Here is a 243,793-nt window from a genome sequence, read left to right on the forward strand (position 1 = left end):
CATCAGGATGTGGCTTGGTCTCACTTTGCATTTCAATCACATCATTCTTCTTATGAGTGCCACATTGGCTTGCTAACGCAACAACAGACTAGACAACGGTGCTCTTACAGGGTGAAGATGCTTCAGCAATATGGCGGTGTGTCAGTTATGAAGACAGTTGGATCTGGAAATGCAAAGCAGGTGAGCTGTCCCTGCTTCCACATGTAAATAAAGTTGTGGTTCCCAGCATGCATACATACAGTAATCCTGGGAACAGGTGGTGTAATTATAGATGGAATACACCCATTCACATAATCTGTCCGACTATCTACAAGAACAAAGCGCGGTAGGAAACATAATCCCGCTCTGACCTTCTCTGGCGGGTAAACAACACCTACTGGAAGGCACCCAGGGAAAGATCTTATTCGCCTTACGTATTGTATATTTTAAATCGCACACACGGTAAGGAAACCCTTTGAAAACATATCAGAGAGCCCCACTGACTATCAAGAGTCACTCCAGTTTATTGAAACCATCTTCTTGTATTTAGACTTTCATGAAGCCAGGGCGTGACTGATTTGACGCAGAGAGACGTCAGTTGAAGATTAACAGGGTGACCTTGACTGACTGAGTTGTGAGTGAAAGCAGGACATTAGACAAGCTACAATATTTCTCTAGAGGTGACAACATTAGCATTAACTACAGCGCTGCAAGTGAAGTGGCTTCCTATTTTGTGCCAGTGATGGCAAAGAGGGAAAATGTGATGACAACCATAGAGCCAGGAACAGCCCATTTTGAGACACATGACTCTGTCCTGGCTGCTCAGTACAACATGGCCAAAGCAACAATAATGATCAAAGAAGATGAATTCTCCCTCTTGCGCTATCGTCACCGCATCGATCAAGGTTTTATGAAGGTGAAGTTTGCTGTTTCGGTGTTTTTAGATCTTTTTGTCAGATGTTACTATATTTCTATGTTGTTCCCCAAGTCACTTAGTTACTTTTGCCTTTGGTAAAGGCAGTCCCCGCAATTTGGGTCGCCGCTTGTCATTGAGGGGTGATGGTGGATTGAGAACCACAGGTCTAAAGAAGCAGAAGATAACATCAGCTATGAGAGGTTAAGATACATCTATTCATTAATATAAATTCATGGTTTATGCAGTTAATTTTCCTATAATGAAGGAAATTTTGTCAAATACCCACCCCTGGGTTAAACGATGATGTCATTCAGTGAAAAATTGATTAAGCAACTAGAAAAAAAACGAGGATTTTGATGCCGTCCCACCGCTAGCCAAAGGCGTCACGGTGCTGACCTTTTTTTGACCGTCTTCCATAGCTGTGACAGCATTAAATAGACTGTGGCAGACAGGAACAATGGTGGAAGAAAAAAAAAAGAAACAGTGCCACTGAGCCAGTGGAGTGGAGTTGGGAAGAGACAGCCAGCAGCCTGGAAGGCGAACGACGGTGACGTTGTATCTTCAAAGTGTCACCTCCCATTATGGCCATCATCTTCATTCAGAGAAGGCGCAGGCAAAGCAGGCCTTTGTGGGATGAAGATTTATGTGTTCTTTTCATCATAGATGGCTGCTGTATACCAAAGCGTGTGTCTGTGTGTTAGAATGGATGCACCTACTGTTCCTGCTTTGTCTCAACATGACCGCAACCCTTTTTGCTTTTTGTTTTTTTATCTTGCCCTTCTCTAATCCTCATCCTCCAGAACATCCACTTCCTCTTGTAGGCCCTTCACTACTCCGCTTTCTCCTGCTTCTCCTCTTGTTCCTTTTCTGACAAGCCTGGGAAAACTTGTTGACTTAGTTTGCCTACATAGACACACACACACACACACACACACACACGATGCCTGACCTGTCGCCAGGGCAACAACATACACAGCCTGACCAATTCCATCCATTGAAAAGAATGAAAGAAGCAAGGTTGACAGAGAGCAAGGAGAGTGACTTTCTTTGTAGCTTCGGTGGAAGCGGTGGGAGGTGTACAAACACAAATGCAAGCCCCTCTTTAGAGAGGGGAAAGTTGAAATTGGGGGCACAAGAAGCCCTCGTGGTGGTCCTAGTAAACACACCTTCATTCATGCTGCGGAAATAATGGAACCTAACCAGAGCTTCTCAGACTTTTTCCACCACAAACCCCAAATTACTGTGAAGAGTACAACAGATTAATGATAGAATGTGATTAGTCACGCTCAAATTTAAAAGGTGGTTTTTCTCCAGGTACTCAGATTTCCTCCAAAAATTCCAAAAATATGCATGCTAGGTTAACTGGCGACTCTAAATTGTCCATAGATATGAATGTGAGTGTGAATGGTTGTTTTTCTATATGTGCCCTGCCATTGGCTGGCAACCAGTCCAGGGTGTACCCCGCCTGTCGCCCAAAATCAGCTGGGATAGGCCCCATCATACCCGTGCCACTCTAATGAGGATTAAGCGGCATAGAAAGGGATGGATGGATGGACCTTTAAAAGGTTCTGTCCCCATGGCGAAATTTTAATATTTTCTGTTTTTGTACCGTTTCTCTTCTACACGAAAATCAAGGTCGTCCAAAGTTTTTCCAGCAAGGACCACAAAATGAAGAATGAAAGGACGCAAGGACCACTTTGATATTTTGTGTAAGAAGTTATGTATATTTCAAGAAAAAAAACTGCATCTCAGCTTTGTGATATCGGTGAAAAAGCCTGGTATCAGTATTACTATTAGTAGGTAAATGTGCTCACAGTGTCAAAGCGCTTTAAGTGCTTTGGAGGTGGAAAAGCACTATACTGTACAAGTGAAAGGCCATTTACCATATTAGAGCATTTACAGTAACCATATTTTCTTCCATTTTCACTTCCTGCATGTGCAGTGATTCCGCGGGCCTTTTGTCTACATAGACGAATAATGCATTACGTTCATTTTTGACTGAAGCATTCTTTAAGTGTTCTCCGTTCTTCATAAGACACGGCTGCAGATTACAGCTGAAACCCTGCAGTGAGTGAATGAGGAGCCTTGCGGTCCGACCCCAGCGGGACCACAAGCCGTTCTGCTGAATAAGCCCTTTTCTGTCCCCCCAGATGAGTCAAACAATTTGACGGGGAATTGCCTCGTCATTTCAAGTCTGCATCTATTTTAACTCCCCCCCCACAAACACAACAGCCATTCTGCGTAGTCAGTCACCTTCCTTTTCCACTATTCTTGCTTTTCATCCTTGCCCCGCCCCCATCTATGCATAACCTCACTATGGAGGAGGAAAAAAAGCAGAATGGATGCTTGAGAAAGCCTGCTGGGATACACTGTGGTTGCCTACAGCCATGTGTTTAGGGTTATATTGGTAAAGGCATCATTTTTGAAAGTGCTCTTGTATTGGGTACCACGCAGGTGTACCTAATGTTAAGACCGGTGAGAGTCTAAACTGATGTTGTTTTCACCCTCCATGTAACAGCAATCATGCGACATGATGATGTGATGTGCAGCACAAAGGAGCCTCTTATCCGCCCTGCAGGCGACTGGTGCAGCGCCTTGTCAATAACCTCTCTCTGTGACCCACGCTGCACGTCAAAACAAACATGTCTCAATGACAAGACCTTTTTGTCCAAGGAAACATCCCTGTGTGTGTGTGTGTCGTCACAAATGTGCAAATAGATTTGTCGTGTGTTTGCTGCTGCTTTGCTTATCCAATCAATAAAGAGCTCATATGCTGTTCTTGTCCACCTCTGGGTCCTAAAACAACCCCAACCCAGCGGGAGACACAACATACTGGTCCGGAGTCATAATCGTTGGTTTGGACCTTGAATTTTGTGATACTGGGGACATAGAAAAAGAGCCTTCCCCAAACTGTTCTCACAATGTTGGAAGCATACGATTGTCCACAATGTCTTGCTCAGTAAAGTCGTCCCTCTTTTATCGCGGTTAATTGGTTCCAGACCCGACAGTGATAAGTGAATTTCCGCCAAGTAGGATTCAATATTAATAAACTGAATATTTTTGTAGAAAACCCGTTTATGCCTTTTAAATACCTTTTTTTTAAAACCATTATTAGATCTTATTATTATTATTATTATTATTATTACCATGGCTGACTACATGCAGTATTAAGGTAATGTAATCTATGTCTCAACATTACTCATACATTACTGATGTCTAGTGACCAGAATACTACATATGACTTCCATCCATCATTCCATTTTCTTCCAGTTATCCGGGTCCAGGTTGCGGGGCAGCAGTCTCAGTACGGAAGCCCAGACTTCCTGGTCCCCGGCCACCTCTTCCAGTTCCACTGGAAGGACACCAAGGCGTTCCCAGGCCAGCTGTGAGACATAATCCCTCCAGCGTGTCCTTGGTCTGCCTCAGGGAGGCATCTGGACCAGATGTCCGAGCTACCTCAACTGGCTCCTCTCGTTGTGAAGGAGCAGTGGCTCTACTCTGAGCTCCTCCCGGATGACTGAGCTCCTCACCCTGGCTCTTAGGGTGAGTCCAGCCACCCTATGGATGAAAGTCATTTCAGCCTCTTGTATCTGCGATTTCGTTCTTTCCGTCACGACCCAAAGCTCATGACCATAGGGGAGGGTGGGAACAGGGCGACCGGTAAATTGAGAGCTTTGCCTTCCAGCTCAGCTCTCTCTTCACCATGGCGGTACGGTACAGCGACCGCATTACTGCAGACACTGCGTCGATCCGCCTGTTGACCTCACGCTCCAACCTTCCCTTACTCGTGAACAAGACCCCGAGACACTTGAACTCGTCCACCTGGGGCAGGACCTCATCCCCAATCCGGAGGGTACAATCCACCCTTTTCCGACTTCCGACATATGACTTGTCTTTCAATATTTTGGACTAATAACGGGCCATAGTCAACCATGAAACAGCAATCATTTATTAAGTTCTTCTTAAATAGCCGCGATAGAGCGAGGGTGCAATGTTTGAACTGTGATGTAGCGAGGGACGACTGTAGTCTTGATTTATGGAGTACAAGATTATAGTTAACCGATTATGCAAAAGCAACTTTTTAATGATGTGATGACAGCAGTGTGTTCCTCGATCCTGTTTACGTGAGAAAAATCTATCACCTCTCTCACTTGTGAAAGAAGATGCGCTTAAAAAACAGGTTTTGCTACACATCCTAAAATAATAGCCTTGAGCGCTGCCAACTATCCGTTGATCAGTTTGATCATTTTGTTTTTCTTCAGCAAACAGGCTGAAGAAATGGCATGGTGTTGCTGGTAAAATGTGAGTGCAATGTGAGCACTGTATCTCAGGTAGCTATGCTAGTGTTGCTAACGTTTGTGTCCTTCTGTCCCACTTCTTAATGTTAAGCTGTTGTATGTCATATATGGCATCTATTACGTTGGACAAGTGCAGAGTTACAATGTATATGTAAAAAGTGGATAAAAGTGCACAATAGCGCTTGGAGACACACACTCTGCCGGAGACAGGCGTGGACAAACACAGCTCATTAGTATTAAAGCTACAGACACAGGACACACAAAACGACATGTCCCCAGTCGGGCTAGGGACGGGAACCCTCCACATTTAACTCATGACCACTTCCAGATACCTGCAAATTGGTATCCATACTCAACGGTAGCAATTTTTGTGCGAACATTTTTATAACTTAGTGGTTGTAAACCTCACTCAGAGGCACCCGCTTTTGATTAGCCCCAGCCACCAGTTTCACAGAATACAGATCTTCAAGAAATTTGGTGGAGAAGTCTATTATGAAAAGACAGAAAAAAGTCTCAAGAATCCATATTCCAAAACAAACAGGAAGTCAGCCATCTTTATCTGAAGGCGCCATATTGGGGTCATATTTTCACAGACTAGTCTTAAGTACTTTGACCAAATGAGCCCAAATAAAAATGAAAGATACTTGATTGTTGGGTGATGATATATTGTGAACCAATTTAGCTTGCGCCAAAGGATGTGGGCGGGGCATGGCGGCAAACTTTGATGGTCAATCTGATGATGCGCCACAAAAGTTTAATCGTTCAGAACTTGGCTCCACAAGGTCAGATCTTCATCATAATTTGTTCGTTCGGTCGATACGATGAAGACGAGGCCTTGAAGCTATCAAACAAATAAACAAGTTTCCTCCAAACTGGGGATACTGGTGTTGAGTCCCGCGTGCCCACCGACTCATGTGAACATTGAGTTGTGTGGGGGTGCGAGGGCCCGTTCGTCGCTGATTGCAGCTTTAATTTAATATCAAAATCTCAAAATGTTTACATTTTAAACATTAAACATTAAAAAGGCCTTTTTTCGCAAGCACATTAAAAAGCACATCAATCCCTAACAAGGGCTACTGTTGCCAACAACACAGTACTGTTTGATTTTACGTGAGTCGATACCCTATAGTTTAATTGGCCCAGCCCAATGCACATTCGAAAATGATAATTTAACATGAAAACTAAAACAACATGAAAAAAATCAGCTGTAATTTTACAAGAATGAAGTCACAATATTAAGACAAAAAAGAAGAAAAAGCCGTAACATGAGGAAAAATGTCATTTTTCAAATATTAATGAAAAAATACATTATCTTTTAAAAGACGGAATATTATGAGAAACGAACAAAACAAACTAGAAATTTGTCATTTTTGGAAAATTAAGTTGGGGAAAATAAAAATATTATGGGAATAAAGTCAAAATATTATGGAAAGAAAATTTAGAAAGATTTAAGAAGAAAGTTTAAATATTTGGAAAATAAAACAGTAAAAATGGGGAAAAAAGGAAAAGGAAAAAAGGTTGTGTAAAACGCACAATATAACAAACTCCTGAAGAAGAGTGTGTAGTACTGACCTGTGATAAGACTGGACACCAGCAGAGGCAGCACCAGCATTTGAAGCATCCTCATCAGCAGCTCTCCGGGGAAAGAGAAGAACTTGATGTCACGATAAGACATTTTGTATGGCCGCAGGACGAATCCCAATATTATACCTGCAGGCCGGGATGAAATATGGATTAAAAAACACAGTCAATAATTGTTTTTTTGTTGTTGTTGTTGTTTTTTTAATACAGACCTGATCACAGTCTTAAGACCAGTTGAAAAATTCCTAGAATTTGCAATTTTCACATTTGGATCTTAATGAGGTTTTTAGTAGAGCTACAATATGCAAAAGGGGGAGACAAACAAAAAGCACTTTGAAAAAGCATGTTATTGAAAACAACAATTAAAATAGGCTGAAATAGGCTGTTTATCAGCTGATCAAAAGTTTTCAGACCATTGCTCAAAAAAAATAACAAAAAACTCTCCAAACCAGAACAAAACATTTTCTCAGTAGGACTCAGTCATAAGTAGCTCCATCGTTGTTGTTAATCACTTCAAAAATGGCTTTGGGCATGCTTGATGCAAGTGTTTCCAGGAGGCTAATGGAAACATTGCTCCAAGTGGTGAAGATGCTTCACCGAGGGCATCAACTGTCTGGAACTGATGGCCATTTTTATAAACTTCCCTTGCCATCCATTCCCAAATGTTCTCTATGGGATTTAAATCAGGTGAACATGCAGGATGGTCCAAAAGAGTGATGTTATTCTCCCTGAAGAAGTCCTTGGCCAAGCAAGCAGTGTTAACTGCAGCGTTGTCCTGTTGAAAAACCCAGCTGTTACCACACAGACGAGGGCCCTCAGTCATGAGGGATGCTCGCTGCATCCATGATGCAATGAAGATCATGAAAGAAACTTTATTGGCATTGTTATAGAAACAATGCTAAAGTTTTTCTGTTGTAGTCTATTGTATGATGGATACAATTGTATGACATTGCATGTCATTACAGCGTGAAGACTAGTTTGTACACAAGTTATGCATTTGGTACGCAATTTGTGACCAAAAATGGTACACATTGGCATAAGATGCCACATTCCCGCAGGACTTATTTACACCTAAGTACCGTTTACGTCTAGTGCACGATATAGTATGAGCGACGCGCATTGTTCCCGCATGGTTATACATTGTCACCAACGCTTCCTGCATCCGTGAGGCAATTGTGGCATTATCCCGTGTGATGGCATGCAACATCAGGCATCACCCTTAGCTTCATGAATTCCTCTATTTGCAAGGGACCAAAAGATGTTGAACTGCAAAGAAGAAGCTCTCATTGCAGAAAAGAAAAGGATCAGGATCTCATTTCCATAGGCGACCTGGCCAAGAGGTCAGCAGCCCACATCATAATAAATACAAAAAAGGCAATAAATTACAAATAAACAATAATAAAACACAAGCATTGCTCACAGGTTTCTCGCAGCCTAGTGAGTAAAATAGAGCAAAAAGCTTTGACTGAGACCAGTTGTGACATTTTCAGTTCGGCCTGTATAGTGTTCCAAGCGGTGGGGGCAGCATAACAAAAAGCTCTTTTCCCCAATTCAGTTTGGACTCTGGGCACATTTAAACAGTGAATTGTGCAAGACCGCAATGCACAGGCGCTCCTTGATTTCTGAAGCAGAGAGCATAGGTAGGATGGAACTAATCCAAGAAGAGCCTTATAATCAACATCATCCAATATGTACATCTCCGGTAGCTCAAGGAGGACCACTCTGCCTCATACAAAGTAACATAAGGAACAAAGGAACATATTTCTTCTATTGCAAAAAATATCCTTCAAGTGCAGTTGTACATCTACAAAAAATTGTCACGTGACTTTTGGCACAATCTTGGAACTGTTGCATAACTTTTGGCACAAATTTTCTGCCTTGCAGACGCACACACAAGTGCCTTCAGATTCACAGTAAACTTTCTGAGAAACGGCCTGTAACTCGCACGCCACAACTGCAAGGTGGCGCTGCTGATTCAATTTGTGTGTGGATCCGCAAGGCAGAAAATTCGTGCCAAAAGTCACGAGACAGTTGTTCGTAGTTGTAGAATTGCTTTTTTGGACTTGAAGGATATATTTTTTTGTAACTGAAGAAATATGTTCCTTTGTATGTGTGAAACATGCTGGATTTAGTTATTTCATTAGTTTGGTAGTAAATTGTTGGTTTTTTTGCCGGTTAACAAGGTAGATGATTCTGTATACTTTGATATTGTTAGATATTATCAGGTCTAATAGCTCAGAGCATTTTCAGGCTAATTGCTTCTCATAGAGGCTTGTACAATACACACACACACACCTAGCACAATCAGAGTTGTGCAACATCTAAATATGACGCAGGGAAAAATACTGGCAAACTCACAACAGATGCATTGTTCACTCACACCAGCTTAACTCTCACGTTAACTTTCCAGGCACACAAGCTGAAATTTCACTTTTGAGAGGGGTGTGGTAACTGAACTGCTATTTAGACTCGGTGGACTTTCGTTCTGGGCTATTCCTCCATCTTCCTCATTGGTGCTAGAGTCCAGGCCTGTAACCAAATATATTGCTCTTATTGTTTTAATACAATTTGAAAACCTTCTAAATTGTGAGATCAGTGACTACTTCTCTGATAGCAGCGCGGTCCAAAGAACCAAGAAGAAAGGCTAAAAGAGAAGAAATAGCCTTGACAATAGCCTTGTCTTTAGTTAGTTAGTAAGGTTATTGGTTGTTTTATTACAGTAGTTCGTTTTTTAGTTTAGTTAGTGTGTGAGAGCAAGATTATTTACATTCGGGAGTAAGTTAATGAGCTAGTTTGCTCGTTAAAATTGGTAGTTAGCTGTCAGATTTTATGTCAATTAACAAGGGGAGAGGATTCTGTATGCTTTGTTTGTTAGTTTGCTTGCAAGTTAACAACATTAAAACTATGTATGGTTGCAGTTAGTTAGTTAGCTATAGTCAGTTCAGTTAGTTTCCAAGACTACGCACAAATGATTTCCGATGTCCACGGAACTTTCAAGTGGGGTGTCACATGAGCCTGCAAAGCACCCCTGAAAATTAGTGTCTTTAGGATTGTCAGGCCTTGGCGGAGGACAGCCCTCCCTTGATTGCCAGTCTAGTGTTTCATTCAAAGTGAACACACATGCTCCTCTTCTGATCTAGGTCAGTAAAATGCGCTCTCATTGAAGCCTGAAGCCACAAAGTGTGGCTTGCCTAATCTCGGCTGTGGTGTAACTCTAGCAGGGATGCAGATGTGCAGCACGTGGGTGGGCACCCATCACTTCCTGCTGCGTAGGATGCAAAGGTTAATGGCAAAAGGTCAAAAGTCAGACTTAGAGGGCTCCAGATGAAGGGTTTCTTCCATCCTCACTTGAGGAAGTTTCTATTTATTTCCTTCTGGCTCCTTTTAGAGACGGCAGCTGCTCTTCTGCAAGTCAGCCATAACCGAACACAGTTAGAATATTAGCTTGTGTAGTTAAGTTACTTTCTTTCTCCCTATTTACTTTTGCATCATGTTGGACTAGTTGCCTATATTTTTTCCAAATACAATAATCCCAGTGTATCGCGGTTAATTGGTTCCAGACTTGAACGTGATAAGTGAATTTAAGTAAGATTAATTCTTTATAAGGTGAATATTTTCATACTTATGGCATACAAAAAGCTGTTTACGATCTTCTAAAAATGGTTTTAACATTATTAGAGCCCTCTAGACATGAAAAAACACCCATATAGACACCTTTACTCTTATATCACCTAATATAGTAGACATAATGAGACAAAATAAGCTGTTTAAACATAAATACGAGTTAAACTTCACATTAAATGTGTTCCGGCGCTAGTCGGGGAGAAGAATCGGTGGCGGACAGGAAGTGATATCAGGGGTTCAGAGTTGAGTTTAATTTTTCTGTCATTTCATAGCTGTAATTACTTTTGTGTCCTGCCTTATAATAAAGTGTAAGGCTCCAAATAGGTGACCAAATATGGTTCTTCAGGCAATGAGATGCATTGCAATGAAAACACAGTGGGCCCAGAGAACTTTGGGGGGCAACAACTTGTACTTTGACCTAAATGTATGACAAAAATTCAAGCAAAAACCCAGACCCTGATCTCCTTTGGTCCCTCGCACTCCACGCTATATTTTTTAAAGTGTATTTTGGGCTTTTTTGTGCGTGTATATCTTCTCACAAGGCTATCAGTGATGCGAATGATGTAATAATGATGGTATTTAATGAACAGTAGCTACTTGTATAGCTTCTTTTTGCACTTAAGACACCAAGCTATGCAAAAATGTTATTTAAAACGTGATCTGTACAGGCTTTACTGAAAAATGTTGTTTTTCTGATATTGTTTAAGGCAGGGGTGGGCAAACCTTTTGACTCGTAGGCCGCAGTGAGTTAACAAAATTGGCCCGGGGGCCAGGCTATATATTTGATACAAGCACACCGCTTAAGTTTATAATTCTAACAGTCAACCTGGAAATGTGCTTGTGTCCCTTTTTTCAGGAGCACTTTAAACATCAGACCACATCAAATAACAAAATTTAATTTTACAGATTTTTTTTTGCTGAATAAGACACCTGGAATGTACGTGAATAAACCATTCGTGACATACAATATGAAACTGTGAGCAATAAAACATTGACTATTAAAGAGTATGTGAACGTCCCTCCTTATTTACTTCTCACACAGTGCAGTGGGTAGGTTAAGTTGTGTGTCACTTATTTGCTGACTTGTGTTTGCTTGGCATCATGAGGTAGTTGTCTGGATCTCTGCATGTGTAAACCATCAAGAGGTTATCTCAAACTCACTGACTCTGTCTACTTGCAAGTCCTGTTGCCAGCTTGTATGTTAAAACTTTAAAATAAATACTTTGGAAGCAACTGGCAGGCCGCAGGATGTGGCCCCTGGGCCGTAGTTTGCCCACCACTGGTTTCAGGGGAAGTTTTTGAAATATGAACAAATCTAAGGTTGAACAGCCAGATTGTGTTTGACATCCACTGTATGGATTCCATCAATATAAATTAAAATGAGTAAAAATCTCCACTCACCGATGATAACCGCCAAGACGGTGAGGATGACAAAGGCGTTCCTTATAAAGAAGCCCTTCACGTCATCCTTAGTGATGTTCTGCACTCTCTTCCTGGCCAGCAGGGACCGGGACTGGATGCCGGACCGGATCTGCCGGAGCCCCCGGCAGGACCTCTGAGGGTCGTCCCCGTTGCTCTGCGTCATGGCGGTGGAACTCTCCAGATCTGCCGTGTAGGAACTTGAGTGGCGCTCGACTGTGACATGAAAATCAGCTGCAAAGTGAAAACTGGCGGCACTTGTCAGGTCTGTGACATGCATGCGGGGAAACCAAAGGTCACAACTTTATTGATAAAGGAAGATTGTGCAATGTTGCTCTTCATTAAGCCTTGCGGGTTCTGAATGGGGAGCACATTGTATGACTGCGCACTTTCACACAAGAGCACATCCACAACACGACTCCTGTTCACACACACACACACACACACACACACACATTTTATAATGACAGCAATAAAGGAAGAAATAGAAGCTGTTTCTGTACCTTTCAGGCTGGAGCAATACACTTCCTTTGGTGTTGCTGGGGGTTAAAGCTCTGTCAGTGTGTGTGCGGATGAGGCGGGGGGGCTGCAAGGTGGGTGTCCAGAGGCTTGTTCTTTGGTTGTGAGTGAGCAGAAATGAGTAGAGGAGAAAAGAGGGAGAGCTGCAGTGGTGGTGGCTGCGATGAGAGCAATGAAAGAGCCAGTGAGAGAATGGAGGCGGTGCTACAGTTGGACAAGAAAAAAGAAAAAAAAAAAAAAAAAGGAACTCACAGTTGTTGCCTTGTGGGGAGGTGAAGGGGGAATTAAGGTAGAGGAGGAATGGGGATGGGGGTGTCATATAAGGGCTGAGGGGGGTATCTTGAGGAATAATGATCTTTCAAGCAGGAAGAGGAGAAAAGAGCTTCTTGTTCCTCCTTTCAAAAGGGTTTGTCACGCCTGATAAGTTCAGCCTGATTGCAGATTTCTGCAGAGTGGGGCAGGGTCGGTGTAGGGTGGGAGGGTCAAAGCAATATTAAGAGCTTTTATTGTGGCACGACAGACACACTCGTCAATCGATGCAAGTCGTCTTTTAGCTTCCTTTCCTGGATGTGGATGTGCTAAATATTTGCCAGGTGTTTGAATGCGTTGAAGTTTGGTTAATTATTCTGTGACGTGACGTGACGTGACGTGGCGTGCGATGAGCTTCATGGCTGGTGAGGCACTTGGACAGGGTTGGCCAAAAGCCCGTGGCCATTTTTTTTTTTTTATTGACTCTCAAAATACAATTAAACAAGAAAGGGAAAAGAACCCCAGCAACAATGGGAAACATTTCAAGAATAAGAAAGTAAAGTCATAATATTAAGATAATAAGCATAAAACAAAAAAATTAAACGGAAAAAAGTAGTAATTTTTGGAAAATTAAGTCGGGAAAAAGTTTTAATATTACAATAGTCAATCATGAGAATAAAGTCATGACATTCTGAGAAAAAAATGTACTAAAAGAAAGTTGAAATATTTGTAAAAATAAAAGAGCTAAAAAGTGTAATGTAAGAAGAAAAAGGTCAAACTAATACACAGTCATCCCTCGCAATATCAGTTTGATTATCGCTCCCACGCGGTTTTGAAAAAATTAATTAACAATGGTCGCTATTTCGTGGTTGACCATGGCGTATTATTAGTCCAAAAAGATTGTGTATGTAGCATATGTAAAAGGCTGAGAAGATCGGAGAGGATGCTTTGTCAACTCAACTCCAGTAGATTTTCCAGGGTTTTATTTCACACTTCAACTAATAACAGGCGCTTGTACGGTTAGGTTGCTAACCAGTGGTCTTTTGTTACAATCATTTCAGAAGTCGTGTCTTTTCGTATTTACGCTGTGCAACAACCTAGCATCAAATAATGCGTGCCATAGGTACAGTATGTCACATAGGTACCAGACAAGTCAATTCTGCATCATATTCGTGTCAGAGACTTAGCATTTTTAGCATCATAATCGGCATAGGAATTGTCATATTCTTTGTTGAATACAAGTACAGTCACGTGATGCTTATTTTCAACAATTATGTTCTTTTATCTGTACAGTATATGAAGGGCATGCAGCCTTGCCTTCTCCAGGAAAAGCTCTGTTGTAAAAGTCTGATCACCTCCTGGTGAGCATAGGCAGTCAAACTCATTCATTCATTCATTCAGCAGAGCATAAAAATATCTTGCATTTGGCTAGTTGCTCTCCAACTGCCAAACAGCTTTCTTCTCTAAGGAAAGACAGCAGTGACAAGCACGCCCCCTCTCCTCAGGGTAAAGCGAGTACTACAAGCGACATTTCTCTGTGTTTTACTGTCTGATGAGCAAGAATAATGATGTCACCCTTACATTAAATACTTTACACACACAGGCTGTAGAAAGTCATGGCGGCCCCATCTTAGGTTTCTGTATTCCTGTATTTGATTAGGAAATGCGCAAATTCTGCGATCTAACAAGACTTGTCTGTGTTCTGACATCATGTCTCCAAACAAACATTTTCATATCATTTGATAAATTTTGTAGACAACCACTGTTGTTAATACAGGGGTCACCATGGCAACAATCCATATCATAATCGAGTATTCCATCTACTGTATATGGGTATGAAAATACTGTACAAGTGGTCTGTTGGATGCATCATTGGTGATTCATCATGGAAGAGTGCATGTTTGGCAACAGTGTTGAGTTGCATCAGCAATATTTTTCTCTCTCTCTCGCTCTCTCTCTCTCACACACACACACACACGCAAGTTAAGTCAGACCACAAATAACGAAACTTACTGAGGGCAATGAGCTACTTTCACTTGATTCTCTTTCCTTCTGAAAGTAAATAACCTTGGTCTCTCCCACCATCTTGCAACACGAATGCATGTAAATGGTTGTTGTTGCTATTTGTGTGTGTGTGTGTGTGTGTGTGTGTGTGTGTTCCGAGTTCACTTTCAGATGTTGTCACCAGAGGTCGGAGCAACTCACTGTTTTGCGAATCTCAAGGAAGTCTCAAGTCCCAAGTCTCAAGTCTCAAGTAAAGACATGCAAGTCCAAGTCACGTCTCAGACAGGACAAGACAGGTCAAGTCAAGTCCAAAGTCATAGCATAGGCTTGAAACTTTCCAGTCCTTAAAAGTCATACGCACTGTTTAGTAGGGGTGTCACGAGACACTTAGTTCACGAGACAAGACGATGCACGAGATTGGGTCAAAACGAGCCGGGATTTTGACATAGCATTCACTGACATAGCATTCAGAATTCCGTCAGTGCAAGCCAGTATCAACAACAAACCAACTTCTGAAGTTGATAAAGATATATTCATTTACCTACCATACCTACCATTTACCTAATTCATTTACTGTGTGTGCGCGCGCGTGCTTGCGTGTGTATGGATAACTTTCTACCACTCTCCAGCAGTCTGGCCCTCAGAAATGTAAGCCACACCCTTGTTTGTTGTTAAACCTGATTGGACATTAATGGATGCAGCATTCAATGAGGCAGATTCTGTGGGAAAAATGTTGTCGTGCTGAAAATGATATGACAATGGTCACGTTAGCTGGATACTTTGAACGGGGGCACATTTTACTCCAACACACCCATTGAAAATTTCAGATATTCTCAAGTCATCAGACTAACGTCAGAATCACTGACGTCAAAGTCCGAGTCAAATTGCATGTTTTTGATGATATTGACAAATCGAGTCCAAAAGCATTAAAATTGTGACTTGAGTCTGAGTCGAGTCCGAGTCGCGTGACTCGACTCCACACCTCTGGTTTTCACGTCTGTGCTGAAAGAGGAAAATGATCCTATTTCTTTCTTTTTCTTATTGTTTAATGTAGGTGAAGAAATACTGACCAAAACCTCTACATCCAAGTAAAGGTGATCAAAGCAGGTCACACTTTACAATAAGGTACACAAAAATACAGTTGTTACTGAGGAACTCATGAGGAATTCATGACTAAGGCACATCAATTTCGACTAGTTACTGAGGAACTAAAAAAGAACTAATGAGGAAATAATGAGTAGAGTAGCTACTGAGGAGCTAAGGCACATACTAAATTTAGAGTAGTTACTGAGGAACTGATGAGTAACTAATGAGTAGTGGTTAGGGTTAAGTAGGTTCGTTCCTCATTAACTGCTTACTGTAAAGTGTTACCTAAAAGCAAATATAAAATCTTCTTATATATTACAATGATAATTTTTTAATCAAAATAAAAAAACAATTTGGCCCCATGACCACACTTTAGACAACCCTGTTTTAAACTACAGTATAATCAACACGTTTAATTCACCCTTCCTGTTTGAAGCTGTCTTTTCTGCAAATGTTTCTGATTGGCTAAAAATGGCCTATTGGTTACTGGTTATTGGCTACAGCGCCACCTGTTGCATTGCCATGAGCTTCCGTGTACTACAGTCATCATCATTAGACTTTGAACCCGGAGTGGGGACACCAAAGTATGCCTAGCCTTTTTCTTGTATTTTCTGTTTAAGCATTTCTGTGGTGAAGCGAAAGCATGCAGAATATTTGAACACTATCTGAAAACCAAGGTCATGTGTGTGTGTGTGTGTGTGTGTGTGTGTGTGCGCCCATATTTTGGGGACATTTGTTCTTATAATCATACAACCAGAAACATTTTATAACATATAAAAATGAACTGTAATTATTTAAAAACAATACATTATATATAAATATTATGAAATGTACTTTTGTTTTATAATTTGAAAAACAGTTCTGAATCTACTTAAATACTGTAATTAGTAAAAATATATACATTATTGTAAAATGATATACATACACAGTGCATTTATATTGTTTGTATAGTCCCACTTTTTCAATATATTTTGAATTATATTAATGTGGATATTTTGTAGAATTCCATGCAAAAAGGTGATGTACTGCAATTAAAACAACAGACACCAAAGTACAGTACATGAAATATCTTATCTATCTGTACAGTATATAACTTTAGTACATCAAAAAATAATAATGTTGATATGGAAGTTAAGAAGAAATTCACACAAAAAGTAATGTAATTAGCAAAAATAACAATATAAAATAGTATATAAAATATTGACTTTTTTATAATTAATAATATGAAAATTTTACACAATTTCAAGCAAAAAGTACTGCACTGCTACTCTTACAAAATAAAATACTAAAAGAAAAGTAATTAATAAAAAATATCACTTAAGAATACTCATAATATACATAAAATATGCTGTTAAGGGACACAATTAAGAAGTAAGAAAAATAATCAAGTAAATGTTTACTTTTTAATGTAATAATAATATAATAAATGTATTGTTTTTAGAGGTAATTTTCAGTCTTTTAGTGTTTGCAGAGTGGCTGCAGATACAGTATATGATGCCAATTTCTATATGATGGTGATGATTTTGGGGCTTTTTTAGGCTGCAGGTTGACCGCTGGTGAGTTTGATATTGTAGTGAAAGTGTCCACGTTTACTTTGCTGTTATGTAATGCCTCAACTTTCCGTATGCTGTCTGATAATGTTGCGTCATCTCCAAAAGCTGCATCAAATCCAAGTATTTATGACTATCGGAAATCTGTCACACAAAAAATCTGGTGAAAAAGCACACAACATGCCCTTTTAGGCATACTGTATACAAAGATTAGGATTTTTTTGTGTGTTCTCAAAAGCCAATTCCTTCCATTCCCACTCATGGACCAAATCACTGGAAATCTTTAAAGAGGAACCCCCACCATTCTTTCATCCTTGCTGTGGTGACCCATGTGGCATCAGTCACACAGCAAAGCCAACAGGCCACTACAGACTCCTTTGTCTCGGTGCTGGGCCGCTTGTAAACGGCAAGAAAAGGGAGAAAGAAATGCTGTATAATGCAAAGAAACAACTAGTAAATCTGATGGCTGTGTGGGACCTAATCTGAGGACCAAAAGTTGACTAAATTGGAGGCTGTCGCCGCACTTGTTCAAGATGCCATCTACTCTAATAATCCCTCCAAATTTAGCATTTGTAGGAAAATGCCTGGCTCCTTCCTCAAACACTTCTGCTAAAGAGATTACTACAAGAATGTGGAACAAATATGTTTCTTTGTCCATTTTAATGCAACCTTCTGCTCATTCATGGGTGCATGCGTTTTAATGGGCTGGTTGAAGGGATCATAGAAGTGTTTTTATCTAGACAAATCTATTGTTAACTCATTCAATCCCAGCCATTTTTCAAAAGACAACCCCTTCATTACTGGCCATTTTAGACTATTTTGACTGATCTTTCAAGGCACACAGAATATTGTGTTCTGTGGTTATATAAACATGGAACCTACCAAGAGAAAGATTACACTCTCATTTGTTTGTTCTTTGGTTGTGAGTTTGTTTCTACCTTTTTCCATTCTTTAGTAATCAGCAGGAGAACATAGGTAAGTTTCAGGAAAATACCAGCTCCCAACTAGAAAAGGGAATACAACAGCTTTTTGTGAAAAGATACATTTCAAGCATAACTTTCACTTTGGCACAAATACATGTTTGCTGGTGTGACATCTCAACTATCTAAAATTTCCCTACAATGTGTAGCTCTCTCATATCCCCCTTCCTGTCATGTGTGATTCTTCCATTCACATGCTCCCTGCCAAGCTCTCATCAAATGCACACCTGCCACCTTGTGGTCGTTTTATGGCTTAAAATTGCTCAGAGGTGAAATGCATTAGTGGAGCGTTGCGTCACCACCTCTTTTAGCCTCTCCCGCAAAAAAAAAACTAAAAGATGTATAAATGCATTGTTGGGATCGGCTGTTCGGATTTATAAAAACGTGTAATTACATCTTTGGTATCGAATGAGTTAAGCATTAAATCAATCAAAATAGCATGAGAGAGCTGTCACGTTTTATGTGGTCTAGTCCAAACGTGGATGAATTCATTAAAGGACCCTTATTATGCAAAAGTGACTTTTTGTTAATGATGTTCTAACTGCAATATGCGTCCCTCCAGCCTGTTTAGGAACACCAAACAAGGAAAGTCTATCATCTCCCTCACTTATTTCCGCTACGTTTGAGAGCCACTAGCCCAGGAGTCACCAACGTGGTGCCCGCAGACACCAGGTAGCCCCCCACGACCACATGAGGTGCCCGCAAGCCTGCTTTTCATTCAGGTTTTCAGTTAATAATGTGAGAACACTACAAAGAAAAGTATTCTGAAACATAAAATGTGAGTTGTGGATACCAGCATTTTGTGAATGTTTTGGTAAAACAAGCATATTTGATCTGTTTGGGTTGAAATAAGGTATGAAAATCATTTCTACAAAAATGAGTAGCTCGTGGCCATTTTCATTTTCTAAAAGTAGCTCTTGCAAGAAAAAACGTCGGTGACCCCTGCACTAGCAGTTGTTTATGTTTTGTTGTTTTTCATGAAGGAAAAACCTCCTTCCACATGGACATGACACCGCCTCTGACCTGCCCCTAGCCAGATGAGCCTACCCCGCGTATACGGCCATGACTTTGTAAAAAAAGAAATTATAATAATAATTTTTTTAAAAGTTAGCTTTGCTACACATCTTAAAATATGTAAGCTGTATATACGTAGGCCATAGCAAAACACAAAACAGCAACCATTTATTAATTAATTTCTGAAAAAATGCAATTGAGTTAGAGAGCGATAATGTAGCTGGTGTGGACCTTTCAATTCTGTGACTCTGGGAACTAAAAAGAGCTTTCCGCAAACGGACCCAGTGTTGGAAGCATAGCATTTTCCAAAATGCCTTGCTTAAAATGAAAGTAGTTTAGACCACAGATTCTCAACTGGTGGGTCGGGGCCCAAAAGTGCGCAAAGCCGCTTTCAGTGGTTTGCGGGCATATGCATGGGCAAAAAATATGTAATGACCCGACCCAATGTCCATAAATGCACCTCGCATTCTTGTCTGTGCTATTGGCTTGCTACGTCGCAACGGTTGTGAGCCATGTTTATGGACAACTTTGTCAAGCTTGAGAAGGAGGGAAAAGGCATCGAGTGGGTCCATCTGTCTGACACCCAGCTGCAGATATCTGCTGGAGAAGAGCGCGCCATAAAGGGAGGACAGTGTCTCAACGCTGCAGCTCACATTGTGTTGCAAATTGTTTCTTTAAATAGAAGATATCTGAGAAGTTAGTTGAAAAATTCCGCGATTTGGGTCACTGCTTGTCATTGAGTGGTCATGGTGGGTTCTGCAGCCAAACCAGTTGAGAACCACTGGTCTACACCAAACTTTGACTGATGAATTAATTGATTAAAAAGGTCCCTGCTTATGCTTTTTTTAAACAGGCTTCACTACACTTCTTAAAATATCCTGGAGGTCTACCAGCTATATCCGTTAGGTAGCCACAAACGTGGGCGCTGTAAGTCTGGTCATGAAACATAACTGAGATTAATTGAGATCTGTCAGTCTGGAAAAGGTTATAAAGCCATGACTACTGCTGTGGGACTCCAGCAAACCACAGTGAGAGCCATTATCCACAAATGGCGAAAACATGGAACAGTAGTGAACCTTCCCATAAGAAAGACACTGGGCAAAAATGGCCTGCATGGCAGGGTTCCAAGACCAAAACCACTGCTGAACAAAAAGAACATTAAGGCTCATCTCAGTTTTGCCAGAAAACATCTTGATGATCCCCAAGACCTTTGGGAAAATACTCTGGTCTGACGAGACAAAGGTTTAACTTTTTGAAAGATGTCTGTCCCATTACATCTGCCGCAAAAGTAATGTCGTATTTCAGAAAAAGAACATCATACCAACAATAATGCTTCAGGACCTGGAAGACTTGCTGTGATAAACGGAACCATGAATTCTGCTGTCTACCAAAAAATCCTGTAGGAGAATGTCCGGCCATCTGTTGGTGACCTCAAGCTAAAACCAACTTGGGTTCTGCAGGAGGACAATGATCCAAAACACACCAGCAAGTCCACCTTTGAATGGCTGAAGAAAAACAAAATGAAGACTTTGGAGTGGCCTAGTCCAAGTCCTGACCTGAATCCTATTGAGATGCTGTGGCATGACCTTAAAAAGGCGCTTCATGCTGGAAAACCCTCCAATGTGGCTGAATGACAACAATTCTGCAAAGATGAGTGGGCCAAAATTCCTCCACAGCGGTTTAAGAGACTCATTGCAAGTTATCACAAACACTTGATTGCAGTTGTTGCTGCTAAGGGGGGCCCAACCACTTAGTAGGTTTAGGGGGCAATCACTTTTTCACACAGGGCCATGTAAGTTTGGATTTTTTTTTCCTCTCTTAATAATAAAAAGCTTAATTTAAAGACTGCATTTTGTGTTCATATGTGTTGTCATTGACTAATATTTAAATTTGTTTCATGAACTGAAACATTTAAGTGTGACAAACATGCAAAAAAGAAATACGGAAGGTGGCTAACACTTTTTCACACCACTGTATATAAAAATAAACAACGATGCGCCCCTCTCACAACCCCTCACAGTGTGTGTAACTCTACCGGACCCAGGTTGCTCCGACCAGCGGGGAGGGGTCCGCTCCCAAGAGGCAAATGTATCCAGGACAGGTTATAAGATCTGCAGCCTTCAGTGGTCCTCTGGGGACGCACAGAACAGAACTGGGGCCACATTGTTTCATCATCATTGTGCACGAGGGTTTCCCATGGATCAGATGTTGCAGACATGAAATCACAGAGACCGTCTCAGCGCACTCGTTACTGTTGTTCTATGAGCTCCATATGGTGACAAACTGTTCTTTCAATGAGGCCACCGTTAATGTCGAGAGGAGGACCATCACGCTAACAAGGTTGGCCACAAAGAGATAAAAGAACGGATAAACAGGAGTGAATTTAAGGAAGAGGGACAGATGCAGGAAGTCTGGACCTTTTTTCATCTGCTGAGGTGATCAGATGCAAAATAAAACATGCATTATTCACCAACAAGCAATCCCCTCTTCCATCCATCCATCCATCCATCCATTTTCTATACCGCTTCTTCCTCATTAGGGTCGCGGGGGCATGCTGGAGCCTATCCCAGCTGACTTCGGGCGACAGGCGGGGTACACCCTGGACTGGTTGCCAACCAATCGCAGGGCACATATAGACAAACAACCATTCACACTCACATTCAACAACAACAGGAAATATGGAAAATGTGGCAGTAATTTTCCAAGAATAAAGTCACAATACGAACTGAAAAAACTTGTAATCTATCAAGGAAAAGATAGAGTAGCATAAAGTTTAAATATTAAAGAACGATGTTATCTTTTTTAGGTTGTCATATTTTGAATAACAAACAAAACAGCAAATAAAGTTGTCATTTTTGGAAAATTAGGTTGCAGAAGAAGTTATAATGTTATGAGAATAAAGTCAAAATACTATGGAAATAATGTAATAATTACAAAAAGAAGTTTAAGTAGTTGGAAATAAAAAAAAACGCAGCAGAAATGGAAAACATAAAGCATGTCAAAAATATTAATATTTAGTATATTTTCTTAATAGAAATAGAAAAAAGTTGTAACGAAAACAAGTTGCAATTTTATGACAATAAACTTGTAATATCACGAGGAAAAATAATGTCATTTTAGTAGCATAGAGTTAAAATATCAAATAAAAAATGTTATTTTTTAAGTCATAAAATTAAAAAAAATAAAGTTTTATTTTTGGAAAACTAGTTTACGGGAAAATGTATGATATTATGGGAATAAAGTCGGTACTGTACTGTGTTTGCGATACTTCAAAAGACCATTGTATTGCATTTGGTGACATCTAGCGGTGAAGTTGTACATTGCAGTGTTAGGTTGTAAAATGCAAGGTTCACTTGTACAATCTAATGAGACCCCCGAGCAAAAGAGTATATTTTAAAAATGTCGCCTTTAATAAATTATTCTGCTCCGTTTGGATGGACAATGTCACAGACTGTTGGAGCGTTTATGCAGCTAGTTAGGATAATCCGAGAGAGAGCAAAGGGTTGCGGAGAGGATGTAGGCTGACAGATGGCCTCGTTAAGTACCTGCAAATGCTGACATTCTTTTGCACACTGGAGCCGTTTGACTCAGCACCGTTTGTCTGTTTTTAAAGAGAATGGAGAACTTTCTGGAGGAATGGCCAGGGTCTTTGGGCATTTTTGGGACAGGCTGGCTGGATGAGCTGAACAGAGGCACTGGAGGGTGGTCCACCTGTCTCACTCTGGTGGAGCATATGTGTCTGGATCTGCTGGGCCAAATGGACTCTTTACTGGAGTACAGAGCTGTGTGCTTTAATGTTATTGGCCCTCTTTATTCTGACGACCCATATGTGTGGATGTACCATCAGATCTAAAGTGGATTTCATCTTTTTTTCGTCTCTTGAGTTGACTTTCCATCTCCATTCCAGAGTCAGAACCACTAATTTAGTTTTTTGTTGTGCTTGTGCTGGAACATTGCCGAAAAAAGTACCATAATAGAATAAATGTGTAACTACTGATGTTTTTTATGTGATTTGTTGCAGTACACCGAGTTTTGATTAAATACTGATTCAACAATAAGACCATATTGTGAACTACAACACTGAAGTAACTGGACTGACTTGAATCAAATAAAGCAAAAAGCTTCTTGTTTGTTATGTCCAGAAAGAAAGCATGACACTATACAATATAATATAAATAATATAATATAAATACACATGCTCCATATGTTCATAAAATATATATTAAAATCTAACATTTGTGTGATTTGTTTTGCCTTTCGAATGCCTACCCTGCTGTCTAAATTTGGAGCATCTGGTCACGTGGTGTGCTTTTGAACTCTAGCATACAACTCACAAAAAGAAACTTAAAATACACATTTATTATACGCCATAGGTAAATAAACAAATCATAAATAAGATCGGAATCATTTACGTTCATAATGCATGTCTATTTAGAATTTAATATTTCCTATTTGTGACGTTTAATGACGGACATCCGGTAAAACTTTCCTGCGGTACAACTACAACACCCACAATCCCCTGCGTCACTCATTGGCACAGAACGGATGTTGTTATTGTGACGTTGTTACGCTTTGTCAGTTCAAAGGTTCTGTGCGATTTATTTTACACTCCACGTCAGAATTACGCGCAGTCGGTGGCTTTCGAAGACGGAAGGTAAGAATAATGTACGTTTTGAGTGTCGCCTTGTTTCTTGGGCACATTTAAAGAATGGCAATAAAAGGTTACTCCGGCTATGTGGCGATGTAAACAATCAGTCTACCAATGATTCGCAATCGTTTCATTTATCGTTTACAGTAACTATCAAGGATCGGAGCAAACTGTAGCAGCCCTTTTTATACTTATACTATGTGGTTTTACGACAAACAAAGCATTCATAATACCAAGTTTAACAGTTTTGGGAGGACTAGCTGTAACATCACGGCTAGCAAGATGTTAGCCTTGTAACACTTTACAGTAAGGTTCACAGTACAGTAGTTAATGAGGAGCGAACCTACCTCACCCTAACCACTAATTAGTTCCTCAGTAACTACTCCATAATTATGTGCCTTAGTGATTAGTTCCTCATTAGTTTTTCTGCAACTACTGTATTTTTGTGTACCGTATTGTAAAGTGAGACCGTTAGCCTGAATTTTCTCCATTGCAATAAATAAAAAGCAGATGAAATACTGCTTTCTGTAACGACATACTGTTAACCTCTATTCAATCTCATTAATCTCATACTGTTAAATCCATCCCCTCCTAAACTGGTCTCTCTGACGCGTCCCAGGTTGCCATGACGACCGCCTCCTGACACGATGAGCGGCGCCGTGCTGATCGTCGTGCTAGTGGTGGTATTCTTCCTGGCCTTCTGTCTTCTCCATCGCTATGGCGACCTGAGGAGGCAGCAGCGGATGGTCCTGCTGGGGACGCTGGTGTCCTGGTACCTCTGCTTCCTCATCGTCTTCGTACTGCCGCTCGACGTCAGCACGGTACGACAGACGATGGAGGCACCCGGTCTGAGTCGACTTCACTTTGTCTTTTTTTGTTGTTGTCTTTCAGACCATCTACAAGCAGTGTGTGCTGGACAATGCACACAACCCTGCCGCTGCTGCTGTTGCTGTGACTCCCACAAGGAACTCTAGCAGTCTTTATCCAACTGACAGGTAAACACTGTATAATGCTGTTTGTTGCATGTTTATAGTTTCATCTGTTGTTTTCCTAGGATGAAAATTCCTAAGGTCCCCTATTTTTTCATATTCTGGATCATAGTGTCTGGTATTATTCCATTATCTGGATCTGTCTTTGATTTTGTAGAACCTGTTGGAAACTTGTCCTGTATTTTTTCCAAGTGCCCTGACCATTTTTCGTGGAGTTATATGCACAAATGCCGAAGACGGTCCTATCACGCAATGTTAAAGAATCCTTTAAAAAATTCTTGGATCCAGACGGTGATCCGGATCACCCCCCAAAATGTAATCACTTCTTCCATATCCCATTTCTGACAATTCCGGAAAATTTCATCCAAATCCATTCAGAACTTTTCAAGTTATTTTGAACACAAACAAACAGATGGCCACCGACAAAAACATAACCTCCTAGGTGGAGGTAATAAGAAAATATAATCAAGCAATAATAAAAAGAACTAACATTTAAACCAAATGATGAACCCTTCGTAAGAGTAGCTATGCTAAAACAGCTAGCACGTTAGACAAAACCAAATGATAGGGTAGCTATATGCTAAGCTAGCTAGCAATACAAACTAGATAGAAAGATAGACCCTTCAGAGGGGTACCTATGTAAAGATAGCTCACTAAGGTACATGGATAGATGAATATATGGATTTAAAAGAAATATATTTCTATTTTCTGTGCTTGTTAGCAAGGATGCTAGCCAGCAAAGTTACTACCTAGCTAGCTAACTGGCTACATAGATAGACAAAACAGTATACGTTAGAATAGACATGTATGTGTTTGTGTTTGAAGTGTGTGTGAAAAGCCATGGAGTTACATACCAGATGGAGTTCTCCCTGTCTTCTGGAGAGTTGTTTACTGGACCTCCCAGTTCCTCACCTGGTAAGATCCCACACACACCTGCACAGATTTGCTAAGTTAAAGAGATGCTCACTCTTGATGTACCTAAGGAAGTGAGCGTGGGCATATTTAACCCTTTCCGGCTGCTTGCAGGCTGTTGCTGCCTTTCATGCAGTCATATGCCCGCTCAGGAGCTTTCAGTATCGTTGGAAGGACAAAAACGGCGCTGGTTGAAAACGCCATCTACTACGGCACCTATCTGCTCATCTTCATCTCTCTGCTCATCTCCGTGGCGGCTCACCCTCAGTGGCGACTCACATGGTTAGTTTTGATTGCCAGGGGAGAGCTATTAAAGTAAAAACTTACATGTATGCGTTATTGGTGTTGTGTAGGACAGACTTCCAGACCATCGGCATCACCGCTGCCAACACGTGGGGTCTCTTCCTCCTGGTGCTGTTGCTAGGATACGGCTTGGTGGAAATCCCACGTTCCTATTGGCTGTCATCTCTCCACGCTCACTCGCTGGCCAAGGCCTACTTCAAGGTGGCAAAGATGGCCATCGAGAAGGCGGCGGCCGAGGAGAACTTAGCCGATGTCATGGAGGTGAGAAAAGATTTACTGTCCTTCCTCAAATAGTTTAAACAGGCGTTTTGTTAAAAAGTGCTAAGGCTCTTAATTTATTACATGTAATTCACTTTAAATGAATATTTTAACATACAAACTTATGATTATAATATATCATGCAATATGCATTCAATATACACTGCTCAAAAAAATTAAAGGAACACTTGGAAAACACATCAGATCTAAACTGGGGGAAAAATGATCTTGAATATCTTTCCTGATAATAAGTGGGTGATGTATTAGTAACAAAATGATGCCACATAATCTGTTAGAAATGAAAATGATCACCCTATAGAGGGGGGAAATCAAAGACACCACAAAAATGAAAGTGAAAAAATGATGCAGCACACTGGTCCATTTTGCCAAAATGTCATTGTAGCAGCTCAAAATGTTTCTCAGTAGTTTATGTGGCCCCCACGTGCTTGTACGCATGCCTGACAACGTCGGGGCATGCTCCTAATGAGACTACGGATGGTGTCCTGGGAGATCTCCTCCCAGATCTGGGCCAGGGCATCACTACGGTACCTGGACGCATGGAGGAGATTCCAGGAGACAGGTAGTTACTCCAGGAGAGCTGGACAGGGCCGTGGAAGGTCCTTCAACCCTCAGCAGGATCGGTATCTGCTCCTTTGTGCAAGGAGGAACAGGATGAGCACTGCCAGAGCCCTACAAAATGACCTCCAGCAGGCCACTGGTGTGAATGTTTCTGACCAAACAATCAGAAACAGGCTCCATGAGGGTGGCCTGAGGGCCCGACGTCCTGTAGTGGGCCCTGTGCTCACTGCCCAGCACCGTAGAGCTCGATTGGCATTTGCCATAAACCACCAGAATTGGCAACTACACCACTGGTGCCCTGTGCTCTTCACTGATGAGAGCAAGTTCAACCTGAGCACATGCGACAGACGTGAAAGGGTCTGGAGATGCCGTGGAGAACGTTATGCTGCCTGCAACATCATTCAGCATGACCGGTTTGGTGGTGGGTCAGTGATGGTCTGGGGAGGCATATCCCTGGAAGGACGTACAGACCTCTACAGGTTAGATAACGGCACCCTGACTGCTATTAGGTATCTGGATGAAATCCTTGGACCCATTGTCAAATCCTACGCTGGTGCAGTGGGACCTGGGTTCCTCCTGGTCCACGACAATGCCCGACCTCATGTGGCTAGTGTATGCAGGTAGTTCCTGGAGGATGAAGGAATTGATACCATTGACTGGCCCCCACGTTCACCTGACCTAAACCCAATAGAACACCTCTGGGACATTATGTTTAGGTCCATCCAGCGCTGCCAGGTTGCTCCTCAGACTGTCCAGGAGCTCATTGATGCCCTGGTCCAGATCTGGGAGGAGATCCTCCAGGACACCATCCGTAGTCTCATTAGGAGCATGCCCCGACGTTGTCAGGCATGCGTACAAGCACGTGGGGGCCACACAAACTACTGAGAATCATTTTGAGTTGCTACAATGACATTTTAGCAAAATGGACCAGTCTGCTGCATCATTTTTTCACTTTCATTTTTGGGGTGTCTTTGATTTCCCCCCTCTATAGGGTGATCATTTTCATTTCTAACAAATGATGTGGCATCATTTTGTTACTAATACATCACCCACTTATTATCAGGAAAGATATTCAAGATCATTTTTCCCCCAGTTTAGATCTGATGTGTTTTCCAAGTGTTCCTTTAATTTTTTGAGCAGTATATTTGAATTTCTATTTTTTTTAACTAAATACATTTGGTTAAAAAAAACAAATAATTAATATAGCAAATCATTCATATCATCATTTTAAATAATTTGACTTTAAGTTTATAAAAGTGGAGGTCTTAATTAAATCGATGAATTAAAACAGCGATTATATATATTACAATACAATGTTTAATATGCTAATATAAAATTTGAAAATATATAATTTATCAAAAATAATGGAGTAAATTAGAAATAATTTGGTAATTCCAGGAGGAGGTATGTTTTTTTTTAGGACTTCAATGAAGTTAGTTTTTGAGGTATTTAAATCTGGTTATCATTGACTTTTGTAAATAATTTCACATAGCACATAGCATGCATTCATTCTAACATTCATAAGTGTTAGAACGTGAGCTAATTAGGCTACATTATAATTATTATATTATGACATTGGTATATTGGGACAATTAATCAGTATCATGAAACAAAGTGTAATTACACATCTAGACTGGAGGCCAGTGTATTAAATCCATTTGTTGTACCTAATGTCGTCACCAGGAGGTGTCCGTCGTCCATGTGTCAGTCAAGTATAACCACTCCCTTAGGAAGTGCGTAGACACCATTTTGACAAAGGTGAGGCTATTTGATTCAGTTTGTTGCGTTATTCTTGTGTTTTACGAGACCACCATCTCATCACAGTGTCCCGCTGACTACCAAGAAGAGATGGGCAGAGACGTGGAACGCCCCTCTGAGGAGGAGACGGTCCTCCCAAGCAAAAGAGGCCTGGTTCAGCTTCACAAAAAAGTACCGCCAAGTGGCTTCGATGTGAAATTATTTACCATCGGGGTGTTTGAAAGTGGGTGCTGTTTGTTTCAGGTGATCTCTGCAGTGCAGAGGTGCCGTCAGACCCAGGTTCAGTGGTCCATGTTGCTGGAGGAGGTTTTCCATCTGGAGGACGTCGCTAAGAGCCGCAGCAGCCCGACACGCCTCTTCATCCACAGCTGTTCGGCAGCGCAACGCCACAGCTGGATCCGGAGCTTTCTCTACACTCCAAAAATTGGTGAGTGTCAGCTATACTGGGACTTTTTATTTTTTTTTTGCAAATGTAGATCACACACACAAGTTTATGAAGTCGTACCTTGAACATCGCTCCCTCACTCGATTTCGGATTTTCAAAAATTACTTAATAAATGATGGCTGTTTCATGGTTCACTACGGCCTATTATTAGTCAAAAAATATTGAAAGACAAGTCATGTGGTATTGTGGTCACTAGGCGTCAATAATGTTACATTGATGAGACATTACCTTACATTATATTACCTTAACTTGCAATATGGAGTCAGCCGTGGATGAAAAGTCCAACAGGACACAGTGGGGAAAAAAAATCTCCTCCCATTATGTGTGGAAGTGGTACGTTTTTGGCTTCTTATTTTATCCTTCTTCCCCACTCCGTTTCAAACTCTGAAGTTTAGAATACATTAAATGGAGGCTAACTAGTTAGCTCGGATGTTGCTATGCTTAGTCCGGCAGCCGTCACAGAGATCCCAGGAACGTTGGCGATTCGATCCTCGCCCCCTCGACCTAGTCACTGTCGTGTCCCAGGGCAAGACACTTCACCCACTGGTGTATGAATGTGAATGAATGTTTGGGTGGTGGTCGGAGAGGCCGCAGGCGCGAATTGGCAGCCACGTATCCATCGGACTACCCCAGGTCAGCTGTGGCTACAGATGTACAGTAGATTACCACCACCAGTGTGTGACTGAGGAGTGAGTAATAGAGTATAAAGGTGACTATAGGGGTGTTATTTCATGTCTACAGGGCTCTAATAATGATGTAAAAAAAAAAAAAAAAAACTTGTGTAGGTCGTAAACAGGTTTTATATGCTCTTAACTATGAAAATATTACATTTATTAATATTAATAAAGGATGATATGCAAACCAGCAACTGGCACCAAGTGAGTTTCCCCCAAGCGAGTCAGTGCTTTTCCTCCTGTCACTCACATACAGAGTCCTGAAAAAGAGGAGCCATCTTATATTCGTGGTCGTCAATACACCAACGTTAACTTCACTTTCCAACGCAAGACTTACCTCATTTTGTGTGTGTGTGTGTGTGTGTGTGTGTGGTGGCCAGAGTGGTACTGGGAGTGTGTGTTCAGGCAAGTTCTCTACAGGCTGCTGGCAGCGCTGCTGTGCTTCCTCTCGGTAGCAGTTGTCTGGTCCGAGTGCACCTTCTTCAGCACACGTCCTGTCCTTTCCCTCTTTGCTTTCTTCATCCAGATGGCTGAAAAGCAACACAACTACATTTGTATCGAGGTAGGCACCGATTCACACAAAACATACCAAAAAAATCCCCCCCACAATCACATAACAACTTCAACGTTTTGTTTTTTTCCGTCCACCAGGGGGTGTGCTTTGTCACAGTGCTCTTCCTGTGCGTGTGCGTCTACTCCACCGTGTTTCGAATACGAGTGTTCAACTACTATTACCTGGCACCGCATCACCAGACCGACGCCTACAGCCTGCAGTTCAGCGGCATGTATGTTCTATTTTGTTTACACTATTAGTTTGTTTTATACACTTGTGACCGCAATATTAAGTGCACGGTCATCTGCTGGTAAATGCTCTTATTCAGGGGTGGTCAAAGTACGGCCCAGGGGCCATTTACAGCCCGCTGCTGTTTTTTTTATTGACCCTCAGTACATTCTAAAAATACAATTAAACAACAAAACTTAAAAAAAAAAAGCAAAAACAGAAAAAAGCAGTCATTTTACAAGAATAAAGACAAAAATATTAAGAAAGTAAAGTCATAATATTAAGAGAAAAAAATAGCAAAAGTTGAAATATTAAAAGACTTTTAAAATGTATTTTTTTTAAGTTGTAAGATGGGAACCAAACAAAACAAAGAATAAAGTTGTAATTTTACATCGGGTAAAAGTTATATTACAATATTGAAGTCAAAACATCATATCAAAATAATATAAGAAAAAATGTCAGAGAAGTTGCAATATTTGTAAAACTATTTCAAAAAAAGGAAAAACCAGCCAAGTGTAATGTAAAGAGACAACGTTATATATAATAAGCTGACATGAAGGCTGTTTTTTTCTTGAAATATAAAAAAAATGACAACCACCATATAACAGCAATTTGTTCACCAAAAAACACAGTGCTGCTGTCAAATTTGACTAATGTAAAATACGAAAAAGAATAATGTTAAAGTTGAATTCCACCCCTAGTCCACCCATGTATGAGGAGGGACAACTAGAGATTTTATGAATTGAGCATGATCCAAGATGGTGGTGTAAACAAACGGCACGCCATATTGGACACTGACCAAGCGGGCGAACACAAACCTAGGCAAAATTTTAGCAAAAATTTTGTTAACCCAAAAACCTGCGATCCGGGGCGGATGTTAACTGTATTTACTAAATGTGAAACCTCATTATGTATCACAAATACATTTTTTTTAAGTGTAATAATTTGGAGTGCATGAGAGAGTGGAAAGGAAATTGTGGTTGTCTTGGACCACATGGTCATTTATGAACAAGAATATTGCACAACACAGCAGCAACAGAACCAATGTTGTAACAGCGGTAAGCAGCAAACTACTCAGCCAGCTTTAATAGCGTTGATGACTTCACTATAAAACAACAGGACGGCAAGTGTAACCCGCAGTTTCACGCCAAAAGTTGAGAAGTGTAACCGTAGCATTTTGAAGCGCATGCGGAGGTAGACAAAATTGCTGGATGCTGACCACAATACAAATTCAGCTACTGCCATCTTGTGGAGTTAATAAAACCTGCATCAGGAGGTTGCCTACAGTCACAGCTGTTAATGCTAACTGGAGGCTCCTGGCGGTTATAGGCTTTTGTAGAGCCCGCACCAGGTGACTATAGGAGACGCCACACTTCACTAAATCGAGGCGTTAATTGGAGCATTTACAGTCTGTACTAGAAAACAGCTCTTAGTATGATGCAGGATAAACTCCAACCAAATGCATTGTTCACAACTTCAAATGTAAAATACCTCTCTGAGCAGTATTGTCTTTATACAAGGTACAGCTCTTGTACTGAATGGTATTAGACATGAACCGATTCTGGCGTCTCCTTTTAGGCTCTTCTGTCGCCTGACTCCTCCATTGTGTCTCAACTTCCTGGGTCTGATCCACATGGATTCTGCCGTTTCCCATCAGGACCGCATACAGACATCCTATACCTCCGTAGGTTGCAGCGGTGTCATAATACAATGGGATCAATCAAAGTTGACTTATTGTTTTGCCTCTGCTAGATCATGGGCTCCATGAATCTGCTGCCTTTCATATCCAACGGCTTCTACATCTACTACCCCATGCTGGTACTGCTGCTCTGCTCTGCTACACTGTACAAGTAAGACAAATACTTGAATCTCCGCTCTGTGTGGAGTTTGTGTGGCGTTTGCATGTTCTCCGCGTGTGTGTGGGGGTTTTCTCCGGGTACATTCCCACATTCCCAAAACATGCATGTTAGGTTAATTGGCGAGGTATGAATGTGAGTGTGAGTGATTGTCTATATGTGCCCTGCGATTGGTCCAGGGTATACCTGAAGTCAGCTGGGATAGGCTCCAGCATACCCCGCGACCCTAATGAGGATGAGCGGCAGAGAAAATGGATGCTTATTCAGCACTTGTTGCTATTATATGGTCATTTATTTTTGCTAGCTCACCAATAGGTGGCAGTAAATTCCCTACACTCAAAGATCATCTTAAAAAACATCCCACAAGAATGAATGAGCGAATGTTCTTCCATGTTTTCAGCCTGGGCTCTCGTTGTTTGAACTTGCTGGGCATCCATCAATACGTCACCAATGACGACCTGACAGCTGACCTCGTGGACGAGGGCAAGGAACTCATCAGGAGAGGTACTTTCGTTTGGTCACTTCATCGGCTGCTATTTCAAATGACCGCACAACCACGTGTTCCTCTTTTCTGGTCACGTGTGGCCAGTGAATTATTCTCTGAGCAAGCGTGTACATGCGATTTCATGCTTTCTTTTTTGCAGAGAGAAGAAAACAACGAAAGGCTGAGGATGCGGGGAACAGAAGATGGGTTAGGAATATCCATTTGCCATCTGATCATTATTTTTCACGTATACAGTGGAACCTTGGTTAGCGCCATTAATTTGTTCCAGAGGGTCCGACTCTTAACGGAAATGGATGTTAACCGAATAAATTTTTCCCATAAAAAAATAATGTAAATTCAATGAATCTGTCAAAGAAAGCCAAAAATGTTAACACAAAACACACTTTTATAGTTTTACATGCAGAAAACAATTTGAAATGCATAGGAATGCAAATAAATGATGAATGAAAGGGTTAAGTTAACGTTTAAGGTTACTTTTACCGTCAACGATAACGTGATTCTTGACGTGACCAAAATCAGGAAGGTGGTGGTTGATCTCGCTGCCACGTCGTGTCTTTGGGAACAGTCACGTCATCAATAAAAAGTAAACATAACCTTAAATGTCCATTTATCTCTTTCATTTGTCATTGATAGGCATTTAGAGTTGCATGTAAAACCAGGGATGCTCCGATCAGGGTTTTACGCTGCCGATTCCAATCCCGATCATCCGTGATTGAGATTGGCCTATTTGACACAAACCTGAATTTAATTTGATGCATGTTTTGGAGTAATACGATTACATGGGAAAAAAATTGTTCAATTACTTATTTTTTTGTTCAAGATAACAAAATTAACAGACTAAAATAATACAAATAAATATCTTTATAAAATAAATTGAGTGTCCAGGTTGCAGGGGTCTCCAGCTTGCATCACTGTGTTTTATGTATGACTGGCAACATTTAAATTGTACACTACTTTATTGTACTTTACCAAGCACATCTCCACTCAAGCAGTGTGGCCATGGTCTTTATGCATTTTAGTAGCATGAAGTTGAAATATTAAAGAAAAAAAGGTTGGGTTTTTTTTTTAAGTCAAACAATGAAAAAGGTTGTAATTTTTTGGAAACTTAGTTTGGGGGAAAATGTATAACAGGGGAATAAATATTAGGAGAAGAAAATATCCAAGAAGAAAGTTGAAATATTTGAAAAAACAAACAAACAAAAACAGCAGAAATTTGACCAGAGTACAGTCAAACTGTTAAGAGGAAAAAACGAGTTTTCCAATGAGAAAATAGTTGCAATTTCATGAGAATAAACTTTTACAATGAGTAAAATGATCATTTTAGTAGCAATGTTCAAATAAAGAAAAAGTTACATAATATTTTTAAAAAGATATAAATTTATAATTGCGAGAAGAAAATGTACAAAAGGAAAGCTGAAACAAAACAGCTGGGAAATTTTTTTAAAAAAACAGCAGAAATGGGAAAAGCAGCTTCCATTTTACGGGAATAAAGTCAAAACATTAAGAAAAAAGTTATAATCGAATGAAGAAGAAAAGTCTCAATTTTACAAGAATAAACTGGTATAATTCAGGAAAAAAACTTTTTAGTAGCATTTCACTTGTATTGCAAAGGTGAAATGCAGTCTTTTTTTGAGCTACTTACTTACTTAGCTTCTTAGCATACCTCCATGTGTTGCTTTACAAAATATCAGAGTTGCATCCCTTCATTTTTCACGATGTGGCCCTTGCTGGAAAAAGTTTGGACACCCCTGATCTCAAGTGTAACACCCCTTAGATTGCACAACTGAGACATTTCAGGAAGCAACAGAACTTACTTGTAGTCATTGTTTTGCGTTGTCAGGTGAGCAACGAGCGATACGGGGCCACAGGCAGGAGCAGAGCTGGTTACACTGAAATAAAGGACGAGCAGGAAGAAGACACTATGGCAGAAGCCAAGGAAGGCGGTGGGGAATGAATGCAATTTCATCTCTATTTTGTTGTAGTTGTAACACTTTGTGTATAGATAATGATTTGAAGTATGACATATTACACCTGTCAAGAAACAAAACAATCTAGAGTAAACATATTCTGTCTTCCCAGATATGTCATTCACTTGGGGAGAGACACAGCCTGAGGAGCAGCAGAGGAGTCTACTGCCAAAATAAAGTTACAGTGAACGCCAACGTTTTCAATGAAGTTGTGACTAATACTGTATATAATGTTTTTCCGTCTATAGATCAGGAGACATAACTTATCTTTGATGGTGTTTTTCATACCAAAAGGGACATTTTTAAAAATGTTTAAACATGGTTTAAAATACACCACATATGTCAGTCCTGAAAGTGGAAAAATAAAGTGCCAAGAGCAGTCCCACATGCCTTCTGGGTCAAATGGTGACATAATTAAGCACCTCTATAATCTGTGAAACCACATGCATGACCTGTGTCAAATGTGAATTAAGATAAATGTCTCTTTTAAATATTGTTCATTGTCGGGGCTTGACATTGTTTGTCTGTGTGCTTAAGTTATTCAAATAAATCAGATTTTGACATATTTCTTGTTGAATATATACTTTTTTTGTTGGACAACGTTTGGGTTTCAAAACAAACGCTTAACTCAGGGATGCATTCAATGGTCGTCGTAAAAAATAAAGGAAAAGCTGTGATTATTGCACATTTACATGTAATTCCACAAATTCTAGCATTTACATATTTTACTTCAAGTTTTGATAAACTCGAGAGATGTATTCTGTTAAATTGAGTTTGTTACGTTGATTTAATACTGAAAATATACTACGTTGTTAGGTTTTTCCAACTGCCCGAAAGGCTTTATTAGCTGACGTCACCGGATGTTGAACCGAGACAGTAAACAGAAAAAAATATGCAATCGCTCGCTTTTGACGATCAAATAAAGTCAAAACTATTTATCTGCGTAATGGGTCGTTTGCTGTCAGTCGGAGCAGCGTGGTGAGATTGTTGGATACAAATATCATCGAATCATCTTGGCGAGACTTTACAACTCGTCATTTTGATTGCACTAGGTAAGAGCCGCCGCTAACCTTGTAGCATTGCTAATGTAAATGGGGAACCTGCATACGTTGCTACTAGCACGGTTAACGTTAGCGTGGAAGGAAGCTAGCATTAGCCTGTGTTTACATTAAGAAAGCACATAAATCCAATTTGGTTTTAGGGTGTTAAACGTAAACGTCCAATAAGGAGCTAACATTCCTATTGCGTTATCAGTGCTTCAGCTACAGCTCATATGTGACCGCTGTTTAGGTAGCCAGGCAGACAATGCAGTATGTGTGCATAATCTGTAGTTATGATTTCAGGCTCTGTTTGAATGAAATTAAACTTATGTTTATTTAGATGGGATGCCCTATTTTAAAGTTATGTGTAAACGACTTGCTTTGAACATTTATTTGGCATCCTTTCTCACCTTTCCTGCTTGTCAACTTGTCTCTGACTGCCTGCAGCTACGTATCTTGTTGCTGGTGCTTCTCCTTACATTTCTATCACTTATTTACTGCAAGAAATGTCTTAAAGAAACATTTACACATCCCGCACAATCCAATTACAGCCAACACAAGAGCTGTATCAGTTAATGGCTTTTAATACTGACCTTCTCACTGGTGTGTGTGTTTAACAGAAGAGTAGACAAGAATGGGTGGCCTGGTTAACGGGCGGCGTGGAGGAAGATCTCCGCCTTTAATGATCGGTGCCCTTGTCGCCTGCATCATCGTCTTGGGCTTCAACTACTGGGTGTCCAGCTCCCGCAACCTGGAACTACAGGTAGGTTTGTCTCATCACATCCTCCAAGGTGGCACCCGACTTCCCTGTCTACAGTATTTGTTAGGTGTGCATGTTTTGAGCAACAGCTTATAGGGTTTTAAAAAGGGTAAAAATAAGTTCACCAAACAAAATAAAGCTTACAAAAATCAATGCTATTTGTCTTTTTAAGAAACAGATATTTAACTAACTGTGTTGCAGATACTGTACCTTTCCTGTGTCACAATAAGTTACGTTTCTGGTTTTATGGCTATCATCCCAAGCAGTCACTGGTCACACAAAAAAAAGCCACAGAAGTCAGGTTGAACGAAATAAGAGAGAAACAGCATGACATGATGTACCAAACAACACAATAAAGAAGTGAAGAATAATACTGTATCGATTCTTAAATGAATGGGTTGGAAGAGAATGTGGAACCTTAAACAAACTGATAAATACAGATTGCATTATATCGTAAATATCGCTGCTATTGGCTATGTGGTTTGACAAAAGGAGCCATAAACTCTCCTTAATTTAGACAAAATCATATTTTACTTATTTTTTCAAGAGAACATTTATCACTTGTGTAATTTACAGAGGATGAGACGCATTCTTAAAGGAGACTTGGATGTGAGAGTAGATTGTCTGATGGAGCTCTTGCAGGATGTCCAGGTAGCACATAGGTGGGCTCCAAATGAGAGAGCAGTCGGTGAACCCGGTGTCTTCCTCCGCTGAGAGAGGATAGTTATTTAGCCCTATTAATTCAGTTGACTGTCACGCACATACGGGCGAGTGTTGTCCAGGGTTTTGCCTGCGCTACTGTAGCTGCCGTTTGACTGATGTTGCACCTTGAGCCTTGAAAACTCACCATAGTGTCTGTTCTTCAAATGTTAGATTAAATTAAAAAGATTAGATATTTTTCGTGGCATGTTTTGCAGGGTGCAAAATTTATGTCACTCTCACAAACGGCAGGTAAGTTCCACACAGTGGTCATGTTTTGGCTTTGGCACACCAGCACAGTGTGAAGGAAAGTGGGCGGGGGATGCTCTAAGACATAGGCTGTGTTGCAAGGCAATTATCAGCGTATTCCGAGCATGTGCTTTTATTTGAGGAAAAATATATAATGTGGTGGTTCAATACAATTATTATTTTATAATTGTAAAATTGTATTTGTAAAAATAAAAGGCATCCTTGTTATAGTTTCTAAAAAAAAATACCTTACTTCTTCAAAAAAATGTTTATATGACAGACTAAGCTGTACGAGCTGGAGGGCCAGGTGCGGCGCGGAGCTGCGGAGCGCGGGGCGGCCGAGTTAAAGAAGAGCGAGTACCATGAGGAGATTGAGCGGCAGAAGGATCAGATCAGTCGCCTTGAAATTCTCTACAAGAAGCAGCTGGAAGGAGTGCAGGACACCTGCAGCCAGGAAATGGTACAGGCTAAATAATTACCTTTTACCCATTAGTATATTTTTTGTTATTAATGTTCATGTTTGTTTTCCAGGGAAAACTGCAGCAGAACATCTCCTCCAGTACCAAAACCATACAGGAGCTTAGAGGTAACCTCTTTTTTCCACCGTTTATTGTGATTAATTGGTTCCAGACCCGACCGTGATAATGTAATAACAAAAAGTAAGACATATTAGACATAAATAAGACATAACATAGATTCAAAAGTTAAGTTTTTCTGGACAGCATGTGTCCTGCTGTGGCTATTGTCTCACCATGCAGCATTACTGACACCTAGTGACCAGTGTAGAATACTACATATTACGTTTTTGAATTCCTCTTCTGAATGCCTTATATTTGTATTGTAACTCATTTAGTCAGTTGTATGCTTAATTTCATCCAAGAATACATACAATTTGTATATTTTTTACTAATAGTCTGTAGTCAACCACAAAAGAGCGATAATTAATACATTTGTTTTGAAAAACGGTGATACGGTGGTGAGGGATGGCTATTAGGTTCAGAACTAAACTGAATAATAGTACATATAGTATTTGGCTACACTAAAGTTAGGAAAAATACGGTAAAAACAAATGTTTATTCATTGGCCTTGAGGGAAAATGGTTGAGTCTTATGAATTCTGCTTAGCAACAAACACATACAGAACTTTAGGTTGCCTGGTGCCCCATTTTTTTCTGCGCCTACAATATAAAAACGAAAAAAAAAAATAAAATAAAAATATGAAAAGTTTGCTGTCTAACTGTGTTGCGTAATCTGTGTTTGCAGGCCAGTTAAATCAGATGAACGATGACCTGGGGAAGCTTCAGAAGGAACTGCAGAGTTGCCAAGGGAACATCAACACCCTCAACAACAAACTCGCTTACGACATGTAAGAAACATGCACATGCTGCAGTATAGTGAATCGTAGTTCATTTTATTTCATTTAGTTAGGCAAAAATATGTTGGGTTTTTTTTTACTGTTTTTTTTTTTACTGCATGTTTACTGTGTCTGTATTTTTTAAGGCCGCTAGGTAACATGTCCTTATGTGTGTCTCGGTGCAGGACACATTGTCACTCGCAGGTCCTCTCTCAGAAGGAGCTATGTGAGGAGCGAGTGGAGGCTGCCAAAATGGAAGTTGAGAAGAAGATGGAGAAGCTGCTCCTCCATGCTGTCGCTGAGGTAACGCCGGTCCGTCCCAACCTATCGTACTAGAAGACGCCAAATGGCCATGTGACATTGTTAATGTTGACAGGACAAGGCAGACAATGGCGGAGTAAAAGAGGAGGCGGCGGGAACGATGACGACATCGACTGATGCGAACCCCTCTGTGTCTAAAGGAAATGACCGTCCTGGACTGCTGACCAATGAGATCTTCAAGGATGACGGTAAAGCACGTAGTGTACAACACCACAGATACTACCAAATGATGATTCCCTAAAAATGAAACTCTAAACCCTTTAAGCCCCTCACAGTTATGAAACTCATATGAAATTCATTTTTACATATTGAAACAAAAACAGGTATGCAGTATACAGTGTTGTACTTACAAAACGTGCAGTTACACATCACGTCTTGTCAAAGCATCTTCCAGCTGGAAAATGTTGAGTGAATTGACTTGTGAGACAGAGCCGTCTGCTGGATTTATAGCTGCAGCACTCTTTGTTTTCCCTCTGTAGATAGCGCCATCAAACCACTTACTATTAGTTACCATCAAGAAAAATGTGTTTACAATTTAAAGCAGAGGAGAGATCCACCAATATGCAGGGATTATTGTACAGTAGGGGTGTCACGAGAGCTTGTGAGATTAAAACATGATGCAATTTCTCATTGAGAAAAAAAAAAACTGTCTCGCGATAATTAATAAATCACACATAACTAAAGTGGATCATTTTGCCACAGAAAGTCAGCGCAAAAGAAATGCTTTATACAGTTGAAAAGCCAGCATTTCAAGAAATGCTGCAAACGTTTGACACACAGTAGGAATTGCCTGTGAGAAAATACGCGTCACAAACACCAATTCCACAACTTTACAGAGTGAAAGATGACATATTAAAAGAAATATAGCATTATTCTGGTATATTGTTATTATTATACTGTATGTATGTAACCCGCCCTGTCTTGCACCGGGACTCGAACACAGGACCTTTATAATGGGAGGCGAGGGCGCTGACCACGCGACTAAAAGCCCTGTTGGCCGCGTGTTCAGCGCAGCTCGAGGCAGGGGGAGTGAGTTTTATCAACGTACACTCGCACAGCCTCACAGGCTGGCATCCGTTACATGTACATGTGCATTTACCGAGGGCTCATAATTATCGACCTGTTTTTTTATCGTTCGATAAATCGATTTATCTATTATCGTGACAGGCCTACTTGTTCCCGAAGGTTAGCTGTGTTGACAGGGGTTCACCTTTTTTACGCTTATGCATGTAATTACCGATGTTAACAGACACGCATGCACATGGCAATATATTGAGGCCGGCAAAACAGTACATTTTTTCATTTATTGTGTAATTATTAAATTGATTTATTATCCTCCCATGCCAGGTGCCCACAAGACAACTAAAAATGTTACAAAATGTCTTGCGACATGAGTTGTGCCGTTAACAGTGGTTAACTTCTTTTTACACTTGCTGACCTAAGCGTGTTAAAATTGCCTGCACCTTTGATAGGATAATAACAGGGTTTATGATGGCCACAGTTTGACCCTGGACCATGGGAAATATAGTGTGTTTTGGTACATTCACAACTACTGTACTGCTTGGGGTAAATAAACTTTAGAGCTTTAGACGTGGCTCATTTGTCCCTCACAGGCACTGCATTGGGCGCGCCCCCCACCAAGGGCGTCCACCTGTCGGACACCACAAAAGAGGGCGCAGCTGTCGAGCAGGACCTGCCAGCAGAGGGAGCCGTGGTGACCGAGAAGGGTCAAACGAGCAAAGCCTTAGCCAAGAATCAGACTGAAGTGGAGGTGATAGATGTCCACACAGAAGGTAAACAACGCGAACAAGCGAGCTCCAAACATCTCCTTTGTGACGGGTCTACCACTGTCTTCCAGAAGCAGACCCGGGAATGGAGGGCATGCTGATTGGCCCGGAGAAAAAGGACGTCATCGGTCAGAGAGTAGACGAGGTGGAGGATTACGACCACGGGGAGAAGGTGGTGGGCGAAGTGGATTTGGAGAAACAAGAGCAGCCCATGCGGGATAAAACAATAGGTAGAGTAGTTATGTACTGTATGCACCATGACCACAATTTACAGTGTTCAACATCTTTTCTGGTGTGTTTGAGAGCTACCTTGTGTGCTAAAAATCAACGTACTGTCTCACAGACAAGGTGATGGAGGAGGAGCTGGCTGACTATAACGGCGACGACGACAACGAGGGAGAGTTTGAGGCAGACAAACAAGCGGAACTTGCTCAAGTTTAAGGTGAACATTCAAGTTTGCATCTTCTTCTTTGACGCTTTCCATCAATCTTTATTTTTGAGCCTCCTTCAACGGCCAAAATACATCAGAGGTCTTCAACATACACATTTCCACATGGGAAATAGAAATAACCTGTTACACGGTGTGCCATTAAAGACAATTCCGTCCTTATTTTCTTGCTTTAGTGAAGCGTTCTTTGACGTGCGCGTATGCGTGCGGGAACTGTTACATACAAAAAATGCAATTAGTATCTATAAATTTTCATTAACTATGCTAAACACAAGTAGTACAAATGGTACAAAATGTTTAAATTTGTAAAAATCAAGTCTGTGATTAATTCTGTCTGATGAAGCACGACTTGAACTTTAATTTGATACCTCATTCACTTCTCTACCCCAAATATTAAAGAAGCTAGAGCAGATTTTATACCCGAAAATAGTGCCTTTGGGCCCCATTGCTTTAACATTGAGTCAAGACAAAAGCTGTGATCAACCCACGGACCTTGGCAAATGCAAACATACTACAAAATATATCATACTAGGCAGTGAAACTCTGGATTAAAAGTCAGAGTAGCCATTTACTTTTTTTTTGGTTATCAAAAAGTCCCGGGAAGATAGATAATCAAGTGTCATATTTTTCATGTAGGCCTTAGCACTGCAGTGCAGCAGCAACCTTTGCATTGGTTTCAACCCACACTAACCACAAGAAATACCTCGCCAACATCGATGACAGGAATGTATAAAATCCACCAACATCTGCCCCATATTTGAGAAAATCTATGGGTTTTTTTTTGTTCCAATAAGGTGACATAGAAATTGGATGGATGAATATCTAAATTACCCATATTTTATTTTTACAATCAAGTCATCCATATAGAAAATAAGACAACAATGCAAGCGACATGTAGCATTTCTGGTAAAAAAAGAAAAAAAAACACAAAAACACATTTCACACAATTCGATTTTAATGAAATTTCGTCTGCAGATAGATATTAAAGTAAATGAATATCCTATATACCTTTTAACTTGTCCTGAAGCTCCGGTCCATGAGTTTGAAAGGTTTAAATTTGTACTTAACTTTCCAAGCACTCATTTGACTTGGGAAGCAATTACCAAACAAACATGTATACCAATGAAAATACATCTGATATCATATGAAAAAATTGCATTTTTAAAAAGGACGTCCCCACGGACTCTCCTAACAGCGCGCGCACGCTCAGTGTCAGATTTTTCCATCGCTAAAATACGGGTTATGTAACATTGCTACAAGTAGCTAGCCAAAACACAGGGATACATACCTGTAGCTAACAGCTACAACACAACATCAAGGTTACAAACATATTCGAAACAATGATTCAGGAACATTTGAGATGGCTATTTTAAGTGCGTTGTACACACAGATACTCACAAAGACAAAAGTTTCCCAAGACTCAAACGTTTTTGAGCAAACACAGCTTGTTTAGGAGCTTTTTCAAACTTGGCTTCTGCCGCTAGCTTGTGCTTCACTGAGAGAGGAAAAACGTCAAAGATTGTCTAATAGCGAGAAGAGGACTCGCTCGTACCGTCACTGAAACGATTCTTTTTGGAGATGTCGTCTCACTTTAACTTTTTAACCATAGCGTTTTAACCATTTTTAGTAGGGATAAGCCGTTGTAGAGTCGTTGTAGACGAGTATCTGTTAGGGATAATGCATGTTTGCCGAGTACGAGCCTGGAACGAGTACAGTTCGTCGTAATCGTGATGACGGAAAATCCTCAACACGCTCTGGGATTGGCCAGTCACACACAGTGACCGCCCCTCCCAAGACATATCCACAAATGAATAGCAAAGTAACATTTCGGCTATCAGCAGTGCACTAAACACATATAATATATATAGCATATATATATATATATAAATAGCATGCTAACAATATAACAAATTGGTGGCAATGCTGACGAGGCTAACCTAGCTCAGCCGTTAGTGACCAGCTCGGCGGCTTGATGCTTAAGGCGCACAACACATACAATATCACAGTGCAAACTGCGTCTAGCATTGAACGAATGACAAATAACTGGGTTACTCACGTTTATAGACGCACACTGTTAGTTGAACATCAAAACAAGGTCCGTGTTACGGCAACAACTCTTAAATCTCCGTGCCTGCCGTGGTGCATTCATGTGCCCATCTCACGTCGTAATTGATAGCGACGTTTAATCATGTTAACTTAAAGGAACGAAAGAGAGTGGGCACAACAAAAAAAAAAACTGTCTTTATACAATTTTTAAATGACGAATGGCCTCGAGACATTTATACATGCATACAGTACAGTATATGGTGTTTGAATTGCTCTGCTGTTGATGTGTTCAGGTCAGAATAAAGTTATAAAAGGAGCGTCAGTCTCTGGGGGTGGGGAGCTACACTGTCCCACTGTCGTCATAACAGAGAGCAGTGGCTTGCCATGATGCGTATGCGTTAAATACGCTGGAAAAAATGACAGTACACATATAGCTGAATAATCAACAATAAATATAGCAACTTCTGCTTAATCAATGTCAATTTCATCCCTAATTTTTTACTATACATTTTTCACTTATTACCAACTATGAACCCATGCTTTTACACGTTATATCAACTCAGATATCACATGAAACCACCGTCTTTGGCCCAAAGGCATGGCACAGGGTCACCCTGTAGCCATCCTAAAACATTTATTAACTATACAGGCAAGTAAGATCATTCCTAACATTCCCTACAGCCATACGGGTGTAAAAAGAAGTGAACCACTGTTAATAATAACTATTGAATGTAGAAGGTGTAAGGTGAAGTTCTGTCGCGTCACATTTAATGTTTGTCATACAAATGTGAAAAGAAGTTTACTGTTTACTGCTGAGGGACGCTTTTTCAGACTCTGTGAGGCTTTTACCCCCCCCCCCCCCCCCCCCCCCCCATAGGAACAGTTACTTGTCCATCCACTTAAGGCATTTTTTTCCCCGCAGAGCTGCACTTGAAGAAAAAGCACCCGGTGGACATTTCAGGGAGTGCCACCTGTTGTGACTCTCCAGCGAAGAAACATAAATATTTTATTTTATTTCAATCTCCCGACACATACAGTGGGTCCCCGGCTCATTCACGGATTTTTGGTCAGGAAAATCTATTTTTGTTGGGTTTTTTTTCCTCTGAAAAATCTCCTTCAGCCTAAGTCAGTAATCATTTCTAAATACGTGATAATACTAGGGATGTCCCGAGCCACAATTTTTTTTATAGTCTTGTCAATCAGAGCCGATCCTTTTTTTTTTTTTTTTTTTAAACAATAAGCTTTTCTTTTTTACAAACATGACAGCATGACCAACAATATTGGTTGGCTTTTGTAACAAACCTCTGTGAGTCAGGTCCCTAATCCAATAAAAAGATGCATCCAATAAAAAAGTCCATCCAATAAAAGCATACAATTGGAAAAAAATGGGTGTGCATAATAGTTTAAGGGGAGGACTAACCATTTGACATGGTTATTGATCAATGTGTGGTGTGATTTACAATATATGACATTTTTTAACAACTCTCTTCAGCGCAATAGTAATTTATTGACGGTCCCTTGTATAAACAACCAGCGGTTAAAGCAGCACTTCCCGTGCGAGCAGCAGCGGAGCCAGAAATCTGTCACTGGGGTGGCCAAGGTGAGACCATTACTCACACAGGGGTGGCAATAAGGCCACCACTGGCCACCACCGCGTGCGAGCTCCCCGCACAATAACGCAGCAGTCCGGGCACAGTGAGGGGGAGCTACCGCTGTAGACACGGAACCGAATGTCCAACGTGAAACGAATTTCACCACGGTAGGCCGCGGACGTGTCGGCATGGTGGTGTTGCGTTTTCTTCTTCTTGCGGGTGGTGGCGGGAGTCGAGTGGCAACCTGCTTTGAGGCGCATTACTGCACTTACCATGTTGGAGTGTGGCTCAGCGTTACGAACGTGATACGGCAGCCAATCGGATGGGGACATCCCTAGATAATAGTTAAAATATACAGCATACTTGAACCGCTATTAAAAAAAAAAAAAATCCCCCATTATTACGCGTTTCTGTCTTTATGCTTCGCTGGTAATGTTTTTTCTGTGAAGCGTTGAGATTTCACTCTTAGTTCGGCAGTCCTTGAATGCAACATAGTGACCGTAGCCCGTGATTCCCATCTGTTCTGTCCATCATCATGATCATTTTTCGTGGCAAGCACCCATACAGTGTGCATTTAGCTTGTTAGCTTCCGTCGCTAGAGAGAGGGTTCTGGAGCTAAATCGAATGGAATCGTTCCAACAGTCATTTTTATTGCAAATGCCGATCGGAAATCGGAGAACGTCAACATCAAGCGAGCAGGAGCATTTGGAAGGGGGACATTTTTATGGGCGCATCAATTACTCACAGATTTTCACAGCCGGTGGGTAGGCGTGGAATGTAACTCCTGTGAAAAGCGGGGATCTACTGTATTTCAGATGTGGGAGCCTTTTAATTATGTGGAGCTGTGTAAATATGACACATATGTGCACTCATGTTTTAAACAAAATGTGATTCATGTCCTACGTTATGCTGGAAAAAGTCTTCATTGAAGCCTTGAGGTGTGACCAATGATGGCAATACATGAAGGAAACAAGCGGTAATGCTGTGTAGGACCTAGTGGTCATCATGTAGTATGTAAATAAGGCTGCTTGTAGGCAATGCTGTAACATGACGGTGATCCTCTGGGTTGGCATACATACACTAAATGTCTCCAAACGATGATTTGACACCGTTGGTGGTGGTCTTTATTGTGTACACGACTGATGATTTGTTGGTAATGTTCTGGAATGACCGCAGCGGTTTGGGAAATCTAACTGTTGTCCTCCATCTGTGTCTGCTTTAACAAAACATCACCAAACTTTTTGGAAGGGGCCAATAAGATGAGCGTGCTCCTTTTTATAAACTTGAACAAAGAAGAAGTCACAGTTTGGTCCCCATTTCAATGAACTCAAATGACTTTGCACCGGCTGATGAGGTTCCTTTTATAAGCTTGACCTTCTTTTGTTTATGTGTGATTTTTAGAAAATATTTTTGACCTGCTGAACAAAGGCTTTAAAGAAATCAAAAAATAAAAAGTGGTGTTGATAAACCTGTCGGAATGTTTCTCAATGTATTTTTTGCTGCTAGTTTTTATATTGTTATTTTATGAGAATAAAAAAAGTTGGCAATACCTTACACCAGGGGTCTCCAAAGTGCAGCCCAGGGGCCATATATATATATATATACATATATATATATATATACATATACATATACACACACACACACACACACACACACACACACACCTGCGACACATTCTAAAACAAAACATGAAAAAAAATATATAGCAAAAATTGAAAAAAAACTACAGTAATTTTACAAGAATAAAGTCAAAATATTAACAGAAAAAAGTACAAGAATATCATATGATTTTTAAAAAATTAGTAGCATAAAGTTGAAATGACAGAAATAAGATGATTCATTTTAAAGTTGTTATAATTTTTGCAAACTTGGGTTGTGGAAAAAGTCAATATTATGGGGCTAAAGTCATAAATATGATAAGAACATTTTTACCAAAAAAAGTTGAAATTGTTGGAAAAAAACTGAAATTGAAAAAACAAATGAAACCTAAAAAAAAACATTGAAAAAAAATCAGCGCTAATTTTACAAGCATGAAGTCAAAATAAAGACAAAAACTGTTGCAAATTTGACAAACTTGAGGAAAAATGTCATTTTAGTAGCATACAGTTGAAGTATTAAAGAAAAACATGTTATTTTTGAAAAGTCGTAATATTATGAGAAGGAAAGTAAACACTTTAGGCTGTGCAAAAAGTTAGAATATGGAAATAATATAATATTACAAAAAGAAAAGTTACTCAGGTTGTTAAAAATTAAAAGCAAAAATGGGCCAAAAAGGGCAAACACACAAGTTGGTAGCATATCTACATGTGTTGCTTTACAAAATATCAAAGTGGCCCTTACATGCTTTCATTTCTCACTATGCGGCCCTCACTGGAAAAGGTTTGGACACCCCTGCCTTATACAGGTACTATGATTTTGTATTTTTCATCATTTGTTTGCTGTATTAATATGAATTACTGTACTACCAGTCTTCTTTTGAGTTATGTTGGGCTAGGTGGCCGCTGCCAGTTTTGATTACACACATGAATGTAGTCACGGGTGAGCGACTTTTGGATTATTTTGAGTCTTTGTATTTAATTTCTATTATTAAATGCATTGGTTATCATTAAAATGTTGCGGGACGAGTGATCGCAGTAAATGACACGTTTATGTAGTCACGGGTAAATGAGCATGACCGGCGGCAAACGTAAAATGAATGTAACTCACCTTAGTACTTCAAAACTTGGAGAAAGGTTGCCCTGTTATGTTGGCCCGTAAGGGTCCCGTAAATGTACTCGAGAAAAATAGTCCTTAGATCCATAAGACACAATGACCGCTACTGCAAACGTCCATAATTCCCCACATTCTTAACGGTAAATTGTGTTAGCTAACATGCGTTAGCCACATCTTGCCACCGGAACTGTGACCCTATTGATTGACATCTCATTGACCCAATATACAACCTTCAATGAAGCCCCTCTCCTAACTTGCGTAGTTTGTGCCAATTACGTTGAATTAGAATAGCCAATGAACGTCCCTCTTCTCACGTGCGTAGCTCGTGACAATTACGTTGAATCTACTGGTAAAAATTGTCATTCATCCACAAAAACACAAACATATTTACAAAAATAAATGCATTTGGAACATTGTTGTTTAAAAGTTGTTTTTTTTTTTTTTTATTACAATTGAGACATGCACAGACGCTTCTGGAAGCAGCTTCCATTGGCCACACGCACACGTACACACGCGCACACACACGCACACATATAGTCAAACCATCACTTTACAATTGCATCACAAACAAAAGACATGTTATTGAGACATGATCAGAACCACAGCTGGTGATGACATGTTGAGTGTTGTGATCACATGACCTTCAATGATCAAATGATCTTGACCACAGGGAAATACCTGTGAGCCGTGAAGTCAAACTCCGGCAGTACCTGGTAGTGCAGACGTATGATTCAGTCGCTGTTACAGTGAAAAACATACTGTACAAAAAGCAACAACAACCATGCAGAAAATATGTGTGTTTAAAAAATAAATACCCTTGTCTCTTTCTTGTGTCCTCCAGCCAGGAGCTTCATCACCACAATGTTTGGTTTGGCCACTTTCAGTATACGATTCACCTGCAAACAAAACTATACTCTTACGCCCATGCTGGTCAGCAAAACTAATATTTTTACAAATACTATATACACATTTATTTTCATGACCATTTTTTATGTTATGACCAATTTATTTCATGAAATTCAAATTTTACAATAACAAAATTTATTCTAAATGTTACATCTTTCATTCCATGTATTACCTTTATGTATAACTTTTATATATTTCATGGCCAACACTTTCATGACCAATTTAACAATCTCATGACACTTACACTTTTGCATGTTTGTCACACAAACGTATCAGATCATCAAACAAATTCAAATATTAGTCAATGACAACGCAACTGAACACAAAATGCAGTTTTTAAATGAACTTATTATTATTATTAAGGGAGAAAAACAAAATCCAAACCTACGTGTCCCTGTGTCAAAAAGTGTTATTTTTCGCTTTCATGACAATTTTGAAGAACAATCTATTACCGTACTTTTCTCGCCAATTTACTTATTTCATGTCCAATTCATTTATTACTTTCGTGACAAGTTTATTTATACATTTTCTGACCAATTTATTTATTTCAAAAAATTTGTATTTCTTACTTTTATGAGCAATTTATTAATTTCATAACTTCTTTTCATGACCACTCCATGTACCCACAGAGTTCTATTGCACTGTATTGTATTTACCTCGGGGTCGGGGCTGGGCACGTTTTCTAGGATGAGTTTGGCCTGCTGGAAGTGTTTGCTGGCTGCCAGGTAAAGGTCAGCCGAGCCTGGTGGAGGATTGTACTTCTTCAGGTCGGACATTTCCTGAAGAGTCGTGAACACAAGAGGAACAATGACGTCAGAAGTCAGACACAGCCTTGGACCGCATTTCTGGACCACCTTTTTCTTGAGATTTTAGGTCAGAACGTTCCAGCGTCCACCTACCTTGAACTGTATGTAGTGAACGGGAGGAGGCGTGACCACGCTGCTGAAGGGGGCGAAGCGGTGCTCGTAGCGGACCTGCTCGCTGTCCAGCTCAAACTGAGGCTTGCGCACCTTGCCGTCCATGTCCAGCGCCACCATGGTCTTATAGGCGACAGGTTATTTATTGACTACACCCAACATGGCGGACAAAGGTGAGTGGTATCCTACCTTGTACATGCCAGCACACATGTTCTGGTAGGCTTGACTCATGGTGATCTCTTTGCTGAGGGGACGAACTGCACAGAACAGCATCATGGATTTCACTACATGGTTGCACCCAGCAGAGGCCGCAAGCAACTAGCACGTTTACTTAAGACTACACTCTACCTTTCTTCTTTTTCTTGGTCTTCTTACTGCTGCGTACTTTCAGCTGCTCCTCCAGGATCCTCTCCTCTGCCATCTGAGAAGCGTCTGCTCTGCTCAGCGTGGACATCAGCCATGCGTAGAGGAACTCTGACAGATACCTGCACTCGCCAACACACAAATTCACTCACTGTGGTGCCACAATGTCAATCAAACATGAGTATGTTGGTGCAGATAGGTGTCCCGTGTGTCGCACCAGTAGATGTAGTAGTACTCATGCATGCTGTACAGCTCCAGCTCAAAGCCGCTCAGCAGGTACTGGATCATGATCCTCAGGTTGTGGTAGAGGATCCATGTCCCCAGACAAGCCAGATGTTGCCGCTGAGGTTCCAGCTTCATCAGCAAGCTGTGCAGCGCCGCGTCCACCTTCTCCGCCTGACAAAGTTAGTGATGCTTAACTTATTTTTACACTTGCATGACAGTGAAGGATGCTCTAATGTGACATAAAACATATGCCTACACAGTGAATAAATGACATTTCATGATGGTGATAGTTTGGAACAGATTATTTCTATTTTCACCATTTCCTATGGGGTGGGAAATTACGGGTTTTAGGGCCACATAGGAGAAAAAAAAATCTGAGATTTACGAGGAAAAATGTCGTAAATTTTTACGAGAATAAAGACGTACATTTATGAGAGAAAAAGTCATACATTTATGAGAAAAAAGTGGTAATTTACGAGAATAAAGTGGTAAATTTACAAGAATAAAAGTCGTAATATTACCTTTGCCCAAGGCCAATGGTTACATAAGTCTCCCTTTTTCATAGCTGTCACAGGCAATGCCTGTTACGACGGAGTATTAATATAATCTGAGATTTCGAGAATACAGTGAAGTCGCAAATTCACGACACAAAAGTCGTAATATTACGAGAATAAAGTCAAAATTTATGAAAATAAAGTCATACATTCGCGAGAAAAAAAGTCATACATTTATGAAAAAAACATTGTAATATGATAAAGTCGTAAATTTACAAATTTTACAAAGTTTTCTCTCATAAACTTTTCTTGTAAATGTATAATTTTATTCTCAGGGTCCAACACTGTTTTCTACGACATAGTATGAGGGCCACATAAAAAAAAAAAACAACTAATATGAGAATTCCAGAATAAAGACCGAAAATGTATGAGAATAAAGTTATACATTTACGAGAAAAAAAAGTCGTAAATTCATGAGAAAAAACTTGTAACATAATAAAGTTGTAAAATGTACGACTTTATTCTCGTAAACTTGTAATATTATGTGAATAAAGTTGATTTTATTTATTTTAAAATGTATTACATTATTCTCGTGAACTTGTAATATTATGAGAATAAGGTCGACTTTACGACTTTATTATATTACAAGACTTTTTTTCCTCGTAAATGTTTTTCCTCGACTTTATTCTCATAAATTTACAACTATAATTTTCGAAATCTCATATTAGGTTGTTTTTTTATTTTTAATGTGGCCCTCATACTCCGTGCTAGAAAACTGTGTTGGACTCTAAGCAGTTCCACTGTATCGCATAATATCTTGTCATGCATCCGTGCGTGCAGAAGAACAGAGCGCAATGTTACATCACCTCATCCTGAAGCGTGGCAAACTCCTCGAGAATGTGGCCCAGCTTATCTCTCTGCCGAGCTCGGTTGTGTCCGTGGATCTGGATGAGGCTGCAGAATGGCTGGAGTGGAAGCACAATAGTTAGAAGGCACCGGGCTAACCCACCACGTTAAGTGGGGACGTACCCTTGAACAGTGCGTGACAAAGGAGTCCACGTAGTCCTTGGCTTGGTGGTTGTTGAACAGGCAACACCTGCACAGAGGCGGCACACACTCAAGACTACTGTGTGTCCACATGTACATTTGTATTATTTTTAAAAACATCTAAAAAGAAAGTGTTATGAGCCTTACTTGTAGGAAAGGACGGGTGGACTGACAAAGTATCTGAGGGCGTCTTTGATCATGTCCTGCATCAAATGTGTGCCAAACACTTTCTTATTGTCTATCAAGAAGGTGGTCTGGATGGAGGAGAGCGAGAGCTTCAGTTGTCAACAGTATTGCATTGCATGTACAGTATTTTGGATCACATGCAGTACAGGAGGGAGCTCACCTGAAGCAGAGATCTGGACAGCACACATGGAGACTGCTCGCTGAACTCACAAAAGAAGTCCTGTTGTTCAATGGAACACATGCGTTATATACACATATACAAGACCACATAGATAGATCGATAAGATAGATCACCGCACATGCATCAAAGTAATGTATAACTTGGTCATGAAAGAAAGAAATACATTGGTCATAAAACGTATAAATTGGCAATAAAATTGAGAAACTGATCATGAAAGTAACGACCAAAAAATTGATGGGTCGTGAAAGTAATAAATTGGTCATGAAACAGAAAAATTGCTCACAAAAGTCATGATCATAAAATTTAGACGCTCGTCATTAAATTAATAACTTGCTCATTAAATAAATAAATGGGTCACGAAATTACTAAATTGGCCATGAAATAGAAAAATGTGTCAGGTAAGTAAGAAATGAATTGGTTATAAAATGTATAAATTGGCAATTAAATAAGAGGAATCGGGCATGAAAGTAATGATCAGAAATAATAAATGGACATAAAATAAATAGGCCACAAAAGTATTGGTCATAAAATTTGTAACTTCACAATTATTAAATTGGTGATGAAAAAAATAGGTCATAAGCTTTATAAATTGGTCACGAAATACAAAAATTGGTCACTTAAGTAATAAATAAAATTATTAAATTGGTCATGAAAGTAATACATTGGTCACAAAAATAATGGTCCTACAATTAATAACTTGATGATTAAAGAAATAAATTGGTAATAAAATAAATAAATAGTTCATAAAAGTAATGAATTGGCCATGAAATAGAACAATTGTTTATATAAGTAATAAACTGGTCATATGTCAAAATTGTCAATGAAATAAGAGAAATCAGTTGCAAAAGGTATAATCAAAAAATGAATAAATTGGTCATGAAAGTAATAAAGTCATAAAAAGTCATAAAATGAAGAAATAAATTGGTCATGAAATAAAAAAGATGGTCACAAAAGGGTCATGAAAGTAATAAATTGAAAGTAAACAAATTATTCACACAAATTATTCACACAAATTAATAAATTGGCAATGAAACAGTGGAATTTGTCATGAAAATAATGACCATAACATTAATAAAGCCTTGAAATGAAATACATTTGGCATGAAACAGAGAAATTGGTCACAAAAATACAGTAATGATCATAAAATGAATACCTTGGTAAATAAATTGGTCATGAAAGTAATAAATAAATTGGTCACGACAGATAGATACCAAAATGCCGTGCAGGTTGGTGGTGTTGATGACATCACAGACGGTCTTGATGCGCTCGATGAGCTTGGCGAAGTAAGCCACCATGTCCTCCCTCTTGATGATCTTGGCGTAACGAGGAAAGGTGGGTGGCAGCAGTCGCTGGTTGACCAGGGGCTCAAAGCCCATCATGATGGGGTGATCTGTAATAGGGTGTTAGCCCGTTAGACCTGTTTATCATGCATTGTGCGTTGGGCTTGTTTGTTGACCTCCTTTGGTGGTGTCGTTCTGTGATTGGATGCCATGCTGGACACTAGAATGAATGGCTGATAGAAGGTCCGCTGCCTGGGCAACAAGCTTCTGGGCCTCAGCCACGGAGCTGGTCTATAACAACACAACCACGTTAACTTCAATGTCTGTCCACCTTCATGCTTCAATACGAGTACGTTATTAGGTTACCTCTTTCTTTGTGAAGGCAATGAGTGCAGTCAGGAGAAGGCGTGTGAACTTGATGCGATTAAAAAGTGCCAAGTATTGCTGGTGCTGGGGAAATACACACAACATACAGTACACACACATTTCTTCATCAAGTGGAAAGTCAAGAGCTTGTATTTTGGTTTTCACCACTGTCATTTCATCAACATTTTTTTTTTTTAAATTTAAAATGATCACCTTGCTTTTTCTGTTCATTTTGGTGACACAATTGTTCTTTCAAGTTCTTAAACCGAGACAAATTAACTACCAACAATTATAGTAGTATTTTTATAGCATAAATGAATAGCTAACATTTGAACAAACGCAATTGAATACTGTAAATTCTGGTGTATAAGACGCTACATTTTCTTATACTTCGAACCCTGTACAGTGGTGCCATCTCCTTTACTTAAGAACTACTAATTGTTTAAATACTGTGCCGCTCGCGGGTGAGTCAGGACATTATAGCTCTTTCTTTGGTAGGAGCCAATCACAAGCTATTAGTTCACTCACAACAAGCTTGTCAACCCACTGGAAGTCAGTACTAACAGCACTAAATTCATCACGCAGCAACTTAATGCCCAATAGGTGTATATATAAATATGCAAACATGTCCCAATATGACTTTAAAATAAAAATAAAAAAACTACATTTTAAAGTTATCCAATAAGGCATTGCGTCTGAGCAACGCATTCATTGGGGCGCTGCAATGACGTCAGCTGCCCTCTTTTTGCTTTGGGCTACGGGTCCTCTGGCTCCCTCTGGTGGACAGGAGCAGCATTGCAGCTCCATTTTCCATGCTCTCTATGCGTTCTGTGCTCTCCAATTGTTTTCATATTAAACTCGTATTGATACATGTTCGTATATTTCTGAGGTATAACGTTTGAGTGTTAGTTGCTGTGTGATGAGTTTAATGTTGTTTGTAAGATGAAACCGTGAGTCAGACTCTTTTTGAGTAATGACCTCCTGCAATTTCCGATGGGATGACAAGCTTGTCTTTAATTTATTCATAGCTCATGATTGGCTCCTGCCAAATAAAGAGCATGACTGGTCCTCACGGACTCGTGCGTGCAACAATATGCCACTTTATGATGTGTACACGTGTGGCTTATACACCGGTGCGACTTATATACATTCACTGTATATCGTATTATGATTTTGCTGTTTTTTTTTTTTTTTAATAAAAAGCAAAGACATCTGGATGTAGTTTATTTTGAAGCTGAAAAAATGTTAGTTATACATTATCCATTACCTATATATTTTATTTCATACAGATTAGCTGTGCTAATTCAGTGGTAAAACTATTCCATATAAATACATATTTCTCACAAATGGGCTTGTTTTTCCTGTCCTTTCTCTGCTGTGTGTGGCGGATTTTTAAAAACATAAATAAAATGCCGAGCAACGAGCCATGTGACTAAGTACCTATGTTGATGTGCCTGCTATCTAGCTCGAAAGTAATTCCAGTTGTGAGGCTACGTAGCATGAAAAACCCCACTGACCTCCCGCTCCACCTCTGGGTCTCGTTGTTCTCCCTGACGACTGCGTGTGCTCTGAAAAAAGAAGGGGAAAAACATCAATTACACCTATATGAGGCAGCTGTAGTCAAGTTAAGTTAAAGTTACCTTTACTTTTCTCTGCAACTCATCCTCCACATCTTTCAGCATACCTGAAAGAGCAAGAGGGGGCATCAGAGATAGACACAACACAGAAGAGAATGGTAAAGTTATACCTGTCACCCTCAGGTCTGTGACATTGTTGGCCATCCTAAAGCCATAGGTCATGGCTTGAAAGTCCTCCTACACACAAAAAGCAGACCATGAGCACAGGTCAGTCCAAAGCACCACAGGCTGACACTCGATCCACGGCGCCCACCTCCTCAAACACAGCAGCCTTGTTGACTTTTTCACGTGCAATGTCACAAATCTTCAGTATGCCCAAGGCGAAGGCTTTGAGGGCGGGCTCCTCGATCAGGTCAGGGTTATGGACGTACAGGCAGGTGAACACCGTCTGCGCAAGGGAGTGGCCCTCCAGCCATGTGATCTGCACACACACACACACACATACACACATCGTATGACATTATAATATGAATTTCATTGTGAGAAAGATGACAGAATCCTCAGTGTGAAACTCACCAAACAGCAGAAACATGTGTCGATAATCCCGATGAGTTCAGGAAGACTAAGATCTCTCACCTTGATGGCGTGTTCCTGCAAGGAATAATAGTCATAAAAATATTTGAAAGTGTGTTTATTATTGAATTTTTCTTTTTATCATATACCTGTTCCTTTGGAACAGTTTTAATATTATATTGGAAACATTTTATCTTTTCACTAGTGCTGTCACACGTTAACGGAAGTTTCCTTTACGGGCACTATTTTTTTTTTACGTGTGATTAACGTGCCCTCCTGTTTGACCCTCGGCCCACACCATAGTTTGAGGAAGCACCGGTGACTGTGTAGCCATGACCGGGAACAAATATTAATGAGAAATGAATAAAGAAAAGGGTATTTTGATTGGTAAATTTAGCTCCAAAGCACTGTCAGATGGCTCTTGCAACAAGACCAAAGTTATTTGTATCTACTGTCACTGTGATTTGGGTTATCACGGATTACGTCGCCGGCCAGAGACTAGAGCAGTGCAGGCATTGTTTTTATTGTCACATGTAGTGTAACCTTGGTATACGAGTGTCCCAACTAACAAGTGTTTTTTTTTTTTTTAGATCCGCTGATTTTTCCTTTGAACTGCAAGCTAAAATTTGGGTTAAAAGCTGCTATTTATGGGCTGTCAAAATGTATATTATTTTTTGAATAAAATAATGGGCCATATTTCCAAAATTGATATCCCTTTACATAAAATTTGATGTAGTTATCATAGTTTCGTATTGAATCCTTTACCCCAAAGAGATTTACACCCCTACTTATTGTAAATAAAAACGTATTTCTATTTGCCATTAAATGCAATTAACCATTAGTTAACTATGGACAAAATGTGATTAATCACGATTAAATATTTAAATCGATTCATAGCCCTACTTTTCACAGAAAAGAAGTGGATGTATAAGATTAAGCAGACATTTTAATTCCTTTTTTTTTTCCCAGGGTCGCTCACGAATGGGACGTGAGACGCTTTTTTTCCATCCGAGTTCGACAGCTGCCACGGTCCAAGCAGTCCAAGCATCAGCTGTAGTAGTTCTACACTTGATCAAACTTACTTAAGATTTGTCAGATCAAAACACGATTGCTGCATAAGACTTCAAAACGTTGATATTAGCGTCCCCTGCACTACTTTCTAAATCTGCACTCTAAGCATTATGGGAACTGTAGTTCTTTTGGCCATACATTTGCCGCATCATTGTTTTAAGCAGCAGGGTTCGAAACATGTGAAAAAAGTAACAGCTTAAGAGTCCGGAATTTACGATAATTTGTATTTCTAATTGTGTTCTGTTTTTTTTTTATTTATTATTTACTAAATTGTCCATTCATTAAATAATTGTAAAATAAGTGTATAGAAGCTGTTAGACACACATTTCATGACCAATTTATTTATGTCACACCCTTTTCTTTCATGATTCTGCAAAGAAAATCTATCGACACACATTAACTTGTCTTTGTATTTCCTTGCTTTAATTCTAAAAACATCCGCACTACTGTACCTTGATAGCTTGGTCAAAGTTGAGCACTTTCCTGTTGACTTGGTTCCCAATCATTCCTGCATCCATCTTCGGGTCCATCATTTCGATGGCCGACATGGCCTCAAACAAGCCGAACCTGCAAGGGCAACAAGGTATTGTGTTACTAATGCATGTGCGGATCTGTGTTAGGTGATGGATATGAAGTCATGTGCACACTCACAGCTTGTCATGAAGCAGCTCTCCAAGGTTCAATTCTGGTGGGAATAAATAACGTTTTAGACATGCGGCACATACAGCTACAAGTAATGCTTGATGTACGTACTGTACCTTTGCAAGAGCTCTTGAAATCATGTGTAATATCCACCCAGTTGGCGTTGTTCTTCATCTTTTCTGGCATGCCCAGACCCCAGCCGGCATCGTCCTCCTCTACTGATGATTTCATCACCATGACGACTAATTGAGGTACACACAAAAACGACCACATCACATATCAGATCAGTTTTCAAGCTACATTTGACTTTGGCATCAAATGGAAATGCAGTTAATGATGCCGTGTGGCAAGAATGAAGAATTAGTCCTTTTGTTTTCAGCAGGAGCCTAAAATGGTGTAAACTGCACGCTTGAGTGCACTTAAAACTGTAGGGCTTTCAAGCCACCGCTTTGATGGTTGCTGACTGCAAAAGGAAGAAAGAAATGTTAGCCTACTTCTGTGTGACTACACCATGTCTCAGTGAATTAAGATAACAATTGCAGCTAGAGCCATTACAGCTACTGTACAATATCTGGGATTCGGTGTAGCATTTTGCTGATACGTGCAAACTGAAATCAACTGAAGTGCAAAGAAACAAGGCGATAGTACAGTAGACGTTCTCCAATCTACTGCTGGGACAAGGGTGGATTTTCACTCCAAACTCATTAAGCAAGTGACAGTTGACAAAAACAACACGATCACGTTCAAAGAGAAAGCGAACCTTACACACGACTTACTTAATGTTAGTGAACGACTAGAAGACCATAAACAATTCTCATTCATAATGCAAGGTTCTAATATGAGAATATACAAAACTGGCTAGATGAATGCTACATTAGCTGTCATACTGTCTTAAATTAACATGTTTATATTTCATGTTTTAGCGAACATGTCTCATGACGTTACACTACAAACGCCTCTCAAATACACTATCGTCGTGGGAAAAGGACGTGTTTATAGAGAAAACAGAAGCGTACCTTATTGTTTTGTGTTAGCCATGTAATGTCAGGAAAGGGGAATGATTTAACTGCAGCGTCCCGGTCGCATAGCTATGACGTATCACAGACAACCAGGAAATAACCGGGAACTGTAGTTTTTTGTATCGTGTAAGGAAAGCCAGGGGAGACGTTCATAGCTCCACATTCATCCCTACCACTACTTAAATGTATTTATTTGTATTTGGTGACGACCATGGCGCACTGGCTTTATCAAAGGCTTTTGTGCGCTTAAATCCGCCGTGAAAGTCATACTCTCGCGTGGTTCCCTGACTTGACAGCCCCTCTCTCTCCTTCTCTCTCTCTGACAGTTGGAGCTGCCCCTCATCACAACATCAACCAGGGCGTTACTTGCAGCCAGACGACGCTGGACAAATACACCCCCTGGGAGGCCACTGTTATCTCAAAGAGGGCAGCCGTTCCTTCCTACGCGGGTTAGTAAAGTTTACCGTCTTGTGACGTCGTCCGGGCTCACCGCTTTGGCTTAACGCGACGGGGGTTTGCCTCAAATCGGCTTTATTGTTAGCGTAGTCCGCTAGGTTGGCGCGCCGTTATTGAATGTCTGGTCCAGCAGGTGCAGCAGTGGCTCCGGCCCGCTAACCGAGAACACTAATAGCCTGCTCGTTTGACAGCCTCATTTAATAATTCATTCACATTTATCTGCGTTTTATGTCTTCCCGAGGATCCGGGGGGGCTGTATATGAAATGAGTCCTGAAAGGGGGTTGATGCATGCATGCATACGTACATGCATGCAGGCTACCTACCATCTGTCAGCCTGCAATGGCCGGCTAAGGAAAACAAACATCCAGGAGCAACCTTTAGGGTGTGATCAGCTGCTTCTACTTGTACTTGGCTCCAAGTGTCAAGGTTGTTGCAGACAGTCTTACAGGGCTGCATTACGTGCACAATAGCTGCAATAAATGCACTGCAATGTACTTATAGCTTCAACATTCACGAATGAAACTGTTTATGACTTGTCTTCTATGGACTTTCGAGTGTTCCTGTATTGACCCACACTGTACACTGTAAACTCAATGCAAGTGCTGCACACAAATGTAGCTTTTACAGAGATAAACAAGGGTGTGGATAGGTATTGCTGTAATTATATTTTTATGTATTTGCAGTACATATACATATGCATGTTAGCATTGTGTTTCTTTTTCTTCCAGACATGAAACGTTGATGTGATGAAAATGAACAAACCTAAAATGGCCTCAGAGAAGGGGTGAGTTGGTAATTCCTTTTAAAAGTAAACACAATTGCATTGCATGCACACTTGCTTGTATAATAATTGTGCAGTTTGTCCTCTGTGACAATCCTTTGCTTCATGGTGCAATTTTACCTTTTAAAGTCCATGTACAGCAAGCATGTGTGCGTGTCTCTGTGAATGACTAAAACCTCACTCCACTCATGCATTCAGACTATTTGTCCTTGTCAATTTTCTCTATTTTAAAACAACAAGTGATACAATTACAATAATAAAAAATATTAGGAGAATAAGTTCGTAATATTATGGGGGGAAAATTAATTGTACTACAATAAAGTTGTAATATTATGAGAAAAAAACCTGATAATTTTACAAGAATAAATGTACACTATTAGGAAAAAAAAGCTGTCATTTTACAGGAATATGTTTGTAAAAAAAAAAAAAAGTCACAATAAAAAAAAATTGTAATATTATGAGAAATAACCTCAACATTTTGCATACATATTTTTTAAGTTATTTATTCTGGACAGTGCACATCAATGAACAATCTGACACTACTGATACTGCAGATTGTAAATGAGCCAGCTTCTAGAATAGTTGCTCATTTTTGTAGTCCCGAGGCAAATGTTGTTAATATTATGAGATGCACTTACAAGAGATAGTCATGGGAGTTTATGAGGAAAAATGGTTATATTATGAGAAATAAAGCAAATCTTTTTTTTAAGTCACAGTAAAAAAGCTGTAATATTATGAGAAGTAAACTTAATGTTTCACAAGAATACTTTATATTCTTAATATAATGAGAAAAAAATACTTACATTTGTAATACAATACAATACATTTGTAATATAATGTAAGTAACCTGTAGTTTTATAGGAATACATTTGTAAAATGAAAAAAGTGTCACATTACTAAAATCATCAGAAGGAAAAACTGCTAATTTATATGAAAATGTTTTAAAAATAATTGTTATTTTATGAGAAAAAAACCTAATAAGACCAAAGTGTGTGTTGTTAAAAATATAATTTTACAGGAAAAAATCCCATTATATTATATGAATAAAAGTGCTGTATTACAAGAAATAAGATTATGGGACTAAAGCGTTAACATTATGAGCAAAAAGTGATACTATACAGTTATATTAGGCAAAACATATAAATAGAAATATTCATTGAAAAATGTTTAGCATTACAAGAAAACAGTCCTGTATTTCTGTATTAAATTCCTGTATTAAAAAAGTAACCTTTTCTCATAATATTAGTACTTTATTCTTGGAATGTTTCCTTTTTTACATTTTTTGAAGTTTGGGCCTGATAGTGGTTGGTTTCTGACATATGTAATGTTTATTCAGGCTTGTTTGAATCCTCTATGGATCCTCTTTTTTCCTCTGTATTTTTCCTTTCTGCTGTCCCCAGTGTGCACTCTCTGCTCTCTGTCTTTATAAGGACATAGGGAGCATGGAGCTCCACAGGGTACAATCACTGACTTTTCACTCTGTTTGACGTTGCTGTACCAACACGTCACCTTTGACCTGAAGTGTGAGCAGCGCTGGCTCACTTATTGAAGTCCCCTTGGGCGCATTTATATTTAACCGTGTGTTTTGTTAGTTCTATAACCATCCTTCACATATGTGATCTGTCAAAGCATGCGTGGTTTAGTGCAAGTTACAATGCTGCGGTCTTGCTATAGATCCTCCCCTCTTGAAGGTTATAATTCAGGTTTTGTTGGAAGAGCTGCTGATGTATTGTCTGTAGCAAGTGACATTTTGGAGGCCGTGGATTTGGGAGTCATTCTAAAACAACTAGAAATCAAAGTGCCCTGTCATAGAGGACCACAACCATTTCATACAAGTACTGTAGATGAAAGCACTATAACTGTACATAATACCGCTTTTCCACTGGAGAACAAGGATCTCCTGTATTTTATTTTTTGGCATGATGGCCACGGTAGGGAGATTTTATCCAAGAGGAGACTGAGGGCTTGTGGAGACTGTAGAGCTCCAATAATAGGAGGAGAGCCTTGTCTGGCTGAGGTAGTACCATCCAATGAAAAAGGCAAAGACACAAATGTGGAGGTAAAATCATGCCAAAAACACACAAAACATGTTTTACTCACACCCAAAAAAAATCCTTCAAAACAAAAAACAATTGTACAAATACGGAAAACTGTCACATCACTTTTGGCACTAATCTTCCGCCTTTCCACACACAAAAGCACTCTGATTGACACACAAATGCCAGTAAAGCTTCAGAGAAATGGCCTGCAATTTGCACATCACAACAGCAGCTGGCGCTGTTGATTCAATTTAGGGTCGCCAGGACGATTGTTTTCCCCTCTAATCTTTATTCAACAAGACGACGTGAACACACACCTTCAATTCTTCACAATAAATACTTAACATGATCGTAATGGGGTTGTTTATCACTCAAATGAAAGCTCATACGTAGGGCTGGGTGATATATCGATATTATTAATATATCGATATTTACTTTAAGCACAATATCAAAAACAACCATATTGTTCATATCAATATAGATTGGATGTGCGTTGTGTCTCCCTCATTTCTCTGCACCTGGTCCGCCCCCCTCTGTGCATGCAAGAGGAGGGAGGATGGGTGGAGCAGAAGCCTGGCGGCTCAGTCGGAACGACAGCGTCTACGGTGGAAGAATGAGTCAGAATGTGGCCCTAATGCTCCATCGTAGCTAAGTAATTTGGAAGTATTTGGAATTCAGAGCATTAAAAAAAAAATCTTCTTCACCACATTAAAACTTGGCGCAAACTCCAATACGAGGAACGTGTGAAGCTGCGCGCTGGCTGCACGACTGCTGCCACAACACAAAGCGGTGTCCGATCACATTGCTAAAGGTCCCCGTTGCAACAGTGGATAAAACGGATTTAAAGGGATAATTCGGATTTGTTGACATGAAGTTGTATGACATCCCCATCAGCAGTGTAGTGTGTCAATGACACACACACACACACTTTGTTCCGTGAGCGGAGTTCTGGTCGGATTTCGGTGAGGAGGAACGCACTTCCGGTTAGTTGCTGGGGTCTCTTATGTTAAGCATTTTGCTTCTCAAAACAGTATGCGTTCCAAAGAGTAATACATTTGTTTTGTGATGCAAATGCAAAAGTGTGGGATAAGTCACCGTTGATGCACTACACGCTGATGGGATGTCATATAACTTCATGTCAAAAAATCCAAACTATTCCTTGAAAAAACTGCTGAAAACCATGGATTCACGATGCCCAGCGAGCTTCGGAGTCATAATTATTTAGCACGACAAGCTCTACCACAAACGTACAAGGAAGTCAGACAGACAGGTGCTACGCCTCGTGCAGTTGACAGGTTGGTGTTCCTGGCACAAAGTAAGGGCATTTTTTATTTGATTTATTTTATTGTTTTATTTGATAGGGACAGTGCGTGTTAAACAGCATTGCTGCAAATGCACCAGAATTAGCCAAAAGGCTATTTTTCATCTGTTGTCCTTGGACAGATGTTAAAAATGATCTCCCTAAAACAACAGTAAAAGGATTATAAAAAGAACAATGCAAATATGAACATACTTGTGTCTTCTAAAAATGTTCACCTAAAAAATACTACTGTTCAATTTAAAGTACAGTATTTTTGAGTTGCTGACATTTTAAAATTTCTCTTAAACCGGGCACTCCTTCATATTTTGTTCTTTTGTGCTTTTCTTATTAGCTGAGGATTTGAGTATAGCTAAAGGTTTGTTATAAAAATAGACTATATTTGACAAAAAGAGAATGGCCTACTTTATTTTAGCGGCTATTTTTAGATTAGATTTGTTTTTGTGCACGTTGCATAAAGCTTTAAAACTTCAAAAAACATCCTTATGTTAAGTATTTACTTTAATAAAACTTGACACCTGTATTTGGCTTTGATTTTGTCAAGAAAGGCCGCAACTTCAATTTTCTTTTAAGAATGAGAAAAGTGAGGGAGATGACAGATTTTTCTAGCTTTTGGCACTCATAAACAGACTTAGGGACTCATATTACTGTTAGAACATCATTGAAAAGTTACTTTTGGGGACCTTGAATGTGTTTTTTGTCCACCTTGTATGTACAGGAATGCAATTAAACAACTGAACACTTTGTTTTTACCTGTCAGTGTTCCCAGTACCTCCAAGGTGCAGATACTACTGGCCCAACTGGAGAAGATGACCGGCGACTCCATGGTGAGAGATCCCGAAACGAGCCGGCAGATCACGTCCAAGCTTCTTCATCTCATACAGACACAAGGTGAGCATCAACGCCGTAACCATCGTAGCCTGCAGACATTTAAGCAGGGTATGGTGTTCATTCATGTAAATGGAAGGAAAACACAAAACCTGAGCTTCTGTTTTCCCTTCGGCAAGCAACAACACACGTGAGGCGCTTAAAGATTTGACTGGAGGTGTGGACGTGTTTATGTTTTACAGCCACGCCGACCTGAAATAGTGTACACAGACAGTGTACATAGTCTCTAATAGTGATCATAGTCTCGAACAGTGGACACAGACTCACTCTCTCACACACACACACACACACACACACACAGCCTGAAATAGTGGAACACACACAAGCTTAAAATAGTGCGGACAAAATAGTGCATACAGTCCAAAACATGAAAGCCGTCACATCCTCCTCCTACTGTTGCTATGCACTGACCTCTGGTGGTGTACACTATGCATTACAATACAGCAGGGTTGCTCCAACTATAGTATTTTCGGCTTCAAGCCCAAACATAAAAAAAATATGAAAAAAGAGAGGAAGTTGTAGAATTGCAAGAATACGTTTGTGGTCGTCATTTTACAGAAATAAGATATTTTATAACGAGAAAAAAGTTGTAATATAAATGTTTACTGAGAGAGATACAGTATAATATTAAAGTAATAACATCACAATATTGAAGGAATAGTTGGTATTTTTTGACATGAAGTTGTATGACATCCCCACCAGCATTGTAGTCCAATGACAGCGACTTACCCCCCACTCGGTCCCCTAAGTCCAGTTCTGGTCATATTTCTGTGATGAAGAACGTAGTTCCGCTTAGTTGCTGGGGACAATTAAGTAAAGAATTTGGCTTCTCAAAACAATATGCGTTCTAAAGATGAATACATTTGCATCACAAACATGCCTTCTCAAAAAAAAAAAAAGACCTCACAAAACACTCTTGTCTCCCGAAGGAATACGGCGGGACTTGGGATTACCAAGTGGGGGGTAAGTCGCTCTTAATGGACTAAAAGGCTGATGGGGGATGTCATACAACTTCATGTAAAAAAATCCAAACTATTCCTGCTCTCTTGAGAGTAAGGTTTGAGTGTTATGAAAAAAGTACATTAAAGTTTTTACATTATATGAGAAAAGCTCACATAAAAATCGAAGCCTAAGAAAAGGTTGTAATACAGTATTACATGAAAAAGCGTCTAAATCAGGGGTGTCCACACTTTTTCCATCGGGGGCTGCATAGTGAAAATCGAAGAATGACCGGGCACACTGATATTTTTGGGTTTTTTTTAATTATGTAAAAAAAAAGCAAAAAAAATCTTTATATATATTCAAAGACAAAGCTTTTTTTAATTTATTTATTAGTTACTAGCATCAACATTTCAGCTTTTTCTTTTTTCATTTCGCCACTATTTTTCCCCTTTTTTGCTGGGGTTTTTTTTTTTGAGTGTAATTTTATTTCTAGATGGATTAAATTTACCCTAAATTTATTGCCACAGAAAAAAACAAGCTCCGTGCCTCGCTTTGGATGCCCGCAAAGTAGGATTCCTTATTGACAAATGGTGTATTTTTGTAGTTAGACCATATAAAATCTTTTGAAATACGTTTTTTTAACATGAACTAACCACCCTGGAGTCACCTTTACACTCGTATTACCCAATATAGTAGATATGACAGAAAATAAGCCATTTAAGACATACATTAAATAAGACTCATGCGCGTGTGTGTTGCTGTAAAAGTGTTCCCGAGGGGAGCTGAGTGGCAAGCGGACAGGAAGTGATGTCGGGGGTTCAGAGTTGAGTTTTAGCCTGGTATGCAACAGTAGCCTGTGTTATTATTAGGGATTATTGTGCCTGTTGTGAGATCATTCCATAGCGATATGCGATACCACTGATTTCGTTTCCGATTCGATGCTGAGTAAAATTCAGGCTGATATCAATGATACCCATCCGATTTTTGTGAAAATTCACTAAATGTGTAATTTAGTAATTTTTTAAAAAGTAGTGTCTTTCATAACAGAGCATAAAGAATACAAGACATTTAATGAATGTATGAATTAAATACATTATTCATTAAAATAAATTAATAATTTCATAATTTCAGGAATGTATTTATTTATCTTAAACCCCGCAGTATAGTGATTTACAACATAGCCAATTTAATGTACAACAGAAAAAACAGAGGACAAAATCATATTAAATATGTGAAAATGGTATTTAAAAAAATAAAAAATAAGCAAAATAATAAAACCATTAAAACAAATGATTCATTACTAAGAACCACTATAAGAGTGAAAACTTTATTCACAATTCACACATGGATCCGAACATTACAGTAACATTAGTGTTAGTCAGTGTAGAATACTACATATCATTCTCAGCGTCTTGGAGTGCGTCTTCTCAATGCTTTACATTTGTATTTTAGTTAATTTAACCATTTTTATGCTTGAAAATGATTCATTTAGGCAAAAAATACACATAAAATTTCCTTCAATATGCATTTTTGGCTAATAATAGGTCGTATTCAACCCTGAAACATCAGGCTGTATTAACTCATTCAATTCCAAAGACGTATGTTTCATCATTTGACTTTTCCTGTTTGCCATCACTGGTACCTTTCTGCGGCGGCATCACAAAGACGCCAAACACACTGGATGTGTGGAAAAGCACGCAACTCCTACCTGACTACTGCTGGCCTTTCGTGAACATCTCCATTCCTCCTGCGTGTAATCCATCCTGCTCTCTGTTCAAAAGTGCACCGTGACTGATGGGTGCAGTGGAATGTGGAATGTCTTGTGTCTGTCTGTCAGCTGTTCCACCCCCATCATCACACACACCCCATAGGGAGCGTGACGTGGGCCAGCAGTAACCGTAAACCCCATGCTGGACTTTGGGTCTCATGTTCAAAGACGCTCTGACGAGGGCAAGAACAAGGGGCGGCGGCCACAAGTGACAGTTTTTTCGTGGGGAATCTCAACGTGTCGTGACAGGCACATCACTCACTTGTCATTTTGGGGAACGCCCCTTCTTTTTATTTTTATTTTTTTTAGGAAAAATGTGTGAGCCAGTGTTGTCAGTTTTCTATAGCAACGGGCACTGTGTCTTCCAGAGGGGGTGCGCCGATTACACGGGTCACGGTTCTCTCTGCTCTTTGAGTCGCTACACGCTGCTTTGGGACTACAATTAGCATCCAATAGTCTTGTTTGAGCTTGATGACCTATAAAATGGAGCTCCGCTACAGCAGGAAATACTATGACGAGCGCCCCGACTCTCCAGGTAGGCTTCAAGCTAAAGGAAAAAAGCTATATTGAACGCTTCCAACGCCTCTTGTGACAATCTGAGGTGTTTTGTTGTCATCAAGCCGGGTGAGGTCACTTTTTGATGTTCATTTTGAGCAGATAGAAGAGATAGAAGATAAGAGCAGAAGATATAGATCGAAGATATAGAAGATAATAATGCTGTTTTTTATGCAGCACCTCAACATTCCAGTGCAGCAAATCCAGAATTTAAGCCAAATTTGCAGTAACAGAGTCCATGCACAAATCTCCACACCATACGCACTTGTAGGGAATAAATAATAAAAGTAAGAGTGTAAGATACATTTACACTATGCAATAACTACAAAAACTAAATAAAGTAACTAAATTCAGTGTAAAAATGATGGGCGCAGGCAGACTTATTTGTTATTTGTCGTAATATACATTTGGCATTACTTTACATTTGAATCATCATAGTAATAGCTAGTTTTAGTATAATGTAATTACAGTATATTAAAAGTGTTTTTTTCCCAGTGTTGTTGGTGCCCCCTGGCGGCCACAGCGCCCTTAGCAGCTGCCTACCTTGCCTAATGGGCCTGCTGGTTCTGGCCCAGTGGTGGGCAAACTACGGCCTGGGGCCCACATGCGGCCCGCCAAGCGTTTGAATCCGGCCCACCAGTTGCTTCCAAAGTATTTAAACCTTAGACATACAAGCTGGCAACATGACTTGCAAGTAGTCAGAGTCAGTCAAGCTGAGACAACCTTTTGATGGTTTAAATATCTTTTCACATACAGTGATCCAAACAACTACCTCACCCATGGCGCCAAACAAACAAGTCAAAAAATATGTGACACACAATTTAACCTACCCACTGCACAGTCCGGAAAGTAAAAAAGGAGGGATGTTAGAACTTTTTCGCCAACCTAATTTTCCAAAAATTACAACTTTATATTGTTTTGTTTGTTTCTCGTAATATTACGACTTTTAAAAAAAATAACGTATTTGAAAATAACTGTGAACTATTAGAACTTTATTCTTGTAAATTTTCTTCCCATAATTATGACTTTATTCCCTTATTTTAACTAATTTATCAAAAATTACAACTTTATTTATTTTTTTATTCTGACTTAAAAAAAAGCGGCTTTGTTTAATATTTCAACTTTATGCTCCTAAAATGATGTTATTCTTGTTATATTTGATTGTTTCTCATTACATTACAACTTTTTTCTCTATATTTTGACTTTATTCTTGTAAAATTACTCCTGATTTTTCTGTTTTTGCTGCGTTTAAAAAAAAAGGTTTTCCTGTTTTTCTTCCGGTAGTGCTTTATTTAACAGGCTCGAGTTATTTTTATTATTAAGCTAGGAGAATATACATCTGGGAGTCTACACAATACGTGTGGAGTACCACAGGGGTCCATACTGGGACCAAAACTGTTTAACTTGTACATTAACGACATTTGCAAAGTAACTAACAACTTAAAATTGGTCTTATTCGCCGATGATACCACCGCTTTCTGTTCTGGTGAAAGCACACAAGAACTCATTAAAAAGGTCAAGGATGAAATGGTCATATTAAAGTCATGGTTTGACAAGAACAGATTATCTCTGAATTTAAGTTAAACTAAAATAATGCTATTTGGTAATAGTAGAAAGGACACGTACGACCAAATACAAATTAATGGAACGGATATTGAAAAAGTGGAAGAATATAAATTCCTTGGGGTTATAATAGATGAAAAAATGAGTTGGAAATCTCATATTAAATATATACAACAAAAGGTGGCGAGAAATATCTCTATATTGAATAAAGCAAAATATGTTCTTGACCAAAAATCACTCCACACTCTGTACTGTTCCTTAGTATTACCATATCTAACGTATTGTGTGGAGATATGGGGAAATAATTACAAAAGCAATCTTCACTCACTCACTGTACTGCAAAAAAGATCTGTGAGGATAATTCATAATGCCAAGTATAGAGAACATACAAACCCTTTATTTTTAAAATCACAGATATTAAAATTCGCAGATTTAGTACACTTTCAAACCGCTAGAATAATGTATAAAGTTAATAATAACTCGTTACCCAAAAATCTAATAAAGTATTTCTCAATCAGAGAGGAGAAATATGATCTTAGAGGAAAATTAAACCTAAAACATTTATATGCGAGAACAACGCTGAAAACCCACAGCATTTCCGTGTGTGGAATTAAATTATGGAACGGATTGAGTAAAGAACTCAAACAATGTACAGAGATGAGCAAATTCAAAAAACAATACAAGCAGTTGATGTTTGCTAAATACAAGGCAGAAGAGTCCTGATTGTTCTGTCAGGTTTGTTATTTTATTTTATTTTATTTTATTTTATTTATTTATTTATTTATTTATTTATTTATTTATTTATTTATTTATTAAATTTTATTATTTATTTATTTATTTATTTTTTATAATTTTCTTTGTTGTGTTTAAAAAAAAAAAGGAAAGGGAAAAATAAAGAAAGGAGAGAAAAAAAAAAAGAAGCTTTGTTCTTATTTATTTATTTATTTAGTATTGTCATCATTATTATCATTATTATGAATGTTCTCTCTTTTTTTGGGGGGAGGGCTATCTCACCGTTATCTATTATGTGTTATCCTGACTATCACTGAAAACATGACATGGAATCCAGGAAGTGAACTACATGTACTGTACTAGATGTGGAATGGATGGGGGGTAGGATTAAATAAGCTTTGCTTCTTCCTACTCCTTTTAGACATGTGGAACTGTCAAAGAATGATTCACGAGATGTATTCCATTGTAACCTTCATGTTCAAATAAACTAAACCAAACCAAACCAAATTTTCCAATTGTTTCTCATAATATTCCGACTTTAAATAATAACGTATTTCAACTCTATGCCACTAAAATGACATTGTTTTTCCTCATATTACCAGTTTTTTCTCGTTGGAATGTGACTTTTTTCTCTTCATATTTTCACTTTATTCTTGTAAAATTACAGCTGTTTCTTCCATTTCTGCTGTTGATTTAAAAAAAATGTTTTTCAACTATTATAACTTTCCATAATATTTTGACTTTATTCTCATAACATTATAACTTTTTCCGCCACCTAATTTTCCAAAAATGACAACTTTATGATGATGATCTGAATGATGTTATTTTTTGTCATACCACAGCGTTATTCTTGTAAAATTCACATCATTTCCGAAAAATCGTCTTGAAACCGAGCAGCTTGTGTGCGCGTTGATGCTCCTCCTGTTTTTGACCACTTTAAAAAAAGTCTGGCACGATAGAAATGCTCCAAAAGGTCAACGCGTCAAAGCTGCCCCCCCTCCCCCCGAGCCTCCCGAGTGTTTACACACGTCAGCCGTTAATGTAAGTCACTTTTACGCGCTGAAAGGTCGTCAAACCAGGAGTACTCTAGCAGTCCCCCCCGACCCCCCACCCCCAACTCTTCATTGGCTTGCACCTGTACTTGACACTTTTCACTTCTTGCAGATGTCCCAATACATTTGTCTGCGGAGTTTGTCTATGATGAATGTCGGAGATAACTCTTCCGCAGTCACATGCTAACCCTGCCCCGTTAAAGTGGCGACAGCAGAGAAACAAACACCTTAGAGCAGCTGTCACAGTTGTCCACAGGTGGATAACGCGGCCCCTGCTTGTCTCGTCCTGCAGAGAAGACTGGAAAGGAGGTGATGTCCAAAGGCACCAGTGGCATTGAGGTCATCCTGTCTTCGCTAGAGGTCAGTCACTCCTCACGTTGCCCCTTTTGAAACAAACATCTGTCGGGTTTTGAAAACGCATGGCATCTTTAGTAATGATTTGGAGTGCATGGGAAAGGGAAAACGCTGTGGCCACGCGGTCATTTATCAACAAGTTTGTCGGACAACACGGCAGCAACAGAACCAATGTTGTCATCGCGCTGAGGAGCAAATTGCTCAGACTGCGTGAAGACGGCTGATGAGTTCATTGTAAGCAACGGGAACACGCATGAGACATTTTAAAGCGGATGCAGAGCTAGATAGAGCTGCAGGAGGATGCTGATACTTGAAATGCAGCCACTGCCATCTTGTGTGAGTTAATACAAACACTACATCAGAACGTTGCCTACAGCCATGGCTATGAATGCCAGTGTTTTTCGACACGGCACCAATTAGGAACCTCTTTCTGACAGACGATTCGATTCGTGATACACAAGTTGCGAGACCATTCAACAACAATATATTTTAAAAACAGAACAATTCGATACCATTTAGATTGGATGTGATTCTGATTCAGTACGATTCTACGGTTACATTTGTTGATGTCAACACTAATCTTACATTACAAAATAAAGTCGCCAATTCTGTAAAAGTAGCATTCTTACAGAATTTTCAAATGTGTAAAAGAGCACACCAACCGCCGGGCAAACTTTCAAGCGCAATGATAAAAAAAAAAAAAAAAAAAAAACACTTGTAAGTAACGTGTAAATAACTACATTGAATCTTCTGTGAGTGGATAGCAATTTTGGAAATGTGGGCCTTTATTTAATACAAAAAGTAATATCGTAATATCCCCCAGTTTTGCATGTTTATGTTGTTAGTTTGACAGTCCTTGAACGTAGCATCTAACTTTTGTCCCACGCTGCACAGACCGACTACTACAATACCGTAAGTTTACCCTTTTTCTTTCACCTCATATTTGGTCTCAAACGCTGATCCTATGTGGGAATGCATGATGATTGAGTGATAATTTGCATATTTGTTCGGTGCACAACCTCAAGGTAATTCATGCTAGCGCACATCAAACAGCGACGCATAATCTTCTCTCTGAAAAACCAACTGCAGACGCACTGGAGGATGGTGGCTCTGTGTTCATTTAGTGCTTTTAATTCGATCTTGTTCCTGTCTTCCAGTCTTTTACACAATAAATAATATCAATTGGATCGCTGTAAAGTATGCGCTACTACTATTTACAGTACATCCATTCTCGTTTTCAGTCATGCTGAGCTACGGAGAATGCGTGACAATCCTTTCACCGGTAGCCCAGGCTCCCTCGTTGTTTCAGAAACGCACTGTCAACCGGTTGCTAATCCTGCGCTACCCGGTACATGTTTTCACTGATTCTTACCGACCCAGGAGGCTGCTACTGCTTGTCAAACCGCATATCCGGCCACCGCGGTTAACCGTTCACAACCCTACTAATTAGACACCCCAGAAATTGTTCACTCGTAGACACGCACCAGCGACTACAGGAGACTCGGTGGTAATGGTAATGCATGATCATGTGACCCTTGACAGAGCACCCGGGACGCCCAGACCATCTTGAACATCCTGTGCATACTCAGTGAGCTCCTAACCCTGGGTGAGTACCTTAGTTGTCCTACTACTGAGAGCTGATACCAATTGTAGTTGCCAGTGTGTTTGGAACAAATCAATCTGAAGGTGTTGCAGGTCCAGATTGTGTTGTGCCTAAATTGGAATGCATAATTATTAAGGCTACTACGGATCCACAAGTGGTGGACACACACAAAAAAAATAGTCTGGAGCCGCAAAACATCACACATCTTATAATCTTGTCAAAGTTGTAATCTTTTTTAAATGTTACCTATTACAGCAACAAAATTCAACAAATGTAAGTGTAGCAAGCGTGTGTAGGCCTACTCTGAAATCATTTAAACGCCTTTTTCAGTGGCTTCCGTATTTGTTTAAAATGAAAACTGAATGTAGCCAACTTTAACATGAAAAAGCTCATCTGAGTTCACATTTTTGCATGTGTTGTTTGCTCAGTAGCGTTCATGCCTGTGCTGAATTGCCATCAATAACCTTTCTATTGACTGCCCTTGACTGTCTTTGCAGGGGGAGCCATTCATTTTCTAAATCATTTTTATGAACGATTCTTTCACGTATTCTCCATCCGTGAACGGCTTTGCCCTCCTTACGACCTCATGTGCAGCCCAGACTTGGCCATTTTATCGCTTGGTGATTTATTTTCCCAAAATCGACTGGCGACAAATGTAGGGACTGGTATTTGGAGCCGTAAAAGTGAAAAAAGTCTTCTGTCCTGCCTCACAGCAGTCACAGGCGGGGTGACACCGTCAGCTCCCTCAGCACACTATCCGCCTCTCCCGGAGTCACCACTTCTGCGTTTAGCGTGTCATGGGCTCCGAACACGTAGCGACAGCACGCTTCTCGTTATAAAACATATTACTATGCTGTCGTAAATTCTATAGTTTTATTTTACTGTGCAGTAACTTGCTTCAGACTCAACTCCAAACTCGATCAACTTTTTTCTCTCCAGTGAGACTCACCGCACACACTAGCCTACCTCCCCTTCCCTTGCTCATCCAATCAGCAGTCAGAACGCAGTCTAGATGCATTCACGGACTTGCGGTGAGTCGGATATTTCAAATTCTTTTCCAAAATGCACTTCCCCTTCTTCGGTGTTAAAAAGAAAATCACTGAGCTGAGCAAAGGGAGCCGCAACAAGGAGGCTGTAGAGCCGACCCCTGACCTAGTACTATCTAGTAGGGTTGTGACGAAATATCGATATATCACGATAGTTAACCCTATGATGGATTATCGATACGCTCTCGGCGTGTATTTTTTTTTTTTTTAGCATTATTAAATTCGAGCGGCTATGAACGTCTTCCACCCTTCTGCCTCGGTGAGTCACCATTTAACGTGTCATCTATGAGGAGCTCCTTGTGAGAGTGGCGGAAAATGGGGCGGAAGTCACAGAAGACGAAGAAAAGAAAGCAGAAGCAGAAAACAAATGCCATCCAATGGCGGACAGCATTGTCATGCTGCTCAACATTGTCTGGGTCTCTTTCCGGTGATCACGTCACTACTACTATGCTACATTAAATTAGGGATGCTCCGATCAGGGTTTTAGGCTGCCGGTTGCGATCATCCAGGACTGAAATCGGCTGATACCGATCACATGGATTAATGATACATTTTTCAATTTATTTATGATGAGTGCTATTGGCTGGGGTGCCAGATAAAAGGGAAAAGTCAGGACAATTCCAAGGTCCCTTGACTGCCAAGGTGTAATTACTAATAAAATTAGTAATTAATTAATAATAAAGGATGGGGACGTGATTTTATTTCATGGGACCCAGAGTTGCTGGCTGCACCCCTGCTACTGGCTCTATGATATGGTAAAATGAACCATAAAATCACTTCAATTTAGACTAAAACATGTTTAAGACAACTTGTGAAACTTCCAGAGGATGAGACGCCTTCTTCCACCGCTGAGAAAGGCTTCTCTCGTCCCACGAGTTCAATTATTTTTCGGGTTATTAACTTAGCCGTCTGACTATCACACGCACATCCACATGGCTGCCTCAGCAGCCGTTTGACGTGTGCTGCCGTGAGCCTCCGAAACTCCGTCGAGTGTTGTTCTCCAAATGGCGTATTAAAGCAGTAAAACTTGCTACAAACCCGCAAGATAGTTTTTGTGGCAGGTGTTAGCAGTTAGGTTCCACACGGGAGACATGATCGTTTTATTTTGAAGGAAAGTGGGAGGACGACGCTTCCCAAGACGTTAGTTAGAGCAAGACATTACACTGCACGAAAGGGTCGCTGCAGCCTGCAGTAGTGCTAACCACAGGTGATCGGCATTGAAAGGCATTTATCGGCATATGCCGATTTTTTTCACGGAAATCGGCCGATACTGACCTGTGGCCGATCTATCGGAGCATCCCTACATTAAATGTTTATTTTTGTGATGCTTCAACTTAATAGATCTGCTCTACTTGAGAGACATGAGATGTTGTGTTGTCTGAATGACTTCAAAATAGTGTCACTGTTTGTCAGACACCTAAAATAAAACCCTGTCTTCCACTTCTGCTACGTTAAACAACTTTCATTGTTTTTGCACCATTGTGTTCTGGTTAAAATATGCTGCAAAATATCCACCCATTGCGCATACCACTTGTCCTCATTCGAGTCACAGGTAAGCTGGAGCCTATCCCAGCTTGCTCATTTGCATATTTTTCCACTAATAGGCAGCAGTCAACCACAAAACAAGGACCATTTATTCATTAATTTTTGAAAACCCGCGATAGAGCGAGGGAGCGATGTTCGAATCGCGATGTAGCGAGGGACGACTGTATTTGCATCAAATTGTGGGTGTTGGTCACAGTGCTTGAGATGTTCTCTGTTGGCTCAGTTTTGGATATACACAATGGGATACATTGTAGTTGTCTACGACCACGCATTTCTGGAGTTGGTATGGCTTTCTGGGAGTTATAATGTAGCATTTTGCTGTAGGTTTTCCTTTTTTTGTATCTCTATTTACATCCTGGTGTCCTGTCTGCCTCAGGCAAAGGGCGCCGGGTGGGAGTGTTTGTATCCAAAGGTGGAACGGGAGTCTTACTGCGCATTCTAATCAGCGCCAGTAAAGAGTTTCACCCCAGCGAGGAGCTCATGCTGCAGCTTCACTCCCTGCTGGCCAAGGTGGGCCCGAAAGGTAAGGCGCTACACTACATTAGGACACAACATTAGGGAGACCTACACAATCAAATACGAGAGCTATATTGCTGACATTACAGCCTTTGTGTGTGTGTGTGTGTGTGTGTGTGTGTGTGTGTGTGTGTGCGTGCATGTGTGTACTCAGACAGGAAGTTGGGAGTGAAAGCCCGTCTGAGCGGCGCTCTAAACATCACCATCAACTTGATCAAGAAGAACCTCCAAAACGTGAAGCTGCTTCTGCCTTGTTTGCAGGTTCTCAGGGTTTACTCTGCCAACAGTAAGTCCAATGTTCAGTTTTTTTCACTCTCATTTATTCTGTCATTCATTGTTTGATACTGTTTTGTTTTTTGTTCTCCTCTGCCCAGTGGTTAACGCCATATCGCTGGGCAAAAGCGGAGCGATCGAGATCATGTTCAAGATTTTGGCGCCGTACAGCAAGAAGAACACCAGCCTGCTCAAGTACGTATGCCTCATGAGTGCATGAGACCTTGAAAACTAGAAACTACCGCTACCTGCGGGCCCTGCTTATTACTATATCTTCTCTTGTGTCTTCTGACTTGGCAGGGTCGCCGTGGATGCACTGGCAGCTCTGCTCAAATCTAGTGAGTGTTTGATTGGATGGATGGATTGTGGTTATTTTTGCCTGTTGTGATTTCTTTTTTTTTTTTTTTGCCTCAGTGAAAATTTGTGATGATTAATTTGTGTTGCTGCAAACGATGATAACTGGTGGGACGAACGCTCACATTTATCCTACAACAAGTCGAGGTTATGCACATCTGCATGTTTGTGCGTGAGCTCGTACGCTTTCGGAACTCTGTCACGTCACGTCAGGTGTCGAGCGAACCTTCCGATTTCCGCGAGGTCAAATTCAATATTAATAAATGGAATATTTTCGGAGTTAGAGCATAGAAAACCGGTTTATGAATTTCTAAATACGATTTTCATCATTATTAGAGCCCTCCAGACATGAAATAACACCCCTACAGTCACCCTTACAATCATATTACCCAATATAGTAGATGTAATCGGACAAAAAAAGACATTTAAGACATATATGAGACTTGTGCTCGTGTGTGTTTCAATAAATGTCTTCCGGATGCGTGGACAGTAAGCGACGGGATTCAGCTGGAGAACGGCCACAAGTTGCCCGTGTTATTATTATCGTTGGCGATCAAGTCTGGTGCGTGTTGCTACTGACACCTAGTGCCAAGTGTAGACTAAATCATTAACGTCTCGTATTGCCTTAAACTGTCTTTGTAGTTTTGTTCATTTAGAACATTTTAATGCTTAAAAATACTTCATTTAGGCCAAGAATACTAAACATTTGCTTAAATATGCATTTTTTGGACTAATCATAAACCGTAGTCAACGACGAAACAGCAATCATTTATTTATTAATTTTTGAAAAAACGCGATAGAGCAAAGCGATGTTTGAACCGCGTTGGCGTGAGGGACGACTGTCGAACCTGAACCTGAAATAGCCTTGTTATTTTGGAAGGTTGGTTTATCACAGCTACTCCTACACTGCTCGGTGTGCTTATTCTCACGCACACGTCCTGAAAGCTCTATCTCCCGATGCACTTCCACTCCCTCCTGCAGAAACCAACGCTCGCCGGGCGGTGGAGGCAGGCTACGTGCCCACCCTGCTGGCACTCTACATGGACTGGCACCGCAACGACACGTGGCATCGTCACACGGCCATCCGCAAAGGCCTGCTGGGCTGCCTGCGCAACATCACCAACACCAAAGTGGGCAGGAAAGCCTTCACCGAAGCCGACGGCATGCGTATCCTCTACAACTCGTCCAGTGTGAGTGAGAGTGGTGCATGTCTGTGACCACACACACACACACACACACACACACACACACACAGCAACAATCTAATTTCTTTGTCTTTTCCAGGAGTGTCTCACAGTGCGCACCCTGGATCCTCTGGTGAACACTTCAAGTCTCATCATGAGGAAGTGCTTCCCCAAGAACCGCCTGCCTCTTCCCACCATCAAGTCCGCCTTCCATTACCAGCTGGCCCATGCGCTGGCTTCAGGGCCTGTGGCGCAGTTATACAGCCAACCTCCCGGGGGTGAGACATAATGCACCAACACACACCCAGCGCCACATTTGGGGGGATGCTTTTGAAAAACACACACTCGACTGAATCACACACACACATTAACAAATAATACTTCCTAGAGCAACAGCACACTGTCAAGAGTGTGCCTACAGGAAGAACAAATGCTCAACTCTGCATCGAGCCCTTAAAGAAGGGTAAGACCACCTAAGACACGCGGAGAATTAACATTTGCCATTCATCACGCTTGCATGGGTCATCATCTAAACAAATATTACACCTGTATCATGCTTTCAATGCAATATTTCTTTCATCCCCACATGTAAATTTATCGAGATGCTCGATATTGGCTTTCTTATCGGTATACGATATTGTCCAGCACTTCATTTCCGATACCGATATTGGCGTCAGCGCTTCCGTCAAGCTAATATCAGGTCACATCTTGTGGAATGGATGAACACATGATGCTTCCTTTACTGTAATGCCACTGGAAGAATTTCACTGTTTGTGCAAAATAAGTCAAACACTGCAACATGCCATGTAAGTTAAAGAAAAAATGCCCTATTTATCTTAAACATAAAAAAACATGACTAATAGTAAACTAAAAGAAACATGTTCTCCACTTAATTCTCTTTGTCTCCCACCGTATCCCTGCGCACTGTCTCCTGTCCATTCTTGCGTATGTGATGAGAACGCTTGCATCTTCTTCTGCTGTGGAACACACACGTAAACAAGATGGCCATGGTGCTCTGTCGCGGAAGAAGATGCGATCGTCTTCACCACATACACAAGAACGTGTATGTGTATGTTAGGCTGGTGACAATAATACATCAATTCATCACAGTCTGTTTTCCTCATCTCTCGCCTTCAAACTCTGTGCATTAGTTTGTTTGTTCTATAGAACAACGGCATGAAAGGACTGAGCCCTTTTGTCAGTCAGACAGTGTCTTTGTCTCAGCGGGTTGAGGCGGGGCCGCTAGCATACACAGAGTGCAGAAGATTGTAACGTCTGCGTAAGTAATTAGTAATATAGAATTGTTTTTATTTTTTTCATTGTACTTTTTAAATAAAAGTAAAGTCTCGTCTCGTAGACCTAATCTCTCGTGACATCAACTGCTTTACAAAATATCAAAGTGGCCCTTGCATCCTTTCATTTTTCAGTATGTGGCCCTCGATGGAAAAAGTTTGGGCAGGAAGACGCCTTACTCCACCCTCACATAAGCAGTGCTTTTATTGCAAATTGCATATTTACAATCTAAAGGTCCAAACTTTGAAATAATCCTACATTGATCATCGACCCAAGAACACGGGAAAAGGAGCCGCATAGACCCCTGTTTATTGATGAGACTGAGGTGGAGAGGGTGAAAACCTTCAAGTTCCTTGGCACACACATCAGCGAGGACCTCACCTGGTCTCACAACACCCAACAAATTCTGAAGAAGTCCCAAAGGAGACTGTACTTCCTGAGAAGACTGAGGAAATTTGGCATGTCCACCACAATCCTGAGTTGCTTCTACAGATGCACTATCGAAAGTGTCCTTACCGCCTCCATCACTGTTTGGTACGGTAACTGTACAACACGTTATAGGAAGGCACTCCAGCGGGTGATCAAGACCTCACAGAACATTGTTGGGGCAGCCCTCCCCTCACTGCAAGACATTTATAAATCTAGAGTCCTACGCCGAACACACAACCTCATCAAGGACAGCACACATCCACAACACTCATTATTCACACTCCTACCGTCAGGCAGACGCTACAGGAGTTTGAAGTCCAGGACCACAAGGCTGGCAAACAGCTTTTACCCACAGGCCATCAGGCTCCTCAACGAAGCACTCGCACACGCCGCACGCAACACACGCACACACTCATAGCACTTTATTTATTTATTTATTTATTTATTTGTATTATTTACTTGTATTAATGTCTCTTCTGTTGTTGTTGCTTAATTTATTGGTATATATGTTTATGTGTTTATGTTTCTTATGTTCTTATTCTTTCTTGTGTTTTCTTTCTTTTCTTGGGAGAATGAACAGAATAAGATTTTCATTGCATGGTATAACTGCTGTTTTACTATGCACATGACAATAAAACTCTCTTGAATCTTGAATTGCACATCATCACACGCACGGCAATATCATCATTGGCAGGAAAAAAAACGATATGAATCGATATCTCATTTTTATGCCAATATCGCCTGATAATATCGGTTGGCTGATATTATCGGACATCCTATAAATATACCATAATATTTACAGGATAATAATGATATCTGAACACCTGTAATATCATGTACAGTCATCCCTCGCTAAATCGTGGTTCGAATATCGCTCCCACGCGATATTGCGTTGACATTTTTTTAAATTAATAAATAATTGCTGTTTTGTGGTTGACTATGGCCTATTATTAGTCAAAAAATATTGAAAGACAAGTTACATGTAGGATTCTGGTAACTAGGCACCAGTAATGTTATGAGACATGACATTAGATTACATTACCTTTCACACTGCGTGGAGACTGGCTACTGAGCCAGTAGAGACGGGCCGACATGCCGTGGCTTGGGTCGAGTGGAAAAAAGGTTCTCCTCTCATTCAGTATGAAAGTGTTACGTTTTTGGCTTCTTTGTCCTTTTCCCCCCACTCCATTTGAAACACTTTCTTACGTTTAGAATAAGTAAATTGGAGAGGCTAACTAGTTAGCTTGGTAGCTTGCTATGCTAGCGGCGGCTGTCTGTTATGTCCCTGCAGTGACACCGTCGCCTGCGCAGTGTGATGTAAACAAAGAATAATAGGAGTGTAAAACTGACTATTGGCGTGTTGTTTCGTGTCTAGAGGGCTCTAACAATGGTAAAACCCAAATTCAGAAAGTCATAAACTGGTTTTCTATGCTCTAATTACAAAAATATTCAGTTAGTAATTAATATTGAATCCTACTTCGAGGAAATTCACTTATTGCGTTGGTGCCCGGAACCAATTCACCGCGATAAACGAGGGACGAGTGTATAAAGTCATAAACTGGTTTTCTATGCTCTAATTACGAAAATATTCAGTTAGTAATTAATATTGAATCCTACTTTGTGGAAATTCACTTATTGCGTTGGTGCCCGGAACCAATTCACCGCGATAAACGAGGGACGAGTGTATATTCATCACGCAATCATGGCAGCACACAAGAAAGGCCAGTTTTAAGTTGTAATATGTTTGTGTGTATGGTTATGTGTGTGTGTGTGTGTTCACCCAGTGGACGACGTGGTGGACGACAGCGACGACAACGAGGACACGGAGGCAGACACGGAGAACGACACGGAGAACGAGGAGGACGAGAAGGATCCTCGCTCTTTGGTAATTCTTGTGTGCCTTTTACTATAAATGCTCCAATTAACGCTTCTATTCAATTAACCGATGCCTGGGGCACTAATTAGCATCGGGTTAAAAAAAAAACACTGACTTTGACATGTGGCTGTAGGCAACCTCCTAAATGTTTTTTTTTCTTTATCAACAAGATGACAGTAGCTGCCTTTGAAATGTGATGAGTGGTCAGCGTCCCACAGCTTCATCTACCTCTGCGTGCGCTTTAAAATGCTGGTTCAGCTGTTGTTGTGAAACTCATGTGTGATTGAGCTCATTAGTGGTATTAATGTTGGCTGCGCAGTTTGGTCCTTCCTCACAGCTACTGCAACATTGGTTGTGCTGCCGCTGTGCTGTGCAGCTTGTTCATAAATGACCGAGCGTACAGAGCCACATTTTCCTTTCCACTGTCTCGGGCACTCCAAATCATTATTGACGTTAAAAATGTAGTTGTTATATATGCGTTTTCTATTTTATCCAATTGTCGCCTGCTTCCAATTAACGCCCCGTCCTCTTGGTATGGGTAAATACAGTAAATGCCCCGCAATAAATAGAGCAGATATTCCAGCAGAGGGCGCTATTAAATGCATGTGTTTTCCGGTGTACTGTGTGTCCCTGTTAAACAGAATGACGATATCGAGAAGGACATAAACAAGCTGCATCCCCAAAAGAGCCCAAGCCGACCTTTTGAAGAGTTAAGAGTCTACGAGAGGTTTTTCGTGGAGCTGTCGGAGGACTTCCAGGCCAGTATTTCATACAGACACCACGGCATGTTGGGATGTACGGACCACAATATTAGGTACACCTGTACAAAATCTGATGCGATAAGTCTGCATTGAATTGTGAGAAAAAGAAGATCAAATGAATTGAAATCAATTATATTACAAATTAAAATCAATATTACATGTATAGAAATATAAATAAATACATTTAAAAATATGTATACTGTAGAATACATAAATAGACCCCGTTAAAATAAAGAAAAAAACACTTTTTACCCTCTTACAGAAAGTTGTACATCTTTTGAACAACTTTGCCTTAGAAGTGACCAATAAATTGAGAATCAAAAAGCAGAACATTTTGGTATTATTCTAATTTTGCCATTTAAAAACAATAATAACAGCTCTTGATGATACAGTGCAGTTGTTAAAGTGACACCGCTTTGTAGATGTCATTAGGTTAGGTGTACCTAATGAAGTGTCTGGTGAGTGTAATCCATATTGTGGTGGGTAATATTGTCCCAATCTTCCTCCATTAGGGGTATAACTTTGATCGCTCCACCACATCTTCATCATCCTCAGCCCGAACCCCTCGGACAGTCATCGTTCCCACAGCTCAGGCGCTCTCCCCGAACCACGTGACCACGCAGAGCTCTCCGGTGCTCTGCGCCCCTCCCAAAGGTCAAGACCCCCAGTCGCTTCTCTCCGCTGCCCCGGCTCTACAGCTGGACACCCTGCGCTTCAGCAAGGAGCGAAACAAAAAAGAGGAGGCGGAGCAGGAACTCTCACACGTGCTGGAATGCGTCTCCCTGAAAACCGAGGAGTCTTTAAACATCGACAAGCAGAAAGGATCTCCCATCAGCACACAGAGACTCACCCAGTCTCCTCTGCTTTTGGAGGGCATCGCTATTCGCTGTTTGGCGGGAGGAGGAGGAGGGTCAGACTGCGGGTCAGAGGCCGCAGAGGATGAAGGAGCTGTCTTGGAGGTACCCGACACGGCCCAGCTCCTCCCGCTGCACGACCTGGACCTTTACGTGGACATGGTGAAGGGGACTCATTCTGTACCTCAGTACACTGAAGTGGCCTACCCAGACTACTTTGGACACGTGGCCCCCACGTTTAGGGAGCCCCTCTTGGAGAGAGTTTATGGCGTGCAGAGGTGAGATGCTGACAGACACGCTGTTTGTTCAGCCTGAGAATTCATTTTCCCCATGAGAAAAAAACTTTAGCTACCATTTTAGCAGTCTTAACTGTTGCGCAAGAATTTCTGTTAAATGCAAAAACACTTGAAATCAATATTCAGTTAATTGTTATTGATAAAGCGGTAGGTGAATCCATGTCTTGACTGTATTGAGCAGCGCAGTGCTACCGAATTGGCGCAAGAATCAATCGTCAATGCTCAATCCTTGCTTAAAGACTTCATGCATCTCATCGTGTAACTTTTTTTTCATACAAGCACTAAAAGAAGTTAACCACTGTTAATATAACACAAAAAACAAATGTGGACTCAACATTAACATTGACGATTGCATTGACTTTCCCATGTTGTACTGAGCAGCCATGATAGAGACAAGCTTTCCCTCTTCTATGGTCTTCATCACATTGTTCCGATTCCACGCTACCGGTATTCATATCCAATGCCATCACTCACTCACACACACAAAAAACATAAAAACACACACTTATAGAGTTAATTGCTTTAAATACTGAAGTCTCACTCACATTCTCTCTCAAGTTCTCAAATTCTGCACCAATCCCGAATAGTTAGCGCACACAGCTGTTTAACAAAGATGATCATTGCTTGTGTTACCATGCAGGTCTAAGATATTCCAGGATATTGAGAGGTTGATTCACCCAAATGACATCTTGGATAAAATAGTTTATGACCTCGACATTACCAGGTGAAGTTGTTTTTTTTTAACTCTTTAAAACCTTTGTTTTATGTTTTTTTAATTTTTTTGTCTTTTCCGTATAATCCGTCCTTGACGTTGTGCGTTGCAGTTGTCCTGTCATTGAAAGCGATGGCGAGTCGTTGAAATTCAACTCTCAGTTCGAGTCCGGCAACCTCAGGAAGGCCATTCAAGTCAGGAAGTAAGCCACCAGAAAGATGACAACATGTACCACTCATTTATTCAGTCCCTCAGTCTAAAACTGGACTGCGGCGTGCAGGTATGAGTATGACCTGGTGCTGAATTCGGACATCAACAGCAACCACCACCACCAGTGGTTCTACTTTGAGGTGAGCGGCATGCGTGTGGGAGCCACGTACCGCTTCAACATCATCAACTGTGAGAAGTCCAACAGTCAGTTCAACTACGGTGAGGCCCTTTAGTACAAGACAATCATATAACGAGCTTCACCTGCACTGTGTAAGTGTATCTGCCGTATGTGTTTGTAGGCATGCAGGTGCTGATGTACTCTGTTCAGGAAGCCATCAGTGGCAGGCCTCGCTGGGTCAGGACAGGAACAGACATCTGTTACTACAAGTAGGTCCAACTGCACATCACAGACTAGACCAGGGGTGGGCAAACTTTTTGACTTGTGGGCCACATTGGGTTAAAAATTTTGGAGCCGTCTATATATAGGTGGCATTAAGCAGAACAACGTACTTGCTCACGTCGCACCAAAGCGAAAACACAACACACCCACAGCAAGTTAACGCATCACATAAATCAACAACAAAGCGCTAAACATAGCACATAACTTAAAACTGTTATTTACAAATGCCCGCAAGGCATGCTGGGTGGTCCAGCTGCCAACAACAATATGAACTATGAGCAGTAAAACATTGGATATCAAGTATGTTAACTCCTCCGTGTTTACTTCTGACGACCTCATCAACATATTTTGCAATCAAGCAAAAATGCGACAAGCACGGCAAAATGTTGTGAGAAAGAGTACCACAAGCTACCCGGCACGCCTTGCGGCGGGAATATATGGGTGTTTTTTTAAAATGGGTCTTGCGCATAGATATTTGTCACACACGGTGCAGCAGGTAGGTTACTTTGTGCGTCATGTTTGTTGACGTGTTGTTTTGTTTGGATGGCTTTTTTTGTACAAGCTACAGATTGCATCTGCGTCACAGTAGCAGTGGAAGTCACGTTGCCGGCTACACTTTGCATGTTAAAGGTTTAAAAAAAAAAAAAAAAAAAGGATTTTGGAAATGCCGGGTGAGCCGGATTAAGACACTTGGTGGGCCTGATATGGCCCCCGGGCCGCAGTTTGCTCACCCCTGAACTAGGCGGAAGCACAGTTCTATAAATGGGTTAAAAAAAAAAAATCAAATTCTCTTCCCCAGGAACCATTTTGCCAGGAGTTCCATTGCGACAGGCGGTCAGAAAGGGAAGTCCTACTACACAATGACCTTCAGCTCCAGCTTCAGCCATAAGGATGACGTCTGCTACTTTGCCTACCACTACCCGTACACCTACTCGTCTCTCAAGGTGCGATTGTTATTGATATCCCAGTGCTTTGATATCTGCAGGATGGCTTCACTCTGCTATTACACCTCCACTGTGACCCCCCACGCATCTGCCGACTGCTAAACGCAAATTTGAGCCTCCTCACCCACTGTGCTCTTAACTGCTGTCAACTCAATAATTGTGTAATTATACGCGCAGTCTGACTGTGTTCCCCAAGCCCAAACTGTGGTCCTCCCATCAGCAACATGTGCACCAATGTGACATTTTTGTGCCGATATAATTAAAGATGCACCTGTCTAAGCTGGAGGCGATGAGGACTCCCGAGATCTACATGAGACAGGACGTCCTCTGCGAGACACTGGGGGGAAACAGCTGCGCGCTCCTCACCATCACCGCCATGCCGGAGTCCAACTCCGTTGACCACGTTTGCCAGTTTAGTGAGTGAAGCTCAAAAACTCTGATCAACATAACAACATTAGAAGAGCATGTTATCACTGGCCACACAGTCAGGAGATTCGAATCCCATTTGGGCATCTCTTTGTGGAGTTTGGATGTTCTTCCCGTGTGTGGGTTTTCCCAGGGTACTCCGGTTTCCTCCCACATTCCAAAAACATGCATGTTAGTTCATTGGTATGGTTGAACGTCAGTGTGAATGGTTGTTTGTCTATATGTGCCCTGCGATTGGCTGGTGACCAGTCCAGGGTGTAACCCGCCTCATACCCGCAACCTTAGTGAGGATAAGTGGCATAGAGAATGGATGGATGGATTGCCATATGCCCTGAAATAATAGTGGCCTCTGCTCTAATAGACGCCGGGCCTCAATTAATCGCAGAATGCGTCGTCCACCTAAACAAACAGACGATTCAACTCCAATAGATGGTCCTGTGTAGTCGTCTTCTTCCTGCAGCTTTACATTTTATACATGTAATATTGAGTTAGTAAAATTACAACGTTTTTCCCCCCTAATATTAAGACTTTATTGGACGAACAATATAATTTTTTTCATGCAATTCTGACTATTTGTTGGAAAATCATGTCTGTCATAAAGGCCCTGTCACACCTTGACGATTTAGCCAGCTTACGCCAACGTATGAAAAATTTGGCCAATACGCTGGCCTACGTCCAATAAGTTATGGGTAAGTTTTGTATAAGTTAAGAGCACGCTGAAGCACGCCAGCATACATCGTAGTACGTCCAAGTCGTCCAAAAATTTTGTGCATGCACAAAACTTTGACGTATGTCAACATATGATTCATACGTCCCGCATACGCGGGCAATAAGTTATGCAATCATTGACGCCCGTTCACACACGTTATTTGTAAGTTACGCACAAGTCGTAATACGTCAACATACCTTGAGACAAAACTGTGTCTTCTTGGCTCTCTTCTTGGCTAGGGTTGGCTCAGAGGAGATGGCGATAAAGTACAGATAAAGTACATTATACAATGCCTTGAAGGATATTTATACTGCTACATGCTTGACCACAAGAGGGCACTGTGACACTGGGAATGAACCTGCGTCATCTCCATCAGAGTGAGAGTGGGAGGGGGAGGCTGTGGGTGGTGATGGATCCCTCTGCCCTGGTACTTCTTGGCAGCGGTCTTTGAAATATTTTTTGGCATGATGGTGATGTTGACACTGCGATGTCTAGTGAGGTGAGTCATCAAGTGGCAGCCTTTTTATAGGCTACGGCGCGTGATCGTCGGCCATACGCTGCCGTGCGGTTTGCATAAGTTAGACTGGTGTTGGGCGTTCTATATAAGTTACTAATACGTCATGTATACGTCAAACTCGTTATGAATACGCTATGTATACGCCCAAAATTGAAAAAAACGTCCACAGTTCAACGTATGCCATCAAAATGATCATGTCGGGCATGCGCTGGCTAAATCGTCACGGTGTGACAGGGCCTTCAAATTGTTATTTTTTTGGAGGTGTAAAATTAAGACTTTGACATCAAATTGCAATTGTTTTGATTAGGGATGTCCGATATTGGCTTTTTTGCTAATATATAACTCTTAATTTCTGATACCGATACTGATCTGTGTAACATCATATATCTCATGTGGATACGTGGCTGTAAACAACATTGTAAAACATCAGAGAAATACTTGCCATTAGGCTTAAGCTGTGACATTTGTTTTAAAAATAGAGTAGCCATTTACAATTTTTTGATCATCAAAAAGTCCAGGGAAGAAAATCAAGTGTCATCATTTCCATGTATGCCTAGCACGTCTCAGTGCAGCAGCACGCTGTATTGGTATCTACATCACACTAGAAATTGCATGTACGCAGTCATTCCGGGCCAAAATTAACATTTTGCACCATCGGATTTGAATGAAATTTCATCTACAGATAGATATTTAAGTGAATGTATGTCCTACGTACATAACTTTATCTTGTCCTGAAGCTCCGATCCATGACTTTGAAAGGCTTAAACTTGGACTTAACATTCTAAGCCGTTGTATGAGTCGAGGTGGTCCAATACTCAGTATAAATCTGATACAAAATTGAAGAGTAAGAAGTAATCTACCTAACAAAGATGTATACGAATAAAAATACACCCAATATCATATGAAAAAGCAGCATTTTCACGGACGTCCCCACGGACTCTCCTAATCGAGCACACACACACATTGTCAGATTTTACTGTGGCTTACTTCCGGGAATTGTAACATACCTACTTGTGAGGATAAGCGGCATAGAAATTGATGGATTGATGGATGGAATGGAAGGAGAGAGCTAGCTTGCTTCTAGCCACACGAGGTCATCATTTGCGTGCCGGAAACTACGAGAGCCCATAGGCCTATATACAGAATTGTGTTTATTATCGGCTTTTATTATAGGCAAAAATCCCAATACCGATATTACTTTTTTTATGCCAATAGCGGCTCACCGATATTATCGGACGTCCCTAGTTTTGATGATATTATAACATTAGGACTTTTTGTAATACTAAGACTTTATTTGGTGTAAAATGAGGTTTTTTTTGGGTGGTCTTAAAATTACAATGGTGTTTGTAATATTAACAATTTATTTGCCATACCATTTGGACTTTTTGTTATTTTACTTTTTTTTTCTGTAAACTTAAGACTATTTGTCTGAAAATTCGGACTTTTTAAAATAATATTAAGACTTTGTTTTTAAGATAATATTTTTTTGCAAAATATTAAGACTATTTCAGTTTTTCAGAGAATTCAAACTTTTTTTGCACGATATTAGAAAATGGTATTTGTTGTAAAAAATAAAATATTAAGACTTTTTGGTCGTAAAATTTGGATGTTATTCTCTTAGGTCTACAACTTTATTTTCATAATTAAATAAAGTGTTTTCTTCTTTTTAGTGTTGCCTTTCAAAGGAAAAAATCTGGGAAATCACTGAATTAATAAAAGATTTGGCAAATGGTCCTACAGCCGTACAGCAAGTCCAAGCCTCAATCGACATAACTTTGCTAGCTCGCTTGCTTTCAAAATGAACCACAAATGGAAGCTGCTAACGCGAAGCAGTTCCATTCCCATTTCATTCCCAACGGACAGCAGCATGTCCAGACAAGCATTTGTACAAATAAGGGCGTGCTCTCGACTTGCTCCAAATAGCCACCTGGTACTGTGTAGCTCCACTACAGCCCATCTTGCTTTGTTCTCCAGGAAAGCCAAACTAAACCAAATAAAGCATCGTCTTGTGATGTTGTTGTTGTGTTCTCTCTCTAGGGAATCGTCCGTTGATCTTCCTGTCGGCCAGAGTGCATCCCGGCGAAACCAACGCCAGCTGGGTGATGAAGGGCACGCTGGAGTTCCTGATGAGCACCAGCCCGCTGGCAGCCAGCCTGAGGGAGGCCTACATCTTCAAGATAGTGCCCATGCTCAACCCTGACGGAGTCGTCAACGGCAAGTGAGTGTGGAGATGTGCGGAAAGGCTCACGGTGAGAGCGACTTCACACATGTCCTCTCATCTGTCCAGCCATCGCTGTTCTCTGAGCGGAGAAGACTTGAATCGCCAGTGGCAGAACCCCAATGCCGAGCTCCACCCGACCATCTACCACACCAAGAGCCTGCTGCAGTACCTCACACACACGCAAAGAGCACCGCTGGTACAACAGCCCCCACAAGCATTTCATCAAACCCTTTTAGAAATACTCTCATTTAGGGTCTCCTTGTCATGTCTCAGGTGTTCTGCGACTACCACGGCCATTCCAGAAAGAAGAACGTCTTCATGTACGGTTGCAGTCTGAAAGAAACAGTCTGGCAGTCTAACATCAGCGCAGCATCCAGTGACTTACATGAGGACCTGGGATACAGGGTGAGCACCCAAGCCTATCACACAGACACACAACCACACACAAACAAACACACAATTTCTGTAATTTACACACACGCAATCAACGCTACTAAAGTAACTTGTGCAACTGGTCAAACCGTTAATACGAGCAAATCTTCATGGTGCACTGCATACGTACTGTACATACCTTCATACTACAAAATAAAATGAAGATATAAATACCTGTGTTTGCAGGCCCTTCCAAAGATCCTCTCCCAGATCGCGCCGGCCTTCAGCATGGCCAGCTGCAGCTTTGTGGTGGAACGCTCCAAAGAGTCGACGGCCCGCGTGGTTGTGTGGCGGGAGATCGGAGTGCAGCGCAGCTACACCATGGAGAGCACCGTCTGCGGATGTGACCAGGGGAAATATAAGGTAATGTCACATAAGGCATCCAAGTTTAAGATGAAAATAATTAAAGCGCATGTCTGAAGTTGCACCATTGCAGGTGTATGCCCGTTCACAGCGGCTGGGGTAGGAGCGTGTCCACCAGGTGGTGCTATCTTCTAATATTTAGATTTCTTGTTTGGAATCCAATGCAGACAGAGGCTGCGTTGTGAGGCAGTTTTGACATTCAAAAGCTCTACCCCCCTGTTTTGTGCATGAAAGCGTTTGAGCAGATGTGCAGGAACACACGAATCTGGCCAAGTTACGGCCTTCCTGCAGGGAAAGAACAAAAAGCTCTCTTTAGACTGTGTAACCAGTTTCTACTCCTCGGAGACTTGGAGGGTTCATGCGCCATCACGCACGCGCCTGCACTTCCTGTAAAGGAGATATATGATCATGTACTGACATCACAGTCTTATTGTTGAACATCCTCAGGCCAGTCCTAATTAAAATAACACGTGCACTCATCGGCAGTGATGTTTTTGTGGATATTTACTGTGCATTGCGTGTGTCGTTGTCATGCAGGGCTTTCAGATTGGCACCAGGGAGCTGGAGGAGATGGGAGCCCAGTTCTGCGTGGCCCTGCTGAGGCTAAAGAGAATGACGGGCCTCCACAACCACCAACACCTGCTGGACCTGGAGAGCGACCTCATCGGCACGCAGCCCAAAGCAGTCAGGTTAGAAACCGTACACTTTTTGGGTCATGGAGCACGCAGAAGGACGCCGCCGTATCTGCGCCTTTATCCAGATCTGCACCAACCCTTAATGGGGTCCTCATTTACCTAGGTGACACGCCTCTACCAAATTGTCAAAAAGTAATCCAGCCTCACTAACTAAACAACTATGATATTAGCCAAGAGCTGTTTATTTACAGCACGGGGCGTTTACACAAGAGAGGAATTGATTGGTTAGCAAGGTTCCCCTCCCTAAAGTGGTAAGCAACCACTTTATCTGTACACGCATGTTGACCAAGAGTCAAGCTGTACTATCAAATATAGTATCTATTCAGGTTTGCACGTGCTGCACAGCCGTCAGACCATGCTAACATTTCTTTTAAATACCCAGCCTCTAAAACACTTATTTACTCAAAAGCAGAGAGTACCAGGTGTTGAGAGAGGCAACCCTTTTATAGTATACACATGTTGTTTACTGTGGTATACCTTCTATGAAGGCCATAAGACTATGCGGGATCTGCCCGCATAGTCTTATGGCCTTCAGAGAAGGTGCGGGAAAAAAGACAGCACAAGTTTCCAACAGGTTCTCCAAAATATCAACTGATCCAAAAAAATGGAGGATGATTATTTTGGTGTGAATCCCAATATGGGGGGAACTACGGCGCTTGGGGGTGGCCTGCGCTCTCCGAGTGCTTCTCCGCTTCTATGTGAGTTAAAATAGCGATTACGCAGTACTGTGCATCAGAGCCTGCCTTGCCTTGTTAGGAAATAAAGGAAAATGCTGCAGATTTAAAAATGAAATGTGGCTTTGGTAAAGGAAAAGAGAGGTGTCTATTTGTGGAAAGGCATTTATTTTTATTCACCTGGCAGCTACTGTAATTATTGAGGCACGGCGTCGACCAGAGCGGAGGCCACTGTTAGCCACTCCAGCTAATGCTTGCGGTTCCCTTCCGAGTAACAACAAATGACAAAATGTACCAACAAGCTGGTTGTTTATTTATTCATTTGGATGTTTGCTGTTAAGACAGCAAATTGCTTTTATTCTCCAAACCACTTAACGCTCCCCGCATTCTCACTCGTATTGATAGGTGGTCATTCATCATTGATGTCTTTGATCATTAAGGGACTTGGAATGTTCTGGCTGGTCCTCCTCAGAGATTGGATGCTCTCAGGCAGGCCGTCTTATGCTAGCACTTAGCATTTAATAGGTCATCATTGCAATGATATTGTGGCCAATGGGAGTGTCTGCCAGTATGTAAAAGGCTACATTGTGTGCGTGTGTGTGTGTGTGTGTGTGTGTGTGTGTGTGTGTGTAGATGTAAATGATGATGCACGTGTGTTGCACACTAAAAGGGTGTTCAGAATGTAGAAGAAAGAGATATTGAAACCCAGAGAAAGGACATTTCCTGTTCACTCACACGACTGTCATTATCTGTTTGGGCGCATCATCATCATTACACGCACTGACACGCCACTTCTGGGTCCCACTTGCGCTGGCTACGCTGGAGAGCGATGCCCCCGTGATCGACTGTCTCCCCGGGATCACATTTCAGACCATTAACACCATTAGAAAGCCACTAAAGCCACTAAAACCTCAAAAGAAGCAGTGAGCATTTAAACCATTAGGACCCACAGGGAAGGCAAGTCTCAGCTTTGATAGCCGCCATATTGTTGTTTTTCATGGATAACATCTTGAAAAGTTGGTACAGCATATTTTTCACACCATTTGTATTTGGAATAGGGGTGTCCAATATTGGCTTTTTTGACGATAACCGATATGCCAATATTGCCCAACTCTCAAATTTTGATACCGATATCAGCCGATACCTATACGTGTAACATGACATATCTCCTGTCGTGAAAATGTTGTGAAGCTAACAGATACAGCATCGGCAACGAGGCCGTAAACAACATTGTACAACATCTGAGAAATACTTGCCATTAGGCTTAGGCTGTAACGTTTGTTCTAAAAGTCATTAGTCAAGTAGCCTTTTCCATTTGGTGGGCCGATATTATCTAACATCCCTACTTTTTAATGTCTTTTTTTACGTGTGAAATCATATTTGTTTGCCTCTAAACACATATTGTGTTACAAGGCATTTAAGAATGCTTTTGAATAGTAATTATTCTCTCGATAACAAACCGTCACAAATATCTATGCATTTTTTGTAGTACAGGCAAAATTGCTGCCATTCCAAATGTAATAATGTGCAATTTTTATTGACACTATTATATTATTACTGCAGGTTTGTAGGCTGCGTTTCATGATTTAGCACCGTGTAAACACAGGCATGTTCTGTATGTGCTGCTGGTTGAGTAGAGAGCTGATACTCATTTTCAAGTCTTGTCCCAAGTCATCTTTAACAGAACGATACATTCTGTGAAAATGCAACATGCTGATATTAAATAAAAAACACGGGTGCTATTATCTGTTGTAAAGGCAGAATTCTTGCTACAGTTCTGTATTGGATTAGATGGCGCCTGGCGGTGTGCGTTGTGGCAGTCTACAGCCACGTGTTTTCTACTTCGAAGCGATCAACGCCATCAACCAGTGAACTCCGGTGCACTCAAATATGAACACTACAAGGAAAAGAGTGGAAATGACAGCAAACAGCGTGTAGAAATGACAAACATGGAAGGGAAAATGTGCTGTGTGTAAGACATGGGAGCCCTTTAGGAGTATGTTTTACAGTCTTTTTATGGACTCTAAGCAGGTAAACATAGCAAATCCAAAAATAAGCAATGCAGCAGACAGCACTATGGTTTGGAATATGGTCATGTAAAATGACAATATATTAAATTAGAAAGAGTGCGACGGCTGAGTGGCGCACGACTCCCCCGCGTCACACTGGTTGGAATATTTGGGTCGCTCTAATCTTTACCGTCTTTTCTGTGGCGCAGCAGCTGCCCCACCACCTACGTGATGGACGAGGACGAGCCCTCCTTCCTGGAAGCCATCGACTACAGCGCCGAGAGCAACGACGAGGACGGCGAGGCCGACAACGAGGCCGGCGCCGGCGGCAGAGAAATCCCGGAGACTCCCGACTTGCGCCCGGAGCGGCTGTCGGACTCGGGGAGCGGTCACGACGCCTGGAAATGTGGGCCTGTCGCCAGCCAATGACTTCTATTTTATTTGACTTTGTTATTTATTTGTTTTAAGCTAAAGTTCAATCCCCGCCCAAAAACCCTCCACATACACTCACTCAGTGATGCTTCCTCGGCGTCCCGTCAGGGTGCAGCGTCTAGGAAACACAAAAAGTCACACTTTTTTCCAACCTCAGTACAAAAACAACAGGTTGTAGGACCCCCTCCTGTTGGTGGGAAGTGAAAAGGGATTACGTTGTGCTGCAACTGTGAGACAATCCCCCACAAAATATGAGCTTTTCCCACCCTCTTGATGCATTTCCTTTCTCATATTTTTGCATAGGCAGTCATGGTGGACAGAAGAAGGGAAACAAGCCAAGGACAAAACATAATGACCTGGGGGTGGTATCGGAGGCTCACACAGACCTTCATTTTGGATCCAAAGCTATCTGAGCTGCCTGAGATTGACCCCCCCCTCCCCACACCTGCTGAACATCTTGACAGACCACCATTAAACTCACCCTTGACCTGCCGTCTCAGTCCCACCCTGCACCTGAACCTTTTTTACTCCTCCAGCAAGGGGTTGGGGGCGCGCGAGGACACTTCCTGTTTTAATTACCCGGTCGTCTAACCTCACCCACAAGTGTCCCCGTGTGGACGAACGACACTTGACCTCACGTACTCGTTGTCGCTGCAACACCCCCCCTTTCTTGAAGTGCACATACAGTGGAACCTCTAAAGTCGTGCAATTCGGAATTTGACCCAAAATTGTATAATAAAAATAATAATAGACGCATGACGTCATGACACGCCTCAGTCCAGAGCATCCAAAATGTAAAGTGTAGCTGCTCCAGCCTGTTGCTTTTTATTTGTCTTTTATCTGACGTTTATCCACCAAAAATAAGACGCATTTTAAGCCGCGGGACTCCAGTTAAGGTAGACGTTTTTATGTTTTACACGGGTGCGCTTCTTTTTACGCTTGCGTGACAAGTGAGAATGTTAAATAGTGAGACGCATCGGCGACACGACTTTACATGTTCTTACGTCTGAACATCAACAGCCGTGAACTTATGACGTTTCTTGAACGACTTCCGCGTTGCCCAACATGCTCAATCACAACTACAGTGGCACGAAAGCAGAGGTGTCCAAAGTGCGGCCCGGGGGGGCCATTTGTGGCCCACGACACATTCAAAAATGATCATTTCACAAGGAAACGCCATCCACCCATTTTCTATGCCGCTTCTCCTCTTTAGGGTCACAGGGGTATGCTGGAGCCATAAGCCGCATGTGCCCACGTCATAAAGTGACATATTGTGGTGCGCACGAGTCCGTGAGGACCACGCAGCCAATCATGAGCTTCACGACGAGCTTGTCAGCCCATTTGAAATTGCAGGAGGTCTTTACTCCATACAACAGGTTTCATCTGACAAACAACATTAACTCATCACACAGCAAATAACACTCAAACGTTATACCTCTGAAATATACAAACATGTATCAATACACGTTTTTTTATGGAACCCCCCCCCCAACATTTTAAAGTGTTCCCAAAATGCATTTCGTTGAGAAAACCATTTTATTGGAGAGGAGCATACTTGTAGAAAATGGCTGCAATGCTGCTTCTGTCCACCAGAGGACCAAAAGACAGGGAAACGGTGACGGAGGGAGGGTGACGTCATTGCAACGGCCCGATGAATGTGTTGCTCAGACGTAATGCATTATGGGAAACCTTTCAAATGTTGCCTTTTTCTTTATTTTAAAGTCACATTTCGATATTTGTATATACACCTCTTGAGTATGAAGTTGCCGTGTGCTGAATTTAGTGCTGTTACTAAAGCGTCTTTAAAAGATGACACCGTGAGCCAGACTGTTTATATACTGACCTCCGTTGACAAGTTTGTTGTGAGTGTGCTGATAGCTCGTGATTGGCTCCTGCCAAAGAAAGAGCTACCGCTTTCTCACTGATTTGCAGATTCGAATTTAGCCATAAATGAGCCGCACTGCTCTAAAGGCTGCAAGGTTCAAAGTCGAAGAAAAAAGTAGCGGCTTATACTTTATGGGTCATTTCTGGGTAGTGATCTGGGGGCTGATTCAAATGTTTCATCATTTGACAGCTTTTACGCTTGTATGAGCGTTAAGAATGTTAAAACCTTACTTACTTAAAACATTGCATGTGCAGTTAAAGCTTTGAGGATGGTCACAGTTTGACCCTTTGACAGGTGATTTGGATTATTTCCTTTGGAGGTGAATTGTCTCCAAATTGCCGCGGACCTCAGAGGTTCAACTGTACTTCGTTTACCTGGCTGGATCCAAAAGGTGTTTATGAAACAACACAAATGTTGAATGTTGAGACAAGCAAAGCGTGTACAGGTGGTCGATGACGAGCAGCAACACACACAACTAGCACAGGTCACGCCATAGCGCACTCATAGCAGCACCTGTCAACTTTATAGTTCATTTTTTGCACTTTGAAATGTCACTTTTCACCTGTAGCGCCACCTAGAGCTCGTGTTGCTGATGTATTAGTCTGCTGGAATCAAGTTTGTACCTTTATACTCCACTGTGTACAGTATATATACTTACTGTATGTGTGTGTGTGTGTGTGTTAGCTATATACGGTATCAACACAACCCCCATGGTGCTTTTGTCCATTGCTATCGTAACTTTATTTCATTGTTTCTCTTTGCTTCATGTATTTCTATTTTGCATTTGCCCTTCCTCATTGCTCTTAATTTATTGAATGTTATGTTTCTGGGATGCAACCTGTGTGTGTGTGTGTGTGTGTGTGTGTGTGTATATTGTATGAGGCATTGCAGCTCGTGAGTGCCTGTGTGTGTGTGTGTGTGTGTGTGTGTGTGTGTGTGTGTGTGTGCGTTGTGTACAACTTTTAAGTTATTCCATTATTCAAGCTGTGCTAATGCGCGTTCCCTCTCTTCTATTTGATTACACCCCCCTCCATCTAAAGCTTCTCCATCTTTTTTTTATCTTCTGCTTACTTTTTATTTCACTTAAGTGATCGTGTGTGTGTGCGTGCGTGCGTGTGTGTGTGTGTGTGTGTGAAATGGGAAAAAACAAGTGGAGATTTATTTTAAGTGTTCAGGCAAAAGTGACAAATAAAATGTGAAAGTGATCAACTGTTTGTTTTTTTAAATGTCCTTGTCAACTGTTTTTGTTTTTTTTTATTTAGAAAAAGAAATATCACGGTTAATTGGTTTCAGGCCGACCACAATGAGTGAATTTCCACGACATAGGATTCAATTTTTGTAGAGAAAACCTGTTTATGATGATCTAAATATGTTTTTAAACATTACTAGAGCCCTCTAGACATGAAATAACACCCCTATAGTCACCTTTACGTTTGTATTACCCAATATAGTAGCTATAATCAGAGAAAATAAGACATATTACACATAAATAAGGTAACAGACTCACACGTTAGCAGTTCCTTGTTGTTTTTCTGGCAGTGTACTTCCTGCGGTGGCTATTGTCTCATCAATGTATCGTAATGGCGACTTTAACTGGCTTTACACTCGTATTACCCAATAGAGTAGTATTAGTAGTTTGAGCTGAAGACTCATTTACAAGCTAGCGATGAGACAGGAGACATGGCAGGACGGCAAGAAGGAGATTGGCTGTAGACCATTGTCAATCAATCAGGACGAGGAAAACAATGGGCGGTGCAGACAGACAGAGAGGGAACAGATAGACACTCAACTTCCCACAACGCAATTCTTCTTATAGGGCCAGTCTTGGCCTGTAACAGCGTTCATACGCTGTAATTAAAAAAAGCACTAAAAAAATCAGTGTATCCGCGAAAGTTGAACCGCGATAGAGCGAGGGAACGCTGTAATCATGTAAAAGTGCACGCTAGTCTTCGAGGAGCCAATTAGAGCGCCATTGTCCCACTTTTGAGTCCCACTTGGCTGCCGGTCAAGCTCTCTGGTGGTGGTCCTGCTGAGGGACACAATGGCCCCTGTGAGAAGCTACAAAGTCCACAAGGAAGAAATCTGACAAACACACACAGAAAAGCTGCATGGCATACAAGTCTGGAATGTGTGTGTGTGTGTGTGTATTGTGGGGGACATTTTTTCATTGCGGGGACATTTTGGCCTGTCCAAAGTTGCTTGATCTAATTGCAATTCACCCTGAATACGCTAACAACACTGCTATAATATTACCCTCCAATCCAAGCACACAGCCATACCTCCGCTAAGGCCAAAATAGATCTACTTTCAAAGGAGCTAATGAACATAACTAGAGGCATGAGCAGTCATTTTTATGCTCACAACTGCCAGAAGATTAGGTACAACTACACCTAAAGAGTCATTACAAAATTAATCAATAACAATAATAATATTGCCATTTTAAAATGACTTATTTTAAGTTAAAAGATAAATTATGGAAAAAAGAGATCAGTTGAATCATCCAGTTAACACGATGCTTCAGAAAATTGAAAAAATAAAATCACAATAATAACATAGGGAGTGGAATAATAATAGAAATGATAACATAATAATAACGATAATAATATTAATATTACTGATAATATTATTATTAATAATAATGATAATAATAATAATAAACACAATGATTACAATACAATCCTTGCACAGGCTGTGTTTTAATTAAAAAATAATTGTATTATTATTTATTCAATAATCAATATATAAATATAAATAATATATATAAAATATGATAAGAAAAGGAAAAAAATAGGTAAAAAACTACATTTCAAACAACACTTTAATTGAAGCATCCAATAAAATCTGACCTAAAAAAGTGCTGCGATCATAAAAAACAGTACAGTATATAAATTAAAATCAATGAATATAAACCACATTAAAGGTCAAATGAAAATATTTCATCAACACTCAATAATCAATAATAAAATCCAAATATTTTGACCACCTTATTGAGCTGCACCGGGTGGGGGGGGGGTCAAAATATCAGAAACCGATATCAGTCTGATTCGGTGTACTTGTACACCACTGCAAAGTACAACACGTGAAATACATGGATATACTGAGCATGAATATTAGAGTATTATCTGAAACAGCGCCATGGGAGGAAGCATTGTCGGATATGTATCTTTAAAGTCTGGCATGTGCAACCACGTCACTCCACAGCATCTTTGCGTCCTCGTGTGAACCCAACGTCGCACACGAAAAAGACCAGGATGCTCTCCTTCCCTGCCACGGCAGTGCTTGATGGACGTGGATGTGAAGCGAGCATTTTCACATCAAGATGGCTGCATGTGCCTCTCACATGGGCCGCTTTTGCATATCTTTGGAGCCAGATAGTACACACACACACACACACGCACACGCACACGCACGAATAATTAGTTTCGTAGGGAGCGGGGCCAACTTGCACCTCTCATTGCCGTGGCAACCAGGGAGGCTGATTTTTTTCCCCTCTTCAAGCACTTGCTCACATCCTGTGTGTTATTCACTTGTTTGTTCATTCATTGCCTCTTTTTAGGCAGCGCCCCTCCTTTCGCGCTTTTCAGCCCCGTTCCATTCCCACCTCTCGTCCAATGAGATGCCCTCTTTCCAAGATGCATATGCAAATGAGGCGGGCTGGACACCAATTAAAAGCCACTGAATAGCTAACATTCTTGATGTGATATCAGCAGGTCGCTGGATGATGCGGAAATAGACTACACGCTCACGGACAACCTCAGCTGAGTAGCGGTGCAACCATGCTGAAAATTCACCATTCGGTTTGATTGGATACTTCATCAGAGCTCTCCTTTACGCGTTCACACACAGCATCAGCATTTGGAAACAACAATGGCGTGAAAGAAGAACGGGAAACATGTCAGTCTATTCGCCGCGGCCTCCGAGAAAGCTTTCACTCAGAGCACACACCTGTGGTGCGTTCAAGGACGCCGAACAAAGTGGGAATAAACGCTCAGGGAAAAAATGAAATAAAACAAAATAAACATACTAAAACTGTGGGCTTTTGAACAGCATATTCTTTTTTTTTTAAATAAGCATTTAGATAACATTTGATGTAGTTACTGATTAAACTATTCTTTTTAAATGATTGCTTCTGAAGGTGTTCCACGGACCGGGAGGTGGAGACCCCTGGGTTACAGTATCGTTCGATTCATTGTGATATCGAATCGACACCACTCTATGGAACAGTTCGATACAGATACAGTGGTGCCTTGGTTATCATCCTTAATCAGAAGGTCTGACTCAAACCAAAACAGACTCTAACCAAAGCAACTTTTCCCATAGAAAATAATGTAAATCCAATTAATGTGTTCCAAACACCCAAATATGTTAACCCAAACCACATTTTATACTGTAGACAATAATCATCGTGTTGCATGCAGAAAATAATCACTTTTACTTAGTTTTATTGGGAAAAAAATCCCCACAAAACCATCAATTAACAAAATAAAATATTTTTCTGCTGCAACCCCAATTTTCAAAAATTAAAAAAATATATCAAACTAAAATATCAACATTCTAGAACCAGTAAACTGGGTTGTTAACGAAAAACGCGCTAACCGGGGCGGACGTTAACCGAGGTGCCCCTGCTACCTCGAGGCACATGTATTGCTGCCTCTCTATTTATGAGCATTAAAGCTACAGACACACAAAACGGCGTGTTCCCACGAGCACTTTCAAAGTGTCTAAATGTAACCCGCCTGCTTGACACTGCCCCACACAGGACCTTCGGGATGGGAGACAAGAGCGCTGGCCGTTGAGCCAAAAGCCCGGACCTTCAAGCCAGCGTTCAGCGTAGCTCTTAAGGCCGAGGGAGTGATGTTCACCAACGTACATTTGCACGACGGCACTGGCTGGCGTCTGTTACATAAACTCCAGTGTCAAGGCTACATTTTGGACACACACACACACACACACACACTTTGAATACACTATTGTGGCACCTCTTCAGTTGTCCACTGAAGGTTAAACTTTTGTTGTCATGTAACCTAGACGATTCCTGGTCCCTCGCTAGCCCGACCCACTGCTTCCTCCTCCCTTCTGCATCCTCTCCAGGGTGTATCACATTATCATTGGCCGGCAAAAGAGGAAACAGGAAGCACTGTGTATACAGCAAATGCTGCAGCAAGAAACACTTTGGAAGTCACCTCCTCCTCCTCCACGTGGAGCCCCCATGATGAATATTTGTGCAAATGTATGTTCTATGAGTGTAGAATGTAGATGTTTATGTCACAGGAGAGATAAGAAGAGAGGAAAGTGAGAAGGTTACACAGAGGACATCCTGGAGGAAGTGACATGCTGTAATAGTCCTGTGTCAGCGTCCACTCTAACCCACCGCGAGGCGACACGGCCGATGCGTCAATGAGTGGATGGACGCCAGCCAGGCCAAGCCGTCGTGCCCTTCAAGTTATATAGCACTACTTTACACGGGCGCGCCATTTCAGGAGCAAAAGCCTTGCTAACCAGAGCTGATGGGACGCCATGAAGATGTCGAGGCAGACAGACTGGAACGAACATCACTGAGCACCTGAGGACAGTGAAGCCGCCGCAAGGCCAACCTACTGTTTAAGTCTGCATTGACTTCAATTTTAAAATGTTATTATTTGCATTCATCCGTAACGCTTATTGGGCTGATTTTAATTTATTCCATCTCTTTTTAATTGCCTTTTAAAAATGTATTTCTCCCATCTTATCAAATTTTTATTTAATTTGATATATTTTTTTAAATTGTATTTTAAGTGTATTGGATTAACCCACTATCCTTTTCATTTTTATATTTATTTTAATATATATATATATATTTTATTTTTTAATATGATTTTATATTTAACCATTTATATTATTATATATAAATATTTATATAGTCATTATTTTGTTTTTTGTCACTTTTTACCTTTAATTTCTGCCTTATATATTTTTTTTTATTTTGATCAACATTTGTTATTGTTTTTTTTTATTTTTTAGGTGGACTGGATTAATCCTTTATCTTATTGAGTCTGTTTTTTCCCATTGAGTCTGTTTTTGTCTTTTTGAATTCATTATTTCTCCTAAAATTCTTCTTCTTTTAGTATTGAAAATATTATTGAATGTAATATATTCCAAATCTTTTTGGTGTGTTTGTATCCTTCTTTGTTTTACTTTTTTGGTGTGTGCGTGTAGTAAGTCTACATTTTCCTGCATCACGAGGTTTAGTTGATTTGTTAGATGGCTGCATTCATGAATACATTTCAGCTTCATGTACAGTATGTGTGTAAATTCATGTAGCCTTTGAGGTGGTGCCAGGGGGCGCTAGAGAGAACAATGAGATGCTCCGAAAACTGCCACTTGTGAGACGTTTGATGGACAGATCCATTTAAGACTAGAAGATTCTTCAACGGTGGCCCGTCACTCCAACAGTTCTAAGCATATTCATTGGTTTTTGAGAGTCCAGGGTTCCGCTCCGGGCTAGCCTGGTAACAGCTAAATATCGTACTGCAATACCAGCCTCCAAATGGAGACAAAAACAGCGCATGTGTGATATCAATACGGTATGCAGCACGCTGATTTGCACCTGTGGCTCCGTCCTAATTACAGCATAATGCTGCTCACTTCCTGCACCCCAAAACAAATCAACGTTTAGGCCCTAATTAGTCACCGTGACCCTCATCATGAGTCTCTCTCACTCACACACACACACAAACACACATACACACACACACACATACATGCACACATACAGAGTGGTGCCCCCTCAGGATGAGTCAATTATTAAGCGCCCAAGAAGGAGTGTTATGGATTGATTATCACTGTGGGCGGAATAATTGAGCTGTTTTCATAGCAGATACAGTATGTGCACTATGGAGTGCATGACAGAGGAGGGGGTGAACATTGAGGGACATGTGAAGAACAACAAGAGGAGAGGAGAGGAGGAGGAGGAGGAAGGTGAGTCGTGAGTAGATTATGTTTCTGGTCTTGAATCCTGCACTTTTTACCGACGACTTCGTCATACTCATTGACTGATGATTGCCTGATGCATCTTCCTCACCACACAGATGACCTCCAGGTGATGTACTCTGTGGAGTACACACACTATACTGTATATACCAGCCAAACTACAGCCCAGGCGTCATTTACGGCCCGCAGCTCATTTTTTATTGGTCTGCAGCACATTTTAGGTATTAAATAACAACAAAAAACAAAAAAAAAACAACAGCAACAATTGAAAAAAAGCGCAAAAAGGTGTAAGAAGATGTGTTAATAATAATATGCTGCATATCTACACTATATCTATCTATCTATCTATCTATCTATCTACAACACAAAGTTTTGTCTTGAAATACATGTGAGAAAAGCTTTTTTTTAAAGTTGCCTTGTTGAATTAAATGTTTAGACTGTGCTGCGGGTTGATAAAATCACAGCCGCGGGCCACAAATGGCCCCCAGGCCACACTTTGGACACACCTGGTCTACAGCCAATCAGGACGCAGAGAACAATGGGCGGTGCAGACAGACGAGAGAGGGAAGAGGTAGACACTCAACTTCCCACAACGCCGTTCTTCTTAAAGGGCCAGGCTCGGCGTTCATACGCTGTCATAAGAAAAAGCAGCACTAAAAAAAATCAGTGAAACTGAATGGGCGAAAGGTGAACCGCGATAGAACGAGGGAACACCGCATATGCAAGCTGCCATCATAAAAACTGAGGCAGCAGACTTGATGGAAATGCATATTCGTGTCATTCTCAAACGTTCGGCCATGAATGAAGCTCCTCTTCCAAGGCTGCATGAGGTGTGGGAGAAGGTGCTTCTAGCCCAGCCACTCAATTGCCCCACTGAGGCCTCTGAGGTTCAAACCCTCAACACCACCACCGGTCCACTTTACCAAGACCACAAGTCCCTGCTGCCAACACTTCCTAAAGCCACACTTTGACACAGCAATGGAGGACATGTTGTAACAACACACGTCCCAGCAGCACATGCTGCTCCAGTACAGTACAGGACATCAGTGCATGTTTCTACTGTACATGTCATTCATTTCCACACAAAGTTGGTGCCTGACTCCCGTGACTACATTATTGATGGTCTTGTATAAGTTGCCTCTCTCTGTCTGCCCCCTCTTAAAAGCATTTAGCAATCTGGCAATTAGTTAGAGCTTAATGTGGGATGTCAAAACAGTGCTATTGATCCCAGCAGCAACAATTGATCAGTCAACTCATTACGTTAGCTGGCGCTAGGCCGTCATAAACACTCCGCCTGAGACTCCATCAAAAGCCCATCCTTTGCTCGCTCCCTCGCCGCTAGCCCCGCGCTTTGTCTCCCGATGCTCGATGGCGCTGTCTGCGCCTGCTTTTAATTCCAGCTATCTTTTTATGCTGTTTATTTTGGCTGTCGTGTTTGCCCTTTATTGGATGGATGCTTTTTCCCTACGCCCGCCCCACGCTTCCTTGTTTTCTTCTTGTCCTCATCAATATTGTGGAACCTCAAAGGTCCAACAAGATCCTTTCTGGCATGCCTGACCTCCTGCTTGGTTGGATTTAGAAACTATTTTCACCGTAGGAGGTAATGGAAATCGTCTGTTCCGAGGTCAACTGCTGAAGTTAACTCCTTCAATACCAAAGACATATTTACACATTTTATAATCCTGAACGCCCGATCCCAAATATGCATTTATACGTCTTTTACGTTTGTTTGCGCAAGAGGCAAAAAAAGAGGTGATGATGCAACTTTGCACTCATGCACGAACATTTCAGAGCACCGTAAAGCCATAAAAACGGCCATAAGATGGCAGAAGTGCATTTGACGAGAGCTCGGCCGGGATCATTTCAAAGAAGAATCACATGACAGGAAGGAGGACGAGAGCGTGGAGGAGTGTAGCGTGCAGAAGGCATTGTCGGGAAATTGTAACGCATGCACACACAAGCATGCACACGCGTGCACACACATACTTCAGTTCCAAATGTGAAAATGATAAATAGTTCATGGTGTTGTATTTGTAAATAAATTGTTATTTTGATGGAATACAAGCCCTTTTTGATTTTTTAAATGTTGGTATAGTTGTTTAGATAGCTCAGATGTCACAGAAGCAAAAAATATTTGTGTCAAAGTGAAAGTTATGCTTGAAATGTATGTTTTCACAAAAAGCTGTTTTTCTCCCTTTTTTAGTCGGGAGCTGATATTTTCCTGAAACTCACCTATGTTCTACTGATGATTACGGAAAAAGGTAGAAGCTAACTTTTTTTCTGGTGAAAGATGGGAGTCTAATCTTTCCTTTGGTAGGTTACATGTTGATATAGAACACAAAATTCTGTGTGCCTTGAAAAATCCATCAAAATGGTCTAAAATGGCCGCTACTGAAAGGGTTGCCTTTTGAAAAGTGGCTGGGATTGAATGAGTGAACCAAGTGCACTGCAAAAACAGCCATACTTGAAACAAGCCCAAATTATCTTAAAATGAGACAACTTTTCTTATTTGAGGCAAGAATTCTGCCGATGGGGTAAGCAAAATTTCCTTGGCTAGAATTCTTAGAACTAGAATATTTTTCTTGTGACTTCAAGAATATAATTTTTCTTAAAATAAGAAAAAAAAGAAAGTTTAAGCCAGCTGTTCTCATCACATAGCTCGATATAAATGAAATGTTTCTTATTACAAGATGAGATTAAGCCAAATGTTCTTATAAGATTCATAACATTTGCTCAGCTTCAGCGGCAGTAGAGTAGTATTCCACTCTGGTCTCCAGGTGTCAGTAACGTTACATTGATGAGACAATAGCCACCAGGAAGTACGCTGTCAATCTTATTTACGGCCAATATGTCTTATTTTCTCTGATTATATTGACTATATTGGGTAACACAAATGTAAAGCTGACTGTAGGGGTGTTATTTAATGTCTAGAGGACTCTAATAATGTTAAAAAACATATTTAGAAAGTTATAAACAGGTTTTCTGTGCTCTAGCTATGAAAATATTCCATTTATTAACATTGAAACCTACTTTGCGGAAATTCACTTATCCCAGTCGGGTTTGGAACCAATTAACCGCAATAAAGGAAGGACGGCTGTATTTTTCGGAGGTGTAAGCATTGGGATTATCTTCGGGGAAGTAATACCATCCAATCCGCAACAACAACAACAAATCAGTGTGTTTTCCTGCAAGGATGCCATGGCTAACAGACTTCGCCATTGTCCTTTTCCACATTTGATGTGGTCTATTCAGCCTTGATCGCTGCTGCTTTCGCTTGTTTGGAGGCTTCCAAAGTGGGAAACATCATAAAAGATCATGTTGATGGCTTATGGATGGAGTGCATACATCTGTTCCTGCAACAACCATCCCATCTCTTCACCGATTGTCTTTTTATTCACTTTGTCTCCTTGTGGTGTCGTCCTCGCCCTCTCGCTCGAGCTCGCTACAATCTTCCTCTTCCTCGCGGGCCCCAACAAGTGTCTTATATTTCCAAGGGCTGATTTAGCTCATAAATCTTGATAAAGCCACTGGCTGTTCCGTTTGGCCGGAGCAGGAAACTCGAGCAAGGAGACAATGGAGGATGAGGAATGACTCCCGTTCATGACTCAGTCCTTTTTCGGTGTCTTTTCCATTTGGACCGTGTCCTCTGGGAGAGTTCACTCTTGTGTATCAAGAGCACTTTTACAGCCGTGCATCCCAATATTGTTCTGTAATATGGTCCATATTTCTTCAGCCATCACTATAGTTGAGTATTTATCTTCTGCTGCCATGCATAAACTCCCTTTTACAGCATTGTAATAACATCGTAATAACACCTTTTTAACGCTTTCATGACATTTTCTTTGGCTGTTTTTATTCTGAATATGGTTAAAACTGTTTGTTCTGTCAAATAAATGTTACGCCAAACCATCATATAGGACGGAATTGTTTTCCAATGCTAAAAAAAAACCACTATAGAACCACGATTGACGTGAAGTGCAATCTGGTTGTTTACTTTATCCACTTTTTACAGTAATTCCATCTTTATCGCGGTTAACTGCTTCCAGTGAAGTTACATTTTACTACACACAATATTTTCATAGTTAGAGCATAGAAAACCTGCTTATGACTTTCGAAACATGACTTTTACCATTATTAGAGCCCTTCTGACATGCCATAACACCCCTACAGTCATGGAAAAAATGATTAGACCACCCTTGTTTCTTCAGTTTATTGATCAATTTTAATGGCCGGTACAACTAAAGGTACATTAGTTTGGACAAATATAATGATGATAACAAATATAACTCATAAGAGTTGAATTGAAGAGCTGATATCTAGCAACTTCCATGCTTTTCTTGATAACCAAAATCACTTAAGTTCTTACATGAATAGCAATAGCATTGTACTGCCAAAAAATGTAACTCTTATGAGCTATTTTTGTTGTCATTGTTATAATTGTCCAAACAAAGGCACCTTTAGTTGTATCAGACATGAAAATGAACAAGAAACTGAAGAAACGAGGGTGCTCTAGTCATTTCTTCCATGACTGTCTAGTCACCTTTACACTTGTATTACCTAATATAGTCGATACAGTCAGAGAAAATAAGACATTTACAGCATAAATAGGACGTGTGTGTTTCAATAAATATTCTCCGGACGTGTGGACAGGAAGTGACATCGGGGATTCTGAGTACATTAGCCCGTGTTATTATGATGATGATGATTATTGTTATTTAGTATGCATATTGTCAGATAAATAATTGTAAAATAATAAAAGCCTGTCGTTAGTGATGAAGTCTGGTGTGTGTTACTAGCGCCACCTAGTGGCCAGTGTAGACTACAGTTCATCAACGTTTTGTATTGCCTAGTTCATGTATACATGTTTTATGCTTGAAAATGCTTAATAGGCCCTAGTCAAGCACGAAACAGCGATCATTTATAAACTCATTCAATACCAAAGACGTAGTTGTACGTTTGTATAAACCCCAACGCCCTATCCAAACAACGTATTTATACGTCTTTTACGTTTTCTTGTGTGAGAGGCAAAAAGAGGTGATGACGCAACTCCACACTAATGGATTTCACTTCAGAGTCATTTTAAGCCATAAAAACGGCCACAAGGAGGCAGAAGTGCATTTGATAAGAGCTCGGCAGAGATCATGTGGACAGAAAAATCATACATGACAGGAAGGAGGAAGTGAGAGAGCGTGGCCAAGTGTAGCATGCAGGTTACGCGCTGTGGGGAAATATTAACGCATGCGCGCGCACGCTCACACGAGCACGCGTGCACACACATAGTGCGGTTCCACATGTAAAAACTGTAAATAGTTCATGGTGTGATTTGTAAATACATTTTTATTTTGACGTAAAACAATCCTTTTTTGTGTTGTTTATGTTGGTATAGTTGTTTACATATTTGAGCTGCCACAAAAGAAAAAAATATGAAAGTTGGGCTTGAAATGTATCTTTTCACAAAAAGCTGGTTTTCTCCCTTTTTTAGTCAGGAACTGGTATTTTCCTGAAACTTACCTATGTTCTCCTGCTGATTACTAAAGAACGGAAAAAGGTAGAAACAACCTTTTTTTCTGATGAAAGACAAGAGTCTAATCTTTCTTTTGGTAAGTTCAAAATCGTCTAAAACGGCAGATACTTACAGCTCCCACATCTGTAACTGACAAATAGATGGCAGAAGACATATGTAAGGCCCATTTAAGATGTGTAGTGAAGCCTTTTTTTAAGCCCAAGCAAACTGAGCGACAGATGATTTTCCTCAGGTTTGATACTCATAAACAGGCTCTATGAACACATTACTGCTGGAAACCATTGAAAATGCCACATTTACATAATAGGGGACCTTTTACATTAAATATTTGAGCTGTGAAAAAAGCACAAGCAGAGTTCTGCTGCGGTCTAAAAACACCATTGCTCCGGCTTATGTCAAAATTCAAATGAGTATAACGTTCCACAAAGACGACCTCCTAGTTGAAGAAAGGAGGTGAGTAAAGAGGCTTTGAGTCCGACATGCAAAGAAGCGGTGTCGTGCAAAGGCTCGGTGACGTGGTTGCTAACTATAGCCTGTCTCTGCTTTAATTCCACACTTGCGTCTCATCTCCAAAAGATGTGAGAGCAACGGGGAAGAGCAACTGTTGCTGGCAGGAAGTGTGTGATTATTACACAAAGCGCTGCCTTAACACAAACACACACGCGCGCACACACAAAGTGGTGTTGGAGGAAAGAAAAAGGCCTAACCGTGATGACGCGTGGATCAATTAGTTGTTCTCAAAGGAACGGCAGGCAGGTGGTTATTAGTGGTTAATCGCTCCCCGCTGCACCTGTGGGTGACATCATCGCCCCCACGGGGAGTCGTGTTTCACTGTGTGTGTTTCCAGCTAGAGTAGCATGATGACGAATAAGCTGAGGATGGTGTAAGTTAACGTGTTCCCTAGAAGCACGATAATGTTGCCTAGTCACTCGAAATATCATGTCAATGGAAAAAAAAAACATCATTTTTTGTAATTCCTATGCCACTTTTTATACACATTGGACTTTTTAATGATGTTCTAAAAGTGATATGCGTCCCTAGAGGCTGTTTTAAGCACCAAACGTGAGAAACATCTATCATCTCCCTAACTCGTACGCTCCATGGTTGGCGTTACGTAGGGTTGGGCGTCAGGTCTCCAGCATCAGTGGGACCCGGGACTAGCATTGACTCTGTTAACGATAACTGTTTTATTTAGATCCCTAGTTTCGGTGCGCACTTTGCAGACGCTTTGGAAGAAATAGCCTCAAACGCCAATGAAAACGTGCCTTGTCTTTGATGCGCGATGTCAGACTTCCTCTAGGCAGTCAGATCAGGGAAGACAAACAATAAATGACGTGTCGGTGGTTTCAGGATGCCCGTTGATGTCGTGGAAGTTTGGTGTAAATAAAGGACGGCCGCTACAGCTAGGGCTAGGCACGTTTATTCATGTGCACAGTGTCACTGCACTACCGGAAACGCAAATCGGTTCTGCGCATGCGCGACACCTACGTCACTTCTTCCTTTAGCGCATTTTTACGACAGCGCTTCTGCGACGTCACGTGCTGTGGTAGTTATTGAACATAAATGGTCAATAACCACACTTCATATTTGTAATATACTGGGGGGTTGTTTTACCAGTGATTCTTATTAAAAGACTTGGTTAGCATGCCGATGTTTCTATCGTCTTATGACATCCGCCAAGACTGAACTACGTAAAAATGTACGCAATGCTCGTAGCGCAGACGTAAAGGTCATATCCGGTTACGTGTAACATACATAAATACATAGAATAAAACACATAAAATGCAGTGATATGTCAATGGAAACGAGTGCAATGATGGATGACTAGAGGATTCAGCTAGTGTTTTTTTTTCTAAAACAGAGAAAATAGCGTCCATCCAAACATATCTTGCTAGCAAATGCCTCTGTGTGTATGTTTTTCAGTGGCGAAAAAAACTTGAAATAGTTTATGGAACCAAGAAAAGATAAATAATAAATTACCCACTTGCACCATGGATGTGATATATATATCGATTATGTTGTAATTTCTCAAACGGTTTTGGGAGTGGGTGAGGGGACAATAAAAAGATGAAAATATATCAACGGATGGCGTACATTACACATGCCTAATATGCGACTGACGAAAAATAGGTGGACCGGATGTAGACGCGTTGTGCGCATGCGTAGAAACGATTGTGTTTCCGGTACGTACTGCGCCGTGACACACAGTCCGTCTCTATTGGCCACAGTCAAGACACATTCTCAACCCACTTCTGGCCTTCAAAGTAAGTGTGCTGTGGGCTACATCCTGTTTACTTGAGGTAACAAGAGGGTGTCATAAAAAATAGCTCCCACCAACACTGAGGCAGCAAACAAAGTACACTACTACTCCTGTAAAACGAAACCTCATAAGATTTATACTCAGGATGAATGGGTTGATATTTATACACTGGTTGAAAATAGCCTTGTGAGAAATGTATAGTAGTTTGATAAAAAGTTCATACCATGAAACAATTCAGGGAGAAGTTCAGACATTTCATCCAAAAAGAACGCTGGTTAGCGCCTCATTTAAACCATGACCTTTAAACCTTTATGACCCTGCCTCTTAGAAACATTGGAATCGACAATCATTAGGAACGGGAATCGAAACGAGGAATCGGCATCGGAACCGCTCAAATTCAACCCTAGTGTTAAGTTCCAGGTAGGCTTCACTACATATCTTAAAATAAAGCCCGCAGTTCTGCTAGCTATCCTGTCCCACTCCTTAATTCTACATTGGAGAAGTGCAGAGCTACATTGTATATGTAAAAGGTGGATAAAGTACACAATAGCGCTTCTTGGAGGCACACACTTGTGGACAAACACAGCTCATTAGCCTTAAAGTGACAGACACGCAAAACAGCGCGTTCCCAGTAGTTCAAAGCACTTTTAAATAGTCTAGCATCAAGGCTAGATTTTGGACAACACATTCACAATACATTATAAACTGTACATTGTGGGACCTCTGACACTTAATGGTGCACTAATTAAAGGTACAGTGATGGTGCCTGGCATACGAGTACACATAATGTGGCCATTACAAGTTTTTACACACTCCAACCAGTGTGACGAATCAAAACAGACTGACAGCGATTCTTCTGTGTTGTCCTGACATACACTTGATCATCTTTTATGACCTTTTATAGTCTCCCTTATCCCTCTTACAACTCTATGTGTGTGTGTGTGTGTGTGTGTGTTGATTAAAAGTGTTATTTATGAGGTTAAAGTGCTGAGGTCAGGAAGAATCCACAGTGCAAGGAGAGCACTGCTAGATGCGCACTTTTACGGACAGACACACACTTTAAAATGACTCTACCTACCCTACTATTAATAATATGAGCAACATTTCAAGGGACAAATAGCACCAGACTTATATAAAGTCAAACTTTGGTTTTCGTATGAGTCGGTTTGCCAAGAGTTTGTGTTGGTTTTTGTAGAGTATTGCACACAACAAACTGTCCTGTTTGCCCTGGACTGTATTGTTCCACGAAACAAAGCACCTACGTGTTGCTCATTCACTTTCCATACATTTTGTTTTACTTCCAAGCGCGGGGCAAGCGTGGAGGTTACGTTTTTGCCGGCGTTTATCTGTTGGTTTGCTTTTAAAATACCTTGAAAAGATCTGACTGGATTTGGAAGAAGTGTTCAGGAGTGGTTGGGAATGGGATATGGAAGAAGTGATTACGTTGTGGAGCAGATCCTGATCACTGTCTGGATCCAGGAGTTTTTTAAAGGATGCACCATTTTCGCCACGTGTGCATCAAATTCCACAAAAAGTGGTCAGAACACATGTTCTAGAAAATATCAATGACTGATCCAGATCATGGAATAATTCCGGATACTATGATCCAGAATATGAAAACAAAAAATAGGGAAATTTTCATCCTAGAAACAAATGAAGCTATAACATGCAACAAACAGCATTATTCACAGCCAAGACACTGCGGAATCTGGATTTGTAGTATCTTCCAAAGCTATGGCGCTACATCCAGAAGACAACCGCCATTACGGAAAATGATAATATTAAATATTAATATCATTATGAATCCAGTTGCTAATGCTATGTTTTCATGGTCAAGGAATCGAAATATGATAAATATAAATATGATAGATAAAACAAATGTAGGACTAATATTTATGGTGTAAATCACAATATGGGGGGAACTCTGGCACTTAGCGGAAGTCTGCGCTCTCGGAGTGATTTTCTAGTTATTGAGTGCGACCGCGAAATAACCCGCCATGGGGCCAGGATGTTGCGAGCACAAGGACTTTGATAAGGAAAAAAATGTCTCAGTTTTTGTGCGTTTTGGTTTTTGTCAAACCTTTTGCAACAAATGAATAACAAAAACCGAGGTGCCACTGTAATTTAGATACAAAAAATCCTTGGGTACATTATCAATCATTTTAGAAGCAAAAAGACCCCGAGTTATTAATGCAATTCACACTAAGATGAAGTACGTATTGTTGGTCAGTCCAACCACATTTAAAACCTCATTCATGGAAAAAAATGATTAGACCAGCTTTGTTTCTTCCGTTTCTTGTTCATTTTTCCTGCCTGGTACAACAAAACGTACATTTTTTGGACAAATTAGGGCTGTCAAATGATTAAATTGTTTAAATCAGAGTAATCACGGTTTTCAAATAAATTAATCATGATTAATCACCATTTGCAACTATTTCTGAAATATGCCCATTTTTTACTGTATTTTATTGAACGAAAGATAAATGACATGATTACATACACACTTGTACGTATTAACGGCTCCAAATCAACTGGAAATTTTAATCAAGATAAAAGACATCACGCGTGTCTGAAAATGTACTGACCGAACATCAGTTTCTTTAATAGTAGCACATCACACTTGAACTGTGTTATTATGCGTTCAAAGACACCACGTCATTTAAGTTGCATTCCCGTGTTTTGAGTGTATTTTCTGGGATTTCCGAGCACGCTTAAATGCAGCATATTGTACTTCTGCATTAAGAGTTACAAAGTAAGCAATAAGAATATATATATTGCTTAAGACGCTCGCATCTTCTTCTGCGACAGAGCGCCGCGGCTATCTTGTTTACGTGTGTGCCACAGGGGAAGAGGATGCGAGCGTCTTCATCACACTCACAAGATTGGAGAGGTGAGGTGCGCAGGGATACGGCATTACAAATATAATGTAGAGCGATTTGTAATGTCTGATTTTTTCGAGGAGGCATTTTTATGAACGCATTGTTTTCCATTTTCTATACCACTTCTCCTCATTAGGGTTGCAGGGGTATCCCTGCTGACTTCGTGCGAGAGGCGGGGTACACCCTGGACTGGTCGCCAGCCAATGGCAGGGCACATATAGACATATAGACATATAGACATATAGACATATAGACATATAGACATATAGACAAACAACCATTCACGCCTATGGACAATAGTACACTGCCGATGGAGAACTTCATACATACAACTTCAAAAAATCCAAACTACCCCTTTAAGTGATCTTGGTTATTATCTAGAAAATCATGGAAATGGCTAGATATCAGCTCTTAAATGAAACTCTTATGAGCTTTTTTTTCCTCTTGTACCTTAGTTACTGTACCTTTATCATACACCAAATCATACATTTAAATAAATGAATGCAAACCTTTCAACACAAACAGAAAATAAAAATCTAAACGTGAATACCTCATAAAATTCATTTAGTTTTACAGTGGTTATCTTCTTTTTACCCTTGCGTAAAAGTAAGACTTTAAAACAATGAGACACATGAGGTGCATCTGAATTACCTTTGCATTATGACATTATGTGTTGTTTTACAGCTTTACAAGGGTTCGCTTATGTTTACCCCTGTACGCCGTGGCCTGTACCGTTAGTTTTATGACGGCAAATTCTTTCGATTTGCAATATCTCCTAATTGTTTTCAAGTGCATGCACGCACACACACTATCAGTATAGAGTATGTAGTCATATATACACACACACACACACACACACCAAAGTGTACTTTATACCGCCTTGTGAGTTCTTCCCTCCCTGTGCAGAGGTGTTTTTATGAACAATAACTTGGCGAAAAAAAACATTTTAATGACATCAGGGATTTAGGACGTCCTCTCCTGTCCAATTAGCTTCCATAAAAAAGAAAACCCTCAGCCAGCCCGCCGCTAATCTTGCAAAGGCAGTTTTCCTGTTCCTGCAGAGACCTTGCACTTCTATTAGCATTAATAGGACAGCAGAGATGCGCCGTCACTCAGACACTTCAGCTGGGAATTAAGTTGAGCATATTTGTGCTGTCTGTTGTCCTCAAGCTGCCTGAGAGCGACCTCTCTCCTCTAATGTCAACCCATACTTTCTTTTGACAATTAATTACAGGCTGCTTGAGGAAATGATGCAATCATCATTGGCGCCGTGGCTTGCACTGATTGTTTTGTGTACGTGGGCCTCAAAACAACAACAACCTGCATAACATTCACACATTAACTGCGACAATTTGAATATTCCCAGCCTTTTTCCACTTCAGACGACCACAATGTCATGTATTTAGTTTGGGGTGGTTGGTTTTCCACTTCTCAATAGTACCACGCAGCATTAAATGCATCATTACAACACCAACCATGGAGGAGAATGACCATCTACTGTATTTACTTGACAAGAAGACTAATTTTATAGAGAAGATGTCAAGTACCGCAGTATTTACTTTTCTTGATGTTGGACACGGAAAGGAGACACGTTTTATCCAACAGGGAAGCAAGAAAAACAGCCCCTTGCAGCCAAGTACTCTATGGAGTAAAGTATGGAAGTATTTACTGAGGGCAGCAAGAAAATAGACCGCTGCAGCAAAGTAGACACTATGGAGTAAAGTACGACAGTATTTACTTCTCTGTGCGTTGGACACATGGAGACGCAGTTTATCCAAGAGGAGACTGAGGGCAGCAAGAAAATGGAGCCCTGCAGCACAGTGGAGACTATGGAGTAAAGTACGTCAGTATTTACTTCTCTGTATGTTGAACACGGGAAGAAGACAAGTTTTATCCAACAGGAAACTAATGGCAGCATGAAATCTGGCCCCTTGCAGCAAAGTAGACTGTGGTGTAATGTATGGCAGTATTTACTGTACATCGCGACATGCTGGACACAATAAGGAGACACATTTTATCAAAGAGGAGACTGAGGGCAGCAAGAAAATCGAGCACTGCAGCAAAATGGAGACTATGGAGTAAAGTACGGCAGTATTTTCTTCTCTGTATGGTGGACACATGAAGGAAGCAGGTTTAATCCAACAGGAGACTAAGGGCAGCAATAAAACCGGCCCCTTGAAGCTAAGTAAACTGTGGAGTAAAGTATTTATTGCACATCTTGGTATGATGGACACAGAAGGAGAGAAATTTTATCAAAGAGGAGACTGAGGGCAGCAAGAAAATGGAGGACTGCAGCAAAGTGGAGACTATGGAGTAAAGTACGGCAGTATTTTCTTCTCTGTATGGTGGACACATGAAGGAAACAGGTTTTATCCAACAGGAGACTAAGGGCAGCAATAAAACCGGCCCCTTGAAGCTAAGTAAACTGTGGAGTAAAGTATTTATTATACATCTTGGTATGATGGACACAGTAAGGAGACAAATTTGATCAAAGCGGAGACTGAGGGCAGCAAGAAAATGGAGCACTGCTGCAAAGTGGATTTTTAAAGTACAGTGCATTTTTAAAGATTAAAGTACAGCAGTATGTACTCTACTTCTATGTACGTTGGACACGTTAAGGAGACACATTTTATACAAGAGGAGACTGAGGACAGCAAGAAAATGTGTCCCTGATTGTGGAGTATAATACTGCAGTGTCCAGAGTGAAAGCTAACATCAGCATTTGTGTTAATTTTGATCATTTCTAGCAGTGTATCCTCTGTAATCAGTACTAGAAATAGTACCTCCTTTAGCCAATAATGAGCAGAGCAATGCCAAACAGAGTAGGTACCGCACAGTGGAAATGGCACACTCAATGGAGTCGCTATAGCTAGTGAAGTTGTACATTACACTTTATCAACGCTTTCACAAAAAATGCACAAAGTTGTCCAAATGGAAGCAGGTGACACGCATGTTAAGATCTCAAGTACTCATATGAGCACGCAACTATCAGAATCTCAGATGGTGGTGTACAATTACCCTGCCCGACTGGCATTTTTTAATCTCATGTCCTAATACTTGCCCTTATCTTTCGAAGGGTTTCCCAAACTTAAGGTCAGAACACGAAATGAAACCCTGATATCCATCATTTCTTTGTTCTCCAGGCTGGGAGCTGTGGAAAGCATCCAAGCTCAAAGGTAATCTTGACGACGACCTTTACGGTGTTTCAGCTCTGTTAGTTTACGCTGCGATGTAAAGGTTGTGAACGGGGGAGGCATTAAATGATATGGATCGTGACACACTCAAACATTATGATGTATATGTAGAGTCCACAATTCCAGTCCACCTCCAGAGCGGCTGTGCCATGCCTAGCTAGAGCCAAACATTAGAAACTTGGATACACTTTTGAGTAGTCAGTGTACAGCTTGTATAGCAGTATTACTATAATGAAAATGAGTCACCACAGAGCCATTATTGTCTAAATTGCTGGCAACACAGAGGAGCAAGGTAATTGTGTCTTGCCTACAAGTCTAACATGGTGGTGGTAGCGCCATGGTCCGGGAATGCATGATTTCCACCAGCACTGGGGAGCTGAGGTTCATATGTGCTGTGTATATGGAAATTTACCTTCTATTAGGGATGTCCCGATCCACATTTTTGGCTTCTGATGCGATTTTTTTATAGTCTTGCTGATAGGATCCCAATCCTTTTTTTCTTTTAAATAATAAGCTTTTGTTACAAACATGAATTTGTGGAATTGGATATGGTTAGCTCTTCGAAACATTAAAAATAATGCAACCAAAGTATTGCTAAATGTACTTTTTTATTACACAGCATGACCAACACTATTGCTTTGCTTTTATAACAAACCTCTGTGAGTCAGGTCCCTATTCCAATAAAAGTCTATCCAATAAAAGATCAAATTGGGAAAAAAGGGCATGCAAAATACTTTTAGGATAGGACCAATGATTTGACATCAATTTGTGGTGTCATTTGGAATATGATTTTTTTAAAGAAACTCTTAGTAATAGTACTAATTTAGTATTTAATTGACAGTCCCTTGTGTAAACAACCAGCGGTTAAAGCAGCACTTCCCGTGTGAGCTCTCCGCACCATGACACAGCAGTTCGAGCACAGTATGGGGGAACTACCGCTGTAGCTAAGGAGCCAAATATCCAACGTCCAACGTGAAACTAACTTCACCATGGTGCACCGCGGACATGTCTGCATGGTGGTGTTGCGTTTTCTTCCGGGTGGCGGGAGCTGAGTGGCAACCAGCTTTGAGGCGTATTACCGCGCCTACCATGTTGGAGTGTGGCCCAGAGTTCCGAACATGATACTGCAATCAGATCGGCCCGATCTCGTGGTGGAAGCCGATTTGATCCGATCTTCAAAATACAGCGGATCGGCAGCCGATCCCGATCGTGAAGATCCCTACTTTCTATAGTATTGTCCCTGGAGAAAATATATTAAAACGTTGACTGAAATGTGAGGGCTGTACTTACTTTTGTGAGACGCTAGATGGATTTCTTATTGAGCCCAAACTGTAAAAAATACGATATACTGCAATATATCATATTGCTGATATACTGTATGGCCAAGAAGGCTTTAATAAGTTGCGAAGCTAAAGCAGCCATAGCGATCATAATACTCCTCCAGGAGGTTGTTTATCATAAAGTGGTGATCAATGACAACAAATCAATTCCAGATTCCCCTCAGTGGAAGTGCGCGCGCACACACACACACACACACACACACACACACACACGCAGCTTTTCCTGTTGTATGAGAACAAACCTTTGGAAAGTCACTTGTCAGGACCACAGAAAGTACAGACTTAGTAGGATTTTGTACAAAAAGTAATATACAGAAAACTTTGTAGGTCTTTGACAATTAGTGAATGTCATTAACAATAATATTACAAGCATTTTCAAATGAATGCTAAATATAATATTTCCGTGGCCAATTTTGGTAGTTTTAGGGATATCCTGCCATGCTTTTGTAAATGTTTTTGACCTAATGGTGGTTGAAATTCTTTAAAACAAATAAAATAATTTAATAATTTTGTTAATTTAATTTTGTACAGTCAAATTTAAATATTAGTCAATGACAACACAACTGAACACAAAATGCAGTCTTTAAATGAAACCTTTTATTATGAAGGGAGAAAAAAATCCAATGCTGCATGTCCCTGTATGAAAAAGTGATTGACCCCTAAATCTAATAAGTGGTTGGGCCCCCCTTAGCAGCAACAACTGCAATCAAGCGTTTGTGATAACTTGCAATGAGTATCTTGCAGCGCTGTGGAGAAATTTTGTCCCACTCATCTTTGCAGGATTGTTGTCATTCAGCCACATTGGAGGCTTTTCCAGCATGAAGCACCTTTTTAAGGTCATGCCACAGCATCTCAATAGGATTCAGGTCAGGACTTGGACTAGGCCACTCCAAAGTCTTCATTTTGTTTTTCTTCAGCCATTCAGAGGTGGACTTGCTGGTGTGTTTTGGATCATTGTCCTGCTGCAGAACCCAAGTTGGTTTCAGCTTGAGGTCACCAACAGATGGCCGGACATTCTCCTTCAGGATTTTTTGGTAGACAGCAGAAGTCATGGTTTCAATTATCACAGCAACTTTTCCAGGTGCTGAAGCAGCAAAACAGCCAGAGACCATCACACTACCACCACCATATTTTACTGTTGGTTTGATGTTCTTTCTCTGAAATGCGGCATTACTTATGCCAGATGTAATGGGACACACACCTTCGGAAAAGTTAAACTTTTGTGTCGTCGGACCACAGAGCATTTTCCCAAAGGTCTTGGGGATCATCAAGGTGTTTTCTGGCAAAATTGAGACGAGCCGTCATGTTCTTTTGGTCTTGGAACTCTGCTATGTAGGCCGTTTTTGCTCGGTGTCTTTCTTATGGTGCAGTCATGAACACTGACCTTAACTGAGGCAAGTGAGGCCTGCAGTTCTTTGGATGTTGTTGTGGGGTCTTTTGTGACCTCTTGGATGAGTCATCGTTGCGCTCTTGGGGTCATTTTGGTTGGCTGGACACTCCTGGGAAGGTTCATCACTGTTCCATGTTTGCTTGAGAAATTGCTTTATAGCCTTTTCAACACTGATAGATCTCAATCAATCTCAGTTTAGTTACGTTTTAACAGGGTGGGAGGCAATCACTTTTCCACACAGGGCCATGTAGGTTTGGATTTTTTTTCTCCCTTAATAATAAAATGTTTCATTTAAAAACTGCATTTTGTGTTCAGTTGTGTTGTCATTGACTAACATTTACATTTCTTTGATGAGCTAAAACATTTACGTGTGACAAATATTGTTGGGTATTTGTGTGTCGCCGTGAGTAAGACAAAAGAATCACAAAAGGACAAAGTGACACAGTCTCAGACACAGTGAGCAACTCTCTTGTTTCTTTCAGCAGCTTATTCACATTTGTACAAGTTTTGTGTTTTTTGTTCATTCCTCGAGACGTTTGCCTTTACAATTAAAAAACAAGAAGAAAAAAAAGCACTTCTAGAGAGCAAAGTTGAAGACTACCACGTACAGTATAGGCAGCATAGAAGAGGAAAGAGTCTATGGTACAGTAGGTCACTTGAATAATAAGAGAGAAAGTTCAAAGTCTGTGATTGTCAGTCCCTCTGTTCATACAGCAGTTGTTTTTTGTCCTCTTTTAACTCGTTCTGTTGGACATGTCGGTCCATAGAGAGCTCCACATTTGTGCTGGCCAATCATCATCATCGCCAGCTCCCCTTTGTCCATAGGTTGGAAACACGACGTCTATCTCGCTTGATTCAATAAAAACAGAAAACTAGATTGATCCCGAGTGGGGCAAAGACCTCTGCCAAGGTTGAGCTGTTAACTGAAGTGAGGCTTGCCACGTTTCTGTTCGCTTGTCCATCCGCATCGCGGCCGGCCACTTCCTGGTTCATGCAGCATGACATCAACGTACGGGACTGTACCATTTTTGAATATCGGGCTTGGGGAGGGTCAGTTCAATTTTGACTCAAACAACAAAAATTGGGAAAAAAAAAAGAAGTTACATCCTGGTTCATGAGGGATGGTTAAGGATGTTAGGAATAGGAATGTACTGCATTTGGGGCCACGGGATGCTGCACTGTTACTCAAACGGAAGAACCAGAAAACAAATTCCGAATGCCGTTTTCGTGTCTGTCCATCCTTTTTTTTTTTTTTTTTTTTTTTTTTTTTTAAAGTTAGCAGCCTACTTCCTGGTTCATGGAAAATGAAGGGGAAGGACAGAACTGTACCATGGTTAATTCTTGGGCGGGGGAAACAGATTAAAAAAAAAAAACAATGTGAAAAAAAATAGTGACGGGTCGTCTTTGTTTATGTACACTACCAGTCAAAACAGACCATAAAAAGAAAAAATTATTCTTACCAATGTGGAAAAAAAATGTGAATTTTTTTTTTTTTTTGTTATGTACGTCCTTTTTGTTAGGTGGCAGGCTACTTCCTGGTTCACAGAAGATTACATATCAGGACAGGGATGTACTACTGTTGATTTTTGGGTAGAGGGAATAGATCAGAAAAATTAAATTCTTTGAACAATTGTGAAAATAAAAACATACAGAGCCATCTTTTTTGTTATGTACACCCTTTGACAGACGACATATCAGGACAGGAACGTACCACTGTTGTTGGAAATCTATTGTATTGGAAATACATCCAAAAAAAGTAAAGTCTTTGAACAAATGAGAAAAAAAATGCCATCATGTCCTTTTGCTGGTTAGCAGGCTACTACGTGGTGTATAAATAATGGTGAAGACGTTTGGAATGGACTGATAGGACTCCCATCTGCATTCTGGAGTGGGGGGAAGATTTCAATGGCCAGTCAAAAAAATTCCTCCAGATTTGCACCACAATATGACAGGTTTGTACTTCAACCCTACGCAAAGTTTCACGAAAATAGATTGTGCTGATTTTATATAATCAAGCCCGCTAACAAACAAATGTGCACACAGCAGGTAAACAAAGTTAGAGGGGCTGCTAGCTACAGAGAGGGACGCTCAAAATACCTCTTAACACTTTTTAAACACATTAAAAAACCAGTCTTCCTCAGTTTAACCGTAGAAAGTAATGTACAAAATGCGTCTTGATATATAAATCAAAACGACTACAAAAAAAAACACCCCAAGGATACATGTCACAAACATCAATACCATCAAGTGCTGTTGTCATTAAATGAACCTCATATTCCACATCATAGTATTATTATCATTATTGTTATTATTAAGTGAAGATTTTGGACACATAAAATGGTTGACTTTTTTGCCCTTAAGAGTAAAATAATAAAAATCCTGTCATGCATGTTGTATTTACAGTGTGAGCCACTACAGTGTCGCTGTGAGCTGCATGCAGGTGATAGAGATGGAGGGGGTACTACAGTGATGTTGTGGCTTTTGGAGCATCTGCAAGCTGCCGGAATGATGGATGCTCACTCGCGCTCACTCCCGGAGGACATCCGCTATCCCACAATGACACCCCCCTTTAGCTCTCTGGTCCTCGGTACCATCTGACCCCCACGACATCTTCCCCTCTCTTCCCACTGTGCATTATGGCCTCCCATTGCTTCTCCTCCATACTTTCCTTTTGTTTTTTGTCTGCCATAAAACAATAAGTCTTGAATGTCTGTGAGGAGACTGTGCTAATGGAGCCCATTAGGGCGTAATGAAATATACATTACACCATTACAGAGGACGGGGATTGGGGTGGTGGGGGGGCAGACTAAAGCGTTGCAGCGCTCAAATAATAAAACATGCACAATTCAATTTCCCTCTCGGACCTTCGTGAGTGTCTTTCAGCAAAGATGGAGGGACGGCGTGGGATGGGAGGAGATGGTAAACAGTTTGTGTAAGTCCCCCCCCAAACCCACACATGCATAATTCTGAAGCGGTGCTAAGAGGTCTGACGATTTAATATTGGTTGACCAGGAGAACCGCACCTTCCACTGCTTGGACCAAGCACCCCTTGGCCACACGACCCCCTCCTTTAGCCCTAAGACCCATGAACATGGTATAGCCGTGGCCGAGTCAATCAATTGACCCTCAAGATGAGTGGAAGTGAAGCATCTGTTGCTGTTTAGAGTGAGGTTGGGTGGGAGAATGTTAGCTTTGGGTAGTCATCATGTTACCCTGTGCTGAAAAGGTGTAACGGAGGTACGACACCGTGTGCATAGCAAGCGCTGCAGGTTAGTTATGCATTTGAAAGTTCACAATTGCTTGTTCAGAAATGTTTATTTGAGGCGACGGTGTGTATTCTGTCAATGGAGTGCGCTACTTGGCGCTGTTGACTGAGAACAACATGACTACAGCGACGCGATGTGGAGCTACAACACCTTCCTGTGTCATTCAACAATGGCATGGAAACAGGGGTCCAGAACATTCAGAGAGATTCTCCCATCCCATTAAAAATAGATACAACGGAACCTTGGTTAGCAATATGGTCTGACTAACCGAAATGGATCCTTACCGAATCAATTTTTTCCCATAAGAAATCATCTGAATCCAATGAATCTGTTCCAGAAAACCAAAAATGTCAACACAAAACACACGTTTATAGTTTTCCAATTAAAGTTAGACATGCAGAAAACAATTAAATGTTCATTTATCCCTTTCCTTCCTAATTTATATGCATTTAGAATTGTTTTCTGCATGTAAAGCTGTTAACATTTTTGAGAAGCAATCACTGATGACAGACGGGCGACGCAACTTCCGGTTCTGGTTGCCATTTTTTTAAGGAAGGCCGTTTTCTGCAGAAAAATATATCTATGTTAAGAATACAAATGGACTCACGCTCCATATTGTATGCTAAGCGCAGAATGCACGCAAACCGAAGCAAAACCAAAAAACACGCAAATCGGGGCAGACTCTAACCGAGGTTCCACTGTGTCTTTAACAAAACAACAACAAAAAAAACACTTAATTGTTTGACTGAGTCGTCAACTGCCTAGTCGAAAGAGACGGAAAAAGAGGAAAGTGCAATCTGTTCAGGCTGCCTAAAAGAGCTGCCATCAAGATGGAAATAGAAAGGAAACAGGAAGAGCGTAAACGTGGGTGATGGGGGATTTTAAACTAAAAATAATGTTTGTTACATATTCTTTATAGCTACAACAAACTGGCGGAAAGCAAATAGAGTAAGGTTACCCAAGCTGTTACACACGTATTAACGTGTGGACGTTGATACTGTGTTTTTAGCTGCCCGACTGTCACAATTCCATTTTTACATACTGACATGCTCATATTTCAAGAACCCTGGAGTAAAAGAGTTAGCTCGGAGCCACAGGTGCCTCTTCCTGTTCACATTCATTTAAGCCAGACAGTTCATGTTTCTAGGTTAACATCATCTAGGTTAAGATCATTTTTATAGTTTCTTCACAGTGTGGGACGACATCCTCAAGGAAATTTTGTCAAATGCCCAAGTGGCTACTTCTTCAAGAGATGGAAACAGCAGGAAGTGAAGTCTATTCAAGCCGGACCAGTTTGCCGCCTAAACGGGCTGCCATAAAGATTGAAATAGAAAGTAAACAGGAAAATGTGGTGGTGCAAATCAGTAAAAAAAAAAAATAGTAAAGCTTGTTAGGCTATTGCACAAAGCTACAAAACAGACTTGTGGAGAGTAAATGCAGTGACGTTCCCCAGAGTGGAAAAGTTAGCGAGTTAACACGTCTACGTGCTCTTAACTTTGATGCCGTACGAGTGTTTTTAGCTGGCCGACTGACTCGAACTACATCATTTTTTGCATAGATCGACATGCTAATATTTAAAGAATCCTTGAGTATAATGTTTGGCTTGAAGCTTCAGGTTCCTCTTCCAGTCTGTTCAGAGTTTAAACAATTTGTTTATGTTAGTTATTTTTGCATTACAATTTCTTTTCTGGAAAATTTAGGTACATGATTAAGGGCTACTTCTTCAAGAGATAGAAATACAGTCATCTCTTGCACCTCTCATCGCGGTTAATTGGTTCCAGACACGACCGTGTTAAGTGAATTTCTAGGAAACAATATGAATGAACTGAATATTTTCGTAGTTAGCGCATAGAAAACCTGTTTATGACTTTCTAAATATATTTTTACCGTGATTAGAGCCCTGTAGACTATAGAATAACATCCCTATAGTCACCTTTACACTCCATATTGCGCAACACTAATGCGCACGCTCCTGGATCACTGCAGAGACATAAGAAACGGCTCCCGCTCATAGCATATAGCATGCTACCGAGCTAACTAATTAGCCTCCAATTTATTTATTCTAAACTTAAGAGTTTCAAACGCAGTGGGGAAAAAAGGACAAAGTAGCAAGTCAAAAACTTACCACTTCCACACGGAATGGGAGGAGAACTTTTTTCACTCTCTCGCGTCGAACATGCCATGGCTGACACCATGCAGTGTTAAGGCAAAGTAATGTAATATCTCATCAATGTAACATGTAACTGATGCCTAGTAACCAGAATAGCACATATAACTTGCCTCTCAATATTGTTGGAATAATAATAGGCCGCAGTCAACTATGAATCAGTGATTATTAATTCATCAATTAATTTTTGAAAAAACGCAATCGAGTGAGGGCACGATGTTCAAATTGCCATGTAGCGAGGGGCGACTGTAGAGGAAAGGGTTAAGTCTATTCATGCCGGATTAGTTCGCTGCCTAAACGGGCTGCCATAAAAACAGAAAGTTTAAAAATCAGTGGTGCAAACCAAAGTTTGCAGTACAAAATAGAGAAGTCAGTTATTGTTTACCGCTACAACACAGACTGGTGCGATGTAAATGGAGCAAGGTTCCCGAGGCCGGGAAAGATAGCGCATTAATCAGTCTGTGTACCCTTAACTCTGACAAAGGAGGAGTGTTTTTAGCTGCCCCCGCTAGACTATTTTTCACATGCTAATTGATCAGCTGGAGCATGGGGGTCCAAACTTTTTCTCCCGAAGACCACATACTGAAAATCGAAAGATGCGGGGGGCCACTTTGATATTTTTTATGTTTTTTTTAGTTTTACAAAAAGGCTAAAAATACATTTGAATGTATTTAACAACTAAGCTTTGTTTCATTATTCGTTGTCTGTATCAACATCTCAGCTGCTTCTCTTTACTTTTTGCTGTGTTTTATCCATTTTTGCTTGTTTTTTTTGGTTTCATTTTATTTTTACAATGTGCCGTGGGCCAATAAAAAATAAACTCCGGGCCTTCGGGTCAGACTTTGGACACCCCTGAGCTGGGGCAAAAGGGTTATCGCTGAGCTTCAGGTTAATTTTCCTGTCTTTCCTCTTATCGTAAGTTCATGTTGAATGGTTAGGACAATTTTGGGATTATAATTACTTGTTGGAATACACATTCAGAATAGGACTACATCCTTTCTTCAGTATCTTGAAGAAATAGTAAGAAATTCTCAATTTTCCCCATTTCTTTCAGCATGATAATGTGACACATGCGTGATGGTGAATGTATGTAAGGGGGGGTATGTTCATTTAAGGGGGTAGGGGGATGGTTAACAGTGTCATTAGGGCTCAACACCACACATAGCCAAATCCTGGCAAAAAAACCAACATACAAACACCTTCACACAGTCTCATATTTACAAGAAAAATCTTGTCGCTCCAAGAAGCGTTCCCCGCGTTGCCAATTCTGGTTGTTGAAATGAGTCACTTTTTTTTTTTTTTTCCTTCTGCGAGGGAGTGCTGAGTCACGGAACATGAAGTTCTGTCATGAAGTCCAGCCTGGCTTGCTTGAAAGGCGTGTTTCCCTCATAAGTAGCGTCTCTTCGGGGAGGATATGAGGAGGTCAAATGGAAAGGAGATCGGGAGGGAAGGGATTTTTTTTTTTTGATTGCCTTTAAAAGTTTGTTTCCTGTACAGCGACACTTTACACACACACACACACACACACACACACACACACACACACACACACACACACACACATACACACAAGCGCGCGCACGCACATATACACACACACACACACACTCTGTCATCCGTGTTCATCCCAGTATATCCAGGTAAACGGGCGAGGCTTTGGCCAGGTTGAGAAGCAGGCCGTGGATTTCCTTAATGTTGAGTCTCATGTGGGGCTCCCTCTGCCAGCAGCCCAGCATCAGGTCGTACACCTCTTTGGGGCAGGTCCTCGGGCGCTGCAGCACCCTGCCCTGGGTGATACACTCTATCACCTGCAGAGCGGGAAGAGCAAACATGTGACGTGAACACTCCTGGACGATGATGAAGGTGATGGAGCGTCGGCTCGGTGAAAGGCGCTTCACCTCGCAGGCTTAAAAAAATAAAAAATGTCACGCGGCATGAATTATTCACCCGCCTGATGAAGTCGGACGCAATCGGAAGTGACAGGCACACAGATCCGACATCGTGGGGTGAGGTGGAAATGTTCAAAGATGCTTTGAAAGCTACGCTTGGTACACCTGCAAAGTCAAGATCCAATGCAGGAGCTGTGTCTTTAACGCTGCCTTCACAAAGGTAGTACCGTGTTCCCTCGTGTATCGCGGGGCATAGGTTCCCAAAATAGCCAGCAATAAGCCAACTTTGTCTACAATGATTATATGTATGATGGTATATGTTAAAGCCCCTCACCATACACTTTATACACTTTTGTCAGACAGGCATTAACAAATTCTCACATTTCTCTCATTTAAACACTCTCAAAGTTCAAATTATGTTTGAACTTTAATGATTAATCTACGAGGTTGGACACAGAAATTATGTGTATTCACTCCTCTGCCCCGTCCTGGCGCCGTTCGGTTGTAGCGTTTTTGTATCCTTGCTAAAACATATTGATGCTGACGTCGTCCTCCTCCTACTCGTTGAACCAAATATTCATTTTGCTTATTAGCTGCTGCTTCTTCTTCTATTGTTTATTGGTGGTTAGCCAGCAGCTCACACTGTTAGCGAGTTTGCTAGCCACCATTGACCACAACAGGAAACGATACGAAGGAGATTGATTGACAATCCAATCAAAAAGGCTAATAAATGATATGAATGTAATATGTACAGTATAATTAAACATTGAATCATATAAAGTTACCTAATTATATATAAATAATTATATATAAAATTGTATAATTACAATAACAAATGATAATCAAATTGTTAAAATAAATACATATATTGTAAATACAATAACAAAATATACAAAAATGATTAAAAAATAATATATACATTTTTTCTCTCTTTTGCCTTTGTGTGGTGTAATGAAATGAAATTAAACAAATTAAAAAACACAGCAACCAACATTGAATGTACCTTAAAAATGAAAATGAAATCAATTATATATACATTGCATACAAAATTATTATACAGTTCATAGTATACAAATATAAACAAAAGACTTATGTACTCTGTGTTAAACGTTAAATTGTCCAGTATTACAAAAAGGTTATCTTACAATTAGCAACAACTATAGGAAACACAACCGATTTAAGAAAAGAGTTTGTGTTAAAGAGAAGAAGACAAAAAAAGGCTACTGTCATTGTGTTAAAAAGATGATTCACTTCTAATTTCCCCAGGTTCATTGCGAAATCTCTCGCAATAAAGCGCTGACAAATGTCACAAGTTTATCATTTGGCCTTTGTTTCTTAGCCTCATTGCAGACAAACGATGGATATCTCCACATCCTGTGCAGATGCTTTGCAGGTCAGGAGGTGAGCTGATGGCCGGTTAGGAGAGGCTAGATAGATGTAAATGGCAATAACGAGGCTAAAAGGTTACATTTAGATGTAACCAGAGTGAGTCTAAGAGGCACAAAAAACAGCTGAGAGGTCAGAAAAGTTGAAGGTCAGGTTGAAGAGCTCAATATTGCAGTCTTTTTTTTCCCTCCCTCCGGAAAATGAGTCAAGGCCCAAGAAAAAGGAGATTTGTAAATCCTATTAAATATTGAAAAGACAGTCCATTTCTTATTTTATTTATTTACCATCTTGCTGAAACAGGACATCTTCTCTTCATTGAGTTAGGATACATTTTCATTCATCTAAATTCCAGCATGATGAAAGAATTTAGTCAAAAATTGTACAAAATGACTATTATTATGTGGAAAATGCGCTACTTTACAGCAACGTTGGCTAGCATAAGTGAGCCTTTGCAAGCTAATCAACACTTTCTCATGAGAATTTGGTCGGAAATTGTACAAAAACATCATTAAAAAAAAAAATTGAACAAAAGCACAATAAATTGCATCAAAACGAGTTTCAAGAAACATTAGCCTAAGTGAGCGCGTGCAAACAAAAGTCCCCCCGTCCCCAAAATTGTACAACAGATGAGAAGAATTAGATAAAAAAGATTAGAAAATTGCAGGAAAATGTAAAAAAATGCACAAACCCACAAAAGAGTAGAAGTATTAGGAAAAAAAGATGATAAAATTGCAGGAAAATGTACAAAACAATTTAGTAGAAAATTGCACAAAAGCACTATTGATGTGTTTGAGCTGCACTGTTTTTCTAAAACATTAACATTTGTGTGCTCTCTTAAAAATATAATACAAAGCAAATCCTAATAGTTTCGAGAAAACTGTGCGAAAGCTTTTATCGGTTTGAACTGGACTGTCGTCCAGCAACATTAGCATAAGTGCACATGTGAGAGCTTTTAACAAGTTCCCTCATATTAAAAAATGCTATATTTAGCCATATTACCAGAGCGCTTATTCGTGCATGTTATTTTCATCATATTGTTTTCATTTTTTTGGCCTTTCATGCTGCTTCTTTATCTCGATGTGCCTTCCCATATAAGAATAAGCAGAGGCAGGAAGGCTGAGGGTTACTGTAAATGAGTGCGGTGTACCTCATTATTGGAGAGCTGGTACCAGGGCTGTTTGCCATAGGTGAAGATCTCCCACAGGACCACTCCCAGACTCCACACATCACTCTCCGTGGTGAACTTTCTGTACATGATGCTCTCGGGGGGCATCCAGCGGATTGGCAGCATTGTGTGGCCTCCCACCTGAGGGTTTAAAAAAACCCCCAAAAAACAAAAAACAAACACACAATTAGATGAGGTTCAATTAAACATTAAAAAAATGAGCAATACATTTTTAACAACCAATACTCTCTATCTCATTGGTGTCCAAAGTGCAGTCCAGGGGCCATTTGCAGCCTGCGGATGCTTTTTCATTGGCCCGCGGCTACAAATATAATTTAGCAAGGAAAAAAAATAACAGCAAAAATTGAAAAATAAATCATTTTACAAGAATAAAATCAAAATGTTAAGAGAAAAAGTTGTATTTTTACGAGAATAACGTGGTAATATCAGAAAAAAATAACGTTGTAGTAGCATCACGTCATTCGATACCAACAACGTATTTATACATTTTTATAAACCCGAACGCCCGATCCGAAAGACGGACTTATACGTCTCAGGTTTTTTTGTGCGAGAGGCAAAATGAGGTGATGACGCAATTGCACAATAAAAGATGTCACCTTTGTAGCAGTTTTAAGACATAAAAACGGCAACAAGGTGGCTGAAGTGCATTTGATAAGCGCCCGACATGGATCTTTTTCATGTAAAACCACACTCGACAGCAAGGAGGAAGCGGGAGAGCATGGAGGAGTATAGCGTGCAGAAGGTTACGCATTGTAGGGAAAATTTAACGCACACACACACAGTTTAGTTCCAAATGTGAAAATTGAAAATAGTTCATGGTGTTATATTTGTAAATAAATTGTTATTTTGATGTGAAACTACCCTTTTTGTATTGTTTATGTTGGTATAGTTGTTTAGATATTTGAGCTGTCACAAAAGCAAAAAATATTTGCGTCAAAGGGAAAGTTGTGCTTGAAATGTATTTTTCACAAAGGGCTGTTTTTCTCCCTTTTCTTGTTGGGAACCTATATTTTCCTGACATTTACCTATGTTCTACTGCTGATTACTAAAGCACGGAAAAAGGTAGAAACAAACTTTTTTCTCTGATGAAAGACGAGAGTCTAACAATGAAGTAACTGTACAAAATATCAAAATGGCTCTTGCATTCTTTCATTTCTCACTACGTGGCCCCTTGCTGGAAAACGTTTGGACACCCCTACTCTGTGTGGACCAACAAGACATCAGCAGCCATTCGTGTCAGTAGCATTCTACTGTGTCGTCTCACATGTGCATCACCGGCGTCCCATGTTGTCAGATGTTAATCTATTTAAAAATAATAATCCAATTATGATTTATTGTCACTGGTGACATCTAGCAGCACAGTCACTTCCTTGAGAGAAGCAATCAGCTGCTAATCACAAACTCAGAGGGACTTTTGCTCTTTTCATTAGACTCTAACAAGGAAACGAGCCTTTGGAGGAGAGTTTTTGTGATCTTTATTGTCACATAGCTGCAATACACATCCTGCAAAGACATATTCCACATTATATTAGACCTTTTCAACACTATTTTTTCTTTGAAGATTCAGTTATAATTGGTCATTCTCCAGCCTTAAAAAAACTATAGACTTGAATTCAAAACAATACAAAACCCCCACTGCACCTTTAGGGTTTTTCACCAAATCACCAGCAAATTTGGTAAAGGGACTGACAAGAACGTGTGCAAAATTTGAGCAAGATTGGTCGAAAAACATAGCCGCCATCAAGCAAAATGTCAGAATTTGCAACTAACTATCCATAAGTCATTGACCAGTTGTTTGTGATTATAAGACTTAACTTAAGAAAATATCTGTATTGTCTTCCAAAGCAGTTTGAGCACAACTCATTAGCATCCTTGTCTGCTACACCTTTGTAGCTACAGTAATTCAACTGACAGCAAAACATGTACCTCTATTAATTCTGATGATTTCCTCTTAGAATTCCAAAAATTGGGTTCTCTAGACCAGGGGTGACTTGGTCACACATTTTGTACATGAAAGATGCTAAAACCTATCTAATGTAGGTGAGGCTATTGGAACAAAACATCAGCTTCTTAAGAGTCATGTTCTGCATGACAGGATGGACTTTGGTTTGGGTTACTAGTTCCTGTTTTGTGGTTATATTTTGCTACGTCTGCTTCCAGTTTGGACTGAATGCATTACCTTGAGTTTGGTTAGAGGGAGCTGGGGAGCGCGCCTGTCTTTGATTGGACAGTGGAATCTCAGTTAGCGTCTGCCCCTATTAGCATGTTTTGCGGCGGTTGCGGTTGAAAATTTACGCCACAATTTTGCCTTGGTTTGCATGCATTCTCCAGTTAGCAATATGGCGGCCGTCTTGTCGTGCTATTAATACACTGCATGACCGTGTTCCGAAAGTTTTTTTTTTTTTTTTAAATCACTAAACGTCCTTCCTTGTTAGCATCCTCTTAGCTAGCTTACAAAATGGCAACCTGACCAGTCCATCATGTCATCAGCGGTTGACTCTCAAAAAATGTTAACACAAAATAAGTTTTTTATAATTATAGTGTTCCATAAATAAAACAATTGTATATGCATATAAATGACGAATGAAAGGGCTAAATGAACATTTAAGGTTACTTTTACCTTCAGTGAAGACTATTGTTCCCAAAGACACAATGTGCAGCGAGACACCACACGGACACCACCTTCCTGTTTTGTCATGAGTTATTTCTTGAATTCAACAGTGTTTCTCACATTCTTTATCAAAATGCTGACACTTGCAACTTTCTTTGGTACTATTGAGAAACACTATTGAATTCAAGAAACAACTCAATTCAAAACAGGAGGGTGGTGGTGGTTGATCTCGCTGCCACAGTGTCTTTGGGGACAGTCACATCAAGAATCATGTCTTCATTGAAGGCATAAGTAACCTCAAATGTTCATTTATCCCTTTCATTCACCATTTGTGTATTTACATGCATTTCCAATTGTTTTCTGCATATCAAACTGTAATTGTAAAACCATAAAAATGTGTTTTGTGTTAGCATTTTTGGCTTTCTGTAACGGATTAATTGGATTTACATCATTTCTTATTAGAAAAATGGATTTGGTTAGCGTTGGTTTCAGATAGTCGGACCTTCTGGAACAAATTAATGACACTCATCAAGGTTCCAGGTTCCACTGTAATTAGCAGGGTTTCCGTACATGTAATGGACCGTGGCGCAGCGCCACGGTATAATAAAAGCTGCCACACCTTGGAAATGAGTTTTTTTTTTTTTTTACATGAAAACGTGAAGTAATACAGTGTATGAATGGACATGCGCTATATCAGGGGTACCCATTACGGAAATTGCAAAGGTAGAGTTGGTCGCGTGTCACCTATATCATAGCAGTCTTTTCATAGCAGTAAGGCCCCTCCTGATTCGCTCTTGTGCCCCGGCAGCGGCGGCGGCAAAAAAAGTGAACAGATGTCGGCAGCCACTCACGGATAACGCAACTTTCATCTTTATTATTCCCATTACGGATAAACTAATCGAGCGATAAGATGCCTATATCTATAACAGCTACTTATGTAGAAAAAAAAGTCAATTGTTTGTGTGCGCTTTGCATAATGAACTCCACTATAGAAATGTGTTTTCTACAAGTTGGTTTGTCAAACTACTATTTCACGATGAATTGGAAAATGCATCCATTGCTGAAAGCTTTTTAATATGTTGCCTTGACTGGCGACCAGTCCAGGGTGTACCCCAGCTCTCGACCAAAGTCAGCTGGGATGGGCTACAGCATACCCCCATGACCCTAAGGAGGATAAGTGGCATAGACGTTTCACTATGCTTTATTTTGAAAAACGTGCACCGGAATCACCCGTCCGCCCTGTTGGCACTGGACAGATAAGGAGAGGAAGAAACGGCAGAGAGAAATGTATTTAAAGTTATTAATGCATTTCTTGTGCAAGCCCGTGAAAACGGCCTTAATGTTGACATTATTACTGACAATGTCAATATCTTTGTCAATATCAATATTATCACAGCGACAGAGAACTGGCATGAGACAGCGGTGGCAGTCCGTCTCCCATGCAGCCCACCACCACAGCTTAAAAAAAATCATATGGGAAACCCTGAATTAAGGTTCTGTTTATTTCAGCTTGGGTTTCTGCTAGTGGTCGGTTCATTAGTTTCCCTTGAACTATGGGTACTTGTGTGTTTCATGCATTCCATTCCATCTCTGTTTGCAATTTTCCTGTTTCCTTGTATTATTTGCCTTTCTTTACGCATTCCTGTTTCCACCTCCCATGGTGAGTCTAATGTTTGCCTTAGCTGCACCTCCTAGACCTCTTTGTTATTTTGCCTTTTTTTGTGAGCTTATCTTTTGTTAATTAAAAACTTGACTGATCCATCCTGCCACCATGTCCTTGCAACCTGGGGTATTACTACACAAAATAGACATACCACATAACACAAAGCACAAAGCAAATGAGTGGAATATCTAATAATATGTCTCATTAATAATGCATTCATTTTATTTTTTGAATATACAGAGGGGCCAATAAAAAACAAGCTGTGGGCCAAAAATGGCCCTCGGGCCGCGCGTTGGACACCCTAGCATCTCCAACATCCAACTTAAAAATGTGGCTCCTACCCAAGACCCACCACCGGCATATTGTGCAGATGATGAAGACTATCTCTTTGTCTTAATTTGCATTGAGATTTCCTTGGACCGCATATTGGTTGCTGCTAAATCCCAACTCATTATCATAATGTTATCAAGTCTAGACTTTAATCTGTGTCTTTTGTCTTGCAGTAACAAGGGAATGGGCCATGCCTGGTCAATTAACCTGCTGTGAGCAGTGGTGATAGGGCGTACTCTGCATAAAATAGCTATAATTCCTGAATGGTAAATGTCATGTTTTCGGGAAACCTCTTAAATTAAAGCTGAAACGTCTACACTTCATTCTCATCTCGATTGCTTTATTCCACATCCATAGTGGCGATGTATAAAAGGACCTTCTGGACCTAACTCTATCTATTTTATGCCATGCAATATGAAGACGCCGCTTGTTCTTAAACCTGCACAAAAGTGAATTGAAGCTGGCGTGCGAACATGAATCTCTCGGGCCATCCTCGCTCCATCGCGCCCCACAGATAGGACGGTCCATCCTCGGAGGTTTATGTCTGTTATTAATGGCCTGCTACCCGCACTTGGCCTGTTTCTGTGCTAGTCAGCGGCTTATTTAATGGCGTCATAAAACGTGGACCGTCACATAGATAGCCATCGGCTTTGGTCTAGGATCTGCCTCCAATCTCTGGAGCGCAACCGAACCTCTCTTCTTCTTCTCTTGCCTCACTTTGTTTGTTTCTCATCTTAATGTGCCACTTTTTATTACTCCTCTCCGGTTGTTGGTTTGTTTACATCTGTAATCTGCTTGCAATAAACTGTGGGAGTTAGTTTAGCTTGGACATCGGCGTATATACCGTACAGCTTTTCTTTGGGAAAGCATCGGAATGGAATATATTGCCGCTCCATGTTTCATAACACAAGGACCAACACGCTGCATTTATTCTCTTACCAAAAGATACTCTCTCCCCTTGTTCTCAAATAACATTTTATTCGCTTACGTGTCTCGACCTGGTCGCGCCCATTAGATGTTTTGTTTTATTCATTGTGGCTGATCATTTACCCTGAAGGTCTGAAATATTAATACCAGCCTCTGAAGTGCTCGGCCGCTTGTTTTAATGTTTCTTACGGAAGAGGTTACATTTGTTTTCAATGTATGTATGTTACCAGCATAACTAAACAACTACAGACAAGATTTCCGGCAAACGCTTGGAGGGGTGTGGAACGGTGCACAACGGAGATTCGAACCCAGATCTTCCTGATCTCCTGACTCCTAGCCAACATGCTAACCACTCTGCAAATGTGCGGATTACATTTCTGTGCAATGACTAAATGCTGAATGCTATGTCAGCACTCTTATTCTGTCATTGGGGTAGTAGAGGTATTTCATCAGTGCTGATCACCCCATCCTTGGCCAGGCGTGACTAAGTCTTGTCACACTGGCCTGTCTTTAAAACGATAAATATCGCTGCCAGCATACTTGGCAGAAGTTACCTCCTGCTCTTTATGTGAGGTGGTTGGCATAGAAGTCGCTCCCTTCAGACGCCGTTGAACTGAGGGCGGAGCTGTATGTTTCAGACCTTGGGACTTCACAGGGTTTTCAAGTGGGCACCCCACTTCCCCAATGTTTCGTTAACCAGCCCACGACACCTCAGTGGGGCTTGACAGCAGAACCAGCGTCCTGGAACTGCTCCCTCGTCCCTTCTGGTCTTCACAATACAGCTCTGACCCCCCTCTCCTTTGCCAAGCATCTGGATGCCGTCTCTGCCTGCACTGAAGTGTCGTTCACCAGGTTCTTGCGGGTTGCACCTCTAACGCCGAGCATCCCCAGTGTTCTCTGGAGCGACTGTCCAGGGAAGCCCCTGCAACCAACCTCCACAGGTAAGTTTCAGAGGAGGTTGGTTGACTCTTATGTTATTTAAAAAAATAAAACAATTCAAAATGCATTCACTGTATTTGTCAACTTTAATAGAATGTTACATTGTTAAAATGGCATTTCATTTGGGAGACACTAAACCGTGCTTATGACTTGTAAGGACTCGAACATTTCAAGCATGTGACGTCAGACTCGACTGGATTTGTCTTGTCTTGACTTGGACTTGCAAAACAGTGACTTGCTCCCACCTCAGCAAATTAGCGAAAATTTGGAATTTTCTGTCATTTCTTGGCGGCTTTTGGCACTTTTACAGTAGTTTCTACGTCATTTGGGAGTGGAAAACCTGGTCATTACAAGCCGATTCAATGAAAAACGATTCAGTACATTCATTGAATGCGATGCGTCTTAGCAACAAGAGTCTTCAATAAAGGTAAAAGTTATGTTAAAAATGCATTTTTGGTTAATATTTTGGATGTCGAACAAATTAAGTGGATTTACACTATTTCCTGTAGGAAAAATTGCTTCGGTTTTCGTAATTTTCAGTTATACAATTTACAATAAACTTCAGTTTCAGAATTAAGGAAAACCGAGGTAGCACTGTATTTGAAAGAAATCATCATTTTGGCTATGATTTTGCTTTAAAAATACTTTTTCCCGATTAAAAAAAAAAAAGAGGGGTGAATACAGTACTAATGATGCCTATAATCTATACATCCATCTATCCATCATTCCTACTGTTGCTGTCTCTCCCTCATCACCTTCTCAAGTTCTCTCCCTGCCTTATAAATATGCATGGTTTCAACATGACGGCCTAAGTGTTCCAAGCGTGACTATAAAAAAAAAAAAAGATGGGGAAAGGGAGGAGTGGGTCAAATAAAGCAGAAGAGGTTGTTCTGTGGTGACCACCTGGAGGCTGCCGTATCCATGGCAACTAGGCCAGTCAAAAAGGGAGCGAAATGATGTAGTGTAGGCGGGGCTTATGTGACTAACTCCACCCACTCCTTGATACACTGGAACCTTAATTGCACTCTGTGTTGCCATGGGAACAAAAACTAGTGAATCTTTTTTGTGCGTGTGTGTGTGCTGTGGGAACGGGAATCTCTCTCCTTGCTGACTTAGATGCACTCTATTAATATTCTGATTATTCTTTACACAAGCTGGAATGAAAAAAAAAGGCTGTATATTTTATGTAGCAGCCAGCAGAAGATTAAAACACACAATTTTAATGAGTGTAAATCTCTATCATTGAATGAGGTGAAGAAAAAAATAAAACCAATTAAAAAACTATTATCACATAGAAGGCAAACGCAATTAGTAACAAAACATAATTGAATCTCGATAAGCTTTGTAAAACGATTGCTTAACATGTGTAAATACACACGCTTAAGTATTCCCTTGTTGTGAATGTGTCATGTGCTTGACAGCATTATAAGCTCTGTGCATATCTCTGTGCATAAGTGCGTCTCTCCTTGAAGCCTCCATTAGAATAATGTTTGTTTGCCTTGTAAAACCAAAAAAAAGGGGGGGGTATGCTTTTGCTTTGTTACCAGGAAGATGCAATAAAACCAAAGCAGACATTTAATTCTCTTTCATTGCTCCCATTTATGCATGAACACTGCTGATGGAACAGAGGCATGGTAAGTTGTTTGAACACTTTTCTTTTGTCTTGGGCTTGTTTTCATTGAAGTGCTGTATGGTGTCACACGGTAAATGTGGAAAAAACAAACTTCATGATATTCAGTAACAGAGGGATAGACTCTGGTGCTTCTCACCTTATCGCTAAGGGAGAGCCCGCCTACCCTACGGAGAAAACTCATTTTGGCCGCTTGTACCCCAAATCCTTATTGTGGTGGAGGAGTTTGCGTGTCCCAGTGATCCTAGAAGCTAAGTTGTCGGGGGCTTTTATGCTTTTATGTAGAATTACTACAGCTTCTGCTTCTACATCAACAAGTAGCAAGCAGTTGTTTAACTCCGATGGAAAAAACAACCACACGTCCCTCGCTGCTGCTGATTATTATTATCATTCATATTAGCCATGCTACAGTATAGTCCACAGTCTGATGTTTCTAGCTGCCCTGTTCTCACGATAGAACTTTTCTCCAAATGAGAAATCTCTTCACGTTTTAATCTTACGAGATCTTGTCACATGAGATGATGTTGATCTTTTTTCTAATGCCATGCAACAAGAAACAACAAGAAACTTCCCCAATGCTAACGGTGAGTTATTATGTTATATTATTACTTATTATGTCTACTATATCGGGTAATATGAGTGTAAAGGTGACTATGGGGTGTTAGTTCATGTCTACAGGGTTCTAATAATGTTAAAACTGTATTTATAGAAGGTCATAAATAGGTTTTATATGCTCTAACTCCAGAAATGTTCCATCCATTTTTTTTCTATGCCGCTTATCCTCAATAGGGTTGTGGGGGTATGCTGAAACCTATCTCAGCTGACTTTGGGCAAGAGGCGGGGTACACCCTGGACTGGTCGCCAGCCAACCGCAGGGCACATATAGACAAACAACCATTCACACTCACATTCATACCTATGGATAATTTACGGGAGGGAACCGGAGTACCCGGAGAAAACCCGTGCACGGGGAGAACCCAGATCTTCCGCATCTCCTGACTGTGTGGCCAACATGAAAACCACTCGGCCACCGTGTGACGAAAACTGATCTGTTTATTAATAGTAGTAGTAGTAGTAGTAGTAGTAGTAGTACTTTATTAATCCCACAGCAGGGAAATTCACTTGTTACAGCAGCAAGCAAGATACACAAGTGAAGAATGCATAGTGACATAGTGAATACAAAATGGTTCAGGTGTTGTAGAGAGTAATATTGAATCCTCCTCTGCAGAAGTTCACCAATCGCGGTCAGGGCTGGAACCAATAAAGGAGGGACGAATGTATACTCCTCTACAAGCTGTACACTGACTAATCTAAAGTATATCCAAGTTTCCCTTGACAAGTTAAATAAAAATGCTTGCGATGTGAGGGATGTAGTGACTTTGTGAGATACTACTGTCTTATTATATGTTATTGTTATATGAGATCTCATGCAGGGCGGTGAAGAACGGTTTGATTCCCTTAATATGACACAGGCATAGACAGCTGAGCTCCCAAATTGCTCTGCCGTGGTCTGGAGAGCTGCCCACTGCTTTAGTGTATGGTGTAATGGTGTGTTCACCACTGAAATATGGTGCAACGCATGTTCAAACAAAAACAAAAGGCTATGAATGTAATTACGATGTGCATCTGCAGGTGTATTGAATATTGTCGCTGTAGGAGCGCCTGACTAAATAAAAAAAAGGCGGGCTGCAGTGGGAGACCAACCAGGAGGAGGAGGATGGAGGCATCCTGCCTCGCTACCAAAGCGTCTGCCAGCTTCTTTGTGCGAGCGGAAGCTGTGACGTTAAAACAGCCTCGTCAGTCCAACACGCCTCTGCTTCTATTTCCTCCCACATACACACACATTGAGGTGTACGGACGGGGAGGGGGCTGTTTCCTTTATGACTCATCTTTGCTCCTGACTGACGTAAGAGCATGACTGAACACGCTTACCCACACACAGCACACATCTCCCTTAGATGCTGAACCACAGCTAAATTCTTGCACCTCTCTTGCTGACTTTGTCCTTCTTGTGTCACCCCCCCCCCCCCCCCCCCCTTATTTTTTGGTTTTCTTGTTTGATTTCTTTTACACTGCCCCCATCCCATTCTTTATCACTCCATCACTGACTGCTCTCTCTGCTGGTGTATATTTGTTTCTTGTTTGCTTCCCCTCCGGCGTCCAACTCTTTGCCCTCCTCCAACATCTCCCACATAACCATCCCAGCCCCTCGTACTCCCCCCCACGCCGCCTCTCTATCCGTCTCCAGCGCTGCTCCAAGCATACTAAACACAAGTTCCCTGATTACTTTTCTTCCCGAGAAACGCTGGATACAACTCAGAGGGCTCACTGGCGCTGCCTTTGTGTGTTACCATGGCGACAGCCTCAGCACACTTGGCTCTATTGAAGAGCGGGAGGTAGAAGAGTCGGGAGGGGGATTTGGGGGACGGTAGTGTGCCGTCACAGACTCCAAAAGAAAGTCAGAGGCGAATCTTCATATTTGCACACCTTTTCATGACGTGCAATATTGAGATTTCAACATTATGAAAAATGTCAATTTAAAAGGAATTACTGTGTATGGAAAAAAAATGTTTGCACAAGCTCTTCTACTCCTGAACCAGTACACACAAAAGGGTGAAAATATGTCAAAATGCATCCATACTGTGTTGCCTGGGTTATTATTTTTCGGACAAACACACCACATGGTGCATATATTGGATTGACCAATGGTGACCAATTTCTCAATGCAATCTACAAAACAGCCACTGTAATTTTAGAGTGGTTGGTCGAATCGCCACAAAATTTGGTACATACCTTTAGGGAACTAACAAGCACACGTGTGTAAAATCTGAGCAACATTGGTTAAAAAACATTGCCGTCCTTAAGCAAAACGTACTTCCAGGGGCACGGGCGGAACTTAGCAACTAATTGTCCATAAGTCATTGAGCATTTGTATGATGACTAAAAAACTTTGAGGATACTTATATTACACGTATAGTCGTCTCTGGCAATATCGCGGTTCGATTATCGCTCCCTCGCGTTTTTTAAAAAATGCATTAAATTATAAATATTTCCCTGCACTGCACTCAAAGAAGTTTCTTATTGTAATTCTGGTAGGGTGCCCATGCAGGTGGAGGCTTCATGCAACAGGAAGGGAGGTTAGGAAGTGGGCTACAAGAAGGCCCCCCCTCCTCAAAAAAGAAAAAGTTGGACACATACACATACCCTGTAGTAGTCAGTGCTGTAGACGTCTCTGGACATGCCAAAGTCTCCGATCTTCACCAGCAAGTTCTCACCCACCAGGCAGTTTCTGTTGGACAAGAAACAAACATCAGCAAAGAAGCAGCACGATGGGTGCATGGGCTGCTGGAAATGTGAATTTCTCTTGCAGATCAATAAAGTATACATCTACCTATGTAAGTAAGTAATAGAATAGCTTTTACATACAATACGGTGACTGTGTGAGCTCTACGACAAAAAAGTACTTATTATTAAGATCACGCATAATGTGGTCGTGTACCTGGTGGCCAGGTCGCGGTGCACAAAGTGCTGTGATGCCAAGTAGACCATTCCCGACGCGATCTGCTGGGCAATGTGCAGCATCTGCGACTGAGTCAGCTCCACTGGTCTGGTGGTCTGGCCTTCTGCCATGAGAACTGCATCCGGACCATGAGCCCTGAAGGAGGGAACACGTGGAGAGAAGTTGTTAGGTTGGTCTACAGTGTAAAGCAAAAAAGTTGCTTTTGATGAATGCACGCTGTAAGCCTGTGAGTTGTTTTTAAATTAAATCACGTTAATTGATATAAATAATGTGCCCTGATCTTGTGTGTATATGTATACACACACACACACACACACACACATCTACTGTATATTGTAATAAGTCAAATGATAGCATTTTTAAAAATCAGATTGAGGTGTTTGGCTGGCAACCAGTCCAGGGTGTACTCCGCCTCTCGCCCCAAAGTCAACTGGGACAGACTCCAGCATACCCGCGACCCTCGTGATGCTAAGCGGCATAGAAGATGGATGGATGGATGATTAATTGTGCATTTGAAACTATGTCTGAAATATACCCATTACACTGTATTCTACTAACAGAAAGAAATAACATCATTATATACTGTATATTTAAAATAATGTATGTTTCGTGAAATGAATTGAACATTTTAATCAAGCTAAAACTGCAAGAATTTACATTTTGCACTGTTGGGTTCGTAAGGAGTTTCTAAACGTACAGTAGCGCTTCAAAATGCAAAAAGAAGAAATGGGAGTGAGACAAAAAGATTCGGAGTAAGCAATTTATTGCAAAAAAGCATTAAAGTGAATGGGCTGTTGATCAGCTGATCAAAGGTTTAAGACCACAGCCTTTAAAAACCAAAGGCAGAAAAGCTTTCTCTCTTTGAACAAGGTCGGATTGTCGAGCTGCATAAGCGAGGCCTGTCGCAGCGTGCCATTGCTGCTGAGGCAGTAAGACTGACTTTAAACTTCTTAAAGATCCTGAGGGATGTAGAACAAAAAAAAAGTCAAGTGGTAGACCCAAAAAAATGTCACTGGCCCTGAGCCAGAGGAGCCGTTTGGCTGTCCGTCAAGACACAGGCTCATTCTCGGCTCAAATGAAGGTAGTTACTGGTGCCGAGTGCAGTCCAATAACCATCAAAGTGGCATATTTGAGAGAAGGCTTTTAAGAAGAAAAAACATCTTTAAAGGCCACGCCTCCAACGCCCCAAATTGCCCGTTTGGAATTTACACAAGTGCACCAAACATGGGACATTGAAAGGTGAAAGAAAGTTTTATTCTCTGATGAGAAAAAAATGATGGTCCTGATGGCTTCCAACCTAACTGGCATGACAAGGAGATCCCACCTGAGATGTTTTCCACACGGCACAGTGGAAGGGGGCGCCATCATGATTTTGGGCGCTTTTTCATTCAATGGAACAATGGAGCTTCAGGTTGTGCAGGGGTGTCAAATGGCAGCTAGCTATGTGGAGATGTTGCAGGGGGAATCCCTCATGACTGAAGGCCCTCTGCGTGGTAATGACCGGCTGCAGTTCATAATGCCCGCCTGACAAAGAGGAATCATCTCACTCTTTTGGACCATCCTGCGTGTTCCTCTGATTTAAATCCAACTGACAACATTTGGGGATGGATGTCAAGGGAAGTTTACAAAAATGGCCATCAGTTCCAGACAGTGGATGCCCTCCATCAAGCCATGTTCACCACCTGGAGCAACATTGCCACTAGGCTCCTGAAAATACTGGCATCAAGCATGCCCAAAATTATTTTTGAGGTGATTACCAAGAATGGTGCAGTTACTCGTTACTGAGTCTTTTTTTTAACATTTTATTTCTATTTTTGGGGGTATGAAATTTTTTTTTGGCTATGGTCTTAAGATTTGGATCAGATGATGAATTCTTTGCAATAAATTGCTTCTTTCTTTTTTCATTTTGAAGCTCTACTTAGAACCTCCTTAATTCCCACAGTGCAAAATGTAAATTCTTGCAATTTTTCAACTGGTCTAAAAGTGTGTATACCCCGGACAGTGTACATATGCATACAATGCGCAGTCCACACAATTACTGTATATTGGGCCATCTTAGCTATTGCTCTTTTTTGTGTAGAAAATAAAATATGGTTTAAATTAATTGCAGTAGTTGTTCCTCACTGACATTTAGTGGTTTCCTATGACCTGCTTTTGCTGTGTTAATGTTCGGAGTGTCCTACAATGAAACTCACGGTAGTGTGGTGGAGAATGAGAAACTGTTGTTCCGAGGACAGACGGGGAGACGTGTTTGTGTGTTGGAGATACAGTACATATATGGTGTTGGAACTGAGCACTGCTGCGGTTATGAAAGTCATGAAATGTGTGGCTGACCATAATGTTTACGGTAAATATTTTAATGAAGTCAAATCAGTTAACTAAGGTGTTATTTTTGACAGCCCTAAATAGGATACAATAATCCCCAAGAAAATTTGTATATTTTACCATTTTCTCTAAAATCATTTTCATTTTCATCATTTTCAGTATACAAGATTCTGCAGTAGTACTTTTAAAAATATTTTTAAAGCAGTAAAAACCATGCCTGAGGAACTTGTTGAGGTCTCCGTGTTTCATGTACTCAAACACCATGATGAGCGGGTCGCTCTCCACGCAAACGCCGTAGAAGGTGACAATGTGCTCGTGCTGAAGGTTCGTCAGCAGCTCGGCCTCGCGGTGGAAATCCTTCCGAGCATTTTCGCTAGCCTCTTTCAGCGTCTGACACACAAACACACAGAGAAAGACACATGCTGACGTTTTATTAAACTGACAAATGGGAAAACATCATCGAGCAATTCCATGATCAATTAGTCATGTCTGCTCCAGTTGTATTTGGCTGATGGAAAAAACGTATTGCTATGTCAATGTGAATTACAGTAAATTAGAATTAGCGATGTTTGATTGTGTGTGTGTGGGAGGAGGGAATCGGTTTCATATTAATGATCACCACAACCATGTGATGACAATGTTTGTTGATTACATTCCCAGCTTCCCTTTGAATCTTAAATGTCTCGCATCCATCAATAAGGAAATCCGTCATCCGTCAGTGACACAGGAAAAATAAGTAAGAGAGGAACATGTAGGAAATAAAAGAAAGTGATAGGGGGCTATGTACATACTGTATCTTAGCAGTACAAATATATGCAACTGCTTTTGTCCTACATGAATAATAGATGGTCTTGCTACTGTAAAAGCCATAGATATGTGTTCCACCTTGCAAACAGAAGCTCCCGTTACACATATAGGTTCAAAGCACAAGGACACGTTGCTAAAAAAGTTCAAGGTGGGGGGGAAAGGAAATGACCCGATGACCTCTCAGCAGCCGGAACGCTGAGATGCCAGAAAATGAGACGGACTACGGCCCCGCCCACTTGTTTCCAACCAATCACGTATCGTGAGTCGTGAATATTATGGACTGTAACGTGATCCGTCGTGACAATGGAGATTATTACAGTAGGTGTACAGAGCACAGTTGGAAATCCAATATTGAGCATACATGGGAAATATAAGAGTGACTTGAACTGAAATAAATGAGGTATGACTGGAATATGGAATATGTGAAGCACGCTGACTCACTGCAACAAAAGCGGCATTTACACTTGCACGCATTTTGCCTCCGCATTGTCGAGCAATCTGCCGCGGCAATGCGTGTCATTTAGAAGGCACGCCTGAAAAGGTTGAAGACTAGTTTATGCACTGTTACGCACTCTGCAGGCATTTTTGTGACTAAAAATGATGAGCAGTGGCACAGAATGCCACGCTCCCTCACGACTTATTTACAACTAAGTCAAGTACTGTTTACGTCTTGTGTACTTCATCGTACGCAGGAAGTGCATTGTTCCTGCATGGGTGTCCATCGTCACTGCCACTTCCTGCATCCTTGAAGCAGGTGTGGCATTATTTGGTCCCACTTCGCCCCGCGTGACGCCACACAACGTCAGGCATCACCCTTAGCTTCATGAATTCCTCTATTTGCAAGAGACCTACAAGATGTTGATCCCCGGAGAACAAGCTGTCATTGCAGAAAAGAAAGGTAAAGGTCTATACTGCACTAAGAGAATGCGGAAAGAGCAGGAAGAAGGCACAAACTAGAAGAAAAAAGGAGGCACAGACGGTGTGAGAAAGAGAATTGCTGACTCGAAGACATTGATTTGGGCATTATGAAGAAATTCACAAGGAAGATACAAGAGGCTGCAGAAATTACTTGAGAATTCCCTCCAACTTGCCCACTATGGGGGCAAAATGTGTGCCAGTGTAAACTAGTCTACACACATGGTTACTTCTTTTATTGTTTTTACGTTTTACAGTGGTTGTTTTTACACTTGTCTGTCGTCGGAACAACAACTGCACCCCACATTACACCTCTGCCATTTAATTGCATTCATTCCACTAATAGCAGTGGTAAAGCTATTTTTACCTAGTTGATAGATAGATTTGGAGGAGTGTGATTCGACTGTCAATCTGGCCGTTGAATCATATGAAAATGTCCTCTGATCAACATTGTACCACTGCGCGGAGGAATACGAGCTAACACACCACACTGACTCTCGTTACCAAGCATTTTTCTTTCTCATGTGTGGTCTTTAGAAAATAAAATGGACGAGTTAAGGCTCCACATCACCCAGAGTAAGAGCCTTTTGGATTGCAATGTCATAATTTGTTGTTGCACACCTACCACGTTTACTTGTTTGAGTATTTTAGCCTTTTTCTTTGAGGTGGAAAAAGTCGCAAATAATATCTGTTTAATTGTAGGAATCACCATTAGCGGTGCTCTTTAAAAATTATAGACTGTACAGTATATGCAGTATATTTCGATATATTTATCAGACTACTATAACGAATCAGATTGGACTATGAAAATCCTTAGCCAAAGACAGCCCTCGTTGATAGTCAAGCATGTTAAATGTTCCTTAAAGGTCTCCCATTATGCAAAAGTGACTTATTTCATAGTCATGTGTCCCTACAAACCTGTTTATGACCACCAAACATTATACAAATCTATCATCCCCCTCAGTCATTCACTTTTGAGGCACCCAAACATTCGCTTTTGAAGTTCTGTGTTTTCATGAAAGTCCAGCCCTGTGTATACGCTCACCACTTTCTGAAAGTGGCACTTATATCAGGCTTCACTACACATCCTCAAACCAAGCCCAGAGCTCTGCCAACTGCCCGTTACCTACACCATGGAGCGCTAAGCGTGTTTATTTTGTTTTTCTTCAGCAAAAAGCCTAACCTATCCCGATGTTGCTGTCGAAATGTGAGTAAAATGTTAGCACATACAAAATTGTGTCTTCCCAGTAGTGCTTACTAAAAGCACTTTTAAACCGTCTAACCTCCAGCATCGAGGCCGACACACGTCCAATACACTACTGTGGGACCTCGGAGACCTTTGAAAATGTCTGAAAAAGACAATAATATGGGACTTTTAAACAATTGCCTGCACATTTAATACTGATTTTATGATAGCCACTGTTTTTTTGTATTTCAATTATTTCCTATGGGAGAAATTGTTTTGAAATCCGTAAATGTGAGGTTGACCGTCGTCCCAGAAGGTCCACGCTGGATTCTTAATTAATAACAAAACAGAGGTAAGGTTTCATGATGGAGGAAGTGGGAAACCTTCACCACAACAACTCACAGCCCACTAATGTGTTTGTGTTTAGTGCATAAAACATTCATGAAGGTGTGAAATGTGATTTATTAAATTGTGGGAAGCCATGCTTGCCATGTGTGTGTTTATTTCTATGGCGGGTTGGCCCACTGAGGCCTGGGCCATGACGCAGTAAAAGAGAAACTCGGGACACAAAATGAGATTTTATGAAGAGTATATTACCACCGAGTAAGCATTCACAGCCACTGCATGGTGGTCAGGCAGTGATGCGAAAACTGAATAACAGACAGCACTGACAATAAAGTGTGTGGGACTATGCAAAGTTACAGAAGTGAACAATGCAGGGTGACAGCAGCAGAGAATGAATGAGTCCCTGAATGCATCGTTGCCTGCGTGCCCAGCGCTGTGTACAGTACACACGGTACAAGTCACCCGCTCGCGGTGCACTCAAGTCCCAGAACGCATAAAAAGCAATCAACATCCTCAGGCTGGGGAATGTAGCGACTCACATTTACATGTGCTGTAAGGAAGCATTATTGAAAGTGTTCATGATTGATGAGCAACAACAGGGGCAGCACATGCATATTTGTGTGTATTAAAAGTGTGCCTGTGATCAATGGCACCTCAGTGTAGTAATACAGTAGCAGTCAAACTGGCCTTGGCCTTATGGGCGAGCGGCTGATTGATAGCAGGCCCTTAAGCCGGAACTATTCGACTCTGTTGGGGCTTGCGTGTTATTGTGATGTGATGGACATGCTTCTGTAATGTAGCATACATGACAAAGTGCAAGGCAATTATGTACAATTCATTAGCAATTTCACGTGCCTGTGAAATATTTGTAAGGTGGAAATGCTAATGTATTATACTGTATAAATTATTCATGTCTAGATCAGGGGTGTCCAAAGTGCGGCCGGGGGGACATTTGCGGCCCGCGGCTGTGATTTTATCGGCCCGCAGAACAGTCTAAAAATGAAATTTAGCAAGAAAACTAAAAAAAAACAAAAAAACACCACCAGCAAAAATGGGAAAGTTAAAATATTAATTTAAGAGAAGAGTTATGATCTCGCAAACAAAAAAAGCCATAATTAATATCACAAGAATAAAATAGTATGAGGATGTCAAGAAATGTCCTTTAGTAGCATGCAGTTGAAATATTAAAGAAAGGTTTGATGGGTTTTTTTAAAGTAAAAAACAATGAATAAAGTTCAAATTTTTGAAAACTTAGGTTGGGGGAAAATGTATAACATGGGAATAAAGTCCAAATATTAGGAGAAGAAAATATACAAGAAGAAAGTTGACATATTTGGAGGGAAAAAAAAAAAATCAACAGCAGAAATTTTACCAGACTAAAGTCAAAATATTAAGAGAAAAATAAGAGTTTTCTAACGAGAAAAAAGTTGCAATTTTATGAGAATAAACTTGTAAAATGAGAAAAAATATCATTTTAGTAACAATGTTGAAATAAAGAAATAATACATTATTTTTGAAAAAGTTATAATTACGAGAAGAAAATTTACAAGAGGAAAGCTGAAATTAAATTGTTGGGGGGGAAAAAACAGCAGAAATGCAGAAACAGCTGTAATTTTACAGGAATAAAGTCAAAATATTAAGAAAAGAAATCATAGTCAAATGAAGAACAAAAGTCGCAATTTTACAGTAATAAACTCAAATTATGATGGAAAAAAATACATTTTAGTAGCATTTCACCTATATTATAAAGCTATTAAGATATTAAAGCCACATTATGTACTTATTCTTCCCCAAACTGCCATTGCCAACTTCAAATTCATGCAACAGCATTTCTGTCATTACCATGGCAACCTCAGCTCACCTACTTTAGCAATGTATAATCGTTTGTGGACCAGCCTGGTTGCCTCTCGTGCGCCAGTTGGTTGTTGTTTAGCTTGAATATTTAAATAGCATCAACCTCGATTACCAAAAACAAACTTTTACACTGTGTTGTGGATGAATATTCAGCAATATACACTACAACCCCAGGGGGGGGCCATGGAGAATATAAAAACGGTCTTTATTTCTGCTTTAATTGCCAATTAAAAAGTGGAAACAAAACATCCAGAAAGCAATTAATTGGACATTATTGGACTCTCCCTAGATGCCTTGTACTCTCTGCAGTTGAGTGAGTGAAGTATGTGACTTTGTGTACTTGAGAAATATAGTATGTTACTGAAGAAAGCGCTACTATAGACTATATAAAATGAATGGGATTTTGTTCAAGACTTCACAGTTAACTAGTGAGGCCTCTCGAAAGGAAAACTCCCCTTTTTGGGGAATTTTGCCCATCATCCACAATCCTTATGTGGGACATGAACACACATATCTTTCTCTTTTCTGTGTGTTCTAAATAGAGAAAAACTGCTAGCACAAGGCAGCTAACAATGGACGTAATGTCCGCCTACAGAGCCCTCTATTAAAATACCTCCAAAAACCTCCAACAATGTTTTCTATCCATGCTGTGACCATGTAGTAACAGGTACATTCATGATAACATGTAATGCTTACAGTATTTTGCCCTATTTTGGTCCATTTCAGCATTAGCTTAAGAGCTTCTTTCCTGAGCCTGGGAAGTGACGTGCGTGTCATCAGCTAGCTAGAGTTAACTGTTTGCTGAGTGCTAGCAGCAGGTTAGCAGTCTAGAGAGTGGCCGACAGCAGCTCCTGTGTGAATGTTCACGGCATGTGTTCTCTGCGTGTTAATGAAGCAATTGTAGTGTATTGCGAGTCTCTCCTTAACCACAAAACAGCGGCAGCAGAGTAGTATTCTACACTGGTCTCTAGGTGCCAGCAACGTTATACTGATCAGACAATAGCCACCTGGAAGTATGCTGTTAATGCTAATGTGTCAGACTATCTTATCTTATTTATGGCTCATTTTCTGTTATTATGTCTACTGTTTTTGGTAATGTAAGTGTGAAGGTGACTATAGGGGTGTTACGTCTGTGTAGGCTCTCAGTCGTACAGGAGTTGTCCATCGAGGAAAAGGCTTCTTGAGACGTCATCTGTACTTCTGTGTAGAAGGTGTCGGACGTTTCGCTCCTCATCCGAAGAGCTTCGTCAGCAATGCTGACGAAGCTCTTCGGATGAGGAGCGAAACGTCCGACACCTTCTACACAGAAGTACAGATGACGTCTCAAGAAGCCTTTTCCTATAGGGGTGTTATTTCATGTCTACAGGGCTCTAATAATGGTAAAAAAAAAAATCATTTATAAAGTCATAAACAGGGTTTCTATACTCTAACTACAAAAATACACAATCTATTAATATTGAATCCTACTTTGCGGGCATCCATTCATCACGGTTGGGTCTGCAGCCAACTCACCGCGATAAACGAGGGACGACTGTATGCAAATGTCAAATTCTATACACGCAATATGGATTTTTTCCCCCCAAATAATAAAAAATCCTGGCAAAGTTTTATACAATTAGATTTTACGACTGTCAAATAAGCACAACGTACACCTTAAATGTCTCTTTGACAAAATAAAAGCTTATTTGATTGAGCATTTATATCTGTGGGTTATTTTCTGTATTTCTGCCAGCCAACCCGTAATGTTCCAAAGGTTGATGCAGCAAAAAGGAGGCAGGAGGAGGAGGAACCCTGGAGAGAAACGGTGACTCACAGCATTCCAGCAGAGGGGGGGGGGGAGGAAGGATAGAACATGGTACATTAACTAATTGGAAAAAAAACAGTCTAATCAATGGACCAGCTCTAATTATTTAATGATTAAGCCAGCAGTTTTAGAAATGTATTCTTCAATGCACATTGATGACGACTGAAGATAACATTAAGATAAAAATAAGATGCTTTAGTATATTTAGAATACTCAACAATGTTTATTAGTGTGAAGATGAGAGCTGCTGAATAACGCAGGTGAAAGGAGACAGAAGTGACGCAGAGGAAGTGGAGGATGTGGGGGGTCTCTTACAGGTCATGTATTGTTAATGAGTAGTCTTTTCTCAATTAGATTGGGTTTCACCGCACACTAGCTCATGAAGCATCCTTGATGGAGAGACGGATGAACGGATAAATAGGATTTCCAGGGAGCTTCAACTCGACTCGGAAGTCTGTGGTTTAAATGTAATTTGACGGATTGCTTGCGACAAATTGCAAACGATAAAAGAAGTGAGGTGGAGGCTGAACACAGCTGAGGCGGAATAAGGAGGATGATCATTTTAAAACACCTTGTAATGTACAAATTGTATTTGTTGGTGGAAGCAAGGTTTTCTACTCTTGAAAGCTGCACACAAAAGGGTGACAGTTTGCCACGGCATGCACCACGCAGGCGTTGTTATGCTTCAGGGACATGGCTGGCTCCTCCCCCTCTAAATCCTTCAGCCGAGCTTGACATACACCTCCAAAAAATGTTAACCTTGTGTTAACGATTTTTTTTTAGTATATCATTTCCAGTTTTTCCTTCCCACCATTTTTAAATCTACCAAAACAAACCTTTGCAAACGTCTTATGGCGCGACATATACAATAATAGTGGTTGTTGTTTGAAAAAGAACAGTTCCAGGTCCAACAACCATCTGGATGTTGCTTGAGAAGTGGTAGTTTACTGGTACTAAACAGTAAGCTGAACAGCTAGTCAGCAAGACTTGTGTTTGCTCCCTCTAAGGAAAACACTGCCCCGACTGTTTTTGCGGAGAACTGCTTGTCTTGCACTCACCCGACTCCGCAGAGGATCAAGCCGCGTCAAGAGGGCCGTTTCAGGAGCATAACAAAGCCCTTACTGTATTGCCTGTGCCATTATTTTTCCGTCAAATACACCCACAAGTCAGACTAACCTGAGATTTCTCACACAGTTCAATGCGCTTTACAAAACATCAACTGCAACTTAAGGGCAGGGGTGCCCAAATTTTTTCCAGCGAGAGCCACACACTGAAAAATGAAAGAATGCAAGAGCCACTTTGATATTTTGTATAGCAGCATATGTAGATATGCTAAGAAGTGATATATTTTGCAAAAAAACTGCACCTCAGCTTTGTGATATAGGTGAAAAAGCCTATTATTAGCATCAACTTCACTCTTTGCTCTTTTTTTCACCATTTTTGCTGTTATTTTTAAATTAAAATTACGACTTTTTCTATATTAGAATACAACTTCTTCCATTTTTGTTTATAGCCATAATTAATTAATACACTTAATTATGAAAACAAAGACACATAATGTACAGAAGTACACATAGCATGAGATAGCGCCAAGCAAAAATGCACAGCAGCACAGAGCTAACATTATGAAATCTCACCTCTGTGCATTTACACACGGCATGAACATTTGTGAACAAGGACGAAGTGAGTGGCTGCAACGCCCGAAGAAGACACATTGTTTGGGAAAGCAGAAATTTACTTACATGTGCAAAATTGGGGGCTTTCTAACATAGTCAGTGCATACAGTCAACAAACAAGTGACAGGCTCATGCAGCTCAGAAAACACACTAATTAGTCACAGCACCACAGGAGAAGACCAGCTGTCATTTAGCACACAATATCAATGATCTTGAAAAGTCTTCAAGATTAAACACTTTCGACATCAACGTCATCATCAAACTTACTTATTTGTTCATCTAACACACACAATGAACAACTTCATGATGTCATCTTGCTTCTGCACCGTACCACCGGCTGTGGCTGTTCACGTGAGTCGTTCGCGCACATTATGTAAATCTCAGTGTGCGGCGCTAACGTAGTCGAGCCGTTTTTTAAATTTTTATTCACATACCCCCTACGGCAATCTGCGCACCCCACTTTGAGAACCTAGGCTCTAGCGGTACACTAGGAAGACGGTATGATACAATCAGGTGTCGGATCTCCTTAGATGAAACAATGCAGGGTATGTAATATTTTGTGCTATTTAAAATGCAGTCCATAATTCAGGGATCCGGTTCCGCATGCAATAACTTCCCCTTCGGTAACGACATTACAGGCTTTGTTTGTGTGCCAGCCGTCGTCTTCAATAAACAGATTAAATTGAGATGCAGATTTCTTCAATTCACGCACAAAAAAGCAACACAATGTTTTGGCAGAACTAAATAACAAAACAAAATGCAACGCAAATCCACCAGTTGATGTGTGTCATGAAAAACACAAAGGATTTTGATACCTTGACGGCCACCAGTATCTTCTCCTGGTCAGGTGACAGGTTGTAGCACTCGGCGAGGAAGACTTTGCCGAAGGCTCCTTCTCCCAGCTCCCTCTTGAGCACAATGTTGTGTCTTTTGATGTGCTGGACAACTAGTGGACACAAGAAAACAAGACTCAAAGTTTACTTGAAGTCACAAAGCCTATCTAGACTGGAGAATTACTGAGGATTTGTGTCTTGAAATCAAATGGTAAAATTGCTCTGTCTGCATAGCCAACCTTTTTGCATGATATCTGAAGATTACAATGATTATGTTGTGGTGTATAAACTTATATTTCAGGCCTCAATGCAATGATCTATTTGGAAATGTTGGCCCTTCAATGGCATATTAATGACATCAAGTCCAATAAATGCTCCAAACAAGGCCTCGATTCAGTTAACTGCAGAGTCACATATAGTTACCTTGGAGTATGTTTTCCTTCCCACTTTCTCATGCACTCCAAATCATGATTAAAGTTTAAAAATCACACCCTGTCCTTTTTGTGGTTTACGGTACTTTATCTTAGAAAAGCTATGATATGATATTATCAAGTACGATGTGCAGTGCATCTCTTTGTGGGTTGTGTGTGTGTGTGTGTGTGTGCGTAATCTCTCACTGCCTTCTCCTCACCCACAGTTGAAACACTCCACAAACCTACTTTCTGTTGCTAGGCAACCAGTGACTCCACATCAGCTAAATTTGAGAACATTTAACATCTTGCCATGGCGATGTTTTTTCTCCTGATGCTTTATTCCGCACAGTGCTTAAGAATGCGGCAACCTCGCCGTAACCTCACTAAGAGACATGCCGTCCACAAATTCATGTGAGCAAACCCCCGCTTTTCCCCGCCACCACTGTAGACACACAAGTTGAGATTTATCTGGGATGTGATTAAGAGGCACATTTGAAGAAAAGCTGTCCACTCAGAATATCACATTAAGATCCAGCTCGTCTCCTAGAGGCTGCATCGATTTACATTGGGAGCAAGAGACACAGAAACATAGAAAGAGAGAGATAACCAACCAGTTTTTAGTCTAGGGTTATAGCGGTGGTCCAAAGTGAGTATTCATGTCACTACACCATCCATCCATCCATCCATTTTCCTCTGCTTATCCAGGTCCGGGTCGCCAGGTAGGGAAGCCCGGACTTCCCGGTCCCCGGCCACATCCTCCAGTTCCACCGAAAGGACACCAAGGAGTTCCCAGGCCAGCTGTGAGACGTAATCCCTCCAACGTGTACTAGGTTTGCCCCTGGGCCTTCTTCCGGCTGGGCATACCTGGAACACCTCACCAGGGAGGCGTCCGGGAAGCATCCGAAGCAACCGAGCCGCCTCAATTTGCTCCTCTCGATGTGAAGAAGCAGCGGCTCTACTCTGAGCTCCACACCCTATCTCTTAGGGTGAGTCCAGTCACCCTACGGAGGAAACTCCTTTCAGCCGCTTGTATCCGCAATCTCATTCTTTCGCCATAGTTCCCCCATGTTGTGATTTACACCATAAATATTAGTCCTAAATTTATTTTATTTACATATTCAGATTCCTTGAGCATGAAAACATACCATTAGCAATTGGATTTATAAGGATATCAATATGACTTCAGTAGTTATTCAGTAGAAATCACATTTTCCGTAATGGTGGTTTTCTTCTGGGTCTAGCGCCATAGCTTTTGAAGATACAACAAATCCGTTGGTACACTCCAGATTCCACAGTGTCTTGGATATAAAAAATGGTGTTTGTTGCATGTTATAGCTTCATTTGTTGTCTTCCTAGGTATGAAATTCGAAATGTCCCCTATTTTTTTACATATTCTGGATGACAGTATCCGGAATTATTCCATTATCTGGATCAGTCTTTGATATTTTGTAGAACCTGTTGGAAACCTGTCCCGTATTTTTTTACCAAGTGCTCTGACCATTTTTTTTGTGGTGTTATATGCAGAAATGCCGAAAATGTGCTATCTCGCAATGTTAATTAAAGAAGCCTTTCAAAAAAATCCTGGATCCAGACGGTGATCCGGATCACCCCCAAAATGTAATCATCCCAATCCATTCAGAACTTTGAGTTATTTTGAATACAAACAAACAAACTATAACCTCCTTGGCGGAGGTAATAGCCAGTTTATGAACCTTCTGCTCTGATAAAACTGCTGGAACGGTAAGAACCAACATTGCTAAGCTAAAAGCTGGTGGTGTCTTATTGTGTAGCCGGCCATATTGTTGGTGTAGCCACAATTCCCAGAGCAACACACCACACAAACCCCACCAGGCCCCTGCCCTCCATTTAACCAGCTGATCACCTCACCACACTATGAAGCATGAAGCCATGAAGCTCTTTAATCAACATTCACATTGTGAGTGCAATGACGTCTTCTCCGACTTGCCTTTGTTTTCTTTAAATTGACGGCGCCATATATTCAGGCAATGACAATCAAGAAACTCCCCCAAAAAAAAAAAGCAAGTCATCCTCTTTCCATGCATTTAAATTCCGTGTTAATCCTGCATTAACCCGGCTGCCTCTGTCAATTTGACTTTTCCTACATTTCATTTTGGGACTTCACCTCGTTGCACGGTGTCATAAATCAACGCTGCTCTCTTCAATCAGCATCCTAAAATTCGTCCCCTTTAACTAAACTTTCCTCCCACTAATAAAATTCTCAGTGTCTCACTCTGTCTTTTATTTAACATCTTTGTGGCCGGTTGTTTGCTCCCCTCTTGCTTTTTAATTAACATGGCCCCCATGATTCGCATCCTGGCAGGCACATTATCTCTCTCACTCTTCAAACTGCAGCCTTCTATTTCCATCAGGTGTTTGTGGCGATGATGTTTAAGAGCTCCTCATCACCTTTGCGCCAACTTCATCAGCATCTTTCCTGTGTGAAATTGAAATTTCTCGCACATTTCGACACGCTCTGCAAAACACCCACTGTAACTTTAGGGTGTTTAGTCCAATCACTGAGATTTAGCACACACCTGTAGCGGACTGACGAGCACATGTATATAAATATTGAACAAGATTGGTTGAAAAGCACGGCCACCCTCAAGCAAAATGTCTTTGCAGGGGCACAGGTGGGCCTTAGCAACTGATTGTCCATAAATCATTGAGCAACATGTGGCCAGGGAGCCATTTATTACTCACGGGTGCTTTTTTTTCCCCCTTAATTGGCCTGCGGCACATTCTAAAAATATGATTTAACAAGAAAACTTTTTAAAAAACTGCAAAAATGGAAAATTCAACAGTAATTTTGCAAGAATAAAATCAAAATATTGAGAAGGTTGTAATTTAACAAGAAAAAAAATCTGTTTTATGAGAATAGGAAATACATTATTAGGAAAAATTATTTTAGTAGCATAAAGTTGAAATATTAAAGAAAAAGTCGTAACATTATTAAAAAACAAACAAAACAACAAAGTTGTAATTTTTGAAAAATTAAATTGCGGAAAAAGTTATAATGCTATGAGAATATAGTGAAAATATTATGGGAATAAAGTCATAATAAAGACAAGAACATTTACAAAACAAAAGTTGAAATAATTGGAAAATGTAAAAAAAAACAAAAAAAAAACATCACAAATGTAAAAAAAAAAAAAAACAGCTGCAATTTTACGAAAATAAAAGTGTAAATGTTAAGAGAAAAAAGCCAAACACATAGAATCATTGGAAAAAAAGCCAAGTTGGCTACTTTGCAGGCTATTTTGGGAACCTAGCCCCCAGGATAAACGAGGCAACACTGTATTATAAGGAAAAATAATGTCATTTCAGTACCATAGATTTGAAATAGTAAACGAAAAATACATTATTTTTTAAGTGATAATATTATCAGAAAACAAACAAAACTATATATATGTATATATATAAATAAATAAAAGTCGTAGTTTTCGGAAAATTTGGTTGGCGAAAAAGTTTGAATATTCTGGGAATAAAGTCATACTTCCAAGAAGAAAATTTACAAAACAATAGTTGAAATTGTTGGAAAATAAAAAAAAAAACAAACAGAAATGAAAAAAAAAACATCTGTTATTTTACAAGAATTAAGTAAAACTATTATGAGGAAAAAATAATGTCATTTTAGCAGCATAGAGTTGAGACTTTAAAAACAATGTATTTTTCCTTTGTCGTAATATGAAAAACAAACTAAACAAAATATAGTTGTAATTTTCGAAAAATCAGGTTGGGGAAAAAGTTATGTTAGATAGAATCAAGTCAAAATATTACAAAAGTAAAGTCAAATTTAAAAAAGAAAATTTACAAAGATTATTTAAGAAGAAAGTTTAAATATTTTGAAAATGAAAAAAAAGACAATCATGGGGAAAAAAGAACAAAAAGCGAAGTTGATACTAATAATACACTTTTTCACCTATATCACAAAGCTGAGAGGCAGTTTTTCCTTGAAATATACTCGATATAACTTCTTAGCGTATCTACTGTAAACTATGTGTTGCCTTACAAAATACCAACGTGGCCCTTGCATCCTTTCATTTTTCACTGTGTGGCAAATGGAAATAGTTTGGACACCGCTGGTCTAATGGTTATTAAAAGGAGGATTGAGCATGTCTGTATGACATGTATGCTGACATCTTCCAAAGCATTTTCACCACAACCCATAGAGGGTACCACAAATGTCATTTACAGACCTGTGGCAAAAATGACAACTGTACACATCAAAAATAGTACACCCTCTGATGAAAACTTGGTCTGCTAACAATTTTTATTCCGCAGCATGAACTGAAGGCTCCTGAATGCTTCAATGAAAGATTTGTGTGTGTGTGGAGGAGCTGTGCAGAAGTTGCCATGGCAAAGTAGCTGCTGCTGTCATGGCAATGACCTTGTAGCTGTCTGTTCTGAGGGGATGAATAGGAAGCATGCACGTGTGAGCGATACTGTTCATAAAAATAAACAAAAAAAACCATGTAAACGTCACATTTCCTTCATGTGTGACACACTGTCACTGCATTGCTCATGACCGACACATGTCTTCCAACTGGAACAGAGCAGAAGGAGGTCCATAAGACACGACCAGACAAAGACGAGTGCTCAAGCAGACATATGTATGTAATGAATGAACACACACACACACACACACACACACACACACACATACACACACACACAGATATTGACCTGCTCCATCAATGTGACATTATGATTATTGGCAAGTCATAAAAGCTTTTCCAGCCTGCGACCTTGTGTGTGTGCGTGATGTAACCATGTGTGCAGGCATCATTAAGAGAGGTGGAGGGCGGTGTGTGTGGGGGGGGTATAATAATGGCAAATGGGGGGATTGACCTCTCAAGGCCTGCAACAGAAGCGAGAGCTCGACCGGGATTTACTACATAAGAGAAGAATAAAAGCAGAGTGAATCAATGACAGTCAATATTACTGTATGTGTGCGTGTATATTAAAGCCATTAAAAGTAATACTCTGGAAGCTTTAGACCGTTTGATGTGGACCATATCGACTTATTATTTGTCTACCTCCCTTTTTTTCGGGCCACAAGGCAGCCCTTATGATTGAACTTTACGTTCTTGCGACACACAAGTTGTTTTTCCAGAATGATGAAAACACATTTTGTCATCCGTTATGCTTGATGTCCCATTAACACTAATAACACCTTCGTTAAGATTGATGTGAGGCTTTATTTAACAATTAATCACTGAGGCTATGGAAGGCCAGGAGCCACATTTGGTAACTTGCGGAAGAGTTCGAACTGAAGCACAACTATAAGGCAGAGTAACCATGTGATTTTTCTCAGCCAATCAGGAAGAGAATAATAATAATAATAATAATAATAATAATAATAATAATAATGATAATAATAATAATAAGTGTGAGTGTCCTTTAATAGGATAAGCTAAAACAACGCAGTAAAAAGTAGCTAAGTACAGTCAACGACTTATGGGCAATTAGTTGCATAGATGTTTTGCACGGAGTTGTAATTAAAACCCCGCAGACAAGAGTGGCCCGTGGCGTTTTTTTATTGGCCCGCGGCACATTCTGAACATATAATTTAAGAAGAAAACTACAAAAAAAAACAACAAAAGGAAAAGTACAAAAATCAGCTGTAATTTTGCAAGGATAACATCATAACATTATTAGAAAACAATTGTAAAATTAGCAGCATAAAGTTGACATATTAAATAAAATAGGCTTTTTTTTGTAAGTCATAACATTAAGAGAAACAAACAAAACATCAAATAAAGTTGTAATTTCTGAAAAAATGTAGTTGTGAAACAGTTATATATACGAGAATAAACTCAAAATACTTTAGGAATAAAGTCATAAGAAAACTTACCAGAAGATAGTCGAGAAAAAAAACAACCCAAAAACCGAGAACAAATTTAAATTTACGAGAACAAAGTCAAAATATTAAAAGAAAAAGAGTTGTATTCCAACAAGAAAAAAAGGTTGCAATTTCACATGATTAAAGTAATATGAAGAGGAAAACGTCATGTTAGCAACATAGAGTTAAAGAAAAAATATAATATTTTTTAAAAGTGATATTAAGAGAAAACAAAAAGCTTTCATTTTTGGAAAGTTATGAGATTATAAGAATAAAGTCAAAATATTACGGGAATAAAGTCATAATATTATCAAAAAAATTACAAAGATTAATAATTTGTTTGGTAATATTATGACTTTATTCCCATGAAAAATGCAGTTGTTTTGGATTTTTGCCCATCATTCACAATCCCAATGTGAGACATGGACACATGTCTCTCTTTTCTGCGTGTTCTAAAGATATAAAAACAGACAAAACGAGACAGCTAAGAATGCACGTAATGGGACGTACCTATTCCGCCTATAAAGCCTTCTGAAAAAAAGCGCCAAAAACGCTCCATTTACATATAATGTGACGTGCATATTAACCAAGCTACAGCGACTTTGTTATTATTGTTGTTATTAACATAGTTACGCCGAAGAACTACAGTACGTGACTAGTGTACTGACACCACGCCACATCACACCGGCGGCCTACCAGCCGGCTAGTGACTAGCTTCACCACACACTCGCTCACAGCAAGTCAGCGGCTCACAATGCGTCAGGCCACTACTGAACGCTAACGCTACAGTACATATTGGAGCTGCTGCTGTATTTTTATTTTCGACTTAAGTGTAACATTTGTTTCTATGTTGCTAAATGCGCTCAGGAAGGACGTTCCAGTAATGCTTAAAAGGACCAAAGTACGGCAAAATACTGTAAATATTACATGTTACATGTTTTACTATGCATACGACAATAAAACTCTCTTGAATCGTGAATGTTATCAGGAATGTGCCTGTTGATACATGGATACAGAATGTACATATACAAAACCATAAAAGCTTGTTGGAGGCGTTTTAATAGCGGGCTTTGTTGGCGTAGGTGTGTCCCGTTACGTGCACGACTGAGCTGTTGCTTTTTATCTATTTTTATATCTTTAGAATGCACAGAAAAGAGAAAGACACGTGTGTTCAAGTCTCACATAAGGATTGTGGATGATGGGCAAAATTCCCCAAAATAAGTGTAGTTTTCCTGCAGAGAGTTGAACTTTAAAAAAACAACAGCAAAAACAGGAAAAACGAGCAAAGACCACCATTCATACTAATCAGAGGTTTTTTCCACCTTTACCACAAAGCTGAGATGCAGTTTTCTCTTAGATACTGTACATACAGTATCACTTCTTAGCATATCTACATGTGTTGCTTTACGACATATCCATGTGGTCCTTGAATCCTTTCATTTTTTACTAGTTGGCCCTCGGTGGAAAAAGTTTTTGCCCTAAGATCTGTGAAAAAAAAAAAGCACAATGGCTCCTTTCAAGATAAATGATTCAATTGTTATGCCAATCCTTAGATGGCATCATACGATATCACACTTGAAGTGCTAACAAAAGTCCTCTTTTTGTCTATTCTATACTTAATTTTTACCATGTACTTTATAAGGCACTCACTGAACGACTCAGAGATTCTAGACAACTATTGGGAGTATATTACAGCACTTTGTCCTTTTTACTACTTACCACTCGTGTTTTTATTGCTCCCTTGTTTGTTTATGGCAGGATTACACACTATTTAATTGATTTCCGTAAAACATGCATAGGGGCTGAGGACAAGTCTATTGAAATTGCAATAACGGCGCGCATAGAGGAATTCGATTGCAGTATTAATTATTGCAGGAATCTTAATGACAAAATTCAAGTACTACAGCGGGGGTGTCCTAACCTTTTCCAGCCAGCGCCGCATATGGAAAAGTCATAGGATGTAGGGGACATTTTCATATTTCCCGCGACCCTAAATGAGGATTAAGCGGCACAGAAAATAAATGTTGATTATTTTTATTTTTGTAAAAATGCAAAAAAAAAAATGTATTGAAAGACATAACTTTGTGTCAGCTTTGTGTTATTGGTGACAAAGTGTATACCTGTATATTATTAATTATTAGCATCAACATCAAAGCTCGTCCTAGTTACATGACACTTTTTTGCCCCCCCCCCCCCATGTTACTGTTTTTTTTTTTTTTTTTTTATAAAAATTCTACAATGTGCTGCGGGCCAATCAAAAGCAAGCTGCTTTTTTTGCACTACAGTATATGGAAATGGTAGGTCCTATACTACCCTCCATGTAGCTACTAAGGTCCTTCACTCAGTGAGTTCAGTCAGTTACTACTGGTGGTTGCTGATGAGATGTTACTTACACGTGTCCGTCTTGAGCAGGCTGTTGGAGCTCCTGAAGTACTGCGGGTTTTCAATGACGGGGATCTTGGTCATGCCGATGATGACAGCGTCGGGGCCCATGTCGGAAGAGGAAGGCGTGTTGCTGCCGTTGGAGACGTGATGAAGAGGGGAGGCCGAGTCATCATCGTTACTGATGACTGAGGACGGTCCTAAGAGAGACAGTGAGAGACAGACGACGATGAGCGAGCGTTCCAGTGGTGGATCTTATCTTTACAAGAATCGAGCGAGGAGCCATTACGCTACATGCTCGCCACTTTAATTGTATGAGGGCACGGGAGACTTCATTAGGTTGTTAAGATGTTATTAGCCAAGATTGAGGAGATGAAGCCTTAAGGAGAGGCGGTTAAGTTGTGGTATTGATCCTAGCAGACTCCTGTAGAGGAAAACAGCGATGTCAGTCAAATATATCATGCTAGTTCTTTACCTTTACCGTCTGTTAGGGCCCGACCCAATTGGTGCTACCCAATTGGAAGTCTGCATGTTAAGGACGTCAGATCGGCTCGCGAGTTCTGTTCAAAACTAAGCAACCAACATTTTGATAACAGATTCTTAAAAACAGCAGAGCACTCCTGTCATAAGCAGAATCTTCCATCCATCCATTTTCTTCAGCTTATCCGGGTGCAGGTCGCTGGGGGAAGCAGTCTCAGTCGGGAAGTCCAGACTTCCCGGTCTCCGGCTATCTCTTCCAGGTCCACCGAGAGGACACCAAGGCGTTCCCAGCCAGCTGTGAGACATAATCCCTCCAGCGTGTCCTACGTCTGCCCCGGGGCCTCCTCCCGCCTGGGCATGCCTGGAACACCTCACCAGGGAGGCGTCCAGGAGGCATCTGGATTAGATGCCCAAGCCCCCTCAACTGGCTCCACTCAATGTGAAGGAACAGCGGCTCTACTCTGAGCCCTCCTGGAAGACCAAGCTCCTCACCCTATCTCTTAAGACAAGTCCACCCTGGGGAGGAAACGCATTTAGGCCGCTTGTATCCGTGATCTCGTTCTTTCGGTCACGACCCAAAGCCTCATGACCATAGGTGAGGTTGGGAACATAGACAGACCAATAAATTGGGAGCTTTGCCTCCCGGCTCAGCACTCTCTTCACCACAACGGCCCGGTACAGCGACCACATTACTGCAGATGAGACCCAGAGACACTTGAACTCATCCACCTGGGGCAAAAGCCTCACTCCTAACCCCGAGGGTGCAACTCACCCTTTACCAAATGACAACCATGGCCTCAGAGACTAGCATTTTTGTAGTAGACCCTCAAATACGGCAGATCGCTCTTTTCATATACAAAACCTTTTTTCTCGCGTTTTTAGAGTAGGTCCTTAAAAACAGGAGAGCACTCTTGTCATATAGAGCCGTGGTTCTCAACTGGATTGGCTGCGAATCCCACCACTGCCCATCAAAGAAAAGCGGTGACCCAAACTGCGGAAATTTTTCCAACTAAAACTTCTTAAATATCTTATATTTAAAACTTCTTAAATATTTTATATTTATCGGGCCTGTTTGCAACAAGTTTGCAGAGGGTGCTTACTTTCTAAAGTGTTGCAAGCATCATATCCCACCCTCTTCCTACTCAGGAACAATACATTTTTATCCCAGTAGCGACCAGCTTCTCCAACACACCTGCCTGCAGCGCGTCAGCGCCGCTCTCTCAATGCCTCAGGCCACTAGCAAAAGGTAACGCTACATTGGAGCTGCCGCTTCTGCTGCTGTGAGTTTGTTTTTGAGTTTGGAAAGGTTAATGCTAGGTGCAGGTGTTCCTTTCTATGTTGCTACTGTATGTGAAATCAATGTGCCCAGGACGGAAGTTCCGGTAATGCTTAAAAAGGACCAAAATAGGGCAAAATACTGCAAGTATTACATGTTATCATGAATGTACTTGTTACTACATGGTCACAGCATGGATAGAAAACCATTAAACCTTAGAGGTTTTTTAATAGCGGTTTTTGTAGGTGGCATAGGTGTGTCTGTGAGTGACGCTGAGACTAGCAGCTAGCGAGGCGTCGTGTTACTCCGCCAGATAAATATTATTTTTCGTATTAGCTGCTACGATAACAATATCGCTGTAGCTTGGTTAACATAGAGGTCAGTTATGTAAATGGGACGCTTGGCGTTTGAGGGGTTTTTGTTGGGGCTTTAGGTACCTCCCGTGACGTGCATTGTTAGCTGGCTCATACTAACTCGTTTTCTATCGTTAGAACGCACAGAAAAGGGAACGAAATATGTGTTCATGGTTCACATACGGATTGTGAATGATTGGCCAAATCCCAAAAAAAGTGCAGTTTTCCTTTTAACTTCAGAGTCTTTTCACAGCTGTGATACATTCATTTTAAAGGATATCCACCGCAACATGGCCAATCTCAACTTCCAAGTATTAACCTCTAAACTTCACCTGAGACACACAACAAAGTGTCCAATCCCAGGCATTGAAAGCCCAAAGCCAGCACCAACATAAAGCAAACTGGTGCTCCCAGCACAATAGGAGGCGTAATTCTTCTTCTGCAAAACTAAGAAAAAAATGCTCGTTTTGGCAACAGTCCTGAGGTATTATTAGCACGTAATTAAGATGGCGAAAACAGACCGTGAAATTTGATTCACTGTCCTTTTTTATTGACAGTGTTGGTAAGTTTCGCTGCCGGTAGCGTGAGACACAAACAACGTCGCAACGCAGGCAATTTGAGTATGGGTCACATCACAGACACTGTGGAATCATCCACCACGCACATGCATTAAAATCATGAGCAATGGCTGAAGCGCAGTGCATTATGAGCTGCTATTGATTTCCCATGAGCAAAACAAAAAAACAAACGATGTCTTTCCTCTCATGCAGTTGCTCTGAATGAATTTCAACATTGTTCGCTTCCAACCAGCTGCAGCTATGAAGACGTGACTGAACAGGGAAGAGGGAAAATGTGTTTGTGTTCACGCCAAGAGAGTCAAGTTTGACCAGCTGGCTTGTGCGTGCACATCTGTGATTGAAGGAGCCTTGATGGAGAACCACAGATTCTACAGTAAAAAATGTGTCGTGCTGAAAGCTTCTATCTCGGTTTACGAGTTTAATTGCATTCTCATGATGCATTTAAGGACACCTGGGAAGTCAGAAACATCTCCCTTATTATGACGAACCAACCCTGACCTACCCTACCCTACATCGATGCATGGATTTATATTCCTGTGGTTCAACTACATCGATCTGTGTTTAGCAAGTTTATCATTCCGGACGGCATAAATCGATTTGTAATCAATCGATTGAATCGATACTAGGAAATAAAGCATTGGATTTAAGCATGGTAGGCTTTATATGGATGTCTGATAAAGACGTTAAACGTAATCGATTCAAGTCATTGTCTTCCGGGTATGTGGTGGTCATGGGAGCTGCAGTGGACCTGTGAAATAGTTGATTGGCTTTTTCTTCTTTTGGTCAGATGATTCACTTCATTCAGTATTCATATTTAACTCATCTGTCTCCTTTTAAGTGACATTTGCAGGGACAATATGCAAAGTAAGGACATTTTGGACGCCTCTTGACGGTAGTTTCCGGTCTAGTAGCAATTACGCTTAGTGACGTCATCATCCAGCGCGGCGTGTCGAGGTCAAAACACATAGTTCTTCCAAATGGCTGCTCTGATCAGGAGGATTATCAGCACAAAAGAAAAAGCCCCGGCTTCCATCGGCCCATGCAGGTGAGAAAGGTTCCACACCTAATTCATTTGCTGAGGAATTTGCATAACGTCCCTGACCTTTGGGTACAATGTGCACTATTTAAAGTAAATAATTCATCATGGCAAGCGATACCACCCTCTATTCATCCTGATTTTGTATTGCATTTTTAACACTTTTTTTTTGTATTCAGTGATAATTTATTCTCAAGTATGTCAGCATTATTAACCAACTGACTACCAGCCATGTTCAGAGTTTTGGGGCATTTTTGCTGAACTTTCAAGACCCACAGAATATTGAGTGTTAGGACTACATAAACATTGAAACTACAGTATCTAAAGAAACTTTAGACTCTCTTCTTTCAGTAGAACATAGGGTAGTTTCAGCACCTGATTTTGACCAAAAAACAGAGAAAACAAGCTTTTTCTGCAGACAAGCAAATTCAAGCAGAGTGACGGTGGGGTTTGCTGGATGTGGAGATGAATCCCTGCTGATCCAGACGGCAGACACTCGTCAGAAGAATCAGGGTGGGGTTCTGAGTCACCCGACTCTGAACTGCTTCCGGTGTCAGTCTCCGGTGTCGTGCCACATGGCTCAGCAACGGAAACCACTAGCTTGTTGCTTCAGCTGCCATTGTCAACTGCATGCGTCACTACTAAAGGCAGATCCACCGCCAGACAAGCTCTGTGCCAGTGTTAGCTGCCTGTATTTCTTGTCTCTGCTCAATTTCTGCATGTGTTTCGCCATTTTCTCCTCTCAACCCATCCGTCTTCTTCATAGTCAATCTGTCGCTGCCGGTTGGAGGAAAAGAGAACTGTTGCCCCCTACTGGGACAGAAATACATTGCTTACAAGTTCACACAAAAGACGAATAAGACTGATCTGTAGCTCCCACGAAAAAAAGCAAAAGAAGCCAATAGACGTCTTTTTTTTGGGTAAAAACTTACTAAATCGATTTAAAGTTACTGAATCTTTTCGTATCGCATCGTTCTCAATGAACCAATATCGCACTTTATTCGTACCGGCAACCACAAATCGTGATACAAATCGAATTGTTATTAAAACGAATCGTTACACCCTTACTGGCCTCCCTAACATGCAGAAATGTGATCCCACACAACAATGGCAGCCCCAACAAAAGACTATGTAAATATTTAAAACCATCCACGGTTTCACAGTAACAATTTGTTGTTGAAACCTTACGAAGAGCTAAGTGAAGAGCAGAAAATGTTCTGACACTTCCAAGCGGCTGTGAATGTAACATGATGTACATAAATATACATTCTTACACACAAGCATGAACACACAACATAATATTGTGTTTAAAATTGTATTTAAATAAAAATAATAATCTAAATAAATACAAAAAGTGTCCTACTTCCGATTGGCCTTGTACAACGTGCACACATACCACAATGAAAAATAATGAAACGTAACCAACTGATTTTTCATTTCAAACACTCAGCCGTTATTCTTTATTTGCATTGTTTATTTTATTTAAAAAATAATAATTAAATAAACACAAATGTCATATTGCTGAGCATACAGTCACCCACCAGAATAATGGACACATAAAACTGTTATTTTATTTTTTAAATTAATAAATAAGGGTGTGAACAGCAAATAATCGCTGCTTCTTAGTCAATCATTCTGTAAAAACACAAAACAATATTTATTATATTTATTCATTTCATTTTTATTCTCTCTATTTTGTTTTGAGTTAGTTGTTTTTCTTGAATGGCTTTGGCCAGCGTAAAGCCCACTTCTCATTTAGTCACAAATCTCCCGACGTTGCACAACCCCCGCTTCCTATTGTACACCATTGTTACTTGCCCTATGTTTTATGAATACAGTATATTGTGTTGTAAATATGTACTTTATATGTTCATCACTGCTGTACATACACACACAAAAATACTAAATAAATACATCAAATTCCGACTTCCAAGTGGTGTTGAATGTAACATGATGTACACTCACTTACCACAATATCGCCTACACCCTTATGATGAACTCCAATACATGAGCTTTTTCATTCAACATTATGTTTATTTTGAGGTTAGATCCTAGGATACACCATCTACTTCTTTGTTTTTTGTCCACGATTTTTTCGAGATTGCTCAGGTCTTTCTATTATTTTAGTCTTTCATCTTCCATTAGAATCAGGCAAACTATACATTACGATATCCATGATGAATGTCAAAATACCTTTGATCTTAGGGTCCTAACAACAAAGAGCACAAGGTTTCTAATTCTTTCAAGAAATGGCGCCACTTGTTTATGTCTGTCGGCTAATTGCTCATTTGTTTACTTCTTTTGAGGTTGTCGCTGTAACCAACAGAAGAACACATTCACGTACACACACAGGTTAATGTCTGCAGTGTGCTGGGAAGGGCTGAAGATCATTAACACACAGAGGTCCTGGGGTCAAATCATTATAAATACGGTTAAGCCAAGGGGCAAAAGGAGGCTCTGTGTGTGTTGATGTGTGTGTATATATATATGTGTGTGTGTGTGTGTGTGTGTGTGTACTTGAAGACAAAGTGAGGTGGCGTAAGGTCCGCTGGGAGTGACTTGGTAAAAACACAAATGAGAAGATGGAAGGTGGGAGACAGACGGCGGAGAAGAGAGATGGACGGCTGAGGTGAAAGTATAAGTGGGGTCAGGTCATGACCCCAGGCTGTTAATAGACATGGAAGCCATGTTTAAAGTGTCAACCTGCTGAGGTGGAACCCAAGCGTAACTGTCAATAAATCAGCTGTGGTCACGGCTGGAGTGAACTATCGCAATTACGTCTCACGGTCAGACGGATTTATCATTTTTTGCATCCTCCTAGAGGCGCCTGTCGGTGATGACATGTCTCTGTGGCACAAGGTGAAAGGGCAGTGTCATGGAAGCTAATGAATGTGTTACCTGGTTATTTAGGACACGGAGGTCTCTCAGTGATGTACTGGAAGTGTGTTGTCCAAAATGTAGCCTTAATGCTGGAAGTTATACCGTTTTAAAGTGTTTTTACTGGGAACATGCCGTTATGTGTGCCTGTAGTAGTATTAGTAGTCGTAGTTGGCATCCTTCTGCCTCGAGAGACAATGGTTGCGCTCCAAGGCAGGGCACGAGCTTGGGCACAGAGTGTGGAGACAATGTGCCGCCCATTTGGCTAAAGGAGCAAGGTGGGTGAAGGGTCTTGTCCCAGGGAGACGACGACAGTGACTGGGTGGAGGGAGCAAAGATCCAATGGCCAACCTTCCGGTTTCTGAACGACCTGATGTACCTCTTGAGCCACGGCCGCCCGTGTGTCTGTAGCTTTAACGCTAATGAGCTGTGTTTGTCCAAGCCTGTCTCTGACAGAGTGCGTGTCTCCAAGAAGCATTATTGTGCACTTTATCCATTTTTTACATATACACTGTAACTCTGCACTTGTCTAGGGCGCTATGAAATCTGTCAAAAAAAATTCCAAATTCATATTCCTTTGAATTTTTTTAGAATTGCGTTTTTAACCTTCACACTTATTTGACCAGCATACAGTGTGTACTTTTGTGACAATAAATAAAATGTCCGTTAATTAAATGCTCAAAACCTTACATTTATTGATGCAATGCATCATTGGCCTGTTTCAGAAACTGATGTGGCTTGCCTAACTTTTCTAATGGGATGTCAGCCTGTGCATACATTCCTACACAATCCTCAATACATCAACTGGAACGCCCATGCTTGTGTCTCTTGATGGTTAAGGTGCGCTGAGTGCAAGAATAAACGTGCCTCTCCTCCACAATGTCAGCGGGCATGGTAAAACGCTCGGTTAAATTAAAGTGGTAAAACAGAACACACTCATGCAGCCTGAGATGCGCGCGCACACACACACACACACACGCGCGCTCTGCTAAACGAAGCTAACTCAGCTAGCTTCATTCAGTGAGAAGTTTCAAAAAATTTTTTTTAGAAATTTTGCCGGCGTTTCTGGTCACCATTTCGACATGTTTAGTTTGGGAGGGGGCAGGCTAGTGTTTCTGATGAGATTCCGCCATGACTGGGCGGTCCACCAAAGAAATACTTCCCCACACAAACATTCCTTCTCCTCGCGACGACAGCATTCCATTCACATTATGTCAATTTCCACAAGATTCCGCATTTTGCAGGTTTTTCCATTTTTATTGATAGGGCTCTACTTGTCCAATGCAATAGATGCCATATATAACATACAACAACACAGCATTAATGAGTGGGACAGGAGGACACAAACATTAACAGCAGCAGCATATCTATGTGATCCAAAGGGGCGAGTCAAAGGCGGTATCATATTCATGAGGAAGGAGGTTTTTCCATTCATGTCAGGGATCATGAAAAGCCACAACTTCAAAAGCGACTGTTTGCACACCTCTTCTCTCAAAAGTGGAGCAAACAAGTGAGGGAGATACTATGTCACCTTTGGGACAGATTTCAAAACTACAGTATGGTTCCTCATAGGATATCAGAAATATCCATCCACTCCACCTATCTTCTTCTGTTTATCCGAGGTCGGATCGTGGGGACAGCAGCCTAAGGAGGGAAGCCCAGACTTCCCTCTCCCCGACCATTTCGTCCAGCTCCTCCAGGTGGATCCAGAGACATAGTCTCTCCAAATTGTCCTGGGTCTTTCCTGAGGCCTCCTTCCGGTTGGACGTGCCCTGAACACCTTCCCACAGAGACATCCGGGAGGCAACCTGACCAGACGCCAGAGCCACCTCATCTAGCTCCTTTCAATGGGGAGGAGCAGCGGTTCTACTTGGAGTTTCTCACGGTTGACAGTGCTTCTCACCTTATCTCTAAGTGAGAGCCCAGCCACCCTACGGAGAAAACACACTTCGGCCGCTTAAACCTGCCATCTTGTCCTTTCCGTCACTACTATGGTCACTTGTGACCGAAAGATGAGGGTAGGAACGTAGATTGACCGGTAAATTGAGAGCTTTGTCTTTTGGCTCAGCTCCCTCTTCACCACTACAGATCGATGCAGAGTCCACATCCTTCCTTCACTCATTAACAAAACCCCCAACTATTAACACAAAAGCCAATGTTTACAGTATGTAACTCATCTTTTCAGTTATTATTCCTGTTGGAGACAGGTGGGATTAAGAGTAGAGCGCCTCCATCTACGTTAGCATGAATCTTGGCCACTGTTCGGTCGAGTGAGGATGCGCTCCACTCCGAGTGTTTCGGCGATCACTTGACAATTGCAGCAGTCGTCTGCGAGGGTCTGACCGAGCAGCTCGTGACGAGCTCAGACAACACTGGCGCTTGATTCAAGAGTACATCTTGTTCACAGTCACACTGTCATATTAACACACTCCGGTCCATGCTGCCGGCTTGCTTCATCAGAGCTTTGTGCCAAACAATACAATTAGCTGCTTAGCAAAAGGCAAAAGTAAACAGATGGCTTTCACACATAGACCAGGATAGGCTGAAAAAGAAAAGGATAGTGTGAAATAGAAACTTTAAAGGAATTCCTGGACACCAACACTCTGCAACACACTTCTTGTGGGGAAATGCAACTGATATTCACCTGCTAGTAGGATAGCGTAGGCGGATTTATTTAGGTGCTTGGAAATAAATCAACTCAACTAAAAATGAATAATGCATTCAGGACTAAATATATACAGTATATAAATAATATCTATTAAAGTTCCCATATTGTACTCTTTTTCGTCCATTTAAGATAAATGTCAGAGTTTCCTCTGTATTGGAAGTGTGTTGTCCAAAAGCCAGTCTTGCTTTTATGAAGCCCTACCGGGAACACAGCGTTTTATGTGTCTGTAGCTTTAATGCTCACTAACTGACCCTACAGTGCTAACATTACACTCACATTTTAGCAACAACTGAACAAGAACAAAATGACCAAGCTTACAGCTCCCACATCTGTAGCTGACTGTCTGATATTTGTCAGAGCTCCAGGCTTTACTTTAAGATTAAGATGTGTAGTGAAGCCTATCCGTAAATTCAAAAGTGAGCGTATGAGTGTCTCTTCTGTTAAAAGTGAAGCAAATAAGTGAAGGAGCCTCACTCAGGCTAACAGGTTAATGTGCGCCACACACGGGAGGTGACGTCGCCTTTCGTCCATTCATTTTCAATGGAACCTGCGCGACAGGACGATTATCGCAAGTCACCGTCCAGTCAAGCGACAAGCGAAATGCATGCGTGTTCAACTTTGTGCTCGTGCAAGTCATCGTGCACACGCTGGCGCACACGCGTTCCCCAAAAAGTTGAAAAATGTTAAGCTTTTCATCGCTGTCGCCCAGATGAGGACCAATCAGCGGGCGTTTCATTGATCGACTAATCAGCGGACCGGATTCAGCACTATTCAGCAATCTTGCAGGTAAACAAGGAGAAAAAAAAACTAACACTTGTCTTGTCAGATTTCCCGGAGCTATTTGACATTTCTAAAAAAAGAATATAGAGATATAGAGCGGCATGGGAACTCGTTGGTGCCATTAAACATATCATATGTAGGTTTATCTTCTCTACTAGCAAGATCTGGTACTAGCAAGAGTACACGATCAACACCGCCCGCTTTTCCTCCTCTGAACTACTTTGATACCCCCAAATTCCCTCCAAATCTGAAAGCCAGTCAAAACCACTCGTAAGTCGCTCTGGATGTGAGCGCGTCGCTCGCCACAGCTATGCGTGGAGTTTCACCACTCGCAGTCGTTTGTCACCTCCCGTGTGTGGAGCCCATAACTATGATGAGTGAGATCATCATTAAAAAGTCACTTTTGCATAATAGCTCTTTCTTTATGGGAGCTGTTATGTCAAATACTTTGCCAGTTGAACAATTTCTTGTATGTAGACACTTGCATTTAGGGATGGGAATCTCTCTCGATACATTGCGATTTGCAATACATAACAATAATAGCTTGATACGGCGATAGTGTGGAACAAAAACAAAAAATACATTTCATAGTTTACAGCATAGCATAATTTGACCCGGAGGGGGCGCACGGTGGCCTAGTGGTTAGCATCTTGGCCACACAGTCACGAGATCGGGAAGATCTGGGTTCGATTCTCAGTTTGGGCATCTCTGTGTGGAGTTTGCATGTTCTCCCACATTCAGTGTGAATGGTTGTTTGTCTATACGTGTCCTGCGATTGGCTGGCGACCACTCCAGGGTGTACCCCGCCTCTCGCCCAAAGTCATTTGGGCATACCCCCGTGACCCGAGTGAGGACAAGCCGCAAAGAAAATGGATGGATGGAATTGAAGCAAACAGCAATAGTACAAAAACAATGACACGGTTTTCGTCCAACATAACCGTAAAAAGGATTGTCAAATCCTGACAAATAGTATTTTAAACTTATTCAGAGAACATAACATCTTATGTCTCTCAAGTACAATGCAACCTTGGTTAGCGTCTGCTCCAGTTAGCATGTTTTCAGTTAAAGTAAAAAATTTCCACCAAAATTTTGCCCTGGTTGGCAGGCATTCTCTCATATGATGCGAGTCTTGTCGTGTTGTGAATACGCTGCGCGAGTCCAACTATGTTCTTAATGTTTTTTTGTTTAATAACAAAAGGTCCTTCCTTGTTAGCATCCCGCTAGCTAGCTAAGCAAAATGGTAACCAGAACTGGAATTTACGTCGGCTTTCTATGACGTCATCAGTGGTTGACTCCCAAAAATGTTAACGCGAAACAGGTTTTTAATAGTTGTACAATTATAGTTTTACATGCATAAAACAATTCCAACTGCATATAAATGGTGAAGGAAAGGGATAAAGGTTACTTTTACCTTCATTAAAAGACATGACTGATCCCAAAGACACGATGTGGCAGTGAGATCAACCACCACTACCTTCCTGTTTTCAGTCACGTGAAGAATCACGTCTTCAATGAAGGTAAAAGTAACCTTAAATGTTCATTTATTCCTTTCAAAGATGACTTATATGTTTTCATATGCATTTCAGATTATTTTATGCATGTAAAAGTATAAAAACGTGTTTTGTGTTCAAATTGTTGGCTTTCTGGGAGATCGCTATTCAGCTTTGTCCCATCCACACGAGAAAAGCCAAAGTGAATCCACATTTTGGATTTCAACTTTGCCAGCAGCACATCTTTCAGTTTAACTTTGCCGCCCGAGCTCCCCACGGCACCCTTGTTTGTTTGTTTTCTCTCCTGTGAGAGAGCACCCACTGGGTGACATGCAAAATCCTGACTCGACTCACTGAGGAATGGTGAAAGAAGTTTATAGTGGCTATATTTGAAAAATAATTTAAAAATAACCCATTGAAAATAGTTAAATATTGCAATAGTTGGCCATACCAATATTTCATCACACTCTTATTTACCATGCTCACTGTGCTACAAGACGCACGTTCATTTTTTGAGTCTCTAATTTGGTGGCGTCCGTGCTTCGAACGTGAAGATTTATGGACCGGTAGAAACAGCGACAGTGAGTGACTACATTGATCTCCCTCAGGCTCGCCGGGTGCACCTCAGACAAAGTGTAGCCATTTGCTGGTGCCTGTTGCCCAGGGCAATGGATGTCGAGAGGCTACAGCTGGGATGTTTAAGAACATTGGGGCCTGTCAGTTAAAAGGAAACCTGCATTTTTTTTTTTTTATTTTGCCCCATCATTCACAATCCTTTTATAAGACATGAACACACATCTTTCTCTTTTCTGTGTGTTCTAAAGATATAAAAACAGATATAGAGACAGGTAATTAATGCACGTAATGGGACACACCTATGCCTCCTATAAAGGCCGCAATTAAAACACCTCCAAAAGCCTCCAATAAGGTTTTATGGTTTTATATACATGCTGTAACAGGTGCATACATGATAACGTGTAACACTTACGGTATTTTGCCGTACTTTGGTCCTTTTAAGCATTACCAGAACATGCTTCCTGGGTGTATTGATTTCACTTAGCAACACAGAATGGAACGCCTACACCTAGAATAAACTTTTCCAAACTCCAAAACAAAAACACAACAGTAGCAGCAGCTCCACTATGTATGCATTACCTTCTGGTATTGGCCTGAGGTACACCCTGCAGGCGAAGCTAGTCGCTAGCCTACTCTTAGCTAGCCGGTGTGGTGTGGCAAGTTATCAATACGCCAGTAACATAGTTCTTCGACGTAACAATGTTAATAATAATAGCAATGTTGCTGTAGCTTGGTTAATATGCATGTCACATTATATGTAAATGGAGCGTTGTTGCCACTTTTTGGAGTTTTCCAGAAGGCTTTATAGACGGTAGGGCTGGAGATATGGACTAAAAGTCATATCCCGATATACAGTATTCATGTTGAATATTGATATACAATATACAGTCATTGAAAAAATGATTACAGCACCCTTGTTTCCTCAGTTTCTTGTTCATTTTAATGTCTGATACAACTAAAGGTACTTTTGTTTGGATAATATAACAATGACAACAAAAATACCTCATAAGAGTTCATTGTTTTGGCAGTAAAATGTTATAGCTAATCACATAAGAACTTAAATTATTATCAAGAAAAACATGGAAGTTGCTAGATATCAGCTCTTAAATTCAACTCTTATGAGCTATATTTGTTATCATCATTATATTTGTCCAAACAAACGTACCTTTAGTTGTACCAGGCATTAAAATGGATCAATAAACTGAAGAAAAAAGGGTGGTCTAATCATTTTTTCCATGACTGTATATGCCGATATTTTTTTCCACAAAATGAAGACAAAGCTAAATATGCGTGCGAAGTTGTTTTATTAAAAAGGTAAAAAATATTTTAGTAAAATAGCTGCTGAAATAAAATAGTCCATTCTCTTTTTGAAATAAATTTAGAAAAAGTGAAATATAATGTTCAGTCTTAATCGGGCTGCACTCACAGCAGCCCCTCTGCAGCCGGGTTAGCGCCGTTAGCTCTTCCATCTTGTTGGGGAGAGGTTTCTCTTTCCACATGATGACAGACGCTAAACATGGTTTATACCATCTTTTCCGCTGTCAGTGCTTCACTCCCGCTATGCAGCCTCTCCTCCTCCGTATCTCTGTGGGGATCTCCGGTCGCTCGGTGTAGCGAAGGGGTGTGTGGCTCAAAGCTAACAGCTGCTCACCAGTGGAAACAATGGAGTGGTGAACGAATAAGTCTCTCAACAAGCAAGAGGCTGTCTTATTTTGGAGGGCTGCACTTCCTGCTGGGTGAAAGTTACAGCCGCTTTACCCCAGTGGTATTTTGCACAGCTGGTTACGATTGCAACCGTGGAGGTTAAAAACCCAGCGTCGTCGCAGGTACGGCGCTGGTTCATTATCTCATTGCTCCTCGCCTGTGCTGTTACATGAACTATGCATGAACCTGTTACCTTTGCCATTTCCTTGTTGTTACAGAGCCTTTTTCTCAGTTTTTGTTTCACTTCATCCTCTGTCTCTGCATACCGGGGGTCACTCACTCGACAGCTCCACGTCTCGTGACAGAGGCAAGCTACAAATGCAACAAGATGAACATCCATAGCTGCACACCTGCTTCAGGGGTCAGTATGGCACAAACAACAAAGTACGAATAAAGCACTATTAAACACTAAAAAACGTAGCGGAAAATACAGAGCTGCTGTAACTAGCTGCCACTCAGGCGGCGCCATCTTGAAACATGAGCCCTCCGCATCAAATCCAGTCTATATCGATATGAGCGATATGTTTGTTTTTGATATCGTGCTTGAAAGAAATATCGATATATATCGCCCAGCCCTAATAGACGGAACAGGTGCTTCCCATTAAGAGCATTCTTAGCTACATCTTTTTTGCTGTTTTTATATCGTTAGAAGGCACAGAAAAGAGAAAGACATATGTGTTCATGTCTCACACAAGCTTGATGGATGATGGGCAAAATTCCAAAAAAAGGTGCAGTTTTCCTTTAAGACTCTCAAAGGACCCAGTTTGTCTGATGCCTGGGGGGGAAGACGGAGGTCAGTTATTAGTGGATAATAGCGGATTTTAACAATTCGAGATTCAGTGAGGTCGGAAGGGTTGGCGGCCATGAAGTGCCTTTCAACAAATCAGCCTGCAAATCAGACGTTATTTGCTGGTTTGCTGCCTTGAAGCGAAATACCGCCATTATCTTCTGCTATCAGATCCATTTCCCTAAATTCTTTTCAACCAAATCTCACTATTAGCAGGTTGATGGATAAACAAACAGGCACACAAACTCCAAAAGATTTCAAGTAAAACCACCCTGAGGATGTTGAGGACGAGGAGCAGACAGACAAGCTGCTGCCCCGAAAAAGGCCTCTGTGACCCCTTCAGCTCTTCTCAACAAGCACACACACACACACACACACACACACACACACACACACACACACACACACACACACAGTAACATGACCCCTGTGGTCTTTAAACTGCTGTCACCCAAGTGGACTGAAGACAGGAAGTAAAGTATTGATCCTCACCAGGGTGGAAGGATGCAAGGGAGACAGTTGGCCTTGGATGAGATGTCGTTCTACAGTGGTCCATTGAGGTCTAGGTAAACATTAAAGGAAAACTGCTCTATTGCTGCAATTTTGCCCATCATCCACAATCCCTGTGTGAAGCATGAGTACATGTCTTTCCCTTTTCTGTGCGTTCGAACGATGCACATCATGGGACACAAGGCATCTGTAATGTTACACTGATGTGACATTAGCTCACATAACATTATCTTAACTTGCACGATGGAGTCAGCCATGGATGCAGAGTGAAAATAACGTTTTTCGCCCATTCCATGTGGAAGTGGTAAGTTTTTGGCTTCCTACTTTGTCTTTCTTCACTGTTTCAAACCCTTTCTTAAAGGTTAAGAATATATACATTGAAGGCCAACTAGTTAGCTCGTTAGCTTGCTCACGCTTAAAGCGGTGGCCGTCTCGTGTCCCTGTAGTGATACCGTAGCCTGCACAAAGAGTTACGCAATGTGTTGCAAACAAAGATAGTCAAAGTGAGTGAGGATGGATGATAGACTTACGTCAATGCCATCTGATCGACCCACATTACGTTCGAGATACTACAACAACAAGGAACTTTCCCAATGCTAACGCGAGTCATTATGTCTCATTATTACCATGTCTACCATCTTAGGTAATACAATACGATGTTATTTCATGTTTACAGGGCTGTAATAATGTTAAAAAAAAAAAAAAAAAGATTTTTAGAAGGTCATAAACAGGTTGTCTATGCTCGAACTGCGAAAATATTCAATTTATTAATATTCAACCCTACTTTGCGGCAATTCACTTATAGTGGAACCAATTAACCGCGATAAACGAGGGATGACTGTATGTATGATTTGTGTCGATATCTGATCAATATCGGTATCGGCCGATGTTCAAGGCTGCAATATCTGTATCATTGAAAAGTTGTACTGGGACACCCCTAAAAATAATTGACGAATAATTGAAGATACAAAGCGCCTTCTGGGATCTAACTAGTTTGTAAGTAGGCTAGCATATATGTACTGTATATCATTATCTTGCTGCTTCTTCAAAGCAAACCAGGTATGAAGGAGATTGCTAGAGGAGGCTTCACTCCGCACATGACCACATGAATCGGCCTCCTCCTCCTCCTATCACACTTTCACTGCAACACACCCCCACCGTTAATAATCATTTCCCGCTCTCTATTTCTGCATCTTTGGCATCTCCACAGCTGCATCAAACACCTCACTTTCTTGAGTCACCCTCATGTTTCACCCACATCCTCCTCTTTCTTTCGCTTTCGTTCTTGTTGCACCCTCAGTTTGATTCTTCCTATTTTTAATATTCAGCCCACATTCGGGGTCTCCGACGATGTGCTCGAAGGCCGATCCCTCCTACTTGGGGGCACTGTGAGGTTGTGAGAGGAACGACTAAGACAAGCTTGCGCAAAATAAGATTCCAACACTTGGATAAAAACGGATTACAGCGAGACGTTTTTAGATCATCCATGCAGGACAGGTCAGGGCACCCAATCGACGCTCCAAGTAAAAGTAAAAGGGCAAGTAAAAAGGCAACGTATGGTTTGCCATGGCTGTATTAACTGTTGACACCTTTCCAAACCTGGGGTTCCAAGCACTCTTCTCCTTCTTTGGTCGAGCTTATTTGTCATTGATACACGACAAAAAAATGACAAAAGCTAACATACTGACATTAGCCTGACCTATTGCCGTGCCTTTGCTCTGGATGCTGCAGTATTTCACTTGTCAGTTTCCTCCACTGTTGAAGCCCTCGGCCTCCTCTTGGATAAATGTAGTCTCCTTAACATGGTCAACATGCAGAGAAGTGAACGCAGGAGATGCTCATTCTCCTCCATTGCTTGTAAAGGTTGGTCTATGCTCTTTGTATTGAGACGGCGGTCTCAACACGTGATGCTGGCTCACTCCTCCACCCCACAAACCCTGCATAACCTCACGTTATGGCCACTTGGACCACAAGGGCTGTGAAGTTCACCAAGCTCCCGATCTCATTCCACATTACTGAATGGCAGGAGTATTACTAGTGATAACTATATAGCTATCAAAAGCCTAGAGTGCCCTCTCGCGGCTGTCATTGGTTCAAATAAACATTTAAAAACATGTTAAATTATATCTATTTTTAATACATACAGGTAAGTCACACCTGACTAAGTCGACGAACCAGCCAAGCTATGAAAACAAGTGTGACTTACAGTGGAGATAACACGGTAATCAATGCATTAGCACAGTCATTTTCATTGCAAATGTTAACTCAAAATGGGAAAAGAAAGCATTGATAAAGTTGGGTGGATGAGTTGTATGAACATATTAAATGTAAAAAAGTAGACTGATCACAGCCTTCATGGTCCGCGTCACTGTAGCGCAAAGTTTGATTTTTTTTGGAAATGCCTGTCACGTGACATAAGAGGGTTCGGATAATAATTGATCATAATCCAGACTTCAGAGACTGAACTAGAAACCGGCGAAATGCAGAAAAATGCGTACCCAAGCACATTCAAGGGTTAAAATGCGTGCAAAATACGAAATATGTGTACACGTTGGCAGGTCTGCACAAGCAGTTGCAATGACCATTGCACTGCACTAATGCACCAAACAGCCATCTTTTACCAAGCTCCTGTCTCCTTCACTGACTCAAGCAATGATGTTTGCGTGATCCATGCGTTTTCAGGGCAGAACCTGACCTCAAATGCACACCCTCGACGGTGTATCAACACACTCCGTGTTAAGCCTGAGGCCTGAGAGCTTGTCACCCACGGCAACAGCATTTGATAGCAGACAAGAGAAGCTGTGTAGTCGATCAATGATGAGCAACATTTTTCACTGCATACTGTTTGCAAGCAGCAGAATGCTGCGTGTGCAAAAGGACAAAGACAGTGCTTCACGCAAACAGGAGAAAGAAGCAGAGTTCTTCTGAGCTGGACTAAATGGGATGTGACTTTCTCTGAAAGTAGAGAAAGGATGAGCTGGTACAAAGTGGACCAATAAAAAAAAAAAAATGCACACATACACAACACTGATAAATGATTTCCTTTATTGAAAAAAAACCCAAAAAACGCCTCAAAGGAAATACATTTTTCAAAAAAGCAGTTAAAGGCCTCTATCTGCAGTTTATGGAGGAGCTTCATGGACAAAACGTCCCTTCTCCGTAACTTCCAAAGCAAGCTATGTATACTTGATATATTTTCCTGGTATATGACATCACCTCCGTCCTACTGGTGGTGAAGATGTAGAAAATGAGGTATGGTCATGTACATCCATTGGAAACAACAACAATCATCACATAACCTCATGACAAGGTCAAGAGTTAAGAACTCCGGATGTGCAGATACCATTAAAAACGCACTCACAGAAACTTTTTCGATTTTCGCCACTGTTAGCATTTTTTCCTTATCATGCTTAAAAGAAAAATAAGTGAGCACAAATCACAACGGTGAAACATAGCATACAATTATGTGCAAAATAAAAGAACTGCAAAACAAAATAAAATTATAAAATGGAGTTAAAAGAAAACTGCACTTTTGGGGGGAATTTTGCCCATCATCCACAATCCTTACGTGAAACATGAACACACGTCTTTCCCTTTTCTGTGGGTTCTAAAGACAAAAAAACAGCTAGCAATAGGCAGCTAACAATGCACGTAATGGGACACACCTATTCCGCAATAAAGGCTTCCTAAAAAACGGCAACAATGTCCATTTACATAACGTAGCCTGCATATGAACCAAGCTACCGCAACATTGTTATTGTGCGAGCTAACATTGAAGAACTATTTTCTGGCGTAGTGACACAGCGCCTTACTCCACTACCGAGTGGTCATGTGTCATACCAATGATTTCTTTTCCAATTTGATACTGAGTAAAATTCAGGCAGGTATCGGATACTGATAGGCTAGTTTGTGCAAATACACCTAAAACAGGGGCGTCCAAAGCGCAGCCGGCGGCTCTGTTTTTATCGGCCATCGACATATTTTAAAAATACAATTAAAGAAGAAAACTAACAAAACAATAACAGAAATGTAAGAAAGAGCAGTCATTTTGCAAAATATTACAATAAAGTCATAATATTAACAGAAAAAAATAGTTCTAGAAGCATGAAGTCGAACAAAACAAAATTGTTATTGATGGTAAAATATTAAACAAAACATATCTACTTGGGTTGGTTTACAAAATGTACAATATCAAAGTGGCCCCTGTATTCTTTGATTTTACCATATGCAGCCGTCGCTGGGAAAGGTTTGGACATCCTGACCTAAAGTATCGGGTAGATTTGAAAAAGTAGTGTATTTCAAATCATAGTATAGTTCATAAACTAAATATAAGACATCGGAGGAATTGATTCATTTATTTTAAACAACTGCATATCATTTAGACAAGGTCTGAATAATGTCGTTACCTTCCACCGTGTTCCTGTTAATGATATACGCTGCCTCAAATGACTGACGTGTCAAAAGTATCGATATTTTTGATTTGAGAATTGATCTGCTATCAGAGACATCGATATTTCAGTATCGTTCTGCACATCTCTACTGCCTGGAGTTTGAATTGAATTTGCCAGCTCAACGGGATGCACAAGTCTTGTGCTGAAAGATACAGCCATCCCCTCAGTCGGCATCCCAGTGAGCGCGGGCATTGTAAGTGACCGTTTCATGATGGTTTTGTTTTGTCAGTGAAACTTTTAGCACTCGTGCTTCATGCTGACGCTATGAGAATGGCTTATGTTTTCACTATAGCCGGATCTGCCCAACACCCACCAACGTTTTTCTCAGCCTGGGGGGAGCAGAAGTAGAAAGTAGTAAGGGTTGTCGGCTTTCACAAAGTTTGCCATGCTTAGTGGTAGCAAACGCTCTCTTGATGTTGCTGTTGTTGACGGAAGTAGCGCTTGTTGCTATGGACAACTTCAAAATACTGTAAGAAATACATGTTATCAAGAATGTACCCACTACTACATAGTCAGACAACCTATACACAACAATAAAATGCTTTTTTCTCAATTTAGAACACACAGAAAGGTGAAAGACATGTGTTCATGTCTCACATAAGGATTGTGGATGATGGGCAAAACTCCCAACAAATGGAGTAGGTGGCTATACACTACTACACCATTACACCATATTCATCAATATAAAGCACCTAATTATTGGCTTTTTTCTTTCTCAAATCAAACAACATTTCCACCCCAAGTAGAACGGACTGTGTGTGTGCCTAGCTCGGTAAACATTTGCGGTGCCCCTTATGTGTTGTGGTGAAAATGTTTTGAAAAACATGCTAGCATACATGTAAAACTGATGTCCTTAATGTTTTATAATCATTCAATTAAGACTTATGGCCAATTAGTTGCCAAGTGCCCCTGCAAAGATGTTGTGCTTGATGGCGGCCATGTTTTCCAACCAATCTCGTTCAAATTTTACAGACGTGTGCTCGTCAGTCCCCTAAAAGAGGTTTCGTGGTAATTTGGCTGAACACCCTAAACTTACAGTGGGCGATTTATAGACTGCATCGAGCTCTAACTGTGTTGAGATAATAGCACAGGCAACACAGCAGGGGTGCACATTCTGACAAATTTTCACCCTTGTGTGCAGCGATTCGGAAGTAGAAGAGTTAGCTTACACCAAAAAAAACATACAGTCATGTCAATAAAGTAGGATACTGTGGATTGCATCATGAGGACCAAAACATGGTATCATTAATTTCAATACCTTTCATGTCTAGACAAACACACAAAAATGTTGTACCGTAAGCTACTTAACAGAACTGCGCTAATGGCAATGGTTTAATTTCTTTGACTATGCATACAAGTTACAATGAAATACATCACATTGCTTCAAAACGTCACTTCCTGTTGATCAGAAAGGACGTTGACGGCAAGAGCTCCGCACTTAGCTACTGGAGGGTTTTTTTTAGTATTCCTAACCACACTTTGTGATCGCAACTCTAGAAGAGTGTGTTGACATCTCTGCCTTCAATTCGGACTAGCGAGAAGATCGACCTCACCAAAACAAACAATAAGCGCTGACAGCCGTTACAAGGCAAGCTAACTGAACGGTGGCTGCTTACGAAGCTGGAGTCTTAAAATATTTTTGAGTGTTCTTGATCATACTTCGTGAGATCTGAGTCTGGGTGGTAATGGGCTAAATTTAATATAAAGTTGAACCTTGGTTAGCATCTATCCGGGTTAGCGTGGCTTTTGGTTAAAGTTGAAAATTTACGCCACAATTTGACCCTAGTTGACGCGCATTTTCCGGTTTGTTTTCCATTTTTAGAGTTTTCTAATCAGAGTTTTACATGCATAAAACAATTGTATATGCATATAAATGACGAATGAAAGGGGTAAATTAACATTTAAGGTTACTTTGACCTTTTTTGAAGAGCACTGTTCCCAAAGACACAATGTGTCAGCGAGACACCACAGACACACCATCTTCCTGCTTTGTCATGTGTTATTTCTTGAATACAATAGTGTTTAACACCTTCTTTATCAAAATGCTGCCACTTACAACTTTCTTTGGCTCCATTTTGGGTTACATTATTGAGGTGAGAAACATTATTGAATTCAAGAAACAACTCATGGCAAAATAGGAAGGTGGTGGTGGTTGACCGCGCTGCCACATTGCATCTTTGGGAACAATCAGGTCTTCAGTGAAGGTAAAAATTAAACTTCAATGTTCATTTATCCCTTTCATTCATCATTTATATGTATTTCTATGCATTTCAAGTTGTTTTCTGCATGTAAAACAATAAAAATGTGTTTTGTGTTCACACTTTTGGCTTTCTGGAACAGATTAATTGGATTTACATTATTTCTTATGGGAAAAATTGATTTGTTTAGAGTGAGACCTTCTGGAACGAGTTAATGACGCTAACCAAGGTTCCACTGTTCTCTTTTAGCTACATTTCTTTTCCAAAAGCAAGCAATCTGCCAAACAACTTTGTCATCGTAAATCATGCTTGAATTCATGTGCAAGCCATAACGAGAGACTTATGAAGCGTATTAAGTATTCTCACGAGAATTTGTGGAACATCCAACAAAGTGTTAGCTTTGTCCATTCTGTTGAGGCACATTGTGTCGTTATGCCTCACACGCTACAAAAGTGAAAACAACGTGACTTTGTCTTCCAAAAATGTAACAAATGCTAACATGAGTAGCATTTGGTAACACTAAGAAGTAGTGGGATTTCCACAAATTACGGTGCAACATTTTCTATCAGGCTCAACATAAAAAAAAAATGAAATTGCTGTTGAATGATCATACGTTTCCATGTTTTTACTTCTAAAATATGCCTCTTTCTGCAAGCATGCTACTTGCACTGCACATGCACACACACCCCACTCACACACACACCCACTAACATAATGACTTCATTAGTCATTTGAGTCTAATTGAATCAATTTAAATCACCTTTCTATTGTTCAAATATTAGGTATCAAAAAATTTGAGAGTGTGATTACTTTTCAGCCTAATTAGCACTTTGGCAGATGGGTTATTAGCCGTCTGGCTTCCTGGGCCTTGAGAATAAACAAGAGATGCTTTGCATGTGTGTGCTTGTGCGTCTTAACACCATAACCCTCAGAATCAAACATTCACCGCGCATCAGCCTCGGTCTCAGTCTCAGCTGGTGTGTGTCTGCAAGTCTTGCGCTCTAACAAACACTACTAGGGTACTAGGGTACTACACTAGAAAACTAGGGTAAATCGTATAGAACGGGGGTCCCCAAGCAACGATAGAAAATAACCGCAATAGAAAAATCAAAAGACACATAGCTTTTTACAATGTTATTTTATTTTCATTTTCGTGAATAACCAAAGTGAAACCTTGCTTAGCGTCATTAATTCGTTCCGGAAGGTCTCTAACCGAAACGGACGTTAAAGGAAAACTGCTCTTTTTTGGGAATTTCTTTCCCTCTTTTGTGCATTTTAACAAGAGGAAACGAGTTAGTATGTGCCAGCTAACATTGCACGTCATGGGAGGTACCTATTTTGACTATGAAGCCCTCAAAAAAACACCTTTAACAACGTTTTATTCTTCTATATACACTTGCTGTCATCATGCATTAACAAGTGCATTGATAACATGTACTGTACTTACAGAATCTTGCCGTATTTTGATGATTTAAAACATTAGCGGGACTTCTTTCCTAGGCGCATTGATTTCACATAGCCCATATAGCTAACGCTGCTTTCGTCAACAGCAGCAGCAGCATAGAAACAGCGACGACACAATGTCCGCGTCTTCAGGCACAAGACTTGTGCTTCAGTCCTCAGGTAAAAAATGCTGACAGCAAACGAGCATCTTGTTGAGTCTTCATAGCGAAATTGAGAGCCAGTAGTATCCACTCTTCCGTCTGTCCCGTTGCAGTGGCTTGAGGCGTAGTGAGTGAAGAGCGAGACATTGTGTTACTCAGCCAGATTAGTATAGTTTTTCGTGTTAGCTGCTACAATAACAATATCGCTGTAGATGGTTAGTATACAGTTCAGTTATGTAAATGGAACACTGTTGGTGTTCTTTGAGGGATTTTTGCCAGGGCTTTAGCATCAAAATAGGTACCTCCCATGACGTGCATCGTTAGCTGGCTCATATTAACTCGTTCTCTCTCGTTAGAGCGCACAGAAAAGGGAACGATGTCCATGTTTCACATAAGGATTATGAATGATGGGCAAAATTCCAAAAACAGTGCAGTTTTACTTTTACTGAACATTAAATCAGTCCATTTCAAAAAGCCAAAAATGTTAACACAAAACACTTTTTTATAGTTTAAAAATGCATAAAAAATTTGAAATGCCTCAAAATACATACAAATGATAAATGAAAGGGAAAAATGAACATTGAAACCAACTCCAGGCTCGCACCAATGGTGGGTCAGTTTTCATTTGATATTTTGCTCTTGGTGCATTACAATAGCATTAGCTCACTATGAGGTCTGGAGTGCACGTCTCTCACTCTTTTTTTTTTTTCCCTCAGTCCGTCAGAGGATTGACAGAAACAAGCCAGTTCGTGGGGTTCAAAAAGATGGAGGAACCTTGCTATTGAGAACAGCGTCAACTGTTACTTACTGCATATGGACAAACGTATGTATAATCATGGGGTCATTTACTCTTAAATGTCGCAATGCATTTATGGAAGGTCCTGTTGTTGGACACCTACAACGTGAGTGCTGTGAAAATAACTAGCAAACATGATTTGATTTGCAGGGGAACAAAAGTTGACTGCAGCAGAACTGCTGGCAGGCGGACGGGGGATGAAAACTTCTGGAGTGGATATTCAGGATGTTTTGACAAGAGTATGCCGAGTGGCTGCAGAACTAATCTGATGGTCAACCAGCAGTTTGACAGCACACAACTGATGTTACATCTGTTAGAAAGACATTTCAGACAACAAACCCTTGACGGACATTTAGACGTTTGGATTTGATTTGTGTATGACAGTTTGCCAACGATAAGTTACACAATTGGAAGATAATTGATATTTTGGACGAAGAACACACGCGAAACATAAGGATAGCTTTGTAACCAACCAAGGGAAAACTAATAGAAAGCTTTTAAAAATAAAAATGTGTGTCAGTGAACGAAATGTACACTATTCATGGATAAAGCAAATGTACACTATCGTAATGTCTCAAAGCGTTATTATCCTCATTATCGCAGTTACCGTTATACAGACTTTGACGTCTCAGAGTGCGGTGCGAAATAACAGAAGTTGTTACATAACTACTACACAACAAAAGTAGCAGTCAGATGCGCACATGGCACGGTGTCATTTATTCTGCTATAACTAAACATCGGACAAGGCAAATCAATTGAGGATATATTTTATGTGACAGTGAAGCATTAACTCATTCAATACCAAAGACGTAGTTTGAGATAGGTTTTTAAAAACCCGAACGCCCCGATCCCAACAAGGTATTTATACTTTTTTTTTTGCACGAGAGTCAAAAAGAGGTGATGACGCAACTCACCACTAAGGGACTTCACTTCAGAGCAATTTTAAGCCATAAAAACGGCCACAAGGTGGCAGAAGTGCATTTGATAAGAGCTCGGCAGAGATCGTGTGGACAGAAAAATCATACATGAGGAAGTGAGAGCGCGTGAAGGAGTGTAGCATGCAGAAGGTTATGCGTGTGCGCACACATAGTTCTGTTCCAAATGTGAAAATTGTAAATAGTTAATGATGTTATATTTGGAAATACATTGTTATTGTGATGTAAAACAACCCCTTTTTTGTGTTGTTTATGTTGGTATAGTTCAGATATTTGAGATGTCACAAAAGCAAAAAAAAAGTTATACTTCAAATGTATCTTTTCACAAAAAGCTAGTTTTCTCCCTTTTCTAGTCGGGGACTGATATTTTCCTGAAACTTCCCTATGTTCTACTGCTGATTCCTAAAGAACGGAAAAAGGTAGAAACAAACCTTTTTTTCTAATGAAATACGGGAGTCTAATCTTTCATTTGGTTCTATGTTTATATAGCCATAGAACACAATATTCTGTGTGCCTTGAAAGAGCAGTCAAAATCGTCTCAAAAGGCCGGTACTTAAGGGGTTGTCTTTGGAAAAATGGCTGGGATTGAATGAGTTAAAAGAATAAACGCATCCAAAACAAGTTGGACAGCGAGCAAAACTTCTGCCTCTGTTAGAAACCGCACACCTCTTGATACGATAAGTCACATTACAGACATTTTGTTCCACCTGTAATGGTCACATCACATTAGGGTGCGCTACATTTTGTGCAAAATCCTACTCAACTTCCCTGAAACCAGGCTAGCTTTTAAGGCAACATAGTTATGGTGGTTGCTGCTTACACAGCAACGTTTATTGGCACCAGGAGGTCAAATGGCAGCATAAAAAATATCTTAAAAGGTGAGTGCATGTGTGGGTGGTAGTGTGTGGGCAGGTGGGAGAGTAAGATGTAGGTTAATGGCCATTTCTATCCATGTGATGTGAATAATTCATCCAGTGGGGGAGGCTTTCAGGAAAAGGGTTTCTCTGATTGGTTAATGAGACTCAACCAGTTATTCAGTCTGAAACACGTACGTATCGACCTCACAACAATCTGTTTGTGTGCATGTGTGTTTTTGCTGGGTGGACATTTGTGCAGCGTTTAACGTTCCCTTTATTTTCTCTCGTTCGCTTTCTCTTCCAGCGTAAACAAGCAATCTTTTTTCCTGCCTTTCTTTTAGCCTCTGCTTGTGTGTCCGTTTCAGTGTGAGATCACTTCCACTGGGATGTTCTGAAACAACACACAGCCTGAAGAGAAACAACAACAACAAAAAAAAACATAAATAATAACAGAAACAGAAATAATAACAACATTCATGACAAAACGGATGGTTTTAGGATCAGTGACTATACTAAATGATATTATTATATTAGTATTTGGTCGTAAGGATGAAGAAACGGCACAAGGCTTTGAGTTGATTCCATTGCACTTATGTAATATTCAGGATCATAATGACTTGTATGGCTTAAAGCTAATACTTGCTAATAAAGCCTTGTACTGCTTTTCCACTCCATGAGTGTGTTGTGCAATTAGAAGTTTGAAAGAGACAGGTAGGTTTAGTAGATTAGAGAAGCAACTTGCAACAGAGCGATATGTCATCGTTATTGAATATAAATGTGTAGATCAAGGCCATTCAACTCATTTTACAAATCTATAGACTGGGGGCCTGAATTGTCCCTCCCATATTATTCTAATTTTTGTATATAATATAATATAATATAACAAATACTGTAGCTGTCTGTTGCAAGTCAAAATTGTTCTATATGACGCCGCCGTTTTTGATAACCTACTGCAAAAATGCTCGTCAAAGATCCTCTATATTTCAAGTGAGGAGTGCTGTTTTTAAGGACGTACTTTCAAAAAAAATGCTAGTCAAAGATCCTATATGTGACAGGAGGGCTCCTCTGTTTTTAAAGACGTAATAGTTTGCCAAAGATATGACCGGGAGTGCTTTGCTGTTATTAAAGACCTACTGCAAGATCCTCTACATGAAAGAAGGACCAAGTTTTGAACGGAACTTGCGGCCCAGTCAGCACAGGTGGGAGCAAGTCAGTGTTTTGCAAGTCTCAAGTCTTTATTCGCAAGTCTCAAGTAAAGACGTGCAAGTCCAAGTCAAGTCAAGACAACACAGGCCAAGGCCGAAATCATAGGCTTGAAATTTGAGCTCTTACAAGTCATAAGCACTGTTTAGTGTCTCCCAAATAAAATGCCATTTTAACAATGGAATATTTGACTAATAGAATGAATGCATTTTGAATTATTTCATAAAAAAAAAAAAAAAAAACAAGACCAATGTGACAAGACTTAGTCATGCTGACACCGCATTCAGGATTTAGTAATGTAATCCGCAAATGCATTGTTTGTTCTTAAACCTGATAGGACGTTAATAGATGCATTTTTCAATGAGGCAGACTCAAAAGTAAAATATGTTGTCTTGCTGGAAATGACATAACAATCACGTCAGTTGAATACGTTGAATGGAGACACATTTTACACAACACATTCACAGAAAATCTCAGATATTTTCAAGTCATCACACTACAGTCCAACTCGAGTTGCAAGTCTTTGATGATATTGTCCAGTCCAGTCAAACGCCATCAAAATGGTGACTTGAGTCCCACTCGAGTCCACCCCTCTGGTATTCGGGCCACCAGTTGAATCGCTGAGAGTTTTGTTAGTATGCTTGCATCGTAAGCCACAACTAAGCCTTAGTCGGTAGGAAAGTTACATTCAAAGAGTTTAAAAATGCACAACAGACAATCCATACCATTCGTCTATGGCAACAATCAAAATAAGAAATATATAAATCTCAAATATGGAAAATTTTGCCAACAATGCAACCGAAATAACCACTTCTCTGCAACTGTCAAGGGAGTCGCAGTGTGTAGATAAGGGGGGAAAAAAGCAGCAAGTGTCCTGCAAGTGAGTGATAATGTCAAGTGTATTTATGTATCAATTATTTCAAAAAGGTCACAGTCACTCTGAGAATGTTCTACAAATTCACAGCAGCACAGTTAACCTGTCGAGAGTGTGTTTGTTTAGTAAAAAAAAACAACAATTTGCCCACAGCCGGGGTGAAGTGACCTTTTAGCACAGCAGTCACAAGAAAGCTCATCAATGTCGCTCAGAAGAACTTGACTTTACAATCTTCCAACTGTTTTTTTTTTGCATTTTCTGCCAAATTACAGTCTGATAGCAGCACCTGGCTTGGCGGATTAGCATCAGCTTGACAGCTTCCAACCGAGGATGGCAGAGCAACACCTCTCAAATTCCAAACTGCCAAAGAGGTGAAATGAAGCCTAAAAAAAGAACCTCTGATCACAGTTTCATCTTCGAGTCCACATTAAAAGCTGAACTCCTGCTTTGGCACGGTTCTTGCCACACACACAGCTTTATCAAGCAGTAAAACAAGGGATGCCGCCCCCACAGTCCCTGTCGTTTTACAAACATTCTGCAAAAACAAAATGTCTCTTGCAGTGAAAATATAATTATGTTGAGAAGCCTCAGCTTTTTCTATTCTTAAATAATTTATCGGAAGATGACCAAAAAGACAAAAACATAAATATTTGATGACAGCACACTTGGTCTGATGCATGAGGAAAAAACAGTTTGCACCAAGAGTAATTGCCATGATGTTGCTGTGTACGAATATGGGCGTCATTCCTCTTCTCCAGAATGAGGACGTCAATGCTTGCAGTCATTTCGTGTGTCATATTTTGATAATAGGAATGCGCAGATTACATTTCCATTCTACATCTAGCAAATGCGCGTGCCTGTCTAAATGTAAAAACAATTCCATCGTGATGTCTGCGAGGTCTGAGGTAGAGCGATGTGCAATTAAGGAGCATGTGCTGTGGAAGTAAAAGGGAAAGCAGAGGCAAACGAATGGCAGAGAAACGTCTGTCAGGAGGAGGAGGAGGAGAAGGTGAAGACGCAAACAATTCCAGGCAGCTGACAGTTGGTGATAAAGGACACAGTAAGACGAGCCAAAAACAACAACTTGCTTTGTCGAAAAAAAATGTCGCAATCGCAGCAGAGTTGCACAAAAAGAATACCAAAACACTGGTGACACCAATATCAAATGTTGCATTCCAAAAAAACGGAAGCATGCATTTCAGATGCCCACCTATAGGAAACATGCATTGGAATGCTGAATAGAAACTACAGACTGACTGTATGCATTGGTTTGTGTAAACCAGCCCTGATACTCATGAACTGCTGCACACCACAAGGTGAAAATGTGTCAAAACATGCACGCCTACTGTGTTGCTTATGCTATTCTTTTTCCAGGCCAATACACCACATGGTGGCACAGTTATTAAACCCCAAGTTTGACCCCCACAAGTCGGACTGACTTGAAATTTCACACACAACAGCTCGACAAAACATCCGCTGTAACACTGTGTAAGCTGAATGACGGTGGAATTTGGTACACACCTTAAAAGGACTGACAAGCATTTGTCGTGTTTCCCATACATTCATTTATTTGTGGCGGCATGTCACTAATAATAATGAATAACTCCAAATTCCCACACAGTACACATTAAAAGTTAAACACAGTAAGTGTTGCTTGTGTCATTGCTTTAGTCAGTAATGAAATACAAGCAGTCACAAAAGGCAAAAGTATTCACCTCAGGAGAGGAGATCCACACATGCAGGGCACCTCCACAAGCCCATGGAGTGTGCATTACAGTTGTCCCTCGTTTATCGCGGTTAATTGGTTCCAGACCCGACCACAATAGGAGAATTTCCATGAAGTATGATTCAATATTAATAAACAGAATATTTTTGTAGTTTGAGCACAGAAAACCTGTTTATGAATTTCTAAATCAAGTTTCTACCATAATTGGAGCCCTGTAGACATGAAATAACACCCCTATAGTCACCATTACACTCCTATTATTCTATGTTTACACCATATTGCACAACACTAATGCGCGGGCTATGGGATTACCGCAGGGACATAAGGGACGACCACCGCTCATAGCATATAGTAAGCTACCAAGCTAACTAGTTAGCCTCCAATTTATTTGTTCTAACCTTAAGAAAGTGTTTCAAAAAATGTGGGGAAGAAGGACAAAGCAAGAAGCCAAAAACATAACACTTCCACATGGAATGGGAGAAGAACTTTTTTCACTCTTTCATATCAGACATGCTATGGCAGACACCATGCAGTGTGAAGGTAATGTAAGGTAATGTCTCATCAATGTAACATTATTGACGTCTAGTGACCAGAATACTACATGTGACTTGTCTTTCAATCATTTTTGACTAATAATAGGACATAGTCAACCACGAAACAGCGTTCATTCATTACTTTTTGAAAAAAAACATCATGGAGTGAGGCCGCACGGTGGCCTAGTTTGCATGTTCTCCCCTTGCGTGTGTGGTTTTCTCCGGCTACTCCGGTGCCCTCCCAAAAACATGCATGTTAGGTTAATTGGCGACTCTAAATAATTGTCCATAGGTATGAATGGGAGTGTGAATGGTTGTTTGTCTGTATGTGCCCTGCGATTGGCTGGCGACGAGTCCAGTACCCTGCCTCTCGCCGGAAGTCAGCTGGCATAGGCTCCAGCATACCCGCAACCCTATTGAGGATAAGCGGCGTAGAAGATGGACGATAGAGTGAGGGAGCAATATTGGAACCGTGGTGTAGCGAGGGACAAGTTCAGTCATGCAACCCAGAAATGGTGTGACGCTCCATTATGCACGCACAGCGAAGCTCCCTGGAAGGTGGGGAAGTTTAACGGTGGTAAGGGGCTTCATACAACCCAGAAATGGTGCGTGGAGCCCCGCCATAATGGTGAGGTGTTCCGCCTCTACAGGTGTGCAGCCCAGCCTTTGACTAGAGAGAGTGCCTGAAGACACTCTTCCGTCATTTGGTCAATTTCCCTAAACGTGTGGCCTGGGGGCCATTTGCAGATGTTTTTCTTTTATGCGCCCGTAGCACATTATAGACTGCAGTCCTGGGTTACACTGACATGTGTGTAAAATCTGAGCAAGATCTGTTGAAAAACCTGGCCGCCAGGGCCACGGACAGGACTTAGCAACTGATTGCCCATAAGCCAGTAATCATTTGCCAAATAATAATAAAGCTTTGAGGATATCTCTATTACAGGGAAAGCCTTCCAAAGCAGTTTGTGCACAACGCACAGGGGGCGCCACAATAACAGACAAGTGAAAAATCATTTGGAATGGCGGTACCCTCCGACAAACTTTAGATGTTCTTATAGTTTCATCCAAAGTAGGCACAAATTGGAGGACCGATCTTCATGGCTTCTTTATTCTGGACAGTGCATGATATGCTGCTTGCATAAGATGAGTTTCACAGCACTAAGCTAGAGGGAAAAAAAAAAAACTATGACATTGGACCCAAAACATACAAACAGATGATGCACACTTGTATCTGAAAAAGGTTTTCATGTGTAGCAAAGCCAGCCCGCAGTTCTGGTCCAAATATTTTGCAGTAAAGCAGTCTTTTCATGATGATTTCAGATGAGTTATTTCTTCATACTAGAACACAACAAATGAGCAACTGGGGTTGCGGACAGGTGAGCATCTGCTTGTTGTTCGTCTTGGAATAACATAAGGTTGTAAATATTTCAAAAGGAAAAATAACTTTGGCTTCTAATGTGCTGTATTTCTCAGATATGACGATATTTCTAAGATAACACTCCCAGGCCACATTCACACAGTCGGAAAACACAAATGTGACGTCTGATTTGGTTTGGTTGCCAGTCATAAATGGAAGCAGTGATGATTAATGTTTCCCCTCCTGCTATGACTCACTGGATAAACAAGAGCGGTAAACACGGCCGAGGTCTTTCTCAGCCGCGGTAATGAACGCCAGCTTGAGGCTCTGACGTCCTTTGTCAACACCCGGGTCCATCCCCGGTGACCATTCATGCCCCCGCCTGTCTGTGCCTTTGAAGGTGGTGATTCACTCCCCGCCACACTCTGCTCGTTAGAATGATTTCCTTTTGGATATGGCGGGGATGCATGTTGCTGCGGCAACTGCATGGAACAAGGTAACAGAGGGTGAGCGAGTCACGCTGCCGACGGTGAGCGACGCACATGAAAGGTCTATTTGCATCTTCTTTGGGGTCGGGAGATCTTGGCGGGGATAGGCTTCGTCCCTGTGGATAGATGAATGTTTACAGGGTCCCTGAGGTTTACAGATTTTGTTGAGGCAGGCCATCCCCCTACAAAAATGGTAGGGGAAACACTGATGTAATCCACCTCCACATTCTAAATACAAATTCAATACAACAGTAGATACTAGAGGTGTAACGGTACGTGTATTCATAATCAGGTTTTCCAGTACGGAACACGGTAGGCCCTCGTACCATACCGAATTTTCACACGGTACACATTAAGCGAGAGGCATGAAGTTTAATATAATCACATGTCTGCTCTGTCAATAAATACCGTGCAGCCCAGTCTTTGGCTAGTGAGAGTCATGGTGAGCCATAGTGCCAAAGAAAAGGCAGAGTTCAAAAACCCTCTTCCGTTGTTAAACCCTATCCTGCTCATTTCAGGCGCTTTTAAAATTATATTGGATTCCAGTTCCTTTGAATAAAATACTCCATAAATCTTCATTCCTCACTTCAAGTCTATAGTCTTCTCCGCTTGGCTGACATGCTCAAATTCTCCATGCACACTCTTTTGGGTTTGGTCAGAGGTTGAGGGTCAGCTCCAAAAGTGAAATACGTAAACAGACAAAAGCAAGTGGATAAGATGAAAGCAATGGGAAAGCTAGAACTATAAATACTGCAATCCAGGCAATAAGGAACTTTAATTAGCTAAACATTTTATAATTCAGACTGTTCAAACTGTTACTGTTGCACGTGTCTGCATCATTGCAGTTTCCTAAAAAGAAACCTAGTAAACTATTAAATATTATTCCATTATTATTTTAGGGTTGGTCTTCTTCTTCATGTGGAGTAGATGTTGACACAAAGGAGGCAAACCCGTTGATGGGCATTGTTGAGCATACCCCGGTATAAATTCTTCCAATGATAAGAAAATGACTTATACCGGTATAAATGATCATTTCAAATGGGAAAAGCAAGAGCTGATCACGTGTTTTTCCTGCGAAGCATTGGCGCCTCACGTCTACCACCAGCATGGTCCAGCGGTGGCGGAGAAAGCAGAGCAAACAAGAAAACAACCAAAAGAGAAAATGAGCATGGCTGAGGGGAGAGGAGATGCGGAGACTATAGATGAAGAAATTGTTGCTAATGGGGAGGTGCCTCTGTAAAATGGAAGTGGTTTGGTTTTGATAGAGCAGCAGTCGTACAGATGTGGAGTAGCCGAGCGATTCAACCATATATTAGCCACATGGTCATCACCAGCGACTGGACTTTGAAGTCGTCCTGTCTCCAGCCAAGCTTTTTTCCAAAGCCAAGCTCCATCCATTTATGGAATACTGGGCAAAATTGGCCAATGATGTATTGCATCTCGCTTGTTACTTCTGGAATTTCCCCTTGTGGGACTAATAAAGGCGTATCTTATCTTATCAATAAATGTATGGAATTTTGCATTTAATTCACTTACATTTTATTCACTAACCCAGAAAGCACACACTATATGGTGGTAAAATAAGTAAAATAAACTTGAAAAAAATCAAATGGATTTCATAGGGCCCTACTTATTGTACCAAAAATGAACCACACCACGACCTTCAAACCGAAGTCTGTACCGAACCATGATTATGGCATACCGTTTCAATCTTAGTAGTTACATTTTAGCATACTGTTACTCTTGGAACCCTAGCATATGCTTTTTGTTCTCATTTTGAATACCATCTGTCCACTTTGTCAGTATTTTCCTATCATGTCAGGAACCACTCAGCAAGCCTTTGAGATTGTTGGACAAAAAAAAACAAAAAACAAAAAACCTGGATGTATCATCAGCTTGGCACCGGACCATGAGTGGAACTTTTAGAAGTAAATCCAACTGAGGGGTCTTTTAGGACATGTACTTCATATTAAATGCAAGAGGAAAATATAGTGACTAATGATACAGTTACTTCATTAAATGGCCGTCCATCTTTCAACACTTATCTTTACCCTGTCAATCATTCATGCCCCGCTTTCCAGCTCCCCTTCAGCACAACCAGAAACAGAGCTGCTTACCTTAGCATTAGCCAACAATGAAAAGGCAGGGCCAAGACGAGACAAGCGTCCTGATGGCCATGCGATCAATTGATTGATCAATAAACCTCTATCTGTGAGAGTGCTATCTCCAATCACTCAGTGTGGACACACACACACACACACACACACACACACACCACAAAAACAACCAGACTCACTAAATGATATTGGCACGCGTCTGTGCCAACTCTCATCCATATTCAGAGAAGCAGCATGAGGTTGTTTGTTTGCCACCAGGAGAGAGAGAGAGAGAGAGAGAGAGAGAGAGAGAGAGAGAGAGAGAGAGAGAGAGAGAGAGAGAGAGAGAGAGAGAGAGAGAGTGAGAGTGTGTGTGTGTGTGTGGGGGGGGGGGGGGGGGGGGGGGGGGGGGGGTGCATCGGCACAAGGCCGACTAGGTGTTGATCGATGGCTAAAGCCTCTGTCATTATCATAGCACCTTATCACAAACACATTCGCTGTGCCGCCGGCAAAAAGCCACGTTGATGCAACCTGTACACTGTCTGGCAGCGCTGACATTTACAGAGCGACTCGGAGGACCTTGAACGCCTCTGTGTCACGCTGTATGTGGGGGATAAAAAAATCTGCTGTATAAACAGGATGAGTGGCTCCTTGTGCAAATACCACAGGTGATAGACTCAGGTGGTGAAGTTAAAACAAAAGCTGGCTCTGAACTTTGATTAAGTGACATGATTTAGATTTGATTGGGATAACGCTTAGAACTGTGGTTCTGTGTTGTTAAAAATATGCCAAAACACCCCTCGCTGCGCAGTTCTACACAAGTGCAACCTGAATAATAAACGCTCTAATAGATGCCACACCCGCTATTAATCCCTGGTTGTGTCGTACACTTGATAATATAAATGCTAAACCTCAAATAGACGCCCACCCCCCACCCGTACCCACAGAGAAATAATTACTGGAGGTGGAGCCTGCCAATAAGTGGCTGTAATTACCTTCTGTACTTCAACACAGTGCTCCCACAACACACAGCATCTTCAGAGCAGACATGGAAACTGTAAAGCTGAAGTTTACTGTGGAGTCAAAAGGGGAGAAGTGCCGTGTTGTACACTGTAATATTTACTTAGGCAAGTAATCCCTACCTGCCTATTAAAAATATCCTACAGAAAAGTCTTAGTTAATATAGGCCGTAATATCCAGCGTATTTTTTTTTTTACTTTAAACCTAGTGGTGCAGCTAATTTATGACCATGTCTAATCTCGTGACGTCTCCTACACTTCAGAACTACAACTAATCGTTTAAATACGGAGCCGCCGCAAGTCAGTAGCCCATTCTTCAGCAGAAGCCAATCATAAGTTATAAGGAGCTCTCGAAGAGCTTGTCAAACCACTGGAAATCGCAGCAGGTCATTACTCAGTATAACAGTCTGACTCACGGTGTCATCCTTCAAAGAATACTAAAATCATCACACAGCAAATTAACACTCAAATAATAATAATAAAAATACTAAATAAATAATGCTACAAGACCAGTACTAAATACAAGTTTAAAATATCAGCTATTTTAACTTTTACCCACAATGCATTTCGTCCCAGCAGAGCCTAGCGGGCCACCAGAGGGAGCTCACGAGTGCCTCTGACGTCACCATATGAACTTGGTATTCTCAAAATGTCATCTACTGATCCTACTTAAGTAAATGTTACTGAAGCATCATTATTCAAATGTACAATACTAAAACAATATACAACATTAACTACCTAACACTACGTAAACACGTTAATATTACAACGATTTTTAAAAATAAATACATTAACTACAGTTTTTTCACATGTTTTACATGTATAACTAAAGTAACATTTACTGTGACAAAAAAAAACATTGTTCCAGTGTACAGTCACGGCCAAACGTTTTGAGAATGACACAAATATAAATTTTCATGAAGTCTGCTGCCTCAGTTTTTATGATGGCAATTTGCACATACAGTACTCCAGAATGTTGTGAAGAGTGATAAGATGAATGGCAATGAAGTGCAAAGTCTCTCTTTGTCATGAAAATTAACTTAACCCCAAAAAACATTTCCACTGCATTTCAGCCCTGCCGCAAAAGGAATAGCTGACATCATGCTAGTGATTCTCTGGTTAACACAGGTGAAAGTGCTGGCAATGACAAAGGCTAGCGATGACTCATCCTGATTGAGTGTGAATAACAGACTGGAAGGTCGGTATCATCGTTTTTCCTCTGTTAACAATGGTTACTTGCAAGGACACAGGCGCAGTCATCATTGCTTAGCACAAAATGAGCAAGCAAGAATATTGCTGCTTGTAAGACTGCGCCTCAATTAACTGCATCATTATCACATCATCAAAAACGTCAAAGAGAGAGGTTCAACTGTTGTGAGGAAGACATCAGGGTGACCAAGAAAGTCCAGCAAGCGTCAGGACTCTCTCCGAAAGCTGATGTAGCTGCGGGATCGGAATGTAGCTTGCTCAGGAATGGCAGAAGGCAGACATGCGTGCATTTGCATGCACGGTGTGGCCAAGACTTTTGGAAAATGACCTGGTGTCAAAAAGGGTGCAAAGAAGCTTGCTGCAAAAGATACAGGGCTCCTGAAGACTGAGGCAAAACCATTTTCTCTGATGAATCCCCTTTCTGATTGTTTGGTGAGCACTAAAGTCAGTCCTGCGTCATGCCGACAGTAAAGCATCCTGAAATCATTCATGTGTGGGGTTGCTTCTCAGCCAAGGGTAGTGGGCTCATTCACAATTTTGCACATTCATGGATAAAGAATGGTAACAAAACAACCTCTGAGAGCAACTTTTCCCAACCATCCAAGAACAGTTTGGTGATGAACAATGCCTTTTTCCAGCATGATGGCGCACCTTGATAAAACAAAAAAGTGATAACTAACTGGCTCAGAGATCAAAACATGGGGATTTTGGGTCCATCGCCAGGTAGCTCCCCAGACCTTAATCCCTTGAGAACTTGAGGTCAGTCCTCAACATCTGGGTGGAAAAGCAAAACCCCACAAATTCTGACAAACTCCAAGCATTGATTACGTAATAATGGACTGCTAGAAGTCGGGATGTGGCCCAGAAGTGAATTGACAGCATGCCATGGTGAACTGAAAAAGAACACTGTTCACACAGCAATTATTAACTCTAGAAACTTTATTTAACTTTCAATAAAAGCCTTTGATACTTATGAAATGCTTGTAATTATACTTCAGTATACCATAGTAACATTTGACAAAAATAGGTGAAAATACTGAAGAAGAAAACTTTATGAAACCCAATACTTGTGTCATTCTCAAAGCTTTTGGCCATGACTGTACAGCATTACAGAACAAAAACGACTAAAAATGTTAGCAGTGCCCAAAAGAGAGTGCACCATTACATCAGGAGGTTGCACTGTATTTGAAGTGTCAGGCGTGTTCGGCATCCAGCAGCTTTATCTACGTTTGCATACACTTTAAAATGTTGCTTGCGTGTTGCACTTGCTGCACTGTTTCTTTACAATTAACTTATCAGTTGCCGTAATGCTGGCTAAGCTTTTTGTTCCTTACCGCAATTACAAGATTGGTTCTCTTGCTGCCGTGTTGCGCAAAACCTGTTGTTAAATGGCCATGTGGCCAAAAGGTAGCTACGGTTTCCTTTCCACTCACAAATAATGATAAACGCTTAAAAATTAACCTGCCAGATATAAAGACAGCATTGCTGTTTCTCGTTCTGAATTATAATGTTTTGCTCCCCCCGCCGATTTGAAATACTGTTGAGAAACTGATCATATCTATTTATTTAGCTGTACTGTACAGACTGAACTGGAGTTGGGCTGACCTTGAGGGTGCCATCATATAGATCGATCAAGATTGAGTGTGAGTGTGTGTGTGTGTGTGTGTGTGTGCGTTAGAGAGAAAGCAGCAGAGGAGGCGTGCAACTTCTCCAAACAAGGAGAAAATTGAAACCTCCGCTAATGATGAATCATTGATGGCTTGTGGACAAGAGAGGACTTTTCTCTTTCCTCCCCTCCTCTCTGCTTGTCAAACGTCTACTTCAGCATTCACTCTCACTTCCACTCATCCCATCGGCCCAGCTGCCTCACTTCCAATCACTCTCGTCTTTTTCTCGTCTTGACCTTCTCCCACCCGCTCTAGTGTATCATCACAACTTTCAGTACAGTATGTTGAAGCTTCACGCCAAAGATGGGCTCTTCTGAGGTAGTCGACTACAAAAAAAATAAAAGAGATTATAAAATAAGATCTAATTAGGCTGGAAATCTGAGTAACCATACGATATTATCATCAAGGCAATTACCATACAGCAATTCTGCAATGATTGATATACCTACAGGTATAATACTGCAGTGTTTCCTACAGGACTATCTATTTGCGGTGGTGGGTTGCAGGAGGAGTTTGCCGTGCCCACGGTGGCACCCACTACTTGTGGAGAAGAGCCATACGTGCTTTTCGTGTCACAAGACCTCGCAAGGTTATGCAGACGATATTTGTCATTGAAGAGAACAGCTATCTCGTAGCCTCAGGGCAGCCAGAAGTCCATCAGACTGTGAGCTATGCTATCGCTACTGTGAATGATAATACACGAAATAAAGAAGTGGAAGCGCGCCAGGCAGGATTTGAAGCACACATTAAGCATTTTGCGTACACTACAAGTATAAACCTTCCAATCCTGCCTGCACTCGGTGTTCCCAGAGTCGTTTTCTCACGATGTGCGGCTGCTCCACAACCACCCCTCACCCCCAAACTCCCCACCCCCCATCAGAGTTGAACAGCTGCCACGGTGTTAATGTCCAAGCAAAGGCTGTAGTATTTCTTGGTTTGATCAAAGTTACTTAAGATTTGTCATATGAAAACATGACACGATCGCTGCATAAGACGTCTGTCAAAACATGTGATAGTAGCATCTGTTTCACTTCTTCCTGGTAGCGCACTGTAAGCATAACAGGAACTGTAGTTCTTGTAGCGCAAACATAAAGCTAATCTACTGAAATCTGTAGTCTAATTTACATGTGTCTTAAACTATACATCAACATAAATTATCCGTAGGAGGAGCTACAACTGCCGTCATTATTTTAACTTTGATCATTTTTAGTTTTTGTTTCAATTTGTGAAAAAAAAGGTTCAACAGTTAACACCACGCAAAGTTCTACAACATTTTAATATGTACCTGCATTGTTTGTGACTTAGTTAAATTTGAAAAGGTATTTTTGTCCAGTCCTATATTTTGTCATTGTAGTTTTCCCTAAAAGTAATGTTAAAATATCGTTCTCATGAACCTAATATCGTGTATCATCTCTTTTCGAGAGCTGAGTGTACCGTGACACACCAACTGTTTGATAATTTGAAGTCAACCACCCAAGTGATTATACGGAAAGCATAAAAATGCGAGCAAAGTCTGCACAGACTCCCACTGCTGTAGCACACCAAGGAGCAGGTGAGCCACCAGACCATCAATAGTTTCATCATTATTTACTTTGTCGGTTAGTACATTTTTGACACTTTGATGCTTTAAAACTGGCAGTTTATAAAAGGTAATTTAAAAAAGCAATAATTGAGATCGGACAATATTCAAATATATATTGTGATCAATTTGTTTCACCCAGCCCTATTTACCGTTTAGTTACTTTGGTTACCTATTGCAATATTTATTTTATTCTAGTTCATGTTCCAGTCTTATGTGCAAAAACTTGAAAAATCTGTTTGTTTTAACAGTGGTTAATTTCTTTTTACTCCTACGTATCCAAATTATCTTCATCATTTAAGATAGGGCAGCTAACTTTTACACTTGACAAGACACGACAGATGACAGAAGTAGTAGCTGATGTCATATTCTTTGTCTTTAGACCGCAAAACTAGCTGAGATGGAATCAACAGCGCCTCTGCTGTTTGCAGCCAAGTAGTGCACTCCATTGATTATTATACCCAACATTGCTTAAAGCAAAACCACACTTCTTTTTTAATTTGTCCCATTATCCACAATCCTTATGTGAGACACGAACACGTCTCTCTCATTTTTGTGCGTTTTAAAGACATAAAAACAGATTAAAAGCAACAGCTCAGTAGTGCACGTAATGGGATCCACCTATGCCGCCTACAAAGAGCGCTATTAAAACACCTCCAAAAACCTCCAACAAGGTTTTATTTACATGCTGTGACCATGTACTATCAGGTACATTCATGATACACATTTTGTGTATTTCGGCCATTCTAAGCAATACCAGAACTTCCTTGCGCGGTGCATTGATTTCACATAGCAACGTCGCAGAAACAAACGCCTACACCTAGCGTTAACTTTTACAAACTCAGAAATAAAAACACAGCAGCAGTGGGGGCATCTCGAATATGTAGCCTTGCCTTTTGTTCGTATCTGGGGTGTTGTGTGCACGACGCTGACGCTCTACGGGCGAGTCTGTGGTGAAGCTAGTCGCTAGCCAGCTAATAGCTAGCCGGTGTGTTATGGCTAAGTGTCAATGTGCCAGTACTGTAGTTCAATCGGCGTAACAATGTTAATAATAATAACAACAACAACAACAACAACAACGACTACAACGTCGCTGTAGCTTGGTTAAAATGCACATCACATAATATGTAAATGTAGCGTTGTTGGTGTTTTTTGGAGACTTTTTCAGACGACTTTATACTTGTAGGAGGAATAAGTATGTCTCATACGTGCACTAATGAGCTGGCTCTTTTTTTTATCTGTTTTAATATCTTTAAAACACACAGAACAGAGAAAGACATATGTGTTCACGTTTCACAAAAGGATTGTGGATGATGGGCAAAATTCCCCCAAAAGTGCAGTTTTCCTTTAAATCTTTGATCTGATCGGCTTGTGACCAAAAATAATTTGAGGCAAAAATCTGGCAAAAAGACAAACACGGTAGCAGCAACCATCTGCCACAACAACAACACAAACAAACATTCCTGTCATCTCTATAGAAGCGCCATCCAGGTGTGTCGAGAAGCATATCGTGAGAGGCGACCTGGCGGCACCAAATGTTGCCCATTTGTTATTGATGAGCGAGGAGCACAATAATGTCACACTTATGAATAATGCACACAACATTAGCGATCAGAGCGAGATGCTGCACACACGCGACTGTCAATAGAGTGTGCTTTATGTATTATTTTCTTGTGTACATCTGTTCAAAACACACGCTCTTTCTTCACACGTTTATAAAGTGATGCGTGTCATTATGACGTCACCGTTTCAGATTTATATAGAGGTGAACCGTAGCACACAGAACATTGTACCATAGAAAGGCATCATTTAACCAGTATAATTTCTGGAAAATATGCCATAAAAACCCAAATGACACATTCCAACGGGTTTACAACTACTACTGTTAAACAATTTTAGCAAAAACAATACAAAGCAAAATGCAGCACCAGTCAAAAGTTTGAATACACTTGCTCATGTTATTGAACAGGTAGGTCATCTAAACTTTTGACTCGTACTGGATAAATACGTGTACTCACCAAAATAACTGATCACTTCGTCGTCGACGAAGTCTCGAACTCCTTTCTTTCCTTGAATTATGTTAGTCTTAGCGATTTGCGAAGTGTAGCTGTGACCAAATGATTTCCTTTCATTCCTTGAGCCAAAAGCTAGCATGGACTGCTGGCTGCTAATACTGCTAGCTAGCTAGCTTGTAACTGTAGCTATAAAGCTCTATGACCGATTTAACATTTTAAAAAATACCGACGTAATTGTGCGCGTACTGGTTAAGTTGTCACCAACTTAAAAATCATATTAATTGAAAAAAAAATCGTCGGCATTTATTTGAAAACTTCAATGCACCAGGTGCATATGATTTGTCTAACCGTACCTGGCAACGCGTAAAAGTGAAATCTAATTGGATAAAAAAAACCTCATAATTCTGATTGGATAAAAACTCCGGGAAAGCCACCGTAAACCGGAAATGGCGCGTCCAAAGAGGGAGAGCAACTGAATCAAGAGTCGGCATTGCCCACGCTAACAAAGGTATTTTTAAAGACTATTTGACTTAATCCAGACTGAAAATCTGTTTTTAACCAATGGCCTTTACAGAAAATGTTTATCCACACGAAAACGCATTTGTAGGCTTTTAGCTTGTCTTTTACTGATGACGTGTATGTACAATATTGATATACAATATTTACATTCCATTGTTTAGGAATGTTGAAATATGTCAAATCAAGTCTGTGGTTAATTCTGTATGATAAAGCATGACTTGAACTTTAATTAACAAAGTTTGAGCCAATTTCATAGCGGGAAATAGTGCCTTTGGTCCCCATTGCTTTAACATTGAGTGAAGACTAAAGCTGTGATCAAGCGTAAGACAAAATATATATTAACTTTGGCTGTGAAAATCTGTTTTAAAAGTCAACAAAGTAGCCATTTACATGGTTTTTTTTTTTATATAATGAAAAAGTCCAGGGAAGAAAATCAAGAGTAATATTTTTCACATAGGCTTCGCACTCGCATTGGTGTTCACCCCACACTACCCACAAGAAATACCTAGCTATCATCGATGGCAGCAATGTATAAAATCCACCAACACCCACTCCGTATTTGAGAAAATCTATGTTTTTTTTAGCAAGATTTTGTTATATCTATAAATTATCCATATTTTATTTGCTTTTGCATTTACAATCAAAGCATTCATATTGAAAATAGGACAATTAAAACGCTACATGTAGTAGTTCCAGGTTAAAAAAAAAAACATAATTCGCACCATCAGATTTAAATGAAATTTCAACGGCAGATAGATATTAAAGTGAATTAATACCTAATATACCTTTTATCTTGTCCTGAAGCTTCGATCCATGAGTTTGAAAGGCTTAAAGTTGGACTTAACATTCGAAGCACTTGCATAAGTCGATGTGGTCCAACACTCAGTATAAATCCGATACACAATTGAAGAGGAAGAGGTAATCTACTGTACCTAACAAACATGTATACGAATGAAAAAACACACGATATCCTATGAAAAAAATTGCATTTTTAAGGCATGCGCATGCACAGTGTCAGATATTTGCATCACTAAAATATGGGTTTTCTAACATTCCATGTGTGTGCGTGTATATGTACCCTCACATATATGACTGCATAAGCATAACAATGCAAAGGGTGGCATAAGATCCAACATACATTTGGCGTCCAAAATTGCTGAGAACCACACAAACGCAGACATTAGGGAGGCAGCGATGAGGTCTTAAAGAGGTCTTTTCTTTCCAAGTGACCACATTTGTAACCCCGTGGCGAAAGAAGACCACAAAAAACACAAACACACACACAGCATCGGGCCCATCTGTTACGCCCGCCGCCTCTCTGGGGGACTATTAATCAATCACTGCCAAAATACTGCACTTAAAACATCTAAGTGGGTCTCCTGCACAGAGACAAATATATCTTGACTATTTAAAATGGAGGGACACCCTTTTTAAAGCCTACAAAATAGCCCAGACTGTTTATGTAGAAAACAGGACACATGCATGTATTGCTGTTATGAGTAGTTGAGAAAGCATGAGCAAGCCAAGCACCAGTATTAGCCCAATCTACACACTACGTCACATTAGTTACACTTGCAGTCTTTGCAGGGGTCACACATTTGTCAAAAACACCTTGAAACATACAACAACACACAATCCAACTCATCAAATGCACATGTTTGGTCGGTGGTCAGATCAACCCCAAGCATTAGCAGTAGGATATGCACATTTGCTCCAAATTAGAATGCAACTTCTATGTTGAAGTATGTTTTAGCTTTATGTCTGCAAGGTTCTACTTGGAATTGAGAGCCACTAACAAAACACGGGAGTTGATTTGTTTAGCTGGACTGGACGGATTCATGGACACATGATGGCCTCGATGTTATTCATGATTTATTTAACATGGGCTAGCCACAATGACACCATCAGTGGAACTTCTAGGGTTCGATAGAGCTTTTCCAATAGGAAATAATGCAAATTATCTGTTGCACCATAATAAAACCTGTATTATGCGCTCAGGTAGTCAACATACTCGTAGAAGTGTAAAAATAAGCTGAACGGTGTTGATATGGAAACGTAAAAATAAAATGCTCAAGTCGTACCTTTTAACGGTCTACTCCTTTAACATTGTTGTCATGCAAGTATAAAAGGAAGTTAACCACTGTTAATAAATGCTTTGAATGTGAGTCATTCTTCTCTTAACACCCTTTGCTGATGTTGTTTTTGTCTTCTGCAGTAAGTGTCGGCACATAAGCCAAATAAAAAGCAAAATACACAGGTCTGGCACGATATTCCGTCTTGCGTGGCATCATTGTTTTGTTTTCGAAGTTTTGCGCAACTTTCAGGGCACGTTCTTAAATATTTGGGTTGGATTTGTAATTGTACAACTTTAGTGACATGTTTTTTCTCAGGATTTCACAGTCTGAAAGAGTGTTTTTTGCATTACATTTCAATTTCTTCTAAAAGTCATAGTTTTTTTTTCCCTATAATATTAAACCTCTCTCATAATTTCCTTTTTATTCTTGTAAAATTACAAGCGTTTTCTCATAATAATACAACTTGTCTTGCAAAAAGTCAGAGGTTTTTCTCGTTATTATACTCTCAGAATTTACAAGTCTAATCTCGTAAAATAATAGTTTTTTCCCCCATACTATTACAACTTTATTCTAATAATTTTAAGTAAAACATATGATTTTTTTTTCTTGCAATTGCAACTTTGTGTGGTTCGCATGTTGGCCACACAGTCAGGAGATGGGGAAGACCTGGGTTCGACTCTCCACTTGGGAATATCTGTGTGGAGTTTGCATGTTCTCCCCGTTCGTGCGTGGGTTTTCTCCGGTTACCCCGATTTCCTTCCACATTCCAAAAACATGCATGTTAGGTTAATTGGCGACTCTAAATTGTCCATAGGTATGAATGTGAGTGTGAATGGTTGTTTGTCTCTATGTGCCCTGTGATTGACTGGCGACCAGTCCAGGGTGTACCCCGCCTCTTGCACGAAGTCAGCTGGGATAGGCTCCAGCATACCGCCGTGACCCTAATGAGGATAAGCGGCATAGAAATGGATGGCTGCAGCTTTATTAACATAAAATTATATAGTTAAATGTAATGCTGTCTGACCTGAGGTCTCGCACAACATGCCGTCTTGTGTGAAGTATGAAGGTGGTTGAAATTCTTTACTTTAGAGGAATATTTTTTCCAAATATTTTTGGTTAGCATCTGAATTGTACATCTTTGGGGTCATTGAACTCAAGAGGTTCCACTGTACACTGAAATGTGTCAATCTCGTCTTCATGAATCCGTCCATAATCAAGTGTGTAATGATTCTGTTCTTTTCTTCTGAAGCACAGTCTTACCTTTGATGCCGAACTTGGAGTTCCCTGCAAACTTGATGATCGCCAACATGAGCAGGAGGCCGAAGAAGGCGACGGCGGCGATGCCCACCACCACGTACACCTGCAAGAATGTGATGAAACACCACTGAAAACACACCAGCCGCCAACGAGGAAACAGGTAGGGGCTGAGGTTCACAGGGCTGGATCAAAATGTTGATTGATAAAGGTCATGGGGATGGAAGCGCAGATGGAGACTTACAGCGACTCTGTCCTCTGGTGGGTCTGCAGTCGGGCCATCTGTTGACGCAGAAATAAATAAGGAGTAGTCAGGACTTGTGCAGTTGCAATGTATACACTTCATGAAGTACACCTGCATTTACAAACAATACCGCTCCAAAGCAATGTACTTCCACTGAAACCTGGACACAGTCATCCCTCGCCATATCCTGGTTTGAAAATCCCTCTGACACTCTATCGCGGTGTTTCAAAAATGAATTAATAAATGATCGCTGTTTCATGGCCGATTGTTAGTCCAAAAGCATTGAAGGACAAGTTACCATAGATGCAGCGTCGGCCACCGATCGGTATCGGGGTGTTATTTCATGTCTACAGGGCTCTAATAATGTTAAAAACGTTTTTTTTAGATGGTCATAAACAGGTTTTCTATGCGCTGTAGGGGTGTCATGAGACGATATGCAAGATTGCGTCAACGAGACGAGATTTTAACTTTACTTTTAAGAAAAGTACACTGAAAAAATAAAAAAAATATGACAATATATTGTAAACTACTAATTTAATATTTACTACGTTACAGTCTGCACTCTGTGTGTATGCTAGCGGCCCCGCCTACACCCACCGAGACAAAGAGACTGTATGACTGACAAAAGGGCTCACTCCGTTCATGCCGTTGTTCTATGGAACTAAAACGCCAAGAAAATAATGCAGAGTGAATCCTCATCCTGTCTGTTTGGAGGCTTGAGACAAAGAAAACAGACATGCATGCACATGGCGATATATTGAAGCCGGAAAAATTAATAAGTTCACATTCATTTATTGCCTGATTAATTAATGTATTTATTTATTATCGTCCCAGGCCTAATGCTTGTTTTTTTCTGAATGAGAAATCTTCTTGCGGAAATTCACCTACTGCGGCCGGGGCTGGAACCAATTAACCTCAATAAACGAGGGACGACTGTATATCATTTTAAAAATATATATATTTGAACACTTTCTTTACTTTTTCCTTGTAATTATCTAATGGTCTTTAATATAATTTGTTAAGTAAGTCCAAAACAAATAAAAGCATTCCCATATTGTGAAATCAATCAAAACTGAGCATTATTATGATATATATTATGATAAAATGAAGTGTCCAGTAAACTCATAGCGTTCAAACATAATAACAGTACCTATGGGGGAGTCTGCAGCCAAGAGAATGCGATGTTAAGAAGTGGCAAGAAAGAGAGAAGGAAAAACAAATTAGATTGCAAAAAAGTCAACACAATCTTTTCTTTCACATGCACTTTAGAAATCACAGTATTATCATGCATACTGTCTGAGCTCCATAAATAGAAGTCATATTGACCCACAGAAACACAACAACAACATGTACTAGCATGCAAACACGACAGCATCAGGGGGAGAGGCTAGTGGAATCCCTGGCTGCAAGGATGTGTAAATGTGCAACGCACCCTCGGCAACTTGACAGACAAAAACAGGGGGAGAGAGGTTCTAACGAGACATTTAAACATGGAAAACCTGAAAAGTATTGTACTGTACGAAGGACCGTTCGGGCTTCACAAGGGGAAAAAATAAAAATTCCAAGAAGAAGAGTTGTAAAGTTGCAAGATTAAAATTGCATTTTTTAAAGAAAAAGTTCAAACATTTCAAGGGGAAAAAGGGGGAAAAAATATTACTTTTTAAAATTTAAAGCTGTATAATGGTAAAATTCTGTACTTTTTCCCATGATATTACAACTTTATTGTCAAATAACAACTTTGTTTTGTTTTTTTCTATTGTCCTTTCAAGTGTTTTTCCTTGTAATATTCCAATTGCATTCTTGTTAAAGTACAAGAGTTTTTTGCCGCTTGTAAAATGTAAACTTTTGAGTTAATTTGGTAACACTTTACAATGAGGTACACAAAATTACAGTGCTAACCCTAACCACTACTCATTAGTTCCTCAGTAACTAGTCTAAATGTATGTGCCTTAGTCATTAGTTCCTCAGTAACTACTGTATTTTTGTGTACCTTATTGTAATGTGTGACCGTTAAATCTCATATTACAACTTTATTCTCGTAAAAAGCCAGCGATTTTTTTGTTTTATTACAACTTGTGATTTATTGCTCCCAACTTTCAAAACTATTCTGACATGTTTTTTTCTCATATTACCACTGTATTATCAAATAACCACTTATGTTTTTTTTCTCGTAAATTAAAGCTTTTTTCTCATATTGTATATTCTTACTATTGTAAAAAAAACGTGGGAGTTATTTCTCATAACATTACAACTTTATTCTTGTTAAAAATCTGACATTTTTCTTGAAATGAGGACTGGTATATTGGATATGTATATTTCATTAGAAAACACTGATGTAGATGTATACGTTGCATTTTACTCACCGTAGTAGTATAATTCTTTCTCTGTTCCTACACACAAAGCAATAAAAGATGCAAAATAATGAACACACTTTTTACGCCTCATGGGCAAAAATGACAAACGCTTTTCATTTGTTCAGAATTCAAAGACATTGTGTGCTATAATGACCTGTAAAGTGTGACTCCTCACCGTCCCAGGGCCTGCGCATGAAGTGAGCTTCTACGCGCTTCTGGTCTATTCCGTATTTGTTTTTGGCCACAAGCGTGTAGAAGCCGTTGTTGAGGTGCGTGGGGCTGTCCAGCTGCAGACAGCCGTGGTACTCTCGCTCGGTGACGTCGTGGATTAGGGTCTTGATGAAGTTGCCCTCCGTCACTGCTTTGTCATTCAGAAACCACTGGATCTCAGGTTCCGGGTTGCCTGGAACATAAATGAAAGGCTCTGTTTCAGCCTTGTGTCTGTGACATATTTTTTTTCGTTAGTTCTTATCCAGTCACAGAAAATACACTGAAGGTTTGGTGGAAGTATCATACGGTATACTGGATATTGGGCAGTTACATTCCACTCCAGTCCTGTAGGTGGCAGAAATGCACATGCTATACACATAGCAAGCTTATATTCACCTAAGCGACTGCTGGCAAACAGACTATATAACATAAAGTAGACCCCTTAAGTCACGCCTATTTCTGGATTTGCACCAATATTTTACACAGCAATAATTTCAGCATTTATGCACCGGAGGTGCCGCTTCACCATTTTGGAAAACCGCCATTGCCATAAAGGGAAAGGGTCATGGGGGGTCACTACCATACTTGACTGTAGGCAAAACACAATTACCTTGGCACTCACTTGTGTTGACTCATTTTCAGTGGCTAGTAAATCTATACTTCTAGACAAGCTGTACACGGTTTACTTCGTATAGCAGGGGTGTCCAAAGTGTGGCCCAAGTGCACGCGGCACATTCTAAAAAAAATAATTGAGCAAGAAAAGTAGAAAAAAAAAAATTTAAAAGTCTGCAATAATTTTACAAGAATAAAGTAAAAACAAGTTCTAATCTAACGAGAAAAAGTTGTAATTTTACAAGAATAATGTTATATATGCAATATTATGAGGGAAAATAATGTTTTTTTTGTAGCATAATGTTAAAAAATTGAAAGAAAAAGAATTTGTAGAAGTTGTAATGTAATGGGAAACAAACAAAATGAATAAAGTTGTAATTTTTGGAAAATTAGGTTGCGGAAAAAGCTATAATGTTACAAGAATAAAGTCAAAGTATTATGAGAACAAGGTCATAATTACGAGAAAAAAATATGCAAGAAAAAAGCTGAAATTGTTGGAAAATATAAGAAAAAAACAACAGCAGCTGACAAGGAAGAAACAGCTGCATTTTTAGGAGAATTAAGTCAAAATATTAAGAGAAAAAAGTCGTATTGTAACGAAAAAAAGTCACAATTTCACAAGAATAAACTTGTAATATTATGAGGAAAAATAAGATCATTTCAGTGGCGCAGAGTTGAAATATTAAAGAAAAAAAATGGTTATTTTTTTTACAGTTGCAATATTATGAGAAACAAACAAAACAAAATAAAGTTGTAATATTTGGACAAAAGTTATATTATGGGAGTAAAGTCATAATATCATGAAAAGAAAGATTATTTTAGAAGAAAGTTTGAATATTTGCAAAATTTAAAAACAGCAACAAAAATAGGAAAAAGAGTTCATCCTAATAAGCTTTTCCATATATATATATATATATATATATATATATATATATATATATATACATATATATATATATATATATATGTGTGTTGCTTTACAAAATATTAAAGTGGCAAAGTTGCATCCTTTCATTTTTCACTATGTGGCCCTCGCTGGAAAAAGTTTGGACACCCCTGTTCTACAGTATCTTCCTTGAGAAGATAATACTGTCATAAAAATACTTACTGAACAGTCAAATGGACATCTTACCTGCGACACTAAAGGGGATGCACCAGTGGTGGTCTGAGATGGCGTCACTCAGTTTGGTGATATTTGGAGGAACTAAGGAGATGAGAGGAAAACGGGGGGGTGGGGACGTTAACACTAGTAGTGAAGCAATAATAGCAAAGAAAGCCTGTCTACTCCAGCTCTTGCCTGAAAGACTTCAATCTACTGTAATTGGATTTAGCGAAAAGGGCAAAAACGTACATAGAATGTCTAACACTGTGGAGGACTCCTTCTCGCCAACAATGTTCTCTGCGGTGCAGCTGATCTTGCTGTTGTGGTCCAACGACGACAAGTTGGACAGTCGCAGCACAGAAATCTGACCCGACGTTGCGATCTGAGAGAAGACAGGCAAAGCAGAGCATCAGTCGCAAAATAATGGCGTGTGTATTTAAGGCCTAGGCTACCAGCACTTATTAGTTCGCTCTTCGGATGCAGGGGCGACACATTCTTCACAGAAGTACAGATGACGTCTCAAGAAACCTTTCCCTCGATGGACAACTCCTGTATGACTGAGAGCCTACACAGACGTATGCTTTGTTTATTTACATCCATCCATTTTCTTTCGCTTATCCGGGTCCGGGTCGCGGAGGGCAGCAGTCTCAGTAGGGAAGTCCAGAATTCCCGGTCCCCGACCACCTCTTGCAGTTCACCAAGTTCACCAAGGCGTTCCCAGTCCAGCTGTGATACGTAATCCCTCCAGCGTGTCCTAGGTCTGCCCCAGGGCCTTCTCCCAGCTGGGCATGCCCGGAACACCTCACCAGGGAGGCGTCCAGGAGGCATCCGGACTAGATGCCCAAGCCACCTTAACTGGCTCCTCTCGATGTGAAGAAGCAGCAGTTCCTCACCCTGTCTCTTAGGGTGATTCCAGCCGCGATCCGCGATCTTGTTCTTTCGGCCGTGACCCAAAGCTCATGGCCATAGGTGAGGGTGGGAACATACAGTACATCCGCCTGTCGACCTCACACTCCAACCTTCCCTCACTCGTGAACTACCCCCGGTAGACCCACCACCTGCGGGGTCAAGCATAAGGGTCCGGTGCAATGTGTTTTGTGTGGCGGTTCAGGGTGGGCGCCTGGGCGACCTGGTCTTTGGCAGCCAAATCTGCTGCCTTGTTTATTTCTTAGAGGCTAAATGACTGAGGCAGTTGCGATCGATTGAATGCCCTGTGACTACAATGACCTTGATGGATGACAATATTCACAGGCATATTAGTGATTATTGATGATGATTAGCTATTTAAGTTAGCATCTGCTTGATAAAAATGTATTTGTGTAGATCATTTATTTATATTTTAATCAACAGTTTTACTACTTGCACTGGGCAACAAGGCCCTTTCCTATGTAACACAAAGTTCCATTTCTGCTTCGATGGTTATCATCACACTCGCATCTCATTTTCCTGAGCTGAAGTCTCACGACATTTGTGGACAAAGTTTTTATGAGTTTTATTTTTACTTTTGAACCATATTTCTTTTCCAAAATTGACTTTGACTTTGTAAGCCATACAATGTAATTAGGTGGGTGTTTGTGAGAGAGCGAGACATGTGACCTCGTAGGTGGTAACCAGTGCCATGTTCCAGATGAGGTCCGGTGAGGGCACCCCTGAGGTCACACAGGATAGCTGCACGTTGGATCCTTCCATGACGGTCACTCTGGGCGGGCTCAGCGTCGCCATGGGAAGCTCTGCAGCGCCACCAAGAAGACAAAGAAGAAGGCAATGATGGAGCTACACACACACACACACACACACACACACACACACACACACACACAGACAATCAAAGAAACCTTGGATTCCAAACTGTGCCCCCTCTTCTTTTAAGTGTGCACACTCACCCACAGTCCACACACACAAAGGCAAACAGAGAAGTGGTTCCGCTCATTACTGATGCATGCCGACTAATAAACTGATTGGACACAGCCAGAATCTTCTTTCAGAGAGTGTGTGTGCTGACTGGGCTAACCAGGAGGTGGCCAATTGGACTCATCAAAGACAAAAGGTGGACAATTATGCAAAATGGACGTTTGAATGATAGTCTCAGTAACATGTGTCACTAGAGCCGTTTTATGAGCACCAAATCTCAGAAAGATCTACTGTATCTGTCACTTGTTTGCTCCACGGTGGGTGTTGAAGTGCCACGTAGGCTTCGCTACACATTGGAAAATAAAGCCCGGAGCTTTGCCAACTATCCTATCAATCAGTGATAGATGCGTGAGCTGCAAGTTTGATCATTTTGGTTTTCTTCAGCCAACCTAGCATGATGTTGCTGTTAAAATGTGACCGTAATAGCACTTCTTGATTCTACATTCTTCATTCTACAAATGGCGTGTTTTCAGCAAACGGGAAAAATAATCTTTTACTGATAAACCACATATAAACCACATCAAGTCGCATATCAAATTAAAGCCCCTGTCAAGAACTTAAGAGATCTGTAATTATTTTGTGAGTAAGATTTTATGCGACAGGCGCCATACACATTTTTTTTTTGGCTGTACGCCGTTTTACAGGTCAAAGCTTCAAGCAGGGGATCAAAAGTCAAGGTTACAGTATAATTTGCAGAACATATACTTAATGGACAGCGGCTGAACAATTGATTATGACCTTAACTCATTCAATATCAAAGACGTATTTATACATCTTTTATGTTTTTTTTGCATGAGAGGCAAAAAGAGGTGATGACACAACTGCACACTAATAGAAGTCACTGTCACTGCAGTTTTAAGCCATAAAAAAGTGCATTTGATAAGAGCTCGGCATGGATCATTTGCATGTATTAACACACTCGACCGCAAGGAGGACGTGGAAGAGCATGGAGGAGTGTAGCGTGCAGAAGGTTACGCATTGTAGGGAGATCTTAACACATGCGCGCACACACACACGTGCGCATGCACACGCACACACACAGTTTAGTTCCAAATGTGAAAATTGTAAATAGTTCATGGTGTTATATTTGTAAATACATTGATATTTTGATGTAAAAAAACAAACCTTTTTTGCGTTATTTATGTTGGTATAGTTGTTTAGATATTTGAGCAAAAAAATATTTGTGTCAAAGTGAAAGTTATGCTTGAAATGTATCTTTTCACAAAAAACTGTTTTTCTTCCTGTTTTAGTTGGGATCTGATATTTTCCCGAAACTTTTCTATGTTCTACTGCTGATTACTAAAGAACGGAAAAAGGTAGAAACAAACTTTTTTTTTCTGATGAATGATGAGTCTAATCTTTCTTTTAAAAATGCTCGTCAGAATATTGCATTAAATATTTGTTGTAATAGTACTGCGATTAGTCTTAATGGAAAGCTCTAAAAATGGGAATTGCCCCACAAAGGGTTACATTTAAAGCTGTTACCAAGCTCCTTCTCAATGTAGTAGATAAGTCTCCGCATTGTGAATTATTCTTATTCTTATAGTTATTCCAACCCCTAAAACAGGCAGCCAGAGGAGATGTTGACAGGAATGCAGATTAAAACCGGACTGATTTCTTATCACATCCTTCTTGTTCTTCTTCCATCTCCTTGTGATCGTCAGCCTGTCACTGGGGCAACCCACTTATCACCACGGCAACCCATTCGATCACAGCCTGGAGAGGCTAAAAGATAATGGCTTCAGTGGTGACACTGGGGTCAGCTGCCATGTTGGATTGAAGCACATCATTCCACAGCCGCCCCAATGTGTTGTCATCACATCACAACACAACACTAAAGAAACACGATGTGACATGACAATTATGTCTGGTTGTTGGTTATACACAACACTTCCACGCTCAGCTTTGCTGGTGAAACCAGCCGTGACATTTAGTGATTATAATCCCTGCATGGGACGTGATCAGAAGGAAGGAATGGTTAATTAGCATGGTAGCGCAGCCTCCATTTTGGCTCAGTTACAGCCCACCTGCAGCCTGTTGTGAACATCTGGAAAACTGTCATACAGCAACTACACAGACGAAGCCTAAAGTGCAACATGCACTACAAATGCATGCATTTTTTGGGATTGGAATGTGGCAACAAATGTAATGCAAACAAATCAGAGCTGCATCAAAGATAAATAAAGCAACAATTCAATCATGATTGCTGGACACTCTTAGGGAAGTATTCATTTAACAGTATGTTAAGTATGTTTTTTAACATGTTTTTAAAATGTGTTAATATTTGAAATATTAAAAAAAATGCTATGTATGACAAGCTTGTTTTCATCTTGGCTACATATTTTTACAAACGTGTTATATTATTTTATTTTATACAACTATACACTATAAATAAACAAATATATACTCTGGGCTACATATAAATGTATTTTATTTTTTGCATGCACTTTATTTTGGTTTATTTTATTTCTATATATGTATGTGTGTGCACGTACAGTGGTGTGAAAAAGTGTTTGCCCCCTTCCTGATTTCTTTTTGCTTTTTGCCTGTTTGTCACATTTAAATGTTTCAATCATCAAACAAATTCAAATATTAGTCAATGACAACACAACTGAACACAAAATGCCATTTTTAAATGAAGCTAATATTAAAATATGTTTCATTTCCTCAGTCAACCCAATTTTGCATTAAAATCAGTCCACTTGTACAGCAGTGATTTTCAATCGGTGGGTCGTGAGCCAAAAGGGGGGCTGTTGTTGGAGACAGTCAAAAAAAAAAAAAAGAATCAAAAAGCTTTAACCTGCATTCAATGTTTGGACTTTCAAAAATAAAAAAATTTGTTTGAAAGAAACCATCTGATTTTACTAAAAGTCATTACTGGTCAAATTTAACAATCTAATCAAACCTCCTCTGCTTTGTAAGACTCTAATAACATTCCTGTCTATCACCGTACCTCCTGCTGTTGTCTTTCTTTTATTAACGATATAAATCCTGTGTTGCCATAATGCGTGTTATTACGCCATTCGCCCACCCCGCTGTTTAATTGACTTTTATTCAACCCGAGCGGACTTTGCATGCAACGGCAGGAAATATATGAATAAATACATGAAACTCCTCTCCAGCCCACAGACACTGGAGCCATCTGGTCTCTTTAGTGGCTTTGTTGTGCTATTTACTGCTTACATCTGCGCCTATAGTACCGTGTTTGCACATGCATGTACACAGCATACACTGTTGGAGGACTTTGACAGACATGGAAACATTCTGTCTGCCTAAAAGCTCATTAAAAACAGCAGCGCTTGGTTTTGCAGGAGGTCTTTAAAAACAGCAGTGCGCCCCTCACACAGAGGGGATCTTTGACTAGCATTGTTGATGTGGGGTTCTAAAAACAGCAGAGCATTCCTGCCATGAAATGATCTTTGATTCCTGTTTTTGCAGAAGGTCCTAAAAAACAGCAGAGCACCTCTGTCATATAGATGATCTTTGATTAGCGTTTGTGCGGGCGGGCTTTAAAAACACCAGAGCACTTCTGACATACAAAGGATCTTTGCTTCATGTTTTTTGCAATAGTGTTTTAAAAAAGTAGCTGAGCCCTCCTGTCACGTAGATTAGTGTTTGTGCAGTAGGTCTTTAAAGCCAGCAAGTGCTCCTGACATATAGAGGATCTTTGACTAGGGCTGTTGCTGTATGTCTTTTAAAAATAGAGCGCTCCTTCCATATGTGTAAATGATTTTTGAGTCACTTCTTTTTTGCCGTAGGTTCTTAAAAACAGCTGCTTCTGACATTTAGAGGATCTTTGATTAACGTTTTTGCGGTCGGGCTTTAAAAACAGCAGAACGCTCCTGTCACATAGAGGATCTTTGATTAGCATTTTTGCTGTTGATCCTTTTAAAACAGCAGATCACTTCTGACAGATAAAAGGATCGTTGTTTCAAGGTGTTTTGCAGTAGTGTTTTAAAAACAGCAGAGCACTCCCGTCATATGGACGATCTTTGACTAGAGCTGATGCTGTATGCCTGTAAAAATAGCAGGGGGCTCCTGTCACATAGAGAATCTTTGATTAGCGATTTTTCTTTTGCAGTCGGTCCTTAAAAACAGCAGAGCACTCCTGTCACATAGAGGATCTTTCATTAGCGTTTTTGCAGTAGGCCTTTAAAAGCAAATAGAGCGCTTCTGACATATACAGGATCTTCGATTAGTGTTTGTGTAGTAAGTCTTTAAAGCCAGCAGTGTGCTCCTGACATATATAGGATCTTTGACCAATGTTGTTGCTGTATGTCTTTGAAATCAGCAGAGCATTTGTCATTTGAAGAATTTTTGATGTTTTTTGCAGTTAAAAACTGCAGAGCACTCCTGTCATACAGAGTGCTTCTGACAGATGATCTTTGACTAGTGTTGTCGCTATGTTGTTAAAAACATTAGAGCGCGCCTGGCACATAAACGATCTTTTCATAGCTTTTTTTTTTTTTTTTTTTAGCCGTCACTCCTTAAAAACAGCAGAGCACTTCTGTCATATAAAGGATCTTTGATTAATGGTTTTTTTGCAGTATTGGTTTAAAAACAGCAGAGCACTTCAGACATATAGAGGATCTTTGGTTAGTGTTTTTGCAGGAGGTCTTTAGAAACATTTTGATCTTAGACATGAAACTTCTTAGAAACGTGATGAAAGTGAGTAGAAATGTAATCAGAAAAGTTGAATTAAATGGTCAGATTTTGGGCCTAATGAGAGACCTTAGTTGCCATAGTGAGTGACATGCTCAGTAATTGCTCGGGGCAGTCAGGACGCAAAGAACACGAACAATACGCTAGCCTGCAGGAAGCTAACGGTGTCATTGATAATTCCTATTGATCCACTCCCTCCACATCCCCTCCATTAGCGGACGATATTTGTGCATTCACACTCTTAACAGCGGGGTGGGGGCCTTCGAGAGGAGGACTGCCCCCCCCCTTGGCTGAGTGACATATGAGGAGGCAGGCACTGTCTGGGTCGGGGGTCAGGGTGGCAAATAATGCCCGCAGGCTGTCAGGGATACACCCAGAACAACTTGAAACGCCCATCTGGACTGTTGGCCTTTGGTCAGTCATGGTGCGTTCGTCTACTGTCTGGCTCAGTGTCAGGCTGTCCACTTCAGTCGGTGATGTGAGGACGCCACCCGCACAGAGAAAGGGACCCGTCCGGCCATGCCCTCCAGCCTCCACTGATCACACACATATGTCCGCATATTGGACAGTATACTGTATGCTGCTGCAGGAAACCTGACACAGACAAGCCGATTGCGTTCATGTGAAATAAGTTTCACAATAGCAGCCAGTGGGCGGGTATATAAAAAAAATGGTCATGCAAAGCCACACCTTCTCATTTTACTTCACCACATGGCTAATATACAGTAATTCTAAATAAAGTCATTAAAACAGAAGCAATATGTTACACTAGTCTCACCAGGTCCTTAAAAAAAATTCTGTCATATTAGAGGATCGAACTGACGAGTGATTGTACTGTAGGTCTCAAACAGTTTGTGAAATATGTGACATTTATGTCACCAACCTCCATCGTCGTTTGTCTTTCGGCTTAAGACATTTTTTTTGTTTTTTTTACGGCGCGCTAGTAACAGTGGTTGGCTTATTTTTACACACCAGCATGACAGAAAATTGTTACTTTAAAGCATTGCGATTACTAAAGGTTTCGTGATGCCGACAGTTTGACCCCGGAACAGGTTATTTCTAGTTCTATTATTTCCTATGGGAGAAACTGCTTTCAATCTCAACACATTGTTTGACTTTTGAGGTTCCATATTTATACTTGCGCTCCCTCCAATCCATGTTGACCCGGCCATGCTGTAACATGACCCTGTTTATGAGTCCAAAATAGAGCGATTCATGAAAAATTCATGCTGTGGGTATAAAAGAGGCGACCAAACAGAGTCTAAATTAAATGCTGACGTTTATACTGTACATATTTGAGCTTGATAAGCACTTTCACATGAAAGCGCTTGTGGTCTGTGGATGACCGCCCCGCTGCTTAAGTTGACATTAGACTCACTTGTCTTGTAAATTATGATATGCTCGGCTGCAGGCGCTTGTAGCTTAATCAGTGTTGATCAAAATGTTCCAGGTATTTTATTTTTAGGGCTGAAATATTTTCCATTTGATAGATAACACATGCCTTGGGGGCGGGCTACCAAATGTTGCATCTCTTCAGTGCCTGCGTACGGCAGTGGCTTTAGAGAGATGACGTACTTTTAGTGCCCAGTCAGGTCGTTTAGGTCAGGGGTGTCCAAACTTTTCCCACCGAGGGCCAGATAGTGAAAAATGACAGGATGCAAGGGCTACTTTGATGTTTTGTAAAGATATGCTCAGATGTTGTCTATATTTCAAGGAAAAAACTGCATCTCAGCTTTGTGATATACCTGTAGGTGAAAAAGCCTATTATTAGATAGATAGATAGATAGATAGATAGATAGAAAGATAGATAGATCTCCAAAAATCATAATGAAGTCATCATAAACAATCAAGGCAAGATAAGAAAAGAAAAATAGGAAACTAGAATAAGAATAAATATATAAATAAATAATACGGAACAGTTCACTTCCAATTTATAGTGAAATAATACATAATAATAATACATCATAATAATTATTCCTGATACGATAATAATCCAGTCCTGTGTGTGTTTTTATATTCTTTTTATATTAGGACCAACTTTGCTCTTTTTTCCCCATTTTTGCTGTTGTTAATTTTTGATAACTTTCCAAATTGTTTTTCTTCAATAATCGTGGCAAATTGTCTTCTTGACTTTGACTTTATTCTCAGAATATTTTGTCTTTATTTTCATAATATCACACATATCTGTTTTTCTTTTTGCTACTAAAATTGCATTATTTATATTATGACATTCTGTTAAAATGACGATTTTTTTCACTTTTTTTTCTTTTTTTTTTTTTTTAAGATTTCTTGTTAAATTATATTTTTAGAATGTGCAGCGGGCCAATAAAAAAACAGTTGCGGGCCGCAAATGTCCCCCAGGCTGCACTTTGGACACCCCTGGTTTAGTTAGTTGACCACGGGAACTGAGGAAAAAAAGCAATTTTTTTTGGTGCAGATCTAGATAAAGGTATACTTCAAATCATTTATTTTCACTTGTTGCTGTTATTGTCCACTTGTATTAGGCAGGGCAGTGATCTACGAGATCCAGCAGATGGAGCTGTAGTGGGAAAAGCTTCCAATTTGTGGTCTTAGTAATTTGCAATAATGCCAGCTGCGGGACTGGAGTGGAAGATTGTGTTTGGGATTGTTTAGCCTTGGTGGAGGTCTGCACTCCTTTTAGTACCTATGTTGTGTCCAGCCAGTTAGTGTAATTGTGTGTTTGTGTGTGTGTGTGTGTCCTCACCACAGTTGGAGAGTCTCAGTCGAGACAGCAGGTTGCGTGCTCCTCCGTCCTCAATGCAGCGCAGCTCCTGAGTGTCTGCTTCTTCTCCCAGCCACAGCTTGATCCACATGTTCTCACAGGAGCAGTGCAGAGGGTTTCCTGTCAGAATCCTGCACGCACACACGCACGCACACACACTTATTGCCGACAGTCAAGGACAGTGAGAACCGGAGCAACAGTAGACTAGAAAGTTTTGTTTCTGTGCAGGTTAAACAGGGAGAGACCACAGCTCATATCAATTGGAAAATAAGCCTTGCGTTTATCAGTGAAGTGAATAGCCTAAATCAGGGGTGTCCATACTTTTTCCAATGAGGGCCACATCGTAAAAAATGAAAGGATGCAAGGGCCACTGATATATTGTAAATATGCTAAGAAGTTATGTATATTTCAAGAAAAAACTGCATCTCAGCTTTGCGATAGAGGTGAAAAAGCCTATTATCAGTATCACCTTCACTCTTGGCTCCTTTTGCTATTGTTTTTTTTAATTTTCCAAAGAGCTCGTACATGTTACCCCACCCACGGGCTCGGCAATTTTGGGGAAATGTTTTGGCCGTGGCCAGCACATAGAGGAAGTCGGGTATCAGGAGATGCACGTGTGTGGTACTTATGGAGCAAGTGATACGTGACGACCACGTGCTTGCCGCTCGCCCTCCGTTGGTAGCTTTTAGATCGTGACTGCGGCGTGCGACTCGTGCGTGCTAGGTGTGTTTCATGTAAGGTTGTCATAAGTTTCACTCACTGGGGACGTACCGAGGCTGGCATCGTTTAAAAGGTAATCAATCAATTGCATCGATACTAGGAAATAAAGCATTGGATTTAAGCACCGCAGGCTTTAAGGATGTGATTTTTTTTTCTCACTTTTAATGATAAAGACGTTAAAGTTACTCAATTCAGTCTGCCTGTCTGTGACGTCATCGCCAGCAGACAAGTCGTCCTTTCTCGTTCCATAAATATTGGAAATGTTTTTTCTGCCAATATCGCTGTATCATGATATGATCCTAGGCAAATTATCGCCACAAAATCGTATCACAAGTTCCTCTGCGATACCCACTCTTACTGTACATCCTCTATCAACAAATCTGTGAGTCAACTCACAGGTAAGAGATGTTGAGGTGTCTGAATATCGTCCAGGAGAGCGACGACAGGTTGTTATCTTTCAGATTCCTGTGGAACAAATGTTTGAATTATTCATTGCATTCAACTAAAGTACATAACACATTGTTTTTCTTTAAATTGCGTTTAATCTTAACCTTAACATTCTCAAAATGTTTTAACCAATAAAACAACAAAAACATTCATCAAGCAGCACATATTTAAAATCGACCAAAACAACCATTTCAAGTATTGACTAATGGGTTCTGTACTTACAGATACTGCAGTTTGATGTTGTTTTGAAAGGCCAGCTTGGAAACGTACATCAGCCTGCTGTTGGACACCGTTCTGACGACAAACAATAAAACATCATCATCAACAGCATACCAAACAAACCACAACGTCGTAGTTATCACATTCGTACATTAACGCATTGGCGGGTCGAAGAACAAAAGTGGGCCGCGGATGCATTCTAGGTCGGTCGCAGACAACTAATCAAAAGTTACATTACAATATCTAATACACAACCAATGTCTGACTCGTTTTTAAATGTATTTTGCAGTCAAATTTAGCAATATTTTAGTCATCTTCCTCGTTGGTATACAGTCGTCCCTTGCCACTTAGAATTCAAATTTCATGGCTTTCACGTCAATATATTAATGAATAAATTACGCTGTTTTCTGGTTGAATACCGCCTATTATTAGTCCAAAAACTATGCATATTGAAGCAAATTTTACATATTTTTCTGACCTAATTAAGCATTTTTGGCAAAATGAACTAGAGTACATGTATAAGGCATTCAGAAGAGACATTCAAAGACGCTGTGAATGATATGTCGTATTCTGCATTGGTCATTAAGTGTCAGTAATGTTTGGTGAGACACACAAACGCCAGACTCGGTCACGGGAACAACAGGCAGAACAACAACAGCTGTTTTGGCGATCAAGTCTGGCGCTTGCATGTCTCACCAAATATTACAGTAACATTACTGACGCCGAGTGACCAGTGTAGATTACTACATATCATCGCAACGTCTTTGAATGCGTCTTCTGAATGCCTTACATTTGTATGTTAGTAAATTTTGCCATTTTTGTGCTTGAAAATGCTCGATTTAAGGAAAAATGTCCAAAAATGTCTTTAAATATGCATATTATTTGATGAACTCATTCAATACCAAGGACATATTTAGACATTTATTTCAACCCGAAAGCTCACTCTCAAAGACCTATTTATACGTCTCTTACGTTTTTTGTGCAAGAGGCAAAAAGAGGCGATGACGCAACCGCAGTCTAAAAGAAGTCACTTTTCAAGCAGTTGTAAGCCAAGGCGCCAAGGTGGAATAAGTGCATTTGATAAGAGCTCGGCATGGATCTTTTGCACGTATTTACACACTCAACAGCATGGACGACGTGGAAGAGCATGGAGGAGTGTAGCCTGCAGAAGGTTATGCATTGTCAGGGAAACTTTAACGCATGCAAAAGCGTACACACACACTGATTAGTTCCAAATGTGAAAATTGTAAATAATGAATGCTGTTATATTTGCAAATTAATTGTTATTTTGATGTAAAACAACCCTTTTTGTTGCGGTATAGTTGTTTAGATATTTGAGTTGTCACAAAAGCAAAAACATTTGTGTCAAAGTGAAAGTGAAACTCGCCTATGTTCTACAGCTGATTGATTACTAAAGAAGGGAAAAAGGTAGAAACAAACTTTTTTTTCTGATGAAAGATGAGAGTCCAATCTTTCTTTTGGTAGGTTCCATATTTATATAGCCATACAGCACAATGTTCTGTGTGCCCTTAAAAATCAGTCAAAATCACCTAAAATGGCTGGTACTGAAGGGGTTGAATTTTGAAAAGTTCATAACAGGCCTTACCCAACCATGAAACAGCATGATTTATTGATTTAAAATAAGCCAAGAAATTTTAGGCATACGGCAGTTGATCACTTGGATTTCTTGGATCTGGAATATATTGTGAGTTGCATGAGGCATTTATTAAGCTTATTGTCAGTCTTAGCATCAGTCTTAGCAAACAATGACACACTAAGACATCTTTTTCAAAATTTGATGTTGTCAGGCAACAAGGCACTCATCGCATCATTTAATATTATCCATCCATCTATTTTCCTCCGCTGATCCAGGTCCGGTCGCAGGGGCAGCAGTCTCAGTAGGGAAGCCCAGACTTCCTGGTCCCCGGCCACCTCTTCCAGTTCCACCGGGAGGACACCAAGGCGTTCCCAGGTCAGCTGTGAGACATAATCCTGCCAGCATTTCCCCGGGGCCTTCTCCCGGCTGGACATGCTCAGAACACCGCAGGGGGGCATCCGGGAGGCATCCGGACTAGACGCCCGAGCCACCTCAACTGGCTCCTCTCGATGTGAAGGAGCACACTCTTTAATGTCATTACTATCATTATTATTTTTAATTAGTATCGAACCCCTGACACGTGTAACATCGACCTCTCGACGAGTTTCTTGCGTACACCTTGTGGTCCATGGGCCACACTTTCAGAAACACTGCTTTAGATTAAGATGAAAAAGATAAAATAATAATAATTTACTATTGCCTGGACAGACTTGTGTCTATATCATTGGTGGGCAAACTATGGCCCGGGGGCCACAGCCGGCCCGCCAAGCATTTGAATGCGGCCCGCCAGTTGCTTCCAAAGTAATTCAATCTTTAAGATACAAGGTTGGCAACATGACTTGCTAGTAGTCAGTCAATCTGAGACAACCTTTTGATGGTTTAAGTAGCTTTTCACATGAAGCCGTCCAGACAACTACCTCACGCACGGTGCCAAACAAACACAAGTAAAAAATGCGTGTCACACAACGTAACCTACCCACTGCACAGTCTGTGAAGTAAAAAAAGAGGGACCTTTACATACTTAATAGTTAATGTTTTAGCGTTCATACAGTAGTTCATATTGTACTGTATAGCACATCCTTTATTCATGTACATTCCGTGTGTATTATTTAGTAAAAACAGCCTGTCAAATTTAATTTTGTCATTTGATATGGTCTGATTTTAAAGTGCTCCTGAAAAAAGGGACACAAGCACACACAAGATTGTATGACACTATAATTCAGGTGGACTAAGGGTAAAATAGAGTACATGTATCAAATATATAGTCTCGCCCCCCCCCCCCCCCCCCCCCCTCCCCCGGCCAATTTTGTTATCTCAATGCGGCCCGCGAGTCAAACAGTCTGACCACCCCTGGTCTATATGAAAAAAAACTTCAATACATGAAATATGAAATCAAGTCATAAAAATGTTACATAAAAATTCACACGTCAATAATAAAAACAAATTTGAAGTAAATAATTATTTAGCGTATTAGTGCATCAATCAAGCTGCGGTAGGAGACTCACAGGTTTCTGAGGTTCTTGTAGTAGTGCAGGTCTTTGTCATTGATGGAGGAGAAGCTGCTCTGGTTGGCGATGTAGCTGTCAGAAGATACCAGATGCATGTGTCAGACGGCTCATTTGTTAAACCGAGCGGCAAGCAAAGAAAAAACATTCCGGAGCGACACAAAGCAGCACTGATAAAGCCCTGTAATTACCACTCACAGTATATAAAAAATGAACCTTGCAAGGACCGACTGATATGCACCCCTGATCAACATTTTAAGACCAGTTGAAAAATTGCAAGAATTAGCATTTTGCAATGTTGGACCTTAAGGAGGTTGTAAGTAGAGCTTCAAAATGCAAGATGAAGAAACGGGAGTGAAACAACAAAACATTTTACGGAAGCAATTTATTGCAAAAAAGCATTGAAGTGAAATAGGCTGTTCATTGAAAGTTTAAGACCACAGACTTTAAAAGACAAAATCTTGGCAAAAATGTGGATTCAATGTCATTTTCTGTCAGGTATTGACATTGTCATGATCTCGTGACGTCAAAGGCAAAAAAGGTTTCTCTCTTTGAACGCGGTCGGATTGTTGAGCTGCATGAGCAAGGACTGTCACAGCGCGCCATTGCTGCTGAGGTTGGACGCAGCAAGACCGTCATTTCTAACTTTTTCAAAGATCCTGAAGGTTGCAGGAAAAAAAAAAAGTCAAGTGGTAGACCCAAATAAATGTCACTAGCCCTGAGCCGGAGGATCCGATGGGCTGTCCATCAAGACACGGGACCTTCCAAATGAAGGTTGTTACTGGTGCCAAGTGCAGTCCAGTAACCATCAGATAAGCATCTGTGAGAGAAGGCTTTTAAGAAAGAAAAAAACATCTTCAAAGGCCTCGTCTCCTTCAACGCCACAAAATTTCCCGTTTGGGATTCACACGAGCGCATCAAACATGGGACATTGAAAGGTGAAATAAAGTTTTATTCTCTGATGAGAAAAAAATTAACCTTGACTGTCCTGATGGCTTCCAACGTTACTGGCATGACAAGGAGATCCCACCTGAGATGTTTTCCACACGGCACAGTGGAGGGGGCGCCATCGTGATCTGGGGTGCTTTTTCCTTCAGTGGAACAAGGGAGCTTCAGGTTGTGCAGGGGCGTCGAACGGCAGCTGACTATGTGGAGATGTTGCAGGGGTCCATCACTGATGACAGAAGGCCCTCGTCTGTGTGGTAATGACTGGCTTTTTCACAACAGGACAACGCTGCACTTCACAAAGAACTTCTTCCAGAGGAATAACCTCACTCTTTTGGACCATCCTGCGTGTTCCCCTGATCTAAATCCAACTGAGAACATTTGGAGATGGATGGCAAGGGAAGTTTATAAAAATGGACATCAGTTCCAGACAGCGGATGCCCTCCGTGAAGCCATCTTCTCCACCTGGAGCAACATTCTCACTAGCCTCCTGGAAACACTGGCATCAAGTATGCCCAAACCCATTTTTGATGTGATTAACAAGAATGGTGCAGCTACTCATTACTGGGTCCTTTTTTTTTTTTTTTTTAACATTTTATGTTTATTTTAGGGGGTTTCTGTTTTTTTTTTTAAGCTACTTTTGATCAGCAGATGAATATCCTATTTCCCTTTAATGCTTTTTTGCAAGTAATTGCTTACGCAGAACTTTTTTTGTCACACTCCTATTTCTTCTTTTTGCATTTTGAAGCTCTGCTTCAAACCTCCTGAAGATCCCGCAGTGCAAAATGTAAATTCTTGGAATTTTTCAGCTGGATGCGTGGACCGTTTGTGTCAAAGGGTTAATGGAGGACAGTAGTGATATTTTCACTACACTTAAGGTTCAAAAGCTATGCCATTCTGAAAGGATCAATGTTAGCAACAATGTAAATAAGTCTTCTTGTCCATTTGAATTAATCACTCCATGTGGCTGTCTACATTGAGAAAACAATAACCAGTTCTGATCAGATTTGCTGATGTTAGTCTTACATAAGACACTCTATAAATGCACGTATGTCTGCTTTCACAATCACTACAGACGACCACAGCGTATCCCAGTACTCAACGACACAGGCTGATGTGTGGAGTTGTAATATAGTGTAATATATAATATAATATGCAATCGTATAAAAGTTAAAAAGTCCACTCGGGCAACGTATTGAAACGCTCCAATTAATGCCTCTACTCAATTCACTGCACAAAACAAAAGCAAATAACTTCAGTTAGCACCGGGCCAAAAAAAACATTGGCAGTAATTGTATGTATTTTTTATTAAAATGACAGTAGCTGCATTTGAAGCATCACCAGCAGCTTTATCTACCTCTGCGTGCACTTTAAAATCCCTGTCGGGCTACTCGTGTCTGTTATACACTTGCAGTCCTGTTCTTTACAATCAGCTCCTCAGCGCTATTAATGCTGACTGAGCAGTTTGCTCCTTACCGCTATTACAACAATGGCTCTGTTGCTGCTGTATTGTGCAACATACAAATGACCATGTTTTCATTGTCACTTTCTAATGCACTCCAAATCATTATTAAAGTAAAAAATGAAGTTGTATTAATTATTAAGTTGTGTATATATACTGTATATAAGTAAGTACATGCAGGGTGCATGTGTACCTAATATTGGGATGTCAAGGGTGTTTTTGCTGATTGTAAGACTTGTGGCATGCTTCCATAGCTTCTAAGACTTCAGTGTGTGTGTGCATGCCTTATGATGACAGCTAATACAGTTTATTTTCGATGCAGCTTCATGGTCAGTGTTACCTGTCGTGCATTTTAACCCCCGATACAAATAATAAGACTTTCTGTCCCGAGGTCCTTCCAAGGGAACTAATGATTCCCATTACCCCCAGCTGATAGTTTTTGTGGACGTGTAATGATATCAAGAGTCCTAAAACATCTTAGGTTGTTTTTGTTTTGTAGTAAAGCACTTTGGAATCCTGCACAGCCATGACTAATTTGTGTGTTTTCTTCAAGCAAAGCACTCAGGATGCTTTTCAGCAGATTGCTTGCTCATTTAAAACAAGAAGGTGGGTGGGGTGTGGGTGTGTGTGTGGGTGGGGGGGGTGACCAAGGACCCTCCAAGGCCACAGATAAAAATTGGTGTTCAAAAGGAAAACGAAGTGACCATCAACAAGGCTGTGTGTTCTTCTGCCAAGTAAGATATGGCAGCCATGATATGTTTTAAGCTTTTTCTGATTTGAGAAAAAGCTTTACCACCTTTTTTCCCCCCACATTAAGACATGTTGTTGTCATATCATTTTGACTAGCACCCAAAAAGGAGCAACAACATTGACACCAGCTGAGAAAATCACTTGCAAAATTGATTTTTCTCCGCTTGTGTGCTTCATAAATAGACAATCACGGTCATAGTGTCTGTGTGCGTGTCATATTTGGACAATGCTGTGTGCACACATACACACTGCCTTTGTCCATTTATCACAATCAGGCTTTTTAAATGAGATTTCAGAACAAATATGTGCTCTGAAGGAGGACAGACTGTTATGCAATACGTGTCAGAACGTCAAAATGTATTAATTACAGAAATGTTGATATTTTGGGCTTGTTGTGGATGGATGAGTTGTGGTTATCAGCTGCAGACATCAGCTGACAAGCAGAGGAGAGGTGACGAATGATTTTGATGAATATTGGTATAAGAATGCGGGGTGGGGGGGGGGCGAAGCAATACTGCTGGTGCTGGTTTTGGCGGGGTGAACACACTCACATGTCGGTGATGTTCTCCATCTCCGCCTCGCTCTGCAGGATGGGGAAAGCGTTGATGCCCCTCTCCGGGTCCACGCAGGAGATCCTGGTGCTGCTGCAGGTGCATGAGGACGGGCATGCCTCGGCGGACAACCACGGGTCCCCGGAGCCCGTCGACATCCCCACCATCACCACCCAGCAGCTCCACCAGCAGTAAGTCCGCCACGGTCCGGACGACCCTCTTCTCGACCTCACCCTCCCCGACGACGGAGACTCAACCCCGCCGCCACCGGCTCTCAGTGCGCTCATGTTGGGTGCAAATCTCAGCCAAGGCGCGCCGAGCAGCCACCGCTGCTTGAGTCCAGGGTAACGGCTGCCAATCAAGGAAGAAGGTACAGGGTGGATAAGACGAAACAAATCCTTGAGAAGGGGGTGTACAGGAGGCTTGACAGGACTGAGAAGGTGTGTGTGGGGGGGAGAAAACAATTGGAATGTCCTGTTTGTTCTTCTTCCAGCTTCCTGTGAAATCCTCCACCAGCAGGAGAAATCACAATGTCACACTGAGTGGATGGTGCCAAGCCTCTCTCTCTTTTCCCTCTTTCTCTATAGCTCTCTCTCTCTCTCCCTCTCTTTTTTTCTCTCTCTCTCCCCTGATTGGATGGATGGTGGATCCAGAGAGCTGCTCACGTCCTGCTCTTTGCGGTCCAGTTCGCAGGTGAGCCTGCTCGCAGCAATGAGGTGTATGTGTGTGTGTGTGTGTGTGTCGTACCCGGGTGGGCATGCACGCTGGTACTGAAGAGGTTAACATTTCTCAGCACTTGTGTTGTGAAGCTGGAATGTCCTTGTCAGAAAGACACACGGAGGAGGACGTGGAGGGAGGGTTGCATTAGAGCTGGGTTCTCCAAACTGAAGTTCAGGAAACTCGTTAAAATGCAGTGTTTTCTCTTCATATGTGCTCTTTTTTCTCATCTAAATCCAGATGTTTTTTTTCCATTTCTGCTGGGGCTTTTTTCCCCAAACTATTTCAACTTTCTTGTAAAATTTCTTTTCGTTATTATGTCTTTATTCCCATAATATTTTGGCTTTATTCTCGGAACATTGTAACTTTTTTCGCAACCTTATAACCTAAAAATTACAACTTTATTCGTTGTTTTCTTTGCTTGTAATATTACGACTTTAAAAAAATAACATATTTTTCTTTAATATTTCAACTTTATGCTACTAAAATGGCATTATATTTCCTCATAATATTATCAGTTTATTCTCGTAAAATTTAGACTTTTTTCTTGTTAGAATATGCCTTTTTTCCCTGAGTATTTCAACTTTATTCTCACAAAATTACAGATGTTTTTTTTCCATTTCTGCTGGGTTTTTTTTTCCCAACTATTTCAACTTTCTTGCAAAATTTATTTTCGTTATTATGTCTTTATTCCCATAATATTTTGGCTTTTTTTTTCGGAACGTTGTAACTTTTTCCGCAAACTGATTTTTAAAAAATTACAACTTTATTTGTTGTTTTGTTTGTCATAATATCACGGGTTCAGAAAAATAACATATTTTTTCTCTAATATTGCAACTTTGTTTTCTCTTAATATGTTGACTTTATTCAAAAAAAAAATACAGCTGTTTTTTCCATTTCTGCTGTTTTTTTTAATGTTCCAACTATCTTGTAAATTTTGTTCTTGTAGTTATGACTTTTTGACTTTATTCTCAGAACAGTATGACTTTTCCACAACCAAATTTTTCAAAAATGACAACTTAATTCATTATTTTGTTTGTTTAAAAAAGTAACGTCTTTCTTTAATATTTCAACTTTATGCTACTAAATGACATTATTTTCCCTCATGATATTACATTACTCCCGTAAAATTATGACTTTGTCTTGTTAGGTTTTTGTGAGGTTGTTTGACTTTTTTTCTTGTAAAATTACAGCATTTTTTCAGATTTTTGCTCTTGGTTTTCTGTAGGCCAATAAAAACAGCTGTGGGCTGCAAATTGCCCCCAGGCCGCACTTAGGACACCTCTGATTTATACTATATGTTACAGTGCAGACCACTAAGGCGAGAATGTTGTTAAAAATGCTCCTTTAGCTAGCAGACTACTTCAAAATCTCAGTTCAGAAATGAAAATAAATCACCTAATCAGCACCTGTATCCAGATACTCACCAAAAGCAGACCTTCCAACACGTATGCATTTATTTTTGTATTGGGCACACATGTTACCTTTAGATACGCTACGTACACTTCGCTGCTCTCCAAGTACGCATTTTGTTGCAGTTTCAGTTCCGAGTTCAGCCTCTGAAACTTGGATAAAGCTCCTGTGTCGAGGCACCACATACGCTACACTGGCTCGCTAAACCCTTGTGTAGCACTCGACACGTTACACGTCCAAAAACAAATCTGACTTTGTGGACTGCGAAGGCTGTGATCGGTCGGCTTGTAGAACATTATTTCCTGTGAGTACACGACTCGTTCAGAGGGCGCACAGCCCACGTCCGAAGGCCTTCTCATCCGACGTTTGCAAGAAAAATGACTGTTGATTACAAGGACACTTCCCTTCTCTCTTTCATTACCATTGTTTGCTCGCGACATAGGAACCTGACTCGCTAAATTAGTCGACAAGAGTTGTGGTTACTCAAAGAGTTGACATCACAGCATTCGCTCATTTTATATGATATAAATATATATATATGTAAAATAATATAAAATATTATTTATATCATATTACATATGAAAGCGGGGCCGCACAGTGGCCGAGTGGTTAGCATGTTGGCCACACAGTCAGGAGATCGGGAAGACCTGGGCATCTCTGTGTGGCGTTTGCATGATCTCCCCGTGCACGCGTGCGTGGGTTTTCTTCGGGAAGTCCGGAGAAAAATATGCATGTTAGGTTAACCGGCGACTCTAAATTGTCCGTAAGTATGAATGTGAGTGTGAATGATTGCACTACATGTGCAATTGACTGGCGACCAGTCCAGATTGTACCCCGCCTCTTGCCCGAAGTCAGCTGGGATAGGCTCCAGCATACCCCCGCAACCCTAATGAGGATAATTTTGAAATGAAATCTAACCAAAAAAACAGCAAAAATGCAAAAATAGAGCAAAAGGTGTATTAGAAATGTAACAACAAAAAAGGTGAAATATTGATACAAATAACTACATTTTGCCACAATGAACAAACGCTACAGTTTAGAAATGCTACTGTACATTTTTGCCACATAAAGCATGATAGTTTGCCACCAAATGCTATTTTGGTACATTTATGTGACATTTGTCCACAATAAGCACCGCTTTGTTATAAACTGTCTTTTTTTTGTGCTTAAAACGCTATATTCTGTACCCTTTTTTCCATTTTGTTTTCCGTTTGCCGCAGATCCTGCTCGAGTAAGCTGACTCAGCTTCAAGTTGTCACTGACTCAATGACGTGAGTGAGCAGCCATCAAGTGTTTAACATCCATGTACAGCCTCATTATGACCGTTTTCTTTTTTTTTTTGCTTCCAATCCTTCAGAGTAGAGCTGAATCAATAAGCAGCATGTTTCACCTTGCATGTGACAGCGAATGACATCACACGTCCGCACGGCTCCTCCTACTGTAGCATGACGTTTGTGGTGACGCACAGGCACTGCCGCTGAACACAGGAGCGTAATTATGGAGTGTGTGTATGTGTGCCACACACACACACACACTGGCTCTGTGGCCCTAATTAAAAGGCTGTCACAACAGAATATTCCAACTAATTGTCTCCTTCCTGTAGACAAGTGACGGCTGTTCCATGCTTTTAATGAATTATGCCGTTTTGTTGCTAATGCAACTGCTAATGTGCTCATGACAACATGTTACGTTTAGTCTGCCCTTAAATGCCTACAAGGCCCAGCTACAGATGATGATGGATAGATACATACATTATATTTAAGGACTGCTTGTTTGCAATAATTCATGCAAGTCATCAAACGCTGTGGTCAGTCTGTGGTCCACTTAACACTACTTCCCTTCTGATGGCTTGCGCCATTATAGTTCAAGTCTGCTGTATGTATAACACATTTGAATGGCTGCTTGTCCAGAAGTGTCCTGTGATTGGCCGGTGACCAGTCCAGGGTGGACCAAAAGTCAAGGATCGACTTTCTCCTCACCTGTGACCCCACTGAGGCCAAGCGCTGTAGAAAATAGGTCAATGTAATTTAATAATGAAGATAATTATATGGCAGGTGCTGAACTTTTTTTTTTTTTTATTAAAGGATAAAAAAATCCAAAGCTACATGTCCCTGTGTGAAAAATGATTGCCTCATAAACATAATACCTGGTTAGTTCACCCTTAGCAGCAACAATTGCAATCGAGTGTTTGCCATAACTTGTAATGAGTCTCTTACAGCGCTGTAGAGGAATTTTGGTCCACTCATCTTTGCAGGATTGTTGTCATTCAGCCACATCGGAGGGTTCTCCAGCACAAAGCGCCTTTTTAAGGTCATGCCACAGCATCTCAATAGGATTCAGGTCAGGACTTTGACCAGGCCACTCCAAAGTCTTCATTTTGTTTTTCTTCAGCCATTCAGAGGTGGACTTGCTGGTGTGTTTTGGATCATTGTCCTGCTGCAGAACCCAAGTTGGTTTTAGCTTGAGGTCACCAACAGATGGCCGGACATTGTCCTTCAGGATTTTTTGGTAGTCAGCAGAATTCATGGTTTCATTTATCACAGCAAGTCTTCCAGGTCCTGAAGCAGCGAAACAGCCCCAGACCATGACACTACCACCACCATATTTTACTCTTGGTTTGATGTTCTTTTTCTGAAATGCGGCGTTACTTTTATGCCAGATATAATGGGACACACACCTTCGGAAAAGTTCAACTTTTGTCTTGTCAGACCACAGAGTATTTTCCCAAAGGTCTTGGGGATAATCAAAATGTTTTCTGGCAAAATTGAGACGAGCCTTAATGTTCTTTTTGTTCAGCAGTGGTTCAGCAGGCCGTTTTTGCCCAGTGTCATTCTTATGGTGCAGTCATGAACACTGACCTTAACTGAGGCAAGTGAGGCCTGCAGTTCTTTGGATGTTGTTGTGGGGTCTTTTGTGACCTCTTGGATGAGTCGTCGCTGCGCTCTTGGGGTCATTTTGGTTGGCCGGCCACTCCTGAGAAGGTTCATCACTGTTCCATGGTTTCGCTATTTGTGGATAATGGCTCTTACTGTTTTTCTCTGGAGTCCCAAAGCTTTAGAAATGGCTTTATAACCTTTTCCACACTGATAGATCTCAATTAACGTCACTTAAGTTATGTTTTAACAGGGCAGGCAATCACTTTTTCACACAGGGCCATGTAAGTTTGGATTTTTTTATCCCTTAATAATAAAACGATTTAAACTGTATTTTGTGTTCAGTTGTGTTGTCATTGACTAATATTTACATTTGTTTGATGATCTGAAACATTAAAGTGTGACGAAAAAAAAAGAAATCAGGAAGGGGGCAACATGTATATAAATTGACAACAATTTTTTGTTTAATAATTCAATCACAATCAGCTGCTAACAGTAATTGCCGCTCTTAAGAGGAAAAACGGCAATTATTACAATTAACATCAGGTGATTGGGATTTAAATTAAGCAAAGAAAAACAACACAAGTTTAAAAAAAATCTAGAATACACACATACGTGTACGTATGTGTGATGTTTATACATAAGTGTGTATGTGTATATACTGTGTATATACAGTATATACTTTATAAAAACAAAAGTACATTTCTACTTTTTTTTAATCAACTGTTATTTAATTTTTGCCTCTTGAGCGTCTACTATTCCATTTAATTATAAAAAACAACGTAATGCAAATACATAACGATACTCACGTGAACTCACATGAACCTACCTTGACCAGTTCCTGCGTATAAGAGAAGTTAGGCAACGCTGCCCTCTAGTGTTACCAACTTAGATTGCTCCTGAATCTAATTTCTACCCCAGTGTGTACGTGTGTTTGCGTGCACCTCTGCCCATCCAGCTCATTAAACAGTGTTCAGTGGAAGAAAAGTGGGGTGGAGCCATTATGGGAAGAGGCACATACAGGTGAGCCTTAAAAGCTTGGTGAGGCCCTCCCCCCTCGTGCTGCAACTTGAGCAGGAAGATGATGGAGAGGAGGTAGGAAGTTTCCAAGCTTTTGAATTGGTTTAGTTTACGTTTGTCCGAATCATCTTTGTTAGCAGAGAGAAGATATAGATTATTTATCACTCCATCTTCCAGATACTATGCATGTTATTGTTAATGCATCCACTAGTTTTCATCATTTCACAGAGAAAACTGACGGCAAAAATATGCTTGCTTTGTGTAAAACGTTTGAAATGCTTGACGCACTTTATTATTACAACCTGTCTTTCAGCCTGGGTTGCCATAGTGATTGCGGCCTGCGTGCTGAACTTCCATGGGGCCATTGGGCTGCTGGCGCTCTCCTTGGCGGCGCTCTTCTTGCTGTGGGATTGGATGACGGGGCGCTATGGTGACTGGGCGTGGGAGGAGCTTCTTGTCAGAGAGCACGTCAGCAGACACTGGTTCAGGATCAGATGGTGAGGAACGGACATCATTTTCGGCTGTTTTTTTTTACTGTCCCACAGCAATATTTTAAAAATACAATTTTACAAGAAATCTAAAAAAAAAAAAAAAAAAAGCAAAAATGATGGAAAAATCAGCCGTCATTTGACAAGATGAGAATAACAAGAAAAAGTTGTAATTTTACGAGAATAACATTGTAATATTATGGGGAGAAATAACATCATTTTAGTAGCATAAATTTGGAATATAAGAAAAGATGTACTATGACAAGCAAAACAATGAATTTAAACTTTTCATATAATATAAATAAATATATAATGTAAAATATTTTAGTAGCACTTTTTTAAAGTCATAATATTATAAGAAACAAACAAAATGTTTAATTTTTGGAAAATTAGGTTGAGGAAAAAAGGTCTACTATTATGGGAATAAAGTCATAATATTACTTATATATAGCTTAAATATACACTGCTCAAAAAAATGAGAGGAACACTTAGAAAACACATCAGATCTAAACTGGGGGAAAAATGATCTTGAATATCTTTCCTGATAATAAGTGGGTGATGTATTAGTAACAAAATGATGCCACATCATTTGATAGAAATGAAAATGATCACCCTATAGAGGGGGGAAATCAAAGACACCCCAAAAATGAAAGTGAAAAAATGATGCAGCACACTGGTCCATTTTGCCAAAATGTCATTGTAGCAGCTCAAAATGATTCTCAGTAGTTTGTGTGGCCCCCACGTGCTTGTACGCATGCCTGACAACGTCGGGGCATGCTCCTAATGAGACTACGGATGCTGTCCTGGGGGATCTCCTCCCAGATCTGGACCAGGGCATCAATAAGCTCCTGGACAGTCTGAGGAGCAACCTGGCGGCGCCGGATGGACCTAAACATAATGTCCCAGAGGTGTTCTATTGGGTTTAGGTCAGGTGAACGTGGGGGCCAGTCAATGGTATCAATTCCTTCATCCTCCAGGAACTACCTGCATACACTAGCCACATGAGGTCGGGCATTGTCGTGGACCAGGAGGAACCCAGGTCCCACTGCACCAGCGTAGGATTTGACAATGGGTCCAAGGATTTCATCCAGATACCTAATAGCAGTCAGGGTGCCATTATCTAACCTGTAGAGGTCTGTGCGTCCTTCCAGGGATATGCCTCCCCAGACCATCACTGACCCACCACCAAACCGGTCATGCTGAATGATGTTGCAGGCAGCATAACGTTCTCCACGGCATCTCCAGACCCTTTCACGTCTGTCGCATGTGCTCAGGTTGAACTTGCTCTCATCAGTGAAGAGCACAGGGCACCAGTGGTGTAGTTGCCAATTCTGGTGGTTTATGGCAAATGCCAATCGAGCTCTACGGTGCTGGGCAGTGAGCACAGGGCCCACTACAGGACGTCGGGCCCTCAGGCCACCCTCATGGAGCCTGTTTCTGATTGTTTGGTCAGAAACATTCACACCAGTGGCCTGCTGGAGGTCATTTTGTAGGGCTCTGGCAGTGCTCATCCTGTTCCTCCTTGCACAAAGGAGCAGATACCGATCCTGCTGAGGGTTGAAGGACCTTCCACGGCCCTGTCCAGCTCTCCTGGAGTAACTACCTGTCTCCTGGAATCTCCTCCATGCGTCCAGGTACCGCAGTGATGCCCTGGTCCAGATCTGGGAGGAGATCCCCCAGGACACCATCCGTAGTCTCATTAGGAGCATGCCCCTGTTCTTTTAAACCACTATTCGTAAGCTGGTGGTGGTGTTTATGGTTTAAAAATAGGTCATTTTCAGCTATTTGCATACAGTCTCTTATAAGATATACGGGCTTGAAAGAGGAGTATCTGAGTAACTTCTAATGTCTCCTTCATATGTGTTTTGTGGACTTGGGCTAAAGTTTGTCTTTGGAGTGTTCATGAAAGATCTCGCTTGGACTAAAAGCACTGGACTGGCTCGGCAAACACGTGGATGTAACACACACACACACACACACACACCCCATCCACAAAGTGGTCCCTTGTGTCACATAATCCATGTTAATGGTGTCAAAAGGCCAGCTAACTAATTACAAAGTCCTGTATCATCATGTCATGTACAACCAGAGATAAAGCCAGAACAACAAAAGCACCCACCTCCACCAAGGCTTTTATGCGGATCACCTGAGTCTATGAGTGAACAACTACATTTTACAGTACGTGTTTAATTGCTCAAAGGAGGCAAAGATGAAGAACATCGTTTTCATCTATGAGACTGTTGATAGACAAATAATCAATATACTGTCTGCACTTCTTCAAACAGCCTTGGTGTTGGTTTTGACAGTTATGATGATATGAACCCTGCCAAGCAAAAGTGCCCTCGGAACAATAATTTTAGACATCAACTACGTTTAAAAAAAAAAAAAATACACACAATGTGTAGTCTAGCAGTGTGCTGAGTACATGTCATGTTTTCTATGCATGGTTTCTAGATTCTGCTCCCCATCATGGCGGCCAAACCCGCGGAGGGCTTAATACGGAAGTGGATGCAGATCGGCACGCCTGTTTTAACTGTACACTAGTTGGTTTACATGCCCATGCTCTCCACCGTGATTACGTTTAAAAACTACAAATAAACTTGATTCTTGGTTTGGTAAATTAATTTAAAATTGGTAGTGGATGAGGTAAGTGACCGAGTCCATATGAGGCTTGAGGGAAATGAGTAATCATTTCATGAAGATTAATAAACATTCATGTTTTAGATCCCGCTCTGTCCTTGTGCGTGCATAATTCATTTGCACTTTGGATGCGGAGTGGTGTAGCGCTCCGCAATGCTCTGTGTGCCGCGGGAGCTGACGGTGCACTGACCGCTTGTGACTGACTGCTTTTGGAGCAGGGCGGAGCTCTCGGCAGCACCCGCTGCTGCTCGGTGAGAACAGAAACTGCAGAAGAATACGTGCTTTCATTTTTAAGTCTCCAAATACCAGAAAAGTCTCCAACGACGCCAGGAACAGTCAGTAGATTTGAAATAAGATGCCAAGCGGGTTTGGATAGTCGCCAGATTTAGCGAGAAAGTTGCCAAGTTGGCAATAATGGATGCACATGCATTAGTTACACAATTTTTAAAAAATGTTTTTTATTATTTACCGCCTTTAACACAATTTTTGCTTTTATTTTAAAAATATTTTATGTATTTTTCATATTTAGCTGCTGCCCCCACAACCCGATCTCGGATAAGCGGTAGAAGATGGATGGATGGATGGATGGAAAAATTAAGGAACTTTTCATGGGTGCGTCCGTTTACCATTTGCATTTTTCAGAAAGAAATGTTTTTGTTTCTTGTAAACGGAATATCTGTTGTTGCATATGTCTAATTTGATTTTAAGTGTGTTTAGAAATAAAGCAAATACATAATTTTAAATAAAATACAAATAAAAATTGTATTTTAAATAAAATTAAAAGGTACATTTAAATAAAATAATCAGTCTGAAGAGACTGTCACGAGTGTCTCTTGGCCTTTCTTGGGATTTTTTGTGGACAATTTGAAAATGAAGCTTACATGCCTACGTAGGTGCATGATTAACTCATCCCAAATGTCCTCCATGCAGATTTTCATGTCCTATTCAGATGTTGGAGCTCGTTTTATCTTCAGGGAAATTTACCAGGACCGCTTCTTCATCTTCAAGGTATGTTCATGTTTATTATACATGTGATTGATGAGGTAAAAATGTATTCCTTATGTTTGTATGCTCTCTCCAAGTAATGCCGGTACTGTACTTATTTTTCTGAGCGCCGTCATCTCCATGCGCTACCACCTGGGCTTCATGCAGTTGCTGGTTTGTAAGGTAATGAAGTGGAGGCAAGAGAAATGCAAACACATCCATCATAAATCACTTCATAAAGAACTAAAGTGTTTCACCACGGACACCAAGGAAATGTTACTACGCTTTGCAATTGCACTCTTGTTCAGCTTCCTGTTGTTTCTTTTTGTCCTCAGATTGGAGTCATAATGCCGGTTGCCATGGGAACATCTCCAGCTGAATCAATGGCTGCAGGTGGAAATACGTTCTTGGGCCAGATGTGGCGGCATGACAATAAGCAACAACAGAGAGCACGAAAAATCCAAGACTTGACACAAACGTTAATAATCACATCAAATCAACATTTCTTTTTCTATCAGGCACAAACTCCTCGTTTGATGCGACCGCACGTCAGTGAGCTCACGCTCTCCGAGATCCACGCTGTACCAACGAGAGGCTTGGCCAGCATTTCTGGCACCATTTTAGCAGTCTTCATCTCCTTTGGGGTGAGGAAGATGATGGGATACATGCATGTGGGATGTGTTTTTTATATTAGTGTTATTAGCTTTTGAAATGTCATTATTACTGTATTATTATCATCTGCATCGCTCGTCCACTACACTGAACCAACAAGCCAAATAGTTGTGGTTTGCTCATGGAGCTGACGCCACCAGCCCAACCCGGACCAAGTGCCACAAAAGTAGGGGTAATGGGGTAGCCAAAGTGCGGCTCAGGGGCCATCTGCAGCCCGTGGCTCATTTGTCATGGCATCACTGCAGAAACAAAGTAAAATGATAAAAACAGCACAAAAAGGCACAATGAGAAACCAACAATCAACCGGGGGGTAGATCTTGTGCAGGTTCACAGCCGAGACCAGGGATCTTGGTCTCAGAAACCTTGGTAACCACCGCTCTAGCGTGACTTCACTTTTTCTTTCTTAAGGTGGAAGAAAAACACTTGTTGACTGTGTCGTTGATGTCAGCTCCTGCCTCGCTCCATAATCTCCATAATATTCTAACCTTGAAACCAAGACTCCCCCCACCCTGAAAGCAAGTCATGCTGTCAGAATCAAAGGGTAAGAAAAGACAACATTTCCAATTGAAGTGACGCACGGGTTCATGGCTGCTGTGTCCCCCAGAGGAAGTACTAACCTGCTGGAGCAACGTCTTTTCTTGTGAGAGCTACTTTTTCCAAAAGGAAATGAATATGCTTGTTTTACCAGAACATGAACACAATGCTGGTGTCCACAACTCACATGTTGTATTTCAGAATGCATTTCTTTCTACTGTTCTCTCATTATTAACTGAAAACCTGAATGAAAAGCAGGCTTGCGGGCGCCTCATGTGGTCGTGGGGGGGGCTACCTCGTGTCCGCGGGCACCACGTTGGTGACCCCTGTGCTGGAGGCTTGTGCTGCAGTTGTAATATTAGAAAAGCACATGTACTTTTCATCACGTAAACACTAGGGATGTCACAAAACACCAAACTCACGAGACAAGAAGATGCACAATTTTGGCTCCGCCAGATACCAGACGAGAGATTTTAACATTCATTTTACCAACAATGTACAAAGTACAATGAAAAAATAGAACTGACAAAGTACACTTTTTTATTTAAACGCGCCACAAAAAATGCAGGTGCGTTTTGTAATGTTTATTGTCCCATAAATTGACACTAAACGTTATTGTCAACATTTTTTGAGACCAAAGAAACCAGTAACGTTCCAATAATATGTAATAATAAATAATAATGTGTCATAATAATGCAGTCTTTCATTTAATATGTCATCTTTCACCCTGTAAAGTTGCGAAAGTGGTGTTTGTGACATGTATTTTCTCGCAGGCAATCCGTACTGTCTGTCAAACGTTTGCAGCATTTCTTGAAATGCTGGCTTTTCATCTGTATTAAAGAGCAACGTTTCTTTTCTGGGAAGGCACACAATTTAGGGCTGTTCCGTTTGTATTTACTTTGCAGACCAAACATCTCAGTGAGTGTTGACTGTCACAATGAAAGCTCTGCATCTCGATGTGTAATTTTTTTCCCAGATGGGAAAACTGGGTCCCCGTGACCCTAAAAAGGAGAAGCAGTATAGAAAATGGATGGATGGGAAAACTGGGTCGGGTGGATATGTTGGAGGTGGGCAAGGTCGTTTTGTTGCCCTTTATGTTGCTTCCACTTTTTAATAAGTTCAGCACACCGGCTCGTTCGTGTTATGGGCTCATTAATGCTCATTAATAATATTCTCATCCTGCCCAGGAAGTGCAACAAAATGGATAACAGAGAAGCATATTAAAGAGTCAAATTGCATGCTTTGTTAAATTATATCTTTAGAATGTGCCGCAGGTCAATAAAAAAAAAAACAGCTGCGGGCCGCACTTTGGACACCCCTGCATTAACCAAACAAAAGCAATCACGACAAGCTTGAACACAGCCTACAACAAGTCTTGAGAAAAGCACACTGAAGCAAAATCATCAATTGATGTCATGGTTATATGGCAAGAAAAGGCCAAATCAAGTACTGTACAGAAAAATAGCCTCCCAGCTATGATGATTTTAGCCTTTTCAACATTTTTTCTCTAAAGTGCAGCTCAAATCACATGTGGTGTGGACTGTTAATGTTTTTTTTTTTTTCTTGCAGCGTCAATGGCTCCAAAATCACCTCTCCACTCGGGGCATGCGATCTGTGATTGCAGCCTGCGTTTCCTGTTTCTTGACAGCTTGTGTCACAGGTCATGCATACTTTACTTATTCAGTTCTATGTTAGTCCACTTAAGCATAATTCATCGCTAATTGCTTTTTCGCCCATAAAACGCTTATCTTATATCTTTTGTATATAAAGATCTTTTTAGAATTCTGATTGGGAAGAGAAATGTACTGCTGGGTATGCACCAGCACTTCCTCCAAGAGGATTTTTAATCATCCTATTCAGAACACATTTGCATGAATATTCACACGCATATGTCATATTAATTGGTGGCACAAAGCATTTAGATGGGAATAAAAGCGGGAATTCTTCTCCTTTCTGTCCATTTCTGTCTTTTTCTTGTGTTTTCTTTCTTTTCTTGGGAGAATGAACAGAATAAGAATTTCATTGCGTAGTTTTACTGTTTGAGATGGTCTGGATTGGCGTTTTCTAGGGGTGTCCAAACTTTTTCCAGTGAGGGCCATTTAAGGAAAAATGAAAGGATGCAAGGGCCACTTTGTTATTTTGTAAAGCACCATGTGCAGACATGCTGTGACTTATATATATTTTAAAAACTGCATCTCAGCTTTGTGATATAGTATGAACTTTGGTCTTTTAACCCTCATTTTTGCTGATTTTTTTAATTATGACATTTTTCCCATAATATTATAACTTTTTCCCCAAACAAATTTTCCAAAAATGAGTTTATTTTGTTTTTGTTTCTCATATTACAACTTTTTAAAAATAAAGGGTTTTTTCCCCTCAAAATATTATTCTAGAGTTTCTTATTGTAAAATTGCAACGTTAGAATACAACTTTTTTCTTGTAATATTTTCACTTTATTCTCTTAAAACTACACCTTTTTTTCCCATTTCTGCTGGTTTTTTTTAAGGTTCACACAGTGGTGTGAAAAAGTGTTTGCCCCCTTCCTGATTTCTTATATTTTTCATGTTTGTCACACTTACAAATTTAAATATTACAGCGCTGTGGAGAACTTTTGGGCCACTCGTCTTTGCAGAATTGTTGTCATTCAGCCACATTGGAGGCTTTTCCAGCATGAAGCGCCTTTTTAAGGTCATGCCACAGCATCTCAATAGGATTCAGGTCAGGACTTGGACTAGGCCACTCCAAAGTCTTCATTTTGTTTTTCTTCAGCCATCCAGAGGTGGACTTGCTGGTGTGTTTTGGATCATTGTCCTGCTGCAGAACCCAAGTTGGCCCAGATGGCCGGACATTCTCCTTCAGGATTTTTTGGTAGACAGCAGAATTCATGATTATCACAGCAAGTCTTCCAGGTCCTGAAGCAGCCCCAGACCATCACACTACCACCACCATAGTTGTATGTTACTTCATTTGACTGATGGAAGTAACAGACAAATAATGCAGTCACAATGGGTGAATAACGTGCCCCAACACAGATTATAACACAAGAGGAAACAGGATAAAAAAATAAAGTTTCTCAACTAAATTAGAACACAAATTGCTGGTGCCATACAGGCGCCTACCTCTCACATGGAGATCTCGGGACAAAGGGACGTACAAAGGCATGGCCCAAACTTATAATGAAAGGTGTCGCACTAATTAGAACAGTCGGGGTACACAGTAACAGATGTTATTAACGTTCCACATTAATAACATGACAATTAAAACACATCAGATATTACTTGAACTTGGACATATGTTTTGTGTAATTATATAACATATTTACAGTGACTTAATTGACCCTGTGACATATACATGTAACCCGCCCTGATGCGCACTGCCCGCACCGGGGCTTGAACACAACACCTTGGTAATGGGAGGCGAGGGCGTTGACCACGCGACTAAAAGCCCGGACTGTCGGCTGCGTGTTCAGCGCAGCTCTTGAGGCAGAGGGAGTGAGGTTTACCAACGTACACTCGC

General features: G+C 40.7%; 7 protein-coding genes and 1 long non-coding RNA gene across 26 annotated transcripts in view; 4 read left to right on the forward strand and 4 right to left on the reverse strand.

The window, feature by feature from the left end:
• Nucleotides 1-25,848, reverse strand: part of slc1a3a (solute carrier family 1 member 3a) — a 35,627-nt gene extending 9,779 nt beyond the window's left edge. For 3 of the 5 annotated variants that reach the window (XR_008570108.1, XM_054774418.1, XM_054774416.1), the window contains exons 1-4: nucleotides 25,711-25,843; nucleotides 12,321-12,494; nucleotides 11,800-12,033; nucleotides 6,766-6,903 (exon numbers count right to left, since the gene is read on the reverse strand). Coding sequence is in view for 4 of the 5 variants with exons in the window: in XM_054774418.1 (XP_054630393.1) it covers nucleotides 6,766-6,903; nucleotides 11,800-11,983 (322 nt within the window). In the remaining variant the exon portion in view is untranslated. Of the gene's footprint in view, nucleotides 1-6,765; nucleotides 6,904-7,076; nucleotides 7,550-11,799; nucleotides 12,034-12,320; nucleotides 12,495-25,710 lie in introns of those variants that run through there. The other 2 variants (XM_054774411.1, XM_054774419.1) reach the window with 2 other exon arrangements.
• Nucleotides 23,746-35,452, forward strand: LOC129180200 (G-protein coupled receptor-associated protein LMBRD2B-like). 2 transcript variants are annotated; one of them, XM_054774409.1, is made up of 17 exons: nucleotides 23,746-23,873; nucleotides 24,487-24,688; nucleotides 24,759-24,862; nucleotides 25,682-25,771; nucleotides 25,883-26,050; nucleotides 26,122-26,332; nucleotides 28,592-28,666; nucleotides 28,733-28,837; nucleotides 28,910-29,093; nucleotides 30,166-30,347; nucleotides 30,437-30,570; nucleotides 32,145-32,250; nucleotides 32,319-32,416; nucleotides 32,823-32,926; nucleotides 33,067-33,113; nucleotides 34,768-34,870; nucleotides 35,007-35,452. In XM_054774409.1, exons 2-17 carry the CDS (start codon nucleotides 24,515-24,517, stop codon nucleotides 35,069-35,071), a joined length of 1,950 nt encoding a protein of 649 aa, XP_054630384.1. In that variant the 5' UTR covers nucleotides 23,746-23,873; nucleotides 24,487-24,514; the 3' UTR covers nucleotides 35,072-35,452. The 2 variants fall into 2 exon arrangements, with proteins under 2 accessions (XP_054630384.1, XP_054630385.1); XM_054774410.1 differs by having other exon boundaries at nucleotides 23,752-23,884.
• LOC129180203 (uncharacterized) lies at nucleotides 29,823-38,238 on the reverse strand. The gene is made up of 4 exons (XR_008570109.1): nucleotides 36,528-38,238; nucleotides 34,742-34,816; nucleotides 30,123-30,315; nucleotides 29,823-30,045 (listed from the first exon to the last, which is right to left on the reverse strand). It is a non-coding gene; the product is annotated as an uncharacterized LOC129180203 (long non-coding RNA).
• golm1 (golgi membrane protein 1) lies at nucleotides 35,756-48,233 on the forward strand. The gene is made up of 11 exons (XM_054774420.1): nucleotides 35,756-35,946; nucleotides 36,555-36,697; nucleotides 37,923-38,102; nucleotides 38,174-38,228; nucleotides 38,905-39,007; nucleotides 39,181-39,298; nucleotides 39,372-39,504; nucleotides 40,930-41,109; nucleotides 41,175-41,333; nucleotides 41,447-41,545; nucleotides 44,520-48,233. Exons 2-10 carry the CDS (start codon nucleotides 36,569-36,571, stop codon nucleotides 41,542-41,544), a joined length of 1,155 nt encoding a protein of 384 aa, XP_054630395.1. The 5' UTR covers nucleotides 35,756-35,946; nucleotides 36,555-36,568; the 3' UTR covers nucleotide 41,545; nucleotides 44,520-48,233.
• A 100-nt stretch (nucleotides 48,234-48,333) lies between these two features.
• On the reverse strand, nucleotides 48,334-64,266 carry naa35 (N-alpha-acetyltransferase 35, NatC auxiliary subunit). 3 transcript variants are annotated; one of them, XM_054774406.1, is made up of 23 exons: nucleotides 64,100-64,266; nucleotides 57,849-57,974; nucleotides 57,742-57,775; nucleotides 57,543-57,657; nucleotides 56,023-56,097; nucleotides 55,760-55,927; nucleotides 55,617-55,683; nucleotides 55,510-55,553; nucleotides 55,387-55,437; nucleotides 53,870-53,953; nucleotides 53,680-53,794; nucleotides 53,435-53,613; nucleotides 52,203-52,262; nucleotides 52,004-52,110; nucleotides 51,839-51,905; nucleotides 51,676-51,774; nucleotides 50,308-50,486; nucleotides 50,076-50,212; nucleotides 49,917-49,984; nucleotides 49,710-49,850; nucleotides 49,467-49,589; nucleotides 48,720-48,800; nucleotides 48,334-48,642 (listed from the first exon to the last, which is right to left on the reverse strand). In XM_054774406.1, the coding sequence occupies exons 1-23, from the start codon at nucleotides 64,170-64,172 to the stop codon at nucleotides 48,598-48,600; spliced, it is 2,238 nt and encodes a 745-aa protein (XP_054630381.1). In that variant the 5' UTR covers nucleotides 64,173-64,266; the 3' UTR covers nucleotides 48,334-48,597. The 3 variants fall into 3 exon arrangements, with proteins under 3 accessions (XP_054630381.1, XP_054630380.1, XP_054630383.1); XM_054774405.1 differs by having other exon boundaries at nucleotides 48,338-48,614; nucleotides 64,100-64,265; XM_054774408.1 differs by lacking the exon at nucleotides 64,100-64,266 and adding an exon at nucleotides 58,749-58,864 and having other exon boundaries at nucleotides 48,338-48,614.
• agtpbp1 (ATP/GTP binding carboxypeptidase 1) lies at nucleotides 58,869-97,064 on the forward strand. Of its 2 annotated transcripts, none has more exons than XM_054774404.1 (26): nucleotides 58,869-59,200; nucleotides 59,937-59,992; nucleotides 64,107-64,237; nucleotides 71,139-71,206; nucleotides 75,771-75,917; nucleotides 76,065-76,196; nucleotides 76,285-76,378; nucleotides 76,484-76,521; nucleotides 77,519-77,727; nucleotides 77,822-77,999; nucleotides 78,110-78,184; nucleotides 81,228-81,328; nucleotides 81,961-82,077; nucleotides 82,593-83,212; nucleotides 83,871-83,954; nucleotides 84,055-84,144; nucleotides 84,223-84,371; nucleotides 84,452-84,539; nucleotides 85,352-85,496; nucleotides 85,762-85,912; nucleotides 89,186-89,366; nucleotides 89,436-89,565; nucleotides 89,643-89,774; nucleotides 89,988-90,164; nucleotides 90,702-90,853; nucleotides 93,752-97,064. In XM_054774404.1, the coding sequence occupies exons 5-26, from the start codon at nucleotides 75,875-75,877 to the stop codon at nucleotides 93,969-93,971; spliced, it is 3,306 nt and encodes a 1,101-aa protein (XP_054630379.1). In that variant the 5' UTR covers nucleotides 58,869-59,200; nucleotides 59,937-59,992; nucleotides 64,107-64,237; nucleotides 71,139-71,206; nucleotides 75,771-75,874; the 3' UTR covers nucleotides 93,972-97,064. The 2 variants fall into 2 exon arrangements, with proteins under 2 accessions (XP_054630379.1, XP_054630378.1); XM_054774403.1 differs by having other exon boundaries at nucleotides 58,870-59,200; nucleotides 71,139-72,806.
• A 22,805-nt stretch (nucleotides 97,065-119,869) lies between these two features.
• ntrk2a (neurotrophic tyrosine kinase, receptor, type 2a) lies at nucleotides 119,870-229,662 on the reverse strand. Of its 6 annotated transcripts, XR_008570135.1 has the most exons (21): nucleotides 228,937-229,661; nucleotides 225,229-225,303; nucleotides 222,130-222,201; nucleotides 221,857-221,925; nucleotides 220,723-220,871; nucleotides 213,021-213,154; nucleotides 211,674-211,806; nucleotides 211,455-211,526; nucleotides 209,655-209,903; nucleotides 209,510-209,536; nucleotides 208,297-208,308; nucleotides 207,147-207,184; nucleotides 206,909-207,008; nucleotides 161,344-161,532; nucleotides 152,657-152,787; nucleotides 143,472-143,644; nucleotides 140,909-141,064; nucleotides 140,608-140,698; nucleotides 129,271-129,429; nucleotides 126,413-126,656; nucleotides 119,870-126,376 (listed from the first exon to the last, which is right to left on the reverse strand). XR_008570135.1 is itself a non-coding variant. In XM_054774698.1 (20 exons), exons 1-20 carry the CDS (start codon nucleotides 229,221-229,223, stop codon nucleotides 126,471-126,473), a joined length of 2,481 nt encoding a protein of 826 aa, XP_054630673.1. In that variant the 5' UTR covers nucleotides 229,224-229,662; the 3' UTR covers nucleotides 119,870-126,470. The 6 variants fall into 6 exon arrangements, 5 of the variants coding, with proteins under 5 accessions (XP_054630673.1, XP_054630671.1, XP_054630670.1 ...); XM_054774698.1 differs by having other exon boundaries at nucleotides 119,870-126,656; nucleotides 209,676-209,903; nucleotides 228,937-229,662; XM_054774696.1 differs by having other exon boundaries at nucleotides 119,870-126,656; nucleotides 140,614-140,698.
• LOC129180330 (solute carrier family 28 member 3-like) lies at nucleotides 203,489-242,546 on the forward strand. Of its 6 annotated transcripts, none has more exons than XR_008570140.1 (13): nucleotides 203,489-203,562; nucleotides 206,898-207,065; nucleotides 223,999-224,098; nucleotides 228,975-229,306; nucleotides 229,430-229,629; nucleotides 232,287-232,337; nucleotides 232,424-235,456; nucleotides 238,617-238,699; nucleotides 239,018-239,095; nucleotides 239,170-239,254; nucleotides 239,407-239,464; nucleotides 239,590-239,715; nucleotides 241,847-242,546. XR_008570140.1 is itself a non-coding variant. In XM_054774703.1 (5 exons), the coding sequence occupies exons 2-5, from the start codon at nucleotides 239,037-239,039 to the stop codon at nucleotides 241,970-241,972; spliced, it is 579 nt and encodes a 192-aa protein (XP_054630678.1). In that variant the 5' UTR covers nucleotides 238,099-238,699; nucleotides 239,018-239,036; the 3' UTR covers nucleotides 241,973-242,546. The 6 variants fall into 6 exon arrangements, 1 of the variants encoding a protein (XP_054630678.1); XR_008570138.1 differs by having other exon boundaries at nucleotides 232,424-235,034; nucleotides 235,273-235,456; nucleotides 239,407-239,715; XR_008570137.1 differs by having other exon boundaries at nucleotides 239,407-239,715.
• The last annotated feature ends 1,247 nt before the right edge of the window (nucleotides 242,547-243,793 follow it).

The sequence above is a fragment of the Dunckerocampus dactyliophorus genome, chromosome 4 (assembly GCF_027744805.1).
Source record: "Dunckerocampus dactyliophorus isolate RoL2022-P2 chromosome 4, RoL_Ddac_1.1, whole genome shotgun sequence".
In the NCBI taxonomy this organism is placed as follows: Eukaryota; Metazoa; Chordata; class Actinopteri; order Syngnathiformes; family Syngnathidae; genus Dunckerocampus; species Dunckerocampus dactyliophorus.

Bases quoted from the DNA above. Each gene is read 5' to 3' on its own strand.
- agtpbp1 (XM_054774404.1), top strand. From the start codon at position 75,875: ATGCTGCAGCTTCACTCCCTGCTGGCCAAGGTGGGCCCGAAAG. The intron at 77,728-77,821 runs GTGAGTGAGAGT...TGTCTTTTCCAG, and splicing joins TCCTCTACAACTCGTCCAGT to GAGTGTCTCACAGTGCGCAC. The intron at 83,955-84,054 runs GTGAAGTTGTTT...TGTGCGTTGCAG, and splicing joins TATGACCTCGACATTACCAG to TTGTCCTGTCATTGAAAGCG.
- naa35 (XM_054774405.1), bottom strand. From the start codon at position 64,172: ATGGAGTCGCCGGTCATCTTCTCCAGTTGGGCCAGTAGTATCTGCACC. The intron at 55,684-55,759 runs GTGGGCGCCGTG...TTTTGTGTGTAG, and splicing joins AGGCTGCTGTGTTTGAGGAG to GAGGACTTTCAAGCCATGAC. The intron at 48,801-49,466 runs GTAAATACAATA...TTTTGTTTGCAG, and splicing joins TGCCCAGCCCCGACCCCGAG to GTGAATCGTATACTGAAAGT.
- ntrk2a (XM_054774695.1), bottom strand. From the start codon at position 229,223: ATGAGCGCACTGAGAGCCGGTGGCGGCGGGGTTGAGTCTCCGTCGTCG. The intron at 213,155-220,722 runs GTGAGGACACAC...GTGGCGCTGCAG, and splicing joins ACTGAGACTCTCCAACTGTG to AGCTTCCCATGGCGACGCTG. The intron at 143,645-152,656 runs GTATCAAAATCC...TTTGTGTGTCAG, and splicing joins AGATACTGGTGGCCGTCAAG to ACGCTGAAAGAGGCTAGCGA.
- LOC129180200 (XM_054774409.1), top strand. From the start codon at position 24,515: ATGAGCGGCGCCGTGCTGATCGTCGTGCTAGTGGTGGTATTCTTCCTG. The intron at 25,772-25,882 runs GTAAGATCCCAC...GGCTGCTTGCAG, and splicing joins ACCTCCCAGTTCCTCACCTG to GCTGTTGCTGCCTTTCATGC. The intron at 32,251-32,318 runs GTAGGTTGCAGC...TGCCTCTGCTAG, and splicing joins TACAGACATCCTATACCTCC to ATCATGGGCTCCATGAATCT.
- LOC129180330 (XM_054774703.1), top strand. From the start codon at position 239,037: ATGTTGGAGCTCGTTTTATCTTCAGGGAAATTTACCAGGACCGCTTCT. The intron at 239,096-239,169 runs GTATGTTCATGT...GCTCTCTCCAAG, and splicing joins ACCGCTTCTTCATCTTCAAG to TAATGCCGGTACTGTACTTA. The intron at 239,716-241,846 runs GTGAGGAAGATG...TTTTTCTTGCAG, and splicing joins CAGTCTTCATCTCCTTTGGG to CGTCAATGGCTCCAAAATCA.
- golm1 (XM_054774420.1), top strand. From the start codon at position 36,569: ATGGGTGGCCTGGTTAACGGGCGGCGTGGAGGAAGATCTCCGCCTTTA. The intron at 39,008-39,180 runs GTAAGAAACATG...GTCTCGGTGCAG, and splicing joins AACAAACTCGCTTACGACAT to GACACATTGTCACTCGCAGG. The intron at 39,299-39,371 runs GTAACGCCGGTC...TAATGTTGACAG, and splicing joins TCCTCCATGCTGTCGCTGAG to GACAAGGCAGACAATGGCGG.